This window comes from Pholcus phalangioides, unplaced genomic scaffold, assembly GCF_987345545.1.
Source record: "Pholcus phalangioides strain wild (caught in Gottingen) unplaced genomic scaffold, Ppha-v1.0 ptg000004l_1, whole genome shotgun sequence".
In the NCBI taxonomy this organism is placed as follows: Eukaryota; Metazoa; Arthropoda; class Arachnida; order Araneae; family Pholcidae; genus Pholcus; species Pholcus phalangioides.
This window is the reverse complement of record NW_028301597.1, coordinates 17,817,925-18,068,635: the sequence shown is the minus strand read 5'-3', so window position 1 is coordinate 18,068,635 and position 250,711 is coordinate 17,817,925. Positions and strand designations below refer to the sequence as shown.

Genomic DNA, 250,711 nt, shown 5'->3' with positions numbered 1-250,711 from the left:
TTCCAGAACACTTAATCGATCTGTGGCACATTTAGAAATCCCTTGAGTGACAGTTGCACAGTTTTAGAGCACTTAAACGACTCTCAGTGCGACTCTACATCACTCAAGTTACCCCCCGGCACATTCCCAGATTACTTGAGTGATCCGCGGCATAATTACGGATCACTTGAATGATGCGTGGCACAATTCTAGAGTACTTACGCGGCCCAAACACATTTCTAGATCACTTGAAGGATCCAAGAAACATTTAGAGATCACTAAAGTGACTCTCTAGGAGAAATCAATAGAGAGATTGTTAGTTTAGGTGCCCACAAACCACAGTTCAGGATGCCATTAAGAATATTTTATATTTTCATAGAGGGTGGTTGATGACGTAAACATCATCCAACCCCCCCCCCCTTATCATCAAAAGTCATCAAATCGAAACCCCCTCCCATCGATGCTGACGTAATACTTGAATGACCCTATACTCGTGTATAACAGAGTTCTTTTTTGTTCAGAAAATCTTTCATGCATTGGAAGGGCAGACTTATACACGGGTACGTTTTGAGGGAAAAAAATTCAGCCCGAGTTCCACCCCACCCCCTCTCCCCCATACCGAAATGCAATAATTCTGGCCCGCAAAGTGATAGGCATTATGGAGATGGTAAATGATAGATGACGGGGAGGGGGGGTCATAAGGGGGTTCAATGGTTACATAGAGAAATCACGCCGAGCCGAAACAGCAATATTTATGAAATTTGGTCAATAGTTTTAGTTCATGACGTAAAGACTCACCAGGAGGGTTTTTTTTTTAAAATTCGGCCCCTAAAGTCTATATACAGGGTGTCCCATCCAAACTCTGTACAGCCAAGTCCTCGCTTGGAATACATAAAAAATGCCTAAAGAACTGCACCTGTACGCATATTTCGCAAATGTACTGCTATTCCGCGATTAAACGATTTTTTTTCGTAATTTTTTCCACACTGCCAATCACATTGCTTCAGCCTCTATGATAACTTACGTAACTCTACGATATCTTCATTTTCGTATCTGATCGCGGAACAGTGGTCCAAATGAAGTAGACATTTCCACCGATGTGAGCCATTTCAAATGTGTATTCGCGCTATTTTCAATGTTAAGGCGCGTATACACTAGCGCGCGGATCATGCAATGAAAGCATTCGCAATTGATTGTTCAGTAATTTGTACGGTGTTGTGAACGATTCTTGAGCTGTTTTCACTGGACCCACCTGGAATCGGTTTTTTCAACGAACACAAAGGAAGTTTGTGCACCAACGAGCGGATTAGAACTGCTGCAGGGGGTCGTGCGTTGCAAGATTGGCTCGCTAGTGTATACGCACCTTTATATGAACGATTTATTTTTTAAATCAACAAATTTATACATTGAAAGCAAATTTAAATATTCAAACAGTTAAAGAAGGATAATGATTTTAAATTTCTGATCCTTGCAAATTTTAGTAAAAGATTTCTCAAATTTATTAATGCATTTTGCGATAGCAAATCGACTAAAAATAAACCGATAAATTATAGTATGAAAAAATATATCTTGCATGTTAATAATCGTAAACAACTATGAAATATTTAAACATCTATTTAAATATTAGAACTTCAGAAGAGTAAACCTAGTCTTCAGGATCAACACCACACTAGAACTATATATTCAGTATATATATATTTATGTGGTGTGGGTCTGGTGCACTATCACCTACGTCGATTCCGTTGACGAAAAAAGTCCTAAAATTATTTACCACCAAAAGCATGTATTTTTAGTGAAAATTTCTCTTCTTTTTTCGAATGCATGACCCCTTCATCCCTCGCTATACCATTAACCACGGAATTTTAATACTTCCCTTACGCGAATTAAAATAAACAATTTTGTTTTGCATACAGTGGTTAATCTTTCAGAATACATTCCAATAATTACATAACGAAGCCACCTTGTGACCGAAAGCACAACAGATCGTACGATATTAAGTTAATGGGAATCATCGTAAACCAAGAAGAGACGTGACTGGCTGAAATCGTGTAATCGCGGAATAGCATTTGCGAAATTAGCCACCTGGGGGGGGGGGGAGAGGTTCAAAGGTAACATAGAGAAATCATGCTGAACCAATCCGCTGAAGCTATGAATATCAAATTTTGTCAATTACTTTTATGACGTAAAGATTCATTAAGGAGGCGTTTTTCGAAATTCGACCCCTAAGGGGATCAAAACGGAATTCAAAAGGTAATATAGAGGAATCACGCCGTGCTGAAACCACTAAAAGCTATACATATCAAATTTGATCGATAGTTTTGTTTCATGACATAAAGACTATGTAAAGATAGTTTTGCGAAATTCGACCTCAAAGGGGGCTCATAAGGGGGGGGGGTTCAAGTGTAACATAGAGAAATCACACCGAGACGAAACCACAGAATTTTATGAAATCTGGTCAGAAGAGAAAGGGGTTTTTCGAAATCCGACCCCCTGACGGAATGATAAAGAGGTTTAACAGAGAAATCACGCTGACTGAGCCAAAACCGCTGAAGATAATATTTACAAAATTTATCAGAAGTTTTATTTCACGACGTAGAAAATAACAAGGGGTTTTCTGAAATTTGATCCTTAAGGGGGTCATCAGGGGTTTCAAAGGATAGCATTCACATGAAATTTGGTCAGTAATTTCATTTCATGGCATCGAAATTTTTATATTCATCGACTAACTGAGAAGGGTTTTTCGAAATTCGGCTCGTGAAGTTCCGTTTACATGTGCAAGATTGGGGTTGGTTTGATGAGTAATACCGGCATGATGACTTTTTTACTCATAGGGGAAAAAAGGAGGGACTGAAATCTGCCAAAATAGTCCCATCTTTGTTGTGGAATAATGGTGGGTGACTCCGACCTCCTCTCCCATAAGGGGTCATTCAAGTATTACGTCAGCATCGATTGGGGGGGGGGGGGTTGATTTGCTGACTTTTGATGACAAGGGGTAGGGGGAGTTTTGACGATGCTTACGTCATCAATCGCCCTTTATGAAAATATGAAATATTCTTAATGGCATCTTACTCGGTGCGCCAAAAACGAGAAAAACCTTTCGATATTTTGTGGGCACCTGAACTAACATTCTCCCTATTAATAAGTCTCCCTACAGAGCGACTTTAGTGATCTCTAAATGTTTTGCGGATCCAAGTGCTCTGGAACTGTGCCGTGCGTCACTTAAGCGATCCATAATTATGCCATCTATCACTAAAGTAATCTGGGAATGGGCCGCGGGTAACTTGAGTAATGTAGAACCGCACTGGTGCCGTTTAAGTGTTCTAAAACTGTGTCACATCTCACTCAAGGGATCTCTAAATGTGCCACGGATCCCTTGAGTGATCTGAAAATGCACCATAGGCCACTTAAATACTCTGGAATTGTGCCATCGATCACTTAAATGATCTGTAAATGTGCCGGCTAGTTAATTTTTACAAAATTAGGTTTGGGGGCAGACCACATTTTGTCCGTGGGCCAAGGGCTTAGAGGGCGGTTTCATATATGGCTTAGAGCAGTGTTTCTTAACCTTTTTTTCCCCGTGGCCCCCTTTGAACCATATTTTTTTCTCGTGGCTCCCCTGTCTTACCCAGAGTTTTCAATTCTCATCTAGAAGCAAGACACTTTATACGTATTGAAATGGTTTTTTTTTTCAGTGAATTTATACTGAACAAAAATTTTGCAAAGAAAATTGGCCTCCAGACCAGTAGCCTAGAATTTATTGATCTCCCCGCTAGTCTGAGTTCTATCAGGACCGTCTCAATATCATGGGCGCCCCCTCCCCCCCTCCTTAGGCAAACTGAAGCTATGGTAGTCCCATACTTTAGCTGGAAATAAACAGCCTACATATTTCCTATTTATTTTCAAAATTAATTGAACTATACAAAATATCATAAGGTGGGGTCACTTATGGGCATGATGCCCCTCACAAGAATGGGACTGACAGGGCTATAGCCCGGGGCCTAATATGGTTTTCATCATTTTTTTTTTCATACAATAAATTTCATATAGGAAGGGGGTCTGAAAAATTTAGCCTGGGACTTGAGAATAACCCCATCCTAGGGAACTTGTTGCAAATGTATGCGGTGAGGCCTGGGTGGGTCCATACCCTAAAGAAGGCCCTGGTTTTATGGGTGGTTTTGTTGGATTCTCTCTCTCACTGTAAGTGTTAGTCACTAATATAAAAACTTTATTTCTTCACACCTTAATTTTTCTTCTCAGCTCTCTAAACCACCTGTCATGGCCCCTTTCTTCATTTTCTTCCGTGGCCCCCTTGAAGTATCCCAGTACCACAAGGGGGCCATATGGCCCCCGGTTGAGAACCACTGGCTTAGAGCATAGTTTCTCAAACTTTTTGTTTCATCGTTCCCACACATCACCAGCAATTTTTTTAATCTCATCGCCCGCAACTCAAGTGAACCCATAGGATTCTATGTTAAGTCCGTAGCTTCGATAGCCCCTCCGGACTATTTCATCGCTCACCAGAGGGAGATATTGCACACTTTGGGAAACACTGACTTAGAGGGTGGGTTGAATTTCTTAAAAAGGAAATTTGAATTCTTCAAATGCCATTGAAATTAACATAAATTGATTATAATGACATATAAAGGTATTTTCTTCCGAAATTTTAATTTTTTCAAAAAAATATTTGTTAGATTAGAAAAATAAATTTTTGATCGTTGGGGGGGGGGGGGGGAGGAGCGTGCCCCCTATCCCCTTCCCCCGCGTACGTCTGTGATCCCACCAATATGGGTTAGGAGGGAGGGGCAGAGCCGATGACAAAATTTTGCTGACAAGGGGGAGGGTGGGGTCAGGGTTTTGCTGACAAGGGAGAGGGGTCCAAAGTGGCTAAAAATTTGCTGACGTAATACTTGAACGGCCCTAATCCTTTGTGCCGCGAAAACTAGTGTTAGCTCCTTCGTCAGCCATCTTGAGACAACCTCTTCCGTTCAACCTACGTCTCCAGTGACGACTTTCGGAAAGGGGTGGGGAATACTGGCATAAACTAAACGCCATGTAAACGGGTTAAAACGAAAATCCCTGTTACCCGGGATATTTTTTTCCCATGCGCATTTGCATCTACCATTTGCAGGTGCTAATTAAATCATCCAAGATCCGGTAAAACACCAGCAGCTCGCGGAATGACGAAATCAAGTGTATGTGTGTAGAACTGGTAACGAAATCATGCTTCTTGCTTGGAGACGCAACAAAAAAAATTTCACATTTTGTTGATTGTAATTTTTCTAATATTAGAAAAAACTAGATATAGCTACATTCTAGAAAAAGTCAGTAAACAGAACGGAATAAAGAAAAGGATGTCTGAAAGTTAAGAGAATTAGCCGGGAATTCTAAAAAAAGAGACATTTCGCATGTGACGTATCTGAGTGAAACTTTGAATTATTTATTATACCAGAACATTAGGCTAAAATTCCAATTTAACAGGTAATTGCAACATTAAATTGAATTGGAAACTCAAGAGGAATTCTGAAACTCAATTTTTCAAGTTTCACTGTATTATAATGCTGTCTATACAGGGGTCTGTGAAAAATCTAGCCTGGGCCTTCCGAAGATCTCAGCTTAAGCGCCCTGCTGTAGGATGTGAACCAACCAAGGGCGGGCCGAATTATCAATTATCCAGTCTACTGTATTGAATATTACAAAATATTACACAAACCAATATAACAAGGTGCATAGGTAACAGTATGCACGTCATTTTACTGGCAAACTGTTGAAATATATCGTAGATACTTCCAATTAAAAAGTTATCCAAATAACGTGTAGAACTCAGATACATCATGCATGTTGCTAAGGGTTGTATAGTTATTAAAATAAAAAGATTATGGACACCCTGTGCCCAAAAACCAAATAGCAAAGCTGTTGTCCAGTTTCTCCTGATGCCAACAAAAAAAATTCATTGTTTCTAAGTGCAATATTCACTGAGTCATTCGCATTCGAAAGACGAAAGTTGGGGTGGGGGGGGGCAGCATTAAACGCGAGTAAAACCATTTTTCCGTTTGAAACTTTCAAGCAACTTTGGGTTAGACTAAAACGTGGTCGAACCACGTGCTCAAACTTGACAATATACGCCACTCACGGAAGGATGAAAAATGGACTCAAAGTCGCGGCTCCTAGGAGCATCACAAACTTTTGACAGGGGCATTGCGGAGACATTGATTTTTCTGTGATTGATTGCTTATTTACGCCTTTAAGAATTTCTTTTATAAGTGAAAATGTCCTCTAAACTATTCTGGGGAGCCGCAGATGACCATGAATTGGGTAAGAGAGCCATAAAGTTTGACGTAAAGTAAGACAAAATTTTGAGCTTTGTTTCTATCAAAGTTGTGTTCTTGTGATCTGCAAATATGCAGCTGGCCACTTAAGTCTTAGAGAGGAGAAATAATAAAAATAACTTACATTTCTTTTCAATGACTTAAGTCAGTGGTGCGCAATTTTGTCAGTGTAGTAGTGACATCTGTTGCACAAATTGAGAAAAATGACGATATCAAAGTTGTGCGCACAGGCGTTCTTCTTTTTCTGCTTTCGAATCAGGTAACTCTACCTTCAAGTGATTAGAAATAACTTTTTTCCAATCGTATTTTTTCATAATTATGATTTAAAAAAAAAGGACATTATAGTCCCGTTCACATGGGAAATACAAAAAGCGGGTTTTACACCCGCTTCAAGAACTTTCACCAATGACTGCTCGCCATTTCTTTCCTTACGAAGGAAAAACATCGTCAAGCGGGTTCTAGAACTCCCAATGCTACCGCAATATGTGCACATGTTAACAGGGCATATTAGATCTACTGACAATACTTCAACAAGATACTTCATTGCTAATTATGGCTCAAATTGATTACTTAAGAAAAATCAAAGAGATACCGCAAACCGCAGTGGAATTAGTCAAGATATATTTCACTGAAAAACGTTGAAAATGATAAAATATATAAAAAATGAGTAATATATGGTTACGAATTATTCAATGATGAAAAAAAAAAAACCTACTCTTTCAATGTCATCCAATCAAAAACGACTTCAGTGTATTATTTCCAATAAGATGTAACTTCTAATTGGTTGATGATACTAACCTGCCATTCACTGTCTTTTCTGGGTGAAAAGAGCATTGCACATGCAAGCAACTCCGCTAGATCAACAAGTATCTAAATAAATAAATATTGGCTGATATAATATTAAATCAAGCCATGAGAGATGAATTTTCGTTTTGCCGAATTCAACCTTTCTTGACAGTCATCAGCGGAAACTGTAAGACATGACTTTGCTCATAATTTTAGTCCGTGTCATGATCGCGTTCAATATTTGTTGATCATTTCTTATAGAGGATAGATATTCGAGTTTTGTTTATAGCTCAAGTGTGCTCAAACTTCAGCCACTTCATTGGTTTGAGAACTCGTCGCGGGCCACTTAAGTGATCTGTATATGTGCCGCGGATCACTCGAGTGATCTGGAACTGTACACTGCCGGTAATTTAAGTGATCTGAAACTGGCGTGGGTCACTCAAGTGATCTGCAAATATGCAGCTGGCCACTTAAGTCAACGGTGCGCAAATCGTGGGTCGCGTCGATGAACTTGGGGTGGGGGTTGCAAGATTCTCTCCAAAGTAAAAACTTCGAAACAAGGAATTCATTCTTATTTAAAAACTAAAGAATGTCTTTATTCAGCTGAGCTAATTGAATGTATCACATCATAATGTAATTTTATCAATTCTACTTGTACAATAATCAACAGTATATCGACTCCGTCATGACGGAATCACGAATGTGCAATGTCCTTGTAAAGAAAGAACGTGGGAAATGACGTTTGGAACAAATGCTGTATAATCCAGATATTGGCTATGTTGGCGACTTTTTTCGGCGCCTAACACTTCCGACGGCCCGGACGAAAGTCGCCAAGACCGATGGTCACCGAAAAAAACAATCGCCAGCAAAGAAAACTCAACGATAACTAGAAAAATAACGATAAAAATATCACAACATGGGTAAAAATATCACAAAAACAAAAATTGGCAATAACAATGATAAATATTCTGGGTTAATATCCAGACCTAAAATTCGTATTATACAGATCGCCAAGGGCGGTGTAAGTCGCCAACGCCGGTGTAGTGGCGGTGGGTTGCTGTTTCTTCTCTTCTAGAAGCTTCCATTACAGATTTTCTAGAACCATGGCGATATTGTGCTTTTTCGGCGGCCATCGGTCTTGGCGAATTTCGTCAGGGCCGTCGGAAGTGTTTGGCGCCGAAAAAAAAAGTTGCATTATACAGTATCTGTTCCCAAAATGACGCTACTGGACAAAGGGAAGAAACTTAGTTATTCGTTTGAATCGCCCGCGCTTCAAGCGCCATCCATAATGGATGGTTGTAGAACATCTGCAATGGAAGCTTCTAGAAGCGAAAGAGAAGAAACAGCAACCCGCACACACACACCGCCATTATGCCAGCGTTGGTGACTTATAGAATCCTTTTGACGATCTGGATTATACTGGATATCAAGTTAATACTGTTACATGATTGGTATTCAGATGACTTAGAGAATCGCCAGATTTCTCAAAATTGTATATTTCTTAAAAATTAAAAACACAATATATATAGAATGGTAAGTAATATGTTAATATAAGGGGGAAATGTGTCGACGTTTTGTGAACAATTTTTGTTCATTATTGACTTCAAGTGTAGAATCATTTGTTTGAAATCTTATGATTCTTTCTCAATCACCCTGTATACGAAAATCGAGGAACATACACCTCATTACGCTTCCATCTTTCATAAGGGACATCAAAAAAATATTTATATGATATTAAAAAAATTGAATATCTTTGGAAGTCAATATTGCCGAATTAAAATTGAAGAAAGCATTCCGAAAAGATCTTTTGGGACAGCACATTTACATTTACTAGCAAAAAAATCGGAATGTACCGGAAATCTGAGATATATGGACAGCATATTGTAGGGGGTCGCTGATAAATTTTTTGTTCAAAAGGGGGGTTGCACTTCAAATAGTTTGTGCACAACAGACTTGAGTGATTTGCAAATGTGCCCGTGGGATCACTTGACACTTAAGCAATCTGAAACTGTGCTGTGGGTCACTCAGGTGATCTGTGAATATGTGGTTGGTCACATATGTGATTTTAGAACATGCTTGAGTGAATCCAAACTGTGCTGCAAGTAACTCTGCAAATGTGGCGCTTATTTAGTTTTTACAAAATTAAGTTCAAGGTTGCCGGCCATTTCAGATGATCCTGAATGTCATAGCGCAACATAGCGCAAAGAACAGGGGTTCTCAAACTGTGTTGTGTCGCCATGGTGCGCCGGTAACCTTTGTTGCTGAGAGGCGGCCCTACAAATGTTTCTCGAAGAAATCTTTTGTTAAACTGCTCTGGGAAGCCGTGGGTGAGGGTTGATTCGGGTTATGGGTGTGGCAAGTGGAAAAAGTTTGAAAACCCCCCGATATAGGTATTGAAATGAGCTTGATACTGTGTGTTTGTGTGATTTTTATAAATTAAAAAAAAAAAAATTTTTGTCTCGAATGCTATTTATTCATGTTCTTTGTAACTTATTGCTGATTTCCTACTCATTTTAATTTTTTCCTTCTGTTGATTAGGATGGATTGAGACGAATTACAGTGTTATCCAAATGAAATAACTGAAGAGCTCATTCATAGAACAATGGCAGACATCCGAGATGCTGAGCCTTCAATTGATGCTAGTAAAGCCTTGGCAGCTGCTCTCGAACAAATGGATGACATTATGGCAGGTAATTCTAGTTTAGGTAATTCTAATTTATTTACACAAATGTTGCCTAATTAACATTCATACAGATACAAATGGATTGCTCGAAAAGTCTATTCAATGGACTCATTTTAACAATTGAAAAATTTGTAGTTTCATATAAATTTCATCCATCTTTAAAATATATTTCGAGCTGTAAAGCAACAGTTTGCCACTCTTGAAAATTTTTTGTATCAGTTGTGGATATATGCTAAAGAGCAATTGAATTCATCATAGTGTGGGTAGAAATATGGGAAGCCAGTGCCCCTCCAGTGTCAATGACTGAGCCAACTGATCTAGTGTATATGAATTTCTATGAATTGAAATCATCACCCTGCTGCTCCGAGCATCATCATTGTGCCCCCCTCCCCACCCAGCCTTTGAAGTCTATTTACACCTATGCATTGGGGATATGTACAGGGCATTATCCAGAGAAGGGGCTCACTGCAGTGTTGAAGATGTCACCGCATGCATGTAATGATCAAAAATAGGTTGCTACTGTCCTCAAAGTAGAATGTTTGCTCTGTAACGAGTCCTCTGCTGACTGGGAATGTTCTGAGGTAGAAATACCCACCTGATATACCCATATGATATCCTCAATTCATGGAGAATCAGTCCTTCAAAGTGTTTGCAGAGTTGGCATCAGGAACATCTATGACAGAGGACCAGATTCCCCAGGTGGAGTCAGAGTATGACCGATGAAGTATATATATTAAAAAATATATGAATCAATATTTTGATCAACGAAAACGTCATTAAAGTCGATGCAATGGAAACTGATGATTTTAGTTTCAAATTGAGTTTGATGGGAGTTTCAGAAGATGGGACCAAAATTTATGGTTCCCGTTATGAACAGTAGGCTAGTTTTTTCTTGTGCTCTGGAAGCATCCACACACCTTAGCAACACACCTCCTTACACATATCATTTGGGAGGAGTTTCTATGTGAGAAAAGAAGCAACAGTATGATTGAGAACAGTTTTCAAATCGGCAACTAACTTAAAATAACTGATTAAAAGAAAAAGACAAAAACCAACTGAAAAATTCTAGGTTTTGACATGTTCACCATAAATTGCTTCAAGCAAGCAGCCTTAACCTCTTGTCTCACCACAGACAGCAACAAACCCACAATGGCACAAATATTCGATCATTACACTTCACTCATAGTTATTAAAACTGATGGCAGATGGCGGCACTGTGCGTAACAAGCATTACACAAACTCACTTCACATTAGGTTTACAATAGGTACACACACGTTTTAACATTTACCAATTTTGTTAGAAGTTTTCAGAAGAACTTTGACGAGCTGCATATGTGATTCGGTAGTGGTAGCCCTAATCTATTAATTGATGTGTTCCTATATTTGTTTTTGTTTGGTAAATAGGTTTGTGAAATGTGAATGAAAAATATTGTTGGAGGGATGAATTAATATTATATGGTTACGAAAAAATATATATATATATTGATCAATTGAAAGTTTTAGATTAACCAGTTAAAAATTGTAATCAATTTCCAGCCCTATTTAAAATTCACCAATTTGCCTTTTTTCCCAGCTACTCATAGAGAAGAAGAGACTCACATTCCGTCGCCGTATTTAACTTCAGTGCATTCCAGTTGCCCATCTTTCTGTTCGTCATCATGTTGTCCTGCTTCACATTCCATGATTTCTGTCAATAAGTGCATTCCAATGGATATCAAGTATCTGTTTGAGCAGCTAAGTAACATCATTAAATCAAAAAATGATGCTAATGAAAACCAGTTTCTTGAGAATGAAGATTTAGATGTTTCAAATTTGCATGATGTCTACCTCTGGTTGCAAAAAGCATTACCTGTGAATATCCAGTCTTCCATTGTGAGTACAACTTCATCAATTATAATTTTCATTAGTTTGTGCATACAAAAACGAACAATGATGTTTACCTACAATGTTTTCACAGGTCAGAATAAGTCTTGAAATGAGATGCTCATAATAAAGTAAAATCCCTATTAACGGACACCCCTCGTTTTAAGGCTAAATAGTAATTCCCCCTTTTATAATAAAAGTATACATTTATAACCCCTGATTAATGGTCACCTCTTTTTTTATGGACAAATTTTTTTGTCCCGTCAGTGTCTGCGAAAGAGATGTTTTACTTTATTGCATCATAAAAATAGATTTTATGATACAATATTAGGTGTATCTCATTTTACGAAAGGAATAAAACTTCATAAAGTAAAGATTATAATATTTGTTCAACATATTTTGTATTGCAAATGTGCAAGAAAATATGAACTTGTACCAATATACTCCTTTCACTGACTTATTATAATAAATTATGTATTGAAATAAACTCACTCTGAAATTCACAGCTGCTCAATATTTCCTACATCAGCGCAAAGTATAAACACTTTCTTGAAAATCACTCAACTCACGAATTAGCTAAAATAGCTTTACAGAACTGTTCCTGCACTGTGCATTTACTCCCAAGTCACCGACAGATGGAAGAAGCTTCTGGGCAGACTCTGTTTTCTCCCTTGGCCTCCCTTTGGAAAGCTTTGCAAATTTGAGGGTAGGGCATATTTGTCACAAAGTTGTAACCGCTATTACAAAGTTGCTCCGTTTTCAATACTTCTTTCTAAGCTTTGAAAATGTGTTCCCTTTTTTAACGTATGCTACTTAGCATGTGACATGAACTACTTCTACTGAACCGTACATGAACCTTGTGTACATTCTTCTGTGGAATTTCCTATGAATTGGTGCATGCTGGAATGTGCTGTGTGTATGCGTGGTCCAAACATATTTATGGTGTCAGAATTATGTTTTTTTCATGTTATACTGGTACTGCCATCTGTCTTCCATATTGTGAAGGGAAAATGACATATGTTTGAATTTTTGTGTCATGTAAATATTGTGTTGAAGGTCTGCCTACTCTCCGCAGAGAGACTTTTTCAAATGGGCTATCCACTTGCATTGGCACTTGAAGTTGGAAAACTGCAGAAAATGTCCAGCCATATGGGACATAAACTGCACTTATACTGATTAATTTCTAAGAATTTCAGTTGAAATTGTCTATTTTTTATTTACACAATTTCTTTATTAATTTCTCATTACAAGGTGCATTCCATTAGAACTCAGAGTAAAATCATAAAAAATAAAGAAATATAGGCGAAGTCCTGCAAAAAAATAATTTATTATTTTCCAAAATATCTTCCCCTCAGATGATATGTAATAGTTCCATCGTTTAGTCCAATTTTCGAAGCAGTTGAGAAAGCTTTTTTCTGGTAGCTGTCTCAGTAAACCCTGCCATGGAGCTTCTACTTCAACATCAGAAACAGCCAGAAATCACGTGGTGCAAGGGTGATCCAGACTGTAAGAAGGTTTTAGCATGATTTTAATATTGTATTTACATATTATGTTTCAGTTTTAAAAAGCTTGTTACAACGTATATCGAGAAAGCTTGGGGAACTAGTTGAAATTTCAGTTGTGCAAGATTCACTGAGACAGCTTCCAGAAAAAAGCCTTCTGTACATGCTTTGAAAAGTTGATTGGACAGTGGGACCATTGCATATCATCTGAGAGAAGATATTTTGAAAAAAAGTAGCCTGTACCTATATTTCTTGATTTTTTTATGGTTTTACTCTCAGTTCTTAAGGAATGCACCTTGTGTTTTCAATCTAAAAAAATTATTTATAAAATTCATTGATTAGATTCGTTCGGAATCTCTTCAAATGGGTGTCTGTGAAGTTCCATGAAGGTGGGGATGCCAATTGAAATTTCAAATTTTTATTGGAGGAATGAAAATTTTTTAGAGCTTCTACTTCAACATTAGATACAGCCAGAAATCACATGGTGCAAGGGTGATCCAGACTATAAGAAGGTTTTAGCATGATTTTAATATTATATTTACATGTTATGTTTCAGTTTTAAAAAGCTTGTGACAGTGGTTTAAACCATGGTTTGAACTGTCACATCAAAAAACCTCAAACACTGCTTTTCAATATAAAAATTCCCATTGAAAATACACACATTGATTGCATGTAATGTTTAAAATCGCTATGTTACACAAAGAATAAATACTTAATGTGATTATAAAATATTTTTCTACTCTCTACAGAATTATTTTGAACAATAAATTTTTTCTTTGTAAAATATACAATTTGAATTGAGCATGACATAAAAGCTGAAGGGAAAACCACGAAACTGTTTGATATTCTTCAATTCAAGATGGCTCTTGACCTTCCGAAATTTCCTCAACTGCTTATATATGTGTATTGATATAAACCATTTGCAGTACTCTCTTCATAACAGATAGGTGTTTAAAAAGTTCTTTTATGCCATACATGTAATGACAAAACAAAACAATGACCTTATGGTGTGCATAACAGTAGAATATATCTAGCAATATCAAAATACATACTGAATTGTAGGACTAAGATGTTCTTTGATTTGGCAGTGCTGAATGTATACGATCACTAAAAAAAACTCCTATATAAAAATTATTTGTAGTGCAAAAATAGGAATGACTAAGGTTGACTATGATATGTTATACAGCATTAGAATTGAAAAATAAAAGTGAATATGAGAACCTGCTGATCGGCAGACATCAAGACTGGTCCGCTAAATGAAATCTGTTCCAAATTAATTATAATTAATTATAAATTAATATAAAAATTAATTATAAATAATTTTCCCAAATATATCAGCACTAGCTATACTACCTGGTGCTACCAGTGTTTTCTTCAGTTACTGGGGAGATTGAAAAAAATGACAACCATTATAAAGGTATACTGTAAACTATTATAAACTGTAACTGTAACTATTAAACTGTATATTCCGTATATACAAGATATACGGAAGACTGGATGTTGTGAAGATATTTATTATTTGAGTTGTTCATTTTTTTTAAGGAAGGAAAAACTTATCTCTGCCTCTACCGGGAGTCGAACTCGGGTCCCTCGATTGCCGGGCGAGTGCTCTGACCACTAAGCTACAGAGGAGATAGAGATTTTCCTTCGCTAGAGCGTAATATATGTGCCGAACGGAATCGTGCAATGGACGGTGAACCGATCAGCCAATAGCTTATGGACGACAGGCCACCAGATGGCTATATATATGACATGAATGTCGCTCTTCACTTGTTAATACAAGATATACGGAAGACTAGATGTTGTGAAGATATTTATTATTTGAGATGTTAATTTTTTTATTAACGACATATACTGTCGTCCATGAGCTATTGGCTGATCGGTTCACCGTCCATTGCACGGTTCCATTCGGCACATATATACGCTCTAGCGAAGGAAAATCTCTATCTCCTCTGTAGCTTAGTGGTCAGAGCACTCGTCTGGCGATCGAGGGACCCAGGTTCGACTCCCGATAGAGGCAGAGATGAGTTTTTCCTTCCTTAAAAAAATTAACATCTCAAATTATAAATATCTTCACAACATCCAGTCTTCCGTATATCTTATATTAACAAGTGAAGAACGACATTCATGTCATATTATACATATCCTGGTAGGATTAAAAGTGACAAACCATTGTAAAGGCATATGCATGTCTGAAATGCATTGCTAGGGAATCATGGTAACCAAAGTAAACATTTTGAAAGTAATTATTGAGGCCTGGAAACCATTGTTGCATAACAGTTTTTTGCTCATTTCGGGCATTTGTCCAGCTCTGACAAACCTTTAAAATAGCCTATCGTTTAAGTCGGGTCCCGTTTGGTGTATGTGTAAAAAAAATAGTGTGTGTGGTGATGACGATCGGTCTAAAATTGTAGATTTGTATAGAGAACACGCACGCGCAGGCAGGCCTCTGAGATCAATGTATCGCTGTAGGGAAGGGGAGGGCAAAGTTTTTCGCGATTCATAATTTTTCTAGATTCATCAGTAATGTTGTGCATTTGGAAAATTAACGGCAAACATAATCGCAGAATCTAGAAATTCTGTAGAACTGTAATGAAAGAAATGGTTTCAGAATTTTTGAAAGAAGTACAGTAGAACCTCGATCATCCAAACACATCGGGACCGAAAGGTGTTCGGAAAAGTGAAAACTTTGGTAAATCGATTTCAAAACTAATTCAATAATGCAAAAGACTAAATTTAAATTCGGCAACAAATGAAACCCCCCCCCCCCCGGCAAATAAGAACTTTTTTTGTTGTCAAGAAGACGCACTCCTCCCTCTCATTAAGGCACATCCATAGGATTAAGATGAATTCGTGAAAAAAAAAGGAAAGATGCAGCTAAATCTGCTCTTATTCACAAAGTTTTTTGCTTGTCAGTCGTTCATAACGTCATAAACTATACCGGATTCACCCTTACTTACATCTACAGCTCACAGGTACAGTATGTATAATTGTTTGGAGGTGGATTATCGTACATTAGAAGGAAGCTATCGAGTTGGGAGATAAAATGATTCACACAAGTTCCAAGAAAATACCAACTATTGAGCATCATTGACTATAGAAAACTGAAAATGAGAGGTTGGAAAGGTGTTCGGTTGACCAAGTTGTTCGGAAAATTGATGTTTGAATAAACGAGGTTCTACTGTAATTCTATAATTCCCAGTATTAATTCCCAGAAGTTCATAATTTATGAATAAATTATTTCATAATTAATAAAAGTAAAACTCCAAGAATTAATGAAGTAATTTGAAGACTTAATGAAATAATGTAGAGAATTAAGGAAAGAAATAATTTCAGAATAAATAGAAGAATAATCCCAGAATCACCAAAACAAATAAGTTCAGAATCATTTGAAGTAATTTGAGGATAAATAGAAGAATTAATCAAAAACTGCTTCAGAATTGGTGAAAAAAACGATTTAAAATAAAAGTTAATGAAACAATTTCAGAACAAATATAAGTCTTCAGTTAATTAGGGCTCCCCCGTTCGACTGTGAGCCCTGTTGGCTATTCTGTTAAAAAGTTACGCTGAATTACATTACATTATGTTAAGTCAGGAGTTCCTGAACTGTGGGTCGCGACCCTCTAAGGGAGGCGTAAATGAGCTAAGGGAGTCGCGAAAAATTTTTCAAAATTTAAACGTCATAAAATAAATTTATTTTATTCTTTTGCAATGTAAATAAATGTATTTCAAACCTAAAACCACCTTAACTCTTACTTGGGCTATTTATCATATGTACTTGGGCTATTATCTATATGTACTCACTAGTCAAAAGTAAGGCACACAACTAATAAATTAAAAACTACAAGGTGTCTGGAAAAGGAAACCCCAATGAAAATTGAAAATCTTAAAAATGTAAAAATAGGAAGCCCTACAATCATTCAACTTTTATTAGTTGTCAAATATAGCTTGATATATCCGCTGCATGCATGAGCACTGACGTATCTCGATCAGAATGTCAATATTTGAAAAATTTAGAGTTGAATATATGCACATATGAATAGTATCGGTGTGCAGCGCCATCTATAAAGGTTAACTGAAGTTGAAAAAGAGGGTTGGAGGGTTCGCCAATGAAATTCTTGTCAAAGCGGGGGGGGGGGGAAGGTCGTGCTTTGAAAAGTTTGGGAACCACCGTGTTAAGTAATGTACTATACTTTTGAATCATATCATAATTCAACCTTATAATTTTAAATGAGTTGTTGGCCCGTGAGCTTAGTGAAACTTTTCAATTTAGCCTACAATGTCTGGAAGGTTAAAGACTCCTGTTGTATTTTTTCCTCAGCGAACACCTTTTTTTTTTCTGTGCGCGGTAAAGCTATGTGCCGTGTACATTGATTTGTGATTTTGTTTCTGCTACACATATTTTGAGATATAAATACTTTTTTGTTGGATATTCTGAATCAATCGATTAGATTTTCCTAATTGTTTTCTTTTTCTTTGAAAGATTCATTAATTTAGGTGTATAAAACATTATGCATTTATGAATATAAAATTATTTTTTATAAAAATGCATGGGAAGTTACTGTGTTCCTTTAGAAATTTGAATGCTGATTTGTGTGCAATAAGTTAAAGTAATAGGTCTGTTTGAATTATTGCATCAAACTAGAAATCTCTTTACAGAGCGATTCAGAATTTGTGGGAAAATTTTTAAGGGGTGATAGAACACGCCTAAACAAAAAGAGGAATCGATCAAAAATAGTCGATTTGCGATTTTGCATGTAGAATTTTCCCCCCTGCGTGACCTCGCACGTTCTCAGCTTAGAGCGAACATTACTTGAGGCCTACCCCATCCCCAAATGAAATTTATGAAGATGACCCCCCCCCCAATAACTTATGAATAATCCACCACCGTAACACCCTCCTCCCCTCTCGTATCAGCTTCTCTAACTTTTGATTAGCTGAGGAGAATGATTTTGGTAATAAATAATACGAGCATTAATGGGAGGAGAGGACAGTGTCACAGTGAGAAGCTAGCCTTAAACGTAACGTGTGCCGCAAAACGTGTTCATGGGCCTTACACTTTTTCATGTTCATTATTCCTATACACCAGTGTTTCTAAAACCTCTGGTCCGCAGGCAGACTTTGATCCAATTCTGATTTAATGACATAATACAATTATTGTGATTCATATTTGAAAAAATATTCTTATGAGTTCAAATAAAAAAACCTTTTCATCAAGAATAACTAACCATGAAGAAAATTACGTAAATTGCGATCCTACATGCGAATTATAGCAAAAAAAAAAAAATTTGCGATTTTCGACGCATTTGTTAATTATTGTTAAAATTTTTAAACCAGGAAAATAAGGGGGCCATTTCAAATCATAGTTAACAATTTTTTTTCACTAAAAGAAAAAAAAAATGTCTTCGAAAATACGGGACATATGTTCGCATTACTCATGCTGTAAATTTGTGGTCCGTCGAATTGTTTCAGCAACGTGGGTCCTTGGGTAGAAAAAGGTTGAGGAAACGCTGTTATGCGGGAATGCTTATGACCGAAAATGGATCTACTCAGACGGGCTTGTATAAAATAACGAATATAACTAAAGAAATTTCCATCATTTCGTGGAACTAGAGTTTAAAAACATAACCACACAATTGGGGGGGGGGGGGGACATATGCGAGCATTCACAATTGAAGAAAAATAATTCATTTTGTGAATGTTCCTTGTGATTTCTACATCTCTCGTTTAGACACGTTTTGATGTTTTTATCACTGTATTGTGTTTTTATTTTGATCTATGTTAATTACGCAGAATTAAAAGCAGGATACGAGTCTGCAACTTGAATCAGTGTTGCTCTTGACATCTGAAGACTGTTATTTCTTTTCTATTTTTTTTCTTCAATTTTTTTAACTATGCCCTCAGGCTGCATTCGTATTTCAATCGTCTCATTCGATATAGATGAAATTCATACTTATCTGTGCTTGCGTGCGTGTGCATGCACACGCTGTTCGTTATGAGATTGGCGATGAAAGGCCATGTAATAAACAATTTTTTCTCAGCTGTTATTTCAACTGAAGTGCATTCATAAAAGAGGAATTTCCCTTTTAATTGAGAGGTCTCTCGGCGAAGCCAATCGAGAAATGGACGGTAGCCGAATAACTTGCCACATATCAGTGACGTGGATGATGATGTATGCATTGCACTTTAGCATAAACATAGCTGATGCGAGAAAGCTAAGCTATCGTCGGAGTTTCTTTTAAAAAGCTGCGCATCTCTTCGGTTTTTGCTTGACCTCTATGGGTCGAAGGTCACGGATGTATATTTAACACGTGTTTCAAATTTTGCTCTCTTCTCTACGTTTGCCGCTTGGCTCATTGCAGCTCCGTTTTCTCTCGTGAAATATCAGGCTTTGATTCCCGATTGTTTTATGGCGTTCATGGCAGCAATTTACGCTTTGTACGTCTGTAAGGTGTTGAGCACTTCGCCGGGAAAAGTGAAATTTGAAAGGAACAAATCAAAAGTTTTGAAACAGCAAGCACATCCATGAAGAATTCATTGTACAGACGAGAAAGAATACGGACTGAAACATCTAGCCGGCTCAAATAGTTTCATTGAAGCAAAAATATATTTTCTAGACTAAAATTTACTTTCTAAATATTTCATGGATTCCACATTGCTCAGAAATTCTCCGTGCCGATTCCTTGATTTCAACCTCAGACCTTCCACTCCACCAGGAACATTTCACAATAGAAGCTTATGGAGATCCGAGAATATCGATCTTGGATGTTGCGATGATTCAATGCCTTCTATAGACAACGGGTTTCTTTCCAAGACTTCGAATAGTGGTGACGCTTGCGTAACATCTAGCAAAGGTACTCAAGTTGAAGAACTGCTTCACAGTGCTCGCGATGGTGATACCTACGGAAGTTTAAGGTATTCTCCGGTCGACAAGTGTTACTCACATACATCATTCAGCCCACGTGATACAGATTTTCATAGCGTTCAATGCGGTCAAAATGATTTCGCAACATGTGGAGTTGGGTACGATATGCCGAAAGAGTTTTCGGTCACCGGGGATGGCTCATTGCGATGTTGCAGTCCTGCAGTTCTGATAGCTAGGGAGATACCACCGGGTTCGCAGCAACAGTGCTGTACCGCTCTTCGTAATCCATGCTTGACAGACGACTATCGTGTCTCTTGCAGACAGTCCCATCACAAGGAAACCGTTCAAAACTGGAGGAAGGCTGTGAGCAGGAGCTTAGTCTTGGAGGATCGGCGAGCTTCCAATTGCATCTCTCCTCATCCCAGTGACTGTAGCACTATCAGTGCCGCTACCAGTAGAGTTTCGTCAAGATGTCTCGATGTTAGTCTCAGCGATTCATGCAGAAGCAGGAACGTTGCTGGGAGAAACGGCCATCAACTGGGAAGATGCTCCGATTCCAGCACTTCCAGCTTGAGCAATATCGGAACCGTCACTACGAAAAGAAAAATTCGCACATCTAATCGAGTTCGGAATTCGAGTCGCAATCATGCCACGCCAGCTCCGGTAGGAGTTTGTACATTGTGCAAGGATCACCCGCATTACGATGAGCGACCTCGTATTGTGATACAGGCGGTAGGTGGCTCTTGTTGATTCTGTCTCTCAGTCGACGATAAGTACAAACGTTTCAAATAGTGACCTGTGTGTATAAAACGTTAGAGCAATAAGAGACGTATTAATTTACATATTCGAAATCAATACTGTCAGATTTCTCATAATTTGATTTGATTAAATACCATAAAAACCTCTCCTTTGCTGAAACTGGCGGGACAAAAAATTCGTCCGTAAAAGAGGGGTGGCCGTTAATCAGGGTTTGAAATGCATAATTATATCATACAAGAAAAATTATTTGGCCGTAACAGAAAGAGGTGACCGCATCTGAAAGGTGTCCGTTAAGAAGGGTTTTACTGTATTTAGATTGAATAGTCATAGGCTACATTTATTATCCGGTCGAAATTCCACGGCCTATATACTTTAATTGAAGTACAGTAAAAAAACCCCGTTTTTTGCTTTGTCAGATAGTAAATTGCAGAAAATTTTTGCTGTCTGTATTATAATCGTCTTACCAGCGACGGCAGAGTGCAGCAGGTCCACATACACGGTTTACAACGGTGACGGTGAGCTGGTTGAGGATTAGGAGCGCAAGTTCTTATAATTGTCTCATTTGCATATTTCCATCGAAGACGCTCGTACTAGCGCCACCTATCGGCTGTTTTGAGTTATTTTTTCCCTGTCTTAAAAAAATTTCCCGTGACCTAGCGATGCTAACCCTGCAAACCGTTTTTTATTTCGATTATTTTTCCGGTTTTTATGAATTTTTAAAGTTTCTACGGACTTTTTGCCCACCCTGTATATATATATACATATATATATATATATATATTAAGTAATTAGTGATATTTATATGACATGAATGTCATATCTTCACAACATCCAGTCTTCCGTATATCTTGTAGTGATATTTATATTGCTTATATATTTATTTGTTTATCATATTTATGTAATTAGCCTTTTTTTCATGAATAAGACATACAAGTGTTAAACACGGTATGAAAAGGATGACAAGTGATCATACATCAATCAAAATGAATATAAGTATCGGGGGAAAAAAACCCCCAAAAAAACATTTATCACAAGAATGTACACATGTTGAGTTTCGGGCACCTTCCTCTAACCGAATTCAAGAAATTCTGTGTGACAGTGGTTCGCAATCTTTAGAAAACTCTTCTCTGATTCGTAAAAAAAAGACTTTTTACGAATCGAAGACCAGTTTATACACTCGACTAATAGGAAATAAATTGGGAAAAATGAAAACGGGAGAGACGAATTACTCACTACCCGGTTTGACTAAGGCCGGTATTACACTATAAAAGTTTTCTAAAAGTCCTTTTATAAAACTTAAAAAATTCAACCCACATAAGATTATCGGTTGCATTTGCTCGAATGTAACCTATGAGCTTTATTGGTTCGATTTTTTGAGTTTTATAAAAGGGATTTTATCAAACTTTTATAGTGTAATACCGGCCTTAGAGCATATACATTTATGTAGCCAAAAATCACTGTTTAGGCTCCGTGAACTCTATTTAAAGGGAATAGACGTAATCGACAAGTGGGGGGGGGGGGGGTATATACACGCATTATAAGAGAAAATACCCACTTGAATGCAGAACCTCTGGGAGCAGATTTTTTTTAAGGATTATAAGAGAAAAACTATGAGAGAGGTGTGTGTGGAGGAGGGAGAAAGAGAGGTTAATTTAGAAAGTCTGTGTGCTTTTTTGTTGCTGAAGTGATGAGGGAACAAGGAGAATTTACGCTTCCATAGTGTCTGTTTCTGTTGTGCAGCACGATGAAAGAGCTCTCATCTTTTTCGTTTTTTTTACCTTCAAATTTATCAAATGTCTTTAGTGTCGGCTGGAGAAATCGTTAGGCATACTTCTGATCTCTCTTGAAACGTTTTTTGAGTGCTTCAAGTGTTTTTCTTCCGTTTTATATTTTCACCCATTTGATCCCCCTCACTTCCATGAGGGGCCGTTCAAGTATTACGTAAGCAAATTTTTAGCCATTTTTGACCCCCCCCCCTTGTCAGCAAAAGACAGCAAAACTCTGACCCCCCCTTTGCCAGCAAAATTTCGTCATCAGCTCTGCCCCTCTGAATCCTAACACATATTGGTGGGACCAGTGATGTACACGGGGAGGGGCTTAGGGAGGGCTCATGCCCCCTCCCAAACGATCAAAAATTAATTTTTTTAAATTTGAAAATTTTGAACACAATACCTTTATATGTTATAATCAACTTCTGTTAATTTCAATATTATTTGAAGGCTATGAACTCAAAATTTTTCTTTTTTGAATTCATTGCGACCCACTCCCTGTCATATAATGATAAATCGCATAAAGGCCCTTATCCTGCGGATCAAATACGGCCCTGGGGGTTATCTGATGCGGCCTGCCCTCCCCAAACCTAATTTTGTAAAACTGAACTAAGCGGCACATTTACAGATCGCTTAAGTGTCCCGTGGTACAATACCAGAACATTTAAGCGGCTTGTGGCACATTCTCAGATCACTTAAATGACCCGGGACACAGTTCCAGAACACTCAAGCGATCCGTGGCACATTTAGAGATCCCTTGAGTGACATGTGACGTATAGTTTGAGAGCACTTGAGTGGCACCCAGTGTGGTTCTACATCACTCAAGTTACCCGCGACACATTCTCAGATTATTTAAGTGATCCGTGGCATATAATTACGGATCACTCACTTGAGTGATGCGTGGCACAGTTCCAGAGCACTTAAGCGGCCTCTACACACGTTTCCAGAGCACTCAAGCGGCCCGGACACATTTCCAGATCACTTGGATCCGCGAAACATTTAGAGATCACTAAAGTGGCTCTGTAGGGCACTTATTAATAGGGGGATGTTACTTCAAGTGCCCACAAACTATCGAAAGGTTTTTGGCGCACCGAGTAAGATGCCATTAAAAATATTTCATATTTTCATAAGGGGGGTTGATGACGTAAGCATCATCCAAACCCCTCTCCCCCCTTGTCATCAAAAGTCAGCAAATCGGAACCCCCCAATCGATGATGACGTAATACTTGAACGGCCCTAAGCAGGAAATATCTTGCCTTTCTCCTGGTTTAATGTTGTTACTTAGTTGTTGTTGCTTAGTTGAGGACTGAGATTTGTTTTCTGTCTTTACTTGATAAATTATCTAATCCCATTAGAATTGTTTAAATAATTTAAATATTGCTCATAAAATGTAGGCCTTGTAAAATAGAAGGAGGAAAAAAAATTGAATCCACTCCAAAGCTAGACATCGCTTTGCGAACATCGATTTATGCCTGCTCTTTTATTTAGCATGCATTGTTATAATAAATACGTAGAGGCGTTCAGATTTCTGCAGATTCAACAAATTATTAACAGCTTCTTTAAGCTTGAAGAGTTCTTTGCACGTGGAAATTAAATAATTCTAATCATATTAAATTGTTTTTGTCCATTATAAAAATGTAATGTTTAACCGATGCCGTTAGAGCGCTCATTCACTTGTAAAAGCGTTTTATGGCATGAGATATTTTTGTTCAAAGCAAAAATTTTATTATTTCATCAGTTAATATGTGAGTGTGTGGTTTGCTGTCCTGTATAGGTCCATGTATGCCCTATACAGTTTTATCCTTAACCAAAGGTTCATATTATTCAAAATTATCCCTGTAAAAATTATCTTTATTGGAAGGTTCTTTATTGAAAACTCTCGCATTCTTTGGTGCTTAGGCTATATAGGATCGTCCATATATTTCCTTCATAAATTATCGAGATACGGGTGCTCACCAAAACGCACTGAAAGCTGTTCGTGTTATTGTACTAGAATAACATTTTAAGTGGGATGATTGATGTGACGATAAAATTAAGAGAGATTGAACAATCATTATTAAAATATTTGATGGAATTTCTTTTTCCTCTCACATTTTATGCGGTGTTCGAACGATTCATTTTCAGATGTACAAAAACAAATTCGCTATTTAGTTTAAAGTCTGCCAGCCATCTGCTACGTGTTTAATCATTATTCTCGTAAGTTTTTTTTCCCGTTTTTTCTTTCTTTGAGGCAGCTCCTTAGGCTTCCAGGAAATGATTTACGGGATGAAAAAAAAGTCGTTGGTTTAATTTTAGCTTCACTACCTGCTTCTCGCGGGAATCTTTCCGTAGTGGTGTGATAACCCATACCGATCCGACCGACATTCTCCAGACTATCTTTGCTCGCCTTCTCCAACCTCGCTCGTGCTATAGGGTACACAGTATTAACTCTCACCAACTTTTACGCCTACATCGGACTTTTTCTCGAACAAGAGCCACATTCTACTTGAAATTTTCTTACTCGACCGAATTCGTCCGAACGAGAAACGCGTCCCCCCCATCATCACAGATCGCCTTCTGAAACTTTTATATTGAGAGGTGTAAAAGAAAAAGAAAATTTTTAAGCACATCTGTGGTGGTGGTGTTTTTCTTCTCCTCGCCTTATCCTTATGTCCACATTTGATTGTGGAATAAGCGAATTTCTCGGTGGCTGGATAAAAAAGTGCGAATAGGCGCGTGAGTAAATTTTTTTATTTGATAGAAGGAGTTGTGAAGGAAAAAAAAAAAAAAAAAAATGAAGCCTCCGACTTATTTTAGTTTTTTCGTTGTCGTCGTCGTCGTCTGTTGAAGCTATGGCGCCTCTCCTGCGTCTGAGCGCTGTGATTGTTACCATCTCTGGCAAAGCAGAAACAAATAAGGGATGTCCCTTCTCTTTTGTGGCTGAGAAGAGTAGAGCAGATTTATTCGCATGAGGGATGTTAGATCGCACGCAATGTTTTTCTTTCTTCAACAGTCTTCCATTTCCTTAGCATTTGCTTGCACATTATACTGGCTGTTGATGGAAAAACATTGCAAGCAGCTCATCAAATTAGAATGTTGGATACTCTCCAAATAAGCAGGCATGTCTTTGCTTTATGATGATCTTCCAACTCATTTGTTGTTTGCAGTAGTGCATTAATATTTGTGCTTTACATCCATTTCACAAACAGATACAAAGGAAGAGGTGAAGATCATTTTTGAAGTTTCATAAGGTTATTCCAAGATTCCTTCTGATTTTTAAAAACTTGTTCATCATCCCTGAATGTTGTGATAATTTTTAATTGCAAAAGTAGTAAGCATACCCAGGATGAGTTCATTAGAATCTTTCAAAAGAACTAGAGTGGTTTCCAGTGCTGAGGTATCATCAGGAAACATCAAATTGCCAGAAAAGATAGAAGAAACAGATATGGGAGAAGATGAAGAAGACTATGGAGATGATGATGATTGTGATGAACCCGCAGTGACACTGGCACCACTCATGGATTCTTGTTTGGCTTCCCATGAATTTGAGTGGCTCAAGCCTTCATCAAGTTGTGCTCCTGTGCCTTCTAATATTGCTGGCAAAGATCTGAATGTGGAATCACCAGAAGATCGTTCTACTTCAGTAAATTCAGCAGCTATTCCCCCTCATCCACATCACAAGGCTATGAAGAAGTCTAATCCACACTACCAGAGGAGGCCAAAAGAAAAGGAATGTACAACCTGTCGTATTTCTCCAACGCCATGTTATGACAGTGGCATTTATCATCACAGATTATCTCCTATGAGGTCTTCTTGGTGTTGCCCATCACCTCCACCACCACTGCCTTTCCATATTTCATCCATGCCCACCTGTTTACACCATTCTGGTGGAGCTCCTGGTGTAGAAATTGTTCCTTGTGGTCAAGAAAGCTGTTCTGAGGAGCAGGGTTACAGTTCATGCTACTGTTTATCTGGGAGTCATCAGCGTGCTCGATATGGAACTCCATGCATTTGTCATCATTACAGTCCTACACGCTTCAATGACTGCACACCATGCAGCTCACAGAATATGTATAGAGCTCCCAGGTCCCATTCTGCTGGATCTCGGAGAAGGGAATTTTCACCTTCATCATCCCCGTTACACCGGCCATATTTCTCTACAGAGAATTCTAATTGCCACAGTTCAGCAAGTTTGTGGGAGGAGAAATGGAAAGTAAGTTATGAAAAAATCATCAGCATAAAAATTATAATTTTTAAAATATGTTCCTAATGGGTGTATGTTGCGGTATTGTGAATATATACTCGTTTCATCAGTATAAAAATTTCATTAATCAAATTTCTGGAGATGATTTTCATTTTTCACTGCAAAGGTAGAAACTGTTGTTTGGCAAATTTTCTAAGCCATCATACTGTATAATGTAATAATACAATTATTATTAAATAATGCCTATTTTTTGTATGCGTATATTCTAGCCTCCTATCCATTCTGAGGACCATAATAATTTATTGAAAATTCAACAATTAGAAAGTGACAAAAAGAATTTGATGCTTCAGGTAATGAATTATTGAATAACATTTTATTGAACATGTTTTTGAGTAAAAGTTAAACCAAATCAAAATAACTACATAAAGTTATTTATACATATATGTCGTTTAATCCCTTTAACCGCCTTCATCATGATGATGGTTTATGATGAATAGAAAAGGATAGTTTTTGCAATATGTTCGGGTATATCTGGGATTACTTTTGCAGTTTCAGGTTCATAGTCATTAGTGAATTCATGAAAGAATAGCTATAACTGTTTATTTAGGCCTGTTCCCTTAATTGAGACATTGTGTTCCAATTGTTTTTGTGATAATTGATTAGCTTTTTCAGCATAGTGATTTTATTCAGTACAAAAACTAACTTTATTTTTTTCAGAATTGATAGAGTTATTGTATACTATATGAGAAAATTTATTGTTTATTCAAAAAAAGTTGAATATGAGAATTTTTTTTCTTGTTGATTGAAATCAGTGCATGATTTTAAATTATTACTTACATTGTTGATACATATACTTACATTATTTTACAAAGGTGAGCGTGTTAAATGATCAAGTTGAAGCTCAGGGTGAAAAAATTCGGGAACTAGAAGGGCGCTTAGATGAAAAGAAAAACCAGATTCGTCAACTGGAAAAAGAACTGCACCAGGTGAACATCTTCATTTGAAGTTCTAATTACAGATAAACTTGGTAAAAATGAGAAGCCAAAAAAAAAAAAAAAAAAATCTAATATATTCTCATATATGCCTGCTACTGGTAAAATAAGTGAAATTAAAATCCTGCTATCATTGCACGACTCAATTTAAAATTTTGAATGAATAAAAGATGAAACATAGATTTTTTTTAGTGGGAAACATTAATGTTCATCTCCTTCCAGCGTTTGTCAAATTGAAAAAAAAATTCTTTCGATTCTTTGCTCCAGAGGTACAAATATGTGTACCTAATTTTTATTGGTTTTAAATTGTTTTTAAGATTCTTTTTTCAAGTTACGACCTGAGGTACACGTGTACCTTACTTTATGGTCATAGTAAAGATCAACTTATTAATTAAATAATTTAATTAATTACTTAGTTATTTTTTTTTCTAAAAGGCATTTTGACATACAATAAACACAAATCAGTCAAAAAATATTTTTTGTTATAGTCAGTTTTGGTTCAGGTGTAAAGAGATCAAAGAAACATCCATATTTCATATAAGAGCCAAGAATGAAAATATTTTTAAAAATTATGACGCTCCTAAAGGGGGAGAGTCTGGAAGTTTAAATCTACCATATTCAACCATATTGTCTGAAAGGGGACAAAAAGGAAGTTCACTCTGACAAACTCCAAAAAAAAAAAAAAAAAATGCTTGTATTAATCAAACATTTTATATCAGCATTTGTAAGAATGTGTGAAATTTCGAATGTAACTAAATAGTGAACCAAAGATTGCTTTTGAAATGCTCATAACAGCAGGGATCTCTTATTAACCAAGTTCAACTGAACTATAGAAACTGAATTTTCACCTATACTGATGCCCAATGCTTTAAATTGAATCTTTATTTCATTAACTTTTTCAAACTTTGAAAGGGGTTGCTTCAAAGTCTTGGAAGCATATTTAGTAAATTACCCAAACTTTGAATTTTTTTATTTTAGAAAGCCTTTATTTTACTATTTCTTTTTCAACCATCTAAAATAATTTATTTGCTAATATTATGTTCTAGGAAGCAATGACGCGGTCAGCAATCGAGAACTCTAAACTTGAACTTATGACTGAGATTTCGAATTTACGGTTCAGGCTAACAGCAGCCGAGCGGGACAGAAAAGAGAGTGACGAAAAGTGTAGGAAAATGGAAGTGAGTTCAAGTTGATAAATTTTTCATTTTACATATTTATCTCTGTTTTCGAAAAATCCACAATATGTGAACTTTTTTTTTTGTTTTTTCAGTCAATCGGTTTTATATTATAATATATTTTTGTAATTCATGCGTAATTACAAGAAAATATAAAAAAATTCAGTGTGTCTTGTCCTGAGAGAAAAACAAAAATATAAAATAATTAATAAGAAAGGCAAAAATCTCTCTCTCAGAAAAATCCCTAGAATCCATTTTGTAGAGCTTGAAAGGCTTTTGGAATTTGTTGACCCCTTCCCCTTCAGTAATCTTATCTTGAATGTTTCAAAAAAATAATAACAAAAATGATGGCATGTAGCCAATGTTTATTTCACCAGTTTTTCTTCTTCCTCCTGAATCCCTCAATTAACTGATGCTGTTTTCCAAATATAATAAATACTTGTGATTGTGGATGCAAATATCAGTATATTGCCTTCCAGTAATTTAATACATAATTTTTTTTTTACTACTATATAATTATTTTCATAAATTTTATAAATGTTCATTAGAATAGAATTTACAGTCATGATTTTCTTAATGTATAAATTGATGTGTTGAACATGCATGATATTTATTTTACATTCGTATAAAAATTCAATTTCAGAATAATTTAAACAATCACTGGAATGGCCATGATTCCAACCAATTTTATTATAAAGCTAAAATTGAGAATGGTACCTTGCTGTCGCAGTTTGATGAGAGTAAGTTCCTTTGAATTATTACCTGAAAACTTATTTATTGTAAAACACAGTTAAAAATTGAAATGCGCTGATATAGTTGTACTTAAATTTGCTAGCATAATATACTTTATATATGCTCAGAATCCAAACCACTCATATATCTAAGCTAACTTCCACATATGAAATAATAGAAACTCAAATGTTCCACAAAAGTCTCTGGATTATAGGAGAAATCTTTTTACAAAGTATTGAAATTTGCATGTGCAAATTATAGTAGGGGAAATTACAGTCGACCAGTCACCAATAATAATCACTGCAAGTTATCAGTAGGAGTGTGAGAGACTTTTTTTTCCTATCTTAGACTTGGGAAAAAAAGGTGAGTGAAATGAAACTTACTCATTCACATCCTATATCTTCTATAGTTTTTTTTATTTATTTCATAGTTATTTTCTCAACAATCTTTCACTATAAAAATTATTTTTAAGTCATAAATTTCTTTGAATGATTTCTCCATTCAAGAGTGCAAAAACAGTTTGCATTGCTAAATTTTTTTCATCAATTATTGTGGAATGAAATTGTTTGTTTCACAAAGTGTGATTAGTATATTTATTTTCAGATGCTGGAACAGAAAAATTGCGTATGGTACTGGATAATGTTGTATCTTCCAATGCTGAAAAGGTATGTAATCATTTCTTCCCTTGTTTGTTAATTCAAAAAAATGTTTGAGATAATCGAGTTCTTATTCTGTTTGAGGTATCAAAACTGTTATTTGCTTATAATAGGACTTGGTTTCCTCATTTTTTTGATAACTGGGAAATAATATCTTATGCTTAATTTCTTTAGTAGTGTTTTTATGGTTGGATATATCATTCCCCAATACTAACTTCAGGATATGGACTGTTCAGATTCTGAACTGTCTATAACAATTCAGAAAACTCATGATATCTAATAGATCAATTGTAAAACTTTCAACACTGTCAGATGAATTAATTGAAGTTCTTTATTAGACTGTTATAACCAAATGAATTAGCTATTACTAACAATTTTTCTCCAGAATAATCTTCAGGCCTATTAATAATAATTAACCCAAATCGTTAAAAAATGTTTTTCATCAATAATATCTTGCTTCTTAAAAAAGTAAGGATTGCAGTTTAAGCATCTAGTTCTGAAGTTCAACTTAAGGAACTTACTATTTATTCACTGTAGAGAATAAGACTATATACTGTACCTTTGATTGCTTTCGTGGAAGACCAAATATTTATAGTATTACAGTCAAATTCGCTTATTATGAACACAAATATTAATATTTTTTACATATAACAAATTTTATTCGCGTCCGTGAATTGTTTATATATTCTATAATGCCGATAATGAATTTTTGATAGATTTTCAAAAATGAAATTTTCAGAAATTTCTTTGTAATCTTATCTGTCTTCTTGTCTGTAAATTTGGCTGCAACTGCTAATGTTTCTTTTCTTTTCTTGAAGACATTCTAGTAGGGCAGTTTTGGGTACTGTAAATTCCTACTTTGTTTTTTCTACTTTTCTCTGTTATATATAAATCTTATTTTTTTTTGTATAAAAACCTCATTAGGTATATATGTATATATATTTAGATATTATATGCATATATATTTATTAATTCTCATTCATTCAATTATGTGAGATTCTAGTTAAATGTTTAATCATTATTAAAATACATTATTTTAATCTATTCATTTTAAGAATGCTTAGATACTGAAAAATGTCTAGTGCTTGTAAAATGTTTTATTTTGCTTAAACACATCATTTTTCCATGCCAGTACGAAAAAAAGAGAGGAAAAAGTTCTCTTATAACAGATATTTTTGCTGTTTTTCCTACTTCATTGTAAGCTGGGGGTCTGACTGTATACAACCAATCTCTTTCAGCTTGTTAGATTATTCACTTTCAGATTTGAAATGCACTGCACACTTATGCTGCATATTTTATATAGCCAATTAACCTTTTGTCAGTGTTCAAAATTTTTTCAAATGTTGATGTTCTATGACTTATTCAGTTGGTTTCATTTTATGAGAGGGTCATTTTTATTCTTTGAGTGAAACATTGTGATCTTGTGACAACAAAAGAATTCAAAATATGATTGTACCTTGTAATTTTTTTCCCTATAGGATAAAAAAATTGAAGAATTGCATATGGCATTGATGAGATATAAGAATTTCAATCATTTTTTTTCTTCTAGCCAACAGAAAAAAGGTGGATTTATTTTTTTTGCATATTATTTATTATTATTTTTTGAGTAAGAATGATTTTCAATTTCATACTCAATTCTTTTTTAAAATTCAGTTATTAAAGTTTTTAGGAATTTTAATAAATTGTTGAACTGAAAACTGAATTACTTTATGTATTTGTAGATTTCTCAATTAAAGGAACACAAGTTGGAGATGAAGAATTTTTACGAGATTCACCATTATATGCTTCAATAAGTGAAAATGCCAAGGTATCAAGATTTTTTCCAAATAGAAAATGAAATGTTTATTTTAATGAAAGTAAATAAAAACAGATTAGTGAGTTATTTATTAGAATAATGTTGTTTAGTTTGATTTATAAAAACCTTAGTTTTAAAATAGAGTAAAATTAGGACTACTATGATGAATACAAATACAGCTTTCTCTGCTATACAGTTGAATCCGGTTTTAACGAATACCGATATAGCGAAAATCTTGTTTTAACGAACAATTTCTTAATCCCCTGAATAAGTTCACATAGGAACAATGCTAGGTAACCTGGAATTCTTTTATAACAAAATTTCGTTTTAACGAAGTGATTCCTCTGGTCTCTTGGCGTTCGTTATAACGGGATTCAACTGTATATAAATCTTATTTTTTTTGTTGAAAAGGTTCTGGATTAGTTCTTATGAGTTTGACGATCAATTTCATTCTAAACTATTACATATACTGTATTTTCCTGCATTAGCCAGCATATCGGAAACAGCGATGGAAACCAGCATTCTGGGAATACCTGCATTTTCTGGCATGCCGAGAATTTCAAGTCACAGATTCCAGAAAATTCTTAAATACAGTAGACTCTTGCTAATCCGGCACATATCAGACCAGGGTGTGCTGAATTACTGGAAGTTAATTGAAAAAGCCTATTTAAATATAAACTTCTGTGTACAGGCATGCAGTGACATGTTTTCCTTTTTCTGTGATAGAAAAAAACCATCCTGAAAACCCTGGATTACTGTACAGGCCAGACTAGTGCACGGTCAGATTATCGAGAGTCTACTGTATCTGGATTCTGTAACTCAATTAAATTGGCTGAAATTTTTGTGTATTGTAATCCTTATTGGACCTCACTTTTCCCGGCATGCTAGGAATGGACCAGATTCCAACATTCAAAACGCTGGTGTCTCTCGAGTTTTACGACATGCCAGTTGATGTGGAGGGGGGGATATGTGTGGTATGTATTATTTCACATTTTGATCAAATATCTCATATTTGTTTTTTTTTATTCAAATATTTTTCTAATAAAGGTCAAGTATATGGGGAAACCACCCTCTTGTCCTCGCAACCATGTAACTACTGTGATGAATGTAGCTCATGTTGAACCTGGAAATTCAGGGGATACATCAAATATTTTACCAAAGAGCAGTCTGCCATTTGCCAGATCAAGCAGTTTAGAAAACTTGCGGCATCAAGCAACTAAGGTTTGTAGTGTGTTTTAAAAAAAAAAAGTTAAATATATATACAGTAAAACCTTGATAGTCGTCACCTCATGTTATCGAAAAATTATGATGACTTAAGCGAAATGCCATCATTTTCAATGTGTAATATTGTGAAAATCATATGAATTTAAATACAAATATAACGCCACAACAGGCAAAATGCCCAACGAAGTGGCTGAGAAAAAGATGCCCATAAAAATATGGATGTCATATATTTCAAAAATACAGCAACCCAATTAAAAATGCAATTAATAAAAATTATAATCAATATATACACATGATAAAATACTATACAATGCCCATAAAGAATACTTTTGGTTGTCTTATTCTAAGAATGGATAGCTTCTCGATTTACCCCAACATGTTTATCGTATTTCTTTTTAAACGTGTCAATTGTATTACAATTTACTACCTCTGGGGGTAAGCTGTTCCATTTATTAACAACCCTATTAGGGAAAAATTCCCTGCGACAGCATAGCCTTGCATTGTCCCTCACCAATCGATACGGGTGTCCCCTTGTAAAAGCAGTCGATTCGCGGTGTGCTAAAAGTTCATGGTTCATGAACTTTTAGTACACCGCTTGCTTTTACCTGATACACCTGAACTTTTAATACACCTGCTTTACAAGGTGTCCCCTTGTAAAACCAGTCGATTGGCGGTGTACTAAAAGTTCAGTGTTCAAAATTTCATTTCCCATTGAAAATTTTGAACACTTCGATCATATCTCCTCGACAGCTGCATTCATCCAATGTAAACATACTCAAAAAATGAAGTCTCTCTTCATCACTCAAGCCCCGTGTGCCAATAAGGACACGCGTAGCTCTTCTCTGCACTCCTTCAACCAAGTCTATGTCCCTCTGTAAGAATGGTCTAAAGTAATATAACATTTATTAAAATATGAATTAAAATGACAATATTAATAAAATTTATAAATTGCAGAAGAAAAAAAAATGGTGGTGCTGTCTTGTGCATTATTTTTGAAATGACTCATATTTCAATAACTTTGAAAATTTAGCTTACTTTATCATATTTTTCATTATTGTTTATTTAATTTTCTTCATGCAGCCTTCAGAAACTCCATATGGTACAATGCCTAGACAGTCTGGTCAACTAGTCCTCCAGCATCTTCAAGAGCAGCTGCAGAAGCACGAAAGTCCATCGTCTCCCACCCGTGGTACTCACAATTCACGCAATATACAAGCATCACCAACTCCTTCCAGTGCATCAGCAAAACAAAGATTAAGACATCTAGTTGAAGAACCAAACCGTACATCTCGTAACAAGAGTTCAGGGGTGTCATTTGGTAAAGGCTTTTTTAAATTACGATTGGGAAAACGAAGCTCTTCTGCACCCGAGCTAGGTGATGGTTTTAACTTGCTACACGTTGACTCATCTCCAGACCCTTCTAATGAGAAACACCAATGCTGCTTGTTTGTAGCTTTCTGCATGACTTTATGTTGCTAAACTATTTAAAATTGCATGCTGTACAATTGCTGTTTGAATTTCGCTTGCATGCTTGTGAAGCCTGCTTAATAAAATTTGATGCATGAATTGGTGCAAAATTTGTCATACTTGCTTTTCTTTATTTTTCTATTTCATTTTGACAGCAATGCTGCTTTATTATATGTATGATTTTTTTGATTCGGTCAGTTTGTAATGATCGATCACTTGAATTCTAGTTTCATTCACATTTAGGACAGTTATTTTTCTTCACCCTTCAGAAATTATGGTTTGATATCAATATGATAGAATGAAGGTGAATATAATTTAACTTATAGGTTTACAGCATAGTGTCCCAAACTTTTTGTTCCATCGTCCCCATTCTTCAGAAATTGTTTTCTCTCATCCCTCCCTGACTCAAGCAAACCCATACAATCTTATGTTATACTATAGTTTCTATCGCCCCCGACCATTCCATCAGTTTCCAATATTACCCACTTTGGGAAACACTGTTTAATGTGTAGGAAATAATTTTCACATTAATTTTGATATATATATGACCATTATTGTATATTTACCTCAAAGAATGGAATAGATATGAAAAAATAATTCAGAAATATGCATAAACTATAAATATATCGTGCAACACTAAAATTAAGAATTAAAATAGATAATCATTCTTTTAGGTGTAATTAATAAGGTATAATAATTTTTAGTTTTAAATTTAATTGATTTATTTTGACACAAAACATTTATTTTTTCCCCCTTTTGATACAAACATTTTAATATCTAGATGTATTTTATTTCTTTTCATTTTTGTTGGCTAGTCTTATTTATTGCTATTTATTGCCTTATATAAATGTGAAGAAAATTGAAAGAATTCATTCATGCATTCTAATGTAAAAAGAAAATTTACTTCATGTGCATTCTGTCTATGGCTTCAAATAGTTTTAAGTTCAGTGCAATGAAAGTGGACATTGATTGACTCCACATTTATACATGGCTTGTAGCTGAAGCTAAGTGTGTTGCAGTTGGTGCTATTATTGTACAGGGTTTCAACGTTTATCCTTCTCCAACAACTGTTAGTATTGAAAACTTCCAATTACAAAAAAAATATAATAAATAAATATGACATGAATGTCGCTCTCCACTTGTTAATACAAGATATACAGTTGACTGGATGTTGTGAAGATATTTTTTATTTTAGATGTTAATTTTTTAAGGAAGGAAAAAACTCATCTCTGCCTCTACCGGGAGTCGAACCCGGGTCCCTCGATTGCCGGACGAGTGCTCTGACCACTAAGCTACAGAGGAGATAGAGATTTTCCTTCGCTAGAGCGTATATATGCCGAACGGAACCGTGCAATGGACGGTGAAACCGATCAGCTAATAGCTCATGGACGACGAGCCACCAGATGACTATATATATGACATGAATGTCGTTCCGTTCGGCATATATACGCTCTAGCGAAGGAAAATCTCTATCTCCTCTGTAGCTTAGTGGTCAGAGCACTCGTCCGGCAATCGAGGGACCCAGGTTCGACTCCCGGTAGAGGCAGAGATGAGTTTTTTCCTTCCTTAAAAAATTAACATCTAAAATAAAAAATATCTTCACAACATCCAGTCAACTGTATATCTTGAATAAATAAATAAATAAAAATAAATATATATTTTAACTATCCATATCATCCTAGGTGTTTTTCAGGTCTGAAAGTTATTTCTAAAGATGAATTTTTTTAAATTTTTATATGGTTGTTAGGGTCATATAAATTATATCTGGTAGAGCCTTTTCATGAAGCAACATGTGAAAAAAAACTTTTACAATTTAAAAAAGAGTAAATTTAAAAATTAGTAAAAAGAGTTTCTGCTGACAAAATGGAGGTCCATACACAAAATTGTTTGAGGCACAAATAATTTTAAATATATTTTTTTAATTTGATCTAATTTAATTTATTGATCAGGAGCACCCTAGCTACTCCTGATGTAATGTTATTGAATCTCAATTATAGAATATAATATTGATTAGTATAGATATAAACTTTTATACAACCCCTTGAAGCTTGGATGTAATGGTACATTTCCTGATGAGCAAAAGACTAATGTTAGAAAAATTGAATGCTTAGTAACTCGTTCAGTTTCTTTCATAAAAAATTGTTTTTTTTCTGCACATCAGTGTGTGAAATTTTTTTTAATGTAACCTATAAGACCAACATACACCGTATAAAAATTCAAGTTTAGTGATTTTTTCAAAAATATATCTTCTAAGATATGTAAAAACATTCAAAAAAGTTTTTTTCAAGGAATGACTTTTTTGGCGTATATAAATGACAGCAGCATGTATATTAGAAATATTTACCGCATGTATGAAATTTCATGTGTCTGTGAAAAAAAAATCCCTATGCATCTCTTATGGAAGCTGTTATGCAGGGCTCTCACTTGTCTTACTTTTCCTACCAAATCCTATCTATAAAATTCTTGTAATTGATTTTTGATTGAGAACAGAATTATCTATATATTGCCAAATAATACAGATGTAGTAGATTGTGCAATTAATGATTCTGCCAAAGCAGAAATTCTATAACTTTTCAGGTTATTTGGGGGGGGGGGGTGTTTTATGTGTACTATTTGGTTAATTAATTTTTCTTTTGCTTAGTTTGAGGGTGCAACAAGTAGAGTAGTGATTAAAAATTTCTGTCTGGATAGAAAAAGTAATTTTGTATTTACTACTTAGTCTTGGACAGTAACTAACATTTCATCATTTAAAATCATGGTGCACACTGTGCGTAGCTGAAAAAACAATTTGCATAACAAAGCAGTTGGATACATAGGCTTATTCTAGGTTTGGTGATTCTGATGCTACCCAATAAAATTTACTTGTTTTCTGTATTTTTAAGGGGAAGTAGAAGCATAAACAATATTTACAATACTCGACATAGAAATGAAAGTGCTTCATTTGCCAAAAACAGTTACACTGACATTGAACAGTAAAATGTAAACAAATCCCTTTAAAAAAGGGATGGCAATGCAGTATAACAAGTAATTTCTGTCATTTTTTTGGCTTGATTCAGTCATTTTTTTGAGGGATTTTTTAAAATTATGCTATGATTATGTTGTCTTGGGGGAGAATCAGTCATACTTTTTAGTCCTACTTTTTCTAATTTTTTGATTGGGAGCCCTATTATGTGATAATTTTATTTACCTTTTGATCAAATTTGCATATGCAGCTTGTATTGCTAAATACTAACAAATAAACAATGATAATTCCTACTCTATCTTTAATTAATTTACTTTGCTGAAGTTGAAATGTAATAGATAGTTTTCTGATGATGGAAAGAAAGTGAAAGGATTTTTTAATTTTCATTCACTCTCAATTTTTTGCCTTAATTTATATTGTTCTTTATTTGAATGGAAGGGAAAAAAAGCTATATGCATGTGCTCTAATCACCACACCATGATTCCAAGTATTGAGAATAAAACTGTGAATATAATATGCGAAAACTCTCAATTTTGTTGCAGAAAGGCAGAATGCATTCAGTTATTGTAGGCTTGCTGCTCTGTGTGGAGTGACTTGTTGACGGGGAAATTTACTCCCCCATTGAAAAGTGGCCATAGTTGTCCCATAAAAGTGACAGGTTTACAACTGTACAATTACTAAATCATAACATTTCACTCAGTTTGAAAAATTAATGGCAGATGGCAGCATCGCACATAACAAGCATTACAAGAAATAAACTTCACGTTAGGTTCACAACATGTACACACATTCTGGCATATACCAATTCATTAGAAATTCCGTAGAGGAATGTGTATGAGGTGCATGTACGGTAAAGTAGTAGTAGTCATTAACGAGGCACATTAAACTCTCACATATTTTTTTCATAGTTTCCTTGTGGCATTATATCAACAATGTAATACAAATCAACAGGTTTTGAGACAAATTTTGAAAAGATATTTCTTTCTAGAAAGCAATTTTGAACTCCAGTTTACTTTGATAATATAACTAGCTATACAAATACAAATAAATACAAATGCGACAACAGACAAAATGTCCAACGAGATGACTGGGAAAAGATATGGATGTCAAATTTATATCTAAACTATATCAAAAATACATCAACCCAATAAGAGATATAATACCCTGGGAGCATTAAAGAAGTTACAAACTGTTGTAAAGGAGTAAACACGTTTGAAACACATTTGGGAACCAGGGTAACAAAAGTAAACATTCTAAAAGTCATTGTTCATGCTGAAAAAAGCATTGTTGCTTGATAGTTTGTTTTGCCCATTTCAGTCATTTGCTTAGTTTGCACAAATTTTTAAAATAGCCTATTGTTCAACCCAGGTCCTCTTTGGTATATATGAAAAATTTGGCGATCTGTCAAAAATTGTAGATTTGTATAAAGAACATATACACACACAGAAAATCAGTTTTATATACTTACTAGCTATAATACCCGGCATTGCATTGGTTTTCCCCATATACTGTCAGCATTAAAGAAGTAACAAACCATTGTAAATGCATTTACATGTCTAAAATGCATTGTTAAGGAACCACTGTAACGAAAGTAAATATTCTAAAAGTCATTGTTGACTCCAAAAAACCATTGTTGCCAGAGTGGTTTTCTTCCCCATAGTGGGCATTTACCCAGCTGTCACGAACTTTTATAGTAGCCTCTCATTCAAGTTGGGCCCAGTTTCATATTAACACATTCCAGACCGGTTTATAATGAAAAGCTCACTCATCAAACTGGCTAGGTATGAGTATAAAAAAATGAGTGAACCCGTGGTTGGTGAGTAATGTGTAAGCGCAAGCCATGCTAAATATACTTAATTTTCTAACCCAAATTCTTCAAAATTGCTCATTGTAGAAGCAACTTGCTATATTCTTATGCAGTACTGACTCTTGACACATTTTTAAATGTTTTTCATATATTTTACTGTCAATCTAAATTGTTTTTGTGTAGTCAAATCTACATTTTGGAAAGTAGTTTCTTCGTGGCAACCAGTGTTAAAAATGATAATTTGTCAATAATTTTCCAAAAGAATCACACGGCAGTTATATGTTCATCATTAGGAAACTGCTCTTAATGCTGATGAATTATGTTACAAAATATTTTTTATTCAGTAAATGAAGAATTCATTTTTTAAAATGGCTTATCTAATCCTGTAAACATTGTTATGTGAAATCACTTCTTGTATGTGTTGTTTTTTGATATTCTGAAAATCAAGATTTGACTATGATCAAGACAATTTCAGACTCTATCAAAAGTGTATTATGTGCATGTACATTTTATAATTAGCTAATGTTTTTCAATCAAAAATATTGAATTTACCTGAAAAAAAATTGCCTTTTTCTTTAATTTATGCAAATTATTTAAAATTTCGTTTTGATGATTATCAGGTTTCACCATGAATGCAACAAAATTCAACAATTTTTGTGGCGATTATTATTTACATTATATTCAGAATCTGATAGAGTGAGCATTTACTACCATAACAGCCAGAATTTTTTGAACTTTTTCTTCCCTCATCTTTCCTCCCCACACTCAGAAATGTTTTTTCCTCTGAGCTCAATTAATTAAACACATTGAAATTATAATCTGCTTGTATATGAGCTGATCAAATGAAAACGGAATCACTGTCATAATTAGGTTTATTTTTGTATGAGTGTGGCAAAACTTTGTTTATAGGTAGAGCGGGAGGTAAGGAAGGCAACCCCTATATATAAATATATACTGCAGAATGAACTTGCCCTAGGTAGTTGTGTGGAATCACATGATATGTGCTGGCCCTCAGCTGACAGTATAGTGCAACAGGAAATCGGTTGTCTTTTCATCTGTGTCTGCATAATGTTTGTGAGTAAAGAAGAGCAACAGAGTGTTATTAGTGGCGAAGGAGTTCAAGTTTGCAAAGTGCATCAGGGAACAAAGGCAGTATGCAGTGAACATATGCACTGTCATTGATTCATGTGCAGGACTGGCACAAGCATTTCTACTGTGCATTCAGTTTCCTGTAATGAAGTTTCTCTGTAATGATGGCATGAACGGAACTGAAATGCACTCAAGAACCACCTTCTTGCTGATCAGTTTTGGTTGATTATCTGGTCAACTTCTTTCACCAAAGTATCCATGATGACAAGGTGACTGACCAGGTCGTGTATCATCATTCGCAGATTCCTACATATGAGCCAATGATGGCTGTGTTGCTGTCCACCATATTTCTCTTTACTGATTGCCTGTTTGACGATACTGTCGGCTGACTGCCAGCACATATCACGTGATTCTGCAGGACTACCTAAGACAAGTGCATTCTGCAGTAGGGGTTGCCTTCCGTACCTTCTACCTTTGCACCAAGTTTCGCCACGCTCATACAAAAATATACCAAATTATAACAACTGTTCTGTTTTCATTTGATCCACCCTTATAGTTTCTAACTCTCTCCCAGGGGTGATATCACTCTCTTTGAGAAACGCTGATATGGACAGTTTAATGTTTCTATAAAATGGCATACCTCATTTTTAATTTGATAAGAAAACTCTCATGTAATTTTTAGATAATAAAACATATATTGACTTCCAAATCAAACATTTCTCTAAATCTAATGCACACCTTATTTTTCTGTGAAATAGAAAAGTAGTAATTTTTGCAGGATTCCCAAGCCAAATGTATGTGTACTAATAAGTTCTATGATAAACAAAGAAGTGTGCGAAATGGAGTAGGAGGATAAAACACGTTAAATTAGAGCAAATAATGGTGGTATAAGATAATCTTCTGATTAAGAAATTCCAGTGAGATAGCAAAGCAAAACTTGTGATTTTTTCATGACATTCATTAAAGCTTCTTGATGTGTACTGCAAAGTTACAATAGCACTTTAACTTTACCCTTTGATGTGGGTATCCTTGAGTTAGAACGATTCTTTGAATTTCAGGAAGTTTGATTGTGGGCTAATTAACTTAAGTTCATGTGGTGTGTCAAATTATTGATTACTGAAGAGAATATGAATTCATGTTCAGGTCATTATTAGTTACTTATTTGATTTCCCACAGCTCCCTTTGAAAATGTAGCTGTTTTAGAGAGAGAGTCTTCCAGTGCAACTCCTACTCCACAACCAACCATGCAACCATTTTTTGTTAAGCCTGAAAAAGAGCGGAGTAAAAACATCTTGAAATTTTTTACCAAGTATGATTCTAAAATTTTTAATTTAATTCTACTTTATAATTTTCCATATAACAATTATATGAAATCATTGGTTTTAAAAAGAAGTGTTTTGGCTCCGGGTTCCCCTGAAATTGTTGCGTAGCCCATTTAATATATCAAATGCACAGCATTATTACTATGGAATCTCACAGTTCTGAATAGAGCAATGCAGTGAGGCCAGTGCTCTTCAACGATTTTTAAAAAAAATGTAATTGTTTATGTATGTAAAGTAGCCATTTTTCTAAAAATGGTTGGTGGGCCACAGCAAAATGCTCCAAGGGCCACATTTGGCCAGCAGGAAACAGGAAGGATGATAAATAAATTTAACTAAGATTACTGTATGCTGCATTTTCACATTTGGGAAATATATAAATACAAATACAAGGCCACAACAGGCAAAATGCCCAACGAGGTGGCTGAAGGATGCTGATAACAAATATGGATTTCATACTTGTATCAGTTGTGTTGGAATTCACGACCCTCGTAGGTAAGCTATTACATTTATTCACAACCCTATTAGAGAGAAACTTTCTGTGACACCATGACCTTGAATTGTCCCGTACCAATCGATACTGGTGTCCCCTTGTATAAGCAGTCGATTGATGGCTAATAATTCATGGTCCATCATATTCAACTTGTTACCGCGGTGGGGGTTGGATGGTCATAGTGACGAACTTGCGTCGTGAGGACCCAAGTTCAAACACCACAGTGGTGGTCATCTGAAGTTGGTTTTCTGTGGTTCCCAACTTTGAGGTGAGACTGCAAGCCAATCTCCCCGATAAAAAGTCTTGCCACAGGCGCACAACGATACAATTATTCAATCATTACACTTCACTCATTGTAGTTAGAAAAACTGATGGCAGTAATACACATAATTAAGCATTACACATAAACAAACTTCATTCTAGGTTCACAACACATACATGCACATTACAACATGTACGAATTTGTTAGAAATTCGGCAGAAGAATATGGACAAGGTGCATGTGTGGTTTACTAGTAGTATCCATCCCGTTGAAAATTTTAAACACTTCAATTATGTTGCCCAGACACCCGTGTTCTTCCAATGTAAACATTCTCATGGAATTAAGTCTTTCTTCACAGCATATCCTTTCTTAATGGTATTTGATTATAAAAAATTGATATGCATGTTCAGTTTCATAATAAAAATGTATTGAATATCTATGGATAAAAACGGTTATTATGTCACAATATATTTGATGGCTTTTGATAAAATGTGTGTGTTTGAGGAAACTACTGCATTGCTTAATCCTTTTCTGATTTGCATTGAATTATAAAACGAAATTTGTATGCTATTTATCAGCTTTTACACATTGATATGTATTATATTGTAGGTGGAAACGTAGTGGTTCCCAAAATATTGAAAAAATTGAAGGTGATTTCCGTAGAGGTGGAGTGAGGGCAACAGCTGGTCCACGACTTGGTTGGTCACGAGAAATATCAATTAATCTTGAGTAAGTTTACTTGGTCATATTCAGTACAATATAATCACACCAATCAAAAAAATAATAATAAGGATTTCTCTATTAGTTGAGAAACTATGGAATCCATCACACACACACACACACACACACACACACAATTTCCCGTTATCTGCTGCTTTGAACTGATTTGGTACTTCATGATCTGAGTCGAAAAACACACTTTTTCATTTTTTTTTCTATTTTTAAAACTAAAAACTAACAATGAATGAAAAATATCTTGATTGTGCTTGTGTACTCTTGAATGTGTTTACTTTTCAACTTATGGCAAAATGATTTTATTCTGAATTTAGCATTCCCTTTTCAAATTGGAACACTGATGTTCTTGTTGAATGGTTCCATAAAGTTGGGCTGAGTGCATACATAAGTGAGCTGAAAAGATGGCATTGCAATGGAGAGAAATTGCTTAATTCAACTCCTCAAGAAATTGAAAGGGTATATTTCTACACAATAAGATTGATTTAACAAATATATATGTATACAACTTTCTCCTTGTGTTCAGTCAATAAACCTATATATGTTACTGCGAAAGCCCAAAATTGGCCAGTTCATCAACTAGCCGGCCTAGCTGACAATACAACTACTACTAAACCAGACACACACGTCGTCCATATTCCTCTGTGGAACTTGCAATGAATTGGTACATGTTGGAATGTGTGTGTATGTATAGTGAACATTCCATGAAGTTTGTTTCTGTGTAATGCTTGTTATGTGTAGTGCTGCCATCTGCAATCAATTTTTTTAAATATGAGTTTTTTTCTCAACTCATAGAGAGTGAAGTGTAATGAATGAATAATTATACCATTGTAGGCCTGTTGCTCTCTGTGCCGAGACTTTTTAACGGGGAGATCTCAGTTTGCATTCGCTCCTCAAATTTGGGAGCCACAGAAAACTAACTTCAGCCGACCACCACTGCGGTGATGGTGGGGTGTAAACCCAGATCCTCGCAATGTGAGTCCGTCACTATGACCACTTGACCACCACAGTGGCACCCTAGCTGACACTGCTAATATTCCGAATTTTTGACTTTCATTGGCCCCTATGTATTGAACTCTAAATTATTGATATTTTGATTTCTTATTGTTACAGTTGCCATAGCTAGCTATAATCATTACAAAAAATGCCAGCATGGTGATGACCCCTGACTCATTAGGATTAGGGGCCGGCCAAAGCCCTGTGAAGGCCCGAAATTCTGACATTGGTCGATTTCATGCTTCGGTGGTAACATAAACTTGCCAATTACCAGGTGCGACAGCGCACCTTTTAATCGCAGAATTGAAAAAAAAAATGCTGGGAAATAGAATTTTTTCTAGATGTTATGCTGAATCAAATATTTGGAAAGAAAAGTGATTTGTCTTCTCCAGGAATTGAACCCGGGTCCCCTTGCATACCCGGGTTCGATTCCCGGAGGCGATGTATTTCGGGTCGAAATAATACTATCTATTAACATAAACCTCATTGTTTAATGTTTTTATATTGCTGTTTTAGGAGCTGAACATCAAACATCCTCTTCATAGGAAAAAACTGGTTTTAGCACTGCAAGGTTTTAAGAATGACGATCTGCCATCTGCTATTAACAACCTTGATTACCAATGGGTTGTTCGATGGTTGGATGATGTTGGTCTTCCTCAGTATAAAGATTCCTTTTCTGAAGCAAGAGTGGATGGGCGGGTTTTGCACTTTCTGACTGTGGTGCGTTATCTTTTAATTTCTTTTATATTTTTTCTTGTATCACATCTGAACACCTTTTAATGCTGTATACATATAATCTGAATTCTTGTATAAAACAATATCTGATGCTTTTTCTTCTATTTCACATGAGCAGGATGATTTGTTGTACCTGAAGGTAACAAATCAACTCCACCATGTTAGTATGAAGCGAGGCATTCAAGTTTTGCGGGAAAAAAATTTCGAACCTCACTGCCTTACAAGACGCTCTCTTCCAGATGAAGTATGTTTATTGATAATAATAATAAGTTCATATTTTTTCTTTTATATTTCCTTAATAAAATAATGTTACTAAAACTGTATAAATTTATGTATAATGCAATAAATAGTTTATTCAGTTTACGGCTTGTAAGTTCATTCTAATTACCATATTTTATTGTGTAAAAGGAATCTTCCTTATGATTTTTTGGGCTTAAAATTTGAAAAAAAAAAAAATTCATCAAAGATATTTTTATCTTAAGATATATGTATAATGTTTTTTATTCATCATAGAAAACGTTAAATTCCTCACCGCTCTCATCTGATACATCACAATCAGCTACATCAATTAGTTTATTATCATCATCAGAGTTACTGTCATAGTAAATTGTACCATCCACTCTATTGCTTATGCCATACTTTTTCAAAAAAATAATTAAACTGTTAACAAAGAGTACAGTCAAGTGACCACACTTGAGACAACCTACTATGATTGGATAATGGGGGCTCTAAATGTTTTTGACATTATGAGCACATTTTATGCCCAGCATTGCAAAAAGAATACCCATATAATAACTGATATACACAGAAACTTAGATAAGCATAATTATAATTACAAATCACAAATGCAGAATTACATACTTTAGAGCACAAAGTTAAGCATACAAGTCTTAGACACTTAATGTGAGATAAAAGTTAGAGGAACGAGGAGGGTGGTGAATATAGGCTTAATTGGCTTAATTGGAATCACTCCAGGGAAACTTATTGCCCACATTTATTGTCCATTGAAAAGTACAACATATAATTTAAGCTTGGTAATTTAAATTTGTTAAAAGTGCCAAATGAAGGGCTCAGAAGCCAATCAGTCAATTTTCTGAAAGTTACTTTCGTATTGCTAGTACCTCTTCGTTATTAAAACTTTGAGTTGCTAAAGCATTCAAGTTGCTATCTTAATATTGCAACAGCAAATAGCACCACTTATAACTGACTACAGAATAAAAAGATCTTTTAAAAGATAGTTTTATCTCATTTTGAATGTATATTGACTTATGCTGTTTGTCTTCGGAGCCCTCCAAATAATAAGGTTGCGTACATTAGTTTTTGCAAGTACAAGTCTGCAATCAATGTTAAGCTTGTATTAAATTTTTTCTATGAATGATAAAATTATTTTTTTTCTACATGATCACATATCAAACTACAGTTTTTTCATGTTGTATTCATTTTGTTTAATCATTTTTCTTGTTTATTTTGTGCATCAGGACAAGTCATATTCACCTGAGTCAGTATCCTTATGGACCAATCATCGCGTAATGGAGTGGCTTCGAACTGTTGATCTATCAGAGTATGCTCCAAATTTGAGAGGCAGTGGAGTTCATGGTGCCCTTATTGTAAGTTTCTTTTGTTTTGCGCATACTATTTTATTTGCTCCGTCTAATGATTGTGCACTTTGAGTAACATTGATTTGAACAATATATACTGATTTCTTCATGGTCTTTTAAAATGAATTGCTAATGCATCTGAATGAAACTTCTTCCTTGTTTGTTTTCATTGGTATTTAAATAGCTGTTTGGTCTCAGATCCAACTAAAAGTATAATTTATTTCATTCCTTGTTTTTTCAAATCACCATGTAAAATCGTGCTACCATTTCATTTACTGTTATGCTTCTATTTTTGCAGATATTTGAACCGAAGTTCAATTCAGATTTGTTTGCAACGCTCTTGAATATTCCACCAACCAAGACACTATTGAGACGACATTTGGCTACTCATTTCAAAGCTATTGTTGGTGCTGAGTATGCGCAGGTCAAAAGAGACCTGGAAACTGACCAGTTGAACATGCCTCTAACACCCAACGTGAAAATAAAGGTACTTTTTTTATTTTTCACTTGAATGAAATTAAGTAGAAACATTAAGCAGAGGTTTAAATTGATGAAGCATCTTTTCTGGGGGTTTTCGAAATGGGGGCTCAGAATCTAACCAGAGGTACCAGTTCCATAAAAGAGATGTGGCACAAAAGTACTACCACTAAACCACACATACATTTCATAAACATTCATTTGAGGAATTGAAAACAAAAGTACCTGCAGTAAAGTGATGTGTTTATGTGTTAGAAGTGCTGCTATTTGTCTTCCTATTGAAAATATAATAACAGTATTGCATGTGGTAGGGTTGCCTGCTCTTTGTGGGGAGATTTTTTCAATAAGAGACAAGCTCAAACTCGCACCTAAAGTTGAAAAAACAACTTCGGCTGACAATCACAGTGAATTGTCAGCAGACAATGGAGCCTGGGATGTGCATGGTTTGAAAAAATACAAAAAAAGTAAGACCACTGTGTTCTGCAGGAGGTCTCTGGATGTGAGGCTATCGCGGTTATCACGTGACCACACAGCAGTGAGGAAGGACTTCAAAGTATATAATTATCACAAAAAATTCCCCCATACTTAGCATTTAGGGGTAACAACCTATGGGTAAGAGGCATATACAGTAAAACCTCTCTTTTGCGGACACCGAAGGTAAAAAAAAATTGTCTGTAAAAGAGGGGTGGCCGCTAATCAGGGGTTTGAAATGAATACTTTTATTATATAAAGGGAAATTATTGTAAAAAAGTGGGTGATCACATCTGAGATGTGTCCGTTAAGAAGGGCTTTTACTGTATACAGTGAAAACTTGCTACAACAATACTTAATATAATGATAAATCCCTTTACAATGATGTTTCTCCCTGGTCTGTAGAGTATCATTGAATCAAGATTTTACTGTATTTAAAAAATGTCATTCTGAGTTAGGTATGATCTGTTTGCCTCAGTCAAATAACCCTCTTGTGCTTTTAAGTCTCACATTTAACAATGACGAATGACCCTCTAACAAATGCCTCTCATCATTTAGACCAGCGGTTCTCAACCTTTTTGGCTCACGGAGCCCTTTTTAGTACATAATGTCTATGGCAGAGCCTCGTAGGCATATTTTTTATTTCTCCATATAATTCAAAAACATTTATAATTATTTTTTTTTCAAATTTAGTTTTTTTATCTTTTCCCTCGATCGGTGGCGGAGTCCCTGGAGAGTTCATGCAGAGCACCGGTTGAGAACTGCTGATTTAGACAATGGTTATATATAGGGCTGGTCCGATTAATCAATTAATTGGGCTGGTTAATCGATCATTTGTTAATCGCAGTTAAAATTTTAGTTGAAAACTAAATGAGTCGATTCAACAAAAGCTAAATGATTTCTGAAATTACAGGTAAAAAAAGACAAGATCCAAGTTAAGAAATTCCAGAATATGACAAATATGTTCAGCATATCGTCCCCCTTATGCCAGAGACATGAATGTGCAAATTTTCACTTTTGGGTTTATCAGCTAGTTGGATCACTTATTTTGCCTAATTTTGCTAGAAACACAAATGCGTATCCCCTATCGAAACACATTTTACAAAACATTTTAAAACAACAACTGTCATAGAGTAACATTCAAAAGTCGTTTTTCAAGTTCATGAAATTGGCACATTCATGTTTCTGGTAAAGGGGGGGGGGGGGATGATATCAAAATAGCTTCAAGCAGACACACTTTGTTTCTTAATCTATTATCTATATTTGTTTACATCCATTCAGTGAATTGATACGTGAAATGGGTAGAATATATTTTTGTAACATCAATTGATATTATATAGTTACCAACACTGTGTTTGCTATTAATGAATAGCATTCGAAACAATTCGATCAAAATTTGATTTATTGGTTAATTAATCAATTGAAATTTTTTGATTAACCAGTTTTTAAATTTTAATCGATTCCCCCGCCCTAGTTAGATATGTATGCTGGTTAACTGTTTAGTTAACCCTATTTCACTAAATCTTGATCGATGGAAAGGAATCTTTGCTAACAAAATCAACTTTGTTAAATTTCAATTTTACATATGAATGCCTAATGTTTCAAGAATCAGTGCTGTTACTAACATTTAACAGCTTTTATGACCCTAAAGCTGTCTTTTTTTTTTGAAATTGTTACATAAAAAATATCATTGTTATTAATAATTTTTTATGTGGAGCATTTTAAGTTATCTGAAAATTTTCATGCAGAATTCACGCAAGCCACAGTTTGCGCTGAAAAAGAAGAAAGGAAAAGAAAATGAAAATGAAGAATTTGTGTGCCCCATGGACATACCTGTTGGATCCGGAGTACTAAAACACGGTGGCAGCAGCAGTGGTGAGAAATTGATTGTTCGCAGAAACAGTGATCCAGCACCAAAAGAACAGAGGATGATAGACTCTCAGGTATGACTGCATGAAGGAATTATTTAATTGCATTTTTCTTTTCCTTCATTGATGAATCATGAAATTTTTATTGAAAATGCTTTTGCTCGATTAAAGGTATTAATTTATATTTTTTCCATCATCTGTGTTTTTTTACTTTTTTATTGCTATCTATCAGCAACATGAAATATTTATTTGTATGTATGTTCAAAATGTAGATACAAGATATATTAGTGAACTGTATAAAATTTGAATTTGATTATTCAATGTTGTTTTTGAATCGTATGTTCAACTAATGATTATAAAATTCTATGTAGAATGAGAATGCTGCTGAAGAAATAGGTGCTGTAGCAAAAGAAATCACATCCTTAACTGTAAGTTCAATATTTATTGTATTGGATTTTTAAAACGTTTTTTATGGGTTTGAAATTTTAAATGATGTTTCATTAAAGTTCATAAAGATAAATTTTCCGTTTCACCTTTTTTATTACTTATTCAGTTTGTTATTAATTATTTAATGTATAAATAGATTTTCAATGTATGGTTCTAGATGTGCTGAAAAATTTTAGTAACAACTTTGGGTGTACCGAAAGTTAAGAGATCATAACAAATGCTATTATAAGTTGCAAAATTTCTTCTCATCTTGCATTTAAAAGTTGGAGTTGTGATTTGTTATAATTAAAGTTATTTATATTATTAAATTATATTTGTTATCTTAGAACAAATTGTTATTGTGATTTAGAAAAAAAAATTCTTTCATATAGTGGTGTGTGATCATTTATTGTACTTTGTTAGTACAGGTTGGCCCACAAATTATTTTAATATTTTAAATATTTTTTTAATAATGTGATCATCACGTATTCCCAAGGGATCAGTATGATCTGTTCTGGGAATTTGTTAGTGTTAGTAAACATCCATGCCTGAACCAGGATTTGAACCCAGACCTGCACAGTGAGAGGCTAGCTTCCTAACCACTCGACTGCCAGGCAACAGTCTTAATCCAAGCTAATAAAAATTAAGAGAATTGGTATATTTAAATGCGGTTTGAGAAAAAGTTATGCTCATGAAGGGGAGATCTTTTTTATGGTACTGAAAAAAATTTAGTTCAACTTTTTGTTGATAGAAGGTGCTGCTCAAAGCAAATTGCTGGATATATGTGCAAATCCGAGTCCTACAGAGTGCAGGGTTTATGATTAACACAGCTCATTTCCGAATTTCCATTCCGATATTGGCCATTGGTGGATAAAGCCTTTTTGGTGAAGTTTTTTTACCTTAAATCACTGGCTGAAATATTACGAATATTTCAGATACAGAAGAAATTGAAAAAGGTTCGGCTTTTTTTCAATCACTCCTGTCAGACTTTGATACAGTTTCGTCTATCAACAAAAAATTGGAACTAATTTTTTTATTTCTGTACCAAAAGAATTCCTCTTAGTGAGAAAACTTTCACGTAAACTGCTTTTGAATGTACCAATTCCTTCATTGTTTATAAATTTTTAAACTATTTATGAATTTATGGAACACCCTGTACTTACATTAGATGGAAGACTCTAAAGTCAGTGTTACTTATGAAGTAAAATCAGCTGTGAAAATTTTTCGAACTTGATCTTCTAAATAGGTTACATTGCAAGAAGAAAAGCTTCTGAAAAATGCACCTTCAACCAACGTGTGAAAATCCATTTTGTGCCAATAGGTTTGTGTGAACAGTACGTATCTTATGTAATAAGGCCTGAAATTCCCATGCCAAGAACTGTTGCAATCAAATTTCAGTACAAAATATTGTTTTAAAAACAACCAACAGAACTTGATTTCTGAAATTTTCTTGAATACTTAAATTATTGAAGATGAGAAATGTTTGTAATTTTTTTATGAGATTCAACTGCCATCACATATCATGTCAAATCGATAACGTTGAAATTTTGTGCATGAAAAAGTGCAATTATTTTACAGTATTTTTATGATATTACATTTTTATAGGGAGCTCCATTTTGGAATTAATAATTTGTATTTCACATCGTGCATAGCTATTAGTTAATTTTTATATTGATTGTAGATCAATCTTTACCAACTTTTATATCATAATTTTTAGCAAATAAAGTGCAATGTCAAATTTTTCACCTGATTTTGAATAATTTTTGTCTTTATCTTTTGAAAATAATTGCTTTCCATTCTTCACTAATGTAATTTGACACATTACGGGTGTTGTATTCAGAGGATAAAAAATATCGAGCTGATCGAGGATCCCACTTGGATTGGCATCTTAATTCTTGGTTGCTCAGCAGGGAGAAGAAATATATGTATGTCTCAAGTCAAGCATTGTGACCATAATGAAGATGTGTGCTGGCAAAGAGGGCCATAGATTTAAATTTCAACAAGCGAGAGATTTTCACAAAGGGGTCATTCAAGTATTACGTCAGCATCGAGTAGGGGGATGGGTGTTCGGATTTGCTGACGGGAGGAGTTTGAAGGTTCCTCATGTCAACCACCCCTTTTTGAAGATATGAAATATTCTAAGCTGCTGACGAAATTTTGCTGGGGGGGGGGGGGGGGGGGTCAAAAATGGCTGAAAATTTGCTTACGTAATACTTGAATGGCCCCAAAATAAAGTCCATGGCTGATTGACTTCTATGAAGGCACATATATGTGGGCCTTCAAAAATAAATTAGTAAATGACAAAATAAATCAACACTGATGACAGCGTGATGGCTTCAGTTCATTATTTAATTGTAAAAAATATCAAACAGACCAATCGGATGATTCCATTGCCAGCAGCAAATCAGGACATTTCAGAAGACTTAGATGGAGGTGCTCAGCTTCATTCTGGTCATGTTTGACTTGGAAAGAATTGTGTATATTTTTTTCTCTTTGCTGAGCAATTGAGAGTTAAGATTGTGCAACCAATCCAAGTGGGATCCTCTGTTAGGGCAGTATTTTTTATCCTCTGAAGTTGACACCCATAGCGTGTTGAAATGTAGTGGGAGTTTTGTTTTCCTTATATTCGTTAGTGATTTTCCGAGTATTAGGCAAAGTTAATCTACGCTTCCATACCGTGTAGAATATTGAGACTAAATTCCTCGTATAAATTTCAAAATATTTTCTAGCTAAATTCAACTACTTTGCTGTATTGTAATTATTGAATAAATGATCTTTCAAGAGAGTATAGCACAGATTTCAAGTCCATGGAAGAAACATACAGACACTGCCTGAGCCACTGTGGTGGTCATAGTGACGGTCTCGCATTGTGAGGATCCGGGTTCGAACCCCACTGGCGCCACAGTGGTGGTCGGCTGAAGTTTTTTTTCTGTGGTTCCCAACTTCAAGGCGCGAATGCAAGCCGATCTCCCCGTTAAAAAAGTCTCGCCATAGAGAGCAACAGGCCTACAACGTTACAAATATTGAATCATTACACTTCACACACAACTTGAAGTATAGATAGCAGCACTGAAATATCAGACAACACTAGCTACACACTCAGACTGTTAGGTGCACTCACTTTGTTCCAGACTCTGCCACGAAGAGATCTTGGCAACGGGATAAGTCCGGTGGCAGAGACCGTGGCGTTAATTCATTCAGACACTACCTGAATTGAAAGCAAACATAACATGTTGCTGCAGTTCAAGAAATGAGTCATGTTACTGTTGAACATGGCTATAATGTGCTTTGAACAAATGCTACGATTGTTTCAAATTTGTTTCTTGTTCTTTAAGTGCCACTTTTTACACTGGTGGTTGAAAATTGAACTACTTTTGGTTTTCTCCCCATGGTCTATATATAAGGTACAGTAATCTCACTTCTGAAGTATGAAAGCCCCTGGATAATCTAGCGGAGATGAAGTTTGAAATGAAAATTCATATTTCTCCATCTGTGTGGGAAATTGAATTACCACCCTCTCTGGGAGAGTGCTCTACCATTAAGCTACAGATATTTTCTTTCCTTAGAAAATATGGTTTAATGCTGAATGGGACTGCACATGGGCAGCCTCCTAGCTCAGCTAATACCCCCAAGATGGCAACATATAGTGAGAAATGTGATGTCACTCTCCGCTGTTCATACGAAGTACGAAAGCCTGGATAACCAAGCAGCGATGAAGTTTGGAAAGAAAATTCACATTTCTGTGGGGGAGGGGGGGGGGAATCAGAGTAACATTGTTTCTCTCTATATGCCACTATCTGGGAGCCTAACGTAGCTCAGTCCCTTTCAGCGTTCAACCATATGTTCTAAGGAAAGAAAATATGTCCTCTGTAGCTTAATGGTAGAGCATTCCAGAACAGCGAGAGGTTGGTGGTTTGATTCACCAGAATTTTCTTTCTGAACTTCATCTTCACTTGGTTGTCCAGGCTTTCGTATGAACAGTGAATATAGTGACTTCGTTTCTCTCTACCCTCTCAGTTATATGATTATATGCTCTCCCAGTCAGATTTATGTAAGTCATGGTATTCACTTATATGCCTTATTCATCTTTTTTTTGCCCCCTTCTGCCGATGCATAAGTGAGAGATCATTGCATATACCAAGTTCCTATGAAATACGTCCACCATAACAATTATTATATAAGTCTACATTGTCAATTGCCTCAGTCTGGAAGAGAGAAATGCAGGAACATCATTTCAAATTTCTCCGGGGGGGGGGGGGAAGGGAAACAGCCCCAGGAGAAACGTTAGATTTTTGCGAACATATTGTAATTTCATCAGTCCTAACAGAAATTTTCAAGTATAAGCTATAACTAGAATTAAATCATATGTGAAAGGCGATTAAAGCAAGAATACAAGTTTTTTTTTTATGGTTTAATTTTTGTAAAGCTGTTGTATCTTTAAATTATCAAAATTTTCAGTAATGCCTTGAAACAAAGATTTCCATCTATTCTAGTGCTGTGAAATTTATTTTAATGCACAATAAATACAAGATATGAAAATCAAAATTCTACAACAGTTATAATGCACATAGTTACCATTCAAATAATTTTTTTACATAATTTTAACTGATATGTACGACAATTTACACATACTGGCAGTGTGTAAACAAAAACATGCATTCCATGAATTGTTTTCTTTTGTAATTTAAAAAAAAAAAGCTACGATAAAAGATTTACAAGCAGTCATGCAAATGAAAACCAATAGAACATTTAAAGAAAATAATAAATCACAGCAAAACACACATTTCCTTAAGGAACAAGAACATTTCACAATGGTGAATCAAAAATCAAACAAACCTCTAAAATGTGCTAGAGTTGTTGGAAAGGTCAGTTTTTTCCTTATATATAATGTATATATATAACCAACATTTGTATTTGTGTCCAAGCTTTAGAATTTTTTTAACATTTCTGCTCTAACAATGTTTAAGCCTATAACATCTAAAAAAGCTCGAAAACTTTCAACATCCAATTGGGGGAAACATTTCATATAATATATCTATTTAAATTAACAATTTCTCTCTCCGGAACTACAAATGCATGCAATGGCTCGGGAAAATTAATGTGCTTATTCTTTTTGTGAATCCACAGCTGGCTCGGTGAGGAAGTGTATATAGATAATAATTATTTTTTAATAAAATTGGCAAAACTGAGCATTTGTTTTTCCGGAGAGTAAATATATATATATATATATGTGTTTGGTGTATAATATACAAACTATCAGTTCAAAATCATCTAATTTTTTTTTCGAACAGGTATTTAATTTTTTTAAATACTCATAATTGTCTACACAAAAAACACACACAACATAAATAATACACACCAAATATTTACTCATGTACAGTCACAGTTATTCAGTGCTATAAGAAAAGTCTGCACCTTGCTGTTCAAAAACAAAAAAGTTGCACAAGTTTCATCGCGGACTCAAACCATATTTCCATGGCCATTGTATATTGATGCGGTTGAGATGAAAGAACGAAAAGTGTTATCAGGAAATATCTTTTTAATGCTCACGGTGAAACTGACATCCAGAAGCAAAGTTGGCCGGTTAATTATTTTAGAAATACTGAATGGTAGTAGAAAAGGCACTTCCATTTAATTAGGAGGAGATGAGATTTTAATTGAAATCATCAAAAGGTGGTGCGAATTGAAGCGGAATTGAGATTTGAATTGATGCTGGTGTTGGTGCTTTGATTTTTCTGTGAGGAAAGACTTTCTTAGATTTGTCTCGGACCAGCTGTAGAAAATTAAAAAAAAAGAAAAGGTGATCAACACCCCTTTTATTTTTTTTCTTTGTGTTTTTAATCGATGTTTGTTTCTATCTTCTACTTGATTAACCAGAACAGAGTGCAAGATAATGCCATTCCAATAACCTGCAAGAGAAAAGGTTTTAAAGGTTTTCTTTGCCCAATGAAAAAAGAAAAAAATTGTATCAATCTTTAGAATTTCTTCAAAAAATTACTGCTTCAACCTGTGGGGACTCAAAGCCCCTAGTTCATCAAGACCAAAGCTGGTTAAAGAGTACTCAGCTTTGGTCAAGACCATCAACAACAGAAGCAGTTGGTTTTTGAATGCGCTTGTGAATGGCAGCGATTGTCGAATGTTTTTTATTTATACAGTATATTATTATTTATGAACATATAATACTGTATAAATACATATAATACTGAACATTATACTGTATAAATAAAAGACTAAAATATCCTTCTGACAACAACAATCATGGCCATTCACAAGCGTGTTTGAAAACCAACTGCTTTTATTGTCTATGGTCTTGACCAACTGTTAGCTTTGACTGAGTCTCCATGGACCACACTCTTGTCTAGCCTGTCCCAATAGTCATTCAAAAACATTTGCTTCCCCCTACTGCAATGAAGCACCAGCTGCGTAGGCTGGCTACACTGGGCAGATGTTCCTTGGTGAATATTTGCCTCCAGAACACTCTTAGGATACTCTGGCCACACATTGGTCAAAGAATGCCACCAGAAACAGATTGGAAGATCGGGAAGGAAGGCTACTTCGACTTGGGGTGGAGGCTGGAAGGTATTTTTTGTTGGCTTCTACCAGCCTTCAACATTTGGCGACCATTGCCAATGGAACATATTGGGCATGGCTAGACACGAGTGCAGTTTCCGCTTTAGCAAAACGTGTTGAAGCTTATAATTATTTAAATTGAATCAGAGGAGATGTATGCATAAATATATTTTATCCTACCAGGAGGCATGCAATGCCAACACCAATACCACCAACAATTTTTGCGTGTCTTAAAACGAATTCCTTCATTTTCTCATAACAGCCCTGGAAATAGAAGAAAAATAATATATAAATAAATAATATAAATAAATAATATTTTAACTGTTTAAAACTATAATTATAGATTGTTATTGAAAAAAATACAGGTAAATCCAGTCCGAGATGAAGCTATCTAAAAAGTATCATTGCAAAGGTGCTGTAGTAAAATGCTTTGAAGCTAATAAAATAGTTGCCAACTTTAGAGGGTGAGAATTAAGATTTTCACGATATGATCCAAAAACCATATATAAAAAGTATTTTTTAAAAACAAATTAGGGATTTTTTTCCTTAATGAAAATAAAATCGCAGGATTTTTTCTTCATTTCATAGAAAAAAAAAAATGGACATCGTGACTAGCAGTGTCTGCCAGTATGCATCTAGATGTGTGATTAAGGCATCAAAATTCAATTTTGTTCCTCCAAATTTTAAAGTTTTCAAACAGTTATTTCTCGCTGACAAAAAAACAAACTTTTTCAAAAATACCCCTTTTAATTTCTTCAAAATTATTTTTTTGGATAACACTGGTGCCGACTACTTCACTAAGCACCAACTCTGGCCATATCGCTATTTACTGCTATTAATGAGATGGGTTGGAAATGAAGGCGCTGTCTATCGGTGGTCGCCTCAAAAGCTCGTTAAGGAAAATATCTTTAACTATATCCTCTCACGGATTCGAACCCGGACCGTAACTGCAACCTTCACGGTGGTAGACGAGCATCTTACTGCCACGCCACTCGGGCGCAAGTGGCGGTGATTTCTAAAATTGAACGCATAATCGTCCAGAGCGCATGCCGATCCGACTGAATTCGGCGAATTCTCTCTTCGTAGCCGAAATTGAAAAATTTCTTTGTGATTTCGTGCAATGTTGACAATTTACTTCTCGCATGTAACGTTATTGTGACAAAGTAAAAAAACACAGGCAACAGACTTTTCCGGGTAAATTCGAGAGATTTAAATTTCGGGAGTCGTGGGGATGGAGTAGAAATCCAGGAGTCTTGATTTCAGATTGACTTGACAGATTAGTAATGACATCGTTGAAATTTGTTCGATTACTTTCATATAAGTGTAACAAAATTAGCTCGTAAATTATTTGAACTATTTCTTTGGTCACTGACCTCGCGTAACACGATTTCAACCCACACATCTTTGAATACGCACCCGTAAAAAACATATTTTTGTTGTTCCGGATACTGAAGGCAATGTTGAATGCTTTAAAATTTCAAACAGCTTCATTTTCGACAGATAGCAAACGTGTAAAACACATTGATGAAAGAGTTTGTGATCAAATTTATTTATTTTTTCCTCTCCTAAGATTATCGCTCTTAGTCTGCCTCTGGGTTTTTCCCCAGAATTTCGGCATGTTTGAAAATGTCGTCAACCGTCACGAAAATGGTAAAGATAAACGTTTACCCTTTCTTTCCTTACCTCGAGATAAGCGTTGTTCTCAGTCGGCTGCCTCTGACACCTGTCTCGCAATCCGAGATCTTTGGTCTTACAACATGTCGCAGGTATTTTGTATTCGCCGCTGAAATTCGGATTTCTTTTCGACCATACCTCGTAACCGGGCGTCTTATCGATGGACATGCCACAGCACTCAAACTACGCACAAACGAGAAAAATTCACAAAAAAAAGAAAGAATGCCATTAAATCATTTTATTTCTATAAGAAAAAAATAAAATAAACTATTTCTCAGCACATGCAAAAATGAAAAATATTTCATAGACAATCGTCATCGTTACAATCGCGGGAGGCGAAAATTAATGCCGCAATTTTCTGTATACCTCGTAGGCTACCCGCGGTAAGAAATTTTTGTATTGCTTGCAGAGCTTAAACATTTTCACATTCCGAAACAAAGAAAAATTCCAATCCAAAAAAAAATGTCATTTACAAATTTTTAGGCCGGTCGCTCACTGGGAGTTACTACGAGTAAAACCAAGTCGCGTGTAAGCGCAGGACTACTATAGCTGTCCCGCACATCAAGCGACTTGTTCCGTGACTTGCTTTCGCTCGTGGTAGTTCTATTGGACGACCGGCCTTACTCTTATTAGGCCGGTCATCCATTGCAAGCTACATCATGCGGCAAGCTAACATCAGCGGAAACAGTGAGTCCGGTGACAAAGGGCGTCCGACGTCGTCCACTGAAAGCGAGCTTTACACGGTACTGAATTTGCGACTGCACTCCATACAGACGAGTGTGTTTAGTTAAATAATCTTGAGAAAATATTGATAAAACTAAAATTTGAGAAAATTTATCTAGTCCACACTTAATGAGACATCTGGAACAAACTTGAAGAAGGGGTTCTTGTTGTAAATAATTATATTTAATCTATTACTATTTACCATCACAACTCATGAACGACAATTATCAAAGTCGAGTTTTCATGCTAATGCGGGCAAGTAGGGAGAGACCCAAAGGGGAAGAAAAAAAAAATGCAGCGATGCCGCGGAAAAAGTAAACAACCATACTTTCTTTCAAACTGAACACAAATCCGATCTATCACCATGGACAATTTACTCCCGATTGAATTGTGCAGGTATTGTGAATGTGTGCATAGGCGTACGCAGAACTTTCTCGAGGGGGGTTTTCAGATTTTTTTGTCTTCTGAGGGAGATTTACTTTTTTTCCCTGCAAAATAACACTATAATCTTGGCTCGGGGGGGGGGGGGGGTTTAGAACCCTAAAACGTCCCTTTGAGTATGCCAATGAGTATGTATCTAACAGTCTAAGTGCGTACATGGTGTTGTGCGTAAAATTTGTGCTGCCATCTGTTTCGAATTGTGAGTGAAGTGTAGTGATTGAACATTTGTAGCGTTGTAGGCTGGGCCGTCATTTCAACTTTTTCCGGGGGGGGGGAAGCAAAGAACATGTACTCAATGTATTTGTGTATATACACACACCATGTTTATTGTATTTTCAAAAGCCAGGGGGCAACGGTCTCCCTGACTTCCCAAATAACGGACCTGGTTGTGGGGCTGTTGCTCTCTGTGGCGAGACTTTTTAACGGGAAGATTAGCTCGTATTCGCACCCCGAAGTTGGGAACCACAGAAAACCAACTTCCTGCGCATGCGCAGATAATACGAGTAGCACATATTGCTAATCTGAGCGGAATCATCGCGATTCCTAGCTCGTCTGCTGATTTCGCTCTCTCAAGTTCGTTTGCGGTGGATGAAGTTCTCTTACTTTCTGTGCAATGGGATCGGTCTTGTGAAGACAGACAACTGCGGGAGACTGGTTTACCGCTTCAAGTCGCTGCCGATGGATGATCGGTGATGGCTTTTCGGTTAAAAGTCCGATTGGATACGGACCGAGCCATCACACAGTTAGTGGATGACCGGCCTTATCCTTCAAACCTTCCCCAAGAAACATTTAAAAATTGGAAATTTTTTATGGCCAACGCATTCTGGAATGGGTACCTTAAGCCGGGAACTTCAGTGAGCTCTCGGGGCTCTTTCACACACACCGGTTTCATTCGGACGGAAAAATGCCGTCCGAACCAATCTGTTCTTGTGCAAGGATGACGTCACTCTCCGCTACCAAACGAAAGTTTTTAACAACTGGCTGTTGCGAAGATATATTCTGGAAGGAGAAAATTCAACTGCTCCAAGGAAAGATTGAGAGATTCGGTGCCTCTGTAATCTAGTGGTCTAGGGCGTTCACCCGGAAAGTGAAAGGACGTGGGTTCGATTCCCCGCAGGGGAACAGGATTCGGCTGTGGTACGACTCACCGTTTGGGAATCACCGACATAAGTAAAAAGGCACAAGCAAAAACAGAAGAATCTGAAGTCTCAAACAAGAGATTACAGTGTTTACTTCTTGGACATTTCATTAGAGGAAGCATAATTGAATAGAATTTCTGCAAAAGATTCAAAAACAAAAGAATTATTATAAAATAAATCGATGTACTCACATGACTCTGTACTGCATCCCATGCTTCAGTAACGGCGGAATCATTTTGATAGATCTTAATGGTCATCAGCATTTCTGTGTACATCCTGTCATCAACCTTTTTGAAAAAAATTGAAGCATTAATACAGAACGGCTTCCAAATATATAAAATATTTAAAAAAGAGGTGGTTTATATAAGATGTTGGAAACATAAGATATATACAAATTTAATCTGATTTACCTCATTCCGGAAAACATATCCAAGGATTCCTCCAACCAGCATCGTGATGAAGATCATGAACAAGATTATGAAAAACTACAACGATAACAAATAAATTAAATTGGAACGGTAAAGAAAAACAGGAAAATAATTATCTTTTGTAAAACGAGAAATAAGTTGACGTATTTGAAATTGGATAAAATTTCAATATCGTGGAAAGTCTCAATCGGAATGAGTTTCTACTGGGAATATTAAATTGTGAATCTCTCTTCTGTAACGCGATATCAAATTGAAAATGCCTCTAAATCTCACTGGAAGAAGAAAAAAAATTGTAAAATTTCAATTTAGAGAGAATAGAAATGCTCAAGTTCCTCGAGTGAATTTGGCTACAATGCAATGGTTTCGCTCAAACGTATGATACGAATTACAGAATATTTTTTCAGACAGACAAATTTGTTTCTTAATTAGAAAAATTGGACGATAGACGTAAACAATATATCAAATTATTTGCAATTCTATATCTTTCGATTTTCATTCTACTATATTCCTAAAAACATACAGGGTGGTTCAAAAGTCACATTACACATTTTTAAAAACTAATATAAAATCGAGCAATAGCCATATATATCGGTACGAAGCGTTGTAAAATGCCAGTAATTATGAAGAACTTCATTGAAAAAAAAACAAAACATATCAAAATTTCACGTTAGGATGGTGTGGCTGACATTGTATAAATGAAAACACGAATCACTCAAACAATGAAGAATACCGCGATCTGTATTGACAAATTTATTGAACTGAATTAAATTATCGTTTATACGTGGCTCGAGCAACAAAGATTTTGCACATCAAAATGTGTACTCTGTGGTAATATACAGGGTTTACACAAATGAATGACACGATTTTAAAAATTCATATTTTCATAAAAATGTTACACGTAATATAATCTGTGTGATACATAATGTGATACATAAAAATAAAGGAAAATCTTCAGTTTTTTTTAAACAACGCTCATAGCTTCCATAGCAGTGTCTGAAATTAAAAACTGCGAAAAAAATGATAGAAAAAGTTTTGGTGTATGAGGATATGCAAGGGTTGTTTCAGTTACTTCTGCACAACGTGCATTTAGAAATTTGTAACTGAAAAAAAAGAAAAAAAGGGTTCAGTCAATTTTAGCCACTACGTTCTACGCAATGACTGCCATCTATTGAGCGATGCTAAAAAAATTCGTCAAATGTTTTCATTTTTATGTATCACAGATTATATTATTAATAGTTGCGAAAATAAAAACTTTTAAAATCATGTCATTCATTTGTGCAAACCCTGTATATTTATCACTGTTTTCATGATCCATGAGACATCTATGCATGAAAATTAAAAAAAAAAATTTTATCATGGGAATTTAAAAAAAGGCCGAACCTAAGAATTTTCACTGAAAAATCACACACTTGTACGCCAATTAAATAATCAAAAATAAATTTTGAAACGTGGTGTTATGACAAACTCAGGAGAAATTCATTTTGGAAGTTGGAAGCACACAGACCACATCGCCATTGCCCTTATGGACATAGTAGGTACCTCTGGAAGATCTTTTATATATTCAATAAATATTCAAATATCTGCACATATTCCGCCGAACCCCCGATATCCCGAATCAGATGGGACTAAATATTTTTGTTCCCTAGAAATCTCTTGGAGAATCATTGATTCGGGGCTGACATGAGCACATACGTATATAGGGGTATTCAGACAAGATGGGAAAAAATTTAAGAGATGATAGTACACACTAATACAAACAATTGTTATCATTTCTGTATCAAAAAATGCGTGGTTTAACATGAAACGCAAACGGCCGCTCCATAAACGTTAAAACGGCATTCCTGTTGAAATTTATCGGGAGAAAAGGAACACCATGCATGCAAATGTAACCTGAGGAAATCTCGTCTTCCACACTTATTGCTCTGGCAGTCCTTGTACAACCTGCATCAGACCGGGAAGCAAGAATTGATCCCGTTTCACACAGCTGCCGATGCAAGTGTGCAAATGTTTTCGGATTGGGCAACCACCTGTGGGAAAAATGCTCACCGAACATTCGTGTTGCCTCTGTGGTACTTCAATTTGCATGTCCGCTTTTTCGGTACTACTAAAGTGCGCTATTATCTCCTACATTACAACTGTTAGAACGGTTGCACGCTGGAATAACTTCACAGGGCTGGCATCCACGCCTTTTATTCGCTGTTACGCAGATTTGCATACGGTTTCTTCTTCCCCAGGTTACATTTGCATGGGGGATGGTGTTCTTTTTTCCTGGCAAATTTCAACAGGAATGCCCTTTTAACGTTTGCGGAACTGCCGTTTCGAAACGCGCTAGCGCATTTGCGTTTCATGTTAGTTAGACCATGCATTCTTTGATGACAATTGTTTGTATTGGTGTGTGCTATCATCTTTTAAAGCTTTTCCCCATCATTTCTGAATCACCCTGTATACACACAGATACTTCAAAACAATTCGTTAAATCAGGTTTCGACTGAACAAAGCACCATCGGAATCTCTGAATAATACGCGATCGCGTATTATTCAGATATTCCGATTCATTTCACGTCCTTTAATCGTGAAAGTTTTGTCTTTGCTATATGGGCTAGAGTGACTTTTAACCAGTGGTCCTTGGAGAGGATTGGATGAGATAATTAACTTATTGTGTTTTCTATTGTTATGTGCAGAATATTATTCTGTGAAGAGGTCCGTGGCCTGCGTCTTACTACCACAAAGGGTCTGTGGAAAACAACAGCCGCTGAACTAGACTGATGCGTCCATTAACATAGAAGGGGATCCTTGAAGCTCTCCCATCCGCCCTCTTTGAGTGCAAGTGTGACGTCAGTATTATCGATATAGACTAGTGGTTTCACCCTTTTTCCTTCCCGCAGCCCCTAGGATGAGTTTTTACCTGTTAGAAAATAGTTTCTGTAATTGATTACATTAATTATCCATTAAATAATTTCTACATATTTTTTTACTTATTCAATGCTCTTTTCGGATATGGCTAATATTTAATTTTGACTTTACTTTTAAATTAATTCAAAAACGAAACTAAAAAAATTTAATACTTCCTAATGCTTGGAAGAACAAATTTATTGAATATTATTGATGCCAACCGCAACTACTATAAATTAATGTTTCTTTGACACTTGACTGAACCTTTTTTGCCGTTTTTCCTGAGTCATGTGTTAACGGCAGTATCAAATCTAAGCTAATAACGCAAGATACCAATGTAAACAAACCACGAAATAGTCTGAGTAAATAATGATATTTTTTCCTCAACCGAAATGGAAAAAAACTACTACCGTAATCGAAAATTAAATTTTTATAACGCAAAATCCGTATGATACCTTTCTCCGACAGACAAGGCGTCATAATATTGGTATGATTCATACTTTTTTTAAGAATTGAAAAATTCAATTTTTATATTCATTTTAATTTTCTGAATAATCGGTCAACATGTGATTTTTTTCCATCTCGCACCCCCCAAAATGCTCTCCCGCAACCCCAGGGGTGAGTGCACCCTTCTTCAACAATTAAACGTGACTTCACTTGGAGCGGCAAAACCATTTTATTGTTCAAAGATGGACGATGATGAGTCCGCCTTCCTGTCTAGACACCATACCTAAACGTACTAACGTGATTTAATGAGTACTGCTCCCAAAACAAAAACCCTCACCTTATTTTATAGAGAAGTTCTTTTTTAGTTGAAAATATACAAGGTAGACGCAAAGTCCTCGACAAGTTATGAAAATTAATAACAAATCAACTAATTTACATGAAAAGGTGCGGTTTTGTACTATAACTCTTGTCATATATATAGCATACAGTTTTTATTCGAATTTTCACATCTGAAAAAAAGTTCGAATTCCACTCTCACACACACACACAGGTGGCACCTTATATAAAACGAAAAACTATGAAACTATGTAACATGTAAAATGCAACACAAATAGTTTTATGTAACGCAAACATTAATTATGCACTGTCACACTTTAATATGAGTGCCCTTTTTAGCTCGTTCTATATTTAAACGGATGAAATATGCAACGCAAATTACCATGAACATTAATAATGCTGCATTTTATGTGTTATGTCGAGTTTTTCGTTTTATAGTGAAACCTGTGAGTGAAATTTAAACTATTTTTTTTTTAAAAAAAGCCATGAAAATATTATTTTAGTGGAAACCACGCACCTTTTTTTATGACAATTGGTTGATTTTTTATTAATAAAGATCGGAAATTGTAAAAATAGGCAGGCAAAAAGACGCTGAAAATTGCTTAAAATAAGCACTAAAAAGCATTTATAATTAGTGTAAAAAAAGAAAAATGAGTAAAATCTAAGATATTAACCGAAACGAATTTTCTAGATATTATGCTGAACTCGGAAAGGAAAAATCGTTTGGTCTCAGCCGGGACCAGAATCCGGTTCCTCCTGGAAACCACCTTCAGTATTGAGCTGGGGGGGGGGGGAGGGGGGGGGGACCGTCTACCTTTCTAAGATATTTACCCTTTACTTTTGGCCTTATTACTCTAAAAATCAATAAGAGTTTCTATTTTTCAAATAGAGGGAGACATTTTATATTTTGAGCTCGTTTCGGCATTGATGTTTCTAAGCAACTTCTAAACATTCGATTTTTATACGGAGTTCTTATAATTACCGGCAGAATGGCTAAAAGGCACTCATGTCTCTTATTGGTTGACAAGCCAAGCAAGACCGATTTTCGACCTGTATTTAGGAGATAAATACCATGTGTGGAAGAGACATATTGATGTGCATTCTTAAAAAACGATAGAAAAATTGCCAAACAATAAGTGACATTTTTATACTATCAAATTCTACGTGAATCACGAATACAGCCTGACACTCTACATAACTTGCACGGTCACAAATACAGCGTTCCTGGAAGTGCAATATGGTTTTAAATATTGACAATATTTTTTTGTCTTGTACTATAACAGCATTAATAGCATTTAGAATACCTCCCCCATTTGCTTAATATGTAACTCCTCAAAAATTTTCTTCACTGGATATTTCATTGCTTGCCAATTAAAGGGTTCGAAAAATGACTAAAAAACATGGCTAAAAAATTCACTCCATCTATGTTTCGCGTATTTGTTTATAATAATTGCATTATTGGCTAAGCTGATACTATCAAGCCAAAAATATGTTATTGTGATCCTTCAAGCTTATTTCTGAGGTGATTTCATTCAATTAGATACGTAAGTTAACTAACATGCAGGATAATGTTAGCTCTAATTAAGGAACAATAATAAGTGAATAATTATATATAATCAAGTTTTTAAAATTAAAATTTTCTCCAATAATCTCTGTGAATTTGATAGTATGGTGAAATATGTATGGCAAAGACGAAAAGTCTTAGTCATTTCTAATTCTGGCAGTAATCAAGATTTGTATCATGTCTACCCCCCCCCCCAGGCATCAATTCCTATTTTCGATTAACCACTTCACGTACAAGCGTTTGGCAAGAAATTTGGATTACCTCTATTTAACGAATTGGTTATAAATTTGGTAACTTTGTCCTAACCGAACCGCACGCGGAAAAAAATATAAAAGAAAAAAGTATAATAGATAAAGTAGATAAGAGTTTTTTTAGAATCCTCTTTTCACTGTAACCCTACGTGTTACATTTCACTCTTACATATGTATATAGTAAAAAGATACATTATATGTGTGAAAAAAATTATTAACAAGAGTGTAGAAATAAAGGAGGGAAAGAAAAAGCAACTTCCTTAGACAGGGTTACTATAAAGCTTCGTGACTATGGGGGGGGGGGAGGGAAGAGTGGAAAGAAAACACAGAACTTGTTTGAATTTATTCCACTGGTTTTTGGATGTAATATTAAGCCCATAATCGTAAAGAGGTTAAATAGGGCTATCTGATAAGAATTATTACTAGGAATTTAAATGTTTGAAAAATTCGAAAAATGCATTTTCCAAAAAAAGTTTGAAAATAGGCAAAAAAAGTATTTATGACATTTTGCCTGAACTTCGGGGCTCTAGCTTATTAATTTTTAAAATGTGTGCCCAGGACTTCTCATTCACACTGTATGCACTCAAATGTTACGAATGATTTTTCATTGCACACACACTACTGTTCGAACACCTGTACATGCGAAGGTTGGTGCGCTAACTGCTGGACTGCCAGGTGGCCACACATAAATTAATTTTCTTTCACATTAGAAAGTCACATTCACGCGCATTTTATATCCTGCAAAGAGTTTAAAAAAAAACTGATGATATTGCTTTGTACTTGAAATACACATGCCGTTTAGTAAAGTAGTAGTAGTAGTAGCAATGCTAATAACGAAACTGATGCAAGTAGAACCCCAGTTCTCGTAATAATGCATATACTTAAGAAAGAGTCGCAGCAGAAGCTGGTCTCTATAGAAATGTTTCCTAATCGCTTTTAAACGATCGACGTCGAAGTTCGGAATATGATCCCTGACATTTTCCATACAGATTTTCGGGGGCCAAAGAAATTTTTTACTTTTCTCTCAAGAAATAAAAAACCAATTTCATGAATAATGATGAGGATAAGAGCCATCAAGGAAAGTATTTTCGCGGATCCCATCAAAGCACTTCTTCCTTCTACAAACGATGGCAAGGCACGCGAATATGCTTCTTCCCCCCTATTTTATTCCTCCAGAGGATCTGCCACAGCAACTTTAATGATTCCGTCTTTAAGCAATTAAATGGTTCGGAATGAACCCCGCAAAACTTCATTTACCCTCCTACCTCACCGTCCATTCTCAAACACGAATCATTGGCTCCTTACGCAAAGTATGATGAAGAGCCGCATTTTCTTCAAGTATTTATGGAACCTCTATTCGAAGTTTATAAGCATTTAGCATCTCCAGTCTTCTATTAATGAATATACGCATTTATAGCTCAAAGATTTATTTTCAATCTTGTTGATCAGCTTGATTAGGACACCCGAATTATTAGTTTCAATCTCTTTCGTTCAGAAAAAACCTCATTCGTTACATCAATGGAACTGGTTTTAAACATGATACAACAGAGACTTACCCCGTATTTAATGTAACTTCCTCAAACCTACCAAATGATAATATAGAATTTTCATTAATTGCCATATCAGATCAAGTGCTTTAATAAGGTAATTGATTGATTTTGTGAACAACAAACGTCCAGCGAGTTCTTTAAATAGAAAAAGCTAAAATCCAAATAACTTCTCTGAAAAATGTTTTCCAGACTGATAGTCCGATGGAGAGAGTGTGCTAATCTTTGGCTATGCAGCTCTGGAATCAAATCTCGGTTTTGGTATGAATGTTTCTGTCACTATAGAACCCAAAAGGACCTCTTCACTGAATAACACTCATTGCTAACTCAAGCAATCGCTCAGGACCAGAGATCGGCGGATCGATCGCAAAATCATTTTTCCTGACAATTTTCTTTTGGAAATCCTTTCTATAAAAATGTAGGAGAGCATCAGTTGTGGAGATATATTTGCAGTTGTATTTAACTCGAATTCTCAACTATTTTTTTCGAGATAATTTTTTTTCATAGTTAATGACACGTACTGGAAGCCGAAAAAATCATTTAAAAATATCTATCTCGAATTTTACTGCTTATACATTGTTTTAAAGACATACAGAGCCTCAAGAATCGCATCGCACGTAAAATAAATGTATTGAAGTAATATATTACTTTCCTAATATATAACTACCTCTCTTTGTTAGTCAAACTATTGCGAGAAAAAAATTCGAATTTCAAACTTCAAGGTAAGAAATACAAACAAAACATTTTGACAAATTAGAGAAATCACAGCCACACGTGCTCTCCAACAAAGAGGAGTTGCACTAATTGGGACATCTACCAGAAAATTGAAAATATATGACCTGAGAGAGGCGTGGAACTATGGGGGATGATCACTTTCCTTTCAAGCGAAATAACTCAATCAATCCCTTTAGAAACGTATCGTGTTTATGCTGTATAAAAAAAACACCACACCCACACTTGAAAAAGGGAATTTTTCTTAGCTTAAAAATGGGAAAAATCAACTTTGAAAATGTCTTTTGCAATTCAGAAGTCGGGACGACCAGAAAAAAAAGGAACCGTCCCGAAAATGCGGGGCATACGGCTACCCTATTCATAGCGAATAACTTTTAGCAATTTGTAAAATCATACGCGTTCCCCCCCCCCCCGCCCTCCCCAACAGCAAGCTCTAGATTCGCCCATGCATGACCTCAACTTATGTGCAAAGGCGATTTTGAATTTTTATCTTCAAACTGGCTGCAGTAATGAATGTTTAACCCTTACAGCGGCAATCCCGACGCATCTCGTCAAACTTGATCTGCTTTATTTCCGTCGACCCGAATCTTGGGTTCTTGACACGCTTTTATTTCCAATGTGGAAGTTATAATCCGGATCAGGAAAATTTTAAAAACTGCTTAAAGGGTTAGAGAACCCTTTGCGCATAATGCAAAGCTACGCATTTTTGAGGGCTAATAGATTGGCTATAATACCATACGTTTTGGCAACAGTAAATGATAAACTAAATTATAGGTTCGCATCATAAATGAGTTTATATTAGATGAGCGGAAAAAGTCGTAAAACAGATCGCTAGGCTAATGTGGTTGCCTGCCCTTACGATGGACATATAATATTGATTCTTTTGTTATTCAACTTTTGTGTTACAACGGACTTGGTGGCAATGAGACGGAAGACACCCCCTTTGCCGAAAAGATGAAAGCCAAGGATTCCTACGCAGAATAACATTCAGCACATAAAAAGGTGAAAACAATGTTTTCTCATTCAAGCTCACAGAGCTCCCTGAAGCCTCTGAGTCCGCGGACACCTATTTAAGAATCACTAACATAAATGTCTTACTGACAGCTAAAAATGCGCAAAGACATCGGGAAGTTGCTTCTTATGTAGTTTGTGGTTCGTTTTATCTGCCGCGTGGCAACTTGAAAGGAGAGCAAATAATTTTCGAGTAAAGCAGTACCAAAATTTTAAGTACTGTATTAGCTGGGTTAATTACGTGATGGGGAAGCCATTTCTGGTTTTTAGAAAATTCGAAAAAATGGGCACGTACTTTAAGAAAATTTTGTCAATAGTCAAGACGGAAAAAAAAAAACTCACCGTGAGCAGCATACATTTTATTTCTTTGATGGCACCGAGGAACCCCAAGAATGAAATAATGGTAACGATGATACCAGTTGCTATGAGTATGGACGCCGAGCTAACGTATAGATCGCTGCCGAGAAGCCTTTCCATAAAAGATCGGTCCGCTAACGTCCATATTCCGACTGCAAACACCACAATTCCACCAATCTAAAAGAGAAATGAGCTACAGTCACACATTTTGTGCAATTTTTAAAAGTTTAATATATGCATCCTTTATGAAAATCTTCAAGAAATACGAATTATGGAATTTAATAGACTATTAAGTTACTTTTTTTTATTCCTCCGATACTTTTTTATTCTTGAAATGTGTAAATACTGAATTCATCGTAATATTTTAGGTGGTGGCATATGAGTTATACAGGGTGTCCTATAAGTGCTAATGCGGCCTTCATCTCATCAACCACCCGTCGTAGAGGAATGATTTCAATTTAAAATATGCTCAAAACGCGTTCAAAAATTATCCTGTACCAGTTTTCAGAGTGAGAATACAGTGTGTGTGTGACAAAATAAAAAAAATCTAAATTTTTATACGGTCCCACTGTTCTCTAACTTCCAATAAGAAATGCTTGCATCTCCTGAGGCCAACAGAAAAAATTCAATGTTTCTAAGTGTAATAGTCGCTGAGATATTTGAATTCAAAAATCGGAGAAAAGTAATGAAAGAACAGAAAAAAAATAAGGGACAACACTCCTTTCCCAGCTTTCCTCCGACTTTTGAATTCGAATATCTCAGCGAATATCGCACTTGTAAACATGGAATTTTGTTTTGTTGGCCTCAGGAGAGACAGGGCAACAACTTTCTAACCTGAAATTAAAGAACAAGGGGACCGTATGAAAATTTAGATTTTTTATTTTCTTACACTTTATTTTGACTCTCAAAATCGGTACAGGGTAATTTTTGAATGCCTTTTGAGCATTTTTTTTATTACGGCGGATGGTTGATGAGATAAAGGCCGCATTAGCACTTACAGGAAATAGTACGTACAGGGTGCCAGCACGCACCGCATTTCACTGGCGAACCGTTGATACCAGAGGCATACTTCTAATCTGAAAAAGTATCTGAATAATGTGTAGAATTCAGAGGCACCATTCATATTGGAAGGAGTTGTGCAGAAAAAAAAAAAATTCAACTTTTCGTAAGGATACCGTGCTTAAAAATTCAGAGAAAGTTGTTGTCCTGTCCCTCCCAATGCAAAAAAAAAATTCCATAGTTATAACTGCAATATTCACTGAGATATTTGAATTCAGAAACGGAGAAATGTTGGGATAGTTAAAGTATTTTCTATCATGCCCAATTACAGTCTAAGTGCCTAGCACACTAATGTTTTCGAATCGGCATAAACATGATGGAAAGGCCATCTCAGCTGATCCTACATTCAGTGAGGAACATCGTTTCATCAATGAAGGTATTGAAATGTAATTCGTAGTGGAAGACGGTGATATTTCTTTTGAGAATTCATTACATTTAATTACACATGATAAAGACACACACATAGACGTTAGCTTGTTAGCTGATTACGAATAAATCTAGATTGACACAGAAGCAGAAAGACAAGAATCTTAAATCACATCAACATCAATATAACATCAACTTTAATATGTTATCATTTATATTAATGAAATAGATCACGACACATACCATTACAGGGTCATGAGTAGTTTAAAGGAATTGGAAACTTTTAATTTGGTTTGGGAAAAGTTATTCTCACAATAGGGTTTTTTTTTTGTTTTGGTATTTCAAGTTTTTGTTCATAGAGGGCACTGTAAGAAAGCAAATATCAGAAACCTGAACCTTTCGTCAATCTTTTCTGTGTCCGAAACGTTCGTGAAGTCGGTGACGATGGCTGAGAAAAAGCTTCACCAATAGTGCTTTATACATCAATCTCAACATTACAATGAAAACCTTATATAAGCGCCAATAACAGGATAATTCAGAGAAATGAGCTGTAATCCTACACCCTAAATGTTATAAGACTTTCATTTTCATACGTCCAGTGATTTGCTTTCTCTAATGCAGTGCCCTCCTATCGATAAAAATTTGAATTAGTTTTTTTTCTGAAAAAAAATCCCGCTTCGTGAGAATCACTTTTTTTCGCAATCCGCATTCCAATATGCATAATATTTCCTTTGACTTTTATGAATTTTTAAACTATTTACGAATTTTTGGGACACCCTGTATGTATCTCGTTGGTAAAATTGATAAAAATAGAGTCAAACTTCATTAGAATATCTCTAAGGCCGCAATTACACTATTAGAAAAGTTCTTTTAATAACACAACAATGTATTTTTATTTTTATATAATTAATATATTTACTGGCTAACCGTAGATTCTAGAGGCATACTTCCAAATTGAAAAATTATCTAAATAACGAGTAGAACTCAGACAAGTAATTCATGTTGCGAGGGATTGTATAGTTATTAAAATAAATAATGGGAAAACAGCATAAATTGGGAAGAAAATTTATCTTATACTGTTTTTTCCCCAGTTTTTCTCCATTTTTGAATTGAAATATATCAGCGAATGAGGCCCAATTCACTTGGTAATGTGGAATTTCTTTTGTTGGTCTCAGGAGAGACAGGGCCGCAACTTTCTAAATGGGTTTTTGAGCACAGGGTGTCCGTATAAAAAGTTTTTTTTTAATTTTAATAACTATACAATCCTTTCACAATATGAATGACTTATTAGGTCTACACGTTTTTTAGATACTTTATCTACTTGTAAATATGCCTCTTATCAACGGTTCGCCAGTAAATTGCGGTGCAAGATGTCAGCTATGCACCCCTATTTTTGAGCATGTGGGTATATATTCATACGAATCTGAAGATGTATTTATTATAAGGGTGTGAACATAGCGCGTCCTTAGTTCAGATTCTGGAAACCCGCGTCTCGTCTCCGATTGGTAAAAAACCCTAATTCCAACTTTTTTTTTTAACTTGAAATTTATGTTTTTAACCAATCGGAGACGACTCGGGTTTCCATAATCTGAAAATTGTCTTTCACGGACGCACCATGTTCACACCCTAACGGTTTAAGATAAGTTTCTGAATCGCCGAGAGAATGTTACATTAATTTTTGCATTTCCATTCTTTCATGGATTTTGAGAGTAACGGTTGAGTCGAGGGAAATGCCAAAAAAAAAGAAAAACCCCCCGATAGCCATTTTATTCATCATTGCACAATCTTGATTTTCTGCTAAACGTTAACGTAAGTGCTCTCTCTTCTAATGAAACGTCAAAACCTTTTTCTCTTAGACTAAAATGGAGTAATGATAACTACTTTCGTTTCGTGGATACTGTAAAAGAGTTTACGTTGAATTATATGGGAACAAATCAAATGGTTGTAAAGTTGTGTAGACAATGAAGAAAGAGAAAACCCTTTTCCCGAAGGAAGTGTTCGGAATCCTCAGAACTACTGCAACGTGGAACAGTTAATGATTCGTAATTATAAGTAATTAGAACCTTTCGATAAGAAAATAGGGAATAAAAAAAAAAGGTCCGTAACAAATCTTCAGCGGCTAATGACATCCTGACATTGTAATTAGTTACAGGGATTTCCGAACCCGAATTGTTTCAAGTATTGAGAGAAATAAAGAGTAGAAACAATCTATTGTGTATTGGCGAATCGCTCGCTACCAATTGAAGAAGTTTCGTCTCAATAATTTTCCATTTATTTTTTTTTTCCATCAAAGTTCTTTCATCAGCCTGTCCTGAAGGCATGAAGGTTCCATTTAGTATTACTATATCGGGGGGAGGGATAACGGATTTTTTCTAATTTTTGTTCCTGTGTGTGGCGCAATCGAAAAAGTAACATTTGACGTAATCACCGGATATTGGCGAGGGGGAAAAAACGCATTTGCAGTGGCATTACTGAAAAGTTATAATTATAATCAATTCCAGAGATGACACTTCCCCCCCCCCTATGAAATCGGGGGGGGGGGGAAGAAAAAGACTTTTAAAGATGAAAACAGATTTGATAAATGGAGTTTCGCCACTAGTTTTGTAGCAAACAAGAAGCAGTAAGTTAGTGAAGATAATGAAGATCATACACGGAAGTGCTAGAAAAACTGGTACACCCACCTAATATCGTGCTGGTACCCTCCCCACTTGAGCACTCAGAACTACTACAAAATGACGTGGTACGGACTACACTAATATACACTCTCTTGAGGCCAAAAAGGAGTTAAACGTTTCGAAGTGCAATATTCGCCGACACATTTGAACCAAAACAATCGGAGAAAAGCTGGGAAAGAATAGCATAAACGGGGAAAAGAGCGTCGCCCGTTTGTTTTTGCTGTTCTTTCCCAACTTTTCTTCCACCTTTTCAATTCAAATATCTTAGTGAATATCGCATTTAGAAACACGAAATTTTTTATTGGCCTCAAGAGAAACAGGACAATTTTCTAATTGGGTTTTTGAGGACAAGGTGTCCGTATAAAAAGTTATTTTATTTCAACAACAATACAACCCCTTGCAGCATGAATGACTTTGACACGTTATTTGGATACCTTATCTCAGGGGTGGTCAACTTCTGTTCGAGGGTCAACATAATGGTCCGCTACATCGTCATTAGCCTCATCAGGGGCTCATAGCAGATTTGTCTCCTCCGGGAGTAATATGGTAAAAAATGGACTGGTAAACTTCAAGGAGTTTTATTAATGAGATGGAAAGAGTGCCAAAAGTCAGTTGCATGGATAGTACTAAACATCCGTAATGGGTAAGCACGTGATGGTACCATGGCCCCCACAAGGGGGGGGGGGCGACAAGGCTCTGGCCCTGGGGCCCGGGACAGTTCTCATAATTTTTTTCTTTTTCACGCTATAAATTAACTACAGAAGGGGCCCATGAAAAGTCTGACCGGGGGCCTGCGAAAGATCCCAGCCTAGGGGCCCCGCTTCAGGATGTGGGGGCCATGGATTTTACCAAGATGGATTAATGCGCACATACACCCAACGCCGAATGTCACCAAACTGCTATGTTGGAATTAAGAGATAAAATGCATCTGTTTTCAACATATTAATCATCGTGTCCGAGAGTGGAACTTCCTCATTCAACGGCACAATATGAACCCCACCATTCAATGACACATTTTTGACCCTTTGGAATTATTAGTCTTAGCCTTGTCGTTTGAAGTTTCGAGGTGCCTTTGTGAGTAGGCATGCACTACTCAAAAACGTTTCGTTACAGTGAGCAGAACACAAAATATTCATTCAGCTACAAATACAGAGGCCACAATAGGCAAATTTGCCCATCTAACTGACAAAAAAAAAAAATCTATAAGGGGTCATTCAAGTATTACGTCAGCATCGAGGGGGGGGGGTTCCGAATTTGCTGACTTTTGATGACAGGGGGGGGGGGGGTTTGAAGGTTTTTTACGTCATCAAGCACCCTTTTTGAAGATATGAAATATTCTAAGCTGCTGGCGAAATTTTGCTGACAGGGGGGGCAGGGGGTCAAAAGTGGCTAAAAATCTGCTTACGGAATACTTGAATGGCCCTTAACAAAGATTATAAGAAATTTGTGTTCGGAAAAGCAGTATATGCTGAGAATATAGCTAATTACTATTGTCACTAGAAATAATGAATGTAAATAGCCTGTTAATCGGGTCTGTTTGAGAGCCGATCTCCCGTTAAAAAGTCTTGCCAAAGAGAGCAAAAGGCCTACACAACGATACAATTATTCAATCATTTCACGTCACTCATAATTTGAAAAATTGATGGTGGATGGCAGATGGCAGCACTACGCATAAAAAGCATTACGTAGAAACAAAACTTTACGTCGGGTTCACTACACGTACACGCACATTCCAACATGTATCACTTCGTTAGAAGTTCTGCAAAGGAATATGGATGAAGTGCATGTGCGGTATAGTAGTAAAATGCGACATTATGGAATCACCCTGTGTATGTATGTATATGGTGCTTTATGTATATATATATATATATATACACGAATATAATATATATATATATGAAGGTATAATTGTGGAACGGCAACCACACAGAATCAATAGGCAGAAGGAAAAAAAAATCTTGATTACACACCCTTTATTAATGGGTGGGATTCAAGAAGATGCGGATAATTTGGGTGGGGACATTATACATACATATGTATTATAGACTTGAGAAGGATGATAAAGGAAAATGTCAACATTTAAGCCAGGAAATGACATCGTCTCTTTTCTTCCTCGGGATTCTTTTTTCTTCTAGCGGATGCAAATACCCTGTTTGGGTGTGTCTTGATTAACAATAAAGGTTTTTTTTGATAGGTTTAGGAATTCCCAATCGTCCTTCACAGAAAAAGTTTCTCAATGCAATTACTAGCATTATAATGCATTTACAATAAGATTTTGCATTTTCTTGTATTCCAACATGGGCTTTATCAGGGTTGTTGAACCCACGGTCCACATGCGGCTTATTACACATGTTAATATGCTGCCGTTTCCTCTGCTCACAGAATTTCGATGTCTGTGCGTAATGACAAAATAACGCTCTCTAAAACAATATGGGGAATTTTTTTCTGAGCAGCAAAAACTGTGAGGATGCTTTCGTGAAAACAGACTGTAAACGTCATTCTTACTCTAAACTATATTTTATAAACTTATTCACCATGAAAAAATGATGCTTTTCTCAGTTACTTTTGTCCATAAATAATAAACGGGTAAACATTAGAATTTTATCAGTAAAAACATGCGTTATAGAAAATATAAAACAATTATACAGGGGTCATCCAGGTATTACGTCAGCATCGACGGGGGAGGGGTTTCGGATTTGTGACTTTGGATGACAAGAGGGGGGGGGGAAGTTTGAAGCTTGCTTACGTCATCAACCACCCCTTTTTGAAGATATGAAATATTCTAAGCTGCTGACGGGGGGTAGTCAGTGTTTTGCTGACAAGGGGGGAGGGGGGGGGGTCAAAAATGACTGAAAATCTGCTTACGTAATACTTGAATGGCTCCACAGTACAATATTATATTCCATGTGACCAAGATATCAATGAAGTAGAACCCCTTCTGCCACCTATCAGATAATAAATACAAATACAACGCCACAACAGGCAAAATGCCCAACGAGGTGGCTGAGAAAGAGATTCCCATAAAAATATGGATGTCATATATTTCAAAAATCCTAAATCCTAAATATGACATAGTGGCCTGTGGGTTCCGACTGAAATTGGCAATCAGTGCATACCCCTGAGTCATTTCTTAGCCATCCTGGACTAGTAGTGCTATTTTCGCCATGGTTGTATATGTTTTATTTTTAAACTACTTAGAGTTTAATATTACCCATATTGGGTTATTAATCTAGGGGGAAAAGAAAGCTTAAGTAGGCTGTAGGAGAAATAGAAAGCAGGAAGTGTCACTCAACAGGGCAGTGACAGAATGTCACTTCATCAGCCTGTTAGGACGTCATTAAGTTATAATTAATGCTATTCTTTTAACATTAATCATTCATCGTAATGCATATATTACCTACTCTCATTTTTATGTTCAGCGTCAACTATAGATCATATTAATAAATGCGATTATATGTTATTAAATGCAGTTAATTATGATTATTTGATTAAATATATATTATCTACAAAATTTGATATTTTGCAGTTGGTCTAATTATTTACACTATATATAGTTGCTTATATACATTTTTCACAATCCCGGTACCTCCGGTCTTTTCATAACCAGAAAGTTTTTGGGTCTGGAAAAAGCTGATATCTGATCTTTTGGGTAAGTGGATATTTCCCTAAGATGTTGGTATTCTGACTCTTCAAGAGTTTGGAAGAGATTATTAGCCAGCTTTTGAGCAAAGGCGTGTATGGTGGGCATTCCTATATCGTTTCTTATACTTCTATTCCTGATGAACCAATTGGCTCCCAGCATAGCTCTTATTGTTTTGTTTTGATATTGTTCTAATTTAACCATGTGTTGATTGCTCGAGTAGAGCCACACTGGTGCAGCATATAAAAGTATGGATCTGATAGCCATTTTGTATACATTTAATTTGTTCTTGATTGTCAATGTTGATCTGCTTGCAAGTATGCGTTTTAAAGTGTGTTTTGCTACGTCTGCTCTTCGTATTACATAATTGCGTTGTTGCAAAAATGTCAATCGTTTGTCAATTATTATTCCCAGGTATTTAGTACTTATAACAGGTTCAATGAATTTCCCCCCAACCACTATTCCGGCATCTGGGGGTAGATCTAGTTTTCCTGTGATCCACATAAATACTGTCTTGTCTGCATTAAGTTTAACTCTGCTGTTTTCGCACCATGTTTCGACTTGATCAATTAATTCTTGTAAATTACTTAATGCCTTCTGTGGTTTTCTATCTGTACAAATTATCATTGAATCGTCTGCGTACAGCGCAGTAATACCCTTAATTGCCACTGGAAAATCATTCATGTGATAATTGTGGAGGCAAGGTCCTATAACACTGCCTTGCACTATAAATGATCTAATTCGTCTAGTTGTAGATATTGTGTCATTGATTTTTACATAAAAAGTTCTTGCTGCAAGATAATGACGTACAATTTTAATTATGCTAAAGGGTAGGGCCATTCCAATCATTTTATAGAGCAACCCCTCATGCCACACTTTGTCAAATGACTTACTTAAATCCAACAGTGCAACTGCAGCTGTATCATGATAAATTCTAGCTTCTTGGAGTGTTTCTATAACTCTTAATAATTGTGTGGTTGTAGAATGACCGTCTCTAAATCCATGTTGTTCGGGCCCAATTGTTGGATGAGACTTTTCGTAAGTGTTGATACGTGTTACCACAACTCTCTCGAATAACTTTCCAAAATTACTAAGCAATGAGATGGGTCTCCAATTGCTTGGAAAGTGCAAATCTTGGCCAGCTTTTGGTATAATTTTAACAATTGCTGTTTTCCAGTTAGATGGGAAATATTATATTTCAAAAATACAGCAACCCAATTAAAAATGAATGATAATACTGTTATAGTACTTCGAACGAAATTAGTTTACCATAAAAAACTAACAACTGTTCAAATTTTGAGACAAACTTGATAATTTAACTAACACTATTGCTTATAAATTATTAACTAATGTCACGTTTTTTTTTCAGCGGCATATTAATCGAAAACTAGTCGCTAATTTCAATAAAAAAATTATAACAGTTTTATCTGATAGATGGCAGAAGGTATTTCAGTTCAATGATGTGTTTCACAAATGTAGTTATACTGTACTATATAATTGTTTTTGATATTTTCTTAGAAGGCACCATTTTTCATGGTGAATAGGTTTACTAAATATAAACACTTAGAGACAGAGACTGCTTCCGTGTACACATTTTTTTTTTTGCTGCGCAAGTAAAAGGTTTTCAAATGTATTATTAGTATGTTATTTTGTCATTCCGCACAGATATCGAAATTCCGTGCGCGGAAAAACAGTTCTGAGCAGATGAGGATTCTTGGAACCACCGAAATAAAATTTTTCATTCAGCTCAGCGGGATGTTATAAGCAGACCGATGAGTATTTATTACATTCCATATAGCTGCCAGCCGAATTCCAACGTATATTATTTATTATTTACGTACTCAATATGCGATTGAAAGCGTTGAAGCAATTACCGGAAATAATTCCTACATACGTGGACATGAGGACGCATGCCTTAGCATCTTTGGTATTCCTTGCATAATGCTTACAACAGATGGCGCCCCTACGACAACAATTGTTTTGCAACCAAAACAGAACCTCTTTTAAAATATGCATAAATTTTTTAATGGTGCTTTTCCACGGGGGGGGGGGGGCGTTATTTATTATCAGGCATTTTGAGCGTTGTTTCATCCATTTTGTTTCCCAATTGAAGAATATATTGCCTGATTCTTTAATAACCTTATCCAAGGGCCGTCTTAACGCGTGGGCCCTCCATGTAATCCCCGGAGAATCTACTCGGTTGCAGAGGCACTCCACGATTATAAGGCCATGTGCTATGGTAAATAGTAGGTGCCGCTTAGGCAAATAACTTATTTTTCACGTAGAAATTCGAGCAAGTAATTGACAAGGGGCCACATAAATTTAGGTACCACTGATGAGAGCTTTGACCCCCCCCCCCGGAGGTGGATTTATAGTTTGATTGCTTGTGGGTTATACAAACTTCGTTACCCTTCCCCTATTCTTGTATAGTTTTCTTGACTACTTATTCCTCTAAATTAGCCGCCCTGGACTTCAGCCCTCTTAGCCTACCCCCACACAACGTATGTATGCCTTTATGTTCAAGTCACTCTTTCGGTCGTTCACATGCTTTTACACCCTCAAGGTCATTGGTTTCATTCCCTCGCTCAATAGATCATGCCTTTGGTCACTCACATGCTTGCACTCTCTTTGTGTTAGTGATCCAAGTAGTTCCGGATTGTACGACATTATCGCGTTAAAATTCAAAACAAAGAACGGCTTTGCGAGTATAAGTAACAAGAGAGTTTTCTTTTTTAAAAGCTTTCCGGGATCTGGGATGTTTAACGTTTCCATGGCGTTTCCGATCATGCGAACCGCAAAAAATAACTAAAGAAATCTTTGGAATTACTGAAAAAAATAATTTCGTAATTGATGAAAATCTATAATTAATGGAAAAGTGGCTACATAATTACCGAAATAAATAACTGCAGAACTAGTGATAGAAATAATTTCAGAGTAGTTTAGAATTCTTAAGACTAATTTTCCGTATTCTTAAACCCAATTTTCAGAATTGTTAACAGCAATTTTCTCTTAATTTTTAAAAGTAATAATTTTCACGAAAATATTAAGAATTTTTGAAAGAAATAATTTCGTAATAAAATAGAAATTTGAAATGAATGAAAAATTAATTTCAGAATTATCGGGCAAATTTCAGATTTAATAAAAGAAATGATTAAAAAGAATTAATTAATGAGAGGAATTTATAATAAAGAAGTTATAATGAGAGGAAGAAAATAAATAAAACATTATTATTACATCATATTACATTAAGTGTAAAATTGGTAATATATGTTTCCATATCAATACGTCCAATGAGCAAATAAAATGAGAAATTATATATTAGGTATTTTGTAAATGAAGTAATGATCTATACTTACAAGGATTACGGAATTTGCGACAAAGAGTCCGTACCTCACCCCCTTCGCACATCCTTCAACCATCATGGAGGCCTGGAAAAAATTTTCAGTCATTCATTTCAGTTGTTTCGTACGATATACTCGTACACGAATGTTATATACGTACAGTCGACGCACGTTATAACGACCATTGCATTACAACGACCGGTAGGAAAAGTGTCAAAATGTTTTCATAGAACGACTATCACATGTTTTAAACTCGATAGAACGACCCTCCCAATATAACGTGTTTTTGACGGGACGAAGGGAGTCGTTATATCGAGCGTCGACTGTATTTAGAAAAAACAAAGATCTCTCAAATTATGTGCACTATTTCAAAACTGATAAAAAAAATTTTTTTTTACTCTATAGCGAAAATTTAAAAGTTCAGCTTTTGTTCACGTATAAGTGTGGTGTAAGCACTTCACCATTTAAATCTTTATCCCTTTCAGACCCTGGTGCTACAACTGTGTTGGTTGCTTGTTCTCGCTGTAGAATTTTTTCTTTTGATCTCAGAGAGTTATGCCCTGATTTTTAAAGGATTGTGTAAGCTTCGAGTTAGGAATATGGGGAATATAAAATTCGAGGGATTTCATCTGAGGGCTGCACTTGGAGTTGAACTTTCAGAGGGCTTATACGATCGCTTCCAGGAGAAAGTGCCTCCGGGAAAAGTGTGATATTATATAAAATTCAGCAATAAAATTCTGGAAATAATTGCATGTGAAGATGAATATACCCTGCATCATCTTGACTTAAAAAATTCGAATGAAGTGAATTATTTCTTCACAAAAAATTAAAAAAAATTCAAAGACATTTTGAAAATTCCAAAAAATGAATACTGATGTCTGAAAGGGTAACGCAGATAAAATTGTGGGAATCTCACGCATATACGCGGACACTTTCTGAATACACATCAGTTTTGGTTCACAATAACAATCACTTGTAGGCATAACAAGTAAGCAAATCAATCATTTATAGAATGCGTGAAGTTAAACTTTTTGGGGTAATAAATTAAATATATTAGCATAATCAAGACAAAAAAAATTTTCATCTGAATATCAAATATGCATAATTTGTTTCGGAATCAATTTCGTGTATGGACAATTACTTTTTGTGCTCCCGATTGAGAATACTGGGACGAATAAAACGTCCACGATACATTTTACCAATTCATTTCCGATCAAGAATTTTATTTTAAAAAAACTGAATGAAATATTCAAAAGTTTTATGAATAGATGGTGCTGCGCAAAGTTTGTATTTTGTCAACACTGAACACTCGAAGGCAGGAATCGATCAAGTACTCGAGACTATCACACTCCATGTCAGCAAATGCATGAAGAAACGCTAAGTATCTTTTATCTTTGTTCATTTAGATGTGGCTCAAACTACGATGGAAACTGCACATGTCGAAATAAGGCATTGATAGGTTAAGAGAAAGTATAAGACACTAATACAGAGCGTTCCACAATCGACTGACGGTTTTCAAAATGGGATAGCAAGGAAACGGTGACGTATTAAAGTCATTCTTGCGGAATATAAAAGAGCGAAGTGTCAAGAATTTCAGCTATATACGTCATTCATGTAGAAAGGGATTGTGTAGCTATGAAAATTTTTTAAAAAGCTAACTTTTTATACAGACATCGTGCTCAAAAAACAAATTAGAAAGTTGTTCTGTCTCTCCCGATAGAAACGTGAAATTTTTTAGTTGACAAGTGCAATATTCGCAGAGATATTTGAATTCAAATATCGGAGGAAAGTTGTAAAAGAACAGCAAAAAAACTAACGCTTCTTTCCCAACTTTTCACCGTTTTTCGAATATCGGTGAATATTGCACTTAGAAATGCGGAATGTTTTTAGTTTGGTTGGGATCAGGTGAGACAGGGAAACAACTTTGTGATTGGTTTCTTGAGCACACGGTATCCGTATAAAAAGTCAATTTTTTTATTTTAATAACTTTACATCCCCTGGCAACATGAATGACGTATCTGAAGTTCCTGACTTCGCACATTTATATTCTGCAAGAATGACTAATATTAGTCACGTTTTAAAACCGTCAGTCGATTGTGGGACCCTCTGTATGTGCTGTGTAAACGATTGTATAAAATTTTTGCTGCTTTTATTTAAATATTTCATGATGCTTGATAATTTTTGTCGCACCACGATCATTTTCTGTACACGAGGGCTAATTTGAGACACCCCGGGACCTACAATTTATTGCCGATTCCGAACGGCAGGCTTGGTTTTATACTCATCGAGAGGTTGGCGCGGTAACCCCTGGAGGGGGGACTCCCTGCGGTAGAAATTTTTTCTGCGGTCACGTCGCCGTTTCTGTTGTACCCCTATGTCAGGAAAGTTTTCTGACAAGGACGAACCGGGTATCGAACTCGCGATACCTCTGAACATCCTTTGGTACTTTAGGCGAGTATCTTATCGACCTGGGCTACCGCGCCTTTTCATGATGCAATGCTATCAATTTGCGTTACATAAAATTATCAACATAAGCGCCCTTTTAGCTCGAATTACATCTAAACGGGCTTACGGGGGTGCTCAATGTTGAAATATGATAGTTTTATGTGACCACGGTGCAGCGGTGGTTGGCTGAAGTTGGTTTTTTGCGGTTTCCCAACAGCCTTTCCGCAGAGACCAGGCAGACATTTATGAAAATGATTTATGTCGAGTTTTTCGTTTTAAGCGCCGCCCGTGAGTGAAATTTGAACTTTTTAATTTACCAATAAAGAAAAAAAAAACAACTTTAGGCCATGATGATTATTTTTAGTGCCAACCGCACCCTCTATGCCAATTGGTTGATTTGTGTTAAAAAAGATATTTAAAATGTGTCCAGAACTTCGTCCACCCCACAGAGGGGAAAAAAATTGTAACATCAGAGAAACTTGAAGTTCTGATTATATTCCTAATAACCTTAATTTTAATAATACTTTTCCGTGAGTGGAATCAATTCAATTATGACCCATTCGATTCTCATACTGACCTCAAGGTATCTCCCTTTTCTATGAACGCTGTGCTACTTTCGGAAATGCTCGGAGCCAAGTTGATGATGTGTTTGACTCGCGACACGTGCGCACGATAGTTGGTGAGTCACTTCAAAGTCAAACTGCCGCTGTCAGTTTCAAGGAAAACTATCAGGAAATTATTCCCTGCGTAAAACTGCTACCGCTTGAAAGTCTGGCAGACCTCGATTTACTTCAGAAGAGAGAGAGAGAGAGAAGGACCTATATGCGAATATGGTAGGTAATCTGAAAAGATCATGCACAGAGAGCGTATTCTCGGAATAATTAATGTGAACTCTAACATTTTTCAGGCAAGTGATGATGAGTGCGCACCTTATTTTTCCACAAAAACCCAAGACGAGGCCAGAGGCTAACGTTGACCTTCATTTGAAGCGATTTATCTAAGGGTGTGTTTCGTAATGCATTCATAATCATGCGCGGGAGACGTTAGCAGAGAAGTAGTACCATCATTCAGATGATGAGGAGCAGCGCATGTAGTAGCTGGAATTACCCAACACATGATCGGATAAAGCGAATCGTAATTGAACCACCGAACGTGCGGTTGACTATCAGATCAAACTCGTCCACGAGGAGCGGTCAATCTTTGCGGTCTGTGTGTTTCTGATCAGAAAAGACAATGAGAATCTAAAACCACGAAAAGATGCCGTTAAACTTGATAGATAATGAGTGAATGAGAAGTAATTGGTTGGGTTTTATCCCGTTCGACAAATGAATGAAAAGCGATCAGTCAGTCTGCGGTGAACTACATGAAAGTTGATTTTCATTTCGGATAGGTGTATTGTGGAAATTATCAACCTCCTCCCGTATCTAGATCTTATAAGCCTTCGAACACAACGGACTGGGATCAATTGGATGCCAGAGTTAACTGACCGTGGTTGATAAATTTGTGTGCACTTATGATGGAAAAACAATTATGTATTGATCGCTGGAGTAAACTTGAACATGCAAATACACAATAGAAGCAATTAGTGGAAAAACAATTCATTGTAAACGCTGGTTGATTGGCTCATTAGACTTATAAAATGTCAGCCATTGCTAATGACATCATTTACCAGGTGTATAACAAGGATGTCTGCCTAGGTAGAAGCCAACTTGATTTTCGCCGCTCCCCTATGGAAGTTTTTTGAAAGTCAGTGGTTTATAAGTTTTTTTTTTGCACTATGATATGTTTCAACCCTTTCACACCCGAGCATTCATTTTTCGGATATTTCAAAATGGCGTGCATTTTTGATTCTCAAAAAATGCATTAAAAGCAAAAGTTCCAGCGAATCTTTTAAATTTGTTCTTTTTTTGTGTGTGAAAATAATTCACTTTGTCCAAATTTTTTTCAGCCAAGGTGGCGCAGGGTATATATTCATTTTCAAAGAATTTATTGCTAAATTTCATACAATATACCACATTTTTCAAGGAGGCATTTTCTCCGGGAAGACCCCCCTGAAAGTTCAGCTCCAAGTGCTGCCCTCTGATGATAGCCTCCAAAGTTCTGTTCCAGACTCTGTCACGAAGCTGGGCAGGAAGAGATTTCGGCAACGGGATAAGTCCAATGGCAAAGTTCTGGCGTTCATTAATTCAGCCTCCAAAGTTCAAGCAATTTGTAACTCAATTAAATTCACCATATTTCTGATTCCTTTCCAATTCAAAACTAGGGCTTAACTCCCCGAGATTAAAAAACCCTACACTGAGAAAAAGTAACCCACACATTTGTGGCACCAGGGTTGGAAAGGGTTGAGGTAAAAATCATATTTTTTCAATTTTTCTATCAAATTTGCTGCCCAATAAAGATCCCCGCCTGGGACACGTGCTCACGGGTCTATCTTTCACAGAACGTTTAAAACCGGCATTTTCATCCTACTTTTCTCGAGTCGTAAGCAGTGTATGTTTGTCGTCAAACGAAGTGCACCCTTGCGGCAACGCTGACATACGTATGTCTGAAATCTGCATTAAAGGTGATTTTTGAATGCAATTTTTACAGGGTGTTCAATCGAATCGTTGATCAAGTGCTCGCCAGCATGAAATCGAGCATTGAGCACTCTTGGTGCTTCAGGGAGTACGATGGTGCTCGTAAGCAACAGGTTGATGATGGCTGGCTTAAAATAGTATCTGTGGACTAAGGCAGTGGTCTTCAATGCGTGCATCTCGGCGAGCTGGCAAACATTTACGTGTATTCCATATTCTCTTTAGAAGAATTGGGTTTTTATGATTGCGTGCACTTAACCTCTTAAGGGGTCAAATGAAAATTTCTTTTTACTGTATGTTTCTCACTGAAATGTCATTAAAGCATTTTTAGCATCAATATAACGATTTCAAGTGTCTTAGGACATTTGTTCCCTGCGTCTCAAATTTCATTGAAAAGCATCAATTTTTTTTATTTTTCTTGGTAGGCATATATCAATGATTTGTAGCATGCAATTTGTATTACGAGAAAGCATTTATAAACAAAACATTTGCAAATTTTTCATCACTTTCAATATTTTTTGATCAGAACCTTTGATTGTAGTTGAAACTGTAGGTTTTTTACCAGCGTTGTATCCAGAGTATCTAGTTGGCAATTCAAGTTGTATGGATAGTAAGTGGGAGTTTGAGATCCTACAACACATATTCCATTTCTGTCGCAATGTTCTTTTAACTTTTTACCTGCTGAAGAGTCAATTCTGGGGCCCTAGTAAGAATTTTTTGTGCTTAGGTCTCCCATTGCTATACTTTTTATGTTGTATCCGAAGATAGCTATTATGACTTTATAGTCCAAAATCTTGTCCGGAGGTTTATACAGCGATGCTATTCGCATTTGTAGATTGCGACCGAACGACAAATCTACGGTCACAGTCTTCGTATCTGTCTACGATGTTTTAAGGAAGGTGCTTTTTAATATATATAACCACTCCACCTTTGATACCAGTGATTCTGTCATTTCTGATACATGAGAAGTTTACAATTTTGACCCTTCTTCCAGGATTCAAAAATGTTTCGAAGACGCAAGCCACGTCAGTTTTTCTGTCCTCAACTAACTGACTAACTCCGATAAATCACTCTTCAATCCGTCTGCGTTCCATTGTAGAAGAGCGATTGGTTTGGCATTATATCAGCACTTTTAGGATCTTTAAAAGAACTTCCTCTAGTGGCGCTCTTTTGTTCCTTGGTTTGTACTGAGGATGACGAAAATACATTCCTCGACTATATAAAAAATTTCATCTAAAGGAAAATCCTTGAGTTATGATGTTGGAAACGATTTTCTTCCAACCATTCGCTCGTTAAAGATTAGGACCCAAATTTACCTCTGACTGACTCCGAACATCCATCGTTTGTTTGTTGGATCCTTCTGGAACATTTGTGCTGGATCCTTCTCAATTCACCATAGATTCTTTGTTGGGCCTTTCTGTTGGAACTCTCACTGGGTTCTTGTGTTGGCACCATCATTCTCTTGCTGGATCCTTGTGTTTTCACCCTGATTATTCCCTTGTTGAGTCGTTGTGTTGTTAACCGTCTACTTGCTTTTCTCGACTCTTCCACTAATACATCTGTGACCTCTTTCCTGAGTTTTTCTATCGGAACCACTAGAATTTTCTTGGGCGTAGGAGGTGCCATTCTTCTATTTGGAGAAATATTCCTTTCTTTTGGAAGGTCACCAGTTTTCTTCGGAACAATAAGTTCCAATACCACACATCATATCCCAGAACCTTCAGTGAATCCACGACTGCTATGGTGATCGAGTGGTCATAGTGACGGACTCGCATCGCGAGGATCCGGGTTCAAACCCCACCGTCGCCGCAGTGGTGGTCGGCTGAAGTTGGTTCTCTGCGGTTCCAAACTTCGAGGCGCGAAAGGTTCACTATACGTACACACACATTCCAACATGTACTAATTCGTTAGAAGTTCCGCAGAGGAATATGCACGAGGTGCATGTCTGGTTTAGTAGTAGTAGTGAATCCACATAAAGTTTAAACCATTCTCGCACTTGAAGAAATTTGAACGGTCCAACGTACAATTTCTTCAGCTTTCCTTCCAAATATTCCCAGTTCGTCATATCTGATTTCAAGCGGGGGGATTTTTCGGTATTTTTTCATACGTTGGTAGATAATTTTATGAATTACAGGAAATACTAATTTTAATCCGTCATGTGTGTCTTTAACTGTGATGTATACAGAGTGCTCCATAAGTTCGTAAATAGAGGAAAAATTTATGAAAATTGAAACAATTGGCACATTTAAATGCAGTATGCGGGAAAGTTATTTACGCATTAAGACAGTAAAGATAGCACGTAGTCACGACAAAAAACCTTGAAAATTATAAAAAATGAAACTCTAAAACAATGTCAAGAGCTTGCAAAGCACAATTACCCAAGAAAAATAATTCTCGAAGAGCGCATTGCGGCTCTCGGGGGAAGGGAGTCATGGTGAGCTGATCACATTGATGTGTGCCTGTTCAATGCTTTGAAGTGATTTTTCAAGCGATTTCTTTTACAGACTATTTTTGAGAGCCGCGGCTAAACGTTCTCATGGCAATGGAGCGGCATGGTCAAAGTTTAACCAGTACCCTAGAAAAAAAAAGCGCCTGAGTAGTGCAGTGGTAAGACGCTCGTCTACCACCATGAAGGTTGCCTTTACGTCCACGGGTTCAACTATAGGGAAAAATATAAATAACAAAAATGACATTCTTTCCCTACCGAGACCACCGATAGATGGCACCTACATTTCAACCCAACTCATGCGGCAGTGAATTGCTGCCTGGTGAAGTTGATACGTGACAAACTCACTTAGTAGTACCGTAAAAAATGATTATTCGTAATTTTTCACTTTTCATACAGAAAGAAAGAACTAGCAACAAAATTTGAAGTCAGAAGGATTTTTTTAATATTCATAGAGACAAGTCGTATGAGAAATGCTAAAAAATAAATAGAAATTAATTTGTTTGCACAATTTGGGAACTAAGTTTTATCATTTTTTTCGTAAACTTTGAAACTTATCTAATTCTCTAAATACAAAGGCCACAACAGGCAAATTGCCCAGCGAATTGGCTGAAAAAAGATGAATGTCAAATATAACCAAACTAAAACAACCCAATGTAAAAGCATATACCACGAAAGGAAAAAACTAATAATTAATGATATAGAATGCACTGTCCATAAAAAAGATTATGGTTGTCTTATCTAAGTATGGATAGCTTCTCGATTCATCCCATTGTTTATCGCACTTATATTCAAACTTCACGACCTCCGGAGGTAAGTTATTCTATTTATTAACAATCTGGTGACAGCTATGTGTAGATAAAGCCATCTAATTTTCGCAGCAAACAAATCACTTCTAAAAACTCGTTCATTATAAAATGTGTTAAAAATCTGGAGATATGCCTCTTTCCCCGCATGACTCAAAATGCCATGGACAGAAAATATACAGTATAGTAGTTAGAAAACTTGAATTCTAAACGGTGTTGTTTGGTGTTCAGTTTGATCGTTATCTTATGCATTAGAGAAACTAGTTTTAAAATTTTTCTAAGGCTTTTCCAAGCTTCTCGTAGTTGAACGATAACACCACCGAGAAATAGCAAGTAAAGAGTAAATATTTATTTTAAAATTAAGATCAAAATGAAGCCGGCACCTAATCTACTGAAATGTATTACAAAATTTACTCTCATGCAAAAAAAAAAAAAACCAACAACACCGACGATTCAAAAATCTAGAACGAAAAGTCAATGATGCTGAATAGCAGGATATTCAGATTTACTTGAACCCTTTAACATCGATTTCTGTAGGATTCTCACTTTCGAAAGGAGACTTTAAATATTCACAACTTGAAGTCGTTTAGAAACGAGACCACACCCACATTCCAAAACTGTCCCAGCGTGACTTCAAGAGCCAGAAGATTATATATTTATGTAGTCTTATCTATATAAAAATAGCACCCTTGTTTCGTCGAATGTTATTTTGCAGTTAAATGTATGATATTTTTCTCGATCATTTTTTTTCCCTTCAGATTCGCTGGAATGATTGTCAGTATCGTAGAATTGAACATTCACCGATTACTCGACTCTATATTTATGCATCTTGGAGCAAAAATAAACACCGAATTGTTAAAAGAAATTTCTGTGGAATATTCCCTGGACGGATCATGCTGATCACTTGGGAATACGCGAAGATCACATTTTAATTAATTAATAATAGAATAAAAAATGAATGTATTCTGTACATATTATTACTTGTGCATCAAATAAAAATGGGTGTGGGAAGTTTTTGAGATTAAATTTTCACTTCAAAATAATTAATAACGACGCAATGCAGGGGGAAAATGTTAAAACATGAATGTTTCAGGACGATTCAAATTAATTTGTTCCAGGATGAAATTTAACTTCCATGTGAAAAAAAGAGGAAATTACTGTTTTAAAAAATATTTAAGGAACAAACATTTAATATATAAAATGATTCTCAAATGCTCATAACTACTTCTGAATAGTTGGAATGAATCAATTTATATTTAAAACTCATACGTAATATATTCATAGCCATTTTCTTCAAGTTTATGTACTTCAGAACAAAAGCTAATGCAATGCAAGCTTCTGCAAGCGTGTATTTGAAAACGTACGGGCCGAAGAAACAAATATATTCAGAATATTTTTCTATTTTTCATCCAGTTACTATGCCAGGGAGGGCAATTTGTATGCAGCCTCGTTTGTATATCTGGAGCATCATTTCTGACGATGGCTGGTGAATTTCCGTAGTTTTCTGGAGGAAATATGATTAGTCTATTCATAAAGGCATATTTTTAGGTTTTAACGGCATACATGCATTTTTTTTATAGAGCGTAGTCTGTCGGTTTTCAAGTCATAAAAATCCTAGCCCCAGCAATGACAAATTGAACTGTTTTAAAACGAATCTGCCTTAGGGAAAAGACCACATTATATACATACTAAAAATGCAGGGTGCCTATAAATTCACAAAAAGTTTAAAAATTCATGAATATTGAAGGAATCGGTATATTCGAACGTGGTTTGCGTAAAGTTATTTTCACGAATAGAGATTCCTTTTTGAAAAAAAAAAACAAAAACAATTTTTGTTGATAGACAACACTAGCACAAAAGCAAATCACTAGAAATATGCAAATCATAGAGCAATAAAATGCAGAGTAAGATTACAGCTAATTTCAGAATTTTCCTGTTACTGGTGATTATATAAATTAGCGCCAGCAACAGGAAAACGTTTTCATTGTGATGTTGAGATAGGTGGATGAAGCATTTTTGGCGATATTGTTTTATCTGACCTACGAATCACCGGCTGAAGCTTCACGAACGTTTCCGGCATAGAAGAAATGTAACAAAGGTTCAGGTTCAATCGTTACTGTTGGACTTTCTAGCGCCTTTTGTTGACGAAAATTTGAACTAAAACTTTTTTCTATTATTAAGAGAAATTCCTTTTCAGAATTCCCTTATGAGAATAAATTTTTCTCAAACCGCATCCAAATGCAGTTTCTTCAGTTTTTATGAAATTTTGAACTATTTACAAACTTAACAGGATACCTTGTATGATCAGAAGCATTTAGGTTACGTTTTCACGAGCTTTCGTCGCCCCCCCCCCCTACGAAACATTTCTAGGAAACGAAACCAACGAGCCTCAAATTTGAAGTGTAAGTGATATCACATCTGCCCGTGTCCTCCTGTAATTTATTTCATTCCCAGAAAACAATAGTGTTATGAAAAAACAGATTCACTTTTTCCAGTGATCGCACTATTCGAGATCAGATACGATTCTAATATGGCGTAGGGACAAATTATTGCTTCTTACAGTCGATGTCACATATTTGTTTTGTTGTCATTAAAATATGTGCGTAAGAAAACATTTTTTGCTAAAATATATTTTGCTTTTCTTTTTTCTTTAAGTTCCAAATTAGATTCACACATTAAAAGTTGTTGGAATAATCTATTTCATTATCCCTTCATTTCATCATGCAGCACTAAATTAATTTTTCAATCACATAATACATATAGATGCAATGTTGAATTTCTTTCCAAAGTATTTTTTTTTATTTCTTTAGATTGTTTATATTACACAAATGATTTGAAAAATAAGGACTGCACCTAAGAAAACGTTGTTTCTTCTTTTCATTGGTAGCAAAGAATACGAAATAGAGTCGCGGAAAGCCTTCGCTGTAACCTCTTCATACCTGAGCCAAAACTTACTATTAGAAATTTTTTTTTCGATATTGATCATAATCATTGGTTTTTTTAGTGTCTCATTAGTTAGTACGCGATAAATTGCTCTTACTTTGAGTTGCTGCATTTTAGTAATTTTTTTGACATCTTTATATTTTATGAGAATCTTTTTCTTCTGTCACCTAGTTGGGCATTTTGCCTGTTGTGGCCTTTTGTATTGATATTTTGGTTTATCGCACGCCAAAATGCTCTTTAAAATCAATTTTTTTAATTAACTAATTAAGGTCGACGTCTTTGCTAAGACCATTTGAGTTAAGTAAACATGTGTACCCCTGGTCTTAACTTGAAAAAAAAATCATTTAAAATCGTCAAAAATGAGGTACACATGTGTACTACTGGAGTGAAATTGAATAAGTTAAAAATAAAAACTTTTTTTTTTACAAAATTAGAGATATATATTTTATGAAATACTTTAACTGAAAACTCATAAAGTTTATCATTTAACTGAATTCACTAGGCCTGGTTTGGAACTTTTATTCATTGCAGCGTATTACTCAATTAAAGTAATACCTCGGCTAACGAAGACAATTCGTTCCAGAATCACATTCGTTAGTCGAAATAATATAGGTTTCCTATAGGTTTTTTATTCCTATAGGTTTCTATGGTAAATTTTCGCAATTCGCTCTAGACACAGCCCAAAATTGGAAGATAATTTTAACCTACACACTATAGGAGCAAGCACAGTAAGAACGAGATATAGTGACAGAAGATAAACAACTTCACAATCGGATGAAGGAGAGTTTAAAGGAAGATGAAAACCGAAACATCTTTTTAAATCTTACACTATGCAGTCGGGTTCATAAGTTATAGTTAGGGATACCTAAATTTCGTATTTACGAAATAGACGTGGTAACTGCGAAATTTGCAAAATAACTGCGATAAATACGAATTTTACGAATTTTGACGAATAAATGCAAAAATTTAAAGTTTTTACTACTTTTTTTAGAACTCTCGATATTTTACAGTTTTAAAAGCAAAATTATGACAGAAAATTGGTCATAATTTTCCTCAGTACTCGCACCTTGCTTCCTATTACGTGCTTTTAAAAGCAAATCTCTTGCATAAACTAGAGCACCTGGTTGCATGCGATTGTTTTGTAAAATATGTGCCTAGTTTAGGTAATCTTCCTTCAGTTTGTGGAAAACGAAGTTCTTGGTCAAAAAATACGTGTTCAGATGACTTGCTTCCGAGCTGTGAGAAAATTATGGAACTAATAGACAATTTGAACGATCAAGCTATACTTTCATGCACGTTTTGTGGAGTACGTTGAATAGTCTTAAAATCTGTTGAGCGCCAAAGTCAAGGGTACAGATGATAACGGTTCAAGTAAATTTGCTCTGCATATCACATCCAACTCAAAGCATGAAGCATACTACCGTGCAGATATTTCGGCCACCCGCAGTCGCAACAAAACCTATTATTTATAGCTTCCAGAAAGATTTGAGTACAAAGATGATGCCAAAATATATCTTTCTGGAAGCTATAAATAAATTTTTTTTCAAAGACTTGACATGCGAGGAGAGAGAGGGGAACGAGTTGTGTTAATAGACAGCTACTTCGAGTGGTAAACTAACAGACTTTTGGTTACGCCATGCAGACTTTAAATATCACCAGCATATAATCCGAAATATTCACAACTTCGGCAACATGAATATGTTAGAGCCACGCTTATACACACACACCATGTTTCTGCACGTACGATATGTACCAATTCGTTAGAAATTCCCCAGAGGTATGTTTCGAGTTACATTTACAGTTAATATGACGAAGATTTCAAATTAAAAAATATAGTGGCTGTTGAACTTTTCAAGGACAGCTATTAATTTAAATTAAAAACACAAATAATTAAAAAACAGACGCGGTTATACTTAAAAAAATAATAATTGTGTCTTAGCAAATAAATGCAAAATCTTTGATTTCAGTTTCGCGAATAAATGAGAAATTTTTGATTTCAAAACTTTTTTTTGCGAAATTTACGTATTTCTAGTCGGTGCGTGATATATAGTCAGCTCATTTTTTCTTGCACACATGCTAGTGGAGAAGATAAATTCCTAGACTTCAGTTTGGTATTAAGAGTTCGTAAACACTGAAACAATTCAAGTCTGAGGCTTTACTTTTTTTTAATGTATTTTCTCTTAGCATAAATAATTTTACATGAAATGGCTCAAAATCTTTTTGAACGATAGGTACATCTGGAAAGCGATTCCGAGTTAGAAATTAATTAATCTTACTCAAGCAACAGTAACTCATTGGATTAATTTTGATTAGAATGAAAATTTGAACGCGGTTACTTTATGTTAGTGCACGCGTCCAAATCAACTAAAATGTTCGTTAGCCGAATCAGTATTCGTTAACCAAAGTAGTGAAACGTCGAAAAAATCTTCGTAAGCTGAGGCGTTCATTGTCTGAGGTATCACTGCATTTTTGAACGAACATCAAGCAATGTCTTCAACATTTTTACTATGAATATTAAATTTAACTCTATGTGGATGATCGGTATCAACTGAAGCAAAAAGTTCGACATCCCGTGGACGACGATCCCTATTGTCAAAAAGAAAAAAACAAACGGATCCCGTGATCAAACCTACTTTAATAATTATTAAATATTAATAATTTGTGTTGAAATTTACTAATTATTCCTTTACTAATTATTCCTTTTGACCCGAACATTCATTTTTTTTGGAATTTTTAAGATGTTTTTGCATTTTGGATACTCAAAGTTTGCACTAAAAACAAATGCCATCAAATATTTATTAAATTTGTTTTCTTCAAATTTTTAATTGCTTTTGTAAAAAAAAAAAAATTCACTTCGTCCAATTTCTTTTCAGCCAAGATGATGCAGGGTATAATCATCTTCATATTCAAATTTTTCTAGAATTTTATTGCTAAATTTTCTGCTGTAAATTTCACTTTTCCCGGAAGCACTCTCTCCTGGAAACCATCTTAACTTTCTGGAATTTCAACTTTAAGTGCTGCCCTCTGATGAAAGCCCCCAAAATCCATATTCACATATTTCTAACTCAAAATTTACACAATCGTTCACGTCAGGGCTTAGATCCCTGAGGTAAAAAAAAAATTCTACAGTGGAAAAGAACAACCCACACATTTGTGCATGCAGGGTCTGAAAGAATTAAAAATACAATAAATATGGCTACTGAAAGCATAAATTGTAAAAATTGGCATAACCTCATAAAGACTAAAATATTTTTACTGTTAATTTCGTGAGATATAGGTGAAACTAAATAGTAGTGATTAACACCATATATTGATTTTGATTTTTGGTCAGCGAGAAAGTACTTAACGTAGTTTGCTAGTTACCCAATTCTATGCTAATGCTTTGAAAGTGTCTTGTTACAAAAATCTCCATCGTTTTCATTCTACGATAAATACTTCAAAAATCCGTACATAAAGAAAATTCTATACAATATCGCAAACCACAGGTCTAGACATCAAAAATAATTTTAATCATTTATTGCTCTATAATTAGAATTATTGAAAGTAAAAAAAAAAAATCGCTAATCTTTTGTATTGCCTCAAACGAGTTTATCTTGAATTCAAGATTTATTTTTCCAATGTAATTAAATATTTGTTTTGACTCGGACGAAGAAGTTCGAACGCCATTGAAAGAGAAATTATTGAGAAATAGGTAACCTTGACTCTCTCTCATTTTTTTTTATTCTTCCCTGATGGCAAAGGCAGTTCAATGGCCCCTTTCCTTCATCCCAACACATATATACTCTTCTATTTTTCTCCTCACTTCTTGTATATAACGCAATACACTGGTCAAGCCGGCTAATATGTTATAAAAAAGAAAGAAGAGGTGGTGGTTCGGGAAGGACGCCGGGATTGTCATCCTACGTCAGATCGTGAAAATCCAAGGGCTGAAGAAATATATCATAAATGAATTTCATTTCCTTTGTGTTTACTCCACAATCCTTCATAGTCTGGTATTGGTACCGCATAGCTCTCGGCAAGGCCAATCTCGGCGCTTTTTTGTACAACGTTTCTCGTGGCACGTTCTCGTGGTTTAGTGGGAGGGGAAAAAAAGTTAGTCATCAGGGAAAAGTCATGCCAAGGTTCATAAAATCAAATCAAGTTTAAAATTCTAAAAAAAAAGTTAATTGACCATTCAAGTGGTTTATTATCATTATAATTTTGGAAATTAAAATTGTGAAGGCGGTAATACACATTTCAATGCGTGTCTAATTTATTTGCTGGTGAAATGACTTGATGCTCGTTATTAGTTTCATTAGAAAAGGGGTTTGCGGTGTGAATTTGCCACATTATATGGTACAGCATTCTTGTGGTGAATTCTGATATAGGAAGCTAAATATAAGTCATAGTAGAGATGATTCAGAGACACTCATGATCATTAGTCGCAAAAAAAGGCATGACGTTAATTTCGGGTTGTGCTTATACATTCAAGAATACAATCAAATCAATGAGTCATGAAAAAAATTCATTTAAATGATCTCATTGGCCAAGCAATAGCACCTTACAATACAAAATAATTCTCAAAGTTAAATAAAAATTCATCAATTATTTTCATATATACATGTTTCAGATCTGGACGAATCTCCAAAAGTTTACATACCCGTCAGTCTGAAGAATTGAAGTAATACGTGCCCGATTACGTATCTGATGTGAAAGCGTCAGGCGTGTAGTTAAAAAAAAATAGGTTCTACATGCCGCGAAACTCGAGGGATATCAGCCTTTTGAATGTTGGGTCTGGTCCTTTTCCATCATGCCGGTAAAGGGAAAAGCGAGGCTTAATAAAGATCACAATATACACTTAGCTAATTCAATGGATTTTTAGAACAAAGATATTTAAGAATTTTCCAGAATCTGATTCGAAATAGTGCCGGAAAATAAGCTATCCCCCTGCCTGCCGGATTAAGCGGGGAATGCGGTAATTTTTGTTTTTTGTGTGTGGCTTGCTGTAATCATATTTTTTTCCAGTCATTAGCGATTTTTCAGCAATTTTAACTGTAGTTGACAACTTTACAAACTTCTGACAATTTGGGAATGTTAAGTAGTATTACAATCAGGCACTATTATGGGCAACAGTACAATACCTTTGATATTTTTTGGATATAATTGGCAATTTTACTTGCCTTTTATCAGTGGTTCTCAAACTTTTGTCTTCCGTTGCTCCCCAAACTAATAGGCATACATTAAATAAGGACAGCTCACCGCGGCACCCCTGACAACGGTTGGCAGTGCCCAGAGGCGCGGTGCACACTTTGAAAAACCACTGCCTTTGGCAATGTTTTTTGCTATAGTTCGTACTGTGATCACGATTTCCCGTATTTATGTGAAGAAAATATATGGTCAGCCTAGATATTTATCATGGTAGATACGTTGGAATGTATTGATACTTTTCTGCCGGAACACCTTTCACGGGCAGGATGGAACCCCGCGGTGAGTCGCATTTGGTCCGTGGGCCGAAGGTTGTGCACCTCTGCACTGTAGGAAAGTAATTGAAAAAAAAACATTTTACGTACATGGATCATAGTGACTCGTTTAGGACATTGTGAATCGAGTTCGGAAATATTTGGAAAAGGGAGGGGAAGGGGTTTATCTTCTTAACTAACGATAACTGATAGGAAAAAAAATAAGTCTTACTCAACATTAGCTTCGAAATAGGTAAAAACAACTTAAAGATAAGAAGATACCATAAACTGAAGTCCTGATAACAAAAAACGAAGTTTTCCCATGTTATGATATTGATTAATTCCGTACTTTGCAAAAGTGATAACAATACACAAATGGTAACATTATCCGTGATTTCAGTAAACTACGTCTACTGTATATACATGACCAGTATTTCAAACACAAAGTAACTTCATTGGACAGGTGTAAAGCAAGCAAATAGTATTATCTGTGCTAATAACGAAAATAATATTTTTATTCAAAATATTTTGAAGTAATCAATTCGACTTATTTGACCAGTTCATGATTTTTCAGACCTTAGAAAAACACCATCTATTTGCTAGTTAAAAACTATGAAAATGTCCAAGTGTTTTACTCTGTGTGATGTCAATTACGCAAAAACCCGAAGTTCGAAACACCAAATGAATATTACCAAATCGCCTAATATTCCTTTTCTTTAGAAAAAGAAGCCTCCAATTGACATATCATAGGTTGTATGCTACGATTCGACCTATGACGATTCTTTTGAATCAAAAACGCAAACGTATGGATGAAAAGCTAGATGGAAATGAAACGCGTAAGAATTATAAGTTCATGAGATCGGCACTTCTATGTTCTTTTATCTGAGCAGAAGGAAAGAAAATTTAATGAATGCACTCAGCACAGGGGGAAACACATATGTAGATATACATGTATATCCCCACAGATTGAAATTACCAGAAACTCGAAAGATCATTACTCTAAACCACGTCGAGCAATTACCAACCGGAATGGTGAATGAAAATTATAGATATTATTTGGTATGTGTGTATATGACTCATGAACGCACAAGTGTGTGTTTATTCCGAAGGAATGTAACCGTATCTAATGACGGCTTCGAAACGTTGAAAGCTATTCACTTGTACTTGTGTATGTAACAGCTTTGATAGAAATCCATCAAGAGAAGCTAAGAGTAAAATATGAAATGATACACAGTTGGACACTGTTATAACGTCTACAATTGGTGGTTCTAATTTATTGTTTTTTTTTAACTTGGGGGTGAACTTTTGGAATCCGTATAATAATAAAAATTGAAAGAAACAGATCTTCAAGAAATACTTGTTCAAAATGGAGAGATCTGCCATAACAGAAAATGTTTTGGAATGTAGATGAAATTGAATGCATGTGAAATCTGAAATCACTGCAGACTTGCTATAACTCTGCATTTTTCACCAAGAGCTATTTATAAGAAATAATTGGAGATTCGATCATATATAGTCCCCCCTCCTAATTATAATAGAATTTCCGACGATGATGCCACTCTCCGCTATCCATACAAAGGTTTTTAACAGCTGGCTGATGCGAAGATATATTTTAAAAAGAGAAAATTTTTTCAGCTGCCCCTGTGAGGAATTGAACCCACGTCCTTTCACTTTCCGGGTGAACGCCCTAGACCACTAGACTACAGAGGCAACGAATATATCAATCTTTCCTTGGAGCTCGTGTGCACTTAACGGGACAGTACACGGACGGTCGGACCTAACTCAGGCCAAAGCTGACAATGGCGACTTATCAGAGGATGCTCGCTTGGTGAGCTCCAAGGAAAGATTGAGATATTCATTGCCTCTGTAGTATAGTGGTCTAAGGCGTTCACCCGGAAAGTGAAAGGACGTGGGTTCGATTCCCCGCAGGGGCAGTTGAATTCTCTCTTTCCAAAATATATCTTTGCATCAGCCAGCTGTTAAAAACCTTTGTATAATGGAATCAAACAGTGCGTATAAAATTCTATCTGATTATATTTTTCATACTTGGAATGTCTTGAAAACGTCAACCGTGGTTACAACGACAAAAATTCATTGAATATTCGATGCCGTTATAACCGAGATTGGCTGTAGTATGCGGATCAACAATTTAATATTTTTTCATCTTATTTCTAAGAGGTCGATAATTCTGAGTGACTAAGGCCGTGATTGCACTCTATATTAGTTTTATAAACGCTCTTTTATAAAACTTGACAAATGCAACCAATAAGCTATACTGTTGCATCCGTTCTAACGTGACCGATAAACTTATTGTCAGTTGCATTTTCAAGTTTCATAAAAGAACTTTTGTGAAACTTTTATAGTGTAATTGCGGCCTAAGCAGAATAATAGTCTATAATTAAATTTGTTCTTCTTTCATAAGGAGTTTTCCGAAAGCCATGTAAGGGTGGTTATAATAAATTATGAGTAAATGCTTGAAGATGATTTATAAATACGCGCATTTATAAATAATCTAATGTTCAGGATGTATTTAGAATTTTTAGAGAATATTCTCACATGGCTATAAAAAACCCCTGTTGCAATTAACTATTTTTTTCATTGACTAAATATCGTTGAGATAATGACTGAATTGAAAAATAACCGAATGCGAGACAGTATTAACGCTGTAAAAGTTCATTAAAAGTTTTATTCCAGAAGCGAAATGCAAGCATATGCTGATTTATTTTACGAGAGAGCTCTTTCTCCATCGATAGTTACGATGGATAGTCATTAAAGCAACACAATGTCTTCTCTTCTTTATTCAATCATTGAAGCAAGTATTTAAAAAAAATGGCAGGATAGAAGCTTCATTCAAAAAGCGAAAAGAGGGATCAGTCATTAGTGTCTATAGTATGGATTCACCAGTAGCTTTCTTAATTGCTTTTTAAATGACTGCCAAGCTAATGGGAAAGCATCAAGAAGAAAAATCGAAATTTTAAGGAAGAAAGCTAGAGTTTTCATTGATAGCTGGTTTTTTTTTTTTCCATCTTTTTTGCAAAACGGTAGAAGAGCTTGAATTAATAAGAAGCTCTTCAAGTGAACAAGCTCCAATGGACACGGCTGAGTTGCAAAAAGGTTAGTCTCGTAATAATTGCGTAAGAACTCTCGACGAGATATAGCTACTTTTTTTTTTGAGAACATCCGTTATGTTTATAATCACTGCTAGCTAGTCTCAAAAAGCATTCGTACGAACGTGGAAGCAAAATACAAAACATTTATACTTTTTAAGAAAACGAACTAAAGTGGGTGTATCGTATTAATTTTATGACGGTACCGTTCTAATAATCAGTTGGATTTGAAGAGCTCTTATATCACTGCAATTTAATTTGTCATTCATAAATTGAGGGATTAAAATCAGAGTGCTAGTCGATTAATCTTCATTTTGAGAAAAAGGTTTTACTAGAACTGTTTTCATGGAGTTCCATGTTAAATACTTTGTAATTTCGCAATCTAGGGGCAAACTATTGAAGCTGAGACTTGGTTCACTTTTTTAACCCCTCCTCCCGTAAAAATTCACGGGTAATATTGAAATTTGCTGCGTATAAGCCGCAAATGGAAATTTTGTTACTTTGAGAAAAAAATATATCGATATAGGCCTATATACATCTTCAAATTTCATACATCAGTAATGGAATTTTAAGGAGTAAAAAGATGGTTCACCAATTTTTAGAGGGAAAAAAGTCTATTTTTCTTCTCGTATCTCTAAATCTTTAAAAAAACATTTTATGTAAATCAATTAAAGCGTTTGGCCGAACAACGGTCTATGTCGTTTTTTTCAAACTTTAGAGGGGACACAATAAAAGTCATCGCTTAATTCAGCGATGACTTTTATTGGGACACACATTTTTTGCATAGAATGCAACTGTACAAAGATGCATAGCAACTACACCTGTTGGTTACTTCAGGAACGTGTAACGGCAGCTATATGGAACGTTATTTATTCAAAAAAAAACCAACAGATTCCACAAAAATGCAACACAGACAGTTATTCGGCCAAGCGCTTCAATAATAAAAATACTTTCTATTCCGACCTTAGAGAAAAAAAAAGCTGCTGATAAAATATACCAAGAAATTCAGGTATTTTTATTTTAACGTACAATCCGCAGATTATTATACGCAGGAAAATACGACAGTTGAAAATCTTGAGGACAATCTAATAAAAAGCAGCGAGTTGTTATAAATCTATCAGGATATATATTAGCGTCTTAACGGGTAGGTAAGTGGAGGTCCCAGAGCGGGGGTCAAACAGTAGCCTTAAATAATTAAGCATTTTACTCATTCAAAAATTTTCATTATTGTTTTTATTTATTACTTCAATATTTAATTTTGTTATTGGAAATTCGATTCAGTGTGTAATACAGCTGAATAATATTTTTCTAGGGGAGTTGAAAAGAAACTCCAAAATTGTTCTGTCCTTTGCCCCCTCCCTGAATGTAATAAGTACGACCCCCGAGTGCATTGATTCGAAAGATCTGACAGAATTTCTACACATTATTAGCTACATTTGTGATAAGTTAAGTAGGTGTATTAAATTTTAGTTTTTTTAATACTGCACCATTTAAATAGTACATACGATTGTACAGAAATGTTTCTTGAACAGTCATAGAAGATACGAAATGGAAATTATTGGAAATTTTCAAATTGCAAAATTTTCATTTTGCACTTGCATTTGTGATGAGAAATTCTGATATTTAACATAGTTATACGCATTTTTTGAAATTCCCTTTCTTCATTTCCACCTAACAAGCTTGCAATTATTGTTAATTATTTAATTTTAACAAATGAAAATATAAAGGACGGACGGAAAGCCCCGGAACTATTTTAAAAATTAATAAATCAACCAATTGACAAAAAATATAAAGGATACTTGCATACTCGATAATTTTACGTAACGCAAATCGTGATAAACATTAATTATTCACTGCCTGCGTTTCATTTTATGTGTTTTGTCTAGTTTTTCATTTTACAGCGTCACCTGCTAGAAAAATTTGAACTTTTTAATTTATCCACAAAAAAAAACACCACCAACACCACCACTCCAAGACGTATTCCAGTGGAAGATAAGCACCTTTTTTTGTCAATTCGTTGATTTCCTATTAGTTTTTAAAATGAGTTCAGAACTTCTCGTTCACCTTGTATTTTAAATTACTGCTTATGTTGCATTTTGACAGATTTAAGGATTAGGACATATATATATGCATATCTAAATTTTTCCCCATTGCATTGTGGGATTTCGAAAATTTGCTGGATTTTTAAGACTCATCAGACTGCAACCCCACGAATGCATCATTTTTTTTAAATAAAAATAAAAATAGTTATGGTTTTTATGCACCGAATTGCGTATCATCGAGTTTAGTAAACCCTGATATAATAATCCGCAAGTAATAAGCCGTACGTAATCCACAAAACAATGGGTCAAAAAAAGAAACGAAAAATGCCTAGTTACATCGATCGGAGAAGATCGCTCTTTCGATATCCCTTCAAATGGATGTTTATTGTGATCGATCGTTAAATTCCAATTGCTGCTTTTCTTTCTTTCTTTCGTGTTCTCTCTTAACCAGAACAGAATATTGGAAACTGAACTCGTCGAGTAACGAATCAAAAATGCAGTTATCACGTGATTATGATAGTATTTTTTTGTACAAAATAAAGCTTTATTTAATAATAGATTTTTAATGAACTTTGTTCATTTTGACAGATCCACGAGAAATTCAATTTATTTTAAAAATAACGTTCAATAAGTAATAAACGTAATGCGTTATAGCAGAAATTGTTAATTGTTACGAGAATTTCTGATATTTTTATCCAGGTTTTCAAGTGAATTGAAAATTAAAATAATTCGTTAAATATTTTTTCATTTCTAACTTCAATTCACATCCATTCAATTTCATCTACATTCCAAAACATTTTCTGTTATGGCAGATCTCTCCATTTTGATCAAGTATTTCTTGAAGATCTGTTTGTATTCAATTTTTATTATTATACGGATTCCAAAAGCTCACCCCCAGTTAAAAAAAAAACCAATAAATTAGCCTGTCCGATCCCGCTTATAATGTAATCACTTAAAACGTTTCGTGCTTAGTACGATTTATATCTGAGGTCTCAACTCTATAATTCTCATTAATATTTCCCGTTTAAAGCGTTTTCCCGCTTACAACGTTTTTTCATGACGGGCTTTTGAAATACGTTATAAGTGCGATCCACTGTATTAAAAAAAAAGTTAAAATTTTCGAATTTTATTTTATGAATCGTGCATTCATTTTCTAACTAAAATTCAATATCAATTTTTCATAACTTACCATAGAACCTTTCAAGTTTTTATAGCTATGTACGATTAAAAATTCAGCAAGTAGAACACTTCATTGCGGGTCAGAAATATCTTCACAGAAAAAATTATGGGTTTCTAAAATTTTTCTTCAACTTAATAAAACAAAAACTTGCTTAATAACATCTATTCGAAATGCTCAAAACGAGGATAAAAGTGCACATTTATGTTTTTCATTTTGAATTTCCCTCGAACTCTCAATCAACCTGTTAACTATTTCCCGAAAAAAAGAACAAACTAGAACCCAAAATATTATTTCACGTATATAGTGGATCCTGCTATAAGGCTTTTCAAAAAACCACCATAAAAAAAACAAAACAACGTTGTAAGTGGGAAAACATTTTAAAGGGGAAATCTTATCGAGAGAGTGGGACCACACCGAAATAAGTCGTACTAAACGGATAAACGTTCTAAGCGACAACGTTATATACGGGATCGAGTGTATTGGAAAGTTATAAACATTTAATGCCTAGAGAATCATTCTAATTATACATCCGATCCCCCCAATATCCAACAAGAAATCATAAACACAAACCCGTGAATAAACTGATACAAACATCTAAATTTTTATGAAAATAATGCCACAAAAAAAAACATCACTTACCTCTCGGTCACGGACTACTGCAGAGTGGAAGTTTCAATCCACCAGACTATTCCTAAAACATTTAAGGATAGTTCAAAGATAAAAACCGGAGAAGTGACCACACAGATCTATCTCAATCGCAGATCAATGATTAAAATCAATCACTTTCGTAAATGCCTCACAAACTAATTTTTTTCCGATAAAAAAAACAAAATCGACGCAAGTTCAATTTTTATTCTATTTTCAGAAAAAAAAAAAAAATTATGCAGAACACATTTTGAGATGCGCGCGGATTTCTCTCTTCCGACCACCCAACAGTTTTTTTCCCTTCTCTTATTATGAGTATCTTTCTTTTTACTTTTGCGGAACCCGGCGGTAAAAACGCGCTACGAGATGGAGAGACAATGACTAGAATCAGCCTTTTCCGGTTCGGAGTTGGAAACGATTTTACAGCAGCCGCGGCAGGCGTTGGGTGAACCTTGAGAAGATACCGACCAACCAACCAACCACTCACGTCCGGTGCTGATAGAGGGCGCTAAGCTGGTCTTTTCGGCAGGTGCGAAGAAGCAAGGGCTAAAAAGGACAGGGTGTGGAACCAGCGAGAAGCGCGACAACATTGATTTCCCTCCACACACACGGATGTGATGCTGCTCTCTATCTATCCCTTTTTAATGCGTACAGCAAGGATTGAACAATCTTTTGCGGTTGGTTGGGAAGCTTAGGAATTTTTCGTTTAAAAGGACCTCTTGAAATCGCTTTGAGATGGTTAATTTGCTTGCGATTCTAATGCTAACGCTAATCTAAGACGAGAGAATGGAGCGTATCTTTGGAAAAAATTGATCGAGTAATTTCTTGGAGTTGATGGAGATGCCTTCGAAAACGAGGGTATTAATTCGAGATGATTATATGTGTGTGTGTGTGTGGGGCGTGTAAATCAGGGTCGGCAGCCAAATTTACCTACTTGATGGCATTTTTGCTTTTCTAAGATCAATTCGATGCTATGATGAGAGGTTTATTGACAACGAAAAACTACTGAAACATTATTTACCGTTTTATTTTTTTTATAGGATTATAACAGTTGTTGTGAATATAGAAACCGGAAATTGATGCACTAAAAACTGCAAAAAGAAGCAGGCAGGCAAAAAGGCACTAAAAATGCTTAAAAAATACGCACGTGGAAAAATACATTTATAATTAATAGAAAAAAATGGAAATTAGCTAAAAACCAAGATATTAATGGTCCAAAAATTGGTCAAAAAATTGACTCTACCCTTACTCCGTCTATTCTTCTGTATTACTTTATAATAACAGCATTATCTGTGAATCTAATAAAGGGTGCTGGAACCCTGTAGCGCGACAACATTAATTTCCCTCACAGGTGCTCTCTCATGCTCTTTCTCTATATCTATCCTTTTGAATGCGTACAGTTGAAATTGAATGTTAAAAAGTCTCACCACGGAGAGCAACAGGCCTCTACAACAGAACAAATATTCAAACATCACACTTCACTCAGGATTTGTAATATATAGATGGTACCCCAACAAATTCATACACAGCACTGTATACGCACTCAGACTGTTAGGTACTCATACACTTCCGACAGAACTCAATCGGTAGTAAATTGCCAATGGTGATAGACCGGTGTTGTGCTCGGTTCGAAAGAAAGAAAAGCACTATACATAACACGCATTACACAGTAAAAAAACCTCACGTTAGGTTCAGAACTCGTACACGCACATTCTAACATGTACCGAATCATTAGAAATTCCGCAGATGAAGGTGAATGAAGTGCATGTGTGGTATAGTAGTAGTTATGATTGAACAATCTTTTGCGGTTGGGAAGCTCTTTTGGGAATTTTTCGTTTAAAAGGACTCCCCTTGAAATCACTTAGAGTTAGTTTATTTGTTTGCGATTCTTTATATAAATACAAGTACAAGGCCACAACAGGCCCAACGAGGTGGCTGAGAAATAAAAAAAAAGCTATTTTTAGTGACCTGTTGGCATTTGAACCCTGGATATACTGACGAGGATCGTACACGATAACCACTGCTTCACACCCAAATTTATCAAGTAGTTTCTTGAATCTGGTTGAGTTGATGGAGAGATGCGTTTAAAAATTCGAAAATGTGTGTGTGGAGAGTATTATATATAATTTCTGCCACGCCCGGGATAGAAAATTGTGCATTTACGGAGACCATATGACCCTTATTTTACGGGACATGCCCATTATTTTGGCCGTCCCAACTTTCCTTACAAAAAATGTCCTGTTTTATCCCCTTTATTTTCAACAAAACTTACTTGATTTTTTGATATCAAGTATATTAAGATCATTCTCATGCTTATAAATTATATTATGATAATTATGACTCTGTCACATTAATTATAGTCGTATAAATATGTTCATCTCATATGCTTATCAAACATTAGCTTTTTTTCGTTAATTATATTTTTACCCATTGTGACTGGCAGCCCTCGACTGTATTTTACATTATTGCCGATTTTTCAGTAATTTTGGCCTTTCAGTAACTTTACTTACCTTTGACAATATTTTTTTGGTGGTAATTTATAATTTTACTTAACTTTGAGAAAGTTTTTGGCTGCCATTGACAATTTTACTTGTTTGTACAATTTTTTTTACTGTAATTAGTATCTATATTTGCCTTTGACAAATTTTTTGGCTTTCATTGAAACAACTTTCATTGGCAACTTTACTTGTATTTGCCGATTTTTATTTATAATAACTGGCAATATCCCGATTTTCCGTATTTCCATGAAGGTAGTATGGTCAGCCTAGGTATTTATCGCGTTGGAATACTTTTGTCTGATTGATACTTTTCTACCGGAAGACCTTCTGTGTTGATGGAATCTCTTTGCCAGCAGTATTTGGCCCACGGGACGGAAGTTATGCATCCCCTTGGTTTATAATAACCGTATTTTCAGTCAAACTAAGAAGGACAAGGTGCGGAACCACAGAGAAATGCGCGACAACATTGATTTCCCTCAGATCTCGCTTTATCTATCCCTTTGTGCAGCAAGAATTGAACAATCATTCGCGGTTATATTGGCAGGGAGAGTATAGGAATTTTTCGTTTAAATAGACTTCTTTAACTCATATCTGGAGTTGGTGGAATTTCTGGCAATTCTTATGCCAACGCTACTAATCTGAGAGGAGAATGAAGCGAATTTGTTTGGGAAAATTTATCGAGCAATTTCTTGAATCTGGGTGAGTTGACAGAGATGCGTTTAGAAGAGGGGGAAAAATTCGAGATGATAATGCTGGAGAGTATAAATTAGGTTCGACATTCAAATATCTACCGATTTGATAACTTTTCTTGCTAATCGAAGATCGATTCGATGTTATGGCGAGAAGTGTTAATTATCACCAAAAATCTACCTAGTAATTATTTTGCCTTTTATGGTATTACTAGCTGTTAACCGCGTCTTCGCTCGCATGGATTGGGTAAGCAAAAAATTCCCCCTTAAGACAGCTTACATTTTTACATACTCTCTCTCCAAAATCGTAATAAATACCAGAGCTTATCATGTTGATCAATGGACATGAATCCCCTGTCATGCCCGGATGGACCCATGCGTAAAGATGGCCCTAGTTATACAGGCAGTTATTGTTGGATTCTGAAAAAGAATTCATACCTCCCCCCCCTCTTAAATTTACTTGAAAAACTTTATCTTTCTTTTCACACTTGAATTTTATTTCATAGCTTCCTATGGACTTCTTAATCACCTATCTTGGCTCCTCTACCTGGACAATACGCAATTCAGAACGCTTTCATTCAAACTAGGATTTACAGTGAAGAAGTGCATATAACGAACCCATAACTTTCGAAATGAAAATTATTTCTTCATTGCTCAAACATAAAAAACAACAGAAATCTACATACTCATATATAAGTGCTGTATAGCATCTGGTAATTGTCCCGATGAGATTGTTATTGTCTGGCATCTAATGCCTGGTTGATGTGCTGCGATAACCTCTTGAGCGAACAGTAATGCCCTTAATAACCCGTTGAGAAAAAAAGTTTTCGAGACCAGGTTTTTTTTTTAGTCTTTGCCTTTATAGTTTCAAAGTGAAATATTGCTTTGAAATTTGAACTTGCTTCGTTTTTCTGGTTCTGACATGACCATATTTTACCCGGTTTTATTATATACTAGAGTGCATTACCATTTTATAACCGGGGGGGGGGGTACAAATCTGATTTAAGAACAGAAAACAGCAAGAGGTCCAGGGATTTGAACAAAAGATTGGGTTCCACCCATTCATGTTGTTGTGCATGTGCGATCTGTCTGAAATACGATCGCGGGGATTATTGCGGAAGATCAGAGATGGTTATCAATCGAAATACGTGAATCAGTTCCGTAGAGTCCGTTCCTAATCTCTGGGTTTTGAAAATTGCCCGATTCAAGTTCGTTAGAGAATTATGATGATGATCAGACCTCTCCGCATCTTACTTAGGAATCTTCAACATCAGTTGTTGAATGTATCTTTCAGAGAAATCTCCATGGAGAGAAGAAATAGGCAATTTTTCTTGTTACTAAACGAAAAATTTTTCCTTTTATATGATAGAAATGTTAGAAACCTTTTCTTTGGTTCATTCTACTATCTCAATTATGCTCTGGAACGTGACACAGTGTATTTTCTGTTTTTTGTGCCAAGAGAGAGAGAGAGAGAGAGAGAGAGAGAGAGATAACTCAACAACAACAAGGAAAACAACTCCATATTTTCCGTTCGTATCTATCTCTGGATCAGTTGGCTGTAGCATGTGGACTCCACATACTGTCTGATTAGTACAATAATAATAATTATAATAATAATAATAAAAACGGTTATAGTTATGTAGTTTATTTCAGAGAACTTATATACGATATATGTATCCCGCATGCGATTACTTTTCGCATAGGTGAAAAGAGAAAGCTTGGAGAACTTGGATATTTATGATTTCTTATATTTTCCCGAGACATCAGACCACATTCTTGTGTATATGACTATTTCTTATAAAACTTGAATAATTTTTTGTTATTAATTTCCTAGACAAAGTATTAAAGGACTGAATTCTAAGCTGTAGGTGTTAGAAGATAGGATCAAAAACTATAGGAGTGAAATTTCGGTGATAGAGAATATAGTGTAAACCAGCGTTTCTCCACCGTTCTGAATCCTATAGACTACTAGATTATCTGAAACAATTCAATGGACCACTTACTTACAGATCGATTAGTGTGACTAATGCCATGCATTTTACAGGACATTCCCGTATTCTTGTCCGTCGCGACGTTTTTATACAATTTACCCATTTTTTCTCTACGAAACTTATTTGAATTTGTATTCTTAATGGTGAATGAAGATGGCTTTGATAACTTGCAAATGCATGGTAATTATGACTAAAAATACATACATTAATATTCATTCAAATCGAGCAGTTCGTCACCGGGAGCAATTTACTACCGATTGAGTTGTGCCGGATGTATATGTGTGTGTATAGGTACCTCACAGTCTGAGTGCATATCCGGTGTCGTGTTTTGAACTTTCAGTGCTGCCACCCATGAGTGGAATGGAATGATTGAATATGTATACCGTTGTAGGCCTGTTGCTCTCTGTGGTGCAGGAACATTGGCTCGCATTCGCGCCTCGAAGTTGGAAACCACAGAAAACTAATTTCAGCCGACCACCACTGGGGCACCGGGGGGGAGGGAGTTTAGGACCTGGGACCTGGTGATGTGAGTCCGCCGCTATGACGACCAGGCGCAAATATATACACGATGGATACTATCGACTGCCCAATAATTACACACGTGATTCCTTGTGAAAAACTAATATCGAAAAGCATTTTTTCCATTTTATAATCGGGCGAATATTAAGAGAGTTATAACGTTTTGAAATTTTGTGTCGTGTCAGTTTTCTAACGGTCAACGTGTCAAACACCTAAAGAAAAAAAAACCCATTTCCCTGTGCAGCGGGTTGCCGCTAATTGAAAATGAACTGAAATAATCAACCCCGTGCTAGAACACATGCTCGGTTATTTTCCTTCATAATTGGCACTTTTCTTCTTCGTGTAGAGTAATGTCACCCTTGTTTTATTACGCGTTTTACCTTCTCTCACCACTATGTTTATTAATTTTATTTATTTTTTAAATTTATTAAATTTATCACCAGATTTGTAAAGCGTTAGCCAAACGAGATCTATTTGGAAAATTGCTTTCCCAAAAATCAATAATTTTTTTTCCAGAATGTGGGAATTTTCTTTTTTCACTGCTAAGTGAAATTCTTTGAGGGAAAGGACAAGGATAAAAAAAAAAACTGGTTTGCACATAGCTTTAGCTTTCTTGATTAGAATTGTAGTATGTATATTGCTATCACGTTAAATACGCCAAGTTTTGGTACGTTCGGTGAATTTGGCAGGATTCGAAAGTGACGTCATAAATTCTTAATGCGTTATAATTCCATAATTATTAGTCAAATAAAAAAACTGAAAACCCTTTTGCATATTAGTTTTTCCCAAACAATCACCCGTGTAATTATTGGGCGATCGACAGGAGATTCACCCTGTATATATAAATACTCATCTCATGTATTTCCTCTTGGTTTACTTGAATTACATTTCAATTCGCCGCGAGTTCCAGTAACCCTTTATTTTCCGCTCATTTGGAATTTTCAGGTCGTTTCATTGATTGGTGATTTTGCTGACAAATGGCAACTTTTTTGGTGACCATTGACGATGTTATATATTTTGCCGTAGCCTATTTCAGATCATTGTTTTTTTCGCGGAGCGGTGACCCTGACAAGGGTTTTTTTTATTTAAATATCCTTTTTGTTAAACAGCTCTGGGGAGCCGGCGGAGCTCGCGGATAAGCATTGAATAGGGAAGAGGGGTGCCTCGGGTGGGAAAAGTTTGAGAACCCTTAGCTTACACGCTCAGGTCAGGCAAAATAGCTGGGGGGGGGGGGAGATGTCAGGGACGAAACGTGCTGGGGCGAAATGTCGGAAGCAAATTTCGATAATTTACGCTGAAGTAAATAAATAGCTTCTTCTATTTCGTATATATATATATATAAATTGCAAAGTTCTCTATATCTATTTTAATTCATGTAAATCCTATAGAATGAAATGATATCCTGAACTGATTTAAGACATAAGTAAATATATTTCTATTATCTAAAGAGATAAAAAATAAGGGGGTTTAAAGCTAATAAAAACGGCTGAAAATAATAGAAAAATTTGCTTGTTTTATTTAAACGATTTTACATAAACCTATCGAAATGAGCTCACAAATTACTTGCTCCATTTCTTTGATTATTGACCCTGTGCGTATTGTGCAACCTCTTACCTTGAAGTATTTTTAAATATGCATAGAATACTCTGCATTCAAAAAATTATTTGGGTTGTTAAGATACGAGAGGTTAGAAATAAAAGGTTTTACTGCATGCTTGAAGATTACAGTTGAAATCAAAAATAATGATAAAGTGAAACTATTAAAAATAATGCGAACACATAAAAATATCAAATTAATATTGCGAGCTGCTCATTTCTCCACTGATTTACAATAGCGATACTATTTTTTTCCTATTTATTTTCAATAATGTTATAAATAAATTATAATGTTAACCACGATCATCATTGGAACGAAAGAAATATGAGCAGAGATTATGTGTTGCTTTCGTCTATGAATTTAACGATAATCCTCAGTAATATTAAATATAAGAGTGTACGTACGTATCAAAAGAAAAAAAAAAAGAAGTTTTATTGCAACTGCGCAGACGTAGTAAACTATTTTACCGAGACCGATATTCTAGTATAAACAACGGGCGTCATTATATTGTATTTGCAGTTGGGGAACGTCGAAACGAAAGTGTCAGAGGATGCATTATTCTCCCTTTTCAAGGGTTTTAATACTATTTTTGGTAGAAACAGAAATGCTACTGGTTAATGGCAGTGAGATGAAAATAAAATATAATTCCCCCCCCCCCCCCCCCCCCTAAGAATAATGATAGCAACGTCTGAATAGAAAGGGCGTCATCATCAAAAGGATTCCACGTCGCAAAATTTTAGGAGAAGTTTCTTCAGTACCCTTAATTGTATATCGTGATACGAACGTCCCACGACGTTTTGTGGGCTCGGCCTTTATCCATTTTATAGGGATGTTTTGATTCCCTCACAAAATGAGTTGACCTCTCTGGTATAGAGAATAATTTTATTTTCTAACTGCAGTACATCATACGCTTTCGTCGTGTCCCCATGATAAGTAGGCTGATATACCCTTTATTTTTCTTGTATATATCGTACTACTCATTTCAAGATTTTTTTCTTTTGAGCCGTATTTTCGGTAGATTATCATTCCAGTCGCGAACGTATTAAAACCTATAATAAAAGTCAATTTCTTTGAAGCATTTATTGCTCTCATGAAATGAGAAAAAAAAAAAAAATCTTCGGACGTCCGTTTTTATTAAGTATTTACGTCCGCAGTTCTACTTAGAGCTTCAGCACGACATAAAAATTATGCGTGTGTTCGGTTCGGAGGCTCGTCCCAAATAGTTTTTCCCGAGTTTATGAACTGCTTCATTCCTTAGTAGCACTTTGAAGCGATCTACTCTTAGTGAATGAGTATTTTTCATGATCAGGAACTCAAATGCATTTCTCCTGCTCTTATATTTTATGCATAGTAATTAAGTTCAGAATAATTTTTAAATGCCTTTATGTTTCTTGTTTTCCCTGTCCATTATAATAAAGTTTTTAGTGGTTTAACCCTTTAATTAGCAAGCATTGAATTATCCAGAGGAGAAAAATTTTGAGGGGTTATATTAAGCAAATGAGGGGTACCCTGAATGCCATTACATGACACACACATATGGGATGTTCCCTATAATTCATATAAATACCACACTGTATTTATATGATTTGCATAGATTTGAATAGTTTAAAAATTTATTTATTGTTTGCCAATTGACTTTTCTATCATTGTTGAACAATGCACAGCAATATGTCTCCTCCACACATGGTATTTGCCTGTAAAATGCAAGGGTCAAAAATCATCCCTGCTTGGCTTGTAAAAAAAAATAGGAGCCGTGTACCTTTGATCCATTCTGCTGGTAATTATAGGAACTTTATTACGAGTAAAAAATCGAATGTTTATAGGAGTTGCTTAGAAGCATCAGTGGCAAAACGAGCTCAAAATATAAAATGCGTTTGCTAAAAAATATAAGAAAACCATGTGGCTTTTTAGAGCAACATTGCCAAATAAAGAGCTTTAAACGCTTTTAAAAATACACGAAATTTAAAACCCTAGTATAACCTATCGTTGGAAAACTTGAATTCATCGAGTAATATTATGAAATAATAGTTTTGTGGAAATAGTTGGAATATTAGACTATATTGATAGTATGCCATATGTATATAGATTTTGGTTAGTTAGATTATAACACATCCCAGTTATTTATCACAACAAATACGATACGAATAACATTTATTGAAATTGATTTCACAACAGGCAAAGTAAAATGGATTTCGATTTATTTCTTCACTATTTAAGGGGGTTCGTGCACGATCTGGACTTCCCATGTTTTCCTATAGGAAAAATCATTCATCTTTAAGGAACATTTGAAAAGTTTCTATTCACTTTTAGACACTTTTATATTTGTTTGAAGAGAGCTTTTAGGATTTTGATTCACGGTTATTTTTTTCCCCGAACATAAAGTTCAACAACATTCAACTTTTTCAAAAATCACCAAAATTTACCCACATTTTCTGCCATGAAATTGATTGAAATAACTTTAGTAGAAAATTACCCCGTTAAAGCAGCATGTAAAATTACAGTATGGAGGGACGTACGAAATTTCAAAACAGTTGAACAAGTAGCGTTAGAAAAAATGTTCATTATCTGAAAAAACAGTATTTTAATAGAAAACCTTAGCATAGATAATGCTTGCCCACATATTATAGCAAACAACATTTTAAAAATACTTTCGGTATGGGTAAGAATTCGAAAATACTGGTAAACATTTCTGATAAGTGGAAAGAAAATGATAGTTTTGATATTGTGGGAGAAAAATGTCTGAAAAGAGTGTAGTGTAATTGGAAAATTCTTCCATCAAACCTCAAGAGAAATAAAGAGGTATAGCATACAATTTTCAACATGAATCCATATTTTCATTTTACGTCATATTAATCATATTCATTGTGAACTGAAATTTTTCTTGTACAATGTATTTTTTGTACAATCTTTGATTTGGGGGGAGGGTTATATAGAATCAAAGATTGAATGTATAAGCGGTCCTCGAGCGGGGGGGGGGGGAGGGGTGGAATCACTGGCAGAATGTGTAGGGAACGGGGGGGGGTTGAATGTCCACCTCCTCCTTTCCGCCTATGGCAATAATACAGTATTTTCAATGAACGGGGGAGAGGGTTAAGGCCCTATCAACCCCTCCTCCCCCCCGTCTGTAATCACCTATGATTGAATAACAACAATATTTATGATGAATTTTTTTTAATCACACAGACCTATGTTATATAGCAGCCACATCATTGAACTTTCGTGGTGTATGCATTTTTACATTGTTTTTAATACTTCTTGTGATCACAGACCATTAGCAAAAACTCTAATTGGAAATCACATTAAATTAACGTAATGAGTAGGTACGAAATCTATCTTCTATATATATAAAATTGATTTTCTGTGTGTGTATGTTCTCTATACAAATCTACAATTTTAGATCGATCGTCGCCAAATTTTGCATATATACCAAATGGGACCAGACTTGAACGATAGGCTACTTTAAAATTTCGTCAGAGAAGGGCAAATGCCCCAAATGGGCAAAAAACTGTCCGGCAACAATGGTTTTTGGGCCTCAACAATCACTTTCCGAACGTTTACTTTGGTTACCGTGGTTCCCTAGCGATGAGTTTCAGACGTGTTTATGTCTTTACAATGGTTTGTCACTTCTTTAATGCTGTCAGTTATGTATAATATTTTATGCCTTTATAATGGTTTGCCACTTTATTCAATCCTCCCAGTAATGAGAGCTTTTTGAATAGACACCATCATCAGCATCACTTTGAGGGTAAGGCAAAGGATGATGCCCCATAGAAATCAGTGTTAAAATTGCCGATTTTACTGTAGAAATGCTGAAATTTTGTGGAGTTTTCTGTCACATACATAATTTTAAAAATTGTATTGAATTCTAGATTTCTGAAATATTGAGTTCGATTAGAGATATACGAAGCCCAGGAGATCAAATATGAAGTAATTAGCCGGACCTACTTTTGAGTTGGACATTCATGCAATAACATTGATTTCAACTTTTTATTTATATCTTCTCAAGCAAAAATTAATGTCTCCGTATTGTCTTTTGATATTCAACTGCATAAATTCATAGTTTAGGATGTTTTAAAATTAATTATGGGCCCGTAAAGTACATCGAAGAAATTCCACAGCTTCAATTAAGCATTTTTGAAAGCTGAAACAGGCAGATGGAGAACTTAAAGTTCGGGGGGGGGGATCGAAATACCTAGCACCCCTTAAAAAAGAAAAATATATATATTCGTTTCTATGTTCCTTTAAATCTAGATTTGTTTATTTCATGAAGTCGCGCAGGAAGTCGCCATAGTGGTCAACTTAGACACGGTTTGCCTCAAAGAAAGAGGGAGATATCACGTGATCCAAAAAAGCCTCATTGAAGAAAACCCGGGCAACGCCGGGTAATAGGATAAAATAGGAAATATCGACGAAGGATCAGGACCCACAAGCTCTTCATAGAGAAATATAATCCTTTTAATAACCCAAGGAGGAGCAAAACAGTCATTGGCCAACAAGTTCACCTTACAGATTACCCAATTAAATTAATCAGAGTGCATTGTTCCCCAATTATCTCTTAACGCTAACATTTTCAGTGCCAAGAGCCATAGCTAAATTGGTTCAAAACCAAGCATATATAGAATCCATAGTGTGAAGTTAATCACTAAATCCATGAGAAAAAACACATTGAAAAAAAAAACGGTAACAAAAAATAATTTACTCCACCAAATTGCAGCGAAAGAAAACAAAAATAATTCAAAACATACATCTGTTTATTGACTAGGTAAACACCAAAGCAAGTGCGGCAAATACTATTTTTTATGAACATAAATAAACATTCAGACATAAAATGGTTACAAACGGAGACAGAAAGAGGAGGTAAAACGGCAAACAAGACTTGATTGCAACTCTGAAGTATCGAAGTGTGTGGTACAGAGATGAAGACATGATAGAATAGAGAGAAAGAGAGAGAAATAAGAGTTTTTGCAATTTTCTTTTCGACAAGTTTTGGTTTTTCGTACCATGCAGCAGGTAGGCAGGCAAAGCGTCCTTCAACCGACAAACCAAACATTTACTCACAAGGGGGATTCAAAAAGCAGGTAAGACGCCCGCCGAATTCTTATGTTTGCATTTCCTACACAACACATCTCAATTTCTTCTTTTTTTTCCGATTCCTATAGGTAAAAAAAAAAAAGGAATAAGCTTCTGAATCAAGGTCTTCCGAACCGAGTTATTGACCGTCGATCACCAAAGCGAACGGAGGCTTTTTTTTTTTGGTTATACTCTTCAATGATTCACGAGATGCGGGAATAATAACAATAAAAAACAATATCCCCTTTAACTATGTCAATGCCAAGTGAGAGCCCCATGGATCGGTCTGAGATGATATGTGTGAATAGGAATTGGATACGCGGAGGGAGAGAAATAATATATACAGACGAACCTCGTTTATACGTCACTCAGTTATACGACTTTAACATTTATACGACGTTTGGCTTCGGTCGAAATTGGTTCATATACATTTTAACGTTAGAATAATTCATTTATTCGACGTAAAACCTCAATTATTCCGCGTTTTCACTTCGGCTCGAACTCTAAATCTTTTGAAACACGCCATTTATATCCATCAAATGCTCACGATTTCTGCTGAAACAGTACTTCTTGCATATTGTCACCGCGAAAGCCGTAAATTTTAAGGTGATTGTTGACATATACGAAAATAGCTACTGAGTTGGCGGATGACCATTTAGAGTGGACGCATAGGCGATTTGTTCACTGTTTCTTTCCGACAATACACAGACGCGGCGAGCCCCAAAGAATGGGTTTTAATTGTTTAAAGACGGCCATATGTCCTTCCAGAATTTTTTTCTGCCAATGTTTTCAGTGTCAACCTCAGTGTTATGAATTAAAGTCCATTGTAAGCATTTGGAGGGTGCAGATCAGCCAATAAGAGATATATACGGTACACATGCACACAGTATCAGTGCTTTTCGATCATTTCCAGTGAAATTTCTTTCGTTGCTGTGTTTGCTTGCTGACTGTGTCAAAATGTTTATATATATACGCGCTAATGCTTTTTTTTTTAATCTTCAAAGAAATACTATATGAATAATCGAGGTATAAGAGCAAAAGTAATATGTTTTCCGAATTTTATTTCTTTAAGCGAATTGAAATGTGATTTTAAAATTCAATTTTTTTCCCTTCGAGTATGATTTAACTGATTTTTATAACAGAGCTGGAGGTACAATAAAACACATTGAATTTTATAGTACAGGGTGAAAGATTTTTATAAGACCGGTCCGAGATGAATTTGCCAATAATTCCGAGTATATGTATGTACGTAACCACTAGTATTAGAACATATTAATCTATGAGTTTTTTAGAATGGAATAGCAGAATAATTTGCGAATGGCGCAAACAGGAAGCAGCATATGCGATGCTAAGTTCAAGGACACAAGCCCCCAAGATCCCCAGACCTCAAAAGCCTTGATTTCTGTTTATGGGGGAGTTCTGAAAAACAGGGTGTACACATTCAACATTGAAGGACCGGATACACCCTTCTTCAAATCTCAGAGAGGTATTGAAGCATTTCTAAAGGATTGGTGTTTACCAGAGTGTTCACAATCAAACCTCACCCTCACACATTACAAAATTTGAAGAATAACATTCCTGCCGTGATCAGGACAATCACCAAAGGGACACTGCAATACATCACTGAGAACATAGATATAACCCTTATATCAGTTAATGTTATGTCTATAGGTATATAGTTAAATATATGAGGGTTTCACAACCGTAGTAGACGAAGTCCATTTATCTTTATTATGGATAATAACACCTTAAAGTTTTTGGCAGACAATTAATTCTGTTCAAGTGATATAAAGGAATTAAATATGTCAAAGTTCAATTAAAACTATCATTTTTTAGTGACCTGCTTTTACAAAAACTTTAAGGTGTTAATATCCATGACAAAGATAAATGGACTTGGTCTACTATGGTTGTGAATCCCTCATATCTCTACGGCTGAGAATATGGAATATCAAGTGGCCGCGTGCCTTCAAGAAGAAGACGGCTCCCAATTTCAACACCAGCTCTAACAGCAATGAATGGTACTCGAACATACAGTACACAATCTAAGGTTAGTTATACAGTCGAATCCGGTAGTATCGAACTCCAAGGGACTGAAGAAATCACTTCGTTATATAGGAATTTACGATTTTACGAATTTTAACATTCGTTAAAAAAAAAAAATTCGTTGCCGTGGGATTTTATACTAAGGAAAAAATTACTTATTTACCTTCTCGATAATAAAAAGAATGAAGTTAAATGTCAAAAATAATTCAGAGCAACGCAAATCAATGAGGCATTAAAATTTTTTTGGATTAGTTTTACGTACTTAACATATTTGAGGCAAATAAACCGCATTTTTTCCGTACAAGTATTGCGGAAAAGCCGAGAAAACAAATTCCTTTAAAGTATACGCGCGAAAAATGCTTGAAACCGTGTTAAGAAAATTCACCGACATCAGTTAGCGCAATCGGCCTGTTACTGAAGCTACTTCACCAAACATCAACTCTGGCCATAACGGGTAGGGTTGGAAATGAAAAAAGGCACCATCTATCTCGTTAGGAAAATATCTTGTCTATATTCTTCCCTGGGTTTGAACTTCGGACCGTGGCGACAACCTTTACGGTGGTAAACGAGCATCTTATCACCACGCCACTCGGTCGATCGCTCGGTCACTCATTAGTTCTTTAGGTACTTACTCACTAGGCCGCTCACTTTGTCGTGCACTCGCTAGACTCATCACTCATTCTATCATAAACTCTCTAGATTGCTCACACTGTTATACACTCACTCATCTAGATTCTCACTCAACAACTAGGCCGCTTATTCTATCACTAATTCACCAGGTTGCTCACTCTGTCACACGCACTCAATTACCTAGGCCCTTCACTTACTGACTAGGTTGCTCACTCTGTAACACACTCAATCACTTGGTCACTCTCTTACTTACTAGGTCACTCATTCTGTCACTCGCTCACTCACTAGATCACTCATTCTGTCACTCTCTCACTCACTAGATCACTCATTCTGTCACTCGCTCACTCACTAGATCACTCATTCTGTCACTCGCGCACTCACCAACACTCACTAGATCACTCAGTCCACCACTGTCTCACTCACCAACACTCACTAGATCACTCAGTCCACCACTGTCTCACTCACCAACACTCACTAGATCACTCAGTCCACCACTGTCTCACTCACCAACACTCACTCACTAGGTCGCTCACTCTGTCACTCGCTCACTCACCAACGCTATATATATCACTTGTTGGTCGGTAAATTTTCTTAGCGTTGAATTTTCATAGCAGTGAAGCTCATAATTATATGTATGATATCTTTTGTGATGCATCTCATTTTTTGCCTGTTCACGAATTACTCTGTACAGTATTTTATTTGTCTGTTGTGAGGGCGGGGGGGGGGTGGGGGTTATTGTTATAAACTCTCTCAACTTTGCGACTTCCACATTTATACGACGTTTCGACCCGGCTTCTCAAACGTCGTATAAATGAGGTTCCACTTTAGTGGGAAATCGGAGAGAAAGAAAAAAGTGCGTGTTAATGTATACCTGCCTCGTCAACCCGTCAAATATGAGTCGTGTGTTTCTTTAGTAAGAACAAAAATAAAAGATGGCCGTTGTTGGTGTTGGAGGATTGCATTATGATGGTCTGAAAGAATATAAGACATACAGAGAGAGAGAGAAAGAAAAGAAAAATCTCTGCTTGGAGGCCGCATTACCTGGAGGTGATGCCTCTTCAGACATTTCCTTGTCGAGTCTCGTATTTCTGAGCAGCGTGAAACTATAATGCGTTTATTTTTATTCGGTGGAAAAGAAATATGAGGTCATAGTACAAGACCTTTATTACCATATATATTTTTTTTTTGTTCAATGAGTCCTTGTACTGTATGGATTCGATCGGGAAACGGAGGAGGGAATGTTCGAGTCGTGACCGCGCGCATCTACTGTGAAAGGGTAATTGCAGCTTCTGTTATGATTGTCCAAAAACATGATTGCCATGTCAGGGATTAGATAGTTATTTTGCTGTCATGTTAATCAAGCTACTTAGTACAAATCTAAATTTTTAATTCGGGTGTTTACTTTCCATTTCCTTCTCGGACTGGAATAAGCTTTGGGTTTGGTTGATGTTTCGTGTCTCTGTTAAGGTAATTTTTTTAGGATTATAGCAATTTTTCTCTTTATGTCTGCAAAAAAGAATTTTTTTAACCTATATTCACAATATATAAATTATAAGCTCGAAATATGTTCTAGAGGAGAATGTTTTCTTTGGAATAATACAGCAGAATTAGTGTTAGAAACGATAGAGTATTGGAATATTATTCAGTATTCATCCGTTCATTTACCTTAAAAGCTTTTATTTAGAATTACTTTCGGGAAATTTTTATAAAATACTTTTCTATACATAGCACAACGAAACCTCGCTATAACGATATTCGATACAACGATAAATCCCTACCCTTCCACAACGATACTTTTTCAACTCTTGTTTGGAATTGCCTTTAGTCTAATGTTAAACTCCTCTCGATACACAACCATATCCTTCACTACGATAAACCCCACATCTATAATTATATTTTTTGAGGATGTTTCGAAACCGCTCTCAACATAACGGTATATTTTATATTTCCCCCCCCCTCAAAACCACCTTCAGTATATTTTTAAATTCCTCGCCAGTTTTTGTACTTGCGAGTGTGCTTAGTAACTTCGGCATTTTGCACTTATATATATTATATCTATATATATTATATATTATATATTATATCTATTTATATCTTAAGTCTATGATGCACCCTCATAAAGTGTTAAGATGCGGTGAAGCTACTTTCTGGGTAGTACTCCCCAGTGTTATGCAGTGAACTATACTCTACAGGGTGTAACAAATTACAACAACAAAAAACAACAGGGTGATGGATAAATGAATTTTATCCATCAACTAATTAGCAATCTGCTACGAATGGATACTTTAAATGCAATTTATGGGGAAAAGAGGGGCACTACCAACGCTATCCCAAGAGAGATGCCAACAACAGCGTAAATTTGACGGCACCCGATGATAAAAATGCTACCATTCGAGATAATGACAACCCCTCTGCAACGATAGTTTTTCTTTGTTCACAGAGTATCGTGTTATATCGAGGTTTCACAACATTTGAATTGAATTATATTTTTCGAGATGGATAATGACAGAATTGTCTCGTCTTGCGGGATGTCTATAATCCGTTACTCACACTGGATTAGCAAGTTTTATAACTTAATGATGATATATTGAAAGACACTTCTTTGCAGAAACTGATTTTTACATTGAAAAATGAGAAAAATATTTGTTAGAACATGTGAAAATGCTATGAAAAAAAGTTTAAATTACCAAAAGTTTTCACAAATAAAAAAAAGAACCACATTTTTCTATAGGTTTAATTTGAATGAAATGACAGATCAAAATGAAATATATTTTTTCAAATGCAAAAAAAAGTTTAATATATTAGTTTTTTTTCTCATAAATTAATTACAGCAGTCACAGCAATGTTTTCTTTTTGTACCATTCATTTTGAATCACCCTTTCTCAAAATCTTTTCATTTTCAAATATCGTAATCTTTTGTATGCAGTAAACATTCTTGTTCAATGTGTTTCGAATTTAAGCAAGATGCATTGAATGAAATGTGATATAAAATTAACCTAATTCAATTCAACTCCGATTACTTTTATCCTAAATGAAGCTTATCTGCAGATAGCCTTTACTCGATAGCCTTTTATAAGAAGTTATGAAGGTTTACTCTATAGATTCCAAATAACTTACGAAGAAGTTCCATTTCAACAAATTTTCTCAAATTACAACTTCAAACAGGAATAAACTTGTTTATTTGAATTCAAAGTAGAAATAGACTTTCTCTGTTCAAACATTCATGTTCATTTACAGTTCTGTTATAAATTAAATTTTCAAGTTCTAGTATCAATTTCTCCTTCATTTTGAGATTTTATAAAATATATATTCTTTATTCAATTACGTTCACTTAAATAAATACGAGTTTGGATTGAAATATAACTGAATAAAATTAAATCGGGAAGTATTTCTACTGTGCTCATCCTGTAGTGCGTATTCTGTACAGAGTGTGCATTCTCGTTGAAATACGAGTTCATCATCGACAAAAATCCACTTCAAATAATCTTTGCATGTTCTTGCACTTGAAATAATGAAATAATCGAAATACTATTTTCTTTACTTTCGGAAGCCTTAAATAGATTTTGGAATGAAATAATGAATTTTTGCCGACTAATCATGTAAGAAATTTCACATTAATCATGTATCTTCTTGCCATTATAAAGTAACTGCGTATGTGCAAAAGGTTTTTTAAACGTTTGTTACAGCAGTTTGAAGATAAGAATTCAGAATCGCCTTTGAGATCATATTCTTCCCATTTTATATTTTGAATCTGGTGGTAAAAAGCAAAGATTAGATTAAGATTAATTAAAGATTAGATTAAGATTAATTAAAGATTAGATTAAGATTAATTAAAGATTAGATTAAGATTAATTAAAGATTAGATTAAGATTAATTAAATATTGGATTAAGATTAATTTTTAGCTGTTCCAATCAAAGAACAACTCTTTGTTTGTTGTACAGCATGTGTGGCTGTAATTTCGCTTATTTGTTAAAATGTTTTGTTTGCATTTCTATTTAACTTTACCTTGAAGTTTGAAATGTGATTTTTTTTTACTACAGTTTTAATCATGAAAAAGGTAGCTATATATGTACATATATATACAGCTATATATATATATATATATATATATATTTGGAAATTATTATTGCTTCGATACATTTATTTTATGAGGGATTTTTGAGGCTTTGCACGTCTTCAGTACGGCCCTATATAAGCAGTGTGATTCGAAACAAATTTTTTTTTAATGATTTTTCTAGCTTTCAATACGTGTCATTAACTATGAAAAAAAAAATTATCAGAGAGCTCGAAAAAAATGAAATTGAGCATTTAAGGGCCAACCTTTCACGTTATGATAAACGTGAAGAGATAAATTAATCACAGCACTCACAAGAATGAGCCAATTTTGTACCAATCATTTTTGGTACATTCATCATTAGTACAAACACGAGGTTTGCACCAATAATTTTGAATTACCAAGATGTTTTCATTTTCAAGTATCGTTATCTTTTGTATGCAGTAAACATTCTCATTCAATATGTTTCGAATTTAAACAAGATGCATTGAATGAAATGTGATATAAAATCAATCTAATTTAATTCAAATGATTACTTTCATCTTGAAAGCTTTTATACAGATTTTAATTCGATATTTTTCGTAACAATTTATGAAGGTTGTCTCTAAAAGGATTCCAAATCACTCATGAAGTTTTAATTCCACAAATTTTCACAAATTATAACTTCAGACACAAATATATGCTTGTTTATTTGAATTCGAAACAGAAATAGGATCACGTTGCTCAAACATTTATTTTCATTTGCACAATTCCTGTTATAAATTATAGTTTTGTCGAGTTCTATATATAGTTTCAAATTTTGTCGTTTTTTTCTTGAGATTTCATAAAGATTTTTTTACTCAATTACTTTTCATAAAATAAATACGATATAATACAATACAATATAATACAATATTAGAATTGAAATATAGCTGAATAAAATGGAATCAGGAGATTTTACCGCTCACCCTAGGGTAGGTGCAGGGTGTTCCACCAATTCGTGAATAGTCACCTGGTCTCCCACGGGACTCGAACGCAGACTCACTTGTATACCGGGGGCAAGCATGCTACCATCTTCACCACTGGAGACACGACTCTCTGCCTTCCTTATTTCACGCATTGTGGCATGAGACGCTGAAGTGGAGGCAGTAGTAGCCTCTCTTAACTTCAGCAAATGGCCCCCATGTAGGACGGTAGGGATAGAGATAGACGGCTTTTTCTTAGTCCAGTATATCAAGGAAACAGATATTTTCTGCATTTCATGCCGTGCTCAAAGAAAAGAAAGAAGTGCCTCACGCCATAATGCATGAAATAACGCAGGGTCGTGTCTCCAGTAGCGTAGATGGCAGCATGCTTGCCCGGTATGCAAGAGGGCCTGGGTTCGAGTCCCGGCGGAGACCAGAGGCCTTTCCTTTCAGAGTTCACCTCGGTATAAAATCCAGAAGATATATGTTTCCTTGATATATCGGGTTGAGAAAAAGCCGTCTATCAATTTGTGACTATTTAAAAAATTCATTAAATTTGGAGGAATTGCTATATTTGACACTGCGGTTTTTGCAAAAAAATTATTTTCTCAAAAGAAATTTCTTTTTTTTCATACAGGAAAGAAAATTTAGTTCATATTTTTGTCGGTAGAGGTGCAGAGAAACCAGTCCGGCAGAAGTGATTGGACTTGTGAACCATTCTTCAATATCTTCTGTGTCTGAAACGCTCGTAAAGGTTCATAGTAATATAAAACAACTTTACCAAGACTGCTTTATTCACCAATATCATCACAACGAAAACCTTGTGTGAGCTCCAGTAACAAGAAAATTCACAAATGAACTGTTAGTCATACACCCTTCATTTCATAGGAGTCTGATGTGCGTATTTCCAGTGATTTGCTTCTCCCTCTATTGACAAAAATTTGAACTATTTGTTTTTTCTGTACCGAAAAAGATCTCCGTGAGAATAACTTTTTGGCTAACCATGTTCGAATATACTTATTCCTTCAATTTTTATGAATTTTTTACGAATGAACTATTTACGAATTTATGGGACACCCTGTATTCCGATAGCACTGAAGTACGAGTTCACAGGCGAAAATCAACTTCAAATAATCTTTTAATGTTTGTGGATGCACTTGAAATAATCCAAAAGCTATTTTTTTTTACTTCCTCAAGACCTAAATAATTTTTGCAATGAAATAATGGGATTCGCTGCACATTTGGCAAATCATGATAGAAATCAGGAAAAATCGATATTCCCATAACAAAATCGATACGTTACCGAAATATGTCCAGTTGAACACGGAATAGTCCTGGTAGAGCATTCAAAAGCATATGCAGATAGAGGCAAAGGCTGACGTTATCGGTTTTTTTCTGTCCATTAGAGGGTATTCGGTATCACGTATCTAATGAATCATCCATAAGACGACGGACGCCACGTGTGCCACACGTAGCAGTTCCTCATCATCGTGTTTCCTCTGGTTTTAGTGAATCATGTTATAATAACCGTACGCGTACGAAAGCTGCCTATTTCACATTCTGATGAAGATCTTTCTCTCGTTAGCGACTCAACACCCGGAAGTTTCAGAACTAGTTTTTTTTTTTGGTCCAGGATGGCAAGACCCGAAGCCAAGAGGAAAAAGGTCAAGGTCGTATTTATGACATCCCATGACCCCAGGAGCCTACTTATGTAAGATGCTGTTATTGGTTGATCAGCTTATTGCGTGTCTTGGCATTAGGGCGTCTTATGCATCTAATAAAGGTGCAAAAAAAAAGTCTCTTCGTAGAAATACGAATTTTCAACAGCTTGTCATTTTCACTTTTACTTACTATCAAGTCATTCTTCTGGAAATATTATTGAAAGTTATTCATGAGTTGGTGTATAAAAGATAATATTCAGTTAAAAATTTGAAATACTACTACGTTCAGAAAAAGTTCAGAGATTTATTTTTTTTATTACGAAAGAGTGAATACAGATAGAACCTGCTTATTTGGTGTTTACTTCAACGCATAACTATCCTATGCAGTTATGCATCTTTGCCATTGTTCATAAAAAGATATAAATACGGATTGAAGCCTCATTTTGCTACATCCTCCAGTGCTCTCGTCGCTGCTCGCTGCACTTCCACGGAATCTGAGAATAGTTGCCTTATATCCGAGGAAAATGTCGCATGGGGGAAAGATCGGGAGAATAACTTGGTTGTGAAAGTATCGGAATGTAATGTTTTTTCACAGAAAATCTGACACCGGGCGGGACCTGTGAGTCCTTAAACGTCTGCATGATTCGGTGAGACGCAAGTGACCAGATCTTTGGAAGGCCAAGTCGTGGGGGAGCTCCATCACGACAATGCACTGGTTCACAGGTCACAAAGAGTTAGAGCTACTCTGGAATAAAAGTATAAAAATGAGAAAGATAATTTTTTTTTTTTTTCAGGTTAAGGGGGAGGGTTTCGAATCTTCATCCCTCGAGCTAAGATTGGTGTTTTCTCACATTTACACCCGAATAATAAACTAACGCCTTTCTTAAGAAAGTCCTGCGTATACTCTAGTACCTCATTTACAAAAAATCCAGGAAAAAATATTTTGCTCAACCATACCGTATTTGTGCTACCGGACTTCGCACTTTCTTTCTTCGCACTGCACTTCAGAAAAATTGTTCAAGCTTATGTTATTATAATTGTTGAATCATATTATGAAATTGTTCATAAACTTACGGACAACGCTCCTTTTCCTCATTTGTGCTGTTCTTTCCCAACTTTCCTCCGATTTATGAATTGAACTATCTCTGCGAGTCGGATATATTCCACTTAGAAATGCATTAATTTTTCTTGTTGGTCTCAGATGAGACAGGGCAACGACTTCCTAATTATAGGTTTTTGAAGATAGGTTGTCCGTATGAAAAGTTAAGTTTTTATTTTAATAACTATACAAACCCTTGCAACACAAGTGACGTATTGTGGGTGAGCACGTGCTCCCCTCCCATATGCCCCCCCCCTTTTACGTACCCACTATGACCACGTTCCCACCGATTTTGACGGGGAAATCACTTAATACAGTACATGTATGGTTTGTGTAGATCATAACAGTTTCTAGGGGCGCGGTAGCCCAGGTCGGTAAGATGCTCGCCTAAAGTACCAAAGGATGTTTAGAGGTGTCGAGAGTTCGATACCCGGTTCGTCCTTGTCAGAAAAAACTTTGCGGACACAGGGGTACAACAGAAACGGCGACATGATCGCAGAAAAAGATTGCTACCGCAGGAAGTCTCCCATCAAGGGGCTAGCGCATCAACCTCTCGATGAGTATAAAAAAAACAAGCCTGCCGTTCGGAATCGGCAATAAATTGTAGGTCCCGGTCTAATTAGCCCTCGTGTGCAGAAAATGACCGTGGTGCGATAAAATGGTCAAATGATCAACAGTTACTAAAACGTTTTTGTTCATCGCTTTCTCATCCCCAGAATTTATTTTTTTCTCATCACCCCCTCCCCGTTCCTGAGTGACATCCTGTATTGTATGCGTAATTATTATCTTCCCGCAGAGGATAATATTGCTCACATTAGGAGACACTGGTGCATACTGCCACACTGTATTTGGTGATTTTCCCGTCAGAATCGGTGGAGACGTGGCCATAAGGGTAAGCACGGGGGCCATATGGGAGTGGGGAGGCACGTGCTCTCCCACAAAATCATAGGAAACTCCACACCTTTTGGAATAATTCAAAGAAAATTAAAATATCAAAAGAAAACACCTATGCACGTAATCTAAATCGATTTCTGTAAATTTAAAATGATTTCAGAAGATTAGTAACTCAAAATTTCTTCAGAGGAGATTATTATGCTTCCCAAATCTCGTGTGCTCCCCTGAAAATTTGAACCTGTGTACTCCTCAGAACGTATAGTCCAGAGTAGTGGTTTGTGCATTATACCTAACTTTTGGACATGAGTGTACCAAAAAAACTTTTTGCAGAGGGTATTGAGGTGCTTATAAAGAAATATAATGGGGCACAAAAGTAATGTAAGACATTATACATTGAGAAATGAAAGCGATTTACATGCGAGCATCTCACAATGTCATTTTGTTATGGACACACGCTCTGCGACTTATTTATTAACTTCTCTACGTGCCAAGAGTTAAAAGTAAAAAAAAACTCTTTTAGTGTCTACTTTTAATTCAGAATGAATTCATTCGAATAACTTTTAAAAATTTGATATAAATTTCGAGGTGAACAAAAATTAATTAAAAAATTTAGTGGAAATTTAACTTTTTTTTTTTCAAATCTAATAATCAAATTTTTTTTCATCTTCAGTCGGATATAAATATATTAGTTTCATTACAGCAATTAAAAAAAAAAAAAAAAGAAATAGCATTTCTCAGTTTATTCAATATGCATATTGTTTCTGAAATATATTAACATTTCAATAATCGATCCAATATCGATTCTTACACTCTGGAATTCCTCTTGAATGCTTCTTGAATATTTTTACCTCTCCTCTTTCAGGAATGAAGTATCTTCTCTTTGGGAAAATACACTATATCCAAAATAAGGAGAGAAATACTATATTCTACTCTTTTTTTTTTCTTCTCGAAAGTAAATAGTAGCTAGAAATACTCTCGAAAGAAAACCGAGACGAAAAAAAAACCCCCCCAAGAATAGGGAAAAAAGCCATGCCATGCATTTTATTTAGTTTTTTTGTTTCCGATGTAATGCTTCTTGGGATTATACGCTTGTGTTCGTATGTGCAAGGGGGAGTGCATTGAGTCAAAAGTGATTTTGGGGAAGCGTTGGAGCAAAATGCACTTCTCTTTGGTAATTTTTTCTTTTTATTATTATTCATGTGTTTTTGGCTTCGATATATTACATTTTCTCTTTTTTTTTTTATTTATTCATTCCGCTGTGCTTTCTTTTCATGCCACTATGTTGTCTTTTTTTTGCGTTCGGAAAGAAAAATTGCGTTTTTCTGTGAAAAATATGCCTTCAAGTATTTGTGAGAGAATAATATATGAAGTAGGATATGTAACTGCTGCGATTAGAAAGAGTATCTTTGTGCTGCTATTCTTTGAAAAATATGCAAAAAAAAAGAGATGATAAGGTTGAAAGAGTTTTATATTATAAGCTGCCAATTTTTAAATTTGAAAACATTTACTTTGCCGTTTTCACACAAGACACAACCTGTGATATTGGGTTTACGGAAATTTCGTCCCCTGGAAATTTCGCCCAGGGCAGTTAGCCTGCCCTGATCGTGTGAGTGATGAAATGAGTGGGTGAGTGACCGCATGTGCGACCAAGTAAATGGATGATTGACCGTATGAGTGACCCAGTGAATGCGTGAATGAACAAGTGAGTGAACGAATGACCAAGTAAGTGACAGTATTAGCTATCAAATTAGTGATGAGGTGAGTGACCGTATGCGTGAGCAAGTGAATGACCGTATGCGTGAGCAAGTGAGTGACCGTATGCGTGAGCAAGTGAGTGACCGTATGAGTGAACAAGTGAGTGACCGTATGAGTGATCAAGTGCTTGATCACTCGTACGGCTATTCGCAGCAATCATACGGCCACTCACTTGTTCATTCATATGGCCACTCACTTGGCCACTCATACGGCCATTCACTTGACCAGTCATACAGTCATTCACTTGATCATTCATACGGTCATTCGCACTCACTTTGTCACTCACTCACATAGTCACTCACTTGATCATTCATACGGTCATTCGCACTCACTTTGTCACTCACTCACATAGTCATTCACTTGAGCATTCATATGGTTATTCAATCACACTCACTTACTCATGCGGTCACTCATACGATCATTCATTTAGCCAATCATAAGGGCAGTCAGTTACACTTACCTTTGTTTACTCACCTACTTATATGGTCACTCATTGAATCATTTGATCACTCACATGATCATCCACTTACTCACTTGGTAACTCCCTCGGTCACTCGTACGTTTAGGGTAGGCGAAATTTCCGGATCCCGTGATATTGAGGGTGTTACCAGAGCACGTGCGTCTCACGGTTACTCCAGTTTCTCCAGCTAGCGTGGTGGATTGCAGCCAGAAAACCGTCTAAAAACAGACATGTACAGTAGGGTGGAACGAAAAAGGGTGTTTTCTTCACTTTTTTGGAAATTGATGTTGCCTTAGTATTCAAAAGATGCCTTTCAAGGTTTTAAGACGTTGTACCAAAATCTAGGAAAATATTTTAGTATCTTGAGGACGGACCCTAAAGGTCGAGCGAAAAGACTTTTCTACGTGCGCATTATAAAAATCTTTTTAAACATTATATATATACATATAAAATAAACCCTTTTTTTGAGGGGGGGGGGCGGGGATGGGGACAAAACTATAACCATGTTCCAAATTATAAAAACAAAAAAAAACATAGTTTGACGATATAGGTGTCAGGAAAATGCCTCTATTGCTTCCTCTGTTATCGCACTGTTATTACATTTCACATTTTTGCAAAATAGTCAACTTTTTTTTCAAACGATGGAAAAGTACTCCTTGATTTTATTCTGGCTTGAATGAAGCCTTCACGACTCTCGGTTGTTGATAAAACAAAATATACTTCAGTTACGAGTCGTACGCACCGTTCAACTGCTTGTGTGACACGGAAAATTTGGTATAGATGGAAAAGCAGGTTCAGATCAGTTTTGTGGATCCAGTTCCTGATTTTTTATAATAGGTGGTTTAGTCACTCGCACTTGATCACGTACAATTAGTTCCGAATAGTGCTTAGTAGAAAAGTTTATTTTTGGAACATGGAATGTACGGATTTCTGCTTCTGATAATCCTTCATTTCTAATTTTCAGAATTCTCTTGATTCCCAGTTCTTTGACTGTATTATTTCCACAAGATATATCTGATCTGCACTTGAATCCCTGTTGTCACTGTCCATCATCGGAAGGAAGGTTATTAGAGATTGGTTTAAATTTCACAATAGGTAATCTTTCACAATTTTCCAATCTTTGTCCGATATCATCTTGAAGCCCGTGTGGACTGAGTGAATATCCATCTAGATTCTAGATGTTTCACAAGATGCCTTAGAGGTAAGTCATTGAAGTGAAAAAGACAAGCCATTGCTAGGGATGGCCTATTTCTTTCTCTATTAATCTGGTAACACTATTTTTATAACCAGTACTGGTGACAGTCCCTTCGCATCCGATCGCCATCAATTCGTTTGTATCAAAATCTTGCTTCAAAAAGTCTAGGATTGATGACTTTATATCCCTTGCTCGACTGCTTCTTGGAGTTGTGTGACCGAAATAAATTGACCCTTGTTTCTGCAATATGGTTATATGTTCTTCAGATATGGTTCTTCTATGGAAAGAATTACCTTCTTTGACATTAGCTAAGGTTTTGTCTTTTCGACCATCAAAATATATTCCTCGCACATTTTGTTCTAGGAATTCTATCTTGCAAAAGAACTCTCTGTGATGCTCTTTCACGCCTTATTTTCATCCGGTCTATTGTCATATCTGGCTTCTCTTTCGTCACTAATCCAACATCTTCCAGCACAGCATTCGCAATAATTGCAGCTGATCGATTAGACACACCAGTTCTACCACAAGCAAGAGGAACATTTGGTAATTTAGTTCTTATCTGTGAGGATGATGGTAGAACTTAAAAAGCAAATGAAGTACTTGCTTCGGCACCGATTGGTGGACCAGCTTCAGTACCGCTAGATGGAAATGCAAACTTCAACGGTAAACTGTGTTTTGGCTCATACAGATCACTTTCCTCAGAATCGTTGAATATAGATTGTTTTCAGTGGTTGATGAACTAGTTTCCGCCGTTGTTAGGACATCTACTCGACCAATGGCCATCTTGCGTGTACTTCTTCGATCTTGCAAGAAATCTCGCTCTGAATTTGAGATCTTTCTCAACTTGTCACACTTACAGTCTTCAAAATCCCATTTTCATGCTGTAATGTCGAACAATTTCCGTGCTTCGCACTGAAAAGATTCCAAGTTCAACTTGAAAGTTCGGGAATCTTTCTTTGTTTTCGTATTTTTTCTGAAGATTCTTGTATTTACTTGAAAATTTTTCATATCCATTGGTTAGAAACCGTAGGAATTGAAGCAGTTTTCCAAATATTTTCTATCTTTGGCACGAAAATTTCAAGAATGTCTGCAATAGCTGGATCTTTTCTTGATTGTTGTGCCTTCATATTGCGTTGAGTCAGCAAATAACACAGCATAACATCGCCATAGGGTGGCAAGACTCGAGAATCCAACTCTTTAGGATTTCCTAAAATGTCACAACGATAAAAGCTTCTGGCCATCATTTTGACTGCTATACACCCTCTCAGTTAAGGGGTAAGATTGTAGATGAATACTGAAAACAAGGGGAAAAACATCGAGTTCACTGCACGAATCACGTGTTCAGGGGAATAGGAAAGCCTCCTACGCGGTGTCATGTTACAGAATTCCACACGTGCTTAAAACTTTAGGGGCGATGAGGAACCTCAAGAAGTTTGAATTTTGGAGAAAAAAAGAAATTAGCAATTGCATTTCTTCACATAAAGGCATATTTCAAATTCTATTGCAATGGCAATTTCGAAATATTTTTTTTCGTTCCGCCCTATATAATGTATAGTATAAATTGATTTAAATTGCATGAACATGTGTAGTTTTACTGTATTTTTTGTCACATTTAATAGTTGAACACTCGTCCTGCTGCATTCTTTGAATTAAAAGAGAAGCAATAAGGGTTCTTTTCATCCCGAGCTACATTTGGAACTATTATTATTATTTCCTCCATCGCTATTCTTATTTCCGTATTTCGTTTCTCCCTCCATCAAATTAACATCCGGAAACTGCGTAAAATAACATAATGGTAATGTGCTTTCAATTTGCTTTCTTTCTTGTCCAACTGGAATTGCTTCGGCTTAAAAATTATCGAATTCCTTACGTTATATCTTGTGTTAGTGATTTTATCAATGCTTTTTTTTCCCACAATTCAAAATAAGAAAAAGAGTAAATCATGAAAAAAAAAATACAAATAAAGCAATTATAGCAGAGCATAATTAATTTGATCTATTATTGCTTCAAAAAGGGGGAAAAATCTTAAACATTGTTTTAATACACGATAAAAAAAGTGAATAAATAAAAGTTTCGGTAACTCGGACATAAAATATGTTAGATATTCAGAGCATTCTGCAACTGAGTTAGATCAGTACTAAACAGTGTACGCATTACTATTTAAAAAGATACGCTCATCGATTCTGCAATGGAAAAAAAAGTAGTTGAAAAATCTAGATAGAGATTTTTTTATAATAGTGAAATATGAAACAGAGAATTATGAACAGTGCGTTCACACATACATGTTACGGTAAACGTGATAAATCCGATGATCATACATAATCATTTCTTGATTCAAGTTGATTCGACGATTCCATCGGGCGGGGGGGGGGGGTTTAGATCACTGGATCATCTACAGATAAGTCACTATCTGATGACAAATGTCAGTGTATGTACGCTGTTGGCTGAGTTAGGTTTGACTGTCTATGTACTATCCCGTTCAGTGCATTCAAACTTTAAGGAAAGGAGTTCGTTGCTTCTATAGCGTAGTGGTTTAGCGCGCTCACCCGGCATCTTGCCATGTGAGAGGACATGGGTTCGATTCGATGTAGAGCCAGTTGAATTTCCCTTCCTGAACTCATCTTCGAATCAGCCAGTTGTTAAAACCATCGCATTCGTGCTTTTGTAATAAAATTAGACCCTTGATAAATAATTCAGTTAGATTATTCATGTGATCTCATACACAAATTACTTCATTTGCATAAAATGAGAAGTTACCATAAGAATAAGCAATGATTAATTATTCAAATTGAAATGAACATTTTCGATGAATCCATAATTCACGTGGAAAAAAAGAATATACTTCTGATTTATAGGAAAAACAAGTTGAAATAATCCCGATAGTAGGAACATCAAATAACCAAAAAAAATCAATTTTGAAATTAGATGGCAAATATAATGTCTGCGAAATAAAAAGGAAAAGTGTCAAAATGAATCAGTTCAGTGGGCCAATGCGGGGAAGATGTTCTGTTGAAAGGGGGGCATATTCAAGTAGTCATCAAACGACAAGAAAGCGTCTCTTGTGCAGTGAGTGTCACGCTGAATCACAGTTCCGATTTGTAACAGATTTCAACGAGAATAAGAAAAAGAGGTTTCTGTAAGAAATTCAGTTAACAAGATGGATGACACATGCCTGACTTTTTTTTCTTCTCAACGATTACAGTAATCATCAGATCACATTTTGTCGTTCCTTTAAGAAAAAGAAGACTCAATTTTTTTTTTTCATTATTATTATAGTCGGTGAGTGAAATCTATTCAACTTGTTACATCAGACACCGAAATACGGAATTTCCCCGACGCGTCGTCTTTTGAAATCACTTTCTTTTGTTGCGAGTCTGAAATATGTTCACACGTGTCGCAACAGTAAAAGACTTTTGGTACGTGTTTGAAGAGAATGCGCGTGTGCCAATGTTAAATTATTTGCTCTCTCTATACAAGAATTTTACTATACGTTGGAGAGCATCTATTGGTGATTGACAGGAGACTGATCTCAGCGATTAAATTTATGTATTATGTAGGGCTGGTTCGATAAATCGATTAATCGGAGTAATTAATCGGAGTTTTAATAATTAATCGCAGTTAAAAATTTTAGTTGTGTTAATGGACTCAATCAATCCGATTAAAATGTTTATCAAAAGTTTATAATTTAACCTGATTTATTTGACGAACCGACCTCTGACGGCTCTCCATTGCAGAGCCGAAACGCATAAACCGGTAAAAGAAAAAAATTCATTTTTCTTAAGAACGTGCTAATCATTTTCTGTGGGTTAAAACCAGGCAAAGTTTCTACTCTTTGAATAATAAAGAACATTATTTCATCATTTTGTTCATCGATGCATACAATTATGTGACACATCACCCTATAAAATTCTATTCCAATATCGAGATTCTGAAATGAGAATGCGCAGATAGAATCGAAACTGAATCGTAAATTATTTGAATGTCCGACGATGGATCACGAAATTCGTTCCGGAACATTATTGAGAATAATTCAACTGCTTTTAGGTTAAAGATTTGTATCTCAGTTGTATAATAATCATATAAACGAGCATCAATCGTACAACCATGCAATGACCTGAGTAAAAAAAAGTACGTTTTTTTTTAAAAAATTATTACTTCTTTGAAATGACTCTTATTTTTAGAGGTCACACCTAGATGGTGCCATACGATTTGAAATGGACCTAACACATTAAATGGAGAGACACAGATGGATCGTCGGACCATGTTCCGAATCGAAGGGCGTGTAAATGAATTCGACGCAGGTGGATAATGTCGTTGGTTTCGGGTCACAGAAACGCAACACATGCTTTACTGGCCAGAATATGACCCGACGAAGAAGGGTCGTGACCCCCACCTATGCGCAAAGCTTAACTTGAAAGTGAAGTCGGAATATCATTTATAGAAGGAAGTTTTTACCCCTCTCTGTTTTTCAATATTTCTCTCTTTCGCCTCCATCTTTCAAAATCTTTGCCTGCGCCCTCGGGTGACCGAAACCAGGAAGCATTTTGTTTATTTTTATTTTTTTCTTTTGGCTAAAAACTATTGTTGCTGACTGAAAAATGGGAAATGTGGTCAGACATTTTCGCCGTTCGGCTCTGGGAAGGTCAGAAGCCACGGGCCCAAGGTGGGAGGGAAGAAGGGTCTGTAATTATGGAAGGTAAATTAGGAAGCTTTGGTGCCGAAGTAACTTCGATGGTGCTACGATGAGTTCAACGTAATTTTTTAGCCATTTATTCATTTTTAGCCGGAAGTTTATGTCAACTTATCGTGGTTTTTTTTTATTCCACGTGTTCGTCACCATTCCTTAAAATACTCATGTATGTTATTATCATAAATAGTAGCATCTAGGTTCTCGTGCACCATAGGGTTAAAAAAAAAACTTTAAAATATCTGTTGGCTAAACTTATGTGCCAACATTCCAGGATGAAATTTTATCTCCATGTAACTAACCGTTTCCTTGTATTGTAGGAATAGATACAGTTATTACCCCCCCAGTTTACTAACGGCTTGGCTTATGAACAATTCGGTTTACAAACAACGAACAATGATTCGGCTTACGAAATATTCTTGGTTTACGAACACACAAAAAGATACTGAATCTCGAGGGAAGGATACTTCAGAAGTTTATGGTCACTGTTGAAAAGATATTGGGAGAAAAGTAATTAGTTGAAGAATTGATTTCATTTGAGTAATGTGTTCACGCCCCCAAATACGACTTCTATTATCCACTCTGTGATCAACATATCATTTCAAACTCCAAGAAGCTCTACATTAGAGTACTTTTTCAAATAATTTTTGCAATAATTTTCAAATACTTTTTTTGCAATAACTGGTACAATACTAACACTCTCAATGACATCTCAAAACATTATTCTAATAATTTACATTCAATATTGCAAATTGCATATTACATTTGACAAACCTTAGTAGCAAATATTTTACAAAATTATAAATTTGGCTTGGCGAATATTGTGTCAAATTGTGTTGTAGGCAGAGACTTGGAGGGCTTTGACAATGGTATTAAAGGTGATATTACTGAAACCAGACATGGCCGTAGCATTGTTTTCATTTCGTCTCTTTCATACTGTTGTTACTTTTTCAGTAACTTATTATTTTAATGATTTTCTTAAGGTTCACGTAATGCGCAGGAGCTGTTGCATAAATTTGCACTAGAAAACTTCGGGGCGCCAAGAACGGATTATTTCATTCAATATTGATTATTCTTATGAGAAAAATTGTTTCGGTTTATGAACAATAAAAAAAAAAAAAGGCTCGCAAACCGAGTATTGACTGCATTTGTTAGAAAATTGTTGTTAAATCTGCTCTGAAATAGTTCTGAATAACTGAAATGCGATTCAATCAATAAATAATTGAAAATTATACGATAATTCTCAAATGGAAAATTTATAAATTCGACTAATATTTCATAGCCAGCTGTCTCTACGTGTTTTCGCTATAACGCGATTCGGGAAAAAATCAATTTAAGAAATCGCAAACTACGATATTTGACCTGGAGTTTGATTTTAATTCTGAAAATTGGCGTACAAATTGAAGATTCTTCGTGATTGAAGTCCGTTGCAATGACAAAATCTGTTGTATTTGCGAATCTATATCAGATGACATAAAAATGTGGATAAAACACTTAAATCCAACTCCTCAGAGCTCGTCCTCTGGCATTTGACAACGCAATCAGAATTTTAAGAAAATAATCATATTGAAAAAAATGAATGTGATATATAAATACACAGTACCATCTATGGCATATACAGAGAAATTCGAATCGGGTGTAATTACAATTCGAATGATATTACTCCTGCATATATAACTTCAACGTATTGAATCTCGTTATTTCCAACTTTCGAATTCCCAGTTCTCGTTCACAGTAATTACTAGTCATGTGAAATTCGGAATTATTGGAAATGTAATATTAGTATACAACATCGGGTTGCAGTTGCGATGCTTTTGACACACCATTTAAAATCCTGTTTCCGACCCGTTGGTTTGGAAAACGTTTTAAGCTATTAAAACCGGGAGGAAATACACGAGTAGCAGCAGCATCGTAATTCATTGAGGAGAGCAAAAATAGAGGAGTTGGGATGCAAGAGAGAGAGAGAGAGAGAGAGTTTCGGATCTACGAAGCTCGGTGTATCGATTTTTCTGTGCCTGGAACTTTAAATGTCAAAGGTCAAACTCGTTTAGTCCTTCATCTCCGTTTATCCGGCTGAAAAGATATATTTACTCCATCTGTTCCGCTTTTTTCCAATCCTTAACATAACATGATCATCGAGAACAGATTTCTATTATCCTTAATGCAAGAAAGTTGTGATATGAACACGATTTTCAGATTATGGAAATTCTCCAAGTCACACGAGGGGGAGTTACTTGAACATGGGTATTCATAACATTAGCATCTGAATTGCATTTAACAACTTTATGTTGACTTATAGAAATTCAATTACCACTTTTGCAAGGAGCGGACCAATATCATAACATGGAAAATGTTTTGTATATAGTGATCGAGACCTCGATTAATGTCATCAAGTCTTTTTTTCAAAAGCAAATTTTTTTTGGATCATTTTAAGCTAAGGTTCATTAGGGTTCATGGTAAGGAATCATTCTAAGCCAAACTTATTTTTTCCTTATAAGTTACCGTTACCAGGCTAGTGTAGGAGGCTAGAAAAGTCGTACTCTCAATCCCCTCCATTGTCGACAACCATTTCCGTGCTCAATATCATAAGCAGTTCGTAGTACTCGCTGTGATACATGTACGTGTGAAGGTGCTTTGAAAATCGCCTTCCTATAATCGAGGGCAAATGTGTATGACGCAAAAAAAAATGCTTACTTTCAGTTCTTGATCAGTTTCTTTCAGTTGACCAGATTAAAATTTATATTTCCGAGAGACTTTCTCAAGGGATTCGTGAAATATATTATACATTAAAAAGAAGTATCGTAACTCGTGATATATGTTATACAGTTTCACTCTAACGCCTCATAATGGCTGAATAACAAAAATACTTAAAAAATAATAATATTTTAGAATAGAATTAAAAAATGAAGAACGATTGAACATTTGTGCAACCAATCACGCGTGGGAAAGGAAAACAAAGATGTCCCGTTTCACCGACACACATTCACAATACGTCTCGTTCGAACAAACGGGATGTATGGTTACCATACTTGCAAACGGGACTTTTTCGGATATAGTTATCATTCGGTTATTAGAAACCCATCATCTCGATATGCTCGTATTAAGCGGCGCGGACTGTGCATATGAAAACAATTAATCACATGGCCGTGGAATTTCATCTTGGAATGCTGTGACACATACGATTAATTAGCCAACAGATATTTTAAGGGATTTTTTTACACCCTATGGCGTACGAGAAATCCAGTAAATGTAGTAATAGCATTTCGTGTCGAAACCTGTCAGTTAATGGAAAAACACTCAACGAATACAATATTCTTTCGAATAAATTACCATTTATTTTTAATTATTTACCAGCGGGGTGCTAATTAAGAGATATCAGCACTTTAAAAATTGCCTTCTACTTGTTTGGACGAAAAAAAAAAAGAAACTAAGAAGGGTTATATTTATATTATAATCATCATAGCGTGAAGTATAATAATGTTTATCCGAGAAAACGTTGTGGGCGGTGTGTTACCCGTCAATGAATGTTATGGAAACTATTTATATCCTTTTACTAAATTACTAGATAGTGCCACGGGGTATATTAAAACAAAACGGGGGGGGGGGAACTGACGGAACTCACTGTCGTTAATAATCCTGTGACTTTTTTGGCCTTAAAATTACCATACGATACTGCTGCTCTAAACGCTCTAAACCCAAAGGTCCCCGATGTCACAGGAGGTCACTTTTTCGTGACCCTATTCTAAGAGCATGTTCAATAGAGGGAATGTAATCTGCTAGATGTCCCAGAAATTTGTTACCTTTTGCTTGAGATAATAGAATTTATATATACAATAAAACGTAGTTTTTTAGCTTTTTCCAGTGCATGAAGTTTCCATTTTAGGTTGCTACTAATATAAAGTCGGAGATATTTGATATTTTGTTCTTGGTGAGTTTTTTCGCATTAGCAGTCGAGGTTCATCAGACAATGAAATTTTAGATCAAAATCAATTCCGGAGTAAATTAAGTTGAAATGAATAACTTTAGGAATAACTTTGAAAGATTTAGGGTTAAATCATTAACTGGAAACCATTTTCTGATTAAGCACACGTCATGATTAATTTAAGTTGTTAGTGTATTAAAATCACTGGAAGACTATAACACAGAAGTGAATCATCCGCGTAAATGATCATAGTACCATGGATATGAATCGTAAGTGATCATAGTTTACATAAATCGTTTATGAATATTATAAACAGCAGGGGGGGGGGGGGAAATTAGATCCCTGAGGGACTCCTCTCTGTATTGTGATATAGTCACTTATATATGCTCCTTTCTTATATATATAGAAAAAGAAGGCCTGGGTATATACATATATATAAGAAATTTTGGATTGTTGGAGTGTTTTTAATTTTTATTCTTTGTTTACGATTATTCAGGTATGAAGTGAACCAGTTTAATGTATTACCTCTGATTGCTGCAGAACTGAGTCTCCTGATGAGAATTGAATGATTTACATTGCCATAAGATTTCGAGATATCTAAAAATATGGCAAGAGTAAATTTTAGCTGTCAATACTGTTATAAACAAATTTAGAGAAGTTCAATGCAGCGTTTTCTGTACCACGACCATTTATGTAACCATATTGATTTTCAGCTAAGAAGTTTGTTTGGTTAAGGAATTTATAAACTCTAGATATATGATAAAATTTTTCTACAACTCTGGAAAAAATTGGGAAAATCGATATAAATCTGTAATTGAAAAGGGAATTTTTCTCTAAAGATTTGTAGATCGGAATGATGGTTGCTCGTTTTAAGGAATCTTTAAATATGGCTAAATTAAAAGATGCATTAATAAATTTTGTTAGAAGTTCCACATTGTTTCGTGCAAATTCTTTAATAAGATATATACTGCTACCATCGTAGTCAGGTGTAGACTTAATGAAATTTTAGATTAAAATCAATTTCGGAGTAAATTAAGTTGAAATGAATAACTTTAGGCTGTGAAAGATTTAGGGTTAAATCATTAACTAGAAACCATTTTCTGATTAAGCACACGTCATGACTTATTTGAGTTGTTAGTGTATTAAAATCACTGGAAGACTATAACATATTACAATCTAAATGGCGAAGCTATTTAGATTATTTAGGATCTCGGTACTATCAACATCAAACCAAACAAAAGAATTGACAGTAGGACATAGTAGGACATAAATAATTTTTGAATTTATTAGTATCATTAAAAACTAGATCGCCATTGTTGATATCTTTGAAATGGACGTTGAATCGATTTGCTAGTTCCAAGCTGTCAGAAAAAATTGGAAAGATTGACATTTTTTTTTTGATTTTCATGATTGATGATATTATTAATGAATTTCCATTTCTGACAGTTTGTGTTACATTTGATAAAACTTGATTTCTATAATATTCGTTTTTAGTGTTTATGATTTCAAACTTCAGTTCCCTAGCTACACAATTATAAGCAGTGTTAAATAGTGCATCATAAGGAATGTTTCCTCAATCTATAGTATATAATTTCACTTTTTTCTCTTCGTCATCCAATTTTTTTTTAATTTGTTGTTTCGATAAGTTACAAACTTAAAGTTATTGTTAATGGAGTTCAGAGTGGATGTAAAGTACTGATATTGCAAATTTAAGTCAATATTATTCAACCAGAGGTAATTATAATTGGTAAAAACAGTGGAAAGTTTTTTTAAAATCTAATAATATGAGAGGGGGATTTTTAAGAGATTCGGAAATTGGAAATTTGGCATAGCATAATTTTAGAAGAATGGGATAGTGATCAGTTAAATTGTTTATATATATTCCGGAGGATTAGATTGGATTTTAAATTTATTGGCGCAAGGACCAATTTGGTCAAACTGCGCCAAAACAAATATAAAAATAAGAAAAATGTCATTTTGTCGTATCAAAAAACTAAAACTGTGCATGATAAAAAAGCAACATGAAACGTAAAACAATGATTCCGGAGGAAAATGATATTGCATGATTTTGATTTTTTATAAAAATATGACCAATACAAGTCGAGGTAACTTTAACTCTGGTTGGTTCATTTATTAAGGATTGAAATCCGAACTGATTAGTAGCCTGATTAGCTGCTCATTTCTGAGTTTTCTTGTTACTGGTGCTCACATAAGATTTTCATTGTGGTGTTGAAATTTGTGATAAAGCCGTGCTGGTGAAATTGTTTTACTTCAGCCCCGAATCACCGGCTAAAACTTTACGAACGTTTCGGACGCAAAAGAGGTTGAGGAAAGGTTTCGGTTCAGAATTCTGTTATTTGACTTTTTGCAGCTCTCTCTATCGACAAAAATTTTAAATAATGTTTTTTTCTATGAAAAAAAAAAACTTCTTCGTGGGAATAAATTTTCGGAAACTGCATTCAAATATATACTATGTACGAATTTATGCGACACCTTGTATAATGCACTCTCTACTGTTCGAAATCTAGGAAATATTAGAAGAAATTCATAAAACATGTTGAGACTATATGAAGCAGGAAAAAATAAAATATATACTATTAATCCTGCAAATTTTTTCAGTAAAAATGAGAGGTCAGAGACTTTAAAAAAGGGGAAAAAAAGCTATCTGGTCAACAATAATTCATCATTATTATTGCTACCACCTATGATTACACGTAGAACAATGGAAAATAATTGTCGGGTCGTCGTCATCATCATCGAAACCCATTTAAGGTGTTTAATCATTCAACACAGGAATGACCCATTGAAATGATCCTTTCGGCACATTTGATAATTAGAGGGATAAAAAAAAATTAGGAAGAGAGAGAGAAGCACGCCATAACATCATTTCACATTAATCATCGTGTTAATTCATTTTATATTTTTATTTAATAAGCTATATCGTATGTGATGCTAAGCAATCTAATTACCATGTTGGTTTTTTGGATTGATTACAAAATTTTTTTTCGGCTGAAGGAGAAGGAAAGTGATTTTACATCATCTCGGAGTTTTATTATGAATATTTTATTAATATTATTATTATTATTAGCATTATTATCATTACGTCCGAGTTTTTATCAACTAATTCATCTTCATGATTGATTTCAGTTTTTCAGTTGATACGGAAGGGGTTAATAATTTTGCCATTGGGAGATCCTAATTCTTGGACAAAAACCATCAACATTGTTTTTGTTGATCATTTTTGTCGCACCACGGTCATTTTCTGCACACGAGGGCTAATTAGACCGGGACCTACAATTTATCGCCGATTCCGAACGGCAGGCTTGTTTCTATACTCAGTGAGAGGTTGGTATGCTAACCCCTCGATGGGGAACTCCCTGCGGTAGCAATTTTTTCTGCGGTCATGTCGCCGTTTCTGTTGTGCCCCTGTGTCAGGAAAGTTTTCCGGGTATCGAACTCGCGACATCTCTAAACATTCTTTGGTACTTTGAGCGAATATCTTATCAATGTTGGGCTACCGCACCCAACATTGTTTTTGTGAACCATCCATCTGGTTTTGCCTGTTAGTCCGATAAATACTATCCAATTCCGAGTCTTCGAATTAAGTTGCGGTGAAAGGTATTGATTGAGTTCTTGTGAACTAATCCATAGGATAAAAACTGAAAATTACGTTCTGAATATAATTATGTCTGGTTGGTATATTTATTCTGAGAAATATAAAGTAATTTAAGGAGACGTAAATAATAAGAGTATATACTATAACTTCTCGCTGTTTCTCTCTCTATAAAGGTGCACAGAAAAAGAAGAAGGGCACAGTCGCTGAATAAATATATCATCATATAGAGATGGTAACTAAAGCTTGAATTATACATGAGTTGGAAATGACCGCTTTGAGAAAATGGTAAGTTTTTCGTTTTCGTTTTTTAGACTCATGGGTCATCCTATTTCTCACGCTGAATCTCTTGAATTTCTTTTGTTGTGTGTTCACGTCTGTGTGTAGCGTTTCTCCTTTATGAAAGTTCACTCTTGATGTTGCGTTTGAACAGGAACAAGTAATAGCCACGCATTATCTGCATACACATTAAAAAACGGGAATCCACTTTCTTAAAGAAAAACAACATTAGAGGGGGGGGGGATTCGAATGAATGATGTTTCTCGACTGGTAATATATATTTATAGATGATGCCTATATAATACATTAACAGATCAATTCTCCCTTTTTTTTATATTTGAGATGCAAGTGTTGTCTCATAAAAGAAATGTCACTAGAATCGCCGCACCTTCTTTATTCAACATTGTTTGGCACATCAAAATGAATGATTAAGGGAAGGGCCCACGTGGAAAAAAAAAAAGAGCGAGTTGAAATGGCATTCAAATCAAAGGAAATAGTCTATTTTGTTCGTCGTTCTTCATCAGCGTTTGGCTGTTTTCGCTTCGGCATATCCAATTTTCGAATAGAACCTAATTTAATATTTCAGTGAATGAAAAACCAGTGATTTCTGAAATGTTTCTTCAACGAGAGGAAATTATGTTCGTCGCTATCAGCTACAAAGGCTGAAGATGTCAAAAAACGGTGAGACAACATCTAAATGGCATTGAAATTCAAATGTCACATTTCGTGTAGATGCTACGCGATGCTTTGAATGCACCTCAGAAAGAATGAATTATGAGTTTTTTGCCGCTTTTGCACTGTTTTTCTTTTCTCTTCTCCTGACGAAATTGTACCTCACACACAAACACGTAACTTCCGGGAAAAGTCTCAGCGTTCCATTATTTTTAAATACATGGTATTATTTATAAAAATCGATCGAAATTTTTCTCTCTCAAATTCTGTGTAAAGCTAGCATAAAATTAACATATATATATTTATATATGTATGTATCTATGTCAATACTTCTAAACCACACACGTACCTCGCCAATATTCCCCCGTGGAACCTCTATGTCAAGAGAGCTTGATGCGTCCTATTGCGCCAATATCCATCAAATACTTGATAATAACTCAAGCTAGGTTATAACGACCTCGGTTGTAACGATACTTCGGCTATAACGTCAATAATTAGCAGACTTGACTAATTCCCATAGAGCAGTGGTTCCAAAACTGTGGGTCGCGTCCCTCTGGGATCGGGGTGGGGGGTTGCATAATTGAGCTGGTGCCAGAGTTCGCGAAAGATTTTCCCAGTCTAAAAACTTAAGATTTCGAACACATCTCGTGGTTAATAAATAAATAAATATAAATATATAATAAACTTATTCAACTTGTGCATAAAAATGTATAAACACGTCATGTTTTCATGTCCATAAATTTATTACATCTCAACACAGTTTTAATCAACTTTCCAATAAGAACATATTGGTAGATAATAACTGAAAAAGGGGGGAAGGAGTTAGGCCATCTTTGATGAAAATCCGAAATTTGCGTTGTTTTGATTATTTATTTTTTTGGGTTGGAAGATATTTATTTAGAACAATCTCAATTGCAGCACTATTAGGTCTGGAGTTGGGTTACTTAAATGAGTTTTCAAATTATTTTTAACTCTAACCAAATTTTTCAGAATTAATGATTTTGCGTGGGTGGGGGGGGGGGGACGCTATTATGGAACTTTCCCTTATACAAAACGTTCCCGTATTTTGCCCCGTTCGCGATTTTTTCTCATAAAAAATGCCCCGTTTTTTTCAACGAAGCTTGCTTTAATTTCGAATCTTCACCAGAATCAAGAATGAAGGTAATGCATAATTTGTAAATTGTGGTGCAATGAATATGACCATAAATATTCATCTCACATATTTGCCAAGTTAATTCTTTCCTAATGAAAAAATGAACTTGCATACATTTCAGCGGACTTGTAGCTTTGTATTACTCGCCAAGGGTTATTTATGAGCAATATTTGACACTTTCCCCGGCAAACACATTTGGCAATATGTCTGGTGAGAATCGCGATGCCCCGTATCAATATCCCTATTTATTGTATTTTTCTCTATCAAATGTGTGCGGTTCAAATCTCGATCAAATCTACCTCGGTTGTATCGACACATCAGTTGTAACGAAAAAATTTCGTGGTCCTTGATGACGTTATAACTGAGTTTAACTGTTTATTAAAGATGCAAGAGTCTATGAATGCAGGGAAAACATTGCCACATATTTTTAGCTGATCTTTAGTTGCAACTTAACCATATGATGAGTCGTAAAAATTAGATGTCATAAGAATAAGAAGAAGACTGGTTCTGGTGCAAAGCCATTTAAGCTCACTCCGAAATGGAGAGGCTTGAAATTGTTTCGCAGTCTTGGTGTTTTCTTATAATACTCTGAGTTCAATTAAAGAATAGGAAAAAACTGCTGAGGCAGTGATTTGAGTTCAAAGCTTTAGAGCAGGAGGAATCTTCACCCGCTGATGGTGCTCACTGAAGTTCCCGAATAATCACTCGATACACTTTTCCTGACATCATGTTCATGAACTATAGATTTATACCATTGGTGCTGCTCAACTTTTAGAAGACTGTGGTTCACTTAAGTGATCTGGAAATGTGTCGCGGGTTAATTTAGTCATGTGGAATTCTCGGAAATATGCCGTGGGCCACTTGGAACTCTGCCACATGTCACTTAAGTGATCTTGAATTGAGCCACACGTCACTTAAGTTTTCTATAACTGTGACGCATGCTACTTAAGTGATCTGTAAATATGTCGCGGTCCACTTAAGTGACCTGCAATGCAGTTCCGCATCACTTAAGCGATTTTTAAATGTGCCGTGTGTCCTTAAAGTAATCTATAAATGTACCGTGGACCACTTAATTGCTATAAAACTGCTGCGGGCCACTCAAGTGATCTCTAAATGCGTCGCTGGCCGCTTAAGACAACACAAAAATTCAAGATTCAAATCTTATATTGACGATTACGATTGGACGATTGACTTATGAGCATATAATTGTATTCTGGATTTATCACGGACGTTCTGCGCAACGTCGGTTAATTTATTTTATTCACTTGTAATGATCTAATCGTTCAGGCTAGATGATGTTGGACATCACCGATTTCAGAAATTCTGACATCGTGAACTTCACGATATACAGACAACACTTTCCTCGGCCACAACATGATACACTTTCAAGGCCACATACATGATATACAGACAACACTTTCCGAGATGTACCGATTCATTAAATATTCCCCAGAGGGATGTTTGCAAGGTGCATGTACGGTAATAGTAGTCTTTCAACACGATACATAACATTAAAAATTCGAGTATTAACCATATTCACTTCGAGATATGGAAGGCAGATGACAGCACCAGCAAGAACGCTAAACAAACACAACTCAGACAACATAAATACGCTAGGGCCGCGCATGTGTGGACCACACACACAACACATACTTGCATATACCTATTCGTTAGAAATTACGCAGATGAATATGTACGCGGTGCACGTACGGTACTATTCCATAATCTAACGTGAACTCGTGAATAATACTTTACTACGTTTTTGAAAGACTGGACAAAAATAACGGTAATGATAAATTACTTACTCCCAGGAAATATGCCAAAATAGTAGATACCATCAGTTTTTTACATTTACTTCTCCATACAGAAAAAGTTTTGGCATGCATCTGCGGGGATAGTAGTGTGTAGTGGCAAAGTTCATGTTCATGTAAAAAAAAAAATCTGTCTAGCAATGTTTACAAACATTACATACACGCGAGGGGCAAAAATGGCATTTGGCATGTATCCCATCTTTGGGAAAAGGTCCGTGTCACCAACGGGGTTTAACCATGTGTCGATATCTTAAAGTTTTTAGTAAATGGAGTTTAACCATGTGTTTTAAGTAAATCACATAAAAAATTCAACATTAAGAACTCGGAACGAGTTGCACGAAAGTAGAATTGTTTTCCAGCCAAGCGAAATTTTATTATTGTACAAACTTTTATAGTTTTGTGGGAAACTTTGTCCGAGTGGATGAATAATTTTTTATTACAGATACATTTTTATCAATTTTTTTAATGAAATTCTGTGAAAAGAAGAAAGATATTAATGCTCATAGAGTAAGATACAGAGTTCAATAGAGTGTGTGTTCCCTTGTTCTGAGCTTTTGTATAATTGTAACTTTTCATTAGAAAGCTAAAAAACTTTGAAGCGTCCTAACACTCTGAGCGTTACTAACCACATATCTCGTCTCCTTAAAAAGCCTCTTATTTTAGCATTGACAAGCCCAGATATTTTGTAAAAATTATTTTTCAATGGACCACTTTTCCCTATACCTCTTGGTTTTCACCTTTCTTTCAAACCGAACAAAACTCCGGTCAATCGCCGTGGGCAATTTATTACTGACCGAGTTGTGCCGGAATTGTATGTACCTAACAGTCTTAGTGTGTATATAGCGATGTGTGTCATTTTTCAGTACTGCCATCTATATTTCAGAAGTGAAGAGCAATTATTGACTATTTACACCGTTTGTAGGCCTAATATTCTTTGTGGCGAGACTTTTAACGGGAAAATCGGCTCGCATTCGCGGGTTGAAGTTGAGAACCACGGCAGACCACTGTGGCACCAGTAAGGTTCGAACTCGGGTCCTCACGTTACGAATCTGCCACTATGGCCACTCGGAGACCATAACCGGAAGTTTGCACCTGGTGAAGAAAATCGGAAGATTGCCTGCTACATTAAAAAAAAAAAAAATTAAGGGGCATTTGTGAAAAGAGATTTAGTGATTTTTGCTGGCTGTGGCACTTGAAGGGTTAATGAAGAGTCGGACAAGAATTTTCGAGCAAGAAAACAATAGTTACTAAATTCATCCTCTAGAAGGTATATTAAAAGTATGAGAAACAAGCAACAACATATTTAGCAGAATCCTTTTCAATGTTATTTCTTTGCTGGTGACTCTGACTTTACAAAATTGTACTTTGCTGGTGAAATGCATTTATCGAAACAGATTCCAGATTATGTATTCCAACAGTGGTTTTTTAAAGATGGTGCTTCTCCACACCGATTGCTTTAAAAAGCTGCAAAGAATCCATTTTAGGATGCAACAGACATTAACTGCCGCTTATTTGGTGTTTGGGCTCTCAATGCAAATCATTACTGGCTTTGAGGCATTCTGGAAGGCCTGGTCTGCTCTGAAAACATAATATATATGTTAGATCACTCCTATTACACGTGTCCGTGACGAGGGGTCCATAAACAGGGAGGGGGGGGGGGTCCTTGGAGAGATTTCAGGGGGTCCGTAAACTTAATTGAAGAAACAGTCTACTCATTCAGGAAATATCCTTTTTTTCTGGATAATATGCAGAGTGACTCGAAAGTCAACTACACACACAATCAACTACAAAACAATCTACTCATTGTTTTAACACTGCTATGCAGTGAATATCATTTTGCAACAAAGGTCTTCATTTCGCTGATACGGGGGCGGGGGGTCCACGAACTTCATCTTATTGGTACAAATGATCCGTGAACACGAAATGTTAAGAATCTCTGCGTTAGCATATAGTACCGTCTGCGCCACAATTCATATTCTGTGAAACACGGTATTTCAAGATTTAATGGAAGCCAATCTGCAGCCATCATGGTGAACATGTGTTACTGTTACTACTGAAATCAACAATGTAGTTCAATATGTCAAGTTTTAAATACAACAGCAATAAACCTATTGATGGGGGAATTTCTAAACCAATTTATTTTGCTCTAAACTTCTTTCCAATCTCTTCATTAAGACGTTGCCCAAGTTTCATCTGTTTCTGATGAATAGTAACGACCGTAGACAGCTAGGAGCAGAGGAACTTGAATTATAGACAACCTATACGTTCTCACTGTATTAAAAAAAAAATAATCAAGTCTCGAAATCAGTTTTTTTAAATCATGAAATGGCAACATTTTCTACTACTACATTCAATTAGGTGTTTTTTTGTTATTTTGTTTAAGAGGAACGAGAGTTTGAGTTCAAAATGTTAGAGAGGTCTTTTTATCCAATCTCGTTGCTCAATGCGTGTAACATAGTTAGATGTAACTTCGTTGGAGGGTATCTCCTGGAATCCATTCACAAGAAAGTCGAGGAGAAGAGATTCTTCAATGCAGGAGAATCACTGCGTCACAGCATCTGCGCACATTCCCCGGATCACAGATGCGCAGAGATGCGAAGAGAGAGTAGCAAAATCTCTCTCTCTCTCTCTCTAGTAGGTTCCTATTCTAAAAATAGGGGATCGAAATTTCCTGACATTTTCTGGGGCTCAGGGAGGGAGAGATGAAACCTGCGCATTGGAAGATGCGCCTCTCTCATCGATGGGTGATGGAAATCGATATCACTGGGAGAAGGAGGAAATGAACCTATTATACAGTAGACTTGATCGGGTGAACTGATGCGGTTTTACACGAAATTGATCAAGAGCGGTGAACTGTTGTTAGGTTGGGAATAAGAGAGAAACGAGAAAAATGCTCAGGTGTGTGTGAGTGCATGTATATATATTTTCTGCATCTCTCTCTCACCTCTCACTGCATCTCTGTCTGCCTCTCTCTCGGGAACAGATGCTTTGAATTTTTACGACACGAGTAGGGACTGTAGCTATCCTTCAAGATAAGAATAGGGGTTTTCCTCGTCTTATAAATAAATTCTAAAAAGGAATCGTGTATAGAGAGAGAGTGAGATGGATGGCTTTGGCACATTTCATATGTATCAACCCACGATTTATTTTACTGTGCAAACTGACAATGGTGAGCAACAGATGCACGGAAATGAATATTGTAAAAAGTTTAGAGTAATATTTGAACATTGCATCTTTTGGAAATACAAGAACTGTTTACGTGACGTTCGCTGATGTTTCACAAGAAATACTGTATTACGAGTAAAATATCAGTTGAGAGAAATGAATTTTCTATCAAAGCAGTGGTACAGGGTGTTCCATAAACAGTTTGAAAGTTCATGAAAATTGAAAGAATGGGTATAATTTAAATGCGATTTTTGAGGAAAACGTTATATTATTTTTTTCCCGCACAGAAAAGAAATTAGTTCAAAATTTTGGCACTGCGCAGAAGAAAATTGGTTGTGATTCGACCTGAACCTTTCTTCAATCTGTTATGCGTCCGAAAAGTTCGTAAAGCTTTAGCCGGTGATTTGGTGGTCATAGTGACGGACTCGAATCGCTAGGTCCGGGTTCGAACTCCACCGCCGCTACAGTGGTGGTCAGCCGAAGTTTGTTTTCTGTGGTTCCCAACTTTGAGGTGCGAATGCGAGCTGTTCTCCCCTTTAAAAAAAGTCTCTCCGCAGAGAGCAACAGACCTACAAATGGTACAAATATAATTCAATCACCGCACTTCACTCACTTCACTTCTGAAATATAGATGGGGGCTCTGAAAAATCAGACACAACATTGAATGCACACTCAGATTGTTAGGTACACACACTTACACTTCTGGCACAACTCACTAGATAGTAAATTGCCCAAAGATGGCGATAGTCCTGAATTATGTTCCGTTTGAAAGAAAGCCGGTGATTTGTTGGCTGAGTTAAAACAACTTCACCAATAGTGCTTTATCCATCGATGGCTCCATCACAATAAAAACCTTATGTAAGCACCAGTAACAGGATAATTCAGATATGAGCTGTCAATCGTACGCCCTGCATTTTATGCTCCTCTGATTTCCATATTTCCAGTGATTTGTAAAGGTGTAGCGGCCTTTAGCGACGAGAAAGTGAAACATTTTTTCTGTACAAAAGGGAAAAAAAACCTTTCGAGAAAAGTTTTTCACAACTGCATATACCAATTCCTTCAATTTTTATGAATTCCTATAAACTACTTAACAATTTATGCCATACTCTGTATTTGACATAAAACTATTTTATGGTATTGCTCATTATGTATTTGCCCATTTCAAAAAATTTATCTTTAGAAGCTTTTTAAATTAAATAACCTACGCTTTTCTCTTCTTCTGATGGACCAGAGAGAAGTAGCACGATGGATGTTCGAACGATGCTCAAATTTCCATTCTGTTGAATTACAGGAGCTCGGTAGGTAGCAAATACCTACAAAGTTAGGAGTCCTCACTACTTTCGCTCGCGACTACTTTCTATGGGGCACACTGAAGGACATTGTTTACCGCAACAATCCTTTAACACTCGACGAGCTGGAGGAGGCTATTTGTCAAGCTTGTGTGTCGATTTCCGGTGACACTACAGAAAGTCACTGACAATTTCATTCTAAGTTTGCGACATGTGTGTTGTGTGAAAGGTGCACATTTTGAATCGCTTTTGATGTGAATGCAACGAGGGCTGCTTGCATTACCCGCTATGTGCCGTTTCCGAGTTATTTATTTTCAAAGTTAAGGGTCCTTCGTAAAACACCCTGTACTAAAAGAATGTCAAAAGCAAGGAAATAGAAAAATGGTTGAGGGCCATTTGCTGGAGTTAAAGTAGGCTACTAACGCCCCAGAGCTTCATACCATAGTGCGCTAAATTAAGGAAGGCAAGATCGTATCTACAGTGGATATGATAGCTCACTGGCCCGGTTTCCAAGAGGAGCGAGGTTCGATTCTCGACGGAGACCAGATTACTTTTCTTCTCCAGTTCACTTTGGGATAATAGTCAGGAAAGGTGTATTTCCTTGATATATTGGGCTGAGGAAAAAGCCGTCTTACAACGTTGAAAGCATTTTACAGCGTGATTTTGTCGCGATTGTGCCGTTTGGAATTTAAAAGTACAGTATTGATAAGACCGACAAAAGAAATCTTGCAAATCGAAATTTCAAAACTCTTTTGCGAAACTCGAGTACATACAAGTTATTATTATTATTATTTTAGATTTTATTCACGCGAAAAAATTTTACAAAGGAGAAACAAACACGAAGTTATAATCTCGTCTTTTGAAGAGGACGCAAAGATACGCTAACCGTTAAAATATTGCGACATGTTTTCCTCTCCAATTAAATTTTGCGTACGTATTGTTTCCGGATCAAAAAGAAACAAAAAAGAAGAAAAACAATTTCTGTTGTAGATGAGCTCGTCTTTGTTTTCATAATCCCCTTATTCGCGAGATAAGAAAGAAAAAAAGTTTGTTTCATTGTTTTTTTTCGTTTTCATTGCTCTTGTCATTACGAAAACACATTTGTGTATCCTATTATTATACGCATGTTGTAGAAAAATATGTTCGTTCAAATGATGCATCTATTCGATGTTCTCAGGAGAAACAGGTTTTTGCTATCGCATCCGTTTGTTGTGCCTTTAATTGATTTTTTTAATTCGATTTGTTAAATCAAACATATAAATAAAATCCAGATGATGAAAATAATTTATAAATATAAATTAAATGCATGCATATAATATATGCATATAATATATGCATGAAGTTATAAAGTTTCTTTTTATTTTCTTCTTGATATGAATACCATATTAATTGGAATTCATGTTCAAATACTGAATATAAATTAACATTCCTGGTTTTTGGTTTCGATGTTTGAGTTGCTCTGGGAGGACATAATATAATTCGATGTAGGGGCTAATCGAGACGGAATTCTCACCAGTGCGAAACCATCTTTTCAGCGAACTTCTGGCGTATGAACTGCACCAGAAAAATTACTTGGAAAACTCACGAGTTTGTGTACGTTATATTTATGCATAAAAAATCAGTTTTCAGTGCAAAAATTAATCCATCCGAAACATCACTAGTCTAAATTTTACTGACAAAACATGCTTTTCACATTTTTCAGCAATTTTTTTTTCTTCCCACTCCTTCAGTGCACCACGTGCTGCCTCACGGGGTACGCAAGGGCCACCCGATTTAATCGTTAATAGACAGTATATAGTGGCGATTTGATAGACAATCAAGTCACCCTACCAAAAAAAAAAAAAATAGGATCAGACTTGAATCATAAATTAAAAACTTTGCTCGGTATCGTCGGAAAAATTTGTCAACAACTGGTTTGGTTTCTCGGCTTCAATAAAACTTTATGAATGTTTACTTTAGTTTCTGTGGTCATATTTATTAAGAAAACGTGAACAGTTTTTGCGTCTTTATTGTTCATTAAGCTTTTTTTAATCCTATTTTTTATAGAGAAAACCATGGCAGCGCTGAGTATTTTTGCTAACACTCTGCAATAACTAAAAACAAAATTAATTAATTTATAATTTGCCCATAACACTAAATAATGTATGTAATGTAAACAAAATTTCTATCTGTATACTATTATATAACTATTCAAAATTTTTATATGCAAGTGTACAATTCTAGACCTAAACAAGATTTCGTCTCTCCTACATCAAACTATAAATCGTATTCAGACGCGATTCTGTTTCTTTTCAAATTCGAATTTATTCACATGATATCTGAATAACTATTACCATATTTCTTTTTGAAAGAGGAGAAGTTCTTTAAAAAAAATTAACATTTTGACGCAATCTTTAAATTTATTTTATTTTCTTGCAGTATACTTTGACATGCTTCAATAAAATAATTTCATCATAAAATTCAAATCTTTGCACGCAGATGAATCCTTTTGATATCCAAAAGCTATTCGAAATTCACAAAATAAATTCTTATTACAATATTCCGCTATTAATTTCTCGAAGTTTAGAAAATCTTCGCCATAGATAAAACACGAGACACGATTCGAATGACTTCGAAAGAATAAATTGCACTTGGTTTAAAGGTCAGAATATATATAAATTACATGGAAAGAAAAAAACTCTCAAAATCAAAAATGGCTCGAAAACATTTCGCTGGAACAACTTCTCTACCTGTTTTGATAAAAAGAAAGTGAAGTCTCTTATACATAAGTGAGAAAAGAGCATTTTTCAGGGTAATATTGTATATAGCCTTAAATAAACTTCCAGCTCATGTCATATACAACTATGATTTTTTTTTCTATCCAAGAAGGCGCCATTTCTACCTGAACCATCATTTATTTCTTATCAGACAAAAATTATCAGACGAGGTTTGAGATTAATGCAAAACTGCTCTCGTGCGATTGTTATAGCAAAAATCAGGAAATGCATTTCTTTTGTGTGATGCTTATCCGTTTTTCCATCCTATGAGAGTATAGATTTCGAGATATTACGCCAGAACTTCTGGAGTTATTCGATACCCGTAAAGAAATACCGTAGGATTAAGCGTATAGGAATGATCGTCTTCTATTTTCTTTTGCAGTAAAGGGTGAATATTCTCAAAGAAACTGGGTCCATCAATTATATTCTTATGTGGAAAAAAAAGAGCATTATATCGTGCTAAAGTGATGTTGGTTCAGACAACCAGACAATCACGTTTGGATGGAATAGAGGTGATTTTGTTCCTATTGTATTATTAAAGCCTTTCATTTCTTCGATTTTTTGCTTCACACCTTCGCAATATGATAAGAAAAAAAAATGTTCAAAATCTCTTCTTTTCACCATTTTCCCCCTTCACATTATGTACTCTTTTTGAGAGATTGTTCTGTTATCACAGTAATTTAGAAAATGAGGATTATAGTATATGATACTATATTGAACCGGTTTCTTTTAGAAATTTTTTGGAGCGAAAAAAAAAAAATTAACAGATCAAATCTGAGAAACTGGGTTTTGACCTTATATGCATTTTCTATGCAAGTCTAAATAATGAATGAAATTCCTTCAACAAAAAACTGACACACAGTAATATCATGAAGTTACCGGCAGATGGGACCAACGACAACCACGTAAGTCGGGGTACGGTTTTGCATGCAAATGCATATAAATAAATATTGGTCCTTCGCCTAATGGCAATTTCCTTTCGTAGAACATTTTTGTCTTCCGAATTTCTCAATTATTTTTTTTTGATTTATCATTGTTTTGAGAATTCCAATGTGTGTGTGTGTGTGTGAATGTGTAACTTGAGTTATCGGGAAATGTGCCTCACACCACTCGGGTTACCTGAAAATGTGCCTCACGCCACTCGGGTTACCTGAAAATGTGCTGCAGGTCACTTGAGTCATCTGGAAATGTGCTGCGAGCCACTCGGATGAACTGAAATTGTTGCGTGAAACATTCATTCAAACCGAGCACAACTCCGATCTATCGGCATAGGCAAATTACTGCCGATTGAGTTGTGCCGGAAGTATGAATGTATCCTCTCCAAATCCCCTGGATCCCTCGTGTCGCGAAAACGATTATATACAAAGTATACATTACACATAATACTCATGGCTGCCTCGCGTCATTTGCTCCCTCGAGTAATGTGGTTCGAATTAAAATATCCCATCCTACGCGTTTTGGTGAGGAAATAGGTGCACGGAACAGCATCAAAATTATTTAATTTTCATTTAAGAACAAAACGATTCTTTGCCAAAAAAAAAAAGTTCCAAAATGACTGATAGGGGGACAAACATGCTGGTGCTAAAATTGATCAGTGATGAATTGATGTATGAAAATACAGTTAAACCTCGATATAACTATCTCTGCAGAGCAAGAAATAATATCGTTGTAGAGGATGTTATCGTTATATCGAGAGGTAACATTATCATTTAGAGACAATCAAATTTATGTTGCTGCTAGCATCTGTTCTGAATTGTGTTGTTAGTACCACGATAAAACGCAAAATTATTAGTTGATGTGTGAAATTCAGTTGGTTGTTCCACCCTGAAAAGTAATTTCTGGCACTACACAGAAAATGTGGCGTAAAATACCGATGCTATTACGTGCCTTTGAAAAAACAAACAATGGCGAGGAAATATATTGAAAGTGTGGATTTTGAGTGAAATATAGAGAATATCATTGTGGCAGTTTCAAAATATCCTCAAAAAATATCGTTGCAGAGGGATTTATTGTGTTAAAGAATGCTGTTGTATCGAGAGGAGTTTAACATTAGACTATCGGCAATTTTCAAACAAGATTCGGAAAAATATCGTTGTAGCGAGTATCGTCGCAAAGAGATTTCCCTGTACTATGAAACAGCTGAATACTATGAACAACTATGAGCACGAAACCAAATTCTTATTTGTGCGAGACGTCTCTTTTCGGCGTATGACCCACACTACTAAAATGACCGGGAAAACTCAGATTTGTACGTGTAACATGCGTTTCATCAAAAATTACATTTTCTTCCGCAAATTGTTTTAACAAATGCATTCATAGTTCGAATTTTTCTCACACAATTATTTTTTCCGAATTTTTCTGCAATTACTTTTTTTCGTTACATCTGATACGGCCCCAACCCTTCAGACTGTGAATTTCGAACCACAATCTGCAAACGGATGATTGTATCCTCATGGTTGTTTCTTTCAAGAATTTTCAACATATTCTGTTAATTTTAACATTATACGCATATGCATCCAACGGTAATTTTGTTGTTGCAAAAATATTTTTTCTATGATCAGAAATGTGATAGTGATTAATTCTTTGCGACCAACACTAAAGGTTGAAGTGGTAAGTATTCTACTTCAACTGGGAAAGGACCAAGCGATAACGTATCATATAATGCCTCCACGACTTTGTGTGTGTGTGGAGAATACTATTGTTATTTTGGAATAACAAAGGAGAAACTAATCTACTAACTTAGTAAGAAACTAATGAAACTAAACTTGAAGCAATAATAACGGTTATTGTTACTTGACTGACGCCCAGGGGTGACCATAAACCCTATTCTTTTTCAGGGTACTTGAAATTTATCGTTTAGTTGATCTCAGGGTTAATCGCAAGCCGTGTTTCATTAGATCAACGATGCTTATTCGCAATCATGACGGCGATAAATTAATGGCTATGACAGAGAAAAGATTTACGACGTCGTACTATGTTGAATGAATTAGAATTGCATAGAGACGAGACATAGGGGACTTAAGAAAACTGTTGTAGAGAGAGAGTAATTTTTTCAACCAGAGTTCTGAAATCACAACAAATTTGTATACAGGCTGTTTGTAATTAAACTGACAGTAATCACAGCCATCTGTGGCTCGATCTAACTACCGGAATGATACCAAACTTGGTAGGGGTAGTAATGACACGACACTAGGAGAATGATTCCGCAAAAAAAGTTCTAAATGCCGCCGATAGGGGAAAATGTGTTACTGCTGTATTACAAAAAAAATTATACGAAGAACAGATAAATGAATAAGGAAGACGGAACTGCGGTGAAAAACATTGCGCCCAAGTGGTGCAGTGGTAAGATGCTCGTCTTCTACCATGAAGGTTGCCATCAAGAGCGCGTGTTCGAATCCTGGAAAGAACATCGAAAATAAGTTTTTTACCAGCCGAGCCTGGGGCGACCACCAATTTTCCCAACCAACTCCACTGGTTGGAAACTGGCGATATATGATCGAAGTTCGTGTGCGGTAAAGTAAATAAAGCACGATTAATTCATCACAATCCCCTTTCCAGCGAGGAATTCGACCACCTTCAATATGACCGCGGTTCACACTTTGCATCCTCTGCAAAAATTTCTCTACGGCCGAACGAAACATGTTGCAAGGAGTGTTCATTATTTAATAAACGAAAGTGCCGTTTGTCGCCGTTTCCGGTAGCATTGCCGACTCGTTACTCTCTCTACAATAATTGTCGTAAGTTTAATTACAAACACTCTGTACAGTACTTCTTGATGGGAAAAATTCTACCTGAATTTTATTTTTAAACATTATTAACAATAATATTTATTGCTTATATACTATGGATTCGTGGAAATATTGTGCTTCAAATAAAACGTTGTTCTATTTCTGTCTTTAAGGTCCATAGCATGCTTAATTTAATTGTTTTGTCTCTTTAGTCAACACAGCCCCCAGATATATAATATACATTGAATTTTGACTCCCTGAATTTCTAGAAACCAGTCTGAACTCACATATTGGTGGAAATAGTACGCATTTTACATATTATAGTTTCATGATTTAAAATTAGAGGCTTAATAGGATAAACGTGCCGTGAAAGTGTCTCGTGATATTCGCTGTTGTTGACCTTTTATCCATACAAAAGAAAAAGTTTGCATGGCTGGAACCAAGGAGGAGAAGAAGAAAAAGATGATAAGTGATGATCAGATGGAGATGATGATGAATATGACGTGCAAGACGAAATGGCAACGTTCTGGCCAAAATCCCAAAAATTTAGCGAAGGTAAAAAAAGAAAGAAAAAGGCAGTTTCCATATGATGGTCTTATCTTTGGGAAGATAACTGGGTCTCTCTGAGGGCGTGTCTTTATTTCGAAAAGCCCGTTTTGCTAATACTCGTTACTTATTAATAAAATATCAGTTCGGGAAAAGAGAACCTCGCCCGTGTGAGGTCGAGAGTCCCCGTCCTCCTCGAGAACCATTTCTTGAATGTATATACATATGTGTGTATGTGTTTCTTTTATGACATTTGGCAAGAATCCTGGACTTCCTTCATAAAAAATGAACGGTTTGCTTTACGAAATGCCAAAGATACAAGGCTTCGGACGTATATATTTATTTCTCGTTTGGGTCTTCCTTAACAAGGTAACATTTCCGGGGGAATCGGTACGTATTGATCCGGATAACTGAGCAAAAAAAGAACGAAGTTACTTTAAATAGACACCCAATGTCTTTTGAAGAAATTTTCAAAGAAACAAGTTCTTCTTTTTTTTCTGTTGTTCTCTGCAGAAATGTTTCTACCTTACGTATTTATGCAAAAATGTTTCTTCTATGTAACGAGATCTGCACTGGAACACCCACATTTTCATAAATTTATTATACATTGATAATTAGTTCTTTGTAATAAATTTTTGGAAAGAATGAAGCTGCTACACGGAGACAAATATAAAGGCTGTGCAAAACTGTTTACCCAGCAGATATTTCTGCACAACAGTTAACTTTAGAAATATACTTTTTCAATTATAAAAGTTACACACACACACACATTGGAATTCTCAAAACAATGATAAATCAAAAAAAAATAATTGAGAAATTCGGAAGACAAAAATGTTCTACGAAAGGAAATTGCCATTAGGCGAAGGACCAATATTTATTTATATGCATTTGCATGCAAAATCGTACCCCGACTCCCTAAATTCGTTTGAGCGGTAATACACAAAAAATGAAGAAATTAATTTTTTAAACAGTTCCCGTGTGATACAAGTTTCAACTATTCATATGTAGATTCTCTTTTGAAAATTCATTTGCTTATTTGGAAAAAGAAGTCATCAATCATCAAAATAATGCAATATTTACCGAGATATTGAATGTATAAAATCACGATGTCCTGGCAACTTCTCACTGCGTCAGCAAATTATCAAAAGGTGCCATTTTTAGGGATTCTGCACAAATGAAATGAATTCAACCATTTTATTTCTTCAATAAATAACAATTAATTTTTTTTTTACAATTATTTTGATACTTGCAGAATTTTTATAACTACGAATTTCATTTACGTTTCGCAGTTTGTGAACCCCACGCTCAATCATTTGCGACAAATGCTGAGTCCAACAAAAGAAATTCTATATTTCTATGTGCAATATTCGCTGAGATTGATAAAAAAATCGTAGGAATGATGGGAAAGAACAGCATGAATTACGGAAAATGCTCCTCCCCCATTTATGCTGTTTTTCTCAATTTTCTCCATGTTTGAATTCAAATATCACAGCGGATATTGCATTTAGGAACGGGGGACTTCTTTTGTTGGCTTGATGAGAGACAGGGCAACAACTTTCTAATTGGGTGGGTTTTAATTGGCACAAGGTGCCCATTTAAAAAGTTTTTATTTTTATTTTAGTAACTATACAACCTCTTGCAATATGAATGACGTACATATCTGAGGTCCACACATTATTTGAATACTTTTTATAATTGGAAATACAGTAGAGCATCGGTTAATTGAAACAATTGGTGACTGGAAATGTTCCGATAACTGATTTTTCGGATAACCGATCATTCACGGAAAAAAATGCCAGTATCATAGGGGAAATATGTGAAACAACGGAGCAGTGATATTAAACACAAAATCGTATATGGGAATACTTTTGTATCGCACGTCTTGCAAATAACACAGAGAATTGACTAGCCTAGTTCGAAAAATTCAAAATGGCCCCATTAAAAGTACAGTTTAGGAAAAGAAGTCCAAAATTTTGTTTTGCTTCACTAAAAGCACTAACGGCCACTGCGGAACTTGTACATGAAAATTTGAATTTGCCGATTGGAACGCTTTCGGTTAACCGATGTTTTCTGTTGATCGGTATTCGGATGATCGATGTTCTACTTTATGCCTCTAGTACTAACGGTTTGCCAGTAAATTGTGGTGCCAGACGTTAGCTATACTCCCTGTATAGTTAATAGCATTAATTAATATGTATTGAAATATTGTTTGGGAATGCCTTCGCAGAGCCGCATTTACATTTCACTAATTAAAAGCTACGTTTCAGCACACAGGGACTGTATGCAAAATTAATTTCTCCATTTTTTTATGTATATGACCCTTGAAACAAATTTTGACATTTCATACTAAAAATGTTGGCATTAGTCGGCCACGTTGCCAATATTTGCTTATAAATAAACTATGGCGCGAGAAGTACAGTACTACAACAAATCCGCAGTGAATCAATTAAAGTTTTTTCATTAAAAACCAGTTTATAAATTATGCAAATCACTTTCATCCCAAATTCTGCTAAAGAGATATCAAAGTAATAATATAAAAATGATATCAAAGTAATAATAATTTGATAAAAATATCAAAAAGTAAGTTTCCTTTAAAAAAACTGGGGAAAAGAGGGCATTTTTTGAAGAAGAAAGTTGGGAAGGGAAAAATTGTAGGAAAAGAGTATGTAATGAGAAAATCTGAGCGTCAAAAATATGTACCAATAAAATTTTCTTTTTTCAAAAATTTATTATACAGGTATGACTGGAACAACAGAGAAACATTTCTTCAATATGATGAGCTCTATAAATTCTATGAATTTTCTGGGGAAACGGTATCAAAACGGAAGCAGAAACGGTGAAAAATGTGTCGTTATACCCGATGTCATCGAGGCTATAAGCAAAGTTCATTAACATGATGCTCTATCCTCTTAGCTCCGCTCATTCTTAACCGTATTTAATAGTTCATTTCTCAAGTTAAGACGTGACGTACACGTATGTGGACCTAACTCAAATGGTCCTAGTAAAGATATTGACCCAAATTTTATTAATTATTTATTTTAATTTATAAATAATTAATTAATTTTTTTAAAGAGCATTTCGACTTACACAATGGACACAAGTCAATCAAAAACATTTTTTTTAATAGTCACTTTTGGCTCAAATGTAAAGAGGATATGGGAATCGACTGACCGGTAATTATTGATGTTAAAGCCGAATTGTCGTTACACCCGAGGGCATTACAACCGAGTTTATCGGTAAGTTTGAAGAATTATACACGGAAGTTAATAAGTATTACTGCATGAATTGTTTCTAAATTCAAGTTTTTTTTTGCTATTTCAATGGCACAGAATTCCATTAAATGTTCTACTAATCATTTAGTGTGTTGCACAGCCAAGGCTGCCTTGTGTTAATATTTCTGTAAGTTTGAATGGAAAATTTATCTGTTCGACATTGAAAAAAAAGAAAAAAACCATTGCGCATTTTTGAAAAATATGACGTAAAAAAGCAATGACATCTATCGAAGCAATGCTATTAGATTAAAAAAAAAACACATCACGCGAGCAATTTCCTACAGTAATCGTCGAAAATGGCCGGTATTTGTCTGAACTGAATTACAAAATTATATCAATCAATTACATTAAAATGGACCCCATCGGTCACCACCACCAAAGCACATAGACCCATACATAAAATATGCAAGCATATACAATTAAACAGATAATTGATCAATTAATGTTTTTTCTTCAAAGTTAATAAAACCATGAACCGAAATTGAATTTAAATGCGATTATGAATTGATATTACAGATCAATTGTTTCTTTGAAATTGATAACTCTTATCAGTGGATATTCGTGCTTTTGTCTGTGTATGTATATATTATCTATCCTCGCATCTTATTATGTTTACGTGTCCATTCCTTTATTTTCACACTCACTTTACTCACGACTTCGTATATGTGATTCACGTCTTCTTTTTCATTCCGGATATAATCCTTTTGTTTATATCTAAGTATAACTTAAACGCTTGACAAACGTGTGCGTTTCGAACGGACGTGATAATCAGTGGAAACAACAATTTGTGTCCTTATCACGTGTCACCGAGAACTTTTTTAAAAATAAATTTACCTTTGAAAAATAATGAGTTGCGTCCCCTTTGAAAGAACAAATGCCATTTTTTCCAGACAAAGGATTCATAAACAAGTTTGAAAAATAAAAGCGAATAACACGTATTGCATTAATCTTACTTTGAAATTTAAAAAAATGAAATTTGACGGCTCTCCCTCTTCTGTGGAATCAAATAACATAACATAATTGAATTTTTTCAATTAAAACTTCATTTACTTATTTTATTTTTTCTACCTTTTTGCCCCTTTTCATATATTTCCTTTCATATTTTACCAGCGATATCAAATAAACACGAAAATTACTCTTCAAACTTACTCTTTTCGATAAGAAATTTCGAGATTTATTTCTGGTGATAATTTTTTTTATTTTAATGCTTCAATTTTAAGTTCTTACTTTATATTTTTAGCATAGGCTATAGGGTGTCCCACAACGAACTCTCTGATTTTAAAATGAAATAACTCGGAAAAAAAGGATGATCCATAGAAGAATAAAACAAATGGTATGTTTATATATATATATTTTGGAAGCCGTAAAAATTTCATACAGGAGTTTCAAAGTTGTTTTCAAATATCGCCGGCAGGTGACGCTGCGCATTGAATTCGCCGCACGGAGTCCTGGAAATAGGCTATAAACTGTCCTTAAGCAAGCAGTCGTTGCAATCAAATCATAATCGATTCGAAATGTGCCCCTTTAGCATCAGAGAGATGGCTGAAATGATCACTGCTGAATGGTTCGCTGCAGTTTTGAACAATTTGTAGTCTGGGTTGGAGGATAAACGAGCCACTTCATGGTTCATGCAAGATGGGTTAAAACCACACCGTACTGCAACTGTCTTTGCCTTTCTTGAAGAACCCTTCGGGAATGGAGTCGTTCCATTGAACTATTCCACATTTATTGGAACAGGCATGGATTGACCTCCATACACACTCTATCGTACCTCCCGTGACTACTTTCTGTGGGGCAAATTGAAAGGCACTGTTTTGCTGAACAATCCTGCAGCACTGCACTGGGCGAGCTTGAAGATTTGTGAGGCACGCGCGTTCATTTCTGTTGAGACACTACAGAGGGTACGGAAGAGTAGATGACTTTGCCTAATAATAATAAAAAAATCGTCAACGAATAAGGCAAATACAAAAAATGCCTAATGCATTTGAACTCGCTTATGAACTACGTCTTCAGAGGATAAGAGTATCACGCTGACCAAGTTTCCCACTTGAAGATTGTGTACCAAATCTTCAATCTCGGTTGCTCAGCGGTACGAAAAAACAATACGTCTGTTCAAGTCAAACGTCGTGGCAAGAATGAAGTGAAGCGCCTGCGTACGTCTTTTGCAACAACCTCATTGGCTGCTTACGAAATGGAGCTATCCGATTGGTCTATTCAAATTTTCTTTAAATTCCCGCTCGTAATGAATTTAAGCCATGGCGATGCGATCGGTGGTGTTGATTTACTAATTTTGTTGATTTACTAATTGTCGTTTACTAATTTATTTTTGAAGGCCCGGATGTATGTGCCTTCGTAGAAGTCTAAATCGGCCATGGATTTGTGAAAAACTCTTGCTTCCCGAAATTTGAATCTATGGCCCCACTTGCCAGCAGTGAGCTGCGATGGTCGATTTTCCTCATTCTTGATTTTTATCATGTCCATTTAGTTTTTATGGGTCTCCGTGTTTGATTTCTGTAGCCAAGCGGGCAATCACCACATGGAATATAATAAATGCCCTATTGTTTATTCTGTGGTATAGCATCTTTAGGGGGTTTGAAACAAAAGTTTTTAGTAGGCACATCTATGGCTGTAAGGTTATACTTTTTCAGAATCGGCTTCATCTTAAGTGAGACTATTGGATCGTATGGTATGACTACACTTTCATTGAGTGGCTTCTCAGTAATATTTTCCAAAGTGGTTTCTCTTGCTGGTTTCATGAATTTTCTACTCATTTCGCCAACAATCTTGGTGTTGAACCCCCTGTCTTTAGCAATTGATTTGATGATTTCAAGTTCACGGTCTAATATGTTTCTATCTGAGCAGATGTTAAATGCTCTCGCGACATCATATTTGCAAACATCGGTCTATCGTAAACCTTTCTCGGTCTCGCTACCATCTCATTTTAGATCTTGCCATCCCATGCAACAGAAACTCTTAGCATTTCGTACTTATGTCGAAATACATTAGGAATTTTTAGTATTTCCTGGTTCAACGAATGCCTTATTCGTTGACGATTTTTTGAGTACTACAGAGGGTGATTGGAAATTTCATTTTTTGTTTGCGCCCTCCGTGTGCTGCGAAAAGTGCTCATTTTGAATCAGTTTTTATGTCATTGTAACGGCTGCTTGCGAAGGACATTTTATAGCCTATTTCTCGGACTTCGTACTGCGACTTCAATATTCAACACCACCTATCTGCAACATTTGTAACTAATTTTGAAACTTCTGTATCAGATTTTAACGGCTTTCAAAAAATATAAACATATCATTTGTTCTATTTTTCTATCGATCACACCGTTTGCGAGTTATTTCATTTTAAAATCAGGGAGTCCTTTTGGGACACCCTATGTTTACAATTATACTGTCACATTAACTACTTTTTAATGGTTGTAATTGCTTTGACTGCGATGAAAATAGTGTTACCAGACGCCACTATTTAGTATGAAGTCAGAACATCTTCTCTAAGTTCTGTCCATGTTCCTACCGAACTTTTATTTGACTAAGATAAACGTCCCAGTATTTTTCAAAACTAAAAGATTAATTAGAAAACAAAGAGAAGTGAGCAGAAGGTGGGACTTGATTTAGATATGTATACGCTGGCTATATGTCCCATTTTTTGTTTCAAATTAGCAATTTCGGTTTGCCAAGAATTTTCCTGAATTTCATTAAAAGGTTCAACTCACTGCAATAAAAGAGGCAAGTCTTTCACAGCCCACAAAAGAAGCAGAACCCACAATCCGTCACATGACCTCCACATTCACGCAAGAAGAATATCCTTGTAGCAAGTTTTGTATATAATTTATAATATCCATGTATTTTTGGAAGTGGAGATGTAAATATACAGTCATTGGATTTTGATTGAAAATTTGCGAATTTAATTGCAAATGGAATATCAGTCAATTTTGTTGAAGTCCATGTCTATCTTTCTCTCCAATCTGCTCGTGTGAAAGTCAATGAGAGCCTCCACTCCTTTTGTATCCATACTTGCAACTCATTGCATAATCCACAGGTGAGGAGCACTGTATATTATATGAATCATCATCCAATCTCCTGGAGCCTTCAATGGCACTTGGTATGATACATCAAGAACGGGAATCTTCGCTCCCGGTCTGGTGAAACTCCTGGTACCTGACAGGACACGCTGGGAACATTGCTCCCAACTTCACTGAAGACCACTGGTGTCTGATCGGGCACATCAGGAGGAAGCACCGCTCCCCAGATCCGGAGGAAACTCCTGGTGTCTGGATGCGCCCACCGGGAGGAACCATCGCTTCCCAAACCTGCAGGAGACCCTTGGTGTCAGGATGGGCCCACCAAGAGGAATTATACTCAACAACAAAATCCTCCCCACAGTCAACACTTATTGTGGCTTACATTGCGACATACATGCTTTTCCGTGTCACTTTCTTAAATGCCTTCAATTTTAGCAATGACAAGCCCAGATATTTTGTAAAGTTGATTTCTCAATGGAAAACATTTCCCTACACTCGTTTACACTTGCTAAAAATCGTAAGAAAGCCTACTTTATATAAAAAAATATATTTTATAGGAATTTAGCGATTAAACATACATACTTTCACCTTTATAAGGTCACCGAAATATTTTCTGCTGTGCGTGTTAAAGGATTAATGGAGAACAAAGTATAATGCATAACAAGAAAAAAGTATGCAGCCTCCTCCTTTAAAGTTGATACTGTAAACCTTTTTTTTTTCAAACCAAGTGCCACTGCCATGAGAAATTTACTACCGAATGAGTTGTGCCAGAAATGCTCAATTATCCGGGATGGTGCGTGAATACTTTAAACGAGAGTCTTCCAAACAAATTTGTCTCATCGACCTCCTCCAGAGGGAAATGTTTTGTTCATCGTCCTTCTCGCTAAGCCAACCCATAGAATCCATACTGTAGCTGCATCTTCTACAGTCCTCCACTAATTCCGTCGTCTCCTAAGGGCGCCCACTCTGGAAAACGCTGCGCTAAACAATAAAAGAGCAAATGCTCATGCCTTCTTCTTCGTCCATTAAAATGCTGTGAGATTATCACATAGTGTGGAATAAAAGTTCTAATCACTTTTTTGGTTGCATTATGGCTCATCAATGACACCAGAATAAATTAAGACTTTATCGTTCCTTGAGTCAGCAATTCTTTTCTTGGTCTCACAACAAACTTTTTGAATAACTCCATACATCTGGGTTTGTCAACTACGCTATCGAGCCTGACAGCTGTTGATCGAAATATTCATGAGTTCATTTCTTTCTTCCCTCCTCAACTTGTCAACATCAAAACTCTTGACAAACATGAATGTAATCAAGTGGGTATTAGCTTAGCTTGTTTATTTGGTTATTATATACCTGTCTCTGCATGAAGAAGTTAGTTTCTGTCTATTATAATCAATTACAATCATAGTAAATGCTTCTTAATAAAGAAATTATTATAATGAAAGTGGTTAGAAGTCATAGCCATGTGAATTGAGAGAAAAATAAAAGTCAAATCAGAAGCGAAAGACATCAAATTCGCCCAAGACGAAACGAAGAGAAGCCTAATACATGTATATAAATTAGGCACTCCTTGTTGATACCGCAAACAAGAACAACCCAACCTCCTGTAGGGTAAGTGTTCTTTCGACAAGTTTTTTCATTTCCATTTGTATGCGTACGTGGAGGAAAAAGAAAGAGGGGGGGGGGGTAAAGTTGAATTACCGTTGTGTTCATAATGAATTATAATGACCTCCAGAGGTAGAGTGTGTAAGAGGTTGTGACCTCCGACCTCGATCTTGGCTATAGAATGGTTTTTTGTCAGGAAGAGAAGCCGTTTCTTTATTTTACGCCTGACAATTGGGCAAAAAGAACATTAAAATATGGGGGGGGGGATATACAGAAAACATATTTTTATGCACACACACACAAATATATAAATATACTATTATGATGTGGTTTCGTGGTGAGTTGTGGAGCAAAAGTTCTTTTGAGAAATGCGCTCTGTAATATAAATCTATTCGCCGTTTCTTCTTCTGTTTATTTTACTTATTTATTTTATTATTATTACTATTATTATATATTCTCTCTGTTTAAAGAGACGAGTGCCCGCGTTTACGAGTTTAGAAGAAGGTGGAGATGGTAGCATTCAGAAAAATATAAACTGAGAAAATCGTGCTGAGAATACCGCGCTGCATTTTTATGAAAATTTTGACCTGAAACGTAAGAGCTCGTCTCCATCTCACCTTTTGATTCATGTGAATACAGTTATCTCTTCATCCCTCGAGTGATATCATATTGTTTCACGATCTTTCTCTTTTAGATGTATTTTTGTGATCATCTGATATTGCGCAGAAGCTGGCTCCTTACATCACGATCTTGATTCACGGCTGAAGATGGATAAAACGATCGTTTTCTCAGCGTTTACTCACCTTAAGTGTTACATGAACACCCATTTTGTGTGAGAAATCCCCTTGAATTTCACCTACATTTTATTTTTAATAGTTCGCATGCAGTGATTTTGCAATCAGTTTACCTGAACTCTATTGCATTTCCAACAAAAATATCAGATAATCCCTGTAAGTGATAATGACGAGACATCTCGCCTCCATAAAAACCTTTTATTTTAGCATTTACAAGGCCAGATATTTTGCAAAGTTGATTTCTCAATATAAAACTTTTCCCTATACCCCTTAGTTTGCACAAGCTGAAATTCTGCAGAAAGCCTTCTTCTTTAAAAAAGATATGGCATTTTGAAGAGAGTTTGGGGATTTCTAATTGTTGCTCAAAGGGTTGCTAAATTCACTAATTGCTAACCGTGGTTCAAAAAATTTCAATCTTTTTCCTTGAAGTTTGATTTTCAAAGACAAATTTTAAAAATGTGTAGTGGAATTTACTTGAGCAGTCGTAACAAACGTTGTCCCTAAAGGTCCGAGAGTTTTTGAGACATTTGTTTCATTTGTTGCGTCTTTTTCTCGTATAAAAAATATAAATTTTCTTAATAAATGGAAAAGTTGGACGTCAATACTGCTACTAAACCACGCATGCGCTTCGTCCACAATCCTCTGCGGAACTTCTAACGAATTGGTACATGCTGGATTGAGCGTGTACGTGTTATGAACCTGACGTGAATCTGACTCTCCTAACGTATTCACGTTGTCAAAGTTGTACTTGTTTCGCGTTATACTGGTTCTGCCTTCCATCTTCCATAACTTAAAGCGAAGGAAGTCAATACCGAAATTTATAGTTGGACTTACATCTTTATCGGTGTGTTTAGCATATTTTTATGGGTTGTTAAATGTTTCTGGCAAAATTTGAATTTTATGCACCTGACGATATTATTTTCTAAAATGTTAGTAATGTTTCCCAATCTTCACTATATAAATATTTAATGAAGATTGTAATGTTTCTCAACCTTCATTAAATATTCATATAGTCTATGGAGATGAGAGATGCTTTACGTGAATCACATCTGACTGTTTCAAAATTTTTTAAATCCGAAATAATAATTTATATAATTGGGTTCAGAGTTGATGGTGTATTGCAGAAGATGCCTATCTTGATATTAGAATATGATCAGGGTTAAAGGCGAAAATGGAAGAAAAGTCAAAACTGATCACTTGAAACTTAACAGAGAAAGGGGGTTCCAAACATTCTTGAAATGACGGTTCACATAAATATTTCTTGGAACTACTAAAAGAAACACTGAACGAAAATCAGCGTGTTACATGTTTCTGAAACGAAATGATAATTACGCATTATTTTCAAATCAAATTTTTCTCGAAAAGTATTCAGTGAAATAGGTGAGATAGATTTATTTTGCCCAACAACACATGAGTAGAGAAAATGAGAGATAAATGGCTTACATCCGTGTTGTTTTTGTACGCTATGTCTGTTCTATAATGCTGTCCAAAAAAAAGCAACAAAGATCAATTTTTGCATCTGAACCAATTAATTCTACCAGGACAGAATTTAGAAAATACCTTGAAAATAGCCTACAAAGTTGATGAAATGAACTAAATAGCCTTACACTTCTCGAGCAATGGAGGTAAAATCTCCCCCCCCCCCCGAAAAAAAACCACTTAGAATTTTTGAGATGAACTAATACTGTGAATAAAAGTGTCTTCATTTCGCCGAAATAAATAACACTGCTCAACAGAAAATATTCTTTTTCATGTTTTTAAGGAAATTTTAATGGTTTTAGGGTATGATGAAGCTGCGCTGATTCCGAATTTGGCGTTGGTTTTTGTCAGATTGGTTCTAGTGTTCGAGAAAAAGTGAAAATTAAATTTTAATGGTAATACCATAAGCACAATTATAAACCAAATTGAAACTGTGAGTTATAAATAATTATAGTAAACCATTGGCAAAGATGTTTCAGCGATTTTAGAATCATTTTGAGGTGCTGATTCCAAATCTAGAATTGGTATTGTGAGGTTGGCTCTAGTGAAAATTAAATTTCAATGGTAATACATAAGTAGCATACAAATAACATTGTTGAGAGTATGCATAATTTCAAAAACTAGAGTCAGTTCGGTAAAACTAACATCAGTGTTGAAATCAGCACTCCAAAGTGATTCTAAAATCACCGAAATGTCTTTGTCAATGATTTACTGTAGTTATTTATAACGCACAGTTTCAATTTGATTTGTATGCTGCTTATAGTATTACTATCGAAATTAAATTTTCACTTCATCTCGAAAACTGGAGTCAGTCTCACAAAACCAATTCCGAGTCGCAATCAGCGCCCCAAAATCATCCTAAAATCACTGAAATATCTTTGAGAATAAAATCAGTGTTGAGCAGTAATTGATTGATTCACGTTGCTTCAAAACTTTCTTGCTTGATATTGAAAGATTCTTACTCATTCTCACTCTCATTGCTTCCTGATTATGAACGAGTTTTTTTCTGAAACTTGGAAAAACCTGTTTCTAAATTTGAATGGCGAATGTATCACTCGAAATATCGGAAGGCTTTCAACTTCAAATGACATCCGAATAATGACCATTCCTCGAGCAATTCTGATAAGTATAAATCTATCACAGAAAGCCACGCATTCGATAAGAAAGGGAAATAAATTTCATTATCTTGCGAAAGGCGTAAATGATCAGTGGAAAACGCTATTTAGAAGTATTTAATTCTTTTTTGAAAAAAAAATTGCAATAACTAAAGGCGTATTTTTGTCTTGAAATTTAAGACATACGAGAAGAAATTTCTTTGCAAACATGTAACATTGAAGGAGTTTTTCCTCGTTTGTAAATCATGTAGTGCTGCAACATGTTCTCTGTTTTTTTTCAGGCTCAACCTTCGACAACTTGCGTGGATGGCAACCTATTCATCTGAATCAATATGATATCTGAGGAAAATAGTTTCCTTCAGACACGAAAAGAAATCAGTTTTGTTTCTGCTGTTTTTAACTTTTAATAAATAACACAGACGCTTTGTTATTTTGAAAACATACAGAGAAAATACAGACTAAAACTCCACGGTTTTTGTGATACTCGCATTCGAGGAGACTGCTTTCTTAGATAAAAATTTATTATGTCATTGTTCATTCTTCTAACCCGCAAAAGAAGAGAGAAAAAAGTTAACGATCTCACGACCCACACTTCTAATGAAAAAAGTTGTACATTTGTGCGAATACAGGAAGATACCTCCAGTGTTTCGATTCAGTCTCCACTAAATTTCTTATGTGATAAACCAGAAAAGCTAAAACCAACCAACAAACAAATAAATGTGGTTCCTTTTAGCCTTTTTCCTTCTGCAGATCACGTTTCACTCTGGACGATGCACAGAATCTTTAACCATCTCACATGTAGGGAAGAATGTGCTCTTTCTTTCTTTATTTTTTTTCCCCCGTCTTGCGAAGTTCCGTATAAATCGTGATTTTCTACGATAAGATTATCATATCAGAATGAGGAAAACACTACAACTGATGTGTGTGTTTTTTTAAATTTTACTTTTTGATGCTGAAAACGTCAGATTCACTACTCTACTAGATACTCAAAGCTGGTCAATTCATCTAAAAGCAATAAAATAAAGAATTTAACAGGGACAGGATAGACATTGAAAGCTTAAGGGGATACAGAACGTTCAAATCATGAAAATGCGAAATGTTTTTTATTACACACACACACGGAAAAAAAAAAAAAAAAAGAAAGAAAATAAGGGAAATAGAAACGAAATTTGCGTAAAATATTTTTCAACAAACCGAATTAAAGTCTGTAAGCTATTTTTCAACTGTGATTTTTATAAATAAAAAAATCACGGTTGTTCACAGGAAATAATACATTTTCTCCCGTGTGTGTTTTACATCACAAATTCAAAATATTCCTCGTGAACCAAATTCCATTCAGTTACTCCAAATTTTACACACTTGTTTCTTATGACTTATTTGAGATAACTAAGCATCTCCATTTTTGGATCCATCAATATTTACTGCCAAAAATATGAATTAGTTATTAAAAAGGTAAAAAAATCGCCGTCTGGTGCGATTATTTTAGTCTTTTTTTTTTTTTCTTACATAAACTGCATCCTAAAATGCATGCTTATAAATGTGTGTGTTTGAAAGCACGATAAGAAATATGAATGGATTTCATAAAAATGAGAAACGTGAGGGACAAATAAGCTCAGTTCAATTTTGCAGTTGTTTTTCAATAAATTGCTCATTAAAAATAAAACTTTTCCAAATAAGTTGATTAGATTAATAAAAATTAATTTACTGTGTGTGTTACGTTATTTAAAACACATAAGTTGAAAACATTAAAGAAATATAATCTTCATTTTGAACGTCCCTTGTCTTCTTAAGTCTGATCATGATTCTGGAGCATCAGTTTCAACGTTCTTATTTGTTATCTTAATATCGATGTTAATCCGCGGTGGAGCATGATTCGGAGATGCCAATTGCTTCACTTTCATGAAAAATATCATCATATACGTCACAGCGGTGTATGATTCACATGTGAAAATTTCTTTTATCAGTATTGAAATTTTGAAAGATGGGTGATTTTTCATGAAAAAAGCCTTTTCCTCTACTGACGTTCATACACGCTCAAAAAATCTTTCAAAAGTTACTTTTTATGATTCCTATAGCAATTTATATTCAAACGTCTCAGGAAAAAGAAGCTGCAGATACTACGCAGCTGAAGATAACAGGAAGTAAGAAATTCAGTTGCTTTTCAATGCTCTCTGTGGTTTTATAAATTTCAATGATCCTTCAAGAACACTGGTACAAAGGAAATAACCACCTCCACCCTCTGTAAAATGCCATGTCTTTTTTTCAAGATGACATTTTATCCTATTTTGTGCAGATGAAGTTGTCCTAATCAACTTCATTTAAACCTGCAGCTTACAGATATCTATAAAAAAAATCCTGTCATCTTTTGCGTACTTATCATCAGCAGAAATTAAAAATGAGTTTTGGAAAAAAAAAATAAGTATAATAAATATAATTATTCAGCCAACCATCAAATATTTAGGAATCCTAAATTTTAGGAAGGGTTTCAAAATTGATTTCTAATTTCAATAGCACGTATATTGCCTTTAAACTGTTTCCAAATTGAATGTTTGCTCAAAAATTAAGACATAGAAAAGATGAATGTGTGAATTTAGTTCTATATAATAAAACCTTTCTTCATCGTTTTCATCTCGTTGAAAATACTATTTTCAATTATTGTGAACTGCCAGGTCGAAGTAAGCCCATTAAACTTCAAAATTTAAGGTTCAGAATCTAGTTTTCCGAGACAAATGCAGGCTTCTATTAGAAAAGGGTCACCCCACATGAGCATTTCTTTCTTGAATTCCATTATTACCTAAGTAGATAATGGTGAAATAAAGCTGGCTTTTTTTACTATGGTGTACTTGCAGAATTCTCTTTCAATATGACGGATTTAACTTTATACCGAAGTTGATGGAGCTGATAGTTATATAGTTGATCCCGCTTATAACGCTCCCTATTAGAACGTTTTCTTGCTTAATAAGTAAAATTTTATTTCGTGGTCTAAAAGTCGATTGTAGTCTAAATTTCGTAGTCTAAACTTTCACTAATACTCATTGAGATTTCCTGTTTAAAGGGTTTTTTTTCCGCTTATAATGTTTTGTCATGATATTTTTTTGGAAAAAATACAGGGTGTTTCAAAAAGAATCACCCGATTTGAAATGCGTAAATTACGAAAATTTTTTAACATACACTTAAGATTAATTTTATATTACAAGGCTAATCATGAAGTTTTTTACAAACCAAATTAAAGGTGCTCACTATGTCCACCTTGGGATGCACGGCATATGTCTATACGGAAGTCAAAACGAATTTGACTGCCGTATAGGCATATGCCGTGAGAATTGACTCAAATTTTGCTAGCATGTTTGCATCCCCTGAGAGTGGATTTTTGTGGACTACGGGCGAAACTGTCGGATGCGCTCGGACGGCCAGGGGAAAATGGAATAAAAAACCCCGTCAATGTAATATATACCAAAAAAATAATAATAAAGAAAGAAAGCAGATATCAAAGACAGACAGGCACAGAGCAAGAGTTAAAAGAGGCACCTAAAGAGCGAAAAGGGTAAAAAATTCCTCAGATGATGAAGTGCACAACCTGTTAGTGAAAGTGGGCATTGCGAGGTGCTCGCAATTAATTTCAGCTGAAAGAGCAAGCAGGCGGTGATCAATCTGACCGATCTTTTTCCTTTGAACGATCATGTCTGACTACGACAGTTTTAACGATGATAAATAGGAAACAACCGCCAAAGCGGAGAGTGAAAATTCGAGTGTAAAAATAAAAATAGTAAAATTGAAATTGTATTATTTTTTTGAAAAATAATCCTTACATTGTGTACATACGGCAAGAGTAACTAATTCTCATCCATGTCCAGATAATAATTCATGTTGTCATATGGAAATTTGTAGAGTCAGTGTGAATTCACTTGATTAATTTATTGCTATGTTACAGCAACAAACATATCTAATCTTACGAATAAATTCATCAAACTCATCATAAACAATGCAGTCTTTAGTTCTCTCTCTCGTTGAATTTGCATTGATACCAAAACGAAATTTTCTCTGTCATTAAATGGAGTAATCGCATAGATTCTTATGTATACAGTAATCAGTATTTCTTATACAAGTAAATTAAGATAATGCAACCATATTAGACAGCAATAAATTTAAATCTGAAAATGTTCTGTGGCTCAAGTTACAGTAGATCAAGGGTTTTCAATTCTTGGTCCACGGGCCAAATGTGGCTCTTGGAGCTTTTTCAAATATAAATACAAGGACGCAACAGGCAAATACCCTACGAGGTGGCCGAGATTCATGGTCCGCTGCCATTCTGAACAAATAGAATCCTTTTATTGAAAAAAGGAAGACAGATACAGGCTTTTGCCAAATTATAGAAAAAAATTCCCGAAAAGCCTGCTGGCCACTGAAAGATGTATTGCTGTATTTGGAACTATCGTATGCTTTTCAGATTCAACAGTAATATGTGCATTTTATTCATTAAAAAAGTCGCCTTTACGATTTCAGGAGCACGGATCTAAAACTCATTGAAGACACAAGATTTCATATATTTCGTGAGGTAAAATTTGGTACCTATAAAAGGTATGCATAATTACAGAATTCACATGAGTGTTAAGAGTGTTAAGAAACACTTAAATGGAAAAATTAAATTCAGTCATTTTTCAAAATTTTTCTGAAATAATTTCAGAATCATTCAGAAAAAAAAATTTCGTAATTGATGAAAATTTATTATTAATGAAATATAATTCGAGGATAACTGAAAGGAAAATTTCAGAATATAAATAAATTTCTTTTAGTAATTTCGGAATTAATAAAAGAAATATATAGTTTTAGCAAATTTCAGAATAGTAAAATATATTTCAGAATTAGTAAAATTTATTATTTCAGAATACAGTATATGTACTTATTCGGTAAAGTACAATTAAATGAAAGAAATGTTAAACTAAAAAGTCTTCGATAATTTTAGGGACCCTGTTTACCAACAGGGGATACCGCAATATGACTTGGTGGCTAGTGGGCTTCATAGAAAGTTTTAATGTGGCCGCGATGTCTATAAAGCTGAATTTCTATGTTGTAGATGTAGGAGTTTAAATATTTTTTTTTAATGCAAAATATATTTAAAATGAATTTCAATCATAAATATACAGAAAAAAAAGAAAGCTAGTCCATAACTCACAACGTGTTTTATTACAGGGTTGAAAATAATGGAGATGCAAAGAAGATTGAGCACATCAAAAGAGCAAAATAACTTTCTTTGAATTTGATTAAAATCTTGAAAAAAAGGAATGTTTTGAAAATACATCAAGATAACCTACTTTACTGATAATTCCAATGACAAATTTCTGACGTAGACATAATTTATATTATATTGAAATACGAGATTACGTCGAACATTACTCATGGTCTTCACAGAAAAGTTTTCTTTGAGGTGATTAGCAGGAAACTTACTGAGCCATGTCAAAACAAGTAGAAAATGTGGAACTTCGAGCAAGATTGAGCTCATGAATAAAAATTCACGCTTTACGTTGGGTAATCGTTTTCAAATTCTGGTGATTGAGTAATTATTTGTATATGATTTTTCTCAAGAAAAATTTTCTTTAAATTTTTATACGACAGATTAATCGATGTTTGTAAAAGTGTCCTAAAGTAGGTCTTCTCCGTGTTACTGCAGAAGGTAACTCATGAAATGAAGTTGAACGCATGTTTGTTTTGTTGCGAAATCAATGACTCCATTTCCAAAAAGCACTTTCCCCGATGACATAAAAAAAAGCGAAGAGAAAAGCATCATCACCGCCATAAAAAAAACAACAACAAAGAGTTAATACTCATCTGAAGATTTGAATGGTAAAGTAACACGACTAGCTAGCAAGCGAGTGCGAATCTAGGTTGTAATACTCTCACTACCACATTCCTGTCTACTGTTATGAACGGTTTTGTTATGCACCCATGCGTGAACAAACAAAAAACAAAATACTCCCGATATAATTTCCTCTTACTTATATATTGCAACGAGTTTCGGACGATAACAGACATCAGCGATTAATAGTTACGCCACGGTTATCTGAAGATTATTACCTGCAGTTATCTGCGGTGCTCATCATCAACTCTCATGCGAGAAGTAGCTATTGTTTGACGGGAGTATTTCGTAAAATCTCAAAATCTTTGCGAGCGCAATCTTGTATTCCCTGAAGAAAAACATTCTTTTTTATTTGGAAAATCGTGATTTTGTTCTCATTCAGTCTAGATGAAAAACTTACAGATTTTCTAAAGAATTTATTTTTTCTTAGAAGTGATAAAGCCAATTAGGTTACAAGCCTTAATTTTTTTAATCATTTTCAAAAGAGTAGCTAACTTACCCCCTCCTTATCTCAATTAAACATTACTTCCCCTAAGATGAATTTCCGTAAATTATACATTTTTATTCATTCGTATAGGAGCAATTATGCTTTTATCGTACATAGTTAAAAAAGTAATAATCTTCAAGGATTGAAGGAAATTACTCTTTCTTGGCGTGTTTTTTTATAAGAAGAGAATATTATTATATTTAAAAATTATAATTTTAAAAATAAAATTGCAATTATGTTTTGAAAGTGTTTAAGCTTCCTTAATTTTGTTAGAAGGAAAAATTATTAATATAATCTTTTGCTGTGAGTTTAATTGGTGTATTTTCAAATATATAAAACCAAAAAACTATACCGTTTTCTGTATTTAAAAAAAAAGAGAAAAAAGGAAAGTGTGAGAAAAAAAATTAAGGTAATTTAACATTATGGCTTCTACTAATTTGTATTCCAATGGTTCACCCTCAGTAACAAATTCCAAGGATATTTTCTTTTTAATTTATTCCTACTCTCCGCCTACCCGTCACCATATGTTTACAAGCTCCATGATAAATGGTCAAATCGGAATAACATCAATTAATTTCTTACTGATGTTTGTGGTTATAATATAAAAGGAAAAATACTTCTCGATATAAAGAATACACGTATAAGTGAATAAACAAATGAAGAAAAACGTTTTCAACATGGTTTAATCAAAATAAAAATTTAATAGCCGTGTAAACATTTTAAAGTTTAATTTGTAATAGAATTAATATTTTCCTAATTGCCAAATTGACTTTCTTAACACCTTAGTTACTTGGACGAACACACTCTATACACAAAATACCAAGTTGAGATGGATACAAATCATTATGAGCATTTAAAGAATAAATTTTTAAAAAATTCCATGATAAGTAACAGAAATTTTACGGTGAATGTGACACCGGTTATTATGCATATTTACTAATCATCTTAATAAATTTGATAAATTAACTTATTATTATTAACTTATCACAATTTAACGCGAATATGCATAACACCCAAGCATCGTTGGTAAATTTGATAAACACCAAAAACTTCGGTGGGGATTATGCATAATACCCTAGTGTAATTGGTGAAATTGATAAATATGAAGAAAAAGTTCCAAATAAGTCTGGTATGTGTGATGAATATAGTCAGACCCCCCAATGTAATGATACAATACAAATATGAATTATGGTGTACAGTATACCATACAATACGATTGATTTATCGTGTTTACCGACTCGACGCTTGGGTAGTATTCATAATCACCAGAAAAAGTGATAAATTTAGATAAATTTATCAAATGCTCGGAGATTATGCATAATAACCGGATTTATCGCATTTACCATAAACATATATTTTTGAATCTGGAATCACAGTGGTTATTACTTAATCTTTTTAGTACAATATCAAATTCACATACTTTATGAACTTTATAAGTTCAACTTTTAACTCAAATTTATTTTTTTGCTGTCGCTTTTGATTTTAACCGGTTCGTTGCATGAGATTATTGTTACTCAGGTTTTTTTGAAACTCGTGAAGAATAGCCAGTTTCACTCTCGTAAGATAACATGTCCGTCAATTTCTTATGATTATGTTTGATATGTATAGTGCTGAGTGATATAGTTTTACGATAGAAAATTGAAAATTCGAATCCCATTCGTTTAAAGTTCTAACGGAACCAATAACATAACAATGGATAATGTGCATCGCATATTATATGAATTTATGCGCGTTTCTTATGCTATACTTCTTGAATTCAGAAAAACTATGTGAGATAAACTTCAGCGCTAGTTTGAATATTAACTTCGGTCGCTTGAAGCTTATCTCTACTCATATATTTTAAATGAAATTTTTTTATATGCATAAAATTTCATTATTAAAACTCACATAGAGAAGTAAACTGTATTTTCAATATGTGTGCCTGTAAAATCTTAATACTTAAATGCACTTTTTTATAATGTTGATTATTCTTTGAATTTAAAAGTTAAAAGAGAATCTTAAAATATATTTCTTTTAATATTAAAATACATAAATGTATAAGTGGTGTCATACTTCCTTTTCCTACCATTAAAAAAATAATATGCGCAAAATTATAAATTTATTTGTGTAATATCAATCATCCGAGTTTAAGAAATGCTCTGCACATATGTAAAGCTAGGCATTTAAGGATTAAAAAAATTCTGAGTCTGGGGGGAAATATCTATTTTTTCTTTAATTGGTAGTGGGAATTTATGTATGACGCAGTATACGTACATTCATGTACCGTGTACCATATGTATGTTATTACTTACGTAATAGCGTATATGTGTGAGTGATATAAACAGTAACATTGGAATTTGTTTTGCACCGATCATTCGTAATATTCAGTTTTATAACGAAGATTTCTTTCGGACACTATTTACAAACTTTTTAGTTATATGTAACCGCTTTAGATAAAACTAATGATAATAATCTTTTTATTTTTTATTTTTTAAATTTCAGACTTCATTACTGTGATGTATTTCAAATTTCTTTTCATTCATCGTAAAACTGCAAAAACTGATCTTTCGTCATTTCAATAGTAATCTTGTTTTTTTTGCAATAGCAGCAGTGTTATGAAATAGATTTGTATAGCTTTTTTAAAATAATGGAGAGAAGTTTCTTCTTCTGGCAATTGATTATTAGTTAATTTCCTAGATAGAATATTTTTCCGTACTTTCAAGATAAACATGTAATAATTAGAAAATAGCCAACGTAATTGTCACGTTGATTCATGATTTCAACTGATTTTTTTAAAATTAATGTCTAGTTTTTACCCGAGTCAAATTGAATTATCAGAAAACTCGATACGTTCAGCAATAAAAAAGAAACAAAAAGGGAAATACTATGCAATCCAAGATCTATCAGGGATACATCTCTATTGAAGTTTTATCGTATTTATATTATTTTTTTTCTGGATGAAAAGGACAAATTCATCGATATGTGACTTGAATCGCAGATGGCCGGCTGTTTGACGGCATTGTTCAGCATTTCAGCAAGATGACTGTTATAGGAACGTGACCGTAATGAAATCTGATTAGGTAATTAACTTTTCTCTTTACTTTTCCGTATCACAATCCCTGTTCTTTTTTTATTTTATTTTTCTCTTTATTTTCCTTAGACAATGACATCAACTTGTATGTCATTAAATGTTTTTTTTAGAAAGAGTTATACTCCTACTTTATTGCTTTATTTTTTCATTCATACAACTAAAAGTCTAGTTAGCGGGAATAAACATTCTCTGCACGCTACACGAACAAAACGTATAATAAAAAATGTATTATCATTATACTAAAGAAAAAAATCTTTATGATAATTCCACCACCAATCACACAAAAGAGATAAGCATTTCTATGTGGGTCGGTAATTTCACGACTAATGTTATCAATCTGGAAGTCTTGAATGGTTCATTAACGAAAAGAATTCCAAGATAAATATTCATTTTGTCTGTGGAACTAATGATGAATTTGATGAAATCGCATTGCTAAAAATCTCGCATGAATTCAATTTCTGATCAAATTGAAAATAATACCGTCTAGGAATACTTTCGAGTCAGGAATCAGAGAAAAATTAAATAGAAGAATTTGAGAAAAATGTACTTATGAGAAAACTTGAGATTAGGAAACGCGTGAATGAGAAGCAAATGTAACATATAAAATTTACTTTTGAAATAAGTAATTTAAACATGTATCCTCAAGTAGATCAACAAAAAATATTTACTTGTGCTTATATACGTTACTGTGAGAGCCAGAAGTTGGCCACTTCGTGAACTGGCCGGATCAACTGGGCCGGCCAATGTCCGAATTTTGGGCTTTCACTGGGCTTTGGCCATCCCCTATGCGTCGATCATCATTATATATATAATCATCATCTATTATATAGATCACTAAGATATCGATATTCAGATTCCTTTGATCGTTATGGTTGCAATAGCTAACCATAATAATTGTGGTTAGCTATTTCTATTTATAAACGGCCATAATTATCATACAAAAAAATATCTCAACTTGGCGATGATCCTGAATCACAGGAATCTATTTCAGAGAGCAATGAAATCGACATAGAAGCCGGATAAAGTCCGAATTTCGGACATTGGCCCTGTCAGTTCGGAAGAAGCTTTCGTGAACCGGGCAACTTCGGGCTTTGGCAGTTACGTATATATACATATAATATGTCATATGGAAATACATTGTACAAGTTTTCTCTATGCAGCACATTACAAGTCTATTTTTTATCCCTCGTACTTTATTTTTAATTGATAAAAAAATCATGATCAAAAATAAGTCTTAGGTACAAAAAAGAAATAATTTTCTCAGGTGAAAAGATGATGCATATTATGATAGAATGTGGCAGTACAACCAAAATTGGAAATGCCAGTTAGAAATCCCCCCAAAAGATGTGATGAATTTTTTTGATCCCGTAAGCAACACAGTAGAGAACACAACCTTCTTCAAAACGGATATATCATATCTTTTTAAATACAGTAAGTAGGCTCTCTTCCGATTTTCAGCGGGTGCAAAGATAGCGGTGCAGGTAAGTGTTCCATTGAGAAATCAACGCTACAAAATATCTGAGTTTGTCGCTGCTAAAATAAGAGGCTTTTAGGGAGACGAAATATCTCGTCAATGCCCCTTAAAAGGGCAATTTTTGTTCCTTTTTTTCATTTCTTTTCTGAAAAGAATTAGACTCCTCTTTTTCAATTTTTTTTCATTCGAATGCATGTGCTCATCCAACGGAACGAAAGAGAAAAAGATTTTCCTCAAATTTTTTATTTATACAATGAACCATAACATAAATATTGCACAGAAAAAAAAAATATGTGCAAACCATTAAATTTTAATTATTTTTCATGAAACTCTCTTTATTTACGATATTGGTGCGAACTACCGAGCATGAACCTGCACTTGGAAGAGCTTTACTTTCTTTTGATTCCGATGAAATAAACTTTACGTTTTATAATTAATAAATTAATGTAATTATTGATGAAATTGCACCCCTTAAAAAACTATTAATGGTTAAAAAGTCCCTGACACATAAAAATAAAAATTAATTAATTGACAATTAAAGTGCTTCATTTGTAAAAAAAGTACTTGTAGTGGCGTGGAAATTCGTTTTGTTGATAGATTAAAAGTTTAGACCTTGACACACAGATGACGCTGCATCACAAAAACTTGACAACAGTGCATGACTAATGTTTATTACGATTAACGTTTCATAGAACTACCACATTTAAATATGACACCTTTCCACCCTCCTAGTTGTGGACCGAGCTAGAAAGAGTACTCGTATTGAAAATTGTTCAATGTAACGTGAGAGAGAGAGAGAGAGAGAGAGAGAATCGTAACGAAAAATAAAAGTTGTTTATGCACTGTTTGTGTAACATTTTATGTGTTTTTCGTGATACAGCATCATCTATGAGTGAGATTTGAACTTTTTTTTCTTAATTTTATCAAAAAAAAAAGAGAAAACTACGCCATGATATAAGTATTTTAGTGCAAACCACACTTTTTTGTATCAATAGGTTTATATTTTTAAATCAATTTTTAAAATATGTCATGGAGTTTTCACCCATCCCACATTATTTGCGTCTAATATACAGGGCATCCATGATTAAAAGACCCTTTTTTAAAGTAGCCTACAGGCGAAACCAGTCATGAGAAAAGTGTGAAATTTTGTATACTTCATGACGTGATGGTAATTTTTTTCGGGGGGGAGTGTGATAACGAAATTTGAAACCACAGCATCGTTGGCTGTTCGTCCTGAAAGAGGAAGAAAACTTCCTGCACCAGTCAGTGCAGGAGGTTTCGCTTCAGGTGGAAGAGGACGAAGCTTCAAATTCTCATGGTAGCATAGTGTCAGGCGTTGAATAGGCCACGTTCAACTGCCCATGAGATAATGCGGAATATCCTCCGATATTATTCGTACAAACTTTCACTTGTGCAGCGGTTGCTTCCACATGATTATGACGCGTGACTGCGGTTCTCACTGTAGTTTCCAGCTCGCGTTGAGGTCGATTCAGAATGGCCTTGGGATATCCTCTGAACAGACGAAGCACATTTTCACTTAGATGGTGCAGTCAATACTCACACTTGGAATTTGGGAACCAGAAAATGCGCTCGATGTGTTAGAGGTTCCGTTGCATTCACCAAAAGTGACGGTATGGTTTGGATTTACTGCATCATTTATTCTCGGCCCCTTCTTCTACGAAGAGTTACGTTCTACAGGTCCAGTGACACGTTCGATCACCGGGAAGCGATATGCATTGCTTTCCGGCTCTGCAAGCACGTCACTGTCTTGCAGATACAATCTTTATGCAAGACGGAGCTCCTCCACACATTGCAGTGTGTGTTAAGAATGTTCTTAAAACACATTTTACAGAAGAACGTGCACTTCCCTAATCTATGGCTTCCTCGATCCCCGGACATTAATCCATGCGTTTTTTGGCATTGGGGGCATTTGAAACGTATGGTAAGGTGTGACAATCCAAGCATTTTACCTGACCTTAAAAACAGCATTTCGCGCCACGGGCTGAACATTTCCCCGCACACACTTTGGTTAGTTGCGAAACATGCCATCTTGCGATTTCACATGGTATACGCAAATGATGGTCATCATGTGAAACATGTTTTGTTGCAGTAACAATTGTAAAAGTGTTAAAAATTGTTAAAATTGTAAACGTTTGCCCAAATGTGTCATTGCTTAATAAAACGCCTCCTGGTGGCGACATGTGCAACTAACCCCCCTCCCCCCCTGAAACCAATTCCCATCACTTCATGAAGTCCTCGACAAAATTTCACAATTTTCTGATGGCTGGTTTCGCCTGTAGGCTACTTTAAAATAGTGTCTTTTAATTATGGACGCCCTGTACATTTATGCAAAGCAGACGTATATTCTTTAATGACATGGAAGTTTAAATTGACTATAACTTCATTAAAATAATGAGCGAAGGTGATGGCTTTTCCTGTTCGAAAGTGGATAATATACTCTCTGAACCCTCAAGTCAATAAACATAAATTTAAACCGAAGAGGTTTTTTGCTAGTCACTTTAATAATATCGTAAGAGTTAGTCGTGAAGTGCGCTCAATATCCAATACTTGACAATATTTATTGATTATTTAACTAAGGGGAAAAACATAAGGAAATTAGGCTATATAAATTCTAGTTTTCCTTTTCTTAAAAAGGGCAAAAACATGTTAATAGATGAAGATAACTTTGACTGCCCCCGAGTTGCGCAAAAAAACATGGAAATAAATTTTGTACATTTTACTTACGCCATGGGCCCGAAGATTTGAACTGGACAAAGGTGAAGATGAGAGGAGAAATTTACGACTTTGGGGGGGGGGGGGAAATTACCAAGGCTGCAAAGTGTGCAAGCAAGTCTCCATTGACATAAAATAGCCTTTGAATGGCCGTAAACAATAAAAGACTTACGCGTGATGAGGAAGCTGAAACAGTCTGATAAATATACAAAAAAAAAAAAATTAAGATTCTGGAAGGGGTCAAGTCATGCGCTCGCCGTGTTCAAGGATTATCAATTAAATATACAAATTCTCTTTAAGAAAAAGAAAAGAAAAAACAAAGTACCGGAACAGTAGTTCGCATTCAAAAGCTATTTTATTATTTGTTGGCTCACGTCTGAACCTCGGAAAGGGGGGAACACATTAAAACCTGCAAAACGATTTTATTTTTTTTAATAAAGATTTTTTTTTAAGATTTTATAAACCAGGGTGAATAACATATAGTTAATAGCGAGCGTTAATGCGTTTCAATCTTTTACTAAAACTTTTTGGTATAATATCATGAACAAAATCTCATTTCTATACCTGCGATTACATTTAATAATATTTTTATGCTCTGAAAGGGCATTTAAAAATGAATCCCTGAAAGATCCGTTTTGATACATTTTTAATATACTCCATTAGTTCTTAATATATCAATATAATTATAATTATTATACGTTTAAAAATAAGTACAATGCTCATAACGGGATGAATCGAGAATCTATCCATACTTTCAAAGATAACCATAATTTTTTTAATAATTTATTATATATTCTCATAATTTATAGTTTTTTTTTCATAATAATTGCTCTTGTTTTGGGTTTCTCATTTTTTGTTTTAGTGGACATCCATATTTTTTATGGGCGTCTTCTTTCAGCCACCTCGTTGGGCATTTTGCCTGTTATGGCCTTTGTATTTCTATTTTTACTTTGACTTTATGAGAATGTAAATTTACATCGTAAAACGCGCCATACTATTGATGTCTTTTAGATGTCATACTATACAGGTACCAAAACCGAATAAACTCTTTTTCAAAAAATTGTTTCCCATATTTTTAGCGCCTAAAATATTTAAATTACTTCCAAAATTTTATAACTGAACAATCTCAAATGCGCAGCTTTTTCTGTAACTTTAAAATCATGGATGTTAACTCAAGAAAATTTAACCCTAAAATGCATAATTCTTTACCAGAAAGTTCAAAATAATAAAATATATTCATAATTCATCTACCATAAAATTCAAAATATAAATTGGAAAGAATATGACCTCACTTTACGTGCATAGGTGATTCTGAATCGTTTTCTTTAAACTGCGTACAGTAATGAGCGTGTAAATGACCCTTTTACCCTTTGCACACACATGCGAAGCTATGCACTTCAAGAGTTAAATTATCTATTTGATATTGTATTGTAGCTATTGGTATTCGTTCGAAAAATAGATGGCAGATAGCAGTACTATAACAAGCATTTCACAGGATCAAAACTTCACATTAGCTTCACAACATGTACACTCACATTCCGATATGTATTGATTCGTTAGTTCAGCAGAGAATAATGTGGACGAGGTTAATGTATGGTTTAGTAGTAGTTGTTGATATTAATAAAATTTTATCACAGTATAATTGCATTCCTTGCATCTTGCATACGTCACTAAATGCCTCAATTTTTTTCTTTTAAATTAACACCATTCCTCTTGCCACTAATTTCTTTGTATTATATATTGTATGGGAATTTCTTTTTTTTATTTCATTAATATTTGTACTACTACTACTTAACCGTAAATGCACCTCGTACGCACTCCTCTGCGGAATTTCTAACGAATCGGCACATGCCGAAACGAGTTGTGTGCGTATGTATATGCTTGAGCCTAAAGTATTTATGTTGTCAGAGTGGTGCTTGTTTCGTGTTATTGCTAATGCTGCCATCGGTGTTATCCATAGTTTAAAGTAAAGGTGGTAAATGCTTGACTTTTTAGGTTATGTAAGTATCATGTTGAAGGTCTGCCTGCTGTCTTCTGAGAGATTTTTCCAAATGCGAGAGCAGCTCCCATTCGCCCCCTGAAGTTAGAAAATTACAGAATCCAACTTCAGCCGACTACCAATGTGCTGCCAACGCAGTTCGAACCCAGATCCTCACGGTGAGAGCCAGTATATTAGTTATACTGGCATATATGAACCGATTATAGCGATTATTTATATTTCAGGGCTCTCAATCCGGCATATCCATAAAATATTCTAACAACATTTCTAATTAAAAGAATAAAATTTGAAAAAAATTAAACTGAATTTTGAAAGTGGTAGAAAAGATGTATTTTTTTTTGAAAAGCGCAAATAGTATATTTATTTATAAATTAATTTCAGAGGAAAAACAATTCCACTTTATATATAGCACAATTTCCATTCATTTTGTAGCAAGCTGAAGCAAGAAAGGTGACCTCCCTGTTACTGTAAACTATGACAACATATACGGCAGTCGCTGTAAAAGTGGAATTCAGTTTTCCAAAGGTCAGAAATAATGAGTTAGATACACGTATAATAAAATTTTAATAGAAATTCAACACATTTTTTTTCAATTGTAAATAGCTCCACCAATTCCATTATTATCACCGTAAAGAGCTCAAATAGTAGCGTTTTTATAACACTGCATGAGATAACCAAAACTTAAATAACCCACCATTAATCTTAAAAACCATTTCGTTGGTAATTTTTCACTGCCGATTTCAATTGTCATTAGATTACAGAAAGAAATACAATGCGTACTCATTACTTTTCTCGACAAACTTGAACGAGTGATTGACATTAAACGAATCTCAGTGAATATCTCCTACGCTCTAATTTTTCTCGAATGAATGTAAGAACTCCACACTCAACAAAGGGTTAAGTGGAAAGTTAAAATTGCAAGCAAATAATATATTTTTCGGGCGGTGCCCTACCACATTAAAGGATTGCTCAACCGCGGAAATTGAAAGAACGGGTTTTGAAATGTCCAAAGTTCTCGATGACATTACAAGGGCAGCGCAATTTTGCACAGCAAAGAAATAATTACGATGACTATTGAATATTGTTATAAAAAATTATAGAAAAAAAAGAAACATTTGAACTCAGTTTTGAAGTTTATGATTGTATGCAGATCATATCAATCCAATGAAGTTTCCGTGAAACATATAAAATATATAAAACTAAGAAAACATTGACCTTAATGAGCCAGACATTGAAGTAGTATTTAACGGATTTTTTTTGTCTAATTTCGTAAGATTTTTCTGAATTTTTTCGTCTCTTTGACTCACCTTTATTTCCTCCAATTTGTTTCTCGTATTTGCAGTCATTGCCCTTGGCAAGGTTACGGATAACGTTTAGGCTAAGTTCCATGCAAGCTTTGTGGGCGTGTTTTTTTTATTCTCTCGTGATCATTCATCATGGTACACACACCCATCTATCTCTCAATTAAGAATTTTCAAATCTGTTGAGAAGGAAATTATAATAAAATAAAGGGGAAAATGAATCTTATATAAAAAGATATGTATTCTTATACCTTAATTTCCCGAGCAGCGGCGTATAAACCGCAGAAGCAAATTTTGCCACTTTGCAAAAATATCATCGTATCGTCCACAGCGGGAACGTACGCGGGATCGACCTTTCCAGGTGGCACAAAAACCTTGGGGGAGAGAGAGGAGGCAAAAATATTCACCCTTCAAAAAGCATTTAAATTAACAGAAATCGGTTAATTTAGCATAGAAAGAGTGCTTTCTTTCGATATTTCAATTTTTTTCCCACAGAAATATAATTTTTTCTTCTAATTTTTGATTGGCTTGGGGAGGGGCACGGGTCCCCTGAGCACCTCATGCGTACGCCTCTGGTCCGCTGCAGCGTGTAATCTCTGCAATATATCATTATAATCAATAACGAAATTTTAAGTAGTGGGAGGGGAAAAAAAATAGAATTTTTATACTTGTATCTAAAAAAATTACATCATCTATAAATTTTCTCATATATAAATAGTTTCTCACGATATTTTTAAAATATTTATTTCTATCGCAACCTCTCACAAAAAAGCAGCAAAGACCTAAAACAATATAAATTTCTGATATTTTATCAAGATAGGATTATATATATAAGCTGGAAAATAAAGTGTGCAAGGTGTTGAATAAATTCGTAAATAGTTGAAAAATTGGCATATGTCGAAATATGTATACAAATATTTTTCGAATATATTACGAAGGCGGGATTTTTTTTGTTTTTGGTATATAAAGTAATTTAAGTTTAAAGTTTTATCGGTAGATGGCGCGGCGGTAAGTAAATTGCTGGAAATGTGCGAATCTCTGAGTCCTTCAAAATACAGGATGTATGATTAACAGCTCATTTACTGGTGCTTACATAAGGTTTTCATTGTAATCGTGGTATTGGTGAATTTGTTTTATTTCAGTCGTGAATAGTCGACTGAAGCTTTGCGAACGTTTTCAGTAAAGAGATCGGAGAAATGCTCAGTGGTCTAATTACTGCCTGCCGGACTGATTTCCCTCACTCTCTATCAAAATCTCAATAAAAATTTGAATCAATATTTTTTTATGTACCCAAAAAACATAATCCCCTTCGTGTAACTTTTTCGCAAACCGCATCCAAATACACCAATTCCTTCAACTTTTATGAATTTTTAAACTATTCACGAGTTTATGAGACACTTGAGGAATTGAAATATAAATTGGTACATAATCATAAGTACTACTTCGTTTTGTGGTTTTAATGTTATTGTCATTTTGGAATACGGCAAAGTGTTTCGAAAAAGTTTGCGGTAATAGCTGGTATTTTGATGCCCCAACGTCATTTTTTTAAGCATGATCCGGAACCGAAAGATAAGGCTTAGAGTAACATAAATCAGTCAAGAATAAAAGCTGAGATAAGAAACGTGCTATACTTTTTTGATCTAATGTTATTCAAACGCAGAAAACATAATCAATTTATTATTTTGATAGAAGAATACGTCAAGAATGATGTACCAGATAAAGAACTTGAGATATATCCAGGAAAGAATAAGTGAATGATTATTATTCGTGATATTGATGGGCAGGTAAAAGAATCTCCTTCCTCAACATCTCCATCATATTTAGCATAATATGACAGATAAAAAACGAAGATATCGCATAATAAGGCAAGGTAACAGAAGTGACCAATTCGAATAGAACGGATGATAATGAAACGACGCTCTAAACTTCATCGCCAAACAAAATCCAAATCTAATCGTATAATAAATTTCCAGTTTTATTATTTTCTAAAAGTGCTTCAATAGCACGATCTACGATGAATGTACATTAATTTTCAAAGGTTATTTGGATAATTCCCACTCATGCTTTCACGTCTATATTATCATTTAAGCGGTATTCATAATTTTCACCCATATCTCTAGGAAATAACGATAAATAAATGCTGTAATTTGAAGAGCTATTCAAGCAAGACACGTGATATAACATCAATACTCATGCATAAGTAATATTATGGTATATATTATAATATTTTACCCTCTATGGTTCATCCCCATAAAAACATATTGATTTTTTTTTCACAAAAACGGATGGTTCCGTTAGCATATCGTATTAATACGTACATCAACAAGGCAATTTCATTAATTAGAGAGAGCATAGTTTTAACTAAATAGAATGATTAATTAACGGAAAAATATGCCGTTTGCCTTCATTTTATTATCTATAAACAGATAAAATCTTGTTTAGCAAACCTGAAGAGTTGTTTACTTGAATTTTATTTCTGATTCCCCCATTTGTTGCGATTTTATAAATCTCTGAACACGTAAAACTTCCGCAGCTATCAAAAAAGGGTATAGACAAGAAATCAACTCTTTCTTCATACTCAAAAGTTAAGCAACAAACTGATACATCTCTGTTGTACCGGTATGATGATCTGGACAGAAATTGCTATTGGCGCCCGCATTGACCATTATGTTTTCACCAGAGGTTCAGCAGAGACGGTGATGAGCAATCGAGATGACATCCTTGCACGATATGCTCACACAAGGCCGTCATTTCAACTTTTTCCGGGGGGGGGGGGGGGCAAAGCACATGTACTCTATGTATGTATATATATTTGTATATATATACCATTTTTAGTGTATTTTTAAAAGCCCCCTGCCCCCCCCCCACCTAAATGACGGGCCTGTGCTCACACCATTTCTGTCTGCCACGGGACCTGATGCGATGCCATGTGTATGGACGATAATGCAAAAGTTCCAGCATTACGTTCAGTCTGAAACTTTGTTTTGACTCGTATGGAATAGCCACCGGTTTCTTTTGACTTGAACCCAATAGAGAATATATTAGGCATACATGGGAAACATTCAACTGCTCTCCGTGACACCAGGGCCGCAACTAGATGCTTGGTCACCCGGGGCATGTGCCCATTTTGGCGCCCCCTTGTAATGTTGAAGGAGAGGTTTGAGAATAAAATTTGTGCCCCCTCTGTTCCAGCTCCCCGGGCAAGAGACCCGCCTGCTCCCCCCTAGTAGCGGCCCTGCGTGACACTTCCCAAAGACTTGGTGAGCCGCGAACAATTCTTTCCCTTAAATAGACTGTGATACTACAAAACGCCATTGATAATCTTATTATTGGTATGGATCGAAGTTGTCGAACCTGTGCATCCAGCATAGGTGGTCATATCTCACATTAGCTGATCTTATCCATTCAACTTTTTGTGGTTCAAAATATGATTGTAATCATATTTTGCATTATTGAATGCTCTTAATCTTGGATTTTCTATTTTTTTTTTTAAATTTCACCTGATAGTGTCCTTTGTTCCCTATTATTTGTGTGAACTCCAACAAAACAAAACATAATTGAAACATTTGCTTTTACAAGCGTTTTTGATTTCATTGCTTAACGAGCATTAGTGTAGTAAGCTTAGTATTGAACTTTTGCTGTCCTAGTTTGTACTGAAATGACACTAAAAGATGTGCTTTCCTAAACCACCAAAGAAATGGGTACAATGAGATTTTTGACCATGGTTATACCCTGGACCCCTGGATGGATATATAACTATAGCTACTGCAATTCGATTGCAAATTGAATACGCCTACCTGTGCAATTTTTACTTTTAAAAACACTTTAGTCACTACATTTTAAACTACTTCCTTGGGAAATTATATTACTCCAAATTATTTAAAAAATAATAAAATTTGAAATTTTTGGAAGATCTTTTTAAAATTATATTTTCAATAATTCATGTGAGCAAATAAATTTAATTATTTTCGTAAGAAAAAATCATTGCATGGAATATTATTTTTATTTTGTTTAATAAAAATCTAATTGCTCATGAATGAAAACATTCATAGTAAGGTAAATTTTTTCAATTGACGTAATTGTGAACAGAAATTAACGGGTGAACTTTGGATACTCTTACTTTATGATTTAAGACAACAAGCTCGTAGTATATTATGTTTTATTTTTATCCACCAAATTATCTATATTCTTGAAGCAGGGAACATTGCAAATGGTCCTAATATGAGGGGGGTGGGTCTCTTGTTTTTTATTAACTAGATTCCTCACGTTTCACGGGGGCCCGTTATTTTAACAAGGGGGCCCATATTTTTACTTCATTTACGGCCAAGAGCCTTTCAAGGCCGTTGCACGAATGAAAGAGTTTGAAGCTAGGCTAGGCAAAGAAACACGATGCGGCCTTCGTGATTGTCTCGCCCGTCAACCCTTCCGATTTTTTTTTTTTTTTTTGCTTTTTGCTTGGTTAGTTCGTTTCGATATGAGACTAGAAAAAAATAAGTTTTTACTTGGTTAAGAAGGTGGTCTTACCTGCGTTTGGATATATATTCGATCGCCAAATAGATTTCACTTTCTCCTCAGTACGGATAATTACGCATTATAGTAGGCATGATGCCATTCCGATCATTTTCCTGTCTCGACATCGTGGAATTTGTCGCTCCTACACTTTCGAATCATTTGTCAAATCTGAACTGACTCGAAAACGTGAGAAAAAAAAAATACGCACACACGTTTCTGTCATTACCTATAGCGATTTTGTTATTGTCTTGGCGAAGGATACGCATCACTTGTTTTTCGCCAAGAAAAGGCCAAGGAAATACCGTCTTTCATGAAAAATGAAGACATATATATTATATATACAAAATTATATATATATAGCTCGTACATAAAATAGTAAATGAATAAATTTTTCGATAATACGTTTACCACTTACGTTTCGTGGGCATGGGGCGTATAATATTATTTTTCATTATTTAAGATTTCTGCAATTTCAAACACCAATGGTGTGAATGCGTGAAATAAAAATTGCGTGAAAATTATAAAAAATCATACAGGTCAACTTTGCAACTCTGATTAAATTATCGTGAACTGTTATGAATGAACTATTTGAATATTTATGAGTTTTTATGGGGTTTTTCTTCGTTCTCGTGAGTTTTATTTAGCGTGTTTATTTTTTGGATCAAACATTCTGCGGTGTTTTCTTTATTTTTCCAGATTGTCAGTTTATTCTCTTTAGTTTGATTTTGTCACTGGATTTTTAGGACTTCCATTGCTGGATTTGCGAGATAAGTGTTTGTTTTCTTATTACTCTCAATTTTTTTATTTTCGTTGTGTATTTTTGGTCGACTTAAATTTTATTTTCTCGCTCTCATTTCATTTTCATTATACTTTCGCCAAGTTTGTGGCCGTTGCTTTTTAGTTGATAATCAATTTCTTTGATCACGTGCTCGTATAGGAGGGAATGATTGGTTTTTTGTTTACCGCCAATTTTTCGTGTTTTTTTCGTTTCGTTGTTATACTTTCGTGAGTTTTTTGAGTGTGGGTTATAGGAGTATGATCCACCAATTCAATTTAGGCCTGAAGGACATTTGCTCCTCACTTGGGGTCATGTTCTTGGAACTTCCCGCAGTTACTGATAGGTGGCTTCGTTGGGATGGGATTCAAATGAATGAAGGGGGGCGGGGCGGGTTCTCGGATGTTTACGATAGGCTTAGGTCAGGCTTTTTTACTCCCAGACCCCGTAGTCGGGAATGCGGGTTAGTTAATTAAAATAACAACAGTATTGACGGGAATTACCCGCCTGTGACTTGGATGGCTTCTCGATGGACACTAAATCTCAGGGCAAATTAAAATGTGTGCGAATAAATGCCACGAGTTTGGATAATAAGAAAGATTTTTTAGAAACTATGATGGCTGTGGAGGGCCTGGATTTTATAGCCATTACGGAATCGTGGGCAAACGATGGGGATGTAGTGTGACTGTATTTTTTTTTATACAGTAGTACATACTGGCCTGTACATTTTGCCTGTTGTGGCGTTGAATTTGTATTTGTATAATAAACGTGTGAATTTATGTAATGAAGCCTGCAAAACGCTATTCCGACCATGATCCGATATAACGCCAAACTCGTTATACCGCCAAAATTCTTTAGGACGGATGGTGGCGTTAGAACGGGGTTCGACTGTATGTATTTGTGTGTGTGTATATATATGTACACGAGAAATGGTATGTGTATATATGTATATATATACCATTTCTCGTGTATTTTCTAAAGCTGGAGGGGCAATGGACCCTCTGAACCCCCTAAATGACAGGCCTGAACATAACCCGTATGTAACATAAACCGTGGATATAACATACGGTTGTGTAGTACTTAAAAATTTGGCCCATTCACGTCTATATATTTTTAGTTCTGGTTTAACATACCCTATTTAAAACATACACTCTCGTTATAACAAACCAAAATAGAATAGTCTTAAGCAAAAAAATAATCCGGATATAACATACTGCAAAAAAATCCCTAGAAAAATAGTCAATGTACAATATTTATTGTATATACGGGTGATATCTTGGCGTTTTCTTACAAAAAGACCTAAATTTTTTCAGTAATTTTTTCATTGCCGGAATAGTTACGTCCCCCATCAACAGATAGCACTAAATATTCTTACAACTTTAGTGCTACCTGTCGATGACATATGTAACTATTTTGACAATAATTTTTTTTAACATTACCTTTCTATGCCAAACTGTATCGTCTATGCTTTTCGAATTATTGAATTTTTACCTGTTTTTATTTCTTATGATCACGTTATGGATGGGTGGTGATAAAAGAACAATTTTCGTAAATCCACTCACCGTTGAAAAGCTATATGCTAATTTAAGAGAAAAATTTTATTTTTGTGTAATAGATAGTAGAATATGCGAGGGTAGTTTTCGTTACTTCTATGGAGCGTGCATTGAGAAATTTGTGACTGAAAAAAGTTAATTTCAGTCACTACGTTCTACGGAAGTGCTGCCATCTAGTGAACGATGTTGAAAAAACTTCGAATATTTTTCTTTATTTTTATGTATCATAGATTATAAATATTATGTGTAACAGTTTCGAAAATATAAATTTTTGAAACCATGGCATCCATTTTTGCAAATCCTGTATATCTCACTCACAAGCGCGTAAAATTCAGAACTTTAATTTCATTTCTCTCTCTCTCAGAGTTTCTCTCTCTCTAAGACGTTATGTATAGATTCATTATCAGTGGAATAAGATGTCTCGAATATTGTCCGTGGCCAATATGAAATCGAAATGTTTATCATTCAGTCAAAATAGATAAACAAATTGGTCAGCTATCATTAGCTTCTCATAGTGGTGCCATCTTACAACCATAATATCAATCTTTTCAGCTTCGGTAAATTGTAAGGCATCACTTAGCTAATTTTTTTGAACCATAGGAATCAATTGCGTGCATGCATACAAGGCATTATATCATAATCGGAGATATGGGGGCATGGGGAGCATAGCCCCTCCAGCGACAAAGGCGGAGTCGGCTGATCTAATATGTACAGTATATGTGTATATATGAACTGACGTTATCGTCATTGTTCCCCCTCCAGACTTTCAAGTCTCTCTCCACCTATGCGTTATACGAACAGATAAAAGTAAAACATATGGAAGCTTTTTCCTCATCCTGATTATTGAATCTGCCATTAGTTACCGATAACGATTTTTTAAAAAAAAGTGTTTCTCCTTGTGAAACTACACTGATGATTCCAGAACCATCAAACATGAACTCTTTAAGATAATTTTAAATAAAGAGGACTACAAATATATATATATAGAGCTTTTCAGTGGAACTGTAAGAAAAAAAGCACGCACACATCTACAAAATATTTTATTCTCTCTCCCCAGAATATGTCGATTGAATTTGTGAATGTAAGAAAAAAGAGATGGCAGCACTATATACATCCAACGCGCGAAATTATTTTATGACTTTATAATTCATTTTAATCTAATTTTAAAAAAGATGCAATGATTAGAGCATGAGTCAATAAACGGTTGTAGGCAACAAAAATGGGTCTTTTTTATTATCATTTTTATCCGACAATATTATGAGCTCGGGTTTCCTTAGTCGTGATGAAATAAATAATGTGCATCATAAAAAAAAAGTCATTACATGACACGTGAAGAGACACCAGCACGCTTGGGCATAGGTGGCCCTTGCCCTTCCCTAAGACTATCAAATAATAGTTTAATTCTGAAATTATTTTTAATACAACTTACTTTTTCTTCATTATTGGCTACACCTTGACCTGATTTTTTATATTAGAATTTTTGGAGTTTTAAATTTTACTATATTCTAAACGGTGGTATATAGGTTGCTAAAGAGTTAAAATTATCGGGTACTTACGATTAATAAAGCGAGTATCTCAGAATATGTCAAATCGATTGAAATCGTTTTAGAAAATATGAATTCGATAAATTGTGGATTTTATTGGCTATAGGCCCATGATTTTCATATGTAATTACAGAATCTAACTGACAATTATCTGAGCAAATAATTGAAAAATAAGTGTGAAATCCTATACCTAATGGTTACAACAGAGTATATATGTTCACAGGCGTACGCAGAATTTTCTCAAGGGGGGGGGGGGTTGCGTTTTTTCCTGTAAAATAACACTATAATCTCGGCTTGGGGGATTTTAGAACCCCAACCCCCCCCCCCCCCTCGCGTTTGCCAATGTATATTGTTCATTCTAATGAATTGCGTGATTAAATACAATATATATGATTACATGCGGATACAAGATTAAATGCGATAAATATGGGTAGCAGCGTTCAGTATATATGTAACACTATGCCTCCAATCAATGAAGGGAGAATTAGAACTATTTAGCTTTTTACAAAACTAAACCAATTCACTGACCCATATCAGGGGCCAGTATGTTCTTAGGTCGAAGAAACCTCAATATCTCTACCCGTGGGATAAGGCGAGATGTCTCTTATGTGCTGATATTCTGATGTTTCAGCTCTATCGAAATATCCTCTACATAGTTTGACTAAGTAGTCATGTATGAATTCAATGTTCAAATCTCCCATTATGTCAAGATTTCTGATATTCTATTGCGCCCCGGTATATCGCCGAATTATTTTATTTCGTTACACTATTGTTTGATGACAGAGGGTTGCGCTGTGAAAAAACATGGTGCTGCATAGCACGCAATTGGTCTAATGACTGGCCTGTACATAATGGTTTTGTTTTTGAGGTCAAGTGCAGAACGTGTATAACAGACTCTATTTAGAAGGCCTGCCGCCGTAGCGACTCGAACTTTCACCACAAGAATGTGAGCTTTGAAACTGAGCTTTTTATCCAAAATAACACCAAGATATTTTGTCTGAGACTTGGGTTGTAGTATGGCGTGCCTCACCGTGATAGCGGTGTTCGAAGGGAGTTGCTTCCTTCCAAACCATATAAAGTTATATTTGCTCTCGTTTAAGACCACTGCATGTAGCTGGCACGAAATCTCGAGCTTTCGGACCATTTCTTGCAAGTTCCTCAGAGCTTGCTGAGGGTCCCGGATGCCATCAGAATTTTCTAGTCGTCAGCATAAGGAGCTTAAAATCATCATTACATGTTTAGGAGAATATGTTTTTTCAAACGTTATAGTTGTCATTTATAACGTCATTTATGCTGTCGTTATGTTGCGTTATTTATACATGTATTTTATATAATTCGTATTATATATATGTATTTATCTTTATTTTTAAAATGTACTAAATTTCATGAAAAGTTCATGAAGGATAAATGAGAGTTGTAATATATTGTAAATTGCGATTAATACGATTTTTTTTGTCTCACTCACAAACGTTGAAATGGGGGAGAAAGCTACACCTGTGTTATTGCAATGTTCAGAATAGGTGTTTTCAAAAACTGGGAATTTCTTTTTTAATATTACATTAATTTTGTGTGTGTGTGTAGATTTAAATCAAAATTCCGTCGCCAACATTACTACTGTATAGCTGCTGTGCTGCCATCTGATTGCGAATATTGAAACAAAAGCTTACTCTAATCACGATGTTGAATTCTCAATCCTTTGGAGAGCATAATTTTTACCAAAACCCCAGAAGAAAACCATGTTATTATAGGTGGGACACCATTAGTCTCACCGTACTTCAGAGGGTGAGGAGCGACATAGTCTTTCGGGAGACAGGACATAAGAGCACCACATACAAAGGCGTATTTACGGGGGAGAAGAACTAAACGAGCTATAGCCAAGGGCGGCAAATTTTAGCCATTGGCAGTCAAATAAATCAAATTAGAATGGGAGAAGGACAGCAAAATTTGAATAGCCAGCAGGTGACTACGCCGTAAATTATGGCAAAGCCATATATTCAGCTCTAGTGCCACGTCACAACTTTTGGGAATCACTGTCAGAGTGGTTCGATGTTTTATTATTCATATCCGGTATTTATAGGGTAGGGCCGTTTTTCTCAATCTTTCATGCTCCAAGTACACCCTAGAAATGCTTAGGAGGCTCTCTTACCCTCTTTCAAACATGCAAAAGGCCTTCTTACCCATACGTGAATAGATAGTGTGCGTTAAAATGCGTAAAAGGCTTATACCCCCCTAAAAAAAGTTTAGGAAGCGTGTGTTACGTATCACTAAAAATACAGTGAAACCTGTATAAAACGGAAGGTCAAGAGACAAATTATTTTCCGTTCCAGATAGGTTTCCGTTTTATAAATGCGCACATAAAAATATATGCAGTGATTTATTCCTATCGTTTACGAGGGAAACTCAAGTTTTCAGAACATCATATTATTTTGAATTTTTTCACACATTTGCTGTTTGAAATAACTATATATTTGAAATTTCATACTTAATGCGCTAATAATTAAACTTCAGTATAAAAACAACTGACAATTGTTCTTATTTTTCAACAACTGACCTTGGTGTTTGATATTCGTCTGATTTTAATTTTTCAAACCCTATTAATGATATTGTTTTTATGTAACGATTAATTTATTATAAAAACTCACTAAGATGCATTGCTCCTGTTAAGGAGTTTACTGCATTGCACTTCCGTGTCCTACACCAAAAATAGCAATACCGATAGCTTACTTTAGCTTTCCGTGATTTTTTAGTACAAAATATTGATGTTATTGATGCTAGGTGCCTTCAGGAGGAAAACGAATGACGAAGTTAAAATTAAATTCAAAACGATTTGGAGCAAAATATAAAAAATCTAAAATATCGTGATAGGGGGATTTACCGTAGTAAAGGATATCGTTGTATCGAGTACCGTTATACCGAGGTTTCATTGTACTTAAAATAAAATTTGAGACATTGCATACCTTTTTAAGTGACAATGACAGGGCCACAACTAGAATTTTTGTCGCCTGGGGCAAGCATTATTTTGGTGCCCCCACAACTTTAAAATTCGATAATTTTGTAACGGTGTTCTTTGCTCCTACCTAAAACTGCCCCTCCCCCCTCTAGTTACGGCCCTGACAATGACATTAACAACCAAAAACGTTTGTGAAAGATTATAAATTTCTGTAACACTCAAAATTTAGTTTTTTTATGCCTCTACGAACTCCATGTTTGTGTTCAAATTCAATACGCGTTTCTTGCTGCTGGTGACCATCCCTACACCGAATGAAATAGTCTGCAGTAACCAAAACACGGTATCGCTAAATTGTGAACAATAATTTTCTGTCTTCCTCGCGTACTACTTTCTCGAAATTATCAAATTTCTTTAGGAGTGTTTTCTAACTAGTCCCCATTTCCATAATAAATGAAATGCTAAACAAGCTTTTAATAAATTTTGAATAATAAATCCGCTTCCTCTCAAGCCTAACCTCAGAACCAGTTCAGATAGATAATAATCATTCGTCGCTTTTCCAAGAAGTAAAAGTGTTACCCCCCTAACAAAGGGGGGGGGGGGGATCAGAACGACTTGAATTTCCTCCTATCCAAAGGACAAACACTTGCATACTTGGCCAAGAATTCTTTCCGTTTTAGCAGGTTTTGTATCTACAAATAGACTAAATACGCCTTCCGTTTCCGCGTTACAGTTTCCGTCTAAAAGGGGTTCACTATTATTGAAAAAGCATTAATTATTTACGGGAATATATATTTGTTCCGTTTAAGACAGGTTTCCGTACATATATATACAGGGTGATTATAAAAAAACTATCCTGACATATGGGCCCCTAACTATCATACCATTCACAGAAACTGAATGAAATTTTGGCATAAGGTATTTTGATGTATGCGCTCAAGAATGATATGGAAAACAACAGTGTCACTCTAACAGTTACGGTTACAGTGAGAAAATTTCGAAAATATCAAATGGCAACACCAAGTTTTTTGTATTGGAATGTGATCTGCATTGTGAAAAACCCTAAATAGCGTTCAAACGGCAACTGTAGCATGAAAATCATCGGCGGTAGATAGGCTAAAAGTGAGGACAACCAATAAGGACAGAGAAGCAGCATAAAATAAAGCATTTTATTGTGTTTCACAAATTTTCCACGTGACCTTGTGGAGGACTAATCAGGCTGGGATCTCGGCCGAAGAAACGGTGTGACGAATGAAACGAACATTAATGCGCTGGTGCACGGCAAAGTCGTTTTTACTTTTTCCTTGCCTAGCTCCGGGGATTTTCGTGCTACAGGTGCCATTCCAACGCTATTTAGTGTTTTTCAGTATGGAGATCGCATTCCAATACAAAAAACTTGGTGTTGCCATTTGATATTTTCGAAATTTTCTCACTGTAACCGTAACTGTTAGAGTGACACTGTTGTTTTCCATACCATTCTTGAGCGCATACATCAAAATACTTTATGCCAAAATTTCATTCAGTTTCTGTGAATGGTATGATAGTTAGGGGCCCATATGTCGGGATAGTTTTTTTATAATCACCCTGTACAATAAATATTGTACACTAGCTATAATACCCGGCGTTGCCCGGGTTTTCTTCAATGAGGCTCTATGGATCACGTGATATCTCCCTCTTTCTTTGAGGGGCATGCAAACCGTGTCTTAAGTTAACCAATATGGCGACTTCCTGCGCGACTCATGAAATAAACCAATCTAAATTTAAAGAAACGTGGAAATGAATAGCCGCCCCCCCCCCTTTTTTTTCTGATGGGTATTTTGATTCCCTCCCCCTGAACATCAAGTTATCCATCTGCCTGTTTCAGCTTCCAAAAATACTTAAAGCTGTGGATTAGTAGATAGTTTTTTTATAATCACCCCGTATATATAAGGCCGGTATTACACTATGAAAGTTTTCTCAAAGTCATTCCATAAAACTTTATTGATTGGATTTTTTGAGTTTTATAAAAGGGATTTAATCAAACTTTTGTAGTGTTATACCGGCCTTAGGAAAGTTTTACTGTACTATAAGTTGAAAACGTACCCATTGTGTGAAACGTGTGGACATGCAGGATATATTTGCCTAGAAAGCTTGAATTCCAATGACGCAGGTGTGAGTGCTCCGGAAATTGTTAGGAAGCTTGCGTGTTTACTTGTATGATGTAACAAATACTTCGCACCTTTAATACTTTATTTCCGCGCCAATACCGAATATTTTTGCTTGCTTGGGCCTTCAATAACCCGTCTGTCATTAGCTCGCAGGGGTATGTGTATCCCAGGTTTAGAGTCACTGTGATAAGATAACTCTCACTAGCCAATTGTAGAGTTAAACCATATCGGTCTTTCGTACACCCTGTACAGGGTGTCCCATGAATTCGTGACTGGTTTAAAAATTTATAAAAATTGAAGACATTGGTATGCTTGAACGCGGTTTCCGTAAAAGTTGTTCTCGCGAGCGGGGGTTTAGTTCTGAAAAAGAAATTGTTCACATTTCTGCCGATAGAACTTTTTCACAAACCGCACACACACATTCAGGTATAAAAATTCATAAAAATTGAAGGAATTGGTAAACTATTCACGAATTTATGGGGCACCCTGTAAATATGCAAAGCAACAACCACACTAACTAAACAAACGATTTACGTATGCTTATTTACTGATTACGATGCTTATTTTAATTCATATTATATTTATACGTTCTTTCTGAATGTGAAGTGGTTTTTTTCAGAGAAAATCGCGTAAAAACCACACAAAAACTGAAGATGATGAATGCGGTATGCAAAATAGACTTATCTATCTTGAACATCAGTTGTACGTTCGTACGCAAAATAAACACGCAGCAAATAGAGTGTATGGAATTTATATTTCTGAAAGCTATCGCTCTTGTCGTTTCAATAACGGAGAGAACCATAATTGATGGGCATATTGATATATACGAATACGTATTCAAGATGTTCCATTTAAGACGGTATAAATTTTATCGCTTCGAACTTAGTTCATGTTTTACTTATCAATCGAGACGTTGATGACATGCTTGGCTTGAAATGGAGGCGTGCATTCAAATTAGAATGCAAGGCATACGTCTGTAGATATTACCGATTTCAATGCTTGAAATTTCGCACGACATGAGAAATTTCGTGTTTCATTTAATTCATAACACATTGTCGAATGCAATTTCGATGAGAAATAACGTAACAATTTATAATTTATAATGAAAAAAAAAGCGAATTTCAATCTTTATTTTCTCTTAACACAAATCTTTCAATTCATCATTCTTTCATTCATTCATTTCATGGTACGGACTTTCAAAAGGGACTATGACTGAATATCCATTTGAAAAAAAATCATTAAAATTACTTTCAAATCACAAAGTCCGTAAACAAACACGTCGAAATCACACTGACGTACGCGGAACGTTCAAAATGCATCAAAAAATGAAACATTCAAAAGGAACACAAGATCTTCGAAAAACTATCAAAGATTCCTAGAAGGAAAAATATTTGGCTTCATCGCTGTTCATGTAGGACTCAAGCTATTCGGCTGCTGCCGACAATCACTTTCGGTCATCAGAACGAATAAATAAACGTTTTCAACACACAGATGTCCACCGCGTAAGTGCAACCAAGCCTATCACAACGAGTAACGTTTTCCATAGAAATGCAGGACTAATTCCGGAAGCATGGTTGCACAAGTCACCTTTGCAGAAACACATGAATACTTTCCTACCAAGATACAAGGTATCCGAACATCTCTGCTCTTCGTCTCCGGGTGGCCTCTGAAGACACATCCTCTCTGTCGCTATGGCATATTCTGCAATGAAAACACGAAGGAAATGTAAAAAGCAATGACACAGTGGGAGAAAAAACATCTACACAAAAATATTCGGAATCTTTCTGAATGTAAAAAAAAAAAAAAATTTTAAATATGCTCAGTTTTTCTTCGAGCTGTTAATTTTTTTATAGTTAATGACACGTATTGGAGGCCGGAAAAATCATTCTAAAAAAATCTATTTCGAATTGTGCTGCTTAGACAGGGCCTTATTAAAGATGTGTAAAGCCTCAAAAATGACGTAAAATAAATGTATTGAAGTAATATTGCTTTATATATATATAAAATCACGTCTTCTTTGTGATTCAAATTGTAGTAAGAAAAATAATCCAAATTGCACGCTTTAAGGTAAAAAACAAAGAAATGCAAAAGCAAGAAAACATTTTAAGAAATTAGCGAAATCACAGCCACAACATGCTCTGCAATAAACAAAGAGTAGGTGTGGTTAATTGTGACATATACCAGCAAATTAAAATTATAAAATGGGTAGAAAATGATCTCGCTTAGGGTACGAACATTGCTCGCACTGGTTTCCGATTCTCGGAATCTGCGCCGTTACGGATTGGTTAGAAACCTGAATTTCAAGTTTTCTTTAACCAATCAGCGACGGCGCTGACTTGCAGAATCAGAAACCAGCGTGCACCATGCTCGTAACCTTATGTGCAAAGGCGACACTGAATTTCAATATTCAAACTAGCTGCAGTAATGAACCCTTCGCACATATGCGAAGCTACGCATTTTCAAGGGTTAACCATTCCGAAAATTTAATTTCAGATATGAGTAAATATCTCCATACACGCAGCTGTATAAACGCCATAAAGGACGTTAAAAGCAAAATATAGGCAAAAATTGTGATTTTGTTTTATTCAAACAATTTTGAATAAATCTACCAAAATTAGAGAAAAAAACTTGTCACTGACCTAGCATACAACCTGTCAACATACACACATCTTCAAATATGCATATGAAAAATATTATTTTGGTTTTTCTGGATGTGGGAGGTTTGAATTGAAATAAAAACTATATTTACTAAGGGTATTTACACACACACACAAATAACATCTAAATATAGTTTTAACCAAGATTTAAAAGAAATCGATTTCTCATTCGTAAATCATTTTTCATCAACAAAACGTGAAAACTTATTTTACTGATATTCTATGCGCTTCCATTGATTCGTATTAACGGGTATTTTGACTTATTAAAATTTCTTTGCAAATAAAATTATGGTATGAAATTAAGTTGCTGAAATCTGGTCATCACACAAGCGAAACTGAGGTATGAAGATTCGGACATGGATCTCACTCAAATATATGAGGACCATGATAACCAATGTCTTTCAGCAGACTCCCTTGTAGAGTTTTTCTAGTAAATTTATCAATAAAAATATAAGGTAATATAAGGTCTCTTTCTGAATGGGGGTTACGACTCCAATATGATGGCTGAGTCTCCTCCATCAACAGATCGCTTCGATGTGTCACAGGAAAATACGATAGGTAAGTTTCTCATATATAGCACCTGCTTTTCACATACAGCTTTCATAATTTTTTAGTAACTGTGGATCATGTTAATACTTATGAAAAAATTATTCTTTGAAATTTGGTTAAATAATAAGCTGGGAATTCAAAGAAAGTTTGTATTGGGCTCACTTGAATGGTTTTCACCAAGAAATTGGGACATGAAATTTAACAGCCAAAAAACATTTAAAAAAAAAAAAAAAAAAAAAAGTTACCATCGCCTTTTCCTTCTACGATTTTGGCACACCATCCAGAAGCACAAGGAGCGGCTTCAACCGCTCTCACGAGTTCGGCCGTCGTTTCATTGAATGAGAAGGGATCCTTGCAGTCTCCTAGGTCACCCCGTGACCGGCACACGAAGCACCTTTTCACACGAGCTGTAAAAAAAAAAACGTAAGTTATGAGATTTTTGGAGGAAGCAAGTATTAGTTATACGATATATATACACGACGATGGGAAATGTTCCGAGATTTTTTTTAAGCGTTAAGATCAAAGATAAATCATATTTGACAGTTTGTTTACAAGTTTCGGTTGAAGTGAATTTCACTTGTCAAATGACTCGGGTCTTTTCAAATCAATTGATTGAATATTGCTTGTCTTAAGATCTTCACGAATCTATGTATTAAAACCCTCTAAACTCTATATTTGCTCTTCGTGATTGATTGATATGTTTTACAGCTGTATTGATAATAAGGTCATGAAGAACGACCGAATAATCAGAAGTTTTAAATTTTAATAAAAAAAATAGCCTATATCTATGGTATCTAGAAACTTACCATTTAACCGTACATATACCTCGTGTAAACATGAAGGAATGTAGTGTGAGTGCGTGCGTGATCATATCGCCAAACCGAAAGATATCTAGGCCACATCGCAATATGTCAATATTGGCTCATTGTCCTCACGGACTGGATATACCTCCGGCCATTTATTTATAAACATACACATTACACAAAATACATTACAATCATAATAAGTATAAAATTATTTGTAATATCACAGTTTACGTATGCAATCAGAAATCAAACATATAATCTTGTATCAATATTAAATGTTAATTCGAATATAAAATCCCAAATCCTGCATATTGAAATCAATAATAATAAATCTATACAGGGCGGTAACTATCGACCGTCCAATAATTACACGTGATTCCTTGTGAAAAACTAATGTGCGAAAGTGTTCTCAGTTTTTTGATTCGACCCATAATTAGAGTTATAACACTTTAAAAATTGATGACGTCACTTCAAAATCCTGCCAAATTCACCGCGCATAGACCAAGCGTATAATGTGGCGTTTTTTTTAAACTGAGCAATGGTATAACCCAAAGAAATCGAGGAACCAAACCAGTTTTTTTTCCCTTTTTGTTGTGTGAGCGCTTTTCACATTTTTATGCGGTTGTTAATCACTACGATTTTCTAAAATTTGTTTTTGAGTTCATCCGTAAGGTTGAAAAAAAAAAAAAAAATCCTACTGCTGCTCCAAAAATTCTGAAATTTTGCCGATTTCTACGGCATTATACTACTCTTGTACTATCAGCGCCAGCCTTCTTTATAAGTGATAATTTTCTTTCTTTTTTTCTTTGTGAACGGTGAGGTGGTGCAGTTTGTACTTCTACTATTGATTAAAATGGCGTCTGTGGTCTTCGTCTTCTATTCCATTAAATTTTTTTGACTTTATCTTTTGTTTCTAAAAATATCTCTGATCCAGAGTGTAACATTTTTAGCAGCGGGCAGAGCCATGGGCTTTAGATGTGCAGTTAATTTACAGGTTGTTGAGTAATGTATGGGAGGGCCGATTTTCATCACAAAAGCAGTGATCTGTTCCTCGTGAAGCGATAAAGGTAATTTGGAGCAGGTCCGTGACGTGGTTATACCTATTTATGTTGCTAGAGTAATGCTTGTTTTCATGTTATACTGGTGCGGCCATCTGTCTTCCATATTTTGTAATGACAATTAAAAAATGACTGAATTTTCATATTATGTAGGTATCGTGTTGAAAGTTTGCCTGCTCACTACGGAGTAACTCTTTGAACGGGAGATCTGAAGACTACTACTGGAACCCCACTCACACTTTATAAATATTTCTCGGAGTATATCGTGCGCGTATTGCTTTCGTGAATAATGTACTCAACGTATCTGAATACTACATAACTTTAAACGTACATAACGAGAAAGAAGTTAATGATAAAAATACAGTTTATTGCATGTTTCTGGTGAAATCTCGAAAATTCGTTAAAACTATTGCCACTGTATGGCACGGCAATCTAAAAGACAGAACTAATTTATTCATAAGACTTCCAATATATCTGGAGCACAGTAGCCCAGGTCGATAAGATATTCGCCTAAAGTACCAAAGGATGTTTAGAGGTGCCGTGAGTTCGATACCCGAGTCGTCCTTGTCAGAAAACTTTCCTGACACGGGGCACAACAGAAACGGTGACAGGACCACAGAAAAAATTGCTACCGCAGGGGGTCCCCCATCGAGGGGTTAGCGCACCAACCTCTCGATGAGTATAAAAAACTACCCTGCCGTTCGGAATCGGCAATAAATTGTAGGTCCCGGTCTAATTAGCACTCGTGTGCAGAAAATGGCTATGGTGCGACAAAAATAATAATCAAATAATCCAATACATCTGTCGTAAGCTAATTGAAAAAAAAAATCCGGCTTTTTTTTATCGCAAAAATTTAAGACTGGATGAAACGGGGCTGTTTGAGCAATTATTGCAAAATTTGTAATTAGGTTTTTGATGAATAGGCTTAGCTTCAGTAAGCCTGAAAAACAAATTATTGAGTCGATTAGAAAATGCTTGATAATTTTCAATCATCCGGGTGCATGGCAAAACCACCGGGCTCTTTACAATAAGAGCCATATTTTTTTTTGATTCGTCTATGACACAGCGATGATTTTCAAAAACCATACGTGGTATAGTCGTGCAACGAAATTCGTGAATATCTGATAATATTTCGACTTGAGTGGCCTTACATGTATAATAGATATTTTGTGGCAGTTCAACGCGTACTTTGGGAACTTCGGCGGTATTGGCTTAGTGAATAACACTAACAAAGAGAAAGTTTTTTTTTTTTGTTATATAAAGGGTAGAAGTTGTGATTCCTGCGCTGGATGAGCCTGAAAATGATTATTATTTCCCTCAAACTCATTTTTTGTGAAGAGATTGATGTGAATTGGGTTATTTGCTGAATTGGGTTATTTGGTTGATGGCTGATTGGGTGACTGGGATATTGAAAATAACAGAAAAAGAACATTTCGCACTGATAATTTAAAAAACTGTAAATAACTTTTAGAATATACAAGTCTCGAATCTAGATGTTTAGCAGAAAATAAAATTTGAGTCAAAATAAAATTTCAAATTTAAAAAATAGTGAGACTTTCTTTTATTTCCACATATACTCCATCTTTACGCTTTTAGCTTCCAAAAATAATTCCCAATATATTTTCGTTACATTCACCATAAAGTACATGCTCCAAGTCAAGAATTCTTTGATGAAGGTGCTCTTTTGAATAAGCAAGATAGCAATTGAGAAACATTGAAAATTTCATTTTTGTTTAGATTTTTATATTTTTCCACAAGCTCATAATGGTTTTCGATCCAGCCAAATTTTTGTCCTAAGAACCCGTTAAGCAAATGAACAGATATATCTCAAGCTTTCTCACCAGTATGACTTGTTTTGGGAAGTTCTTCGCATATACAGATTTTGGCATTTTACTGGCGAACTGTTGATCCTAGAGGTGTACTTCCAATTACAAAAAATTTCCAAATAACGTGTGGTACTCAGATATGTCATTCATGTTTCGAAAGATTGTGTATAGTTAATAAAATTAAAAAAAATTAACTTTTTATACAGACCCCCCCCCCCCCCGTGTCCGAAAACACAATTAGAAAGCTGTTGCCCTGTTTTTCTTGATACCAAATAGAAAAATTCCACGTTTCTAACTGTAATATTCAATGAGATATTTAAAGTCGATAAACGGAGGAAAGTTGGGAAAAAACAGTGTTAAACCATGATTAATAAATGGTTAGGTTTCCCGGAGTCCCCTGGGACAATGTGCTTACCTAGTGTGACAGAGCCTGCGTGTATCTAGTTTCCTTTCAACTATCACATTCTTTACTGTAATTAGATACATATGACACATCGCACCCCCTCCACACTCATCTCGAAAAATTCAGACAGCATGGGTGCTTACCAAAGAGTTCTGGACTTGGAGCATCCATATAAGGACCCTTTCACACGAGCACTAAAGGTGCGGGCGTTTATATCTCCGCTTGCTATATCTCTATCTCAGAAGGAAACGGAGGGATAGACGTATGTGGGCACATCCTTTTGATGAACAGGGGCCTTGATATGGTGTCTTTAAGGGTATTTATGGCAAATAATTAAAAACATTCCGTGCAAAATCATCTTTAAAAAGTAGCCAAAGATGCGGATGAATTTGCTCCGCATCGTGTGAATAGCTCCGAATAACCCAATCGTCAAAACTTCTATGTGCGGATGCGGAGCCCGCACTCAGGTTTTGACACATGCGGACGCGCATGAACATTTAGAAAGTGTGGGTGAATTTCGGCTCGTCTGAAAGGTCGTAAAAAAGTTCTTTTTCGTCGGCTCGTCTCAGTATATTCCAATTGTTAAAACTTCCGCATCCGCTCCGTGTGAAAGGGGCCTAAGAGAGAATGCGCCGAAAATATCTTGGCAATTATTTATGGGAGCGAAAAAAGGGGAATACGAAGTGCATATGGAAAAAAGCCCCATCATTTTTAAAATTTTTACTCAAATTTTATTCTCTGTTAAACTTCCAGATACGTGACTTATATTCCAAAAGTTATTTACAGTTTTTAAAGTTATCATTGTCAAAAGTTTTTTTTGTTGTTTTCAATATTTTAATCACCCTATCAGTCAACGATAAATGACAAATTCTCAAATGTCGATCCCCCTCATCACAAAAACAATGTTTAAAGAAAAATATTGCTGCATTCAATCTCTTAGTCGTAAATCATTGGGAAATGTGGTCTACTAACCAAGAAATTTCTTTTTTTTACTTTCAAACCGAGCACAACTCAGGTCTATCACCATCTATGTACTAACCAAGAACAAAAATCGTGTTTACATGGTGTAATATTATTTTCGATGTAAAGAAAAAAAGAAATGCCTTTTCAATGCAGATTTGAAATTTACTGGCTCCCAAATAAAAATGCAACAAACAGTATTTCTACAGCTAACTGTTTTCGTTATTTACCTATACAGTTGTAAAAAGTCACTTTTTAACTCTCACTCTATTTTGAACAATAAAATTAAAGGAAGACTTAATTCTATATCAATACGATCTGGAGCAAACAGACGCGACAAAATCACACCGTCATATTAGTGGCACATAAATTTTCATCGCGCCATTGAAAACAAACCGAATCGTAAATGGCATTTTCTCGTTTATTCTTTCCGATTCCAGGGGAACAATGACATTATTTTAAAGAGAACGAGAGACCTGTCTACGCCTGGAACACATCCAACTCAATGAATAATCTGTTTACACACATACACATAAAAAGAACCAGGTTATTATAGCAGTTAAACTCTGTTGGTATGTAAATTAAGAGCGTATAACAAGCGTGATGGAGATTTATTATTTTTTTAATATTGTGAGAAATCTCCAGTGACATATTTTTCACGCTCGAAAAAACACAGTTTGAGAAAGAAATCGGCCGACATGTCTATCTTTCTGCAAAGGAAACACGTGAAAGTGAACGCCATGTTTGACGATTTTGTTCAATGGACCAAAAAACAAGGAGTTAAAAAAAAAAAAAACTGTTATCCCTTCCTTCCTGAACTAACATGTTACAAGAAGAAAGTTGGAATCGGTCCAAAGTTGCTTTTCATACAAAGAGAAAAGTTACCATAAAAAAAAAAAAAATTTGAATTTGATCCAGGAAGTTTGCTTTCTCTGGGAATTTCATGGCAGGTTAACAACACGGAACGCTTTCTTTCCTAATTAACACTGATTCGCGGACATTGATTATACGTATATTTCCTGAAAAACTGTATTGACGGGACATGAAAATAGGTTTTTTTTTATCATAAAATTTTCAGTTTACATTTTTATAAATATAAATTCATGTAGTGCATTTTTCTTGCACGTGAATTTCATTTCATCAGTGAATGTTCGGCAACATGAGTTTTGACATCTAACATGAAATAAAAATATGATTGGATACTGTAATAAAAGAAAACAACCCAGTTTGAGGAGATTTACTTTATACTAATTAAATTACATTATTAGCTATGACCTGTAATAAATGAGACAATCTCGGGTTCACTTTTATGTTCCTAGCAATGTCGTCAGTCAACAGAGTACAGTAGAACCTCTCGATAACGGACACACATGGGAACAAAGCTTTTGTCCGCTAACGTGTGGGCATGTCTGCTATTAGGAGGTGCAATATACAGTGGAACCTCTTCTATACGACGTTTGGCTTCGGTCGCAATATGTGACTGTGTGTAAAAGTGATACACAAGTGGTTATGTATAATCATCAATCGTCTCGATAAACAAAGTTTAAGTTTACTACATTTTATCACTTTTACCGGTGATTATGCATAATTCCCAAATAAAGTTGAAAAACCAGATGAATACAGTAAAGAAAATTTTTCTTCTCTTCATTAAACCAATTAATTATTTTTACCCGTATATGATATACGTGCACTATACATAATTTGCGATAAAAATTAAATTAAACTGAAATAGGTATAAATTAACTATACAAAACATCATACGCCCGACCCATCCATTAGGATATACGGTCTAAAATAGGAATAAAGAAGAAGTGAATGTTCATTACTACATTATCAGTTATACGAAGGTTTTTTTAAAAACAGCTAGTGGACGCGAAGATATATTTAGGAAAGTGAAAGGACATGGGTACGATTCCCGCAAGGGCAGTTGAATTTTCTCATTCCTAAGTATTTCTTCAGCCAGCTGTTAAAAACCTTCGAATGGTTAGCGGAGAGTGGCATCATCCTCGGATTATCAGTTATGGTGACACATTTTCACACGTATCAACATGCTCAAACAAAACCAAAATTACCATTCAGAATCACCAAATTACCATCCTGGACAATAGTTATGTTCAGTTGATCAAATAATTGATATCCGGAATATCGAGAATTACGAGTTTGGAAATACAACGAAATATGAGCTGATAATCACCGTTGAATATTATAAATGCTCGATTTATGGACAAAAATTGACAAATTAGATTTTGGGAAAAAAAAATTAGTTCGTCTGATTTTACTGTCCGCTCGCTAACGGGGAGTGAAATATACTATTAAAGCCCTATTTCACGGGACCAGCGATCAAAAAGGGTCCGTTAACGGGAAGTTCCATTGTATTCATTGCAGTGACCTAAAAATTATATAATAACTACGTACTGTATTGTAAATTCAAGATAGTGAATAAAACTTGAGCTTCCTCAAGATGCCTTCTGACACTATTTGATCCACTGCATCCCCTTTTCATTCGGTTCGAATAAATACAATTTGTTTCATCCAGTTTTCTGTATATCTTGCATAAACATCATGTTATACACAGTATATTGGAGAGAGAGAATTTAATTTTTCATTTTATCTCAAAAACTAACAGCCAATTTGAAAAAAAATCAATGTGAGATTCCGAAACATCGCCCAAAGTCACCCCGAAAAATCATTGAAATATCTTTGAGGTCATTACAGCAGCAAATTTTTAGAAATTTTTTTGACCCCCCTCCCCTGTCAGCAAAAATTAGCTAAACACTGACCCCCCCCCCTTGTCATCAAAATTTCGTCAGCTATGCTCCCTACCTCCTAACGCACATTGGGATCAGAGTCGTACACGGAGGGAGGGGGTCACACGACCCAACCCCTAGACGATCAAAAATTTATTTTTTTTGATTCAAAAAATTTAAAAAAAAATTTTAATATTTTAAGCAAATTGAAAAATTCAATTTTCGTCATTTTAATTTTCCTGAATTTCCATCTGGCTCCCCAAAAATGCTCTCCCGCACCCCCGGTTGTGAACCCCTGTAGCTAGGTATGAACTCGGATTGAAACGAAATCTATTCGTGATGTTTTTGATTTTTCTTGATAGATTGGAATTTTTCACGAAAACAGGTATTAATTCAGTAACTTGAAGGTAATAAAAATTCCTCATTATTGAGAAACAACTTCTGCATTTACAATTGAATTGAAACGAATGCCTCATTTGTGAAAAAAATAATCTTTAAGGAAATGTTCGAATGAATAAACACAAAAAATCAAAAAAATTTAAAAAATTTTCTAATTACGGAAACATCATCATATTTCTCAATGATTCTTTAACGAACTCCCCGCTTACTGAGAAGGTTGGACGAGTAGATTTGCGAAGGTCGTTGCTAGCTTGGCACCATTACATATTTACTAGAAGCTTCATAAATGGGCTGTAATTTAACGTGAGGATTGCCATCAAAAGGGAAATCATACACGCCCAGGTAACTACACTTTAATACTATCTGCTCTAGTTCATTACCTTTGGCCCGAATAATACTAAGTCTGCTTAATTTAAAATGCAACTGAAATAATCTGCGATTCAAGGTTCAACACTTTGTATTCCATATTCGTCCTAGATATTCTGATAAAGATCTTTCCGGTAGGAAAGATCAGAGTTTGATTATCTTACTCAGTCTGAATTTATCTTTAATGATAAAGAATTTCTTGAAAATTCTTTTGATTTACCTCAAAAAACTTTAATTCGAATTAAAAACTAATTTTTGAATAAATTTCACTTTGTTAATATGGTTTAAATTTCTGAAGTGACTTTTCTTATGATCTAAAGAAGAAAAATAGAATATGTAATTACATGAATGGTAATAGATGAGCTAAAACCACTCGAAAGTATTCGCGATAGCGGGTTAAATGTCGATGTCGTGGGTTGGAAAATGAAACTTTTACCTGCACCTACAACTTTTGACGGGAATTATTTGGGTGAACCAGTCGAAAAATGTTGAGTCCAAATGTAAAACAGGCTGCGAGAGAGTGAATACTGAGACAAACCTGTTCTCCTAATAAAGACGATGAGTCCACCTTTGACCTAGTCCCAGATTCTCTTTCGCATCGGATCTAACACTCACTTCATATACATGGTATATAAACCACTTTCACTTCCTTCAGTGAAAATTGCCGTCTTATTAAGGAAATACAAACTCATACTTGTAGCTTTAAAAATAATATCTTAGTCTCATTATACCCTTCGGTATACATATATCGGAAGTGAGGAAAAATTGATAAGTAGTGTGGTATTCGGGACGAGTTCATTTACGATTAGTTCTGATCCACGAAGGTCATTGATGAATGTGACGAGTGGAATAAACCAGTTATTGCATGAAGTTCTAGAAATCGATTAATTTGCATCATTAACCATCTCGAGCTCCTCAGGCTATGTACGTATTTACGGCTATCGATATTCAACATACAACCAATATGGAAGAAGTTTCTTTTTCATTCTTTTCCTTCTAGGGAACTTCAAAAAGCAGCTTTACCAAGCAGAGGAAAAAGTTGAAAGACATGCTCGAGGAAATTTTTGGGATTTTCTACAAGGTGTAAAATTCCATCGTTTGATATATCAAAAGCATATGAAAAGAACTTTATGCATAAACTATTGTTTTTTTCAATGCATGAACGTGTGAAGTTATTTTGTTTTTCTACTTTATTATAGAGTAATAAAATAAACCTCTATAGCATCATTGTTCGTGTAGTTTTTTCGTCAAAAAGAATATTGGAATTTTGGTTCGATACATGAATGATTTAAAATTATCGCGCTTCACGAGGTTTATTCTTACCGGAAGAAATTACTTCTTGGATGGTAACTTTTGAATGGAAAACATGCTGAGATGATGGTAGTGAAATAAATATTTCTCACTTTTTAAGAGCTGAAATAATAATAGACATCGCGCAGGACATCGAAAAGAACCCTGTGCGAGCCCGAGACTTTCTGGTCTATGAGAAAGGGGATAAAAATCAAGATTTTTATTCATCGTTACTACGGTGACTTGGTACGGAGTGAATTTTTTTTCTGCAGAATAATCAGAGCAAATTCTACTAATTCACATATTTCTTAATTCAGGGTCATATAAACTTTCAGTTTTTGTATTCCCCCCCCCCTCCCTATATAAAGTGGCATTATCGCAACTGAATTACCTTCTTTTTGCAAGTATTTTTTTTTATTGATTCATATTTAAGTTTAGAATTGACTGTAGATTTCTTTATTTTTGTTAAATGTTAATGAGACACCCCGTATTGTGACAAGCAATTTTTTAAAGTAAATTTATTTGTTTGAATTGTCTGTTGATTTTGATAATAATACTAGTTGATTTTACAAGAAAATAAAGTCACGCGTAGTTCAAAAAAGTTGCTTAATGTAACTTATTTGTGTGGTCCTTAAAAAAAAGCTTGAATTTCAAATTTACCAGAATGGAGAATGAAAGCTCAGGTAGATCATAGGTTGAACCTATGATTGCGTATTCAACGTGTTCGAGAACTTAGAAAAATATATTTATACCGTAAATAAAAGAATTGAAGACTACAGCTTAATGCAAGTACACCCGAGAGAGAAAATGGATCCTTTTTAATTCAATAAATCTAAATATGGAGACAACTGAAATTAAATTGCATGAATGTGATAATTTTCACCCTGATACTATATAAATTCAAGATAATTGCGCGTGCATTGACAGAGTCGTGAATTATAAATAGTTTGGATTGGTTATCTCATCTAACTTAAAATTGAAAGATCATACTAATTTAATTATCAATAAATTAAGAGCAATTGTGAGTTTTATTTTTAAACTTAAATCTATCATTTAGTATAACAGGTTAAGAGAAGAATTCCATGCGGGGGTGGGGCGGAGTTCACATATATTATGTGAATAAATATAATATATCTTTTGTATGATAATTTTTGACAAGATATTCTGCAGTTTAGCAATAGTAAGGTAATTCTCACATGACCTCTCTAATGATACGTTGCCTTGTGAGAATTACAAGGTAACGTATCATTAATTCATTTCGTGCGTCAACTTCGCTTTTTCAAAGCAATGCTATTCATGTACAGAAATCCTAAATGGTATCCCAGCTGAATAATTGCACAAATAAGTACTTTACGAACAGAGAATTTACAAGTACAATACTATTCAAACCTTTTCTCAAAATCAGTATAAGATATTTCAAAAAATGTAGTAATTCACAAAATTAGAATAATCTGGAGAGGCAAAAAACTTTCAAAATATGTTATATCGTTAAATGACAAACATGCTACAGTTTATATTGCCTCAATCTATATAGAGAGGAAAACCAATATATTATATATAGAAAGAGTTGTTATCGACCAATTGTATTGTACCCTGGAGGTAGACAGACAAAAGTTCCTATTTTTTGCACTAGTGGCTATTTCATTGTCTCATTCGATTCGAACGTAATAAGACAAAGAAAGTGTCTATCTTAGAAATTGGACAGACTTTATTTCTTTGTAAAAAAAAAAAGCAAGATTATCTAGATCATATAAAAAGAAACTGAAACTCGACACACCTCAATAGTTTTTCGTGTTCAGGGCGTGTCAAAGAAATTTTCAATTAAATTTTATGGTAAGAATTTCCTTTTCTTCTATTTGAACTCGGAATAGAATGATTGAACATTGAACTTTCTCAAGTTTTTTAGAAATTTAATTTACTTCAAAAATGCCCACGTATAAAAAATATTCCATACGAGTTGAACGAACAGTTACCGTAATTTCTAAAGATTGATAACAACTGAACAAATTATTGCACCAAAATTCATATTATGAATTTGGATATTTTTCGTCAACAAGAGTGATTTCAAAATCTCAATGATCATCTTCACCATATCCTTTGTACATATGGATTAGATACAGATTGGAATATCGTATAACTGTGTATGGAACTGTCGTACTGCTGATACGATTGATTCTCCGTTCATGAAAAATAATACGTCAATATATATGAAACGCGTCTTATATCAAACTCAACTTACACGAATTTCTTGAATTTCTTTCTACAAAATTTTCATTATTTTCTGTTCCACAGCTATTTATAATGAAAATACACCAGCAAGAAATAAGCACAACACTTACTCTACTCAACATAATACTTACCGGCATGTACCGATTGGTTAGAAATTCCGAAGAGGAATGTGTACAAGGTGCATGTACTGTCAAGTAGTGTGCAAGGGCAAAAGCTGTTCCTTGTAGGCAACGGTCGCGAGGCAGCTCCCTTGAAACCATGCCGGTTGGGCAGCTGCTCTAGAGGCGGCTGGACTTTGAGGGCTAGGTGACGGCTGGTCAGGTGTCAGGCAGTTGAACGTATTTTGTGTAATGTACACAAAATACGTACAGTTTGTGGCTACAGTTTTTGTTGGTATACAGTCGCTTTCGTGGCCCGGGGATTTGGGGGGGGCACACACTCATACTTCCGGCACAACTCAATCGATAGTAAATTGCCTATGGCGATAGACCGGAGGTGTGCTAGGTTTGAATCTCAAGTAGTGTGTAGTACTTATGTTCGATATCAATTTCATTTAATATAATCCATGCTCGATGAGTATAGATGCCTCACAAGGCAAAAGTTTGAACTACGCAATTTTTTTGCTAAAAAAATTCAACGAACTCAATTTGTTGAAACCTTATATATACACCCGAACAAGGTTTGACAAATTTCTAAAAATTACTTGCCCCGTCGAACATATAACTTAAAATAATGCATGCCCGAATCATTATTTTATGTGCTTGTGCATATGGTTGAAAAACAACTTATGCTAGGCCATAATTCTTACAAGCTATAAGCATGTTGGACAATAGTTTATCCAGTACTAACGCGAAGTCTATTGCCTAAAGCAGTGCTTCTCAATCCGTGTTCCCCGTACCCCTTGGGACTCCATGCACACTTCCCCAGGGGCCTCGTGGGGGAAAAAAAAAAAAAAAGAGACCAATGGGGTTCTGCCATGGAAATAATGCACTAAAAAAAGGCTCCACGAGTTAAAAAGGTCGAGGACCGCTGGAATAAAGGTTTATCCTACCCTTGAACATTAATTTTGAACTGAACATAATGTGAATTACAATTGAAAATTACTGTACAATCGCATGGGGACGATGAATATCATTTTTTTTTGAGAATCCGATAATGGTTCTTAAGAAAAATTATCTTGTTCCCAGAAAAAAAATACTGCCGTTTACGTAGAAGGCAAGTTACATGATTCTATGTACTTTAATCTTCGTGTAAAATCGGACATTAAGACGTCTCATATGTAGAAATCACATTTTTAAAATGATTTCTGAAAGCACGATTTCCTGACGTACAATTTGAAGTGATTACGTCCAGACACATAAATGATATCTTTATATACGAGAGAAAATTCGTGTTATAGCTCCGTATAATTTTCACGGCCCGGTTTAGTGAGTGCATCATCACGAACAGATTGTTCAAGATACTGAGAACTAGGTCATCTGAAATGGTTATGTTACTTAACATCACAGTATGATATAGTACCTTCTCAATGGAAGATAGAGAAGCTGGTGGGTATAACAAAAAACAAGGTAAAAGACCCCCCCCCCCAATCAGCTTTCTACCAATCTATTTGAATCTATTTTTAGGAAACTATTATGTTGATATAAGTCCAAGTCGCATCTCTTGCCCATGATCAAATACAAAAATATACGCGAAATTGTGGGAAAATAAAAAACAATTTTACAGATGTTTATGGACTTTGAAATAATTCATTTTTCAGAGAAACATTTTTGAAAATAAAATAAGAGAAGCACCAAGAGAATCAAGTTTCTTTTTTTTTCCTACCACATCTTTTTCTTACTTTTTCCTATTAAAACATACATTGACCCCATTTCGATCCGGATTTAGGGTGTTTCCATTAGTTTTCGTAGACCTCAATGTCACGACTCGAAATACCAGACTGTGGGTGAGGCGCCAGTTTCTTTTGTTTCGGACCACAAAAAAAAGTAAGAACCTGATTTATACCGTGGAAGCGACACACAAACGAAATCAAGAGCGTACAAAAGTGAAAATCGCTGGCTTTTAACATCTGACTCATTATAGACTTTCCGTTTCTCTGAAACAAAATATTGCATTCGAGAAAAGTTGGCCAACCATATCAACTTCGTAACGTTATGACTCAATAGGCTTTAGCGCTTTTGCTTTTTTGGAGGTTAAGCCGCTTTTAATGATCATAGTTTAAATTCTCTACACATTTCTTTTCGTTGTCACGTTTCATTTATACATTTTTCATTAGTCACTTATTCATGTTTGGAGCTGCAACTAGATATCAAAATTTTATGTAAATCGTACGTAAATTAAACACTAAATAATACACTTGCAATCGAAATCTCTAAGACAGCGGTTGTAAAAGTATGCGTTGCGGCTTATGGGGGCGTTGTGGAGAGTTGGTGTGTTGATGTGTGCCCGTTCAGTGCTTTGGAATGATACTTTTCTTAACTATTCTGAGGATCGGAGGATAAACTTCGACAAGGCCGAGAGAGTGGTGGGTGGGAAAAGTTTGAGAATCATTGATGTAAACAGAAGTTCTTAACCAGGGTGCACAGGCCTCCTTCGCGACACGTAAGGGGTTCCCTGAGCTTGGTGAAGAAAGCAATTAACTTATTGTTTTTACATTATTATATGCCGAATGATATTGTTAAATATATTTGTTTAATGGCCATTCATCACATCGCCATAGGGTCACTGTCACAAATGGTCAGGGTCGTAACTATTTTTCAGGGGTAAGGGGAAACGTAATTTGCCATCTCCTCCACCGCAAAAGCAGATTTTATAATGGCGACTTTTTCTTTCCCCCCCCCCTCTAAAATTTGCCTCCACCTCAAGATTGCATGTCTGTAATAAAGGGGGACGTCAAACGGCCTGTAGAGCCCAAAAAATTAAGAACCACTGTTTCAAGAAGCATTTCATAACATTTGTTTTATGTTCACATTAGAAAATAAGATTCTAACAAAGAGAAATCGAGAAGTGATGCTTAAGGCCCCTTTCACACGGAGCGGATGCGGACACGGGTCCGCATACCCTTTCAAACAAGCACTCGAAATTCGTGCATAAAAACTGTTTTTTCGCAATTTTTGTAATTATTTTTCTCTTTCACCCCTGATTCAGTGCCTAGAGGCATTCTTTGGTGGTTTAGTCTAGAGCCACATAGAATATGGGAATAAAGATGTCTTCATTCCGATCCTCACAAGTAGTCGATGGGAGAAAATGTCTTCAAATATTTTCAAAATATTTTGAAAAAAAAAATCCGTCTTTTCGGAAAAATATGGAAGAAAAATTCCAAAAACATCCAATGTTCGAAAAATCAAATCCAAAACATTCAATGTTCCAAAAAAAAAAAAAAAAAAAATTCAGGAGATATCAAAGAATTTGCAAGTAGTAAAAAAGGGGAGGGGTAGAGACTTTCAAAATGCCTGTGCTTAGAAATATTCACATAACAATTCTGTCTTAGGCCGGGATTACACTATAAAAGTTCGTTTATAAAACTTGAAAAATGCAACCAATAGACGGATCAGTTAAGTGCTCTCGAATGTAACATGTGTTTATTGGTTACATTTTTCAAGTTTTATAAAATAACTTTCATAAACCATTTAGAGTGAAATCCCATCCTTAGATTAGTCTCACTTCTGAAATATAAAATTTCATTTTTTAAAGTTTATAGACTGAATATCGAGTAAAATAAACTTGTAGGTATCGGGGGAACCACCAAAAATATTCAAGTGCTAGGGTCTTCAAACGTCTTAATCCGGCCCCGAGTGGATAACGTTGTTTAATAAAAGTATTTTTTTTAAAGTTAAAAAAAATTAAGATTAAAAATTTAAATGAAAAAAATTTAAATTTTTAAATTAAATTTAAAAAGTTATTAAAGTATGTAGTCAATTAAATATTCGTAATGAACAGAACGGCTTATAATTTTGGTCCCGTCAGTGGCCCTTGTTGGCAGGTTTTATTGTATAAAATTGTGAAATATGGACAAAAGGCAGTTAAAGTTGCTATATCTCCATCTCAGAAGGAAACGGAGGGATAGACGTATGTAGGTACATTATATTAATGAGCAGGGACCATCATATGGTGTTTTTAAGGGCATTTATGGCAAATAATCAAAAAAATTCCGTGAAAAATCACCTTCAAAAAGTAGCCAAAGATGCGGACGAATTTGTTCCGCATCGTGTGAATAGCTCCGAATAAACCTATTGTGAAAACTTCTATGTGCGGATGCGGAGCCCGCACTTAGGTTTTGACATATGCGGACGACGTCCGGACCCTCATGAACATTTCCTAGGTGCGGAGATTTTTCGGCTCGTCTGAAAGGCCCAGTATATTCCAATTGTTAAAACTTCTTCCGGACCCGCATCCGCTCCTTGTGAAAGGTCTCTAATGCATCAAGCATTCAACTGCAGGGATATATTCCGACATCATTGAGTTTTGACAAACATCTGCGCTATTTTGCAAATTTAATAGTGTGGCCTCTAAACCGGAATTAACACCAAGCATATATGTTACATGACCGTAAAATCTGTCAACAGTTTATTTTACTGAATCAGTGATCCGATAGTTCCCGGGTATATATGAACGTATTGTCAAAGAGTTAGAGCAGAAAAGGTGAATTTAAACAACAAAATAAATAGTCCATGATGATGAAAATCATTAGGTGTAACATTTTAAACTTCATTCAAATGAACTTGATTAGAAAATAACGGTTTCGCATGAAATTTTATTCTAACTTCTTGCGATGTATGCTTACAAAGAAGATATAAAAACCTGCAGAAGGACTCGAAAAATTCAAGCTGAGAGAGACAATTGTGATTATTCCACCTTATTCACCCTACAATTGAACCCAGGTGTGTACAAAACTAAATCCAATCCCAAATTTAACCATTTAAGCGGAATTTAAAATTTCACTGATCCGCATTATAACTATCACAGGGGAAATCGCTGAACTCTCGGTAAAATGACAACTTTTTTCCTAGAATATTTTTTTCTGATTTTGTGCAGGTAATAAGTGCTTCCTTCCCCCACCGAGAATAATAATAAAAAAATGAAGATAAAAATATTCTCTCGTTTTCTATTTTTTATACTACTACTAAACCACACATGCACCTCGTTCATATTCCTCTGCGGAACCTCTAACGAATTGGTACATGCGGGAATGTGTGTGTACGTGTAGTGAAACCTGACGTAAAGTTTGTTTCTGTGTAATGCTTATTATGTGTAGTGCTACCATCTGCCACCAGTTTTTCTAAATACGAGTGAAGTGTAATGATTGAATAATTAATCGTTGTAGGCCTGTTGCTCTCTGTGGCGAGACTTTTTAATGGGGAGATCGCCTCGCATTTGCGCCTCGAAGTTGGGAACCACAGGAAACCAACTTCAGTCGACCACCACTATGGCGACGTTGGGGTTCGAACCCGGACCCCCGCGATGCGAGTCCGTCATTATGACCACTCGACCACCACAGCGGCTCTATTTTTTTTATACTGTAAGCATATTCCCCATACAATCTCGAAAGGGAAAAAAACACAATTTCTCTCCTTCTATTATCAACCTTTTAAAAAGAGTTGACTGCCCACTGACAGTTGATCTGAGAGGTTGGGGGGGGGGGAAACCACGGCTTGTCATTGTCGAAATAAAAAGGGTTTTAAGGGAAGCGAGATATATCGGAATTTCTGAAAATGACAAATTTAGGCGAGATAACTCGTCATTGCCGCTGTAAGGGTTGAATAAATATCAAGTGTTATCAGATGCGTTATTAGAAGGGCATATTGAGCTCGCGACCCTCTCCAAAGTAATCAAACTTATTTTGAAATTGAAATATCAAAGGAAATATCTTAAAAATGGTTCGATAGATTTCGTTCGATTTATTTAAGGTTGATAACTGAGAATTTCGGTGAAATATGTTGCTTCTGCCCTTCCCCGCCAAAATAGGTCCTGCTCATGGTCTAAGAGACATGCTTCCGGTTAGAAAAAGTCTTTGTAAACTATGTACGAGACAAAGACCCCCTTTCCATGCTAGCAAATTACGATAACTTAATTTTCGATAATATTTTGCTGTCCTCAGACTTCAATTCAGTTGCGATGCATTAAAAAAAATTGAGATTCAATGTCATTTTTTTAGTTACCATGGTGACCCGACTCCCGAGATTTGTCGATGTAATTGTCACAGGGCGTACGTAGCCCCTGTGACAATTACATCATAAGTGCACACATTTTTCGAACCATACAACAGCATAACTACTTCTTGGAAATGAAAAATTTGAATGAAAACTGATGAAAAATGAATGCAAACATACAGTACACTACTTGTCTTGATTGACGCAGACCTTTATGAATGTTAATTTTAGTTTACCTGATTTTACTTCCATCTAACTTCATGTATTACATCGTAATTCAATATAATGAAATGATTTTGAAAATTGTTTTGGGGGCCAGAGAAAATTTTCTCCGATCTAAATCGTAGTTTGTGTTATGCAGTACATTAATGAATTGGCGATTGGCTCAACAGACATCGATGTAAAATCCAAATGCTTATATATATAGTTTATGTATGAAAGTTCCAAGAAAAATATCAAGCTTATATTATACACGGCCATGTTTCGTTTTGAAAATATGGTTTAATGTAGTCATCGATACAATCAACTGCAATCATTGATTGGTATAAATTATATTTTCAAGTGAAATATATTTAATAAATAATATACAGGAAGTTATATGCTGTTTACCTCACATGTTCGATAGTTTTTGAACCAGTTATACGAGAGTAATGATTTTAATTATATCTCTAATCAAGATATATTCAATTAAGATGCGGAAACGATTGGTAAAGACATATTGAGATAATATACAGCCACTCACCTGCATTTGTTACTCCTAAAACGCACAAAACGACAAAGGTGAAAATAATATAATCCAATTTCATCCTATACTTGGCCATGATTAATGTATACTATTTACAATAAAAAAATAAGAATTGTTTATGCATAATGTCATCGATAACTCGACATTTTGGAGGCTTGTGACAGCACGCGGAACGCGTTTGTTCGTTCACGTGCTATTTTCACTGTCGCTCTGACTGACTGACTGACAGCGAAAGCCGCCGATATATGCCTTCGGGTCACGACGCGAACCGGTTACAACGGAGAGCTCGCTATAGCGGAAAAGTCAGGTTGTGTTCAAACAGCATTGATCGCAACTATATAATTCGATCTACATTTTGTTTATGGGGGGGGGGGACATCCACCTATACTTGTTCCTATGCATTTTTACCTGCTCATACATTTTCGTGTATTAGGATTGTAGTAAAATAAATATATTTTTTTCTAAGTTCACCCCGTCATTAATTTATCGATAAAACTTTCCGTGGAAAGTAAAAGATATTTCTATGGAAACATTCTGAAATTGAATTCGCAAGATTTCAGATTTAAATTATTGATCAATTTACAAGGTGTCCCATAAATTCGCAAACAGTTTAATTAAAAATTCATTAAAATTGAGAGAAATTGCATATTTGAATGTAGGATTGCAAAAAAGTTATTCTCATGAACAGGTTTGTCCTTAGAGGTCCTTAGAAGTCCTTAGAGTTTGTCCTTTACAGGTTTGTCCTTTTTTTGTCCTTAGAGGGTGCTGCACGGAAGTAAATAACACTGTTCTGGGCCAGAACCTTTCTTCTATCTCTTCTGTGTCCGAAACTATCGCAAAACTTGAGCTGGCCAAGTAAAACTACGGGGGGGGGGGGGCAGAGATGAATTTCCTTCCTTGTAATCATCACATCACAAATAACCAGTCTTTCGATGAATCTTGTATTAACAAGTGGAGAGGACATTTTTGTATATATATGTGGCCATCTAGTGGCCTATGTCATTCACGAACTATAAGTTGATTGCTGCCGCCGTCCATGTACGGAGCCTTCCAACATATGTATATACGCTCCAAGGTTGAAATATTATGTTTCCATAGAGCACTCGTCTTTCAAACGAGAGACCGGGGTACGAGTCCCCGTGGGAAAGAGATGAATTTTCTTGCTTGTGTAATCATCATCTCCATAAGAAATTAGTCTTCCGATGAATTTCGTATTAAGTGAAACTACTTCACTAATACTGCTTTAAACGTAAACATCACAATGAAACGCCAGTATAATAGGAAAATTCTCGTACACCCTTGCATTTCATAACACTTATTTGCATATTTCTAGTTATTTAATTTCGTGAAGCGCCCTCTATCGACTAAAAATTAAATTTTTTTCACATGCAAAAAAAATTCCCCGTTTCACGAGAATAACTTTTTCGAAAACGTCATTCGCATATACCCATTCCTTAAATTTCTATGAATTGGTAAACCATTTACGAATTTGTGGGACACGTAATATCCACCATAGCTCTATGGAAAAAAAGTGATTTTTGGTGCCATCCTTTGAAATGAAAGAAAAAACTTTGAACTTAACGTGTACGTGTTGTGAACTTAGTTTTTTCGTTGTAATGTTTGTTATAGTGCTCTGTCATCTACCATCTATTTTTAAAACTATGAATGAAGTGCAATGATTGGAGATTTGTACCGTTGTAGTCCTGTTGCTTTCTAGGGCGAAACTTTCTTTAACTGGGAGATTGGCTCGCATTCGCACCTCGAAGTTGGGAACAACAAAAAACCACCTTCAGCTGACCACCGGGAGTGAGTGACCGTATGAGTGACCAAGTGCCTGACCATTTGAGTAATCCTATTAGTGTTCAAGTTAGGACGGTATTCACCGATATGGTTTAAACTATAGTCACAATTTTTTGATGAGAGATAGACACGGATTGGTTAAATTCAGGTTTTAACCAATCTATGTTGATAGAAATAAATTGTAGCTACAGTTTGAACCATGTCGCTGAATACGACCCTTAGTGACCGTATGAGTGACCAATTTAGGAGTCGTATCAGTGACCATATTCATTTGGTTCTTCATACGGTCACATAGTACTTTACCGCATACTAACTCCAGTCATCGTCAGTGCCCAACTAGTGGAGATGGGTGGGAAATGAAGGCACCATCTATCGTTGGTTTCTCCAGTTTCGGTAGGTAAAGAACTTGTTTCTGATATTCTTTGGGTGGATTTCAACCCGTGGATCTTGACGGTAACCGTAAGACAAGCATCTTGCCACTGCGCCACTTGGACGCTCACATACTATCACTCACTCAAGCGGTGACCCACCCGCTCATTTCGTCACTCACACTGTCAGGGCAGGCGGAATGTCCAGGGCGAGTTGTCAGGGGTGAAATTTCTGTAAAGCATGGTCGGGTAACGAGAAGTTGACTTTTGAACGTTTTCATTTTCCCATCTGTTTCCTAATTTCATATTTTCACGCGTATTTCTATTTTTTTTATATATATCTAACAGTCATGTGGATGTGCATGGTTTACCCATTGCCCATGGTTTACCCTTCTTTTATAGCCATTTACTGCGCATTTACAATGTCTAAATCTTTCATCGGGATATTTTATTATCTATTCACGTTGTTTCTACAAGCAGTAAATTTTTTGAGGCAGGCCCTTTATACTCAGTGCCCTTTTCTCGCAAGGGCAAATGGGGCACAAGAATATAGTGGCACATATTTACTTCCTCATGTTATTGAATTCTTGTTGTACGTAAAATTGAAAACTGACATATTGAGAAATAAACAAATGCCGTAGAATTTTTCAGAAGCTTGTTTGGAAGCGATAACACATAATTGTCACACGTATACAACAATAGTCTGTAATAATAATATTCCTCAAAGAACGTTCCCTGAGTGGGCCCGAAAATTAATATTTTCTCAAGGGCAGAATCGCGGAGGAATGCGGACACTGCTTTTAGTTGAGGAAAAAATTTAACAGGGTGTGCGCCCATTCTGCTGAAGGTTGATAACACTGCCCCCCCCCCGCCACCTCTGAGCTCGCATGCTTAGAGTAATGCTTCCCCGTACGCATAATCACGAAATACACCATGTCAATCAGGGCTGGACAAATCTCCAAAAATTCATACGTCGGTCCGGGGTTGAAACTTAAAATAATGTATGCCCGAATGTGAATTCATTACATGACCGAAAAATACTCCTAAATATATTATTTACTGTATTTACTTATTTCTTTGTAAACATCATTTCTCATTGTTGGAAAGAACGCACAAAATAGCTTCATGTAATAGTTATTCACAAGTAGTGGATCCGGCTTATAATGTTTTACTTAAAACCGACATGAAGAAAATGAAAGAAAAAAAAAATGTTGTAAGCTTGAAAACGCTTTAAACGAGAAATTTCAATGAGTATCAGTAAGAGTTGGGGTCACGAAAATAAGTCGTACTAAGAAGGAAAATGTTATAAGCGGAATCCATGCAATCCTCTCCTCAGAGTGTTCCTCGCCAGACTATATGGGGATTGTTTTTCTGTGGTTTTCCAACTTCGAGGCGATTATACATCATGGCCCCCCCCCCCACATCCTGGGGCAGAGACTCTAGGCTGAGATTTTTTGCTTGCCCCCAAGGAAAGATTTTCACGGGTCTCTTTATGATGAATTTCTAGCGTGAAAAAACAAATGATGAAAATCGCACCGGGCCCCAGGGCTGGAGCCTTGTCAGTCCCACCCTTGGTATATGCATCCCCGTTAAAAACCCTCGCACACAGAAAGCAACAGGCCTACAACGCCATAGGCATTCAATCATTAAACTTCATTCGTGGTGTGAAAAATAGATGGCAGCACTAAAATGCTCTGCCTACATAATCCCTCGTAACTGCCTAGCAATATTCCTTCTGGAAATCAAATAATAGTAAGTAGTAGCTCCTAAATAAGACTAAAAATTCAAGTGCCCAACATTAGATACCCACGCAGGCTGCTAGGCATACATGCAAACTTCCGGCACATCTCATTCGAGAGAAAAAAATTGCTCATGGCCATAGACTGGAGTTGTGCTCAGTTTGAAAGTCTGTGTCGGGGGGCTCGCAATGAACTGGAGTCACTTATGTGTCCCTGTTGAGTGCTTTGAAAGTGTGATTCTTTGTTTAGACTATGCTGGAAAGTCATAATTAAAAGTTGTCTAAAACGAGGGAGCCATGAGTAGGAAAGGTTTGAAAATCCGCTGTCATGTAGCGGAATTATTCCGCGCAAGTAAAATAAAAGAGTAAACCTTGGCTGGAAAAGATTGCGTGACGTCACAATTATTTTCACAGATGCTTAAATCTCATGAATTTTGATGCAGTGTCGCAGGGGTGGCAAACCTATTTTTAAGCCATGCTACAATCGATATTATTTTCATCGCTTGTGCCAATCTATGAATTTTAACTTGTAGACCGTAAGCTTTGTGTGCGAGAACGCACACAAAGCTTATTGTTCAGTTGCGAAGTTTAGATTTTTCAGGGCCCTTTAGAAGTCGCGGCCCCGGGCGCGCGCCCGGTGCGCCCGCCGTTAAATCCGCCTCTGTCTCTACGTATATCTGTACGTTTATCATGACTATACCATGTTGGTCATAGACACCGAAACCATAAGACAGGGTAGTCTTAAGAGCATCATGGGCCTCCGGGCCAAGTGGTGTTTGTGAGGAGATTTAGAAAATTTCAACCTGATCTAATTGTTGTGAGGCCCCCTCTTCTGTTGAGTCCATGGGTCATGCTCGGGTGGGCCCATGCGTTAAGACGACACTGCCACGAGGACTTGAAGTGCTAGGGCTCCCTCCCCATCCCTAATAAACTTTATAAGAGGGCTTAGTCCCACCCCTAAAAGAATTCATAGATATACAATATAATTGTATTACACAATGCATGTGTCTCCCATGTAGGCTATCACGTACACATGGGACGTTCAGCAAGTATGCCCAAAGATGGAAAACCGAACACAAGCGGATTGAATAGAAATAGGTCATCGCTCAGTTCTTTATTCTAAAAAGTTCCTACCATACTAAATAATTATAGGTTTGGCAGCTTGTACAAGACCATCATTCACAAGAAAAAGATTGTTTTAAAGTTGGAGGGAATTTCTTTGATGGAAAAATAGGATTAAATTTCATCAATTTTTGAAGAACGTTCGCGTGCCACCAAGGCCGCAACTAGAGGGGAGCAGGCGAGTCTCGTGCCCCGGGCGCTGGACCAGAAGGGGGGTGCAAATTTTATTCTCAAACCTTTCCTTCAACATTACAAAGGTTCCTTCAACAAGTACGCCAGAATGCGCACTTGCCCCGGGTGACCAAGCATCTATATGCGGCCCTGCGTGCCACTCCTGATATTATGGCGTGACGATTGTGGCATGAGTGCCGCGGGTTGGCCATCCCTGCAGTAACATATACATGGCTGCAACTAGATAAATGGGCAAGCGCAATTCAATTTACCACCCCCGTGCGTAAATTTGGCGTCCCTTCTGGTCTCCGATAACAAAGTTCAGGTCCTGTAGTTGTCATTAAAATTATGCTTTTCGAACCACTGTAGCTAAGTGAAATGAGAATGGAAAACATTAATACTTCATAATTTACGAAACAGATGGCAGCACCAATGACGGAAAATAAACTAAACTGGGAAGTTCAGTTTATTTTCCTGTGATAATTAGAACCAGGAAGTTCCGGCAAAATGCCATAAATGCCTTTTTTTGTCTATTTTTTCAGACTTTTCGGTGAAAACGCCTTTTTTGAAATTTTCGTGTCATAAATGCCTACTTTAACACAGTTTCAAGTTTAAGTGAATTTCAGAGGACATGATCTACAAACCTTGGATATTTTTGTGAATTGGAATCTTTTTTTTTAGTTATCATCAAAAAAAGCCCCATTTAGAGCAAATAAGTGGTCTGAGATATTGGTGTTGCTATGCATTAATTTGCTTTCACCAGATGGCGTCAGACGTGAATGATTTTGTTTCAAATCAATAAATCCCGTGTTAGAAAATCGGAGGAAAATTAAAATTTTTTGTTTCATTTCACATATGTCTGGCTCAGGCATTGGACTGCATTGTATATGTATAGCTGACTGATGGCTGTTCCAAGAAAGAGGTCATGAATTGACGTCATGGCTCACGCAAGACGGGTACGAGCAGACAGGGCTCTAGGCTCGTGTTGTTTTGATTTTATTTTTGCACCATAAATGCATTGCAAGCAACCACATTGCTATTTATTAAACGTACATGTTTAGTATTAAATGAAATTGACAAGAATCATTGATTGACTCAGGGGCGTGTGTCCATGGCCCCCACATCCTGAAGCAGGGCCTCTAGGCTGGGAGCTTTTACGGGCCCCCGACCAGACTTTCACGGGCCCCCTTTATTATGAATTTAGAGCGTGAAAAAACAAAAAATGATGAAAATCATCCCGGGCCCCGGGGCTGGAGCCCTGTCAGCCCACCCCTTGTGGGGGCCATGCGTGTGACAGATGCGGCCACAGAGGGCTCCGCGATTGAAGGAGTCCCGCATACTTTGTAATATAAAAAAAATTTAATTGTTTTTTATACAAAAATAGAACAAGATAGCCATGTTTCAACTATAGAAATGACAATGGTTATTCCAAATAATACAACAAATAAACGAAAAGTATTCGAAACTCGAAGGAGCCCCCACAGATTATTTTCTCTACCGGCTCCGCGTCTGGTAATGGTGGTTCTGGAAGTGGCCTAATCCTGAGGGTCTGGCTTGAGATCAATTTGACTTGGATCATAGAAGTACGCAGAATTTTCTCAAGGTGGGGGCGGGGGGGGGGGGGGGTTTACGTTTCTTCCTGCAAAATAACGCTATAATCTCTGCTAGAACCCCAACCCCCCCATGGGCGTAAATACGGGGTGGGGAAGGGGGGGAAGCATCGCCCCCCCCCCAGTGTCAAAGGTAGAGTCGACTGATCTAATGTATATATGAGCTGACATCATATACACATGCCCCCCCCCGGACTTCCAAGTCAATCTGCGCCTATGCAACCCCCCCCCCCCTCCCCTTTGCGTATGCCAATGATTTGGATAATACTGCTGTTACTATAAATTATTAATTAAAACAATAGATGGATTAAGTGGAATCAATTTTTCAACGAGTTTTTAGACCCTTAATTCCTTTGTTTCCAATTATTTTTTCTTCCTTCCAAAAATTTTAAATGTTTTTTAAGTGCTTACTTTAGGTATTTGTAGTGCCTGAACTTCCAGGCTCTAGTTATAATAAATTACAAGATGTCACAGCATAGGTTTAACTGATTCGAGAACTGAGAAAAACAAAAACAAAGAATTCTGCGCATTTTGGCCAATGCATATTGAAATAAAAAATTTCCCTGAAAAAAAGAAAATAATTCCGGAAAGCTGAAAAGGAGTACAAAAGGGCGAATTTTCTGAAACGTAGGTTCTTTTACAGGGTGCTGAATACGCTGACCATATTTACTCGAGAAAAATATGTAAAATTAAGCCTCGAAATACGGGAAAATGCGGGGCATTGTCAGTTTTCGGCGAAAATGATGCTAAAAATAAGCAAAGTCGCTAACTTGTGCTAAAATCACAGAAAAGTCACCAATCGAGAGAAATGAAGCTGCACTTCAAATTGCAGTGAATTAAAAAAAAAGAGAAATATTTGACATAAATATTCGTATTTTTAGTCGTAATTATCGTAATGTTGTTTCTGAATTGGGAAGCTGATTATGGCCGTTGATTTGAAGAATAATGTATATATGAATTGAAATCATCATCATCGTGCCCACCCCCCCCCCTCCCCCTGCAATAATGACCGTACTCCCCCAGACTTACAAGTCTACCCCCGTCTACACACATGTATCACACACACATGTTAAATTACAATTCAAACTCATTATCAGAAGCTGAAATTAAAAGAAACAAAAATGCTTTTCGATAATTATCCTCAATCGTTGTAATTTACGAATTATTAGATGTAAATATATGCATCTGTTGTGAAATTTTTATGAGCGAAATCATGTGACTTTTAGACATGAAATGAAATTCAATGAATTAAATGTTGGGGGAAACAATAATTTCGACAAATACAGTTATATACATCAAATTACATTAGTTTCTTTCACACTATATATAGGAAAACAATCAAACTTCGCTTTTTTTGAAGATCACAAACTGTTTATGTGCCAAACAAAAATGACAGATGGCAGCACTATCCGACAATCAAATCACCATCTGGTTTTTCATAAATATGGTTATTATATTGCAAAATTGGGAAAGGACGACGCCTGCATGCGCACCTTATAGTGATGTCACTTATCCCAATTTTCATAATAGACGGCGCCACTGTTCTGACTAATAAAAAACCGACCACAACAATAATTTTTCCCACCAACAAGTAAAAAAAATATGCTGCTGTTTTAAAGAAGTCAAAATATGCTGTCCAATAAATAAAGTGTTACGCTGAGTTAAAAAAAATGTAGAAAAATCAAAATTGTGTGAGAATTTTTTAAATAATTTTTCCCCATATGTTTACACGCATTGACTAATGAAAAACGGTATACAAACACTCAATGATGGCCAGTGGCGCCATCTGTTGTGGAAACTAGGAAAAGAGACGGTACAAATTGGGCGTTCGCAGGCGTCCCGTTTTCTTAATTTTCGGATCTAGTAACCATAGCTGAAAGTTGATGGTCGTAACGGTATATACGGGTCTCAAGCACGTACGCTGGATAGGGAAGGTGCACTGCATTGTTTTTCGAAAATTATTGCAATTAAGGGCGGTGCTTACCCCCTACAGAAAATATATTGGGAAAAGGGGGTGTCAAATGGCGTCAGCTCCTTGGTTCCGGAACCTATGACTATCCATGAAATGCATGTGAATTGTGAAGTTTATGTCAGCATGTTTGAATAAATAATAATTTTTTATTTTAATAATATTTATATAAATAAATATACAGTATTTCGGCAAGGAATTATGATATATTTATACGTTATACTCTATATCATCAATCCTTTCCTTGGGGTTAAATTGGCGATCCCACCTCATCACTTGCGTAAGTCTGTTTTTGTCTGATGTGCGGATGTTCAGATCAAAATGGCGTATCGGAAAAGCGCCAGTTTTCTCGATAATGATTTCAAATTAATGGTGAAACTTTGGATATCCGAAGATAGCGTTGTTAGCGAATTGTACGTAAGATAATGTGTGATCAACATGTCGTGGTGTTGTTTGCAAAAGCACTGTGTTACCATAAGACTGATTTTGGTGCTTGTGAAAATATAGTAAATATTATTTTAATTTGTAAATTTTATCTTCTGAGTATATTTTAATCGTGAAAGTTGCTTTCAAAAAAATTAAAATATTTTCAAAAAAAATCATATATCCTCCATTTTTTCTCGAATATGTGTCTTAATAAAAGAAAAATTTTTGGGGAAATATAATTCGGGAAATTTGAAAAATTATTCAGTGGATTAATTGACAGATGAATGAAGTCATATAAAAGAAACTCATTACCTTTATGAAGAACCTTTCTTGTTGATTTTTAAAATGCATTAACACTTGCTGGCGTATAAATGACTCCATGACGCCAGTTAAGGGATATTATTTGGCTCTCAGCTGAAAGTTGGAACTATAAACACAAAAGCTGGTAGTGCATGACTCTAAATTTTATGCATTTGCTCTCCAAAATCATATCGATAAATGTCATGCCCGGTCGGTCCCATACATTAATGGATTGCATTGATAGATTTTCAATAACTCGAAAATCATTTCTTTTATTAATTCTTAATTTTCATTTTTTCCAACTTACATTTATTGTGAAACTATTTCTTTCATGTATTCTTAGTTTTTGTTGTTTCCCGGTTTAAATCCGTAGCTTGGACCATTCCATCGCCCTCCAGTGAGGCAATATTGACCACTTTAGGAAACCACTGTTCTAAGCTTTAAGGCTCCAATATTGAGATCCGTAACCCGCGCGGCCTAGAACAGATCAACATACCGTCTGTCTCATATGTTTTACACGGATTTTAAAGAAAAATTTACAAATTCACGTGTCGGGATGTGGTTAGCGCCCTTAGATTTGTCAAACAGCCGGATTTTTTTTCTCCTCACAGTCGGATATATTTTTGATTATGGGCATACCATTCCCCCATGACTGGGGCTGACAGTACTCCAGCCCGGGATCCCAAGACGATTTTTGTCATTTTTTGTTTTTTCACACTTTAAATTCACCATGAAGGGGGTCCCGTGGAAAATTTGGCCGTTGGCGTGCAAAAGATACCACGCTAGAGACTCTGATGCAGGATGTGGAGAGTACTAAAATCTCGGGTATATGCTAGTTGATCCGCCTTGTTTGAGCTGAAAGATCCCACGCGCCGCGGGATCTCTGCTGTCGACACTGACATGATGTGCGCAAGTGTGAATGGTTTTATCCCGCGACTTTAGAATGATGGCATATGGTGGTAGATAAGTCGAACATTTTAAATCTTTTTTATATTCCCACGTGAAAACAAATGTCTGCTGTGTAATGTAGATGTTTTTTCGTATATTTTGTTGACGCTTGACGGGGTGCTCAATAGCGCCTTCTATCGACAAGAATTTAACTTTTAATTAATTTTTTATTCTAGTGTCATGGAAAAAAGAAAATCTGACTCTACTTCAAGTCTAATAGCACGAATTGTAACTCAGAATTTCAATTTCTTCTGAGATTCTTTATGATTTTTTTTTTAAAACTTCATCCAAATTTATGGGACGGCTTCCATATTAAAGTAGTCCAACTAACAAATTTCAAACACTAACATAGAGAAATATTTTTCGAAAATGCTGTTTTGTTAGACTTTAATTATCGTATCTTTTACAACCAAATGGAGGGGGGCAGTGCTTTGTTCTTTTTCTTTTGAACTGGGATCTATCTTCATTATTCATCATTACCTTCAAACCTTCAAAATGCTCTCACTATGTCGGCTGACCATATTTCCCCAAGAAAAATAACGGGATATTGGTATTGCAAATACGTACGGAAAAATGCGGTCGCCAATTATTGCAAAAAATGATGCCAAAAGCTAGCAAACTTGACTTACTAAAACTACTTAAAGTTACCAATGTTGGGAAATGAAGCACTCATGGATTAAAATGAAAATTCCACGAAATTGAGCGTTTAACATGAAACATGTGAGATGAATATTCTTCTGTATAGCTGTAATTATCATAATATAATTTATGAGTTGAAAAATAATTCAATCGTTGAATTATGGAAATAAGAAAGGGAATAAAAATTCAAGTGGCCATCGTTGAAAATACGTGAAAAAGCAGGGCATATTTAAAAAAAGAAAAAAGTCCGGATGCTCAAAATTACTGGAAAATAAGGAAATGAAAGACGTATGTTCACGTCGATAATCAACATTAGTTTTAATATCGAGTGAGTACCAAAACAGTTTTTATGTTTCTCAAAAAACCAAATATTGCTCAGAAACCAAAAAGTTTGACGCCGCTTCAGCCACCTGCATTTTAAAAAAAAATTGCAAGAATGCTACACATCCTCTCGAATGTTTAAAAATTCATGTAGGTGTCGAAAAAACATGCCGCAATAATTTCGGAATTCTAAATTACAAGACGTATTTTTCCTCGAATTCTTATTAAATTTTCAAAGAAATAACAAATCTATAGATAAAAGAGAATTCGCACTTTACATCGCACTCTTATTGATCTAGATTCGTTAAATGATCACAAATAAAAGAAAATCAATTCAAAGAGAATTCATAAAATACGATATAATTTTTTATTCCAGGCTGTCATTCAGAATTCTTAGGGGTAATCTGCTGTTATCTTCTTCATTGTGCTGGGAAGGTGTCACCGATATTAATCAGTACTCGAATGCGAAAGAAATTCTTTTCATTTGAAATGTAAATTGGTCTATTTAAACGTAAGCATTAGCTCATCTCTCAACTGATTGGATCGAGAAAAATAAAATGGCGGTCACGTGTCTGATCAGTACTAAATCCCTCTCGTGATGCAGCAGAGTGGCGCAGTGGAAGCGTGCTGGGCCCATAACCCAGAGGTCCGTGGATCGAAACCACGCTCTGCTAGGAATTTTTTTTTTTCCTCAGTTTTTCGCATTTATGAAATCTATGCTATTTTGATTGCTCATAACGAACACCGATTTCAGCAAACCACGCCTATAACAAATAATCAACCAGTTTCCAAACACGAATTTAGATGAATTTCTTTTTGTAATCTTATCTAAATCTTCTTATCTGTAAATTTACCTTTCTACAATGTTAGGTACAGCTCTCTAATAATGCCTCCATTCTTTACCTGAACGACATTATTGTAGGGCGATTTCAATACTGTGAAATTCTCTATTCTCTGCTTCTATTTTATTTAACTTTTCTCCGTTAAATCCTGTTTTGTTTGCGGGAAACCTTATCAGGACAAGACACAAGAAAAGAGTGAAGGTTATAATCCCATGAATCTATCTTCTAAAACACCTTTTTAAAGCGCATTTGTCAATCTTTAGCTAGATTTGGACGTTGTTTGCGGCGATGTTACTGTGTGCGAGCTAATTTTTGCAGATTCAAAGCACAAAAACACTGTCCTTTGCTTCAAAAAATTAAGTTTTACAGTGTTTGGGAGGTAAAAATAGGGAAAAATGAGGTATCAAAGTGATATTCGGGATTCTCTAAAGTTTGCTATCTACGATTTTGAAGAGCAAAGAAAAATTGAAGCAGAAAATTTCTGATTGTGAACTAAAAATCTGGAATGTTTTTCCATCCCTTATTTTTGAACCATTTTCAAAAAGAGCTCCTTCTAGGCTGGAAGGAGCTCGTTTTTAAATGGTTCAAAAATATGGGACGGAAAAACATTCCAGTAACCGGGCTCTCAGTAAATAAAAAACATTACGTTTTGCATGTTTATTAGGCAAAAGTGATTTTAGCGCGAAACATTTGACGTCCATCATGAAGAAAAAATAATAATAATTTCATCAATGTATTTAACTTGTACGTGATATATTAATTACAATTTTGAATTCTTTTGATTTTTTTCACCTCTTTTAGTTTATTTTCTATTTGTTTCAAGGGGGTCAGATTATTGGAAAGCATGTATCGTGCATTCAAATTATGTTTAATTTCCCCCAAACACATAATTTTTCAAAACGGATATAACGAAGTTCCCGTACTTCGAACAGTTTTACTGTTTTTTCCGACTTCGTTATAATTCGGAGATTTACATTTCGTTTGAATTTTAAAAAAAGTTATTAAAATTTGTACGGTTTTATCTACGGTTTTTCCCTTTGAAATCCTCGGGGCTTATATAGATGGTGATATTACTCACATACAGTTAAACTTCTAGTTTAAACTAACCCACCAAATCTAGGTCCTCGATAACCCACCACTATTAAGCCTTAAGCGATTTTGGAAATTAAATGAAATTAATTTCTCTTAATGGTGCTCAATACAACTATATAACAAATAATTGTTAACTTCGGGCGCTGAATTGGTGGCTGAGATTTTAATAGAATTTTAAACGATGCCCGCACACACACACATCGTGAAGGGTTCTTTGACATGGAAAATTAAATGAAATTATTGTGATATACGTTTTACTGACTTTTTTTAGAAAGGCAATAATCTTTGTCAATTATTATTTTTAAAATTTAATTGCACGCACAATAATTTTCCAAGATTTAATCATTATTCGATTTAATGACAAACTCGTTATAGCGTCAAAATGCTTTGGGACGGTTGGTGGCATTAAATCGGGGTTCTACTGTATTTCGTTGAAACTTGGTTGGTAGGTACGTTGCATGCACCATGAGAGGGAGGAAAAAAACTGCAATTAAAGTTCCACTTTTTCACCTGGTGGTCCAAAATGGAACTACTTTTATAGCAGTTTTGGTTTCCCCCATGTGCCACGTGACCTACATACTAAGTTTCAACAGAATACGTCCACCAAAGCAGGCACTTTATAGGTCCGAGTGGTGTCAGTTTGATTATAACCACCTTGTATATAGCCGCTATGCCAGTGCGTGGGTATCATACTGGATTCTCATCACGAGGATCCAGATTCGAACCCCATTGATCGCACAGTGGTGTTCGGCTGAAGTTGATTTTCTGCGGTTTTCCACCTTCGAGGTACGAATGAGAGCCGGTTTCTCATTTGGAAAAATCTTTCCGCAGAGAGCAGGCAGTGCTTTAACACGACTTTTGCACAACATGAAAATTCAATCGTTCACCATCTTCATTTCAGAATGCGGAAACAAGATGGCACCACCACCACCCAGAACACAAAACAAGCACAATTCTGACAACTTAAATACAGTAGCTGCCATAGATACTCTCAGAACGCACATTCCGGTAGTAGTTGGCGCTATTCCAAAATTCACGAACATATCTAAAATTTCTTTTGTTACGAATGCAATGTCTTTCATCTGGCGGACACACTTGGATTTTTCATAAAAAAAAAAAATCTTGACTACTCAGGACTGTTTTATTTTCACTGACACAACTCAGATTTATTTAGCGTTTTTGCGCTTATTTTGTTACTAACTAGAACATTAACTTTTCAAAACGTTTCCTGACTTTTGAATCATCTCGTATATTCTCGAAAACGTAATTTCTACTGCTTTTGATGAAATCGGCAGTAAAAGATCGAATTTATGAAATAGATCAAGGTCTGCAAACAGTTTTTCATGCAATTCATCGATGCTTGTTCGAGTGATTATAGAGAAATTTCCTCCAGATTTATGGCCAAACTTGACAGGTATCCAAACAAAATAGTAACGTCGAACTTGCTGCAAACAAGAATATTGATAATAAAAAAATTTTTTGCACAAAAATTTAACGCGCGCAACTATCTTTGAAAACACTTAAAACTATTCGTTCCTCACACTCATCGATTCACATGGATTATCATGAATGTTTCACCCACCAATGACAACCACGAAATAAAACAGCTCGTAGGGGATACAAATGCTCAAAAGGGGGATCAAGGATGGTTTATGGACATTTTAAAAATCAATTACGAAATATAGCATACGACGCATAACGAATCACCGGTATTTACGTGTTTGTGCTGAGGGATGACGAAGAATACGTCGGATTTGCACATAGTTTGTACAAAAAAGCTCCCGAATCGGAGTCAAAGAAATAAATATACACTAATATCCCCCCGACTCTCTTAAGTGGCACGAATTGCGCAATTTTCAAGTTACGCAATTTGTCGTGAAAAATGCACATTTCTCAGATTCAAGCATAACCACGGTATTACAGTATTGCTGAGGTAATAGACATTATCAATTAACCCTTAACGATCACGAACGAAACATCTTGTTCCTGTGCAAATAGAAGAAATGTATTTGAGCACTCTCTCTCTCCCCCTTATTCTTCGGTACTCTTCATTGGTAACCTTGTAAACGAAAAAAATGTATTTCCCTCATACACGAGGGGAAGGCTATACGATTTTATATAGCATTATCTTTTTATATTTTTCTCTCGCTACGGTTTGACGATTAAAAAAAAAAAAAAAGCATAACGTACATAACGTAGGGGAGTGTAGCTCAGAGAGAAAGGGAAAACGCGGAGAGAGAAAGAGAAACCTATGTTTTTCTTTTCTCTTCTTTTTCTCCATCATTTCTCATATTAATTTCCCTTCGATAATGATATCACTTCTTTAAATTTATCTCTGGTAGTTCAACTACTACTACTATGGGGCCATTCAAGTATTACGTAAGCAGATTTACAGCCATTTTTGAGCCCCCCTCCCCCCCTTGTCAGCAAAAGTCAGCAAAACAGTTACCCCCCTCCTCCCTTGTGTTTTTCAGCACACTTGTGTTTCGTCCCTTGTGTTTCGTCAGCAGATTAGAATATTTCATATCTTCAAAAAGGGGTGGTTGATGACGTAAGCAACTTTCAAACCCCCCCTCTCCCTCATGTCATCAAAAGTCATCAAATACAAAACCCCCTCCCCCCCCCCGATGCTGACGTAATACTTGAAAAACCCCTATACTATTTAACCGGTACATATGCACCTCGTACACACGCACATGTGGAATTTATAACGAATTGGTACATGTCAGAGTGTAGGCCCTAATATTTATGTTGTCAGAATTACGCATGTTTCGTTTTCTACTTGTGCTGCCATCTGGCACAAACTTTGAAAAGTACCGGCTCTTTTTTTTTAACCAATAACTTCAGTAATTGTGTTGCGTATACTGAGCTATTATTAATGTTCGGCTTCTCAGCAATCTATTCGAATCAGTGGCGATGAAAAATACCGTCAACACTGATCTTTGTTGAATGACTGGTGGCTCTTTGAAGTATCGGTGCACTAGGAAAACGATTACTTCTACCTAAAATCACACACGCACCTCGTAAATATTCCCCTGAAGAACTTCGAACAAATAACAAATTGGGGTAATATAAGAATATGCCGTGAATGTGTTGTGCACTTAACGTGAAGTTTGTTTCTGTGGAATGCCTGTCATGTGTTCAAGGAGTGCTGTGATCTGTTTTCTGAGTTCGGAAGCACGAAACTCAGCAGGTTTTGATAGGCGATGTTGTGTAGGTCTGATTGCTTTTTGAGAAGCTTTTCTAAATGGAAAAGCGGCTCAGGAACAGCTGTGCCAATTTTACATTCCGGCATGCGGCAAATCTTTAGAAATTCCGTAGAGGAATGTGTACGAGGTGCATATACGGTTAAGTAGTAGTGGTAATGCAAATTTTGCTGATTTATGGGGAAAAAATATAATCGTATAATATATATCCCAGTGACGTGTAATCCCACATTCGTAATTCATCGATAATGAAATCCTAAGAAAATAACAAGGTGTTTGGTAGATAAAAATATCGATTTTGTTTTACTCGCATCTGTAAATCTTTCAAAAATCATTTTCTGAAAATTAGTTCCTCGGATCAATGGTTCGTGAGTTAATCCAAGATAAAGGGATTTCTTTATGCACCCTGTATAATATCCGCACTAACAAATTGAATTGGTTTTTTAACGAATAATTTGCGGACTATGCGCAGGAAAATATGGCATAGAAATAATAAAATTAATGTTATCGGAACTTGTGACTTACATTTCAAATATTGTAAACAACTGAAAGAAAATGACATCTCCATCATAGCCTATGCTTAAGGCCTTCATGATTTATGTTTCTGTTTACCTCCTAAACATCAGTTCTGTTTCCTTTCAGATTTTCGACTTACACCAACCTCGTAATCACCGTATCACAAAAGTATAAGTAACAATATATTATCATGATTACCAATTTTGTTTTTTACGAAAATCTCATAAGAATTTTCGTGTAAAATAATATTTACACAACCTCTTTTGAATGTGCTTTCGGGATGTATTCTGTAGACCTTGATCTAGATTGATTTGAAATGGCTAGTGCTCGTAAAAAAAAAACAACTTTGGCACATTTCGTTTCGCTAAAATGATTGATGCAAGATTTCAAAAGCTTCTTGTTTGGTTTGATACGTGTGAAGAGCTTTCCCCTTCTGTGCTAAAACCTGATGTTAAATTTTCACAGAAAAACACAAGTATTCAATCTACGTGACTCAATCAAATTTTCAAAAACAACAAATTGATTTAATTTTGGTTTCATCTTTATAGCCTTGGTCACTCAAAGAGTCAATCAAATTCTCACATTCATCATAATTACTATTCACTACTGCACGCTACTTTAATGGATTTTTTAATGTTTTTTTTGCGCATATGTTTTCCAAATTAATGTACAATTTATGTCTCATCATGTATTTTTCTTTTTATCTTCAATGATGGTGATCTGTGATTGCACAATTTCCGGAAGTACAAACGTGTATAGCAGACAAAAGCCAGTTTTGAAGCTGAGTACCAATCTGCAAAATAGAGTGACAAAAAGGAAATAAGGTTAGAAGGAAATGGAACTGCTGAGCTAACAATTTATGCTCGTTACTACAATAGAAGATAATGTAAAAAAAATGCTTTTCTGTTCTTCAAGGTCATATTTACAGAAAATCTCGAAGCATGATTTTACTATCCACACACAAAAAATAAAGAAGACTTGTCACAGTGCACTCGGTGAAAAATGTTTATCATCATATGCATCATATTCCTTTCTTTCGAATTTTGTTTTCCTTAACAATAGAACGACGTAAGCGGTAATTTTGACCGCAAAGCTACTTTGAAAACCGAAACGGTTCATCTTAGGTTGTAGAAATTGCATGAATTTTTTCATCTTGTTAAGGCTTTTAAATTCCTAAAATATGAAAGTATCAGGTTTCTTAGTTTATAGTGGTAAAATGAAGTTCTACCTAGAACTATGATACAGAGATATTCAACTAATATGATTGCAATACATGCTGAAATGAATATTCTAATGCGAACAGTTTTATTGAGAGAACAGATATTTTGTATAATTGTGTTTGCTTTTTCTTTAGTACCCATTTTGTATCATTCAAAGATACACTTTTGAAGAAGTTTGTCGCCATACGTTATTAAAAATTTATTTAGTGTTTCTAAGGATCTTTCCGCGTTTACTGCATTGCATTCACTGATAAAATGTTGCACGATGAAAAGAATCTTCATTTTTCGCGATTTTACTCTGGACAGAGCTCAAACCTTGTCAGTGGACTGCCAAGTGAAAATGAAGCCACAAATTACACAAGCTAAAAAAATCCCACACTCTCTCAAACCTCTTTTTAAAGTAACAAAACGCGGGTCTTATCTCATTAGTCTTTGTCATAACGAGCCCTTTTGTCCAAAATTCCAAAAAAATTTTGGTAGGTACATGAACAAGGGTTTATTGTAAAAATATGTCAAAGAGACTGAACAGATACTGTTTTAAGAAATTTCGGTAAAGAAGAACCAATTCATATTGATTTTTTTCTATTGCAGTAAATATAGCGGCTAGCCTTCGTTCTAGGTAGTTCGAAATTCCCGTCGTACTATAGTGCAGTGGTTCTTCACCTTTTTTTTCATCCCGTACCCCCTACTGTAATTCTATTTACCTTCCCGCACCCCCTTGAATCTAATAATTAATTGTTATAAAAATGTTGAACTTGAAAGATAATTATGAAATTAATTTTTTGAAGAAAAAATGCTCATCTCGTGTGTGTGTGATATCAACGCTATAAAATTAAAAGTAACTACTATACACGTTGATTTCCGGTGACTAACTTGTTTCTTTTTCATAATTTACGAGATATATAAATTGAGATTCTTTCTTTGAGAAGGCTACCTGCATATCACCACCTACATTTAAACAATTTGTGGTTATTATTTTCATAAGCAAAAGTGATTGAAACTCCATTTCGCAAAAGAGTAGCGACTGGCAGGAGTGTCATTTTGTCCATCATTCCAGCAACAGAAAAAATCCAGTTGCAGTTGGAGAGAGTAAAGAAACAAAGTGCACAAAAAAACAACAACAAAAAAAAACACGTAATAACAAAGTAACATGCCTAAAGTAAACGAATAAAAACATTAGCCAGCCGATAAACGAAACGAATAAATACTAGCCCCGATGGACTAAAAAATTAAAAACATTTTTAACAACGAATAAAATTAATAATAAAATGCAAAAAAAGGTAAAAATGTAAAACTGAATATGTGAAATTGAAAAATTAAGAATAAAAACATAAAATTTTTATAGTTTGAAAAGGCGATAAAGCTGTTTCTCTAGCTTTCGAAATGGTTCCAAATGAGCACCCGGAAATTATTATAAATAAGAGTTTTGAAATTATATTTAAATACGTGCGCTGTGACTCGCATTTCCATAAAATAATTTTTTATTAAACCATCATCAACATCATCAGTTGTGAATAGAAATGGATATGATTTAGTTAATATAGAAAAAAAACCTTTGAAAAAGCATCTGAAAACTTCATATAACTGTGTTTTCTAAATCCCTTCTAATTGGTACGCATTCACATTTCGCAGAACACATTTCTCACAGCGAAAGCTAAAAAAAAGTGAATTGTCAAAATGATACAAACTTTATGAGAATTTATACGAATACAAATACAACGCCACAACAGGCAAATTGCCCAACGAGGTGGCTGACTTAAGAACATCATGGATCCCCGAGCCCTACCTACTACTGCTACACCACACATGCACCCCCCCCCCCACGGAACCCCCCAACGAACCGGTACATGCGAGAATGTGCGTGTATGTGTAGTGCAACCTGACGTAAAGTTTGTTCCTGTGTAATGCTTGTTATGTGCAGTACTGTCATCTGCCCCCAGTTTTTCTAACTATGAGTGAAGTGTTATGGTTGAATGATTTACCGTCGTAGGACTGTTGCTCTCTGTGGCGAGACTTTTTAACGGGGAGATCGGCTCGCATTTGCGCCTTGAAGTTGGGAACCACAGAAAACCAACTTCAGCCGACCACCACTGTGGGGTTCGAACCCGGATCCTCGCATCACGAGTCCGGCACTATAACCACTCGACCACCACAACTAGTATGATTCATATATGTATGATTATTATATGATTCATATATGTATCATAAGTATGATTCATATTTTTGAAATGTAAAATTCAATATATTTTGTATCATTAAAAGTTTTCAATAATATATAATTTCTCTCTCTCAACCCTCATGTTGCATTTTTATTTTTTATCTCTCGCATCCCTAAAAATGTTTTCCTGCACCCCTGATTGAAAACCACTGTTCTAGGGTTTATTTCTGGTGTTAACCGTATGGTTTCCACGGTTTAGAGTCAATTAATAACTACAGAAATTAAGCTTATTGCAGAATTCAAACTTGGATCTCTTATCGGTTGATGCTACAAGGATTTATAACTATTTAAATAAATTATTACCATACTACCTATTACCCATGGCTTTGCTCGCGTGGATTTGGTAATCTGGAAATTGCTCTTCGATGATTATTCCCCCATACAACATTTGAAACTATCATGATCCCTTGGGGGTTGAATTTTCAGAAATCTTGCTATATAGAGTTGGTGTCTACACTATAAAATATTTGGTGTCTACACAAAATTTCATATTTCTATCTTCAGCGATTTCTGCGTGGCGCCATGATTGCTCCATACCACCTTTGAATCCTGTTTAGGGGTTGAATTTTGAAACATCCCTTTTTAGTGTGAGTTTCCACATTACAAAATAAAAATTCTGACCAAATTTCATATTTTTCACACCTCAGCGGTTTCGGCTCGGCGATGATGAATCAGTCGGTCAATGAAATCAGTCAGGGCATGTTATTTTATCTGTACGCATTTGAATTTTTTTTACGAGCTCTTGGGAAAAAGATTATGTAATGAGTTTGTTATTTGATTGAAAAGAACTTACTAGGTTAGTCTGGGAGGTGATTTGCTTAAAAGTTTGTGTGTGGAATCGACTAGTCAAGCACATTGTTTGTGAATCACGGAAAATTGCATTTTTCGCGAGTTACTATCAGACGGTATAGATTACGTAAAATTGCGTTTCTATGAATGGTGAGACGATGATGCGAAAAACGGAAAGATATCTGTGTTAGCTAATTTCGCACTGCGATGTTTGTTTAAAACACTGGTTTACGTGAAAACATTGCTTTGCATTAAAAAATTGCTTTGCATTAAAAAATTGCCAACATTTGTCCGTTTTAAGAAACTAATTAGTTTCCAAATTGTAGTGGGGAAAAATTGTGTAAATAGATTTTTGTATTTATGCTGTTTTTTCGTTTCGAAATTTTGCTTATATGTGAGTGAATTTTTTTTAAAACATTGGTAATAATTTCTAGGTAAAATGTGACAAAATTTGGTAAAATTGTCGAAATTTCTAGATACAGTAAAATGACGAAGTTTTTAGTTACAGTGATTTTTCGAAATCGCTTAATGTCATGAATTTCTGCGAGCAAGGTTCAATAAAATGATTTGATATCCTGCCCGGGTCCTCAATGACATACATTCAAAATTTTGAATTTTCCTACTTTGATTGTCAATCGACGATTTAAAATAAAATGCAGAGGTCCTGCATTCGTGTAATGAGGATCGTGACCAACATTTCAGATCATGATTTTCTGCCTGACTAATTGCTTTTTGGACAGATATATGATGCAGCTCTTTCACCTGACGCTCGTTGACACTAAAAAGTATAAATGAAAGATCTCAACGAGAGCACCATCTTGTTTATAATCAAATATTGAAAAAGACTGGATGATAAGAGGATTAACTTTTTTTTTTCTTCTGATTTACGAATTTGAAATCAAGATTTATCTCAATCGTTATTTGCTCACATTTGAGGTTGGAAGTCGTCTGCCACATTTGGTTCCCGAGCTACGGGTTTAGTACGTATGGTTTACACACAGCACATATTCTTAGGTAGAGAAAGATGTATTACAAGATTCATCGAAAGACTGGTTATTTGTGGAGATGAAGATTACAAGGAAGAAAATTCATCACTGCCCCCACGGGGACTCGAACCCCGGTCTCCCGCTTGCCGGACGAGCGCTCTACCATCTAGCTATGGAAGCAGGTAGAGAATATTACAACCTTGGAGCGTATATATATGTTGAAAGGCACCGTACATGGACGGCGTCCAGTCTTTCCATGAATCTTGTGTTGACAAGTGGAGAGGACGTTTCTATATGCATATGGCCATCTGTTTGGCCTTTGTCATTCACGAGCTATTAGTTGATTGTTGACCCCGTCCATGTACGGTGCCTTTCAACATATATATACGCTCCAAAGTTGAAATGTTCTATCTGCTTCCATAGCTTAGATGGTAGAGCACTCGTCCGGCAAGTGAGAGACCGGGGTTCGAGTCCCCGTGGGGGCAGTGATGAATTTTCCTCCTTGTAATCTTCATCTCCCCAAATAACCAGTCTTTCGATGAATCTTGTATTGACAAGTGGAGAGGACGTTTCTATATGAAAGATGTATTTCCACACTTGTTAATACAAGATATGCTGAAAACTGGCTATACTGATTTTTGGAAAGAAAAATTCACCTCTGCCTCTACGGGAACTCAAACCCACGCTCTCTCGCATTTCGAACGAGTGAGCTACGACTACACTGTAGTAGCAGATGGAATATTTATTCCTTGGAGCATTTATACGCAGGATGGTACCGTGAGAGTCACTGTTCACGTAAGCAGTCAGTATTCAATATATCTTTTTTTAAAAAGTAGAGAGGACATCTTTCTCTACATATATGTGGTCATTTGTGGCGTTGATGTCATTTACGATACTGGTGCCCCCTTCCATCGCACGGTACCTTTCAGCATATATACACTATAAGGAAGAAATATTTTATCTGCTTCTATAGTGTAGTGGTAGTGCACTACCTCGGAATGCAAGAGAGCGTGGGTTCGAGTTCTTGTAGAGGCATAGATGAATTTTTCTTTTCAACAAATCAGTATCTTCACATAAACAGCTAGTTTTTAATATATCTTGAATATCTTTCGGCACTTGAAAGTGCGTAGCGTTCATTGCTTGTGTTCAGGTAAGTAGTCACAAAAACCCTTCGATGACTTTTATAATTTACATCCAACTCGAAAATTGACCATTGACTGCTATTTTTTCATCACCTAGAGTGGACATTACGTGTGACTGGTTATCGAATCATTTTCTTGTTCGCTTATTATCCATAAAAATTAAAATATCTGCACTTTACGCCACTTTTATATGATTCCAGCTTTTGTAAAGTGTCCTAAAGTTACAATAAATGCTCCCAGCATTTTTTCGGCGTTTATCGATCCGAAAATCATGTGCAACATCTGATAAAAGATGCATGAGAGAAAAAAAGGAACTAATGCGCCCATAATCAATATTGCTTTCAGTTTCTGTGATTACATCCACTCGCAACACATGTCACTTTTTTCCTAGAAAAACGTATTTTTTTTTTGGTTTGGGCTTAAAACACTTGCATCATCAAATCACCTTTGTGACCCGATCCAGCTAACTTCCGGTCGTCGTTCTACTTCCAGGTGGCGTATCACTACATTTGGAATTTTTCTCGCATCTCTCACCCGTCACCGCCCATTCGTATGTCCATACAACGACTTTTTACTTCCTGAGAACTGGCAAATAAAGCAGAAAGAAGCTTCTCATAACACTGGTGGGGAGAGTTAAAATTTCATACATATATATACTGACTGGTGGCTCAAACGTGTGACCTGGTCAAACCAGGAAGAGTTTCGCCCGATTTTTAAGAAACCAAAAAAAAAGTAGGACAGTGGGAGAGAGAGAAAGAAAGAGAGAGAGAGAGTGGCTGTCCATGCCCAGGGCCTCCTGATGAGATAGAAAAAAGGAGAGAAAGAAATATCAAGTTAAGTGCTTGGATGTAGTCATATGCATCATGTTTCAACTTCCGATATTGCCAAGTGCAAAACAGATCGAAGATAATGGACTTCTGTCCCCGTAGAAGAAGAAAAAAAAAAGACAGGAATTAGAACACGGTCACGTGACGTCGTCCCCATTATTGAATGAAATTAATAACTGTTTACAAGTCCACATTTACAATCAACAATCACCATCTCTTCATGATAGATCTCATTATATTACTGTAAATCACAATGGGCTGCGACTCCATTAAGAAATAAACGGTCAAAAATAATAATTTATTCATTAATTTCTTGATAACGTGAGTGATAACATAATACCGCTTTGTGACAACCACTTCATTCACAGCTTGATAACCTAATACTCATTTTCTAGGGGGGGGGGATTGATTTGGTGATGGGTTAGGGACGTCAGTCTTATAAACAGGTTGTTGAACTACTTTTCTGTCTTGCCATTCACACTGGTTATATAAATGAGCATGAAAATGTGCATGCCAAAGTTTCATTCATACTCAACCCATTTCATACATGCTCAATTCATGGCTCGTGGACCAAATGTGGCCCTCGTAGTCATCTGATGTGGCTCGCGATAAATAATCAAACCACTGAATTGGCACCACGAAAGATTATCAAATTCATTAAGTGGCTCACGGAGCATCTCCAAATAATTTAAGCTGCAACACACACGCACACACACACACACACAGCACATTTCCATTCACATTTCAAGCGGCCCACGGTGCACTTTCAGATCATCTGAGTGGCTCGAGGCACATTTATGGATAACTGAAGTGGCCCCGAAGCATTTTTACAAACCAATGTCCCGCACTTCTCAAAAGGTTGAGCACTGTTGACGTAGTATTATACATACCAGCGGAACTTCTTTGAATTTGTTGTCAGATCCACTTAATCGGGTAACAGATACACCGCTTACAGATAAAATCTTATGGAATCAAAATATTATATTCCCATGGAGACAATGTTGAACTTCTTCCTCAATAGAACAATTTCAGCAACTTTTTCTTGCTTAATAGACTATCACGATTCACATTATAGTTGTGAATATACTAGGTGTCCTGTAAGAGCTAATGCGGGCTTTATATAATCAACCGTCCATCGTAGAGGTATGATTCCAATTTAAAAAATGCTCAAAACGCGTTCAAAAACTACCAGATTTGAGAGTGAAAATATAGTATGTAACAAAAGAAAAAAATATAAATTTTTATACGGTCTCCTTGTTCTCTAACTTCCAATAAAAAAGTTGTTGCCATGTCTCTCCCGTTGCCAACAGAAAAAAAAAATAATGTTTCTAAGTGCAATATTAACAGAGATATTCTCGAATTCGAAAAACGGAGGAAACTTGAGAAAGGACAGCATCAATGAGAGAAAGGAGTGTTGTGTCCGTTAGGTTTTGCTGTTCTTTCATAACTTTTTTCGGATATTTGAATCCAAATATCGGCGCGAATAATGCACTTAGAAACATTAAACTTTTTTCTGTTGGCCTCAGGAGATACAGGGCAACAACTTCCTTACTTGCCACTATGCATTTGATATTTTAATTCGATAAAAACATTTCAAAATTATGGCTAATATTTTTCCAGTTAAGATTTACAAAAAAAAAACCTACACTTGAAGGTTTGAAGTGTCTAAGTTGTCTCAAGTACATTTAATTACCTTATTTTATTTTTGTTCTCTGTTAAGCCACCAATATATAGGACACTAACTTCTTATGGTCACAACACCTAAGATTTTTTACTTTTCCTTAAGATAGCGTCATCTATTGGCTCAAGAGAGAACAATAATAAAATAATTAAATGAAGCATTATAGACGACTTGAATACTTGGAGTCCAGTACCTACTCTCAAATGTATTTGTCTTAAACTAGTAACATATTTTCCATCAATTCTGAAGTGTTTCATTCAATAGGAACATTATGTGTATAGTGGTTTTCGTACATTAACAATTATAACAATTAACGTATAAAGCGTAATAATTATGGCTAGGATTTTTATGCCCGAAAAAACGAGAAGTATATC

General features: G+C 35.5%; 3 protein-coding genes across 11 annotated transcripts; 1 reads left to right on the top strand and 2 right to left on the bottom strand.

Annotated features, from left to right (window-relative positions):
* The first annotated feature begins 7,117 nt into the window (after positions 1 to 7,117).
* LOC149086632 (liprin-beta-1-like) lies at positions 7,118 to 51,735 on the top strand. 6 transcript variants are annotated; one of them, XM_089231033.1, is made up of 22 exons: positions 7,118 to 7,278; positions 9,630 to 9,781; positions 11,348 to 11,646; positions 26,985 to 27,065; positions 27,588 to 27,701; positions 28,754 to 28,885; positions 29,526 to 29,622; positions 30,218 to 30,279; positions 31,749 to 31,833; positions 31,992 to 32,077; positions 33,113 to 33,286; positions 34,370 to 34,664; positions 41,791 to 41,923; positions 43,297 to 43,416; positions 43,737 to 43,878; positions 44,932 to 45,135; positions 45,269 to 45,394; positions 46,629 to 46,757; positions 47,047 to 47,235; positions 49,445 to 49,639; positions 49,936 to 49,992; positions 51,237 to 51,735. In XM_089231033.1, exons 2-22 carry the CDS (start codon positions 9,694 to 9,696, stop codon positions 51,288 to 51,290), a joined length of 2,862 nt encoding a protein of 953 aa, XP_089087159.1. In that variant the 5' UTR covers positions 7,118 to 7,278; positions 9,630 to 9,693; the 3' UTR covers positions 51,291 to 51,735. The 6 variants fall into 6 exon arrangements, with proteins under 6 accessions (XP_089087159.1, XP_089087160.1, XP_089087155.1 ...); XM_089231034.1 differs by having other exon boundaries at positions 7,143 to 7,278; positions 34,370 to 34,607; XM_089231029.1 differs by lacking the exons at positions 7,118 to 7,278; positions 9,630 to 9,781; positions 11,348 to 11,646 and adding an exon at positions 19,369 to 20,736.
* Positions 51,736 to 54,477: 2,742 nt separating this feature from the next.
* On the bottom strand, positions 54,478 to 193,472 carry LOC149086631 (CD151 antigen-like). 4 transcript variants are annotated; one of them, XM_089231027.1, is made up of 9 exons: positions 193,269 to 193,472; positions 104,803 to 104,854; positions 81,199 to 81,270; positions 70,088 to 70,279; positions 60,948 to 61,022; positions 60,729 to 60,824; positions 58,244 to 58,417; positions 56,741 to 56,824; positions 54,478 to 55,899 (listed from the first exon to the last, which is right to left on the bottom strand). In XM_089231027.1, the coding sequence occupies exons 3-9, from the start codon at positions 81,262 to 81,264 to the stop codon at positions 55,852 to 55,854; spliced, it is 735 nt and encodes a 244-aa protein (XP_089087153.1). In that variant the 5' UTR covers positions 81,265 to 81,270; positions 104,803 to 104,854; positions 193,269 to 193,472; the 3' UTR covers positions 54,478 to 55,851. The 4 variants fall into 4 exon arrangements, with proteins under 4 accessions (XP_089087153.1, XP_089087152.1, XP_089087154.1 ...); XM_089231026.1 differs by lacking the exon at positions 193,269 to 193,472 and adding an exon at positions 126,147 to 126,421; XM_089231028.1 differs by lacking the exons at positions 104,803 to 104,854; positions 193,269 to 193,472 and adding an exon at positions 126,147 to 126,405.
* Positions 193,473 to 203,325: 9,853 nt separating this feature from the next.
* LOC149086630 (UPAR/Ly6 domain-containing protein rtv-like) lies at positions 203,326 to 224,720 on the bottom strand. The gene is made up of 3 exons (XM_089231816.1): positions 224,404 to 224,720; positions 205,674 to 205,835; positions 203,326 to 203,923 (listed from the first exon to the last, which is right to left on the bottom strand). Exons 1-3 carry the CDS (start codon positions 224,480 to 224,482, stop codon positions 203,703 to 203,705), a joined length of 462 nt encoding a protein of 153 aa, XP_089087942.1. The 5' UTR covers positions 224,483 to 224,720; the 3' UTR covers positions 203,326 to 203,702.
* Positions 224,721 to 250,711: the final 25,991 nt, after the last annotated feature.

Excerpts from the sequence above, each read along its gene's own strand:
- LOC149086632 (XM_089231029.1), top strand. The coding sequence starts at position 19,783 with ATGGATTCCACATTGCTCAGAAATTCTCCGTGCCGATTCCTTGATTTC. Across the intron at positions 20,737-26,984 it reads CTCGTATTGTGATACAGGCG|CCTCCTATCCATTCTGAGGA; the intron begins GTAGGTGGCTCT and ends CGTATATTCTAG. Across the intron at positions 34,665-41,790 it reads CTCTTCTGCACCCGAGCTAG|CTCCCTTTGAAAATGTAGCT; the intron begins GTGATGGTTTTA and ends GATTTCCCACAG.
- LOC149086631 (XM_089231027.1), bottom strand. The coding sequence starts at position 81,264 with ATGATGGTTGAAGGATGTGCGAAGGGGGTGAGGTACGGACTCTTTGTC. Across the intron at positions 70,280-81,198 it reads TCGCAAATTCCGTAATCCTT|ATTGGTGGAATTGTGGTGTT; the intron begins GTAAGTATAGAT and ends TTTCTCTTTTAG. Across the intron at positions 60,825-60,947 it reads GATATGTTTTCCGGAATGAG|GTTGATGACAGGATGTACAC; the intron begins GTAAATCAGATT and ends TTTTTCAAAAAG.
- LOC149086630 (XM_089231816.1), bottom strand. The coding sequence starts at position 224,482 with ATGGCCAAGTATAGGATGAAATTGGATTATATTATTTTCACCTTTGTC. Across the intron at positions 205,836-224,403 it reads TTTAGGAGTAACAAATGCAG|CTCGTGTGAAAAGGTGCTTC; the intron begins GTGAGTGGCTGT and ends TTTTTTTTACAG. Across the intron at positions 203,924-205,673 it reads CGTAGAAGGAAAAGGCGATG|AATATGCCATAGCGACAGAG; the intron begins GTAACTTTTTTT and ends TTTTCATTGCAG.